General features: G+C 36.9%; 6 protein-coding genes across 7 annotated transcripts; 3 read left to right on the top strand and 3 right to left on the bottom strand.

The window, feature by feature from the left end:
- Positions 1-20,725: 20,725 nt before the first annotated feature.
- On the bottom strand, positions 20,726-68,922 carry LOC140135629 (uncharacterized). Its single transcript, XM_072157199.1, has 3 exons — positions 68,842-68,922; positions 22,586-28,921; positions 20,726-21,454 (listed from the first exon to the last, which is right to left on the bottom strand). Exons 2-3 carry the CDS (start codon positions 28,906-28,908, stop codon positions 21,436-21,438), a joined length of 6,342 nt encoding a protein of 2,113 aa, XP_072013300.1. The 5' UTR covers positions 28,909-28,921; positions 68,842-68,922; the 3' UTR covers positions 20,726-21,435.
- Positions 68,923-69,183: 261 nt separating this feature from the next.
- LOC140135627 (gamma-tubulin complex component 2-like) lies at positions 69,184-128,481 on the top strand. Its single transcript, XM_072157198.1, has 21 exons — positions 69,184-69,264; positions 71,250-71,321; positions 72,210-72,377; positions 74,336-74,498; positions 75,541-75,640; positions 76,736-76,905; positions 77,830-78,057; positions 84,631-84,830; positions 89,379-89,493; positions 90,138-90,312; positions 92,216-92,366; positions 92,800-92,979; positions 95,896-95,969; positions 97,056-97,162; positions 99,114-99,184; positions 100,269-100,443; positions 101,934-102,077; positions 117,197-117,331; positions 119,131-119,294; positions 124,291-124,379; positions 126,172-128,481. Exons 2-21 carry the CDS (start codon positions 71,269-71,271, stop codon positions 126,306-126,308), a joined length of 2,799 nt encoding a protein of 932 aa, XP_072013299.1. The 5' UTR covers positions 69,184-69,264; positions 71,250-71,268; the 3' UTR covers positions 126,309-128,481.
- LOC140136366 (dehydrogenase/reductase SDR family member 1-like) lies at positions 105,645-115,936 on the bottom strand. Its single transcript, XM_072158093.1, has 9 exons — positions 115,927-115,936; positions 115,209-115,346; positions 113,746-113,807; positions 111,818-111,961; positions 111,386-111,471; positions 110,845-110,977; positions 109,865-109,999; positions 109,091-109,163; positions 105,645-106,943 (listed from the first exon to the last, which is right to left on the bottom strand). Exons 1-9 carry the CDS (start codon positions 115,934-115,936, stop codon positions 106,729-106,731), a joined length of 996 nt encoding a protein of 331 aa, XP_072014194.1. The 3' UTR covers positions 105,645-106,728.
- A 2,393-nt stretch (positions 128,482-130,874) lies between the features above and the next one.
- Positions 130,875-149,211, bottom strand: LOC140135626 (valacyclovir hydrolase-like). Its single transcript, XM_072157197.1, has 7 exons — positions 149,035-149,211; positions 139,481-139,590; positions 137,062-137,231; positions 135,898-136,051; positions 134,541-134,796; positions 131,247-132,919; positions 130,875-131,097 (listed from the first exon to the last, which is right to left on the bottom strand). Exons 1-6 carry the CDS (start codon positions 149,115-149,117, stop codon positions 132,808-132,810), a joined length of 885 nt encoding a protein of 294 aa, XP_072013298.1. The 5' UTR covers positions 149,118-149,211; the 3' UTR covers positions 130,875-131,097; positions 131,247-132,807.
- A 915-nt stretch (positions 149,212-150,126) lies between these two features.
- Positions 150,127-182,650, top strand: LOC140172448 (uncharacterized). Its single transcript, XM_072195596.1, has 9 exons — positions 150,127-150,233; positions 153,402-153,545; positions 154,931-155,076; positions 157,323-157,558; positions 165,311-165,432; positions 168,344-168,489; positions 174,715-174,968; positions 180,160-180,172; positions 182,220-182,650. Exons 1-9 carry the CDS (start codon positions 150,153-150,155, stop codon positions 182,455-182,457), a joined length of 1,380 nt encoding a protein of 459 aa, XP_072051697.1. The 5' UTR covers positions 150,127-150,152; the 3' UTR covers positions 182,458-182,650.
- A 25,229-nt stretch (positions 182,651-207,879) lies between these two features.
- Positions 207,880-224,219, top strand: LOC140135625 (cathepsin Z-like). Of its 2 annotated transcripts, none has more exons than XM_072157196.1 (7): positions 207,880-208,094; positions 210,233-210,396; positions 211,857-212,036; positions 212,867-213,017; positions 215,726-215,804; positions 218,357-218,446; positions 219,348-224,219. In XM_072157196.1, the coding sequence occupies exons 1-7, from the start codon at positions 207,970-207,972 to the stop codon at positions 219,459-219,461; spliced, it is 903 nt and encodes a 300-aa protein (XP_072013297.1). In that variant the 5' UTR covers positions 207,880-207,969; the 3' UTR covers positions 219,462-224,219. The 2 variants fall into 2 exon arrangements, with proteins under 2 accessions (XP_072013297.1, XP_072013296.1); XM_072157195.1 differs by lacking the exon at positions 215,726-215,804 and adding an exon at positions 215,605-215,683 and having other exon boundaries at positions 207,882-208,094.
- Positions 224,220-228,717: the final 4,498 nt, after the last annotated feature.

The raw sequence follows: 228,717 nt of genomic DNA, 5'->3' as shown, positions 1-228,717 counted from the left end.
ATTAGCTTGTCATGACTTAATTGGTCTTTTATGGTTTCCCCAAGTTGTTCATGCTCAGAGGCTGTGTCATTTGTAGGGGTATTTTTATCCCCAGGAGAAGGAAGTTTATCTTCTTTCTCATTCAACTTTGACACAAATGTGTCTTCCAAATTGTAGCCTAAGTCATCAATTTGGTTGTCCTCAATTGTTTCTAATGAGGCCTTCTTACTCATTGCCCGTGTCACTGCACATGCAGGAAATATCTCCTTTTCCTCACTATTGTCATCCTGTAAACAGGGCTTATCTGTAACTATTGGGTCAGGAAAAACCTTCCCCCCTGCCAGATCATTTCCTAGCAATATGGACACTCCCTTGACTGGCAATTCATGTCTAACTCCTATGGTTACAGGACCAGAAACCAAGTCAGATGTCAAGTTAATTTGTGGAGAGGTACATTAAGTATTTCCATCCCAATACCCTGGATCAAAGCATTACCAGCTGAACTATCCTCATTAAAGGGCAAAGTTCCTTCCAGAATCATAGACCGTGCACAACATGTGTCTCGCACTATCTTAATGGGCTTTGGACTACCATTATCACCTAGTGATACTACTCCCTCTAACACAAATGGTTCAAATTCTTCACACACCTTGTCTGTTTCACCTCCCTTTGTGGGAATTCTTGTTTTTGATTTGACTGACTTGTTTCTTTGACTCAAGTGACACTGCACATCCTACAGTATTACTAGCAGTTTGCTGCTGTTTTTGTGCATCTTGTTTGGCTTTTAAGCTCCGACACATGGTCACTGTATGTCCTGGTTTCTTACAGAAATTGCAAACTAATTGGGATTTAAATTCAGTCCCACCTGTTGGTCTGGTACCTGAACTCCATGGGGTCCCTCTACCACCAGCACTATGCTGTGAATTAGACCAGGATCTGTGATTAGACTGAGATCTCCTTCTTGTGTACCACCCTGATTTGCTCTAGGTTGGTTATGGCTGAACCTGTTTGAATAACTTCTGTTATGACTACTCGCATTCAATTTGTGAGTTAAGCCATAGTCGTCTGCCATTGTCGCCGCGTCACTTAGCGTCTTAATTTTGCTAGCGCTTTCATCCAAGTGGGTTTTAATGTCAGCGTGGACACATTTTTAAACTCTTCTATAAGAACCAATTGCTTAAGTTGGCCGAAATCATCTTTGACTTCTTTTGAACCAAGCCACCTGTCAAACATGTGTTCTTTTACTCTAGCAAATTCTACATGGGTTTGATCTGCTTGCTTTCTTGAATCTCTGAACTTTTGTCTGTATGCTTCAGGCACCAGTTCATAGGCCTTAAGGACTGCCTGTTTGACTTCTTCATAATTGTTACACTTCTCTATTGGTAGAGCTGAGTAAGTTTCCCTGGCCTTCCCCACAAAACTACTTTGTAACAGTAGGGTCCAATGCTCTGGAGGCCATTTCAAATTTGTAGCTACCTTTTCAAAATGTTGGAAATACTCGTCAACATCTTTTTCTTTGAATTTAGGCACCAGCTTTACATACTTTGTAACATCAAACCCTGACTTTGAGGAGAAACTTGATGAGTATTTGTCACCTAGCTTTGCCAACTTCTCTTGTTCAAACTTGTACTTTTCTTCAATTTCTTTTTGTTTCAAATTTTCTTCCATTTCCAACTTTTGTTTTTCAAGTTCCAATTTTGCTACCTTTTCCTTTTCTTCTGTTTCTAATTTGTGGTGCTCAAGCGCCATCTTTTCTTGGCGTGCTTTTTCTTCCATTTCTAATTTCTTGTTTTCCATGTCTAATCTTTCTTGTTTTTCTTTATTTTGCATATCTAGCTTTTGCATGTCCAACTGCAATTGCGTTTTCATTTTTTCCATTTCCACCTGTACTTCTAGTTCTTTCAACTTTACTGCATCCCCGATTTCAGTTTTGACCTCTTTTCTCTTGTCCAAAACGGATTCCTCAAAATACTCTTCATCAACCAAAACTTCAATCAAGGCATTTTTGATTATTTGTTTTCTGTTGGCTTGCTTTACATCCAATTCATAGTATTTTGCAAATGCTAATAAATCAGGTTTCTTCAACTTATCAAACTTCTCCCAATCTATAGTTTCAAGAAACTCTTCTGCTTTGAACTCTTCCATACTGTACTTTCACTTTCAAGACTCAGTAAATTAATGTTAACTTTTTTTTCAGTGTATTTCCCGGACGAGCCCCCCAATTTTGTTACGAGTCGTACTTGACTCAAGGCCAAAATCACCTTTTACCCGAACTCACACGAATGCACAACACAAATACACTGTTCGTTTAAGCTAACAAAATCTAAGTCTTTAATTGAAAGCAAGTTTCGTTTGGTACAATATAATGACTACAAATGCACATATACATTAATCAAATATAATCACTCTTTATCTATTTTGTACTTAGCCAGCATTCTTCTTCTTGGTGATCATAAAGTTCTTGTAATGTTCTGGACGACTGATGTAATATATCCCTATTCACTTGTCCTGCGACAATCAGCGAAGTCCTTTGTACACTTGCATTGATAACTCCTTGCGTATAAAATCCTTACACGAAAATGGTGTTCTCCAAACACGTTTACAACTCCTTGCGCAATTATCCTATACTAAACTCCTTGCGCCGTCCTCCTATGCTAAACTCCTTGCGCCGTTCTCCTATGCTAAACTCCTTGCGCAGTTCTCCAAATTTAACTCCTTGCGCTGCTTTCTCCAAACTTGGTGCTATTTCCACCTTTCACACAATATCTTCAGGAAGCAGGACTGCGATGCAGTTGTCCCCACTTATTTTGACAGTTGCGTTGAATCAAAATACCAGACTTCAGCAAGTCGACAGAAGAATATATTTCCTTTCTTGGAAGAATAACGTTCTTTGACGTATTATAGATCTTCTCCGACAACACTGGTAAATAGTAGTACTTTGACTACATAAAATATTTCTGGTTTGTAATTTCCTTTCTTTCAAGGAATTGGACTGTAAGCATAGCCCAGATCAACACTATCAATTGTGAATCATTGTTTACATTTTCTTATTATATACCAAGCTTGGGAAAAACCCCATTCTATTCTGGGCCATTTACTGCCTTCACATTATGCTCAATCTGGGGAATTCCAAAGTCTTAATTATAACATTAACCTTTCACATGACATCACTTCCTGAGGGGAAATCCCATTACATCACTTCCTGAGGGAAATCCCATTACATCATTTTCAGGGGTTTCCAAATATTCCAAATTAGATATGATTCAACTTGTTTTGCTCAATTTGAGAGGGAATTCCCAAAATGTCATCACTCATGTAACTTTGTAAACAAAGGTAAATCATCAAATTAAATTACTCGGGGCACATCACACTATATCAGAAGTAGATAGCTAGACCTACTTCATCAATACCCATATCATCAGCAGTAGATAATTACTTCACCAATGCCTATATCAGAAGTAGAGAGCTAAACCTACTTCATCAATACCCATATCATCAGCAGTAGATAGCTACTTCATCAATGCTCATATCAGAAAAAAAATAGTTATACTTCAATACCCATATCATCAGCAGCAGATAGCTAGCTACTTTATCAATGCCAATATCAGAAGTAGATAACTATTTGGAGTGCCACCAATTCCCATATCAATTATATAGATATATACCTAGACCTACCGGTACTTCATCAATGCCCATAACAGAAGTAGATAGCTAGACTATACTTCATCAATGCCCATATCATCAGCAGTAGTTAACTACTTCATCAATGTCTATATCAGAAGTAGATAGCTAGACCTACTTCATCAATGCCCATATCATCAGCAGTAGATAACTACTTCATCAATGTCTATATCAGAAGTAGATAGCTAGACCTACTTCATCAATGCCCATATCATCAGCAGTAGATGACTACTTCATCAATGTCTATATCAGAAGTAGATAGCTAAACCTACTTCATCAATACCCGTATCATCAGCAGTAGATAACTACTTCATCAATGTCTATATCAAAAGTAGATAGCTAGACCTACTTCATCAATACCCATTATCATCAGCAGTAGATAACTACTTCATCAATGCCCATAACAGAAGTAGATAGCTAGACCTACTTCATCACTACCCATATCATCAGCAGTAGATAACTACGTACTTCATCAATGCCCATATCAGAAGTAGATACCTAGACCTACTTCATCAATGCCCATATCAGCAGTACTTCATCAATGTCTATATCAGAAGTAAATAGCTAGACCTACTTCATCAATACCCATATCATCAGCAGTAGATAACTACTTCATCAATGCCCATAACAGAAGTAGATAGCTAGACCTATACTTCATCAATACCCATATCATCAGCAGTAGATAACTACTTCATCAATGTCTATATCAGAAGTAGATAGCTAGACCTACTTCATCAATACCCATATCATCAGCAGTAGATAACTACTTCATCAATGTCTGTATCAGAAGTAGATAGCTAGACCTACTTCATCAATGTCTATATCAGAAGTAGATAGCTAGACCTACTTCATCAATACCCATATCATCAGCAGTAGTTAACTACTTCATCAATGTCTATATCAGAAGTAGATAGCTAGACCTACTTCATCAATACCCATATCATCAGCAGTAGATAACTACTTCATCAATGTCTATATCAGTAGATAGTTAAACCTACTTCATCAATGCCCATATCATCAGCAGTAGATAATTACTTCACCAATGCCTATATCAGAAGTAGATAGCTAGACCTACTTCATCAATACCCATTATCATCAGCAGTAGATAACTACTTCATCAATGCCCATAACAGAAGTAGATAGCTAGTACCTACTTCATCAATACCCATTATCATCAGCAGTAGATAACTACTTCATCAATGTCTATATCAGAAGTAGATAGCTAGACCTACTTCATCAATACCCATATCAGCAGTAGATAACTACTTCATCAATGTCTATATCAGAAGTAGATAGCTAGACCTACTTCATCAATACCCATATCATCAGCAGTAGATAACTACTTCATCAATGTCTATATCAGTAGATAGTTATACCTACTTGATCAATGCCCATATCATCAGCAGTAGATAATTACCTCACCAATGCCTGTATCAGAAGTAGATAGCTAGACCTACTTCATCAATACCCATATCATCAGCAGTAGATAACTACTTCATCAATGTCTATATCAGAAGTAGATAGCTAGACCTACTTCATCAATACCCATATCATCAGCAGTAGATAACTACTTCATCAATGTCTATATCAGTAGATAGTTATACCTACTTCATCAATACCCATATCATCAGCAGTAGATAGCTACTTCATCAATGCTCATATCAGAAAAAAATAGTTATACTTCAATACCCATATCATCAGCAGCAGATAGCTAGCTACTTTATCAATGCCAATATCAGAAGTAGATAACTATTTGGAGTGCCACCAATTCCCATATCAATTATATAGATATATACCTAGACCTACCGGTACTTCATCAATGCCCATAACAGAAGTAGATAGCTAGACTATACTTCATCAATGCCCATATCATCAGCAGTAGATGACTACTTCATCAATGTCTATATCAGAAGTAGATAGCTAAACCTACTTCATCAATACCCGTATCATCAGCAGTAGATAACTACTTCATCAATGTCTATATCAAAAGTAGATAGCTAGACCTACTTCATCAATACCCATATCATCAGCAGTAGATAACTACTTCATCAATGTCTATATCAGAAGTAGATAGCTAGACCTACTTCATCAATACTCATATCATTAGCAGCAGATAGCTACTTCATCAATGTCTATATCAGTAGATAGCTAGACCTACTTCATCAATGCCCATATCAGAAGTAGATAGCTGGACCTACTTCATCAATACCCATATCATCAGCAGTGCAGTAGATAACTACTTCATCAATGCCTATATCATCAGCAGTAGATAACTACTTCATCAATGCCCATATCAGAAGTAGATACCTAGACCTACTTCATCAATGCCCGTATCAGCAGTAGATAACTACTTCATCAATGTCTATATCAGAAGTAGATAGCTGGACCTACTTCATCAATACCCATATCATCAGCAGTAGATAACTACTTCATCAATGCCCATAACAGAAGTAGATAGCTAGACCTACTTCATCAATACCCATATCATCAGCAGTAGATAACTACTTCATCAATGCCCATAACAGAAGTAGATAGCTAGACCTACTTCAGCAATACCCATATCATCAGCAGTAGATAACTACGGTACGTACTTCATCAATGCCCATATCAGAAGTAGATACCTAGACCTACTTCATCAATGCCCATATCAGCAGTACTTCATCAATGTCTATATCAGAAGTAAATAGCTAGACCTACTTCATTAATACCCATATCAGCAGTAGATAACTACTTCATCAATGTCCATAACAGAAGTAGATAGCTAGACCTATACTTCATCAATACCCATATCATCAGCAGTAGATAACTACTTCATCAATGTCTATATCAGAAGTAGATAGCTAAACCTACTTCATCAATACTCATATCATCAGCAGCAGATAGCTACTTCATCAATGTCTATTATCAGTAGATAGTTAGACCTACTTCATCAATGCCCATATCAGAAGTAGATAGCTAGACCTACTTCATCAATACCCATATCATCAGCAGTAGATAACTACTTCATCAATGTCTATATCAGAAGTAGATAGCTAGACCTACTTCATCAATACCCATATCATCAGCAGTAGCTAAACCTACTTCATCAATGTCTATATCAGAAGTAGATAGCTAGACCTACTTCATCAATGCCCATATCAGAAGTAGATAGCTGGACCTACTTCATCAATACCCATATCATCAACAGTGCAGTAGATAACTACTTCATCAATGCCTATATCATCAGCAGTAGAGAACTACTTCATATGATCATCAATGCCCATATCAGAAGTAGATAGCTGGACCTACTTCATCAATGCCCATATCAGCAGTAGATAACTACTTCATCAATGTCTATATCAGAAGTAGATAGCTGGACCTACTTCATCAATACCCATATCATCAGCAGTAGATAACTACTTCATCAATGCCCATAACAGAAGTAGATACCTAGACCTACTTCATCCAATGCCCATATTAGAAGTAGATAGCTAGACCTACTTCATCAATACCCATATCAGCATAACTACTTCATCAATGTCTATATCAGAAGTAGATCAATGCCCATATCAGAAGTGCAGCATATAGCTACTTCGTCAATGATCGTATCAGCAGTAGAATCCCATCATCAATGCCCAAGTACTCCATATTCCAGAAAAATGCAGCACTAATTTTTTGGGATTAAAAATTCCATTATCCTGCTTTGCCTAATGAAACATAGCTGAATCCTAATCCTTTAGTTAGTCCTAACTGGCAATACAAGTCAAATCTTAATATTTGGCCAATTTTTGGAAATAAGGGCCAAATATTTTGGAAAAGACACGTTTCATTCTTAGGGCCTATAACCAATCATTTAATTAAAGTAGGCCTAACACAAAAAAGTGAAAATTGGAGCAAAATTTCGGCATATACCGTACTCAAGAGTTTGAAAAGACCGAAAATGTTTTTGGCTCTTTTTTCGAGAAATTAGTAAAATAATGAACTTTTTCTTTTATCTCCAGTTAGTACTAAATGAAAGATTAGGCTTGAGCTGTTTCATTGGAAATTCATAATTTTTTTAATCCCAAAATAATAATGCTGTATTATTCTGGAATAGGAATAGCTACTTCATCAATGTCCATATCAGTAGCAGACACATGGCTATATAGCTACTTCATCATTACCCTATCAGCAGTAGAGTGCCATCGTCAATGCCCATAATCAGAAGTAGATAGCCCAGGTAGATAGCTACAATGTACTTCATCAATTTACCGATATCAGCAACAGCGCTCCATCGGCTAAATTTGCCGAAGGTCGCAAGGGAACTTGACAATTTTGTCAAATATCTTGTTCGCTTCTTGCTGTCTTATTTTGAGCCCAGAGTTGTTGCTCTCTTTCCCTGGTCGGTGTGAATGTCATGGCAGGGGACATTTTCCCGAATGAATATGGTAGGCTACCCAGTGGTGGCACTAGGAAACAAAATCATGAGGGGCCAAAGTGAATTTCAGGGGCAAAAATCAAATTCTGGTTGCAAAATTGCCTCAAGATGACATTTTTGTAACTTTTTGAGTTTTGGGGCATCAGGGTGCGGGCAAGACCCATTGGAGTGAGTTCCGACTGGGGGGCATCCCCCCAATTGCCCAAAAATTGCTGTTCCTTTGCTGCAACCTTCATATGCATGCGCATATTTCCAAAACGAAGGGGCGGCGGAAGAAGGGGCGGCGGAAGAAGAAGGGGCGGCAAAAAGAATTAGTAAAGAAAAAAGGGCGAAAAAATTTGAAAAAGTATAAAAAATTGTGAAAAAATGGTACTATACATCAAAATGTGTTGCTTTTAGGGCACTGGCACCTATAATCCTTTTTTGCGTAGGCATTTGGATAGTGAATCCAATGGACAGATGCACTACCCCTTGGATTTATGCTACTAGTACCTTCATTATGGCTTCATATTAGGAGCAGCCGGTATTTTGCAAATGCTAAAATTACGCTGGGAGGGGTGACAGGCTAAATTTTGATTGTTAGTACCTACAAATAGCCCAGGGTTATTAAAACCAGGCATTCATCTAATTAGAAAGGTTTGTGAAGTAGATTTCAGTCACCCATTCAGCTAACCCTATTTCAAATCCACACTCCTTCCATAGGGGTTGTATGGATTACAACTGGAATAGTCCAATTTAATGCCGCAATAGAGGGAGCAAAACTGCTGAATTTTAGTCCACCAATGATTGACCCCAGTAAGGGCCCAGGTTACTGCACCGATAATATAAAACAAAACTCAGAACCTTTAGTAAAAATTGTAAAAAGTAGAGGGGGGAACCTAATAGTAAAAACAGTAAACACCTAAAAATATAATTTAGTCCAAAATAACAACTTAAAAAAAAAGTTGCATAACATAAGAACACAAATTAAGGGTTTTTGTGTATCGATTCAGAGTCATGTAGCCGGGCATTACTACGTAGCCTGCGGTAATTGATCCAGGTATTAGAGGAGAGAGAGAGCAATTTCTTATGCCAATGCTTACTTCTATAAAACATAAATTCAAAATTGCATACTAGTACTAGTACTTCATAACACTATTATTTTGCTCAAGTTTTTGTAGGCGAGTGAATGACATCCCGGGATGACATCAAAATGTAAATGCCCTTGTCTCCTGCATCTATGCTGTCTAGTATTGGCACCAGCACTGTGCCAAATGAAATGCAGCAAAAAAGACTGAAACTTTTTCCATTACAGCATGTGTAGAAACATTGGCGTAAGAAATTGCAATCACAATCTTGCCCGATTCATCAGAGGCCTGACATAAACTCCTGTCTCTTTGTGCTGCAGTTTAAATGAAGAAGTAGTTCTGAGTCCAATACACAGTAAAAAGATAGTCCATTTCACTCTGTTGATGTGTTCAGTGTACATGACAGTGTAACATTTTACTTCCAACTGATGTTTCAAATGTGTACTACAAAACTAATCAAACATTATGTTAGTCTAAATTTGTGTTCATCATTACGTGATTGAAAATGAACAAAAATTACAAGGTCAATAAATAATGACTTGTCTATAACTGCATTGTGTACTTTTTTCACTTATTGATAATACGAGGATGCAAAGCTATATGTACATTTTTTACATTGTTTGGAAATACTTATTAATGGTGTGTAAATTAAACAAGAATATTATAGTCACAAATTAGAGTCACGCGGTAGCATGACCAGCAAGTTTTTAAAAAAACGACTGATAAAGAAGAATAAGAAGATGCACCGCGGGACTATATTTACACGAAACAAAACGCTATTGTTCTGTGATATTTTTCGCTGGGTACAAAATATATCTAAAACCATGCTAAATCGTATATACTATCCAAAGTGTAATATTTGAATAACTCATTAATTCAAAAAGTTACACCAATCATACAGTCAATCCGATTGTTTGATAATAAATAAACATTCTTGCTTTATTTCACGCGGTATTTCATAGCCAAAATTAGTGGAAAATCATAGCTAATCATACTGATATCCACAATCTTTCGTCACTGCTACAGCCATACATGGCTGTCACTGTCGCACTACCTTTTGACATTCACTTTCAAATATACCCTAGTATATTCCTGGATACCCTACATACAAATTCTGGATCCCATTCGCCAAAAAATCAAGTTTTTCGCAATTCTTTTATTCTTTCCGGACCACAGCATACATTCATATTAATAAATACTCCACTTTCACACGTCGTTATATCGGGTCGTCCCCGTGGCGAAGCGGTTGAGGTCATGGACTTCTAATCCATTTATGAATTTTTGCTCAAGTTCGAAACTTCCCTCCACTTTTTTTTCTTAATGTTTTATTAACCAATTTATTGTCATAAATCAAGAATAACACCATCTCGAACATCCATTGCTATTATGATATTATTTTTTTTTCCTCAAACAAACATGTTTGATTTTTTATTCTCATTTAGGCCTAGGCCTACTTTCACCATCCAGATGCTTTCACCATGCCTGACTATCACGACATCTTCGTCATTTAAAACACATTTATCATTGGCTCTGTTCACAGTTCAATCTGAAATTATATTTGCAATAAATATTATTAATTGTCACAAATTAAAATCACAAACCGCAAAAGATCGCCAACAACTGCCGCTGAATATTGATATCCAACTAGATTTCACCGCAGGGCTATAAAGAACCACAAACCGCGACATTTGGATATCCAACTAGATAGCCCAGCAGGGCTATAAAGAATCACACACCACGAAATATGGATATCCAACAGGCTTAAACTATAAATTAGCTCCCGATAGAGGGCAGGGCCTGATAAGAGTAATTAAAATCACAAACCGCGAAAGATCGCTGACAACCGCCGCTTAATAGGGATATCCAACTAGATTGCCCCGCAGGGCTACAAAGAACCACAAACCGCGAAATTTGCATATCCAACAAGATTGCCCGCAGGCTTATCGATTATAAAGAACCACAAACCGCGAAATATGGATATCCAACAAATTAAGACCACAAACCGCGAAAGATCGCCAACAACTGCCGTTAAATTTGGATATCCAACTAGATTGCCTCGCAGGGCTATAAAGAACCACAAACCGCGAAATTTGGATATCCAACAAGCTTAAACTATAAATTAACTGAGGATAGAGGGCTTGATAAGGGAAATTAAAATCACAAACCGCGAAAGATCGCCGACAACCTCCGCTTAATAGGGATATCCAACTAGATTGCCCCGCAGGGCTACAAAGAACCCAAAACCGCGAAATATGGATATCCAACAAATTAAGACCACAAACCGCGATAAAATGAAATGAAATGAAATGAAGAGCCACAAACCATGAAATTTGGATATGCAACTAGATTGCCCCACAGGGCTACAAAGAACCACAAACCACGAAATATGGATATCCAACAAGCTTAAACTATAAATTAGCTCCCGATAGAGGGCAGGCTTGATAAGGGAAATTAAAACCACAAACCACGAAAGATCGCAGATAACCGCCGCTTACTAGGCATATCCAACTAGGTTGGCCCGCAGGGCTACAAAGAACCACAAACCACGAAATTTGGATATCCAACTAGATTGCCCACAGGCCTGTAGATTATAAAGAACCACAAACCGCGAAATATGGATATCCAATAAATTAAGACCACAAACCGCGATAAACGAAATGAAACGAAATGAAGAGCCACAAACCGCGAAATTTGTATTTGCAACTAGATTGCCCCACAGGGCTACAAAGAACCACAAACCACGAAATATGGATATCCAACAAGCTTAAACTATAAATTAGCTCCTGATAGAGGGCAGTGCTTGAAAAGGGAAATTAAAACCACAAACCACGAAAGATCGCAGATAACCGCCGCTTAATAGGCATATCCAACTAGGTTGGCCCGCAGAGGGCTACAAAGAACCACAAACCGCTTGAAATTTGGATAGCCAAGTAGATTGCTCGCAGAGGGCTATAAAGAACCACAAACATTCAAACACGATTATCTTGCCCAGTCGGGGCATTTAGACGCTTCCGTAGTATAGGCTTAAATATATCCGCATTTACCAGTTCCAACTTGGAAGTAAATCGGACTTACTCTCCGTATCTCTCTGGCATTGTCAACATTGGGTGTGTGTTGTTCATATTTACATTTTCTGTACATATTTACGTTGCCTTGAATAATTAAAGTATATTAAAATATATATGGATCATTGTACGAAACGTTAAGGGGTGTCGAGCAAGTGTTAGTAATAAACAACTGATGAAGTTTTGTTTAATTATTTATTGTCATAAATCATGAACAGCAACTTCAAACATCTATTTTTCGTTTTATGGAGCACTTTGTAACCTGATGACTTTCAAAGCTTGGAGCTGCTTGGTTACATTCATAAAAGAAAAGAAATCTACCAAAAAAACGTTGACAACGTAAAGAAATCAGCAAGTATAAAAAAACCCACCTCTGCTCACTTTTTGAAACTTGGTCCCATTTTGAATACCAACAGCAAATCAGTGTTTTTATTTTATTTCAACAGAATACAGCGTTTCCAACAAGATTACAAGCCTACTATACTTCTGGAAATGTTTTAAATTTATATAAATATGATGAAGTTTAAATCAATACCTTTTACAAATGGGACCAAGTTTCAAAAAGTGAGCCGAGGTGGGTTTTTTAAACTTGCTGATTTCTTTACGTTGTCAACGTTTTTTGGTAGATAGTACCCTACACCTGTTCTATGAATAGAATTGCTTGCAGAAAGCCAAGTACAATGGTCTTGCTTGTGTAAATTGTTGTATAAACCAAAATATTTGAAGTTTGCTAATACAGTGGATTGAATTGATTATGGTTGGATAAGGATTAGAGCTGGAGGACGATATGTCACATGGATGAAATTGAATTGGACAGAGGGGAAATATGTGACATGATCAAGGGGAATGAGTCACATGTCGACCCTGGACATTTAGAGCTATCAGAAACTGAAAACCCCATGTTGATACAGCTTTTCTTTGCAAAGTTACGTCAATTTATCAATCGCTGAAAACAATATAAAACAAAAAATTTTTAACACTTTCTCTCAAAATCAATATCAGCGACATCCGACTCATTTCCCTTGATCGTGTCACATATGTACAAAATAATGCGCAACTTGGCATTAACCCTAAGCATTTACCACACAACTAAGTGAGTAACTCGTCAATTAAAATGGGCCTTGGATGACCAAAAAAATCCCGTTCTGTTCTATGTTCCTGACAAGACCTCAAACTGTGCCTTTTAAGGGGATTTTTTTAAAGCAGAAGTGGATTGACATTGACCAAAAAAAAGCGAACCGAACGAGTAAAACAAATATTTTTAGATTTGGGCAATTTTTTAGGTTCATTTCCAAAACCAAATAAACAATGCCCCAACTTTCCGACCCTATTTGAAAGTCTTGTCTGCCTGTAGAACAGGATTTTTTATGTCACTATATCACAAGTATCTATAAATACAATGTTTTGTCAAAGGTTTGGTATTAGAACTATGTATATACTTGTCATGAATGAAAAAAAGCAATAAAATAATATTGTTATCAGTCTTTGACCAAACTGACTCAATTTATCTGACTATGAGCCAATTCATGATGAAGAACAATTTCATTGGTAGGGTAGGGTAAGGCGACTGAAGTTCAAAATCAAAAAGAAACTTTGTTATCTTCCCCAACCATTGAGAGTTACGCTGAGAACCTTTTTTTAGGAGTTTCTCGTGAGTTACAGAGGAGATAGAAATTGGGCTAATCCAGTTGAAATCCATAGAAGACACATGGACATGGGCATCAATGCGGGGGATTGGGGGAGGACAGGGTGGGCGTGTCCGCTCCACCTTTTCGCAAAATGACCCAATTTTGTGTTCTTTTCAGCCACTTTTTAACCATTTTGGCCGGTTGTCCCCCCACATTTCAAGCCGGATTGGCGCTAATGTACAGTGAGTGTAAATTTCGAATGGGACTGCCTAAATGGGTGACTCCATTTGAAATTTACACTCCCTGTACAGGATGTTAAGGCCATGTCTTCCCTAGAAGGTGTATACGTTTCAATTAGAATACCCCGATGGAACCAGTAGATGTTGTAAAACTACATTTGCTGAAGTCATTTTCATGGGCCGCTGCGAATGGATCAGTGTTCTCTATGTCCAAGATCTTGATCTGATATTTTCCCGTCATTTGCTGGAAAATCTATTTGTCTCACACGAAAATAAATCAGCTTTGGCAGTTCCTTTGTAATATATCTGCAAGAATGGCGCTTTGAACAGATGATGACTCGGCCATGTAGTCTACTCCAAGTTCAAATGAATTGTTTGTGCTTAGGTTGCTGTGTACATGCATGCTATTTTTATACAATACTTGTGCAAATCAATAAGAAAACTTAAATAGTTTTCTGTCTACCTCCTTGTACTCAAAGTTTATCTGAAGTTTTAAATATATTCTGTAGACCCTACTGATGTCACATATGTCAGAAATAATGTGCAATGAGAAAGTAATTGCCCTATTGAAATATAATTTTCCCCATCAGTGAAGAATGCCATTTTGTCGTAGTTATACTTTTCATCAGAGAATTCAGCTAACATCGATCAGTGGTCACTGCAGTCAGGAACAGCTGGAGGGCATGTAAAAGTTGTGTTTTGCATGCCAATCCTATAGTTGTGAACTTGGAATGCTGGTCTTTTTTTTATTGTTTTGTTCATTGCTGGGAAGAAGCTACTAGAATGTTTTCAAAGGGCAACTAAAGATCAGTTTTTGTTTAAAGGATGGCCCTCCTTTGACAGACAAATGGAAGGCCTACAACATAATACAAAGCAAGATGTTGAATATGTTTAGGTGTATGACAACTAGTTTGACATGATGACTGTTGACAAATTTGAGATTTGTACTTGAATATATAATACCAGTACACAAATTTCTGCTCTCACAATCCCAAGAACAAATAGCATCTACAAAATAATTAGATTTATATTTGTGATGTGATAAAGCAAAATCAGTCGGAGGTCGGATATATTGATTTTCAGATATAGCCAAACAAAAATAATTTCTTTTGTTGCATTAACTTGGATGTTGTTTTGGAAATATTTCAACTGTTCATCTTTGGAACTAAATGTTTAATTTCAATGGGGTTTTCTGTGAAGTGAAGCTTTGCCAATGCTTTATACAATCATGTGAAAACTGAAAATTGAATCTGCCCAACTTCAGACTGAATTTGCTTGATCACACCACATTTGAGAATCGGTAAAATATGATTTTAAGCACCAATTGGGCGTCGCAAGGATTTCTTCTCCTAAATTTGTCACCCAGTTACATCACCGACAGCTACCAAATGCTTTCGTTTTGTGAATTCATCTTAGTTTTAATGTTTGTAAATCGTTAAAGTCCAGCCCTTTCTTTGTTTATTTTGTGGGTATGATAAAATTGTTATTAGGGTCAGTGTAGGGTATGATACAAATTATATCTAGTTTCAGAGTCAGGCTCCACGACTTGATATAATTCGTATAACACCCAACCTCACCTAATAACTAATAATACCATCAGCAGGACCATTCGCAGGATACTTAAAGCCTTAATGTACGATTTCTGTCAAATTTTGATTTTGTTAATATTCTTTATTCAGAATGTTGAAATAATATTAGTAATAACTGACGGGAATGGTTGCTGTCCATTTTAGGTTGAAATAACAAGGAAAAGTGAAAGAAACCCCACCGGTTATTTTGGCCATTTAACATGCAGTTCTATGGGAGGACATATTATCATAATTTTTAAATTATGATAATATGTCGAACTTTGCTTTGTTGACCTACAAAGACAACAAATTTGGCCGATTCCATTTAGGTGCAAGTTGGGACATGTGTAAACATTACAAATGTCTTGAAAAAAATCAGGTTTGAAAAAAATTAACCAATTTCATATTATAAGATCGTACATTATGGCTTTAAGGCAAGGACATGACATACAGAATGGCTGAATACAGAATCTGATAAAGTAGTTGCCACTGGTTTTCCATGGTACGAGAGTACAGGCTGGAAGATTTAGTCATGAATGGCTCAAAATGTCTTTCTTTACTTAGAAAAATAGTTGCTGACGGAGGACGACATCACCATGTATTTAGGTGGTGGATAGCTCCAGATTTGAAGTCTTGATACTTTTCTCTTCTGAATTGTAACGCCTTGTTAATAATCCAATGAGGTCCAACTTCAATCCTTTGAAAGTTCAAGTTCAAGAAAATGTTCTACTTGATATCATGGTGTTATATCATAAGTAAAAAAATGAAAATACAAAAATGTTCCACTTGACAAAATGAATAAATATTTTGGAAAAAAAGTGAAAATAAATAGATTGACAAGATGTGCTATCCCTTGCACCTCTTGCCTCTTTTAAAATAAAGCGTTTAACTTCAACATTTCAAAATATCAATACATCATTCATGTTGATGTTGTAATACCAGTTGTAACATTAACATATATAATGAAATAGCATTCTATGAATGCAGCTTCAAAACTGGGCACAAATTTCCTTTTGGTTAAAACTAGAGTTGCTGAACTTCTCAACTAGAGATAAAATATGACATGACACATTCACAAACCCTCTCATGCACACATTTTAGCACAGCTGACTTCGAAAAAGAGCATTTTGATTTTGAAAATGAAAACACTGCGATATACATGTACCATGAAATCCAAAAGTTTTGGTACGGTACTATAAAACACAACATCTGAGGGGAAAGCAAAACAAATTCTAGAAATACCATTATTCCCAGATCTATACTTCCTGGGTTAGTAGTATTATAATTTAGGATTAGGATACAAGTTTGGATCAGAAAATTGCAGCCCTGTCATGACATATTTCACAAAAAGAGAGGCTCAGTCAAAAGGTAACACAAAATTACAAACTGATAATTCTATCGAAATTGTCATACAAATGACTCTTAATATAGTACATTTCCAAAATTGAGCAATGCTAATTTAAGCAAAAAGAAAAAGAAAAAAAAGAGTGGCAGACACTTTTGCTGCCTTTCTCAACTGATATTCAACAGTTAATAATTTCATGAATGTTAAAACTAATGACAAGCAATGACAGTTTTTTGGTCAGGAAAATAAAATTGAGCAACATATCAAAATTTGCAGGAGTTGTAGTTTGAGAACTTCTTCCTTTATCATGAAAAATGTTTTTAAAAAAATTCACAAACTTAGTATTTTCTTTTCGCAATGGTACAAATAGAAAACATTTGTATGTACAAATAACAATACAGTTATTAATAGGTTATACATTTCCTTTTCAACTTTGACAGTTGGCATACCCATTACATCTGGTTAGGTCAGGTTTTTAGGGTTAGGGTGGAGGCTTAGGTTTAGATGCAAAGGGTATACATGGTAACATTTTTCCAAAAAAGCCTATTAAACAGAAGCCCTGCTTGGCCAGTTCGCCACAGAAGAACTGACAATACACCTGTTACTTTGATGACAGATAGAACAGAATTTACATGGATAAATTTTAACCTTGACTAATTCCCCAAGGAACTTGAACCAAAAGTGGGGCTTTCACTTTAACTTTAAACAACCATGATGGTACAATCTACTTTGAATACTCCTTACACAAACATTAAAATCATATCTCTCATAAAATACACTTGTCAGTGTCTCACTGTTATTACGAATACAAATATTTCCACTAGGGTGAGAATGTATTACTTCACAAACAAATTCATCAAGTTAGGAAGAGGTCACACATTATTTTCTTATAAACATAGGTTAAAAACTGACCAATTAAACATTGATAATACAAATACATTCAAATACTATGTCTTGCCAAACCAAAGATACACATTTTGCGAGAGATTTTGTACACATTTGGGTGTATCCTTCACATATGCCTACTAAGCATCATACAAACATATTGACTTTCTTTATAAAAAATATCTACTTGCACCAAGATTCACATTCTTTCAAAACACAGATGAACGCTACAGCAATTAAAATCCTCAACCCTTTGTGTTGCTCATCCATGGGCAGAAAAATCTTGTATGTGTCTTCGGCCCTTGAACATGTTTAAAACAAAACTGCAAATAGGTTACATAGGTTTCGCTTTAAACATGTTCAGGGGCCAAAGACACATCTTTTACACCTTTAGACTAAAAGCATCAAGTTGGTTACGTTTTACAAGTGGGTGATTTACAATGATTTGTACCAAACTTTGAAGAAAACAAAACTTTAACCAACATTCAAAACATTAGCTACAACAGCTTGTAATAGCTAACTCATATTGTCAATTTTGTGAAACTTTTATATCTGGTTTTGAAGAAAGGTACTTTCATATGACAACTCATGCAAAGAAGAAGTTATATAACTTAAATTTATACATCTTATGCTTTCTATAACTTCAAATTTCTATGGAAAAAAAAAAAAAAAAAAACCTTTTCCACTGAAGGTATCAACAGACATGAAATTGTTGCATTTGATACAAATTATTTTCACATACCCTGTATAATTAGCATACATGTCACTGAAAGCAAAACTTAATGAATAATCGATTCACTGTCATTTATATTTAAAGATTTGAGCCACAGGCATGAAATGGAAATTAACTTGTGTCAAAATCATAATATGTTGCAAGACCAATTTGAGAAGAGAATGGTTGATATGCCCAAGACCGGTACAACATGCCCAAAACCGGTACAACATGTATCATCACAAAAATCATCATGAATTTCACAAACTCTGAGAACAATATTTTGACCTTTCAAACAATTATTCTGAATAATGTATAATAATAAATTTGTGATATTAATGATGTATTGCAACTTTGTTTCTGGTTTAAAACAGAACATTCAACGCTTTGGATCAAAAATATTTTAAGCTTGTAAATTAACTGTGCAAAGCATGAAATACAAATAACACCTGTCAAATCTTTGCCATAGATAGGCTTATTCAAAAAACATTTCTGCATTCTTGAAATGATAAGCATTGGGCTATTCCAGTTAAAATCCCTACATGACATGACCTAAATCTCACAAACAGGGGGTGTAGATTTTAAATGGAATTCCCGTATTCATTCCAATAAGGGCCCATGCCCCAATTAGCGCCCACCCAGGGTATTTTCAATTTGCTAAATGGTACCATTCATGTTGAAGTTACAGATAGATATCGATACAGTGAAATAGCTGCAGGACTACAAGTCCTGCGTAAACTTGCAAAACATTTTCTGCATCAGAAAAGCTATTAGAATGTCTCAGTACTCTTTTATAACATACGTAAATTTGTCTCTAAAAAAAAAAAAAACGAAAAAATTAGGTAAACGAGGTAAAAAATAAGCGCCCACCCAAAATGACTTTGTTAAGCGCCCTGGGCGCTTATTGGAATGAATACGGTACCCATTGAGGTAACTCCATTTGAAATTCACACTACCATGGAAGATTAAAGTCACATCTTCCATTAGGTGTAAGGATTTCAACTGGAATAGCCCACTTGATGCTCCCATGGTTATCAACTTTAAATGTGTAAAACCTCTGATATCAGTTGGACTAATATGTACTTCAGAACATTTTTGTACATTTTGCAGGTGCATAACTTTCCTTAGATACACATGACGGATGTTACACAATTATGTACAAAACTTTGTACTGGTACTGTTTAAACAAAGTAACCAAAGTGCAATGTAAATCTCAGAGTCTGTTACGCTCTAAAAAAATGTATGGTTAGGTACATATTGTGCAAATCAGGCCTCCGAGCTAAAAAACCTCCGCAATGTGTGATGTATTCAAGCAAAATGAGCCAGGTGCTGATTAGTCTTTATAAAAGACACTCTTGATCCAGGATCAGAGCACATCACAAACCTGATGAAATTTTCACCGAACTATTCTCCCCACATCCTGCACACGTTGGTAGTTTATCACTTTCACATGATATGGTCCAAACAAAAAGTTTATGGGTTTTTCACTATTTTGTACGATAGATTGTCGATAAATTTTATTTTAAAAGCTAAATATTAGACAGGTGACTCATTTTGCTTGATTGCATCAGACAGCTTGAAAATTGTTTCAAAGATTCCAACCGATGGCTGACTGGCAGAGAGATGTATGTCCATTACCTGCCGTATATGATGTGCATGGTACACAATGCATGAATTTTTTTTGTACTGTGCACGAGAGAACTAATGCATATGATAGGCTATTACATGTATACAGCAGCTTATGGACATAAGCCTACATCTTTTGAACCACAAGAATTATGACAAAGATTTCCAATCAGTGAATTGGATTACATATCAAGGGTATAAGCCAAACATTTTGACAGATATCAATCAGCCACTTACAGCTCTTCACTTTTGCATCATTAACACGATACATGAATATCAGTCCAAATTGTCAAGATTCATTCCATTCAGATTTGTTTCTGCTGCAGTGTAATTTTGTTTTGCTTAAATTCTGCCTTGGGTACATTTGTGACATGTTAAATAAGAAGGTACCTTGTGCCTGCATGACTATTGTTGAGGTAATGATAACTTTTAACTCGTTTTTGATTTGAAGAAAGCGGTTTCATACTATTTTCCTCACAATTTTAGAAACTTAAGAAAGCGATTTCATACTATTTTCCTTATAATTTTAGCAACTTAAAGTTTCTAAGATTATGAGGAAAATAGTATGAAATCGCTTTCTTCAAATCATCAGAACAGTAACCCAGATTTAAATGGGAGTGGAATTATTAAAGCTTCATCTATTCTTTTCAAAAAAATCTTCAATCATTATCAAAAAAAAAAGATTTACTTCGAAAAAATGAAATTTATCTTTCAAACAAAATAACCCCAAGGTACAAGCATGAGAATGGCTTATTTGAAAACTGCCTGAAAAATCATGTGAATTTGGCCTAAGGCTCAAAACAGGCTGAAAAAAATTAATAAAAATGTGTAAATTTGGACAACAAAATAGCCTGAATTCAGGCAAAAGCCTGAAACTTCTCAAGCCTGAAGGTAACATAATACCAGTATCCATCAACATATCTGCACTATGTCTGCAGAACTAGTTCAGTTTTGCTTAAAATCATCAAAGTAAGTTCAGTATAAAACAGAGTATCAACACATGGTTGATATTTGTTAATTAAAACAATGCATGTTCGTAACAATCACAATTATCTGAGTCAGGACTGTAACATTGTACCACCTAAATCCATTGAGAGATATATTTGCTGCATCTATATCAGAGAGTTTTCACATTGGTCCCGATGGTTTCTTCATAATATGCAGATCACATCTCAGGTAGCCACAGCTGTAAATTCTGTCAGCGCCATCCTTTGTTTCGATGACTTCAACCGCACCATTCTTGATTAGAGTCTGTCCGCACTCCTGTATAAATGACACAAAGAACAATAATAAATCAATGGAGTAATTTCAACCTCACTTTGTGCTCACAATAACAGGTTCACAACAGACAATAATTGGTATTTGTTTGTACTTTGCTTTGCTGGATGCAACGTTCCCGGAACCACCGCTAGGTGGCAGCACACAACGAAAGCTTTGATGGAACACCTGAATTACTTTCATATGGAAAAACCAGGTAATGCTCTGAGATGCCCGAGATATCTATGATGTAGCCACAATTTTGACATTGTAGCGCATGGAATGCCTTAGAATGGTTTCAAAAGTGTTGGAAATGCTGATAAATATACGAAACAGCATAGATCTAGGCCAAAAAAGTGCATTTAATCGACAGATCTAATAGACCTGTGACGTCTGTGTGACGTCACGGGTCTATACATGTACAGGTAGCCGGGTATAGCCCCCTTCATCTGGCCAGACGCCACCAACGGCATCTATCTCTAGTTCGAAAAACTCTGGATTATGGGGAACTCAGGTTTGGTTTGGGTAGGGATGTGTGAACCCATATAATATTCATACCAATTTTTTTTTATACCCTTCTAGTCTATGGGCACATCCCTGTATGGCCATTTGTACCGAGTACACACCCCCTCATTTAATACATTGCATTACTAAAGACAGCTATCAAAACTTTTGACAGCAAATATTTGTATAAAAGCATGGTGTTCTTGATTTCAGGGATGAAAGTCCACTCTTGACAAAAAGCCTGAATAAGTCTGAAAAACAGCATGAAAATGACCAGAATGGCTCTTAAACAGGCTGAAAATAAAAGAAATTGCATAAATTTGGGGAAAAAAGAGCCAAGATTCGGGCAAAAGCCTCAAACCAACATCCCGGCCTTTAATTTGCTGCAGTTTTTAGTTTAATTCTGAAACTTCAAATGGCTTAAAATCGACTATGAAACTAGGGTCAGTCCGAACTACCGTCAGTCCGAACTTTTTAGGGTAAGGGTTAGGTTTAGGGTTAGCGTTAGGGTTAGGACCCCTAACCCTAAAAATTCGGACTAACTGTGGTTCGGACTGTGTTTCAGACAGAAGGGGTGAACTCATGAAACTTGAAAATAATTTGTAGAATGTTGAACCATTATTATATACTTACAAGTAATGACATTTCACAAATCTACTGCTCCCTGTCCGTCCAGTCACTATGGAGTTTGCAACGGCATCAATGGCTTTCTCGGCATCTTGTGGAGTCACAAACGCAGCAATGGCGGCACCAGTAGGCCGTCCCCCAGGTCCATTCTTGAACCTCACCGACTCTGGAATCACATTGAATTTCTGGAACAGTTCAACTACACCGCCGACTGATAGATCAAAAGGTAGGTTGGTCGCTTCTACAATTCTTTTCTGCTCGATCAGAACTGCCAACGGTGGGAGGGGAATCGGGTGACGACCATCAGGACTTTGGGGGGACTCTGGAATCAGTGGTTGTCTTGCAGGAGTTGATTGGTTTCCATTAGGACGTGGTTGTGAAGCTGCAGGTGTGCCAGGCGGAGTTCCCCTTGCACCAGGATCTCCGGAAGGTCCACCCATTCCTTGTCTTTGGGGTCCTGGTCCTTGATGTCCTGGTCCTTCAGGAATAATTTCATTTCCTTGACCCTGAGGTCCTGGTCCAGGAGGTCCTTGTACCCCACTTCTTTCTGGTAGATTAGGAATAGTATGTCCCATTCCAGTGGCTTGAAGCATAGCATATTTCGGTACAAGGCTAATGACGATTTTCCGACCTCTTACCAATCCTTGTCGTCGTTCCCCAGCCTTCACCGCTTCCATCTGGTTGGCCAATGCCATATACGCTTGTCCTGAAGGACTTCCATCTGGATTTAACATGAACACTAAGCCTGGTGGTACTATGTCTAAGTCTCTAAAGAAATGCAGGATTTCATTTTCAGTGGCATGATATGGTAGATTGCGAACATGAACACAAGAGCGGGCATTTACATCATCATTTACTTGAGGACCTGGAGGTTTTCCATTACCAGACACTGGGCTAGGATTTTCTTGTGCTTGTGGCTGTTGCTGCTGCTGTTGTTGCAGTGGTGGTATGTTTGGTAAGGGCAGCAGTCCTTGTTGCTGCTTTGGAGTCTGTTGTAGAGGTGACTGTTGTTGTTGTTTAGGTCCCGTATGTGGTAGCTGCTGGGCTGCAGGTGGTGTTCCCATGAGTGGTTTGGGTTGAGTAGCTGACTTCTGTGTTTGCGTGGCTGGCTTCTGTGTTTGCGTGACTGGCTTCTGTGTCTGCGTGACCGGCTTCTGTGTTTGTGTGGCTGGCTTTTGCTCTTGCTTTGGGGGAACTTGTGTGGTCTTCTTTGCTGAATCTACCACTGGCTTTGTAGCTGTTGCCTTTTGACTTGAGTCATTCTTGGGCTTGGAAACTTCTTTGGTAGGTGCTTTTTGTTGTGGACTATCCTGGGGCTTCTTTGCAGAGGATGGTTTAGATTCTTGCTGTGACTTTTTGTCTTTCAACGAAGCTAATCTTGCAACTCGTTGGATCTCACCCACTTTGGCTTGCATTACATTTGTTGCTATATCATGTACATTTATTCGTTTTCTCCCAATAGAACGTCCGTCTCTGTTTAGCGCCACTCGCATGTCCCTTTGGTTGACTAATCTTGCATACGCATTCCCTTTTCCTTTCCCATCGTCTCCACACTCAATAAAAATACTGTTTGGTACTAATGGCACGCCACGGAAGAAATCTAAAATGTCTTTTTCTTTTACATCTGAAGGTAGCCCTTTCAGCTCCAAACATGTTGTAGAATCTTTCACTGGAGAACGTGAACGAGAACGAGACCTTCTGCCACTGCGCCCAGAATATCCACGACTGCTTCGACCTGGCGATGATCCTCTTGAACGTTGCGGTGAATGCCCTCTAGATCTTGACCTCGGTGAGTGGTTTCTGGAACTTGATTTTGGAGGAGAGCGCCCTCTACGTGATGGTGATTTGCCTCTTGACTTTGGCGATCTACTTCGTCCATGTGGAGATGCTTCATGTGGTCTACTCTCCTGCGCAGGTTGACCAGTAGTTCGCCACTCCTCTTCAGTACTCTGATAGACTACGATGAATCGACGCCCCATGTACTGCCTGGTTTTCTTCAAAGCTTCTGTATAATCTTTCTTCGAACTCAGCTTGATGAAGCCTTCACCATTCAACTGATCCTGGTTATTCTTTCCAAGTTTGATGCCATCTGGCGCAATGTTAACTCCTGCAAAGAACTCCACTATATCTTTTGACGTTACACGGAAATGCAGTCCTGTAACCTTCACATAAGAAGCATCTCCTTTCTCCTTGGTATCAGTTGACAACTTCGGCTTGTCACTTCCAGATGGAGGACCACCTGGCAGTACCTTTGCAGCTGCTGTTGGCAGTACCTGTGCAGCTGCTGTTGGCAATGCACCCTGTGTTCCAGGACCTACAGGAGGTGCTCCACTATGCGCTTCCACTGCTTGAGGTGGTGGGCCCCGTCTATCCATGTCATGTGGGAGTGGGCCTTGTCTGTTAACATCAAATGGTGAGCCTGCATGTGGCACACGTCTATCCTGTATTGGGCCACGCCTGTCCATATCATGTGGAGGTTGGTCACGCCCACCCATATCATGTGGAGGTTGGTCACGTCCACCCATGTCATGTGGAGGTGGTCCACGCCTGTCCATATCATGTGGAGGTGGTCCACGCCTGTCCATATCATGTGGAGGTGGTCCACGCCCACCCATATCATGTGGAGGTGGTCCCCGCCTGTCCTTATCATGTGGAGGTGGCCCACGCCCATCCATAGCAATTGGACGTGGTCCACGGCTGTCCATATCATGTGGAGGAGGTCCGCGCCCATCCATATCATGTGGAGGTGGTCCACGGCTGTCCATATCATGTGGAGATGGGCCAAGCTTGTCTACATTCTGTGGCGAGGGACCACGTCTGTTCATATCATGTGGTGGAGGGCCACGCCTGTCCATATCCATATCAGATGGATGTGGTCCACGCCTATCCATATCATGTGGAGGAGGTCCACGCCTATCCATATCATGTGGAGGTGGTCCACGCCTGTCCATATCTTGTGGTAGGTTACCATGTCTATCCATATCTTGGGGTGGACCCCATCTGTTCCATTCTTCAGGTTGCCCACGTCTATCTCCATTCCGTGGTGGACCCCAACGATCCATCTCAGTTGGTGGGCCACGTCTATCCATATCAGCAGGTGGACCGCGCCTGTCCATGTCAAGTGATGGGCCACTACTGTCCATACCATATTGTGGTCCCATTCTATTCATGTCACTTGGACCACGCCTATCCATATCATAAGATGGGCCACGCCTATCCATATGATCTGTTGGCCCACGCCTATCCATATCACGAGGTGGGCCTTGTCTGTCCATATCACGAGGTTGCCCAAAGCGGTCTTCATACGGTAGACCAGATCTGTCCATACCAAATCTTGGACCTTGGTCAGGTCGTTCCATATCAAAGGGATCTCTTCTATCATGGTTATCTTGTCCAAAATAATTATCTCTGTCCATTGGACCTCCATGTCTTCCCATCGAATCAGATCCAAATCTGTCAAACCGAGATCCTTCCATGCCCCTGTCATGTTCATCCATTCCACCATGCGGCATGTTGGGTGCATTACCTAGAAGAGGAGGTTGCTGTGCGCTGTTGCCATTGGAGTCATCTTGGTCTTCTGTGGGTGGCCATGCCATGCTGATAAAATCATCATCTGGACTGTCTTTCTTGGGGGGATGACCAGGATCAAAACCACCCTGCGGTGCTGCAGGCTCTCCAAACCTACCGCCTTCTGGTGGCATCAGCAATCCACGATTTCTCTGATCGTAGAGTGGACCTGATTCACGTTGATAACCAAAAGATCGATCATCATGAAACCTATTGTCTCTATTATTCCTAAAGTCATCATCTCTTCCACGATCATCTCTGGCACGATATCTATCATCATCATCATATCTTCTATTTGGATCTTCTCTGTCAAAGGGGAATCTATCTGTACCTGACGGCTTATCTCCCAGAAGTCCAGATCTGCCTGATGGCTGACTTCTCTGCCTGTCATAATCACTTGCATCAAGAGGTTTATCTGGTGGAGGTGCTCCAAAGCTAGCTGGTTTGTCCTGAAAGTCTCCATCTGCAGGGAAGTCTTTAGTTGGTTTTATGTCTGGCATATCTAACAATGATTTTGGTCGGTTATGTGCAGGTTCAGCAGGAACGTCAGGGGTACCTAGCAGTGGCTCTCTCCTACTGGGACCAGGAACATCGTGTGGCTGATCGCCCAACAATGATCTGGATCGATTTGCTTCATGAGGTTCTCTATTATCCAATCTATCAAAGGATGGTCTCATGTTGTCACCGGGACCGGGAATATCGTGTGGTTGATCACCCAATAATGATCTGGATTGATTTGCATCACGAGGTCCTCTGTTATCCAGTCTATCAAAGGGTGGTCTCATATTGTCATCACGTCTATCATACGGCCTGTCTCTATCATTTCTTTCAAATGGAGATCCCCTGTGCATATCATATTGACCGCGATCTTGATCTCTATCACCTCTAAACCAGGGTGGCTGTCTGTCATGTGGTCTCTCTCGCTCTGCCTTATATTTGTCTGCTTCTAATGGTTCATTAGGCATTGGTTCCTGATGGAAGGGTTGTCTACCACCAACATCATCTGGTCTTCTGGAGGACTGCTCTGCTCTAGGAACTGAATCCATCTGGTACTGTGCAGCACCTGATCCTGGTATATCAGAAGGTTTGCCTAAATTTGGGTCTGAAGCATCTTTGGGTGGTCCCCACCTGGATCCGCGGCCATTCTGTTTCTGCACATCTGGATCTAAACCTGGAGCTCCAGCTGCTGTTAGTCCTACACTTGGACCTTGTCGGTCTAAATTTTGCTGCCATCCCTGAGAGCCGTCCCTGTTGTAAGGATATGGTTGATCAGGTTGGTCAAAACGTGAAGCTTGCGGTTTGGTACCGGGGTAATTTTCTGGAACTGACATTGGACTATCTAATAGAGGTGCTTTTCTATTGTTTCTGTCCAATGGTGAATCTGGATTGCTTGCCGTATCAGAGGTTGCCTGTTTTACAGCTTCCAGAGCAGGATCCACCACTTGAACACTACTACTATGTGATGATTGTCTAGAGCTTGATCTTTCTCTCCTCGACCTTTCATCATATCCACGATTTTGCTGTCTGTCAACCACATCTCTATCTCTCTCTGGATCTCTCCGATGACCTCTGTCCCTTGAATCATCTCGATCCCTTGAACGATCTCTGTTCTCGTGTTGGTCGTACGGTCTTGATTCTCTGTATCTAAGTGCTGCTTGATCATAGGGATCAACATCCCATCTTGATCCACGTTGTCTATCATGTCTTTCTCCTGGATCACGTTCCATCCGGGATCTATCACCTCTTGGTGGTTCTTCTTGTGGTTCTGCAGATCTTCCAGGAGCTGGCTGACCTCCCAAAGCTTCTCCACCAACTGCATATGGATCTTGCGGTTGACCTGAGCCTGAAGGTTGTTCCCTCCTACTTGAGTGATCTCCACCAGCTGCATATGGATCTCTCGGTTGACCTGAACCTGAAGATCGTTCCATCCTTCCAGAGTGCTCTCCACCAGCTGCATATGGATCTCTTTGTTGACCCGAGCCTGAAGGTTGTTCCATCCTTCCTGGATGTTGTCCACGAGTTGCATATGGATCTCTTTGTTGACCCAAGTCTGAAGGTCGTTCCATCCTTCCTTGCTGTTCTCCACCAGCTGCATATGGATCTCTTGGTTGACCTGAGCCAGACGGCTGCTCCATCCTTCCCGGATACCCTTGGGAAGCTGCTGGAAGGTTGTAATTGGAACCTCCAGCACCAGCTGATGGCTCAGTAGCTTGTCTTGATCCATAAGGTTGAGCACCATAAGGTTGAGCACCATAAGGTTGCTCTCCATACTGCTGGCTTCCCCCACCGTACTGGTAACCTCCGTAACCATAATCTGCCACCATAGGTCTTGAGGCTGGTGCCGACATTGATGGCTGCCGACCAGCGTCATTCGATTCTCTATATCCATATCCAGCTGCTGATGGCTGTTGATCTGGTACTGCAGCAGCTGCTGCTGTAGGTGCAGGTGCTGCTGCTGCTGATGGTGCTGCTGATGGTACAACATCTTTCTGAGCTGCTGCTCGACTTGTTGTAATAACTTCCATCATTTCGTTCTTGCTGCTCAACATCAAGGTCACCTTAGTTCCACACAATGGCTTGTTAGTCATTCCAAATGCCCGACGAGCATCCTCGTCCGTCGAGAATGCAATAAAGACATCTCCCAACTCTCCACCGACGATGTGCACTCCTCCATCGGGTATTGATACACCAACGAAAAACTTTCGGATGTCTGCAGAGCTTGCCGACCACGGCAGGTTTTGCATACGCAGGATGATGCTCATGATGATTCGCTATCTGAAAAAGAACAGAAATGGGATAATGATAAGCATTCCCTTATACTAAAGTATTATGCTGTCATGGCTGGGAAATGAAATAAAGCACTACTATTATACAATTAAATTTGTTGAAACAAAATCATGGATAATTTAAATACACAAGATCAGCCTTGAAACAACTTTGATGATAGTTATTTTTGAGGATTCTGCTGACAAACATAACAAGAAACATTTATTAGTTTTTGCTTCAATTGTGAAGATTGACTCACCGTCACCTGCAGTACCATCAAAAGAGCAGTTCATAGCAGTTATAGCCAGATTGCATGTAGACTCTCACTCACCTTACACTAGTGTAGTGCAGCATGAAGCTTAACCCCAGTCTGAGATTGCCCATAAGGGGGCTATCATTTTCTTCGGAAGTGGGGGTCCCAAATATATGGGGGGTCATACATTTTTGGAAAGAAAAATAGGGGGATCATAACATTTTTGATGACTAAAATGTAGGGAGTCACAAGATGACCACAGATAGTGTGTTTATTTTATTCAAAAAGACTGATTCCAATACAATTTTAGCCTGTTTAGGGGGTAAGGTGTATCGGTAGTGTCAAGGGGGTCATAAAATTTTTGTTGCTGAAATAGGGTGGGTCACAATTTTATTGATGCCAACTTTTTGTAAATTTAAGACCCCCCTCCCCCATTCAGAAGAAAATGATAGCCCCCGAAGGTGTTTTAATTGAAACACTCAACCCACCATTCAGAGACCACATAACCAGGGTCTTATCTAGCCACCTATTTGCCTGTCATTTTGGAGAGGCAGTTTCAACTGGGACAAGCAAGATTAATGCCTTTGATAGATGCTAAATTCTTGCTTGAATAATGCTTGTTTAAGTTATGTGAATTCAAAATAAGATCATGTACTAAATCAAGGCTATAGCAACATCAGCTATTTGAACTGACTGAACCACCAGAATGGGGCAGAGGTCTAGTTTTCAGGGTCAACTTTGGACAGGCAGTTTTGGTGAAAATGATGGGTACTTGTCAAATCCTAGCTAATACCCTGCACATACCTGGTAGCATACATCTTAGGGTACCATATGTTAGACCTACTTAACATTCCTCCCTAATAAGCACCCTGCTGAAATTTCAGGCAACAACTGATCACCATATCATCTTATTTTCATCGCATTGTTCATTGGAATCAATAATTTTCAAGGTTTTTGTGTTCTTATCCAAAGTTCTTGACTGGGCGGTAGGGGGCACCAAATTGACCAATTCAGCGTTGATTCTGCGCCCCCTCCAAGTGATGAATGTCAAAATTTTCATGTGCTCTGCACACATTTCAGCACAAATACTCATTTGAAAGATCGACCCATTATTCATCATTATAACCATAATTACTTAGTGGTATTTGTGCAAATTTTTGTGTGCTCTGCACGCAATTGTTTCAAGAATGGAGGGAGGGGGCACCATTATGTATTCTTGGCCCAAGGCGCTAAAACCCCTAGCTATGCCACTGCCTAAGCGTTAATTAGGGGAATATGGCATCTGTTTTTTAGCTTTAACATTTTGGGCAAAATGGTCTACTTTTGGTGACAGATTCCAACCAAGTTTGTTGTTATTATTTATCATCAAAAAATAAATATCAAAATTAAGCCAAACATGTATGTCTCGGAGCTGCCGTGCAAATTTGTTTTGCGGTGTGCATTTGTCTCAGAGAATTGGCCAGTTGCATCCCCTTTTTTCATTTGTTGGAAGAATTGTGTGATTAACACTTCATATTTGTTAAAAATATGTTATTATGTGTACAAGAATATACTTGTCAAATCCTAGCTAATACCCTGCACATACCTGGTAGCATACATCTTAGGGTACCATATGTTAGACCTACTTAACATTCCTCCCTAATAAGCACCCTGCTGAAATTTCAGGCAACAACTGATCACCATATCATCTTATTTTCATCGCATTGTTCATTGGAATCAATAATTTTCAAGGTTTTGTGTTCTTATCCAAAGTTCTTGACTGGGCGGTAGGGGCACCAAATTGACCAATTCAGCGTTGATTCTGCGCCCCCTCCAAGTGATGAATGTCAAAATTTTCATGTGCTCTGCACACATTTCAGCACAAATACTCATTTGAAAGATCGACCCATTATTCATCATTATAACCATAATTACTTAGTGGTATTTGTGCAAATTTTTGTGTGCTCTGCACGCAATTGTTTCAAGAATGGAGGGAGGGGGCACCATTATGTATTCTTGGCCCAAGGCGCTAAAACCCCTAGCTATGCCACTGCCTAAGCGTTAATTAGGGGAATATGGCATCTGTTTTTTAGCTTTAACATTTTGGGCAAAATGGTCTACTTTTTGGTGACAGATTCCAACCAAGTTTGTTGTTATTATTTATCATCAAAAAATAAATATCAAAATTAAGCCAAACATGTATGTCTCGGAGCTGCCGTGCAAATTTGTTTTGCGGTGTGCATTTGTCTCAGAGAATTGGCCAGTTGCATCCCCTTTTTTCATTTGTTGGAAGAATTGTGTGATTAACACTTCATATTTGTTAAAAAAATGTTATTATGTGTACAAGAATATAACAAGGTTTCAAAGTTTTGAGCATTTCAAGCTAATATTTTGACCGTGTTTGAGTCGGAAAAAAGAAGCGTGCAAAAAGGGGGGCGCATTCCACATTTGACACTATTTTCCGCCTTATCAAACAAAAGTAAAATTCTCGCTATTAATTCACTAATACTAGTAATACTGGAATTGATATGAAATTTCTGTGTTAAGCAGGAAAGCCTTCGAAAAAAATGCTGTTAGGGACCACTCAATCTTTATGCCACAGGGAGTGGCAGTTTTAATGAGGGATTGCAATTTTTTTTTTTTTTTTTGAGGGGGAATTTGAATTTTATTTGAACCATGAGGGATAATGTTAACTTTTATACCATGCACATGCAGTTCTCGAACCACCAGTCTCACCTGCTTTCATGACCACCTGCTTTTGTGACAACTTTTGGTTGAAGTTATGAACCTGCAACAATCTATGATTTGACCCCAAAATGACTGACATTTTGTGTCTCGCTGCGGTGCACCGCGGTGGTCATTTCACTCAATTTCATGAACCTGCAACAACCTATAGCGATTTTACCCTGAATGAACCCAAAATGACCTTGACATTTTTTAAATTTTCGACTGGACCAATTTTGAAATTGAATTTTCGACTGGACCAATTTTGAAATTTGACCTTTAACCTCTAACTTTCACATTAGGGGTCATAAATATTTTAAACATGTTAGTCATAAGGATCACATGTTTTGAATTATAGCTCGATTGGACCAATTATAAAATTTGACCTTTGACCCATAAACTTTTGACCTTTAAGGTCATAAATATTTTGAACATGTTTAGAATGTTGTAAGGATCATTCCTATTGAATTTGAGCTTGATTGCACCAATTTAAAAATTTGACCTTTGACCCATATTGACCCCTAAACTTTGACCATTGGGGTCATGTTTTAAACATGTTTAGAATGTCGTAATGACAATTCCTGTTGAATTTGAGCTTGACTGGACCAACTATAAATTTGACCTTTTGACTCCGAAACTTTGACCTTTGGGGTCATAAATATTTTAACATGTTAAGAATGTTGTAAAGATCATTCCTGTTGAATTTGAGCTTGATTGAACAAATTTAAGAAATTGACCTTTGACCCATATTGACCCCTAAACTTAAACCTTTGAGGTCATGTTTTTAACATGTTTAGAATGTCGTAACGACAATTCCTGTTGAATTTGACCTTGATTGGACCTTCTTCAAAATTTGACCTTTGACCCCTTCATATTGACCTTTGGGGTCGTAAATATTTCTAACATGTTAAAAATGTCGTAAGGGTCATTCCTATTGAATTTGAGCTCGATTGGACCAATTTTCAAATTTGACCTTCGGGGTCATAAAATTTTTTAACATGTTAAGAATGTTGTAAGGATCATTCCTGTTGAATTTGAGCTTGGACTCATTTGAGCTTGGACTAATTTAAGAATTTGACCTTTGACCCATATTGACCCCCTAAACTTTGGCCATTGGGGTCATGTTTTTAACATGTTAAGGGTTCATACCACTAAATCCGCCTGTGAAACGGTTTCCGGTAAAAGTTTATCACGACTATAGTCCCAACTTTGCATAAAGATTGAAGAAAATCGGTAGAATATTAACAATTTTAGTGTTAAAAATCGTGTTTTACTAGATTTTGTGAATGTGATCCCTGCAAATTTGAAAAGAAAATGCAAAAATTTGAGTGATATTTACGATTATGGGCACATGAACACACGAGGTCAAAACGCGGTTAGCAGTCGGATGTAAACACAGGAAAATCTGGCCTTTTTATATAACGCTAATTTTCTCAAAAAGTAGACCTAAAATATTGTGTCATTTTCAGATATGTTATGCAGAATTTTGTTCTGATTAAGATGATATATCAAATATATATTTCAAAGCTAGAGGTAACTCGACTTATGGCCTAAAACGTGACCCCTATTTTGCACGTAAAGTCTATGGAAAGCTACTTTGTGTTATGTACCCTTAAGAATGTTGTAAGGCAATCCCAGTTGAATTTGAGCTTGATTGGACCGGGATTGGACCAACTTTAAAATCTGACCTTTGACCCTAAAACTTTGACCTTTGCGGTCATTAATATTTTCAACATGTTTAGAATGTCGTAAGGATCATTCCTGTTGAATTTGAGCTTGATTGGACCGATGTTAAAATTTGACCTTTGACCCCTCAACTTTGAACTTTGGGTCAGAAATATTTTTAACATGTTAAGCAGACGACGGTGGCAAACATTATTCATGTGGCAACAGCCAATAGCGTAAACAAAACAGACAATATGACGGCAACACTGCCTGGACGTTGGATGCCCCGCGCCGAGGTGCGTTTTTAGCTCTATTGGCCCCGTTACAGAAACAAAATGCACAAAATACATTTCTCAGTGCAATGTAAACATTTTCACATGAAAATAAATATTTTTGGATTCAAAATGAATGTGAAGAAAAAAAAAATTATTATAGCCGGGATTGGGAATCGATCTCGGGACCCTCTGCGTGGGAGTCGAGATCCTTACCGCTAGACCAAGCAATCATTGATACACGATGGGAGAAATTTTTAGTATACATCATTAACATATTGTGCGTTATTCACACAAAACATTCAAGAAACAGTACTTACAAACTGTCGAACCTCAACGGATTTAGACTGATAAAATTGTGCTTTAACATGCATACACTTTTGGAATTATTTGAGACATTTTCGTGTTTATGTGTAAAACCAATGACGACGTCAAAATTCAGTCAATCTTGGCCAGCCCCCCCTGATGTTAAGAATGTTGCAAGGATCATTCCTGTTGAATTTGAGCTCTATTGGACCAATTTTGAAATTTGACCGCTAAACTTTGACTTTTGGGGTCATACATATTTTAAACACGTTTAGGATCATTCATGTTGAATTTGAGCTCGATTGGACCAATTTTGCCACTCTACCCCTACCCAACACTATCACCACACCATACCCCATCCCTAAGTAGCTCACCTAATTACCCCTGCCTACCTCGGCTCAGAACCCACTAATGATGACAATACTACAAATACCTTTCTTTATGATTAAGGGAGAATTACCATATGCCATGAGAGATGTGCACATAAATTATGCAAATTACCAACTTCATAACCATAATTCCATAAAATAATGCAGAAACTGTCAAATTCTCTTATTTCAGCAAAACTTTTTACCAGTCAACCCTTTTTTCAATTTTATACCAAATGACCCCTTTTTTCAAACTTTTTACCAAATACCCCTTTATTTGTAAATAGGCCTCTACATCCCGAGGTCGGTAGGCACATACCCATCACTTCTAACGTTGAGTGCCTCCCACCCAGCAATTACACTACTGGAGCTCATGACCTGAATATATGACGATTATAGTTTTTAAATGAGATCTATAGGACTACTAAACCAGAGTGAAGCCTAAAATTAATACAAATTGTGTGGGCCAATCTCATACCAGCTCTTCAACATGGAAGGGTTAATCAACTTGTTACTACCGAGAATCATGCTTGTTTTGACATCCAAAGGACTACCAATTTGAAAAATTATTTTACTGGGGCCCCTGTTAGATGGGTCTGGATTTTAATTAAAGTGATGGTGTAGCAGGCCCGTGCGCAGGATTTCATTTGGGGGTGCTGATTTTGAAAAAGTGGACTAGGGGGGCAATTTAGTGAAAAGTGGACTTTCTTCCCAAAATTTGCACCTTTTTTGTCCAAAAAGCGTAAAAAACCTGATTTTTTTGCTTGTTACGCTCACAAATTCTGAAATTTTGGGACTTTCTGTATCCTTTTCCAAATTGGGCCCCCCCCCCCATACGGGCCTGTGGTACATGGTGCAGGCATTTCATGTTAAAAATGAATAAACATTATTTAGGATGATTTGAGGGTACCCTAGGCTAAAGAATGAAAATCAAAATGGCCACCAATTCTATGGGTAATACAACGGTAAAAAACATGCTTTGACTTGACTCAAAATCATACCCGGGACCGGGATCATACCAAATTCTTCCTCTGGTCCTAATTGCAAAAATATAGAGTTAATTCATTCACATTCAGGGTTGGCGATTTTTTTTTTTTTTTTTATAAAAATCAAAAAAATCGATTTATTTGATTTAAATCGGATTTTTTTGATTTAAATCGATTTTTTGATTTTTTTTATCCCAAGAACTGCTATACCCCTTGATAAAGTCTAAAGAGACCAGTGGAATGCTATAGACATATGCACAATCCTATCGGGTATTTACAAAAAATCAAAACATGTTTTCAGATGTGAAAATTTCAAAGAAAAATTTGGTAAAATCATGGGAAAAAACCTGTTGAATTCTGCACCTTGAAAATGATTTTTTAGCAATAGATAAAATGACATCATAGGGGTATTTAATTGTATCCAAAAGGTGTAGAAACATTACAAATGAAGTAAAACAGGCAATTCAAGATAGAAATTAACTTAAATTTATCAAAAACGGTAAAAACTGAAAAAGTTGATTTAAATCAGTGATTTAAAAAAAAAATCATTTGATTTAAATCGTGATTTAAATCGATATTTAAATCAATTGATTTAAATCGCGCCAACCCTGTTCACATTTGACCTATAGTTAGGATTTATGGGGTCAAAGGTCAATCTTCACATTGTACAGGGGTCAAAATTTCAAGTTGCTCCCATTTTCATAAAATTTCAATCAAATTGTTCATCTACCTTCAAAGATTAAAAAAAGTATGGTTTGCACTAGCTATGAGTTGGTGTGTTACATAACAAAAGGGTCGAAAGCCCCCATTTTGATCAACGCATTTTAATGGTCATTGACCTTTATCATCTCATCTTGGTAAGTATAGATCACAGTTGTTAGTGCAATCTATACTTTTTCCTAATCTCGGAAGGCAGATGAACAATTTGATGCAAAAATGGTAAAAATCAGAGCAACTTGAAATTTTGACCCCTGTAAAATATGAAGATTGACCTTTGACCTGATAAGGCCTAAACCATAGGTCAAACATGTATGAATTCATGGCATCAGAGAAATAATTTGATGATTTTGAGTGAAATCAAAGCATGTTAAATTTGTTACCATTGTATTACCCATAGGAATGGCAGTCATTTTGGTTTTTTAGGTAGGTTCAAGGCACCAAAATCAGTGGCAGATTTAGGGGGTGCAGCCGGTGCGCGCCCCCTCTATTTTTTTACTAGCAAAGGGCGCCGGCCTAACTTAAAAATACAAAAAATGAAAGAAATTTTAAAAAATGAACAAATTCGGCCATGAACAGCAAACAATGGGCCAAAATCGTTGAGTTTTCGAGGGGGTAACCCCATTAACACAATTTTTTTCGTCGTCGACCAAAAGGCGCCCCCTCTATCAAAAAATCCTGGATCCGCCCCTGAAAATTGTGTGTAATATTTATAAACAACTTTTTTTTTTAAATTCAGCCCCCTCAAATCACCCTAAATAATTTTGTTTATCCACTTTAAACATGGAAATGCTTTTTACATTTTACAAGAGTACATTTTTATATTGCTTTAGGTGGAGGCGCCATCCCCTATGCACTGAACAAGTGCTAATTCAGCCATAGTGTAAATGCCAAGCTGCTACAGTAGAGTGACTGTATATCCATATAGAAAAACACATGAAAAAAAAAAGTTATTTGATGAATTACTGAATTTGAGTGACCTTTGTATTACAGACTCGGGTACAGACTATTATATTCTTTCTGAAACTCTACGCCCAAAGGAATACTTTTGTAAGGTTAAGCCCCCCCAAATCGATCTGAAATATTTTTAAATCCCATAGGAAAATGGCCGAAAAAACGGCTTGTGTCCCCCAATCAGACCCGGCCCCCCCATCATGGTCGGTGCCCCCCCCCCCCCAATATGATGACCCACGCTTCGCCACAGGGTTAAGTGTGAACCTCTGGACTTTTTCACTTGATCTCAAAATACCCAATGCTGACATAGATGGGTCCGGATTTCATTAGAGAGGTGCAGAATTTAGTTTCAGCTTTGGATATTCAATTATTTTCTTTATTTTCCACCCGGCTTACCCGGGTGAAAAATCAATAAAATAATTACATGTCCAAAGCTAACATTAAATACCATGAACTTCAAAGTTATATTTGCTTTTCACAAGGATCAATTAACCAGGGATGAAAACAAGCACTGACATAATTTCCTGAAACTTAAATGTGTATTTCCCTATAATTTGTCCAGGGAAGATCCCCCGGGAAGATCCAAGCAAAATTTCCAGGGAAGATCCAAGCAAAATTTCCTGAAATCAGGAAATTTCCAACATCCCTGATTGAGGAATCGGATAGCAAGTTTTGCATAGTATTTTTGTGGATCTGAGAGCACATTAGACACACCAAATTGCATTCTGAAGATGTGGAATGTCCTTCTGATACATATTATCAAATAATTTTAATTTTTTTAAACAATTTTTAATGGAGTAGTTCGTGATTCTAGCATCCTCTTTTTATGACATTTTTCAGTAGATATCCATGAAAAAGCTTATTCCCAAAATTTCAGTTGATTCCGATTTTTGCGTTTACGAGTTATGCATGATTATGTGTATTACACTGCTCCATAGACAATGTGTTGTAATTTCGTTCTGGTATACCAGAACGAAATTCAAATTTCACGATATCTTTGCTAAACGAATTAATCTGCATGAAATTTTTTGTACATAAACATTCTGTAGCCAGATGTTTCCAGTGATATAAAAATCTGAACTTTTTGGAGAAAAGTGGGGGGATGATGCTGTGGATCACGAAATGCCCTTTAAATTGGCACCGATATACAGGGTGTCCCAGAATGATTTATACCGGGAAAGTTGTATTTTTTTAAGTACATGTATGAAGGGCATTACTATTGGTAGTATTGTTTTAAATTCTAAAATTTACATATATTTAGCTTTCTTAGGAATTTTAGATTTTAGAAATTGAACGTTTGTAATAGAAGTTATAGGATATTGCATAAAAATGGTTTTTTGACAAAACTACCTATTTTGAAAACCTGTAAAATTACTAACCATTCAGCACAAAGTTACATGCATTTGCAAAATGTTATGCAGTATATTTGTTGTGTCCTGTTCTTACTTCTACTAAATAGTTGATATCTATCGATTATTTATGATGTTATGACGCAATCCTTGCATGGAATAAAGGATTTGTTATGCTTGAGTGACCTTAAACTATTCTTTCTTTGGCGGCAGTTTTGAAGACAATTATTGAGGTGTGTGAGTTTTCATCATTTGAAATGCCGGCAGAGATGGATCGTATAGAGAAGGTTCGTCCTTAGTGTCACAGCATGTATTTATGTCCATAGTATATATGGCAAACCCACAGCTACGTAACGGAGAAGATAAAAATTTACTGGGGAGGATCCTTGAGGAAGTTATATCCTCTGTAATAACGACACTTTTGGGTAAAAATTGTGGTAAAAATCACATAAAAAGTATGTTTTTCAACCTAATTATCTGAAGTCATATTGAAATGTTTCACTTCATCTCATATATCAAGAATTATCCAGCGCGCGTTGCAAGCTCAACATCTGTGCCAAATTTGGTGTATTTCATATAAAGAATGTAGGATTCATGCGGCGTATTTTGGGGGCGGCGGCCAAAATGAAGGGGCGGCGGAAGAAGGGGCGGCAAAAACAGGGGCGGCAAAAACTAAGGGGGCGGAAAAAAGAATTAGTAAATAAACTAGAGCGGTTCTCGACTTGCGCGGTTCTCGACGCAAAGCGTCGGCCGCAATGCCTCCACCTTGACGCGTATCATTTTAACTGGTGCAATTTCACTAGGAACTGGCCATCTCTAGATGACAGTGTAGGTTTTTAGAAAAAGTGTAACAAATGAAAGATCCTTGACCCATTTTGTCTCATGCCCATATGACAGTTTTAAGTTATTTGACCTCAGATTACCCCTGGGTGACCCCTGATGACCCCGAAAAGACCGTCCAAAAATTTGACTCTAAATGTTGATTGTACCCACCAAGTTTCATGCCCATATGACAGTTTTAAGTTATTTGACCTCCGATGACCCCTGGGTGACCCCGGATGACCCCCAAAAGACCGTCCAAAAATTTGACTCTAAATGTTGACTGTACCCACCAAGTTTCATGCCCATATGACAGTTTTAAGTTATTTGACCTCAGATGACCCCTGGGTGACCCCGGATGACCCCAAAATGACCCGTCAAAAAATTTGGTTCTAAATGTTTACAGTACCCACCAAGGTTCATGCCCATACTACAGTTTTAAGTTATTTGACCTCAGATGACCCCTGGGTGACCCCGGATGACCCCAAAATGACCCTCAAAAAATTTTGTTCTAAATTTTTACAGTACCCACCAAGTTTCATGCCCATACGACGTTTTTTGCCAATTTGACCTCAGATGACCCCTAGATGACCTTGGGTGACCTTGACCCACTAACCAAACCTACTGGAATTTGAAGACCGCCAATGACCATCCCTCCACCAAATTGCATCACTGTACATCTTATCAGTTCCGAGATATTGCACCCGCAAGCTTTCGGACGGACGGACGGACAGATGGACGGACGGACGGACGGACAACCAGGAAACATAATACCTCCGGTGGAGGCATAAAAAGGGCGGAAAATTTGATAAAGCATAACAAATTTTGAAAAAATGGTACTATACATCAAAATGTGCTGCTTTTAGGGCGCTTGCACCCGAAACCCTGTAATACAAATTTTATGGCAAATGATTAAGAATTGTATATAAAATATTAAACAGTCCTCGGAGTAAACTTATAAATCTAATGATATGTCCTTAAAATGTATGTAGCTGGAAGAAAAAGCCATCCATCATTTAAAAAATTTGACCTTTCATAATGAAGAATGTATTATTTTTCCCAAATGACCCAAATTTTTTAGGTCTTTGGGGAAAAAAAATGTGTATCATCAATACGAAAGGTCAAAATTTTCAAATGATAGATCGCTTTTCCTCCCAGCTACATACACTTTAAGTATATCATTATAGATTTATAAAGTTTACTTCGAGGAAGTTATTTTTAGTACTTCCTATCAGAATAGAGATACATCAAAATTAGGTTTAAAAAAAATCAATTTCATATTATACGATTGTACATTATGACTTTACAACTTCCTTTTTTTCCATCCTGCATTTTTATTGATAATTTCTATATTATCTACTAATTATAAAGCACTATTTTATCATCGAATTATGAAATTTGAATATTTGTATAAAATTCAATTTTATAGAATGTGTACTCTGCGTGTACGCTTATTGTCATCATCAAATTAGCAAGCAATGTGCAAAATGAATAGCCTCTAGATCAGGGATCCGCAAATAGCAGCACGCGCGCCACATGTGGCTGCCGTGGCTTCCCGAGTGGCGCGCAGCGCCGTTTAGATTTAAAAAAAAAATTATTTACAAAAATTATTAAAAAAATTAAACCCTTTTTAAATCAAACTTTGTAGGAATATCTCCAATATTCTATATTTCACCATTAAACAATGCGATTCCCATGTTATCCTTTTAAAGACAGGCTAAAATAGTACAAAATGTTGCACCAAATGGCGTCATTTGCACCTCAAATTTCAAAAAATCAATAGCTTCAGAGGGGGACACCCCCCTCTGACTCCTCCCGCTGACTTCGCAGCCATTGAGTGGCACTTTGCAGATTTCTTTTATTTCATGTGGCGCTTCAACAAATCTATTTGAGGAAGCCCTGGCTGAAATTTGATACACTTTTGATACACCACTTTTGATATGTATGAAAAATGTATGAAATAAAAGGCTTTGAATTGGAACCCTCATTTCATACACTTTTATGTATCAAAACTGTATCAAATTAACATTGCATACACATTTTATACATATCAAAAGTGTATCAAATGCCAAGATAATGTATCAAAAAAGTATCAAATGAAATGTATCCTTTCATTTCATACATATTTGATACATAATTATATCAAAAGTGTATCAAATAAGTAACTGTATCAAATCAGGGTTCCAATTTAAACTGTATCAAATTAGCGTTCAAATTTTTATCCTTTCATTTCATACACATTTCATACATAATTTATATCAAAGCGTGTATCGAATATGTTACTGTATCAAATGAGGGTTCCAATTTAAACTGTATCAAATTAGCATTGAAATTTTTATCCTTTCATTTCATACACATTTCATTCTTAATTTATATCAAAAGTGTATTGAATATGTTACTGTATCAAATCAGGTTCCAATTTAAACTGTATCAAATTAGCGTTCAAATTTTTATCCTTTCATTTCATACACATTTCATACATCATTTATATCAAAAGTGTATCGAATATGTTACTGTATCAAACGAGGGTTCCAATTTAAACTGTATCAAATTAGCATTGAAATTTTTATCCTTTCATTTCATACACATTTCCTACATAATTTATATCAAAAGTGTATTGAATATGTTACTGTATCAAATGAGGGTTCCAATTTAAACTGTATCAAATTTGCGTTCAAATTTGTATCCTTTCATTTCATACACATTTCATACATAATTTATATCAAAAGTGTATCGAATATGTTACTGTATCAAATGAGGGTTCCAATTTAAACTGTATCAAATTTACGTTCAAATTTTTATCCTTTCATTTCATACACATTTCATACATAATTTATATCAAAAGTGTATCGAATATGTTACTGTATCAAATGAGGGTTCCAATTTAAACTGTATCAAATTTGCGTTCAAATTTTTATCCTTTCATTTCATACATATTTCATACATAATTATATCAAAAGTGTATGAAATATGTAACTGTATCAAATCAGCGTTCCAATTTAAACTATCAAATTAACATTCAAATTTTTATCCTTTCATTTCATACACATTTCATACATAATTTATATCAAAAGTGTATCGAATATGTTACTGTATCAAATGAGGGTTCCAATTTAAACTGTATCAAATTTGCGTTCAAATTTTTATCCTTTCATTTCATACACATTTCATACATCATTTATATCAAAAGTGTATCGAATATGTTACTGTATCAAATGAGGGTTCCAATTTAAACTGTATCAAATTTGCGTTCAAATTTTTATCCTTTCATTTCATACACATTTCATACATAATTATATCAAAAGTGTATGAAATATGTAACTGTATCAAATCAGCGTTCCAATTTAAACTGTATCAAATTAGCGTTCAAATTTTATCCTTTCATTTCATACACATTTCATACATAATTATATCAAAAGTGTATGAAATATGTATCTGTATCAAATCAGGGTTCGAATATGTTACTGTATCAAATGAGGGTTCCAATTTAAACTATCAAATTTGCGTTCAAATTTTTATCCTTTCATTTCATACATATTTCATACATAATTATATCAAAAGTGTATGAAATATGTAACTGTATCAAATCAGCGTTCCAATTTAAACTATCAAATTAACATTCAAATTTTTATCCTTTCATTTCATACACATTTCATACATAATTTATATCAAAAGTGTATCGAATATGTTACTGTATCAAATCAGGGTTCCAATTTAAACTGTATCAAATTTATGTTCAAATTTTTATCCTTTCATTTCATACACATTTCATACATCATTTATATCAAAAGTGTATCGAATATGTTACTGTATCAAATGAGGGTTCCAATTTAAACTGTATCAAATTTGCGTTCAAATTTTTATCCTTTCATTTCATACACATTTCATACATAATTTATATCAAAAGTGTATCGAATATGTTACTGTATCAAATGAGGGTTCCAATTTAAACTGTATCAAATTTTGCGTTCAAATTTTTATCCTTTCATTTCATACATATTTCAAACATAATTATATCAAAAGTGTATGAAATATGTAACTGTATCAAATCAGGGTTCCAATTTAAACTGTATCAAATTAGCGTTGAAATTTTTATCCTTTCATTTCATACACATTTCATACATAATTTATATCAAAAGTGTATCGAATATGTTACTGTATCAAATCAGGGTTCCAATTTAAACTGTATCAAATTAGCGTTCAAATTTTTATCCTTTCATTTCATACACATTCATACATAATTTATATCAAAAGTGTATCGAATATGTTACTGTATCAAATGAGGGTTCCAATTTAAACTGTATCAAATTAGCGTTGAAATTTTTATCCTTTCATTTCATACACATTTCATACATAATTATATCAAAAGTGTATGAAATATGTAACTGTATCAAATCAGCGTTCCAATTTAAACTGTATCAAATTAGCGTTCAAATTTTATCCTTTCATTTCATACACATTTCATACATAATTATATCAAAAGTGTATGAAATATGTATCTGTATCAAATCAGGGTTGAATATGTTACTGTATCAAATGAGGGTTCCAATTTAAACTGTATCAAATTTATGTTCAAATTTTTATCCTTTCATTTCATACATATTTCATACATAATTATATCAAAAGTGTATGAAATATGTAACTGTATCAAATCAGCGTTCCAATTTAAACTATCAAATTAACATTCAAATTTGTATCCTTTCATTTCATACACATTTCATACATAATTTATATCAAAAGTGTATCGAATATGTTACTGTATCAAATCAGGGTTCCAATTTAAACTGTATCAAATTTATGTTCAAATTTTTATCCTTTCATTTCATACACATTTCATACATCATTTATATCAAAAGTGTATCGAATATGTTACTGTATCAAATGAGGGTTCCAATTTAAACTGTATCAAATTTGCATTCAAATTTTTATCCTTTCATTTCATACACATTTCATACATAATTTATATCAAAAGTGTATCGAATATGTTACTGTATCAAATGAGGGTTCCAATTTAAACTGTATCAAATTTGCGTTCAAATTTTTATCCTTTCATTTCATACATATTTCATACATAATTATATCAAAAGTGTATGAAATATGTAACTGTATCAAATCAGCGTTCCAATTTAAACTGTATCAAATTAGCGTTCAAATTTTATCCTTTCATTTCCTACACATTTCATACATAATTATATCAAAAGTGTATGAAATATGTAACTGTATCAAATCAGGGTTCCAATTTAAACTGTATCAAATTAGCGTTGAAATTTTTATCCTTTCATTTCATACACATTTCATACATAATTTATATCAAAAGTGTATCGAATATGTTACTGTATCAAATCAGCGTTCCAATTTAAACTGTATCAAATTAGCGTTGAAATTTTGATCCTTTCATTTCATACACATTTCATACATAATTATATCAAAAGTGTATCAAATATGTCACTGTATGAAATCAGCGTGCCAATTTAAACTGTATCAAATTAGCATTGAAATTCTTATCCTTTCATTTTATACACATTTTATACATAATTATATCAAAAGTGTATCAATATGTCACTGTATCAAATCAGCGCCCAATTCTAATGCTGGCCAGCTGGACCGCCCTATTTTGATACATGCCATTTGATACACCTTTGATATAGTTTTTGATACACTTTTGATACAGTTTTTATACACTTTTGAGTTTTTTTGATACACTTTTGATAGTTTTTTGATACACTTTTGATACAGTTTTTTATACACTTTTGATACAGTTTTGATACACTTTTGATACAGTTTTTTATACACTTTTGATACAGTTTTTCAAATTTCAAAATTGGTCCAATCAAGCTCAAATTCAACAAGAATTATCCGTACATGATCTAAACATATTTGCAAACATTAATGACCCCAAAGTGAAGGGGTCAAAGGTCAAATTTTGAAATTAGTCTAATCAAGCTCAAATTCAACACTGCCCTCTACTGCTAATGCTGACCTCTAGCACTTTCCCCATCACGGAGCAGCTCAATGCACTTTCCCTATCAACGCTCAAAATTACAACATAATAGGATAAATGTGTGAGAAAAGAAAAAAAAAAAAGAAGCAAAACCCAACCAAAATGGAACATACATACATCAGAAGGCCTGCTTGGAATGCAGTGCTTGTCACTGAAGTTGTTACCCTCAATAAAGAGACAAAAGGCTACCAATAACATCTACTATACAGGCATGTGCTATATTCATGCTTAATACATATACATTGAGGCCCTATATATAATATATAGTAAGCTTACCTTATCAGAACAAAGTCAGATATTTCCTCTTTAATCACAGTCCCTGATTACAACTACATTGTAACCTAATGTGCAGTCTACAAGCATGTTTGTATCGTCATCATGATAAATAAAACACCATAATTTGCTCTAAAATACAGTACATTTCCAAATGCAAATCCTGGTGTTAACTGCATACATGCCACATGGGCAAATTTGAAAATGATGAGTCATTATCTAGACATGTGATCAGTTATTGATACAGTTTTGATACACTACAAAAGGTCAGTTTATGAAAGCCCAATTTGATACACTTTAGCCACCCAAAATAAACTAAGTCCAATTTAATACGCTTTTGATACACTAAAAAACAGGCAAAGTCCAATTTAATACACTTTTGATACACTGTATGCAGCCAGAATTTGACTAAGTCCAATTTGATACACTTTTGATATACCTCTAGACACCAAAAATGAACTAAGTTCAATTTGATACACTTTACATACACTAAAAAACAGGCAAAGTCCAATTTAATACACTTTTGATACACTGTATGCAGCCAGAATTTGACTAAGTCCAATTTGATACACTTTTGATATACATCTAGCACCAAAAAGTTCACTTTGATACACTTTACATACACTGAAAAACTGCAAAGTTCAATTTGATACACTTTTGATACACCACAAGCATGGCCAAAATTAACTAAGTTCAAATTTGATACACTTTTGATACATTTTGATACAGTTAGGTGGTATTTGATACAGTTTGATACCTTATATTTTCAGTTGATACATTTTCAATACACCTTTGTATATCAAAACTGTATTAAATTGCTGTTTGATACAGTTTTAATACACTTTGATACACTTTTGATACACTTCTTGCTGTATAGAATTTCTGCTAGGGAGCCTACTCTAGATGCAGAGCTTTTGAAGCCATTGTTAGTTTGTAACTCAGTAAATACCATAATTTCCAGTAACTTCCTGATCATACAGAAATTGTAGTTGTCAGCATTTTATCCATATCAGATTCAAGCAGCATTGAAAAGTTCCAGTATTAAGGGATGGGGTATGAGCGTTTGGACAGTATTTATTGTGGGACTTTAGAGCACATCAGACATATCGAATTGTATTCTGAATACGAAGAATGTCCTTCTGATAATACACATTTTATGGCAAATGATTAAAAATTGATATTTAATAGTACTCGAAGTAAACTTTATAAATCTGATGATATGTACTTAAAGTGGTTAGGTACATGTAAGATGAAAAGCTGACGATCAATTGAAAATTTTGACCTTTCGTATTCAAGATATGGATTTTTTTTCCCAAAAACACCCAAAAAAATTAGGTCTTTTGGGGGAAAAATCCATATCTTCAATGTGAAAGGTCAAAATTTTCAACTGATCGTCGGCTTTTCCTCCCAGCTACATACACTTTAACTTAAGAATATATCATTAGATTTATAAAATTTACTTTGAGGACTGTAATATCAAAAATGTGAAAAATATCAAATTTTAATAATTTGTCATACAATTTGTATTATATCATGAATATCAAAAAATGAAAATTATTTGATATCAGAAAGACATTCTTCATATTCAGAATGCAATTCGATATGTCTGATGTGCTCTCATGTCCCACAAAAAATACTGTCGAAACACTCATTTCAGATCCCGTAAGTAGTATCCTCTGAATTTAGCATTCACACATTAAATCAGCCTGCTACGCTAAATGCCTAAGTCATTTTTACATGTTTCTCATTTACAATTTCGATTTTCTGAGTAATAAACCCATAATTCATCAAATTTCAGCCGCATTCTTTATTAACTTGTGGAATACATCAAAGAGATACTCCACAAGTTAATGAAAAATGCTTGACTGGAAATTTGATGGGCTTATTACTCAGAAAATCAAAATTGCAAATGAGAAACATGTAAGAATGACTTCGGCATTTAAAGCGTAGCAGGCTGACGATTTATAACATTTAATACACACATCCTTCAATCTGGCAACTCACACACATGCACAACAACTAGCAACACATAATTGTGAGTTTGTGACACTTTGGAGATCCCATCCCACCAAAACAAAATTAGTTACGTTCTAAGAATAATAATAGAATAATGTGTCTGAGTCAGTCATTCAATCATTTCCCTCCAACCATGCATGGCAAGTCGGCAGCTTCTACAAATCGTTCCCATCACCATGAAATTCTACTGCCAGGTTTGTGATGCCACCTGTTGCCTGATCCAGCACGAATCATTTTAATCATAGTACATGTATTTGTTATGTATAGACCTTTTTCTGATGACGTCACCTAATCGATATTGGGGTCTGAGATGTAAACAAACAACACGTGCGTTTCTCACGTGTCCACGATGTAAAAACACCAAATACTGCGTATTTTCTCCTCTGTTTTGTCATATTTCACCTTAGCTTCCATAAAATAATTGTTTAAACGGGAACTGTATACTAGTTACCTTTGTTCCAGTTTGTTTTTATGCCATAAAATACAAAAGATACGGAAAAACCGCGATGCTATTTAAAATTCAATCTTTGTTTTGTTTCACAATTTTGTTTACTTTTTACACCGTGGCGAACTAAACGCGTACTGCGAGCTGGCAATGCCGCGCAGGACGCCTAGCGTGGCGCACAGCTGATCGCGCGCGCCGGCTCGGTATTTGCGTTTTGGTGTTGATGACTCGAATGCTGGACCCCAATATCGATTGATTGGTGACGTCTGAGAAAAAGGTCTATACAGATTTGATATGTATGCTATTTTCAAAGTCAAACCTTGGTCAAATAAAACCAGGGATATGAAACAATATGAGTTGTCGGATCATGGTCAAACCAATGGATATTTTCCAATCAATAGTTTCTATTTAGAGAATAAATACATGTGTAGCATACATTGTAGACTTTCATTTATGTGTTGATCATGATCACACGGACTGGGTGTTGCTTCTAAAATTACAATTTTGAGATTATATTTTCAATTTATTTTGTTGTCCTGATAAATTTTGAAATTAAGTTGAAAAGAATTTAATTATGAGAATATAATATACATATGTACTTGTATAATACATAATATTGCTTGGTTTTATTCATACAACAGAAAGAATACCTCATGAGGTGAAATTGAATTGTTCCATTGAACTCGGCACTGCCTCATAGAATGGAGCAGTTCATATATTTCACCGCATGAAAATGTTCTCACCATTGTATCCATAAACATTCAATATTATAGAACCTTGATAGGCATTTAATTGTGTACATTTGTGTAGTGTGTATGTGTAACTAGAATAACTGACATGGTTACAATAATTGTAACCATGTCAATTTTTAGTTCAAACATACATTAAATATGCAATAAGATTAACTTTATGAAACACTGCTAGGCCCCCTTTGTCTTCGAAATCAATTAAATTAATTTAAGACTTTAAAACATTTGTAAATTTCAGAAGTACCAGATATGACACCCTTACTAGTGAGAAATACTACATCTTGCAATAAACTTTAGTAAAGAGCAGTACAGTAGAACTTCCAGACTCCAGAAAAATAGAGCATGTTTTTGGATTAAAAAATATCTGTTTTGGCAAAAGGAAACACAAAATCATACTCCTTTAGCTAGTGGGAGAATAAAAGACAAATTTTAATATTTTTGTAATTTGAGGGAAAATGGGTCCAAAACATGCAATTTTGCATATATATTCATATTTTTTCTGGAATCGAGACTAGCTTGACACAATATCAGCATATAAAGTGAGCACATAATATAATTATGATGTAGCTCAATTCACAAATTTCTGACAAGCAATATTTAAAATCATGAAAACTTATCAGATTCCAGGGACAAATACCCATGGTACAAACAGTGAAATCAGGAAAGCGGATCATGAAAACTTGATTCATTTAATGCCAATTAAAAACAGATGCTACCATCCAGAGTTAAGAATACATACATTTAGAAACACATTTGCACAAGAGCGATGTTAAGAAAATACAGCGGAAAGTCATCAACACAAAATCTGATAACGCATAATTGATTAATTCCCGATAGTGATAACATAAAAAGTCCTATAAAGCATAATTTACACAAAATCTGTAAAACAGAAACTTAAATCTGATGCCCTTACAATGTTATGTGTTGGTGTCCCAAGACATGGCATGTGTTGTGGGTGTTTGTGTTGTTTATTGGGTCTATTTTTGCTGGCAAGTCACAAAAGTAAGGCTACACCCAAGGTGGCTAAGGGGACTGACCTAAAAAAATCCTACATGTGCAGAGCGGAGCCAAGAACAGACCATGAAGAACGGAACAACGGGATCTTAAAGAACAGATCAGCAGCTCTGAACAAGGGTCTTAAGAATGGATAATTAATGATGATTAATTTGTAAATTTAAGAAACATCACAAATTATAAGATGATAAAAGTTGAATGAAGGTAAACTGTGTTCATGCCTTTTGAAGTTCCAATATAGTTCCCTCACTATTGAGATTTTATAAGAAAAAATGTACTTTCACTTTCTGAAGATGTATTTTCACTCCGCCGTCTAATATAGCTTCAAGTTACTTTCACTTTACAGTGTGTCAAATGTTAGTTTCATTATTTCACTTCAGTGTGTCAAATGTTAGTCTCATAATTTCATTTTATGAAGTGTGTCAAATGTTAGTTCCATGAGTTAATTTCATTATTTCACTTCATACAGTGTGTCAAATGTTAGTCTCATTATTTTACTTCATGTGTTTGTTTTAGTCACTAACGAAAAGCAACAAGCAATCCTTGTAAACCAGCATTGAAAATACAAGGGCATTCCCTTGTCATATGACATAAAACAAGTTCCAGGTATTGGCAAATAACACTTGTTTTATCAGTATTACGCACATGGCATTGTTAATGTCTGTGTTAAAGTTTTTAAATTTTTTAACATTTAAAAATGTTATTACAAATGTATCATGAAACTTCTGAAGGAAATTGATGAGCAATGTCAGCTCAGCGATGCATGTTTGCTGAGTTCTGAACTCAAATTATAAATTTAAGATGATAGAGAATGGAGTTTGAAGAGAACAGATAGAACAGGAAGAGAGAAAATAAATTAAAGCTGGGTAACCTGATCCCTCCACTTTACCCCATCAAAATGCAGATTTTGGTATCAGGTGAAAGCTCATATTTTTCTCATTAACATGTTGAAATGAGGCGTTCCAAATCGGTATATTTCCGAAGAAATCATCAAAAAACTGTCGAATTACAGTCTGTCCACATACATGTAGAAGTACAAAGTAAGTAAACCTCGGAAACTGGAGGTATGAGAATAATTATTTCAGTGCAATGCTTCTTTGGCACGTCAACTGCTGCGCGATTTGTACTTGCCGAGCACACCACGCTCTTTACGCATTCATGTGTGACACAAAGCATCGACCCCCGATGCCACAGATTTGGTTTGTACCTCTATGTGGACAGACTGTAGTCTCAATTGTGGTATTCCACGTTTGAGACTCATAAGACAGTTTCTTGATGATATCATCGGAGATACACCGAGTTGGAACTTCTAATTTCAATATTACTGAGGAAAATAAGGTCTTTCACTTGAAATCAATATTATTACATGATCATGATGATTATCATCAATAAAAACACTGTAGACTACCAATATCACACTGTGTGAGGAATGAGAAATTTAGGGGTCTTTTGAGCTGACATCAAAATCCAGGGTCTTTCGGAGCTCTATTTTGGTCAAATGTATTATATTTGATGGCCATTTAAAGATTTGCAATTCAAGTTTGTGTTTATACTCATCCACAGGTTTGCTGCTTATTTGTAAGTAATACTGTTCAGGGTCAGAAATTCGCAACCAAAGTGCAAGAATCCTTTTGGATTCTCCCGGTGGAATTTTGCAAGAATCCATGGATTCTCGCCAATTTTGTTGACGAGAATCTTTGCGAGAATGGATTCTTGGATTCTCGCCGAATTTCTGACCCTGCTGTTATGTAGCAGTTAAGCATTTTTTATAATTAATGATATGGTCAATGTTATTGTGTTCAACATTCAACACAAACCTTGAAACCAGAACTGAAGATAAATATATGGGTCCACACAAATCAATTAAATCCTTTCAAAGGATGTAACAAACAATGCATAGTCAGTAGCATAGCCAGTGGGGGCCAGGCGGACCAGCCCCCCCCCCCAATCACAACCGTCAGTACAATCTTAGGCCATTGGTATATGGCCAGGGTACATGGCGGGCCTTAGTGAAAAAAATTGGGGTCAACAATACCTCCCATCACTTGTTAGATTCTTCTGATCGAGGGCACTGGGCAAAAAAAAAATGGAGTCAACAATTCAAAACTTGTGTGTCTGAAACAAATAGTTCTGTCGGTACATTTACAACTTGTCCCCCCCCGTTCTGAAAACCTTGCTACGCCTCTACATACTGTAGATGATTAATTTTGTCAGTGTTTTTGATGTTCATGTGATTGCATGTTGTTCGTATTCTTCACATTCATAGTCTGTGGAACAGTAGATATGTGTTTATAGTTTACACTAATTGTGGAAATAATTATGTAATTATACAAAGCTGAGAGATAACCAATTATTAAAATACAAAATGTTTAAAAAAAAAAAGTATTTTCAACTTTGTCATCTGAAAATCACTACATCAATGTAATGAGCACATGAAAGTTAAGATGCTGTGAAATATACCGTTGTTAATTTTACATGTGTAGGACATAGAAGAATATTAATGGCCAGACATTTTATGCTACTATTAGTATTGATTTCCATGTATTCTGAGAACATGAGAAGGCATGCAGACTTAACAGAAGGGACATTTACATTATGTTGAGAGACTTTTTGAATCAGGAGGATATAAAAAGCAAAGCAAGAATAGAAACGATACATTGATACTCAAGTAACCATAGGCTGACTGGCAAAGGTGGCAAATGCCACATGGGCTGCTCCCCGCAAAGGGCCGGCCTACAGCCACCATGAGCATTGAGCACCCACTAAGGGCCAATCTACGGTCTAGAGTCACCCAAATGCCCCCATCTTATTAGATTTTTGGTATGGGCATGAAAAATTGGGGTCAGGATCAAGAGCCACTTGAGTACAATTCGCCAATGGCCGGTTTGAAAAGTCCCTGATAGTAATCCTGGTACAAAGAGGCTAAGCAAAGTTCTCTGGATTTAGAACAAACGTCTATTCCAATCCAAGTGATGGGTGAATTACTATACATGTAGTCTCCAAATTTGGACCAGGATGACAGGTGACATTACCAGAAAGCCCATGAGTTGAGGCTTTCTGGTTCTCAAATTCGAATTGTATGTTTCTCTATCAGAACTGTCTTGGTTCTATGACTATCATAATTATCTTGCGTCAAATAACAAAGTAATGCAATTCTGAATGACGGCATAAAATATTTTGTGTTTGTTTGCTCCAATCTTTGAACCATTTCCACTTTGTACTTGGCCTATGTACATGTAGTTCTGTCCGGCAAGTCACACACTCCTGTCGATCCATGCGAATTGGACTGCTCACCGGTTGGTCATCTTCAGGAGTTTAATCTTATCTTAGTAAAAACTACCATATAAAAATAATCATAATAAACATGTACTTTTTCAAAAAGAATATTAATCTAAACAATGTAAAATGGTTGCTGACTGTGTTTTTAGCTTATACATGTAGGATGGAACTGAATAGAAATGATATTTTACAAATTTGCTGATGTAGAAAGTGGGTCATAGATTGTAAATCGTTCTTTCCTTCTTTTCGACAGCTAAAAAAACGGTCACCAAACTATTTGAGTAACAGTGGGTAATGGTGAATCCAACGGACGAGGACACAAAACACATCAAGGATCAATAAATGATACAAGAGGATACCTTGAATATAAACAACAGAAAGGAAAACGAGCAAGGTACACCAACTTGATGTGGGGAAACAAGTAAAATACAGACTAGACAATATGCAGGGGGGGCAAAACCAGCAAATGTAGGCATAGGAAGTAAGCAAAGTTCGATAGTTCCAAGGCTCACAAAAGTGCTAAACCTGCAAAAACAACAAGGATCAATGGTAATACAAAACTGCACTAGAACATGTGATGAAAATCACTGTGCATATAAACAACACGCTAAACCAAACATCCAGAGTAGGCACAAAATAAGCAAAGTTCGATGGCCAAAAATTGCCAATTCCAGAGCCCACAAAAGTGTCAGGAAAACAGTACACTGGAAGTGATGAAAATCACTGTGTACAAAGCAGTCAAACACTAAACGGACAAAAAACAACCGACGTTTCGAGCAGTAGGGACAGACAACAAAATATAAAAGCAAACAACAAAAACTACATGCTGTAATTTAAAAACCAATTCAAGTCAAAAACTGAAGGCAAGTTCAAATAGAACTCAGTAGCAAACAAGATAAGCTCAGAGCAAAATAAGCATGTCTTACTTCAATGAAGCACAGTTTACTACCAAGGGGCAAAACCAGCAAATGTAGGCATACATGTAGGGTTTTGCCCCTTGGAACTGGTAATTTTTGGCTATCGAACTTTGCTTACTTCCTATGCCTACATTTGCTGGTTTTGCCCCCCCCCTGCATATTGTCTAGTCTGTATTATGAAACTGTGCTTCATTGAAGTAAGACATGCTTATTTTGCTCTGAGCTTATCTTGTTTGCTACTGAGTTCTATTTGAACTTTCCTTCAGTTTTTGACTTGAATTGGTTTTTAAATTACAGCATGTAGTTTTTGTTTTTTGCTTTTATATTTTGTTGTCTGTCCCTGAAGAAGAGCAGTTTATCTGCTCGAAACGTCGGTTGTTTTTTGTCCGTTTAGTGTTTGACTGCTATGTACACAGTGATTTAAAAACGTCAGTTGTTTTTTGTCCGTTTAGTGTTTGACTGCTATGTACACAGTGATTTTCATCACTTCCAGTGTACTGTTTTCCTGACACTTTTGTGGGCTCTGGAATTGGCAATTTTTGGCCATCGAACTTTGCTTATTTTGTGCCTACTCTGGATGTTTGGTTTAGCGTGTCTGTTTATATGCACAGTGATTTTCATCACATGTTCTAGTGCAGTTTTGTATTACCATTGATCCTTGTTGTTTTTGCAGGTTTAGCACTTTTGTGAGCCTTGGAACTGGTAATTTTTGCTTTCGAACTTTGCTTACTTCCTATGCCTACATTTGCTGGTTTTGCCCCCCCCCCCCTGCATATTGTCTAGTCTGTATTTTACTTGTTTCCCCACATCAAGTTGGTGTACCTTGCTCGTTTTCCTTTTTATTTGAGTAACACCATTGTATACAATGGCGTCGCGGTTTTTCATATCTGAGAAATAATGTTATTTTTAAACATCAGCTGTAAACTAAGACATGAAATGTATTCTGTAGGAAATGCCTGTGTGATTTGCAGGTTTAACAGTTACTGAAAGTTTCAGAGATGAGAGATTGGTCTAGATCAGCAGTTGATAAAATGACCCCAATGCCGATTTAACACAAATCTGTGCGATTTCTGATCTATCGATCTGGATCAGACTCAAACTTCCATCCATTTCATTGCATGTGCAGATTTAGGGGGTGCAGCTGGCCAGTCCCCCCTTTGGCAGATAAAAAAAAAAAAAAAAAAGGGGAGGAGGGAAAGAAAAGAGGAAAAGAAAAGAAAGGGAAAAAAGAAAGAAAGAAAACGGAACGTAAAAAGAAATAAATCTTCCCCTTTGCCTATTGGTCAGAGTTGCCCAAATAAAAGTGAAATAATTGTCACCGGTGACCACATGGCAAAAAAGTCTGCGGTTGCAATGCTGTTTTTACTTGTCATAAATGGAGTGTTTTCATGCATCGCGCAATATTTTACCATAAACATAAAGCCAAAATTTTCGAAATTGGTATCATGATTTCAGTGTAATGGGCAAGACAAAGTAACAAACAAAAAATACCCAAAATAGGTCCGTCTAAAGTGTGTTAAAATGCCCCAAACCCAGGAGCTTCGCCCCTGGACCCCAACAGGGACCCTTAAGCTGGCCCCTGGACCACGTACGCCGTTATGATGCTTCGCTTGCCACGCTCTATTGGGTCACATTTTCAGTAGTGCCCCCCTTTCTTGAAATCCTGGATCCGCTCCTGACCTAATTATGGTAGAATTTCACTAATTCTGTGTACTTATGGGTGTAATTTTGTTCTATTTACCACGAAAATATAATTTTCCACATGTTCCATGGTAGTAGTATTAGTATAGTGGTAAATCCCTCCTTTCAACAGGAGCACCATCGGGAAATTAAACATCATTTTTTTAAAGGTTTTTTTTCACTGAATGCATTTCCAATAAATGCCCTCCTTTTGGAAAAATGCAACGCCCCCAGGGCTTTTATTACAGACCAGGCCTTATATTCATAAGGTTATTAATTATTTTAAACTGTTGTGATTTGGTAGTTCACAGCATCTTATGAATGGTAGCGAGTTTTGGCAAAAACTGCGTTGCTTAATTCATAGCGAGCGTGTAGAAGAATTAAAATATCACAGAGATACTTGTATAAGCTTGTATAGGTGCTGCCGTTCTTGAGTTACGTTGTTAAGAGCGCTGAAACAACAACACTTTTGTAAAACGTACATGAATAACTCATTAACAACAATAAATTAAGCAAGTTTGCAAAGTATACAATTTGTAGAATGAACTTTTGCAAAGCATCATTTTCAATAATATATTGATCTAGATATTGAAAACCGATTTTTAGGTTGCTTCGACCAACAATACCTCATCTACCCTTAAGTATGCCTGGACCAGGAGCTAAACTGAGCTCCTGGACCCAAAGATGGCTCCTGGTCCTATAGTTTGTGTAAAATATTGGACACACCAGGAGCCAAAACTGGGCAACCATGGGGTAAAAAAAGCCTGGGTGCCTGCTTAATATAAGCCTTGTTACAGACAATATGGTAGTATAGTGTGTTAACTAAGATTCTCTTTGAACTAATCAAATCAGATATTTAACAATTGATCATTAATATTAATAATTAATAATAACTGATGGATTATTTTCATTAATGTTATCATTAAAATGTTATCATTCATGTTTTTTATCTTAATTATTATTACTATTATTATTAATATCTTTATTACCATACTTAAGTAGTCATTATCATTATTGCAATCATCACATTATGTTATACATGTGCGAATTACATTCTGAATTTGTAACTTATGATACATACATGTACAGTTATATGTGAAATTTGTAACTTATGATACAGTTATATCCAGCACCTCTTGACCTCCATTATAGGAACCTGATTGGTCACATGATGTGAGTGACAATCAGCTGTCATTACAGTTGACCAGTAGATGCAAAGCTGAACTCATGCAAACTGAAGTGAAAGATGGCGAGGAAGATTTTGACATTGCAGCTTGGTCCTACATGCAGTGGCTGCAGCAGCTGAAAGCAGAGAACCCATTTTTCTATTTATAGCTGGCTGCTCCATTCTCTCCCAAATGGCTAATTCCTTGATGCCCCGCTCAACCAACTTTTCTTCTTTGTCTCAGCTCAAAACCATCTCTGGTCTGAAGATGTTCTTGCTTTCCCCTGGCAAACTGCCAGTCATGTGATCACAGACCAAGCCGATTCCTGATGAAAGCTGGAGGTACTACTAGACACAACTGAAGCACTAAGTTGTAAATTTCATTCCGATCCAAGATGTACAGACTACAGTATGACTAAAATTATGTAAAATTATCAGCTGCACCGCTGAAAGCACATCTAAGAATATTCATGGCAAAATATTAAATATTCTAGCTATGCATAACAGGACAAACAGGTAACTTGTTTAGTCCACCTTGTCCCCCCCCCCCCCCCATTCAGCCCGGTGCCCCCAATCATGGTCGGTGCCATCCCATTTTCCCATGTAAATTTATAACCAACAAGAATTTCACCACTATGTATTCAATCAGATTTGAATACACATTACGACAACTTGCATTTTCAAAGCAGATTTTTAAAACTTAACATTTGTTCAGTGTCAACAAAAAGACCATACTTTAGCTGCAGCTTTGTTTGGTATAGGATATATGTCAAGTTCATGGCTGTATGTGCAATTATTAATATTTACTACAGCGAATGCAGTTTTTTAAAAAGTATCATGACCGCATCTTGCGTCGTAGTACATTAATGTTTTATATTGAACATATGGTGTGACATGTCATGCGCGCAAACAACGTACGAACATGCTGACTGCTGTAATTGGAAATCGCATCAATATGTGCTGGTGTAATTGGTCTCTGGCCATATGTCCATCCTGAGCTACTTCATTCTTTACAGGGATAACTAAATATAAAATTGAATTTTATTTTTAATTCTCAAATAAGAAAAAAGAAAATTATAGTGACCATTATGAATGAAGTTCATGACTTCGTATCGCTTATTTTTTGGGTAAATTGTGAAAAATCTAAACATTTGCCTTGGACCTCAGAATATCCTTCAGGGCATTCCTGGTTCCAAAGCAAAACATTTAGATTTTTCAAAATATCCTCAAAACAACTGAGGCGTAGTCATTAACTTCTGAACAGTGGACCTCTGTATATGATGTGGAAAGGAAACTTGACTAAGCACAACAATTCCCAACTTCTGCGCTGCATGTGTGTATCCTATGCTAACGAACAATATTTACACACATGCAACTACCATATTTGTAAATGTCATGATTAAGTGCATCCCAGAAGTGCATCGTAATTTGTCGTAGGGTTTTTAAAAATGCAAGATGTTACAATTGTATTGTATTTTTCAAAAAACAATTTTATAAAAATTATACAGATGGAACCAAACAATGACTTCTTAGTTGTTTTTCACGTATTGTGAAAAATCTTAACATTTTGCTTGGTCCTTGGCTGCTCCCTCAGTATAATCCTCAATTCCAAATGCAAAATGCTTCAGATTTTTCACAATACCCTTAAAAATATGCAGTCATTCACCAGCATTGTCCGAAATATGCAACAGAAACAGAGTTAAGTATTATTGCTCTCTTTCAAATTGCATAGTGTCAGTGTGGAGTCGGTGATGAGACTCGAAATTGATACTAGCACCTGTGCAAAAATAAAGGTTACTCCAAATTAATTTGGAATGAATCTTTACAGCAGGTGCCATAAATTATGCCTGTTATATGATGTATTAAATTATAGACTGACATCAAGCATCCAAATTGCCATAAAAGCCATGCCATGTAGGGATTGAACCCACTTCATGTAGTCAGCAGCCAGAATCATCTGTAACTCACTCATATCACTTCCCTGCTCATAAAGCAACATTCTAAATAGTGGTAATTTGCAAGTTTAATATCCGGCAAAGCTAACATGACCTCTTCGAGTTTATGTTGATGGTTATCTGGTGAACAACTGAGTCTCAACACAAATTTTCAGTAAGGCTATAATTATTGGATTACTTAGGAGCCCTCAGTCTGGGAATCGATGAAAATGAAGGGTATAGTCAGGGGACATGTGTCATGTCAGCGGTGGGAATCGAGGTCACCCATATAATCCTCTGCACACTGCTTGAGCTGTGTATTGAATACCATGTGTGCTTATTACAAATGTGTTGTGTTGTTGTTGTTTTGTACAAGTGTCTTATGTAAAGAAGAATGTTCCTATTTTTATGAACAAATTTAATTGTGGATTAATCAGAACTGCTTTAAAAATGTACAGGTTTATATGTTTGACTTATAAAGAAGTGGTAACAACAAAGATATCATGATGAATTGATGATGCATGTAACTTTCAATTCAAATATTTGAATGCTTAGCCTAAAATAATTTAACCCTAACAAGGAACATGCTTTTTTGCTATCGGAAGGCAGAGAAGGAACGAAAAAGGAGAGAAGATGAAGAAAGATTTCACTTGGCACCCCCGGGAATTGACCCTGGGACCCCTCAGGTGCCACACACACGATCACCGACCTCATGCCACAAAGGAGTCGCTTGCCCGGCCAGCGACTTGGCGTCCATAAATGACTTGGGGTGATTGCGCTATGGCATCACATGGAATGTATGCATCCGCAATGGTTTTCCTTGTAAGATTTATACGTGTTAGGGTTAATGTACATGTATGATGTATGTAATTGTGTGGGGTACCACATGTAAGTTGGTATTTGAAGAATTCATGGTACCACTTTTTGATGCTGCATGTGTCTATGAATCAGTATTTTTAGTAGGAGTTGCAAATTATGTATTATTGAACATCAAAGCACTTAGAAGTTACATTGTATGTTTAGATGTGATCTACCAAATGTCATTTTACTTTTTTAAGTGAAAATATTATGTGATCATCATGGTGAAACAAATTGATGCTAAAATGTTAGTTCCGTATTATGTTCCTTATGTAAAACAATGTATTTTGCTTTGAAACTATTAAATTGTTATAAATAGCCAAACTGTAGCAAAACATACCTTCCCTTATTGACAGATGAGTGGCCCTGTTTCTCTTGTTAGCATGGGATATGTCCACTTTCACTTGGCACCCATCTTTCAATTTGAGATGGCATATTTTTACCATTATACCATCATTTAAAAAACAAAAAGTAGTTATATTTAATCCATTGTATTAGATTGGATGTTGCCAACCATGAACTAATAAAACTATCACACAAAATATATTGATCGTATTTGCTCCACATGCAAGGCGAAAAACACCTATACAGCCTTTAAATGTACAAAGATGCTGATAACTTTAAATTAAATCTTATAAAGGCTTAAAAAACAGGAATTTGTCTCAAAGCTGAAATTGCAAATTTGTTTTATTAATCTCTTTTTAACAAGTTTTTACTGTAAAATCATGAGATTCTGAGATATATTTTGAAGACAATTTACTTGATTTGATTATAAGTATGAAGCAATTGATATTTGTAAATCATGAACCAAAATTTTATGTTGTATACTTTTGAACACTCGCAAATGACATCTTAATTCAAAATTAAGTTTTTAAAAAATGCATGTTCGCTTTTGAAACTGATAAGTGCTTTCAGATGCAGGGACTGCCTTTTGAGGGAGTGCAATCGTTCTCTACTGCTCTCCCTAAATCTGATATAGGAGAGTGTTTTTTAGCTCTCCTTGCATTCTATTGTAAATGCTCTAAACAGCTTTTCTGGAGCCTTCAAGGAGAGCTATTGCTCTCCTGCAAATCCCAAAAGACAGTCCCTGCATACGAGATTTTTTGTTTAGCCTAAATAATATATGATGTACATGTACATGTAGATCTCCCTGCCAATGCATTATCAACCAGTACAAAGTTGTGCATCCACTGCTGTCATCCGGATTAATGCCGAAGCTGTGACAGTCGTAAGTGAAACACAGAAACAGCACACTATCCCATCAAAGGAAACAGCACACTTTTGCTAATTAGTGTAATTAAAGTCATCAGTGGAAGTCGTTATACATGTATTTCGATACTTGGGCTGTAGTGATGTCACATTGCACGGGCCCTTTGGTCGAGTGATAAGCAATATTGGCAACATGGAAATACTTGTGCAACCATAACCGTTTCAAAATAGCACGCCAAAGTCATGCAGGTAACTCCGAGGTCGTGCATTGAATTGGTTTGAATGAGGAATACTACAGGAACCAGCTCCTTTGATTAGAAGTCACACATGAGTGAAGTGGATAACCTCCATAGGAAAACAAGCATTGCCCACTTGCCTGTATCAATACTTGGGTTGTAGTGACGTCAAGAAATGATCGAAAATGGCTGCCCCTGATTTGTTTTTAATTATTAATTAGTATTTATACCACTATTATTATCATTTTAAATTATAATTAGCCAAGAATATACCTATGTTACTTTTGGCAAAATTGTTTTGATGTTAGAGGAAAAGATGTTGTTTGAGGTGTTTGCCTGATAACAATTTTACATACTTATGATTATGCTATACTGTCAGTTTATTAATTTATTATTATTTAATGCTGTCTTTAGCATAATAAACATGTGTGTGTGTGTGGGGGGGGGGGGTGTATTCGAGACAGCATGTCGTCCTCACATGGCATAAATTTGAATACATACTGTGCACAAGAAGTATCCATACACTGAAAACAAAAGCCTAAATTACAAAATAAAGTAACCAATAGATGGACAATTTTGTTCTTCATATTTTGACACCTCATTGGGTACTATGCAACTTTATTTCCCCACTTACACTAAGTTGACTGAAAAAAGGGAGCATTTCAAAAATGACAGATTTACATAATTTTCTCTTGAAACTCGCTTATTATGAGCATAGTGAGGGAGTATGAGTGTCGATCTGTCACACGGTTATGAGCCTGTTACAAAAGCGTGTGGGAATCACCCTGTTAGAAATAGCTCAATTGTGTCCTCTTTTGAAATGACCTTTTTCCATTCAAGTTGGTTTAACTTGAGGGAATAAAGTCGCATCGTGCCAATTGAGGTGTCAAACTAGGCAGATCAAAATTATCCATCTCTTGATTACTTTAGGTTTAGTGTCCCAGATATTGCTTGTTTTAAGTGTACCGGTATGAATACTTTTTGAGAACATATATCACTGTCCGGCATGCTTTCTAAAGCGTGGGGTTTTTCCGAAAATCGGTAAAAAGGTAGGGCTTAAAATTTGGTGGTAAAAAGGGTGGGTTTCCATTGTTTGTCCGGCACGCTTTCTACAGCGTGGGGGTTTGGAGTGGGGGTTTGGAGTTCTGAAAATTGGTAAAAAGGGTGGTGGTTAGACTTTTTCTGTATAAAGGGTGGGTTTCTGAAGAGCGTGGGAGCAATAGCGTGTGGGTAAAGCTACCAATTGAAAAAAAAATTATAATAAAGTAATTCGATGATCTCTGCAAAAACATTCATTTTATTTGTAAATTTTGAATGAAAATTGCGGAAATTAATTTGCTGATGTTTTCAACTCGTAAACGTCACCCATAGTAGAATCGACGAGCCATGAATTTTATGAATGACCATGATTTAATAGTCGGTCTCTACACACACTGCTGCTTTGGCCCACTCGTTCCACACTAGAAGTGGAGCGAGCAGAACCACAGCGGCTGTGTAGAGACTGATGTATCGTAATCAATTCAGGATGTCAGCCATGTGCATAAGTTCACATGTGTTGTTGTCGTCCGAACAAAACAAAAATGATGATGAAAATGGCTTAGAAAAAAATGACGCACAGTTCGTTCAGGGACCTTTTGGGATGAGTAATTGTTTCAGATGAAGAAGAAAATCATGGGGGTTTGTTAGATGAGGATAGATTCTGCATCAATTCGGACTCTGAAATGGACAATGGCGGGTGCAGATTGACCTTTTCGGTAAATCCCATAACCCATTGCGAGTACACCTGAGAACTCGTCATTTTACGTCACGCCGACTTGCAATGCGCAGTAACGATGTTCGATAAACGAAAGCATCGGCGCAGAGCGGCGTGACACAAAATGACGAGTTCTTAGGTGTACTCGCAAAGGGTTATGGGATTTACCGAAAAGGTCAATTGTGAGAACCCGGAAGTGACTGTAAATGCGGTAGTGACAAAGCTTCCGAATTTGACAACTACAATGTTGAAAGCTTTGGTCACAAAAGGGCGGGGTTCAATTTCTGGTAATAAGGGTGTATGGCTAAAAAGTGGAAAAATAAAAAGGGTGGGGTTTGACCCCCTGACAAACAGTGGTTTCTAAAAAGTGTGGGAGTGATATAAATTGTGTGGGTAAAGCTACCAATTGAAAAATTAATAAATAAAGTAATTTGATGATCGACCATTCCTATTTTCTTCGTAAATTTCGAATGAAAATTTCATAAATTAATTTGCTGATGTTTTCAACTTGTACGACGTCACCCATAGTAGAATCGACGATCAATGAATTTTATGAATGGCCATGATTATTCAGTCTCTACACTGCCGCTTTGGCCAGCTCGAGCTCTACACTAGCGAGCGGAACCACAGTGACTGTTTAGAAACTGGTGATATTACACAAGTAAATGACATTCCTGTTCACATATTGAATGTATCGCAATCAATTCAAGATGTCAGCCCACTGCATAGTTTTCGTAAGATCATGATGATTGCAGTGTTTATGTATTCTGTGCCAATAATGTCACAAATGTTTCAAAATCAAATGAAGAGGGAAAAAAAGAGAAAAAAGAGGTTACTACATGTACAATGTTGTAAGCTTTGGGCACAAAAAGGTGGGGTTCAATTCCTGATAAAAAGGGTTTGAACCCCTGACAAACAGTGGATAATATAATCTAAATATTACTATTTCAAGATTTATTGTGTATTGTTCATGCGATGTGAGTACCAAACTACGGTAATAATATGTTGCAAGATGCCTCGCCCATTTTATCACAATTGTTCACTCAACCATTCACTGCAATGGCAACTGCCATGACACAGTGCACTCTGACATCAAACTGGTGATGGATGTGCAGCGATATCAGCAGTTGCTTGTTGCCAGTGTTGCACGCCAAACAGTGCCCAAACGACTCGCCCATGTGTGTACGTTAGAAAGTCAAATTAATTAATTTCAATCTTTAACCTCGAAAGAAGATTAAAGAATCAATCCCACCTCTACCATGTAGCCAACCCAGTTATCATGAGTTATGGGTTCATTTTTCCCAGATTATCGTAATTATTATTTAATATATTGATCATCTAAGGATGTTAAGTAATGGCCATCGCGCCGTGCAAGTGCTGCGTAGGGGGTTGTCTGAGGGGGGATGTGCCTCTCTCATAATTTGAAGAATTTTGAAAAATTAAGTCCCAATAGAAGGTATTTGGTGCATCATTTTTACATTATTATCAGGAATATATGGGTTCAATGTAGACATCGTCAAAGTTGGAACTAATATATCGATTTATTGGCCATTCAATATCAATATAAATCGCTTAATTGATTTTTCAAACGTCAATGAATAGCTACATGTATGTATTTAATGCCAAAAATATCACTTTTCTTTAACATGCAGTTTTACTCCCAAGCATTTAACATGGCGAAACACTGAAGTTGATATGTCGACAGCTCAGTGCCAGAAGTGGGTAACTGCAATTTAGCTGCCCTGTGAACATTTAGCAATTTACATACAGTATATTGTTCTCATCTTAGTCATCTACACATGGCAGCTATTGCACTTACCCACTTCTGGCACTGAGTAGTTGATGTGTGTACAATTGTACACTCTACCTTGATGAAAAGTTGTAAACAATTTCACTTGGCATTTCCTCAAATTAAAATCTATTATTTTGGGTAAACAGAAAAGAAAATTTGTTGTAGTACTTTTATCCTTATATTGGCTTGGGGAATGATGTGCAATGCATCTGGTCTACCCTCCCTCATCCATAATAACATAGTCGCTGTCGTGCATCCATTGTCTCATATAACATGTGGTGAATCATTATTTTATTTGCCTCGTTGTTTTACGCCAAACACTTCAATTCATATAAAAAATAATATCATAACTTAGTATACCAAATTTTAATCAAATTAAATCCTACATTTTTCAAGGAATTAATTACCTAGGGCTTAAAATCTATCAGTCCCATTGTTGCTATGCGCCTCCGATTGGTTCAAATAGCGATTGTGAGTATCGAGTCGATGCACACGCCCTGAACCGTGTTATATCATGTCATATCACACAAGTAAGAACCAATAAGATTGCAGGAACATTCTCAAGTGTTTAAGAATTTGCAATTGACTTATCATGAGAGGAGGTTGCTACAGTTGATGATGTACATGTAAAGCTTCACCACAAAAGATATGGTGTCATTTGCTTTTTGCTCCATGGTTATCCCCAGTAGGCCTACACATGTATTGCATAAATTGATCATCCTGAAGGGGGATGTCAGATGGATGGACTAGATATTTTTAACCAATGACAAGATCTATCAAGTTAGTCCTACAAAGACAGTCACTGACAAAATAGTTACAGAACAATGAGAACATTCAAAGAAATTTGTGACACTTGGAAGTTGGAAGGAACAGTTCAGACCAATCCAAGATGAATGACAAATTCCTAACGACTCATCAAAACACAAGTTGAGTTGTCTTCGAAGGAGAAGTAAAAAAAAAATCAGAAATTCTTAATGTTTTCTCAAATTGATTTTCATTTTTCAGACATCACTTTTTTTGTAAAAATGTTTCTTTAGTTTAAAATGGAGGTTTTGGACAACTGAACACAGATGTGATGGGTCACAAACTCACAATTGGTGTATAGTTTTAAACTTCAATGTTTGTTGTTCAGCAAATCCCGTTGTGTCTCTCTTTAATTCCTATTCCTTTTGAGGCTACCATTCTGTGTTAAACCAAAGAGGTGAATGTTCTGGGGCTTTCCCAATATAGATACAGGCAAAAATGTTTTAATTATTCCAAGATGTGAATGGTCGAAAAAGATTTTGATGAAACTTTGCATACCGGTACCTATTTTTTTTACAATGTAAACCAATACTAATTAATATCATAAGAAATCACCTAAGGGATGTTAATGAAAACTTGACCTGCGGACTGCGGTTCCATCTGGTTTCTACTGTTAGAAAACAGAAACCGGATGGTCGAGTTTTGATTTCATCCCCAACTATTGTTTTCATTAAAAATTTTCAATAATGTTTTTGTTAAAAATTTTCAAAGTAATTTGAAGCCTGTAACTGTTTGAAACTCTTACAGGTCTTCCAGAAAAATTGTGGCCATTGTGGAAAGCACCCATCATGTACGTAGCGTACACAGCGGAAGATGCAGTCTAGTAGTCTACCATACTCGATTTATGTTAATCCAGTAGCGTGATTGGTTAGTTCTGTAATGGTTGCAGTGCTGCGCTGTGTCATTCTGTGTGTGTACAATGTAAGTGTTCTTGCCTGCGAAGCTGCACACATACACCGAGTGTTCCACGATTGAGACTTGGTAAAGGTACCAAAATTATGTTAAAAATGATGTAAACCTTGATTTGGTTCATTCAATCAATTATTATCAAAGTACTGAAATATAATTTGAATAGCAATCATCTGGCAAAGCAAACAGGGCAGCTATTTGACACTGCACTAACTTACTTCGATGGTTCTTATATGACACAAGAACTAATAAAATTGAACATGTGCAGATTGCAGAAACATTAAAGAGAATACATTACAAAATATTTAATATACCTTCATTTGTCCATCTGTCGTACATGCACTCGGTTGAAGAACACTGACAAACTGAAGTTCGGGTCATGATGGTCAAAGTGAAAAGACTAGAAACTATGTAAACTGGTGTAAAAAAAATGTGAAAATATTTTTAAAGTACCGGTATGTACAATGAAGCCATGTATGATTTTTTTCAAACCAACCTCACTATTATTTAATCAGGATGAAATCAAATTATTCCAAATTGATGTTGTTGTAGTCAAGGTTTTAAGTATTTGAAGGAGGGTAGAGCTTCAATAAATGAGGGAAATTATGGGTAAAAAGCACTTGAGGTTAAAGTAATACAAGTTTTTAAAAACAAGTGAAAATGGAAACGGATATTAATTTAGAAAGTTTTTGTCTTCATAATTTAAGCAGCATAACTTTCAACGCGCCACTTTACAATATGAGCAGAAAGTAGCAAAGAATTTGAGACACAGTTGTATGAGGAAAATTTCAATAAGCTTTTTAAGAAATTCACTACCGGTAATGCAGAATTGCATCACACAAAAAAATATTTTTAGAGTCAAATATACTTGAAAAAATAATGATGCATAAGTAGCGTAAACGTAAATAGAAAGCAAATTTATACTTCTACGCTACTCAAATTTGGTGCACTCAATCACTGAAAATACTGAATCACTGGGTCAACCGCCGTCTTCAGCAGATGTTATTGCTCTGAAAATTTGTTGTTGCTAGTGAAAAGTGATGTTGCCAATCATCTACATGTATACATTGTAGACTGTGATGTGATGTCATCGAAGGTGTCTGAACAACATCACTAGCAACAACAAATCTTCAGAGCAATAACATCTGCTGAAGACGCCGGTTGACCCGGTGAATCAGTATTTTCAGTGATTGAGCGTACAAAATTCGAGTACGGTAGCGTAGAAGTAAAATTTTGCTTTCTATGCTTGAAAATGTATGATAAATGCTAGCATAAATTGCCATATAACAAGAATGAAGCTAAAATGAAGCGAGAATGATGCCTTTCACTCAGTTTCACGTCAAAATTGGTGATAAAACCACAAATTTCTGAACAAAATCAAGCTTGCTTTCACAGAACAAAGTATGTTTAGTACAGTTAAAAACTTATGTAATCTTCAATGCAAAAAGTTTAATTTGATCAATTAAAGTTGTATTGTAAGTTAATTTTGTAGTGTAAGAAATTCTCTGTCGCTCCTTGAGCGCCATTAATTTGGTGGAGATGTGCGCAATATAAAGTACGGTAATAACCATATTTCTAATCACCATTTTTTTAATCCCTACAAAATTCAAGATAATATACTCCAATCCAACAAAACTTACTCCACAGTCCACACACACTTTACTGAATTTCTATCCCATAACTTCGATTTTTCCAAACATTGTCATTGATGACATCATTTCATAATGAGCGGCGCCATTTACGACCTGCCTTATTTGGATACGACCTGCCTCACTTGGCATTATTTATGACAGCATAATATTTATATTCGTGAAATTTTGTACATTGTTATTGCTTTACAATGTCTATTGTGTACTCCCCCGGCCATGGTAAACAAAATGATTTCATGATTTATAAATTACAAGCATCGGATGATCGGACATCAATTCTTACGACAGTGGTGAGTGCAACTGTGCGCGCCATCGGTCAACAAAACATCAGAACTCAGCTGCACTGTCAACATCATCATTAGCCCAGCAGTAGCTGAGAAAATGAACTTAATTGGGATACGTTACCTTGCTTGCGAGCTTGCGCTTGCACTTTTTGCAGAAATAAATCTTCACGGCTTTGTGAAATTAAGTTCTAAAAACTTCAGTCTTCACTTCTCAAGAAATTATTGGAACTTGGAGCAAATAGGACAGTCATGATATTCAAGGTCTTCCAAAGACTGCTAGCTGGATGCAAGTGTAGATTGTGTACCAAATGACTGAGAGTCATGAGCTGCTGTGCTGTGTATGCTGCTGCATTAAATGCTTGTCTGACATGCAGTGTAAGCAAACTGCAACAGCTGCCAGCGTGAACATGGTGAACAAATGCAAATTTTTGAACCCAAATTCACGCATTTCAAATATCAAACCAGAACCAAATTGTCGTTCAGCAAGATCTAGAATATCTTTGCATTCATATTTCTATACTTACGAATACGAATACTTTCATATGAGGGATTTTCACCACTTTTTCTTACCTTCCCTTTCACTTTACTACACAATAAATTTCGGCATGGCTGCGAATAAATTATTCTTTTATGGATTTTCAGCCTCATAACCATGCTCGTTTTCAAGGCTCTAGTCTGTACGTCGTTTATGAACTGCGTCCTGTAACAGGAGGTTATGTGTCCACCATGGTCATAAAATGAATTTCACGTTATAGATGTAATTTGATGGAATATATAAATTATTGTATTATTACAATCAAATTTACAAGCATGCTTTAAAATTATTAATTATAATATTTTCATGTTAAGTAAAAGTTGAAAAATTAGTTAACATAATTATTTAATTTCTAGGATTACGAACGAGGTCGTCTCGACGAAAAAAATATGGCGGACTAAACAAACCGGAGATGCGATTTGCAGGCAAAAAGTTTTTTGTCATTTTCAGTTTGTCAGGTATGTAATCATCAGTGATAGCATGGTAAAAGTAAGATACTCTATATTATTGTTGTTATCTCTAGTTTCCATTAAATCAACCACAGCTAAAACCTGTTGTAACTGTAAGATTATGTCATGACTGAGGTAAGTAAGCTTACTAAAAAAAATTTACATCATGACCAGTGTTCGAATTAAGGAAAAATAAATGGTTGTCCCACGGACAACCAGATTACAATTTCTGGTTGTCCGTCTCAAGTTTTTGGTTGTCTGTAGGCCTACAACGGTGACAAAGGCTACAGATTTATGGTTGTTCGGTGGACAACCGAATCAGTATTCTTGGTTGTCCGGCGACTTTTTTAGTTGTCCCGGGCGAACGGACAACCAAAATTTCGAACGCTGATCATGACATTCATGTTTATATCCGGGGGGGGGGGGTTACGTATCTGTATCTGTCTTGTCATGTACAATCACCATCTCTGGTTGTCGCATACTTTGGGGGGGGGGTCATGTGCAAAGTCGCGGTTAAATATTGAAGTGGGCCTTTGAAGTCAGCGTCTTGATGTTGATGGTTTCTAGATTGGTCTTGAACTTGAAGTTGAAGGTCAAGTGCGTTGCGTAGGTTCTGGTCAAGTTGGTTCCATTCGCGAATAGTCTTTGGATATAGCGAGTGCCTGTAACAGTCTTTATTTGTGGTACTCACATCTAGAATTTCCCTCACATATTTAAAGGCAAACGGGGATGTGCCGCTCTAATGGGTAGCTTTTTTAAACATGGGGTACATTGTATGGTTTTGAGCTGGAAAATCCTTAAACATGCCCCACTATTTTGATCCTGGGCCTGGCGGGATCACGGGACAATGCGGGATGAAAACATGTGAAAGAAAAATAAAAGCTTCGATCTCCAATATTTACGATCTGTCCAGAAATTATGTAACATAAAATGCAATAACATAAATCTTGAAGTGAAGTCGCCGTGGCATTTGTAACATAATTTAAAAATAAAAATAAAATACACACCGCCAGCGTAATTACACAGATTGCGATATTGTCTAGAATCACTGATGAGTTATTGCAGTACTGAATGACGACACGTATGTGAGTTCTAGGGATCGATAAGAAATGCTTCAAGGGTGGTGTGTAGAGATATGCCATCAGTGAAATACGAGGCCGTAGAAGAAAAAAGTGACAAACATTTGCCCTTAAATTATGTTTTATAGTCAAAATACTCCAGTAATTAAATAAATATCATGATATTTGGCCTAAACTTTGAACTCATTTGCAATGAAATGTCATTTTTTATTGAGTAAAGCATGGATTTTCACTGTCATCCATGTGACTTGCAATGCTGTAGAATTCTGCACTTTGCTGAAGTTGTACGGCATTTTATAGAATTCAGCGAACTTTTATGGCATAAAAAGCAACACCTTTATAGTAAGTACACTCGGGAGTTCACTGCGTGGGACTTTCTTAAAGCGAGATAGTTGGTTAATAGCGAGAATCGCGGCGTGAAAGCGACGGTCACGTTTTTTGCCGGGCCTTAACTAACACATAACAATAACAATGATAAGGGCTGTGCAATAATTATGAGCCCCCGGTAAAATGTCCAAACGGCTCACCAAAATCGCTGTTCTCCTGGTATTTTACCAGAGTGAGGGAATGAGTGTCCTCTGCCTCCTTAGCTCAGTTGCTAAACAATGAACATGCCAGCTTTAGGGTGGAGGAAACCATCAGGTTCAATGGCCTGTATGTTCAAAAGATACAGTTGGCTTACTAATAACTGCCCGGAAGGTTTTCTGTCCATTTTAAGCTTAAATAACAAAGTAAATTGAAAGAAACCATACTGCCTATAATTTTTGTCATTTCACATGGAGTTCTATGGCAGACATAAAGTCATAATTTATGACTTGGCATAATGTCAGTGTACTACTGGTACTGTACTTTCTATTCTCTTATAAATTGCTACTTTTCTTTTTCTTTTCCTTTTTTCCCCCCTTGTCTGGATAGATCAGATATCTAGTGCAAAATGAGCGAGTTCCGAATTCACCACCAGGTCAGTGAGCTGATGAATGTCCTAGGGTAAGTATAGCTATTTAATGACAATTGACATAAAATTACTGAACATGTTCAATTGTTCATCAGGACTGTTATGAAACATAAAATCGGAATTTTTCTTACTTCTAGTCCAATAAACAGTACTCACTGTGGACGTTTCGATGTCTACCAGACATCTTTTTCTACACTATTGATGTTGTGACAAACTTCTGTGTACCACTGATGCTGATGGTTGCTTAGCAACGTGGTTGCCAGTTCTCTTTCCAAGAAGATCGTCAAACACGTCAGTCACGTAGTTGCAAGGGATCTTGCAACTACCAACTTATGACAATATGATCTCATGCTCATTTTGTGGAAGGTTACCTTTCCACATTATAAGTTGCAAATTACCTAGTTGATCAATTACTGTTTTTGTAGAAAGATTCAATATAAAAATGTTTTGTAGATTCCCTAGATTTCGAAGTAAGTGTACTGCTAATTGTCTAGCGCATAATATTCTGCACACTGCCCTATGCTCACGTATGTGGGGCTTATCATCCAAATGATTGTTTGTTTGGCTGTCTGGTTCTTTGTTTGGTTGTTTGTTTGGCTGTCTGGTTCTTTGTTTGGCTGTCCGGGCGGAAGCAAATTCATTAATCCACTCTGCAGCTTAAATGCAATAACCGATTAACTTCAAACTTGATGTGCTGTTAAGTTGGCCTGATGTGCTGTTAAGTTTTGAGTCATGTTATTTGTATTATTTTACAAACTTCTGTTATTTATTATTTTATTTACACACCTTTGTGTGGGGGGCACCTTAATTACGAACCGCATAATTCTAGTTGATTCCTGTGACCAAAAATTGAAACCCAGATCTTATTCATTTCACAAAAATGTGAACATAGAATTTTTTGATTCCCTCTGGCTATTTAGAATACAAAGTGGTGAAGGACCTGAAGTATATGCTGACCTGTTGTTGAAGAACAGAACACCGTTTGTCTCTACCCAAGTTTCAGCTCATAGTGCCAAGCGTAAGATCGCTGAGTTTTCTAAGACGCCAAAGGAATTCCTGCAGAAATATGATGAATTGCATACAAAGAAGTAAGTTGCCATCAAATCATAAATGTAATCCTTGTTACATGAGTCATTTGTTGCTAATTGACGCATGAGTCATTTGACACCAAAGGAATTCCTGCAGAAATACGATGAATTGCATACAAAGAAGTAAGTTGCCATCTAATTATAAATGTAATCAGGGTTTTAGCTAGCCAAATTTTAGTGCTAGCTAAAATTAAGAGAAAATTGAATCAGAATGCCAATTATTTAACAGTAATGGCAACAGCTGTTTTGAGGACAATTTGGCATTTTAGTGCTGGTCGGCAAGACCCATAATTCCCTTGAGTGCCGGTCGGTCAGGTCAGGTTACTGCCGACCACCGTGGCTTAGCTACAACCCTGAATGTAATCTAAGCTATATGAGTCATTTGTTGCTAATATTGATTTTGAGATACCAGTAGTTCCGTAATAAACTTTATTTGTATTTTATTGTTTTGAGCAACACTAAAATGACCATGTCTTTAAAACCGTAAAGTCCAATAGACCTTAATAGCTGGGGGGTCTACCTGGTAGAAGGTGTGCTGGGATTTTGGGGTATCTTTTCAGTGATTTTGGTATATCGATAGGTGGGTTTTCATTGGAGAGCAATGTGGCCCAATTGGGTACATTTGGGAAATTTGCAGGCCGCGACAAATTTTATTTTTTAGCTTGCCCGATCGGGCAGGCAATATCCAAAAATTGGTTGCCCGAAATTAACCCATATTCCCGGCAACAATTGTCGACAAAGTCACATACCGTACTCATCATGCAGTGCAGTGCATAGTACCGTAAGTGTGCCGAATTTGGCAGTTTCATTCTTACGGAAATCCAATACTTTTCTCAGTTAAGTTGATAAATAAATGAGTATTCATGAAATGCATAAAAAATGAACATTTCATTCAATTATTTCACTGTTTGTTTCTTACATGTGGAAAATAATGTGTATTTTATGTGAAATTTTGTCAGTAAAGTCACAGCGATTTACGTATTTCGCCAACCACTAGTACATCTCAATCTCAATCATATGCAAATACATGGCCAGCTGACGTCATTGACGTCATGATATTTGCACGATACAGGTTCTATAATTGGCCAAACTTCCAATACGTCACGTAACGGTATGATGTCCATTAGCATATATACATGTATATGTCTGCAAGTCTGGTGTGGGATACGAGTGCCTAGCGAAATTTGAGTTCCATTTCAAGAAGTTTTCTACATTGTTTCGACGTTTTTTACTTCTGTGAACACGCCAAGTTGGACAGAAATACTCCATTTTAAATCATCAAGCTTTAATTGGTTTAAATTTAGACTTGCCCGATCGGGCACAGCTCTTCAGAGTTTTAATTGCCCGACAAAAAATGTGATTGCCCCGGGCTATCGGACAGGCGATTTGTCGCAGCCTGGAAATTTGAGTGCTTTTTGTAACAAATTGGTATACTGATGGTTGCAAAAACAAAGAAAGTTTTTTAAGACCCCCCCCCAGCTTTTCAGCAGCTGATCGGAACTCTTTGGAAATTAGTTCAGAAAGATGTCGCATGCCAAAACACATTCAGCCAATCACTTTCTGGCGATTTGAATGCATATTTGACCATGCAGTGGACACAGCATTCAATACCCTGCATCAATCAAGTACATTGTAATACAAAGTGTTTGTGATTGGTGTGAACAATCATACCAATGCCACCTGTTCGTTTGATCACGCTGCCACGTTCATGGAACACGCTGTCACGTTCATGGAACACGCTGTCACGTTCATGGAACACGCTGTCACGTTCATGGAACACGCTGTCACGTTCATGGAACACGCTGTCACGTTTATGGAACATGCTGTCACAGTCATTGAACATGCTGTCACAGTCATGTAACACGCTGTCACCAGTGTACGATTGGTTGTGATATGTTTGTTTACATGATCACATAATTATGAGCTAACCATACCACTATAACTACTTTTGTTTTCAGTGTCCGTGATCTTGACGTCCTTGTGTATCTGCTCTCCAAGCTATCAGAAGACAAAGATACCGTCAGTACCCTGGAAGAGAATGCTAAGATGCTACAGATGCCTATGGATAAGATCTCTATACCTGCTTCAGGAACCAAGATGACAGAGAAGGAAGTCTCTGATGTGAGTTACAAATGGTTTACTTAACTCCCAATTCCAGAAAAAAGGAATTTGGGGGAGGGATTGAAAAACATTATCCTGTTTTGCCAAATGAAATAAAGCTGAATCCTTATCATTTAGTAAGTACTAACTGGCAATAAAATTACTTCCATTTGATCCTGTATTTCTTATTATATATCAAAAAAGAAAACATGATATATGGCTCCATAAAACCTAAAACAACTCCTGGTTCATGTCAACCAGCCTGAGCCAGGACATTTTCGGGCAGAAAAGTGGCTCCTGACCATAACTATCACCTGTGATTTCAACACCTTAAAATTATCAAACTGTGTCCATTTGGAATTTAACTTCCCTTTGAATGATAAATTAAGTAAGCTTAATTTGATCAGTTTTGATTCTAATTAAGCAAAAATATAAAGTGTGAGCCACTCTTGGTAACAAATAATTGGAGTTTGAATTCCTGTGTGGGAGATTAAAGGCCACTTTTGTTAACCAGGCAAACTTTGACATATGGTTTGGATAGCAATGTACTGAGGGATTGTGTTAACACATCTTCAAGTGTTCTCAACCAACCCAGTCTCATGTGTGTCCTTACATGTGTCCTGAAATAGCATGTTACCCAATAAAGTAGGCTTAAAATATCAAGCCCATGTTTACCTCTTAGCTCTTACCATCATCCTGAAACATGCTCTCAAGTTAACGTGTTTTCCAGATATTTGGAGTGGCCTTTAGGGTCATGTTTCCCATAGGGAGGTGTATAGTTCTATATCAAATGTAATAGCCCAATGGGAGAAACATGCAGGAATGGAAAAAATTGTGATGGGATTGGGAGGGAGTCGAAGCTAAACTGGAGTGAGTGTGGGAGTATTTTCCTGCACTTCTGTAGTCTCAACAAGATTTTATGGCACTGGAACAAACTATTTTGACTTTGTTATCCTTGTAGTTAAGGTCCAGACTTCTGAGTATGACATCAAGTTTGTCCAACCAACAAACATCTGAGGTATCAGCATTAACTGTTTTGTCATTTTTATCTGTTACTTTGTAGTTACGATCAAGACTTCTGAGTATGACATCAAGTGGGTCCAACCAACAAGCATCTGAAGTGTTCAAAAAGATGATGAGAGAAAAACAATCAAAGAAAAATTGTAAGTTGAAATTTTAAATGATACAATAATTATTGATTTGTAAAATACTGAAATATCCCTACACTGTCCATTGGTATTCAGCATATCAAGTAACTACTCAGTTTTATAAGCTGCCATTGTTTGTATTAAAGGCGTTCAATAAAACAAAATTATTCATTTTGTTACGGAATATGTCTTCAAGTGTCACTTTTAATTTGGACAATAGCAAACTTTCTGGCCCGAGATCTCTGTCGCTTTTTGCTCAATTTTCACAAATCAAATAAGGTGTCTTCCGTAACAAAATGTAGATATTTTCTGTTTTTGCTGTTTTATTAAACGACTTAGAACATTGGCGCTTACAATACTGAATAAGTTATCTTCTTTTGTGGTCTCAGCTGTGCGTATCGCGTACACAAGCATAAACACATAGGCGATAAACAATCACGCTGATCAACAGTCTTGACAACAAGACGGTTGAACCATTGGTCATCTGCGCGTAGAAGGGGAGGAGACTTTGCCACTTCTATGCAATCGCCAATCACCAGTGCGTACCACAACCACAGAAGAAATAAAAAATTAACTTTAAATAATATGTGCTAGGGGTAGGTCCAACAAAAAGCATCCCATGTGACTATCCATTGTCAAGAATAGGTAGCACATTACACACCTTATTGGAAACTAGTGTCACCGGGAGTGTCACATCATCAGCCCAAGATGTTGATAGATGTGTCCCATTTCATGCTGGCCTCCATAGCTCTACAGGTGTAAAATTTGTTTTTCAATCCTCTGTATCTTAAATGTTCTTTTCATTGTACCATTTCTGATGGTTAATTGCAGTAGTTGTTTGCTTATTTTGCCCAGAATTCATGGTGTTTTTTTTCTTGGAAAATACTCCTAAACAAGAGGTGTTATTTTAGCTCCAATCATGCAAGTTTAAAAGCAATTTTGCTCATGTTACTGTTGTAAGTTTTCCAGATAATTACACAGTTCTGATTAAATTGCACATAATGACCATGTCAAGATAATGACCATGTCATGATAAAGACCATGTTATTAAATAAACAATTAAAAAGTTAACCAGAACTCGATTTGATTTGTGTTGACACTTATTTTCAGTATCCATGACGTTACCAGAACTAGCATCGTGGGTATATGACAGACCTATGATGACTGCCAATTACAGGCCTACAGCTCCCAGTCCTATATGCCCTGTGATACCTCTAGGGAACATGTCACTAAGCCAACAGGAGTCAAGTATTGTACAAGATCTACTACTGGTTATGACGGTAAGAGACTATGTTGCTTTTGTGGTGAATTTCTTTTTACTGTTGACAATTTGTTCGTACAATAGAATTGCCCATTTCAATCATTTATCATCAAATCTGTGTTGTCATTTACTGGACAAGCGAAACATTACAAATATATTATCACACTTGAGCAAATCATATATAAAATATTGTCAACATGATCATAATTCCAAATTGCTTTTCATGGAATATCCCTTTCCAAACTAACATTCTAAGCAATTTTTCAAATTCAAGATGCTTAATCAACTTGCTATCAACTCAAATACATTTTGACCCTGTGACATTGTAGAGCTTTTTAGAACTTTTATGATTATAAATCTTGTAATTCGTCTTCTTTCTTTTGGTTAATGCTGTAAAAATCGGTATAATTTGGGTTCTCAGCAATTATGCCTTATTACAGCAGTATTAGATAACAGTTCACAGCAATCCAACCAACTTATTATATAGTGAAGAACCAGTCACACCCCCCAATTCTGAATACGCTGGATAGCCAATCATTTTATCTTTTTTTTTTAAATCTTTCGACAGCCATAGTGTTACTGTCTATGATTTATTAACAAATAATACAATACAAAAGATGGCTGATTTTATGACCAATCATTTTATCTTGAATCGGCTGATACTGATTCAGATCTGTACTGTACAAACAATAACCGTGATAACATGTTCCACACTGATTAATTAGAAGGCCCTCCTTAACCACAGCTACATTCCTGACAGTTGTTGCTATTATTATTTCATAATATTTGGCTAAAAATGTCACCAAAATTGTATTATATTGTTTTAAATATCAATTAACTTTACAAGGTATGGAGGACAATTATGCTCTTCCCAAGCCTACCCGCATCAATTCCACAGAACCACTGTTTACCATAGTATTAATTCTATCAATTTACTCCACAGGGTATGGAGGGCAAGTATACTCATCTCAAGCCTACCCGCATCAATTCTACAGAGCCACCATTCACCATAGATCAATCGCTAGACATCTCCTTGCTCAACTTAGTACAGCGTATCTTGCCAGTGTGTGCCAACTTCTCCCAGGTAGTGGGCTTCATTGAGGATAAGTTCTCCTTTGAATATGGCTTGGTTAACCATGCTTTGGCAGGGGCTATGAAGACTCTCATCAAGGTAAGGATAAGTACAGCGTATCTTGCCAGTGTGTGCCAACTTCTCCCAGGTAGTGGGCTTCATTGAGGATAAGTTCTCCTTTGAATATGGCTTGGTTAACCATGCTTTGGCAGGGGCCATGAAGACTCTCATCAAGGTAAGGATCAGTACAGCGTATCTTGATAGTGTGTGCCAACTTCTCCCAGGTGGTGGGCTTCATTGAGGATAAGTTCTCATTTGAATATGGCTTGGTTAACCATGCTTTGGCAGGGGCTATGAAGACTCTCATCAAGGTAAGGATTAGTACAGCATATCTTGATAGTGTGTGCCAACTTCTCTCAGGTGGTGGGCTTCATTGAGGATAAGTTCTCATTTGAATATGGCTTGGTTAACCATGCTTTGGCAGGGGCTATGAAGACTCTCATCAAGGTAAGGATAAGTACAGCGTATCTTGCCAGTGTGTGCCAACTTCTCCCAGGTAGTGGGCTTCATTGAGGATAAGTTCTCATTTGAATATGGCTTGGTTAACCATGCTTTGGCAGGGGCTATGAAGACTCTCATCAAGGTAAGGATAAGTACAGCATATCTTGATAGTGTGTGCCAACTTCTCCCAGGTGGTGGGCTTCATTGAGGATAAGTTCTCATTTGAATATGGCTTGGTTAACCATGCTTTGGCAGGGGCTATGAAGACTCTCATCAAGGTAAGGATAAGTACAGCATATCTTGATAGTGTGTGCCAACTTCTCCCAGGTGGTGGGTTTCATTGAGGATAAGTTCTCATTTGAATATGGCTTGGTTAACCATGCTTTGGCAGGGGCCATGAAGACTCTCATCAAGGTAAGGATAAGTACAGCATATCTTGATAGTGTGTGCCAACTTCTCCCAGGTGGTGGGCTTCATTGAGGATAAGTTCTCATTTGAATATGGCTTGGTTAACCATGCTTTGGCAGGGGCTATGAAGACTCTCATCAAGGTAAGGATAAGCACAGTGTATCTTGCCAGTATGTGCCAACTTCTCTAAAGTGGTGGGCTTCATTGAGGATAAGTTCTCATTTGAATATGGCTTGGTTAACCATGCTTTAGCAGGGGCTATGATTAATGAAGACTCTTATCAAGGTAAGGATTAGTACAGCGTATCTTGCCAGTGTGTGTCAACTTCTCTCAAGTGGTGGGCTTCATTGAGGATAAGTTCTCATTTGAATATGGCTTGGTTAACCATGCTTTGGCAGGGGCTATGAAGACTCTCATCAAGGTAAGGATAAGTACAGCATATCTTGATAGTGTGTGCCAACTTCTCCCAGGTGGTGGGCTTCATTGAGGATAAGTTCTCATTTGAATATGGCTTGGTTAACCATGCTTTGGCAGGGGCTATGAAGACTCTCATCAAGGTAAGGATAAGTACAGTGTATCTTGCCAGTGTGTGCCAACTTCTCCCAGGTGGTGGGTTTCATTGAGGATAAGTTCTCATTTGAATATGGCTTGGTTAACCATGCTTTGGCAGGAACTATGAAGACTCTCATCAAGGTAAGGATAAGTACAGCGTATCTTGATAGTGTGTGCCAACTTCTCCCAGGTGGTGGGCTTCATTGAGGATAAGTTCTCATTTGAATATGGCTTGGTTAACCATGCTTTGGCAGGGGCTATGAAGACTCTCATCAAGGTAAGGATAAGTACAGTGTATCTTGCCAGTGTGTGCCAACTTCTCCCAGGTGGTGGGTTTCATTGAGGATAAGTTCTCATTTGAATATGGCTTGGTTAACCATGCTTTGGCAGGAACTATGAAGACTCTCATCAAGGTAAGGATAAGTACAGCGTATCTTGATAGTGTGTGCCAACTTCTCCCAGGTGGTGGGCTTCATTGAGGATAAGTTCTCATTTGAATATGGCTTGGTTAACCATGCTTTGGCAGGAACTATGAAGACTCTCATCAAGGTAAGGATAAGTACAGCGTATCTTGATAGTGTGTGCCAACTTCTCCCAGGTGGTGGGCTTCATTGAGGATAAGTTCTCATTTGAATATGGCTTGGTTAACCATGCTTTGGCAGGAACTATGAAGACTCTCATCAAGGTAAGGATAAGTACAGCGTATCTTGATAGTGTGTGCCAACTTCTCCCAGGTGGTGGGTTTCATTGAGGATAAGTTCTCCTTTGAATATGGCTTGGTTAACCATGCTTTGGCAGGGGCTATGAAGACTCTCATCAAGGTAAGGATAAGTACAGCGTATCTTGCCAGTGTGTGCCAACTTCTCCCAGGTAGTGGGCTTCATTGAGGATAAGTTCTCCTTTGAATATGGCTTGGTTAACCATGCTTTGGCAGGGGCCATGAAGACTCTCATCAAGGTAAGGATAAGTACAGCATATCTTGATAGTGTGTGCCAACTTCTCCCAGGTGGTGGGCTTCATTGAGGATAAGTTCTCATTTGAATATGGCTTGGTTAACCATGCTTTGGCAGGGGCTATGAAGACTCTCGTCAAGGTAAGGATTAGTACAGCGTATCTTGCCAGTGTGTGCCAACTTCTCCCAGGTAGTGGGCTTCATTGAGGATAAGTTCTCATTTGAATATGGCTTGGTTAACCATGCTTTGGCAGGGGCTATGAAGACTCTCGTCAAGGTAAGGATTAGTACAGCGTATCTTGCCAGTGTGTGCCAACTTCTCTCAAGTGGTGGGCTTCATTGAGGATAAGTTCTCATTTGAATATGGCTTGGTTAACCATGCTTTGGCAGGAACTATGAAGACTCTCATCAAGGTAAGGATAAGTACAGCGTATCTTGATAGTGTGTGCCAACTTCTCCCAGGTGGTGGGTTTCATTGAGGATAAGTTCTCCTTTGAATATGGCTTGGTTAACCATGCTTTGGCAGGGGCTATGAAGACTCTCATCAAGGTAAGGATAAGTACAGCGTATCTTGCCAGTGTGTGCCAACTTCTCCCAGGTAGTGGGCTTCATTGAGGATAAGTTCTCCTTTGAATATGGCTTGGTTAACCATGCTTTGGCAGGGGCCATGAAGACTCTCATCAAGGTAAGGATAAGTACAGCATATCTTGATAGTGTGTGCCAACTTCTCCCAGGTGGTGGGCTTCATTGAGGATAAGTTCTCATTTGAATATGGCTTGGTTAACCATGCTTTGGCAGGGGCTATGAAGACTCTCATCAAGGTAAGGATAAGCACAGTGTATCTTGCCAGTGTGTGCCAACTTCTCCCAGGTGGTGGGCTTCATTGAGGATAAGTTCTCATTTGAATATGGCTTGGTTAACCATGCTTTGGCAGGGGCTAGATTAATGAAGACTCTTATCAAGGTAAGGATTAGTAAGTTCTCATTTGAATAGCGTATCTTGCCAGGGCTATGAAGTGTGTAAGCACAGCATACTTCTCTCTCAAGTGGTGGGCTTCATTGAGGATAAGTTCTCATTTGAATATGGCTTGGTTAACCATGCTTTGGCAGGGGCTATGAAGACTCTCATCAAGGTAAGGATAAGTACAGCATATCTTGATAGTGTGTGCCAACTTCTCGCAGGTGGTGGGCTTCATTGAGGATAAGTTCTCATTTGAATATGGCTTGGTTAACCATGCTTTGGCAGGGGCTATGAAGACTCTCATCAAGGTAAGGATAAGTACAGTGTATCTTGCCAGTGTGTGCCAACTTCTCCCAGGTGGTGGGTTTCATTGAGGATAAGTTCTCATTTGAATATGGCTTGGTTAACCATGCTTTGGCAGGAACTATGAAGACTCTCATCAAGGTAAGGATAAGTACAGCGTATCTTGATAGTGTGTGCCAACTTCTCCCAGGTGGTGGGCTTCATTGAGGATAAGTTCTCATTTGAATATGGCTTGGTTAACCATGCTTTGGCAGGGGCTATGAAGACTCTCATCAAGGTAAGGATAAGTACAGTGTATCTTGCCAGTGTGTGCCAACTTCTCCCAGGTGGTGGGTTTCATTGAGGATAAGTTCTCATTTGAATATGGCTTGGTTAACCATGCTTTGGCAGGAACTATGAAGACTCTCATCAAGGTAAGGATAAGTACAGCGTATCTTGATAGTGTGTGCCAACTTCTCCCAGGTGGTGGGCTTCATTGAGGATAAGTTCTCATTTGAATATGGCTTGGTTAACCATGCTTTGGCAGGAACTATGAAGACTCTCATCAAGGTAAGGATAAGTACAGCGTATCTTGCCAGTGTGTGCCAACTTCTCCCAGGTAGTGGGCTTCATTGAGGATAAGTTCTCCTTTGAATATGGCTTGGTTAACCATGCTTTGGCAGGGGCCATGAAGACTCTCATCAAGGTAAGGATAAGTACAGCATATCTTGATAGTGTGTGCCAACTTCTCCCAGGTGGTGGGCTTCATTGAGGATAAGTTCTCATTTGAATATGGCTTGGTTAACCATGCTTTGGCAGGGGCTATGAAGACTCTCGTCAAGGTAAGGATTAGTACAGCGTATCTTGCCAGTGTGTGCCAACTTCTCCCAGGTAGTGGGCTTCATTGAGGATAAGTTCTCATTTGAATATGGCTTGGTTAACCATGCTTTGGCAGGGGCTATGAAGACTCTCGTCAAGGTAAGGATTAGTACAGCGTATCTTGCCAGTGTGTGCCAACTTCTCTCAAGTGGTGGGCTTCATTGAGGATAAGTTCTCATTTGAATATGGCTTGGTTAACCATGCTTTGGCAGGAACTATGAAGACTCTCATCAAGGTAAGGATAAGTACAGCGTATCTTGATAGTGTGTGCCAACTTCTCCCAGGTGGTGGGTTTCATTGAGGATAAGTTCTCCTTTGAATATGGCTTGGTTAACCATGCTTTGGCAGGGGCTATGAAGACTCTCATCAAGGTAAGGATAAGTACAGCGTATCTTGCCAGTGTGTGCCAACTTCTCCCAGGTAGTGGGCTTCATTGAGGATAAGTTCTCCTTTGAATATGGCTTGGTTAACCATGCTTTGGCAGGGGCCATGAAGACTCTCATCAAGGTAAGGATAAGTACAGCATATCTTGATAGTGTGTGCCAACTTCTCCCAGGTGGTGGGCTTCATTGAGGATAAGTTCTCATTTGAATATGGCTTGGTTAACCATGCTTTGGCAGGGGCTATGAAGACTCTCGTCAAGGTAAGGATTAGTACAGCGTATCTTGCCAGTGTGTGCCAACTTCTCCCAGGTAGTGGGCTTCATTGAGGATAAGTTCTCATTTGAATATGGCTTGGTTAACCATGCTTTGGCAGGGGCTATGAAGACTCTCGTCAAGGTAAGGATTAGTACAGCGTATCTTGCCAGTGTGTGCCAACTTCTCTCAAGTGGTGGACTTCATTGAGGATAAGTTCTCATTTGAATATGGCTTGGTTAACCATGCTTTAGCAGGGGCTATGAAGACTCTCATCAAGGTAAGGATAAGTACAGCATATCTTGCCAGTGTGTGCCAACTTCTCTCAGGTGGTGGGCTTCATTGAGGATAAGTTCTCATTTGAATATGGCTTGGTTAACCATGCTTTGGCAGGGGCTATGAAGACTCTCATCAAGGTAAGGATAAGTACAGCGTATCTTGCCAGTATGTGCCAACTTCTCTAAAGTGGTGGGCTTCATTGAGGATAAGTTCTCATTTGAATATGGCTTGGTTAACCATGCTTTAGCAGGGGCTATGATTAATGAAGACTCTTATCAAGGTAAGGATTAGTACAGCGTATCTTGCCAGTGTGTGTCAACTTCTCTCAAGTGGTGGGCTTCATTGAGGATAAGTTCTCATTTGAATATGGCTTGGTTAACCATGCTTTGGCAGGGGCTATGAAGACTCTCATCAAGGTAAGGATAAGTACAGCATATCTTGATAGTGTGTGCCAACTTCTCCCAGGTGGTGGGCTTCATTGAGGATAAGTTCTCATTTGAATATGGCTTGGTTAACCATGCTTTGGCAGGGGCTATGAAGACTCTCATCAAGGTAAGGATAAGTACAGTGTATCTTGCCAGTGTGTGCCAACTTCTCCCAGGTGGTGGGTTTCATTGAGGATAAGTTCTCATTTGAATATGGCTTGGTTAACCATGCTTTGGCAGGAACTATGAAGACTCTCATCAAGGTAAGGATAAGTACAGCGTATCTTGATAGTGTGTGCCAACTTCTCCCAGGTGGTGGGCTTCATTGAGGATAAGTTCTCATTTGAATATGGCTTGGTTAACCATGCTTTGGCAGGAACTATGAAGACTCTCATCAAGGTAAGGATAAGTACAGCGTATCTTGATAGTGTGTGCCAACTTCTCCCAGGTGGTGGGCTTCATTGAGGATAAGTTCTCATTTGAATATGGCTTGGTTAACCATGCTTTGGCAGGAACTATGAAGACTCTCATCAAGGTAAGGATAAGTACAGCGTATCTTGATAGTGTGTGCCAACTTCTCCCAGGTGGTGGGCTTCATTGAGGATAAGTTCTCATTTGAATATGGCTTGGTTAACCATGCTTTGGCAGGAACTATGAAGACTCTCATCAAGGTAAGGATAAGTACAGCGTATCTTGATAGTGTGTGCCAACTTCTCAGGTGGTAATCAACCAAGGTAGAAATAGCTTATGATTGAATCATTTTGATAAGTAGTATATCTACACTTTTTTCCTTTTTCAGGAATATTCCATTCTGACAGCCCAGTTAGAGCACCAGTTCAAACAAGGACAGCTCCCTTTGCAGAGATTCTGGTTTTATGTTCAGCCCTGTATCCATACAATGGAGATATTAGCATCTATAGCACACTCCATTGACAGGGGTGCATGCAGTGGTGGATCGGTGCTGAGTCTCCTACATGAGAAAACCATCGCAATGATAGGGTAGGTAAAACAGATGATGTGTCAGGAGTGGGAGATATTGGGAGGATTCAGTTCAAGGTGCAATGTGTGTAAATATCACAGGAGACAAGTAGCTTAGAACTGGCACAGTATTTCAGTGGGGGTGGAAACTTGTCACTTTGTTAAAAATGCTTTTTAATTGTTTGCTCTTGATGTTCTCACAGCACATCCGTGTAACAAGCAAAGTATTTGTTGAGCCTGGCACAGTGTCGACGCCCTATCGATAAATATAAATTTAATACTCCGTTGGTGAGCGACAGGCGAGTGGTATTTCACGACGCAAGAAAAGGAGTTCTATCTGATTGGCTAGCAATCGATCGCTTAGGTCGCTCAGTATTCAACTACAAACTCAAAATGGAGCAATGTATTCAATTCGATTGAAATCGATATTCTATTATTGCGTAGATAAAGAGAGTGATAGTGTGTCAATAATGTACATTGTATTGCACCTGGATTTTACATGCATTCCTTTATATAATTATTTTCTCAAAGAGTTGAATATTATCACAATTTTTACAGTGGATTTACATCAAAATTACAGTTAAACATATCCACAGCAAAATACCGGTCCTCACTAATTAGTGAATTTAATTTCCAGTTAGTGTATTTAAAATAAAACCTGTGATTTACCTGACAACAAATAAAATTTTCTTGCAATAGAAATATCATATGGGATACTGATATGGTAGGTCGCAACAGCCACAACGTGGAGCTGCTACGCGTAGCTGACTTTTTGCTCCGTGGAGCAAAATTGACCAATCATGTTATTATTATTATTATTAATCAACACTTATATGGCGCTCTAACAATGAGCACAGCGCCTTACAAAATATACAGGCAAAAATGAAGCAAGAAACAAATACAACCAACATTAATACAAATGTGTTTTTAAGCAAGCGCTTGAAAGCAGGCACAGACACCGCCTCCCTCAACTGGATAGGCAACTCATTCCAGAGCCGTGGAGAGGCAACAGCAAACGAATGATCACCAGCTCTCTTATTTGATCGTGGAACCAAGAGCCTTGTTGTATCTGAAGAGGAGCGGAGTCTGGGCCTATTTTAAATGCGTTACCGTGTCGCTGAGCAAGGTAAGTAGGTCACATAAATATGGTGGAGCGACATTTATCAAACACTTATAGACATACAACAATATTTTAAACTGTATTCTATCCTTCACTTGAAGCCAATGCAATGAGTTCAGGAGATCCGCAGAGCACCTGTCCCGTCCACAAGCAAAAACTAGCCTGGCCGCCTTATTCTGGACACGTTGTAGCCGTTTGAGGTCGGCCTCACGAGCACCAAACAAAAGAGAATTAGCATAGTCTATGCGGGACTCTATGTTAGAGTTTTTCATTACTCGGAGGTAAAACTGACCAATCAAATACGCCTTACTCATTACGTGAAGCGAATTTATTCATTAAGAATTTGCCAGACGAGCTTCATGTAGTTGCAAGATATCCTCGGTCACGAAAGTTATGATTCAAAAAGTAGTTTATGAAAAGTACAAACCGACTTATTATTAAGATGGACATGCACTCATAAGAAACTCATACAGTATTGTACATAACTATATAGCTAGGCAGAGTGGTGGTAAACCATGCACACAATTCTGCGATCTGCAGTGTATCGCCGGGAGCTAATTTGTACAACTTATGGCGGCGTGGCCTGCATGGAATTCGACCTTCAGCAAACCAGTTCGGATTTACTTTATATACTAGTAGTAGGCCATGCATACTGTAGTTACTGTCCGTTTTCCTATACACAATACTCAGTGCGCTCACCATTGACGCGCGTGACCTCTACAAATAGTGTATGTTAGAAGTATAGGCCATTGCCTAGTTGAGCGTCACTGTGTAAAAAATAACCGCCAATATTTAAAGTATTCTCTGAAATTCTAGAAAATATAGTTTTGTAACATGTCCTAAATTTTTAGCTAATTTAGGTGTTTGGAAATATTGGTACTTTTGTGTTTTAGGAAGAATATGTAAACGACAGATAACACCAAAAAATATGAAGAAATTATTTCTAAACCGAGTTTTAACAGTCTGCAAACCATTATGCTTCTCATTTTCAAGAACGCTGGTTAACAATAAGCAGACTATTGTCTCATTTTGTAAACAAAAGCCCACACAGTATTGTTACCTTGCGTACGCTTTATTATCATTCACCCAACTGAATATAATACCAGCTCATTGCTCATTGCACAGGTAAAACAGACACAAGTGCAGTGTGTATTTAACCAGAGAAGATCTGATGTAACATAGTTGAGCTGTTTTCATTGAGTGTTATCTTGGTTTAATAGCTTTTAATGGGGTTTAAGTCCTTCAAAGGTCGTGGTGAATTCTACTGTAGACATGACTGCATCATGATTATTTTAAAGTCAACAACATTCAACAATATGATCACCGTGATAGTATGAAAGTATCAGTACCGTGGGTGTCAGTGATCCTGGCCTGACACAGTAGACAAACAAACAAACAAACACGCCACACACATGACACATGCATGCAAGGTAACATTGACTATACACTAATCAAACAATGGTATTGATCCTGTACAACTGGTCGTGGTTTATTTACATTCGATTCATTTAAAATCCCCATAGTAAACATTAATTTTGGCAAGAGTTTTCTCTCTCTGGAGCGAGGATGTATCCACTGGCTCCAGCGTAATGAAAAGATCTAACATGATTGGTCAATTTAGCTCCGAGCGTTTAAAAAGTAAGCTACGCTGGCAGTAGCAGCTCCACGTTGTGGCGTTACGGCCAGCCATATACTGATCATGCGAAAATCGTAAAAACATAGAATAAAAACAGTGTGGCAGACTCTCAAAATCTCACATTGTATGCTTAGCCTGAGTCGCTCGGCCTATCTCGAACAAAATCACCATGCGTAGCTGTTGAAAAACGTGAGGATTCATCGTACTATCACGGCAATTTTTGACACGAAGATATAGGGACGATGACGGTGTGCCTGGTTTATATAGGGATTCAATCATGTTTCACAGAACTGTTCATCACCGATTGACAATGATGCGTCTGTGCCTTCTGCATGGTTTACTGCGCAAGGACAGCTACATTTTAAAGCTGCCAGAGGGAAGTAACCCATATAGATGTGCCGGATGTGAGTTTTTAATGGTGTAATACAGGCCTCCAGAAAATTTTCTGCTGTCTGGGAACTTGATGACTAGTGCTGGAAATTTTTTGTGAAATAACTGAAATCGGCTGAAAACTGAAAACTGAAATAACTGAAGTCCTAACGGCCGGGGTCGTTGCTCTCTCTTAGATGCTCTCTCCTGTAATCTGAGCCTTAGTTTGGAACAGTTTTCTATAAAAATTTACACCCAACAATAACAAGCTAAAGATCATCTAATTTGCATAATTATTTCATGAGGAATGTCGGTTTAGTCATTGCCACTCAACATTACAAGAATGTCATTGATTTGTCTGTTGAAATCAGCGATAATTTCTGCAGAATAAAACAGCAATATGTAGCCGCTTCCTCCAAAATAATGAATTAAACATGTTAGTGTGTATTCGCACGCAAGTTCCAGGCATGACAAATTTCACATGTAACACATATGCATGCTTCCATTACCTTACCTGGCGTTTACGGTGGCGCAGCGGTGCGGGCTCTACCTCGCAATCGGAGGGTTGCGAGTTCGAGCCCCGGCGATGCCATCGTGTTGTGCACTTGGGCAAGGCACTTTACCTCACTTGCCTCTCTCTACCCAGGGGTGAAATGGGGAGCTGTTAGGGATATTGTCCATTGAGCACCGCCCAAAGGTATGAGCATGCCTTGGGCATTGTATGGCAGCTGACATATTCAAACGACGGCGGAATAAATGTAAAGTGCTTTGAAACATGTAAAAGGCGCTATATAAATGTCAACATTTGTTTATTTTTTTATTTTATTTTATTTGTCATTGTAACAGTGTGGATCATCACCGATTACCAACGATTGGCTCCTGTACAATATTATAGGTCGAGTTGTTGAATCACATTTCATTCACACAACCACCAACTTTGATAATGTACCTGACATCCAATATCTGTCATTATTATGTTTTCAGGGTTATTAAGAGTTAAGAAAACCTAATAATGATAATATTGGATGGCTTATTTCGCATGATACCATAACATATCGGATTCGTCATACAAATATCGAACTCGCCGTTGGCTCGTCCAATATTTTTATGACTCATCCGATATGTTATGGTATCATGCTCAGCCATCCAATATTATATCATACTCCACTCCAACCCGCCTTTCAGTAGCATCAAATGTGTAGATAATTCACACATTGCAGAAAGATTCTCTCAGTCGCGGTTGTTCCATCTATTGCACTTACCCATTTCTCACATCTGTCAAAGAGGACACCCTTGCGAAATCCCGTTTTTTATACAGGGCCTTTTAGTTCTAGTCAATTTTCTCAGCATAGAAAATACCAATTTGAATGAATAAATGAATGAGTAATAAATAAATCAAGCAATAATCTAAAATATCTGCATGTCAATATTGTTTCATTGACAGTGACAATCGAGGTCAGAATCTGTGCTTATACCTAACCCAGTCAGCCTGTGCACCATACTTTGAAATGCTGGAGAAATGGATATACAAAGGAATCATCAGAGATCCATACTGTGAGGTAAGAAGAAATAACTCCATATACAGGCATGAAAATTTTCAGCATTCTTTTTTTGTTATTGTTTTCAGTGTTTTTCAGCTTGTTTTTTAATCAAATTAGCAGAAAATGGTAAAAAAAACATGGTTTTCAGTGTTTTTTCCAAGACCAGTTTTCATGCATGCATATAGGCCAGCATGCTTATATAAGATTATATGCCTGGATTTAGTATTTTGTTTGAACCTGGTTCCGTCAGGACCCATGCATGTCTCCACATGGAGTGACCGTTTAAACAAACAAACAAATGTTTGTGGGCGTGTGTCTGTGTGAACCCAAGCAAAAATGAAAATCATGCAAGTCCTAATATTTTGAAATTCTGGATTTTTTCACAAATTTTCAGTCAAAATCAATCAATTTTGGCCACAAAATGGCTGAATTTAGATATTTTTTTAAAACCTGAAACATAAAATCTGGGTCAGTAGGGCATTATAGGTACTCAACACATATTACTGTCACAACATTTTACAGGCAGAATGCAAAGAAGCACATGTTTTCCCTGGGCATGTAGCAAAATAATCCAGGTATATTATTTTGCCATGAATGACACACAAACATAGAGTTGAAATCTTTTTTAAAGTCTTAAATTTTCCCACATTTGATATCCCTAGTTCATGGTGGAAGAGCATGAGGATTTTCACAAGGAGAAGCTACAGAGGGAGTACAACGATGCATACTGGGAACAGCACTATACCATATGCAGGGATAGAATACCAGTGTTTCTAGAATTAATTGCTGACAAGATTCTGAGGACTGGGAAATATTTGAATGTGGTCAGTCAGTGTGGTAAGTGAAGTTAATATGTCATGGTTATGACACTGTACTTACAGTATGTCCAGCACCTCCTGGGAGATACTGAAGGGATGCTGCAGCCAAACAAAATTGCTTCGCTTGCCCAAGATCGCATTAGTTGGAGAAAACTTGTAGTCGCCTGCTCCGCAGCTGACTGATGATGATGATGGTTATGACATTATGAAAGGTACGCAGGACTATTGTGGTGGATCTCAAAACCAGTGAGGATGTGACCCGATCTGAATGAGAGGTTATTTAACTCAGTTTGCTATCACCAAACCTTTGCACCCAATGACATGTGTCCAAATCAAATTTATTGTCACAGTTTACCCCTATTTGCAAAGACCTTTCGCCCTGCCCGATGTGGTGCAGTTTACGTCATAAAGTGGGGTTCTGATTGGCTGATTGAATCACATCATCAGCACCTCATTGCGTATCAATCTGTGTAGCATCGCTTGACGCAGGTGTGACTTGGTTCTTTTTATGTGTTGGTCGGCCAGTTGAAATACAGCAAAAAATCTTCAAACCAGAAAGTTTGAAAGAGACCCATGTTATTGTGTCACGTCTCCTGAGCATCGCTCATGTGTGCACGAACCAGTCCTAAATTCTGTTTATGCATTTGTATCTGCATTCAGACTGTATAGTTGTGCATATCATGCCATTACCAACTATGGAGTGTGATCAAACTGTGGAGTGTTCAAATGAGTTCAGAGGCAAAAGTCAATAAACATTTTTAGTTAAAGCCAACAACATCTGCCATTTATAATGCTAGCTGTAAATTGACATCCTACTTTAAAAATATGACAAATATTTTTAAAAGATATATGTTAACTTTTATAACATTTATAACATATGAATATCGGATTCTCCCTTAACAGGTAAAATGTGTACTACAGGTGAGATCAAAATGTTATACATATTTGCACGAGTTGATGCAAGTTTTAGATTTTTCTTAAAGAGATGAAAAGGGTAATGGGTTAACTGTTTTTGCTAACTATGCATTATTTGCATTTGATCTGACAAGTACAGGTTTAGATTAGCCTGTGTGTTCTTGTTTACATACATTCAGCTACTTTCTAGCTGATACTTAATTTGCAATGAAGTAGTATTTATAATTAGCATTACTTTTGAGACATTAGAGAGGTGCGCTATGCGCTGAGAATTCTTGCATATTAATGAGAGCCGAAGTGTCTCAAGCATGACGTCTTACTTGTTGCGCCCCACATGGAATTCATGTGAAATAGCCTATTGCTTCCTTTATTCAGGTGCTTGTACTGACAGTGATTTTACTGTTTTGAGTTTCTGCACTGTTCAACTATTTCTTTGTTTTTTCTTCATTATTTCTCATTCTTTAATATGAGCACATATCATGTGGAAGGTTATTTAGGGGTCATTTGAGGTCATTTTACTAGTATGTTCATTCTTCCCAAACTTTGCCTCTTCTGATCTTGTTATTTGATGGGGACACATTTTGCGCACCTAACAATTTACCGATCTGATTGTTACATAGGCTACATTTTATTTAGAAAAGATACAGAGAAGACCATAGCATTCCCCAGTGTCAGTGGGTCTTTAGTCTTGGATAAAAAATTATAATATTGTTTCATTTTCCCCCACAAATTTTAACTAGATGTTTTGAGATTCAAGTTATCTCAATTTTACATTTCTAATCATAATCTTAACCTCAATATCTCTTTTTCTTTGGCATTGTTTTACAACATTATCAAATTATAAGTTAATTTTAATTATTACTTAATTTCTTTTTGATACTTTTGTTTGTTTTGTTTTTGCTTTTTCTTTTTACTGGTAATATATTGTGTATTTGTTTTGTATGTATCAATTAGTAGAAGCTGCTATCATGATGGGTCACAATTCTTATGTTTTATCTTTCTGTCAGGCAAAGACCCAAAGTGTCCCCATGCAGAGGAGATTCTGTACACACTCAAAGAACGTCAACATGTGGACCAGATAGAGAAGGCTTACAGTTATGCCAGCAAGTTACTACTAGATCTTATCATGGAGGATAGAGAACTCATGGCTAGACTTAGGTATGTATTAACCCTATGAGAACTACCTGCCGATTGGCCAAAACGAATATTGTGTCCAATTTTGAACCAATCAAGGAGGGTATTAATCTGCAAGTATGACCATAAGTAGTTTAAAGCCTAGTCATGATTGGTAATCGAAATGAGCATTTCAAGTTATCAACCAATCAGAAATGCTGTTAGATGACCAGTATTGTCCAGGGGGTTAACAGATGCCTGATGGAACCAGGGGACAGGAGATATGAGGCCCCAGATGAATGAGATTATGTCTGTGGAGGTTCAGATTTGTCTGCAGTTGTTTGGATTACTGACAAGCTTGCACATTGTAGTGCTCCACAGTGAGGAGAGATTCCACAGTTACATTTTTACATATATTTGCTATCAAAATAGATATAAAATTTCTGATATGAAGATTTTAAAACTTTTTTTTTTGTAGGTCCATCAAACGTTACTTCCTTTTGGAGCAGGGTGATTTCTTTGTTCATTTAATGGACATCACAGAAGAGGAGATGAAGCAGACTGTTGAAAACATCATCCCATCTAGACTAGAAACACTGCTGGAGCTTGCTTTGAGGACTAGTCAAGCTAACTCAGATCCTTTTAAAGATGACCTCAGGTAATTAGAAACATACCGTCTGGACTAGAAATACTGTTGGAGCTTGTTTTGAGGACTAGCGAAGCTATCTCAGATCTATTCAAAGATGACCTCAATTAATTAGAAACATGCCATCTAGACTAGTAGAAAAACTACTGTAGCTTGCTTTGAGGACTAGTCAAGTTAACTCAGATCAATTCAAAGATGACCTCAGGTAATTAGAAACACACCATCTAGACTAGAAACACTGCTGGAGTTTGCTTTGAGGGCTAGTCAAGCTAACTCAGATCAATTAAAAGATGACCTCAGGTAATTAGAAACATACGATCTAGACTAGAAACACTGCTGGAGCTTGTTTTGAGGACTAGTGAAGCTATCTCAGATCTATTCAAAGATGACCTCAAGTAATTAGAAACATGCCATCTAGACTAGAAACACTACTGTAGCTTGCTTTGAGGACTAGTCAAGCTAACTTAGATCAATTCAAAGATGACCTCAGGTAATTAGAAACATGCCATCTAGACTAGTAGAAACACTACTGTAGCTTGCTTTGAGGACTAGTGAAGCTAATTCAGATCAATTCAAAGATGACCTCAGGTAATTAGAAACATACCATCTAGACTAGAAACACTGCTGTAGCTTGCTTTGAGAACTAGTGAAGCTAATTTAGATCCTTTCAAAGATGACCTCATGTAATTAGAAACATGCCATCTAGACTAGAAACACTGCTGGAGCTTGTTTTGAGGACTAGTGAAGCTATCTCAGATCTATTCAAAGATGACCTCAAGTAATTAGAAACATGCCATCTAGACTAGAAACACTACTGTAGCTTGCTTTGAGGACTAGTCAAGCTAACTTAGATCAATTCAAAGATGACCTCAGGTAATTAGAAACATGCCATCTAGACTAGTAGAAACACTACTGTAGCTTGCTTTGAGGACTAGTGAAGCTAATTCAGATCAATTCAAAGATGACCTCAGGTAATTAGAAACATACCATCTAGACTAGAAATACTGCTGGAGCTTGTTTCGAGGACTAGCGAAGCTATCTCAGATCCTTTCAAAGATGACCTCAAGTAATTAGAAACATGCCATCTAGACTAGTAGAAACACTACTGTAGCTTGCTTTTGAGGACTAGTGAAGCTAATTCAGATCAATTCAAAGATGACCTCAGGTAATTAGAAACATACCATCTAGACTAGAAATACTGCTGGAGCTTGCTTTGAGGACTAGTCAAGCTAACTTAGATCAATTCAAAGATGACCTCAGGTAATTAGAAACATACCATCTAGAAATACTGCTGGAGCTTGTTTTGAGGACTAGTCAAGCTATCTCAGATCTATTCAAAGATGACCTCAAGTAATTAGAAACATGCCATCTAGACTAGAAACACTACTGTAGCTTGCTTTGAGGACTAGTCAAGCTAACTTAGATCAATTCAAAGATGACATTAGGTAATTAGAAACATACCATCTGGACTAGAAATACGGCTGGAGCTTGTTTTGAGGACTAGTGAAGCTAATTTAGATCCTTTCAAAGATGACCTCATGTAATTAGAAACATGCCATCTAGACTAGAAGCACCACTGTAGCTTGCTTTGAGGACTAGTGAAGCTAATTCAGATCAATTCAAAGATGACCTCAGGTAATTAGAAACATACCATCTAGACTATAAATACTGCTGGAGCTTGTTTTGAGGACTAGCGAAGCTATCTCAGATCCTTTCAAAGATGACCTCAGGTAATTAGAAACATATCATCTAGACTAGAAACACTGCTGTAGCTTGTTTTGAGGACTAGTGAAGCTAATTCAGATCTATTCAAAGATGACCTCAATTAATTAGAAACATGCCATCTGGACTAGAAATACGGCTGGAGCTTGTTTTGAGGACTAGTGAAGCTAATTTAGATCCTTTCAAAGATGACCTCATGTAATTAGAAACATGCCATCTAGACTAGAAGCACCACTGTAGCTTGCTTTGAGGACTAGTGAAGCTAATTCAGATCAATTCAAAGATGACCTCAGGTAATTAGAAACATACCATCTAGACTAGAAATACTGTTGGAGCTTGTTTTGAGGACTAGCGAAGCTATCTCAGATCTATTCAAAGATGACCTCAGGTAATTAGAAAGATGCTGTCAAGACTAGAAATACTGATAAAGCTTGCTTTGAGGACTAGTCAAGCAACATTTGGTATAAAAATGGGTATTTTTCAAATTTCTTGGGGGGGAAAATGGCCCAGTTTCATCTAACTGGAACCCAAATTTCAAAAATATTTTGGAAGTTTTGTAAAACCTTTGAAATTGTGCATCACACCTTATTTTTCTCAAGAAATTTGGGTCACAGCAAAGAAGGTTTGGGAAACCCTGACATAGAAGCTAATTAACACAAATGAAAGTGTTTTGGGGGGAAGAATCAAACTCAATTCTCCACTTTACAACAAAATTCTACCTGTGTCTTCTTTGAATTGCTCCAATGTCACCTCAATAATAAAGATGGTAAGAATTTCTGCCTCATAAAGTATTTCCAGGCCCGCGACACTCCGGCACTTGTTGGAAGACATGAAGTACAGCAGACAGTTACATGTACAATGTGATTCTCTCATTTATAATTAGGATTACGTCATTGCCAGAGCTTGTTTATTTGTTCATTAGAATGATTGACAGCGGTGGGCGGACTTATTACTCTTTGTTTTGTGAGCGGTACAAAAATGTGATTCTCCTCATAAATTATAGGTTAAGGTAGGTCAATTCGGACCGTCTCTTTCTCAGACCTCTATGTAGGACTCTACGGTATCTTCTCATTACACGTTCGTAGTAAGACTTGGCCGGCGACGACGCCTGTCTTCAACTGCGGTATAGCATGGTATAGGCAGTTTGCAGAGAGTGTCCTATCTCATTAGTAAAGAATCTCTGGTATTTCTCTATTTTGTTTGCAGGGTGGTTTTATTGTCTTATGATCTCATCACACAGCTGCTTAGAATCCTATCCATTGAATCAAGGAATGAAAAAGGTGAGTACTGAACTTGAATGGCAGCAAGGGGCACCTTTTGTACATATTTTCTTATTTTAGTTCATCCCAAGGATGGAAGTTTTCTGGGTTTTTTACGGATTTCCAAAGATTATTTTCCAGATTTTAAATGAAAACAAATAATTAATGTTAGAGCAAAAAAAATAGGGAGTGCCTACCTTATTCACCGATCCCCCACATTAGCAAAAAAAGTTTGTTCCCAGAGCCAGCGCTGCAAGCATGCCAAAATACCACTTTTGTATGTATATGCTTGCAGATGGGACATTGCTCATTCAAAGCATCACCTCAGATGATATCTGAGTTAGGTAACCTTGATATCACCTGAGGTTATGTATTGGATGAGCCATTCCCCATCTGTATATCTGGTCTGCAGGATTAGGTTAGTGTGCATGATGTGATACTCTTGCCTATGTCACTACCCAACTCAAGGTGAACGAAGTCCACAACACAGTTGCTACAAACTGATTGCATTTAAGATAATCATGTCAATAAAGGAAAAAATTGAGTTGATCTTCAATGTAGCGCCACCTATAATGAGGCGCACGTTTCCATGGAATTAAAAAACAAACAAACAATGCTACTGCGACAATTGCAAAACATGGGGAGGAAATGCCTCGTTCTTGTAATTATTTCATGTAAGCTAATACTGAGCCTAATCCTAACCCTAATTTTAACCAAAAAATTTTTATTGACATAACTCAACCAACCTTGAATATACTGCCGACCCTGAATATTTTTATTTATTTTGTGGGATGAAAGAGAAAAAAAGGTAATTTAAGTTTTATCATGGATAGTGAATGCTCTTTAAAATTGAACAAAGTAATTTGTGACCGTTTTAAGTTAAAAATATAAAGAAAATGTGCATTTAACCATCTCATGATATCCTGCATGTATCAATGTCTTTTAGTATTCAAAACAGTTAAGATTTAGTAGTCTTTTACGCAAAGAAAAATGACTTCCTTCCCAACCTACCTACCCTATTTTTTATGTTACATAAATCAAACAATTTTAAGGCCTAAGTCTATCAGCATGTAGATAACATCACTATGAATTGTCTGTTAATTTCAGCCATATTTGAACAATTGGATCCCACTGAGATCCACCTGTCTACATTGGAATCATTTTCATTTGATTATGTCGTCAGATGGCCAGAATCACTCATTCTCAGCAGGAAGGTAAGTTGTAGTTGGGTATCACTAGGATCCACAACATGCTCATTTATCAGGGTGCAGTTCTTAAACCCCAATACATGTGTACATTCATTGAATGACCTTTGAAAATTTGGGTACAAAAACTCATACTCTTTAACTTGAGGTCAAATTTTGTACTATGATTGTTTTATTGAGACTATGCCATTGGGATGAGGGCATTGTGGTCCACAGTGTATGGTGCAGTGGCAAACCTCTTAACCAAATATTGGGCTATTCCAGTTGAAATCCATATACCCCCTCTGAAATTCATGACCTTAATCTTTTATACAGGGTTGTGAATTTCAAATGGGATTACCTGATGGGTGACTGCACATGAAAACTACACCCCTGTTTGGGAGATTAAGATCATGTCTTACAGGGGGTGTATGGATTTCAACAGCCCATTTTACAGGTTTGCATCTTGAATAATCATACTCCAACAGGGTGCGTTTACCAAGTCATTCAAAGGGAAGACAAGATATAGTTACGCACATTCAAAGCGGGGACTTTTGGCCTAGCAAGGACAAAATCCCAGTCCTCGCTTTGTGAATAGGTGCACTGGATAACAGTCTTTCTGTAGGGGGCATCACTAGGAAATTCATTTGTTCAGATTTATTCAAGATTCTGACATTTTCTTGACTATTTCTTGACATTCCTTAACTATTTCTTTATTTTAAATGTAAAGAAATAGTTAAGAAAAGTTAAGAAATAACCAAAAATATCTGAATCTGAACTAAATCTTAACAAATGATCTTCCTAGTGTATAGGGGGTATGGGCAATTTCCTCTCTTTGTATGTGCTATTCAGAGATGTCCTTGCTGTGAAAAATGTCCTGGTTTTGCATGCTGGAACAGACATACCCAAACACACACCCCTACTCTCTTTGAATGTCCTGCTTTTGAATGCTGGGACAGACATACCCAAACACACACCCCTACTGCTTTTGAATGCTGGGACAGACATACCCAAACACACACCCCTACTCTCTTTGAATGTCCTGCTTTTGAATGCTGGGACAGACATACCCAAACACACACCCCTACTCTCTTTGAATGTCCTGGTTTTGAATGCTGGGACAGACATACCCAAACACACACCCCTACTCTCTTTGAATGTCCTGGTTTTGCATGCTGGGACAGACATACCCAAACACACACCCCTACTCTCTTTGAATGTCCTGGTTTTGCATGCTGGGACAGACATACCCAAACACACACCCCTACTCCCTTTGAATGTCCTGGTTTTGCATGCTGGGACAGACATACCCAAACACACACCCCTACTCTCTTTGCATGTCCTGGTTTTGAATGCTGGGACAGACATACCCAAACACACACCCCTACTCTCTTTGAATGTCCTGGTTTTGAATGCTGGGACAGACATACCCAAACACACACCCCTACTCTCTTTGAATGTCCGCGCACGTAAGGGTGTACATCGGTGTGTATTCCTTGGACTTAAATTTAAAACGGGTGACCCAATTGACAGCCTGACTACCCCCCCCATTTACCCCATCAAAATATAGATTTTGGTATCAGCACAGAGAAGATATCTTACACTGTACTGATTTGCTACCTCAATAAACAATAAACAGAGCACATCTAGATCTGGCAAATTATGTTATTTCATGACTTTTCAATCATTAGCCTGTATATTCTCAACATGATAATTAGTGAAATATGTACAAAAAATGCCATTTTATGAAATCAGGCGATGTATCATGTTGCAAAGGATTCTGGTAAGGGTAAGATACCGTCTTTATTATCGGCATATTTTTGTCACTCACACAAAATTTTAGGCATGAAATATATTTGTTTCGGGGGAATGATCAATAACATGGTACATTCACACCACCGTGTGTGAGATTAGGTCATATCTTACGTAGCGGCTGTGTGGATTTCAACTGGAATATGCCATTTTTTGTATCTATTTACAGGCATTAACCAGATATCAGATGCTGTTTAGACATCTATTCTATTGCAAACATGTGGAGAGAACTATATGCAAGTAGGTGAAAAGCAACAGTATTTGTATGGGTGTGCTTTTGTAAACACCCTAAACCGGGGTCATAAAAAGACACACTGTGATTGTCCACATTGTAAATAGAATGGGTTGTGTCAGGACCTGACTACAGAAATTGGTTATTGAATGAACTTTTCATGTTGTGATTTAATCAAATCAGAACCCACTTCTGTGTTTACGCTGTGTACATACGTGGCATCAAACTGGCAAAAAAGTGCTGAACCTCTCTTGTGTAAGAGATATGTTTATCATTAACCCTAACCCACCAGGGGCTTTTTGGCAATGGGAAGGGAAAGAAGGAAGGAATAAAGAGAGAAAACAAAGAAAGAAGTTGTTTGCTCCGAGTGGGATTCAAACCCGAGACCCCTCGCATGCCAACCACTGGCTCGGCGACACTTTGCCACAGGTTTTGGGCTTCGCTGGCCAGCGAAACCGTGCCTATATATCACTTAGGGCGATTGCGTCATCACACCACGTGGGATGCACGCACAAACAGCGCATATATCAAGTAGTAATTTTGTAGTAGGCCTACTCAGGCGTGTTAGGGCTAAGTTAAGGGTTAGGATTAGGTCAGGATTAAGAGATGTTGATGTGGCAATTAGGGTTGCATAATTTTTTTTAAATTTAGACGAACTGAGAAAAATATTCAACAAAATGGTTGAAAATGCTAAATTTGTTTTAAAAAATGACTAAAAAAAGCTTGATTTTCCAATCGTTTTTGGTGAAGTTGGTCAAAAAAAAAATTTTTTTCTAAATTAAATTTCCTAGATACATATCTAGTTTTTCAAAATTAGTATTAAAAAAGAAATTACTGCCGATTTTATTTGTTGTCCAAAAAAATTTGGATAAAAAAATGAGATTTTTTTTCACTTTTGCCCAAATTTGACATCACAGATTGATTTGTCAAGTGCTTGCCATTGTAAATCAGTATACTTTTATACATTAGCTATAGTTATAAGTCCCTAAAGTTTCCTAATTTCAGGGCTAAGACCAATCTTAAGTTGTTTCTCGAGAGCATAATTGTACTTGTTTATTCAACACAAATCCATAAACATATTTCTTTTAACAGTGTTTGGATATTGAACAAGGCAGCCAAGCAGTACACCTTACACTCTTCCAAGTGGTATGCGGCAGCTTTTGCTTTGAGGCAGCGCATGCTTCATTTAGTGCAGAATTTACAGTACTATATGATGTTTGAAGTAGTGGCACCCAACTGGCAAATTCTTGAAGAGAAGCTGAGATCGGTAAGAAATATATAGCCACTATAGTCTATATATCTACCTCGAATCACCGGCACTAGCTTTGAAGTTCAGCGTGTGCTGTGTTGGCTTAGCGTGGTTTCTTGTGTGTACATTATGCGGCATGTTGATCTTGCGCGTAAAAGTATGTATACACAGTATACAAGTAACGCAGAACACGCTGAACTTCAAAGCTGGTGCCGGTGACTCGAGGTAGATATATAGACTATAGTCCATAACATAATTGCATGGACATGGCATCATTTCTAACTACTGTAAAGGTTAAAGCCATATTATAACATTTGCTGAGGAGAACGCCCTCAATTTTTTTTAATTCTGGTTTTTACACGGTTATAATGTACTTTGGTCAATAAAGATACTCTGCAAAAATCAAGACTTTAGGTGCTGTAGTTTTGTCAAAATCCGAGATTTTGAATAAAACGATGGAACCAGCGTTTTATTATTACAATGGAAATATTAGTCGAACATGTATGCACAGTACGTACACGGCGTGCGGGATACACATACACCCAGAGGATCGTACCATATTACAACCGCGGGAGTAACATGCATGGGCGCTAGTAGTAAATTCCAATTTTCTATGCTTTACCTCACTTGTTCAGCTCAAAATTAAAAGGGGACATATCTGACAGTAAAAGCTAACATTTTTAGAAATTAAATTCTAATCTATTTTTACAGAAATGTTATAATATGGCTTTAATTCAAGGTACACTCTTTTATCATTAATTGATCCTTAAGGTTTTTGTGTGTCCTTATCTGTTGGATTCATTATTAGCTACATTTTTAGCAGGGTCGTAAAGTTCTAACATCGTTGGCCAGGACAACTGACCAGGTGTGTGCAGTAATTGAATACCAGCACTTACTAAAGGTTTATAGGTGACCCCGGAATGACGTCAGAAGCCGTTGACAACAAATCCGATTCAGAAGTCAAATTTGTAGTTTTCTGTGGTTTGTCCCTTTTCAAAATGCTACCATTTCTATAACTTCTCGACATGGGGCCTCCAGCCAACAACAAAAATAAAGACTCTCCTCTACATGTTCATGTGTTCAGCTTCACATAAAATGCAATTTTCGCCAAGCATTTAACCTTTATTTTACCGAAATCGGGCCAGAAATTTCCTCGATTCGAGGTCAAAACAGAATGTAAACAATCTGAGTCAGCTCTGCTACAAGTCTTCAACTAGTCGCTCTGGCTGCCCCACGATCTATTGTGGGTTGAAAAGCGTAAGTGTAGCCACTGTAGCGTCATGTAAAATAAGTACCCGGATGGCCGGGTCACCTTTTATTATCATGGATTATGTCTTGCCATAAAATGCTGAGCTTGTGTAACACTTTGTGAATAAATCCAGATGTGTTGTTACCCAAACTGTCCATTTGCATGATTTGATTATTGTTTTCTTGCTTCCAGGTAACCAAACATAAAGTTCTTGCATTTATTTAAACGTTTGTTTGTTTGGGGTTTTTTTTTGCTGCAGGTTTCCAACATAGATGATGTACTTGATTATCATACAGACTTCTTAGACAAGTGCCTCAAGGATTGTATGTTAACCAACCCAGAACTGCTCAAGATTGTCAGTAAACTCATGCTCATCTGTGTCACCTTTGCTAATTGTATTCAGGTAAGAGTTTGAATCATAACCCCATAGGGGAGGATACTCGCAGCCAAAATGTTTCACCTAGCTCAGCCAAGCTTCACTGCCTTTGGTAACACATGCTAGAGGAGAGTACCCACTTTTTAACAAAGCCCAAACCGATAAAAGCCTGTAGAAAAGTGTCAGGCTTTGCTGAATTTACACACACTGGTCCGATACCACTGTTGACAAAAAATCAATCAAATCTATTTTTTACGACCATGCTTGTATTGACAACCCCTTTACACACCTAATTGACTGCAGACAGGTCATCCTCACTGAAACCACCTCAGTAGAGATATGTTTAATGTCCATGAAATTAACAGTAGGCATTTATGTAGCAGTTCTCAAATTAATGGCTAAACTCTATAACAGCTATAAAAAGAGTGACAGTGACAGCATTGGGCTACCGTAAAAACTCAATAGTTAGCATTATGTGCTTATTGTCGAGCGCTTTTAAAATATGCAAACATGAAGAGCCCCATCCACAAGAGTGTAAAGGGTTTTGAGTAAATCATCGATACACATAGTTACATACGAACAAGTAAACCTGCAAATGTGTGTCAACACCCCATTAGCTCAGTTGGTAAAGTGCCAGACTTCAGTACAATTTCATGTTTTCAAAAGCGCTCGATAGTAAGCACATATGCTAACTATCAAGTTTTTACAGTATTCCAGTGGAAATCCATACACTCCCTATGGAAAACATGACCTTAATCTCCCACACAGAGATTGTGAGTTTCAAGTGGGGTCACCTGAATGGGTGACTCCATTTAAAAACTACACCCGCTGTGTGGGAGATTAGGGCCATGTCTTCCCTATGAGGTGTATGGATTTCAGATGGAGTTAAGGGATGGGGTATGAACGTTTGGACAGTATTTATTGTGGGACATGAAAGCACATCAGACATATCAATTGCATTCTGAATACGAAGAATGTCCTTCTGATATCAAATAATTTTGATTTTTGAAATTCGCAATGTAATACACATTTTATGGCAAATGATTAAAATTGATATTTAACAGTACTCAAAGTAAACTTTATAAATCTGATGATTTATACTTAAAGTGTATGTAGGTGGGATGAAAAGCCGACGATCAATTAAAAAATGTGACCTTTCGTATTGAAGATATGGATTTTTTTCCACAAAACACACAAAAAAAATTAGGTCTTTTTTTTTATAAATACATATATTCAATATAAAAGGTTAAAATTTTTAATTGATCGTCTGCTTTTCCTCCCAGCTACATATACTTTAAGAATATATCATTAGATTTATAAAATTTACATCAAGGACTGTTATATATCAAAAATGTGAAAAATATCAAATTTTAATAATTTGTCATAAAATTTGTATTATATCGTGAATTTCAAAAATGAAAATTATTTGATATCAGAAAGACATTCTTCAGATTTAGAATGCAATTCGATATGTCTATTGTGCTCTCATGTCCCACAAAAAATACTGTCGAAACGCTCATTCAAGATCCCTTAAATGATGTTAAAGGGTGATAATGCATAGAGGATCGTGTATAGGTACATGTAAACTTCACACATCAAGCCCATGCATTAATACATTGGGGTACAGCTCATATATATATATATATATATAGCCCATTTTAACTACCTGCTATAGTTTTAATAACATTTGATTATAAAATGCTGACAAAAGGAACTGTCAAATAATTGAAATTAAATCTGAGCATTGGATGAAAGCTCGTTGTGCCAAATACCATCAGATGTTATATGCAGATGGCTGTATGACATGTTCTGGCTATGTAGAGAATAAAGGTTTTGTTTTAAGCCATTGGAGTGCATCTATCGTCTTATATAACACGGGCAACATTATTATTTTAAGTAAAACAACAAGGCAAAGTCAAGTTGTTTTATGCCAAAAATAATGGTGTTGCCCGTGTTATATGTGACGATATATGCACGACAGCGGCTAAAATCAATACCTTTATTCTCCTTCTTAAACACTTCGATTCAAATAAAAATATCATAAGTATACCAAATTTTAATCAAATTAAATCATACATTTTACATGGAATTACCTAGTGCTTAAAAACGATCAGTCCTGTTGTTGCTTTGCACCTCCGATTAGTTCAAATATTGCATACAAGTATTGCGTCGACACCCATGCACTAAAGTGTGTGATATCATGTCATATCACACAGGTAAGAACCAATAAGGTTGCAGGAACATTCTCAAGTGTTTAAGAATGTGTATTGTCACTTGTATAATTTGTTAACCATGTGCTATATAAAAGATCATTGAGAGAGATTTGGTCATAATTTTATCCCAACTGCATGCGGAACCTTTGCCTTACCAACAACAACCTACATCTAACAAAAACAACAGTCTTAAATTTTGCCAGTGTATTTTATTTTTCTTTCTTAATTTTGTAGTAATACTATTTTCTCTGCATGAAATAAATTGATGTTTAACATTTTTGCTTGAAATACTAACACAGAAATTTCATTCTTGGGATTCATCATTTGTAAGTTAACAAGGAGCTTATATGTGCTATCAATATAAGGAATAATTCCGCTATGCCCTTTGCACCTAAACCAGATGCAATCCCAGCCCAACCCTTAACCCCATGAGAACTACCTGCCTATTGGTCAAAAAGGAGTTTTCATTATCAATTGGACCAATCAGCAACATTGTTAGCATAATTTCGCCACTAAAAAAAAAATGGGGTGAATTATTTGCAAAACTCCATTCTGATTGGTGGTTGAAATGAAGATATCATGTAATTGACCAATCAGAGGCAATGTAAGATCGGCAGGAAGTGCTCAGGGGGTTAACCCTGAAAGCAAAGGTGTAAAGGGTATTGCAGGATCAGTCCTAGTATGACAACGCTCATGAATGTGTGCATTAATATGAAAAGTTGCAGTGACATTTGAAATTCTAATGGTTGTGATGCTTAGTGTGTTTTATGTATGCACTGGAGCACAGCTAGGCAGTTATTTTCAAGCTAAATTAATATTGAGCTATATCCCAAGGCTGAACTAAAATCAGGTATAATTTTGCTCAAATGGTGGACCGATGAACGGGTTTTACTTTTGTGTGCTAGCTTGCGAATAATGGAAAACTTGAACTATGAAGTTAGTCAGTGATATCTGCCTTTGTTGTGTGTTTATTGTCTGCATATATTATATAGGCTATATTTCATACACAACAGCATAAAATTGGTCAAGTTTAGAATATGATAGATTTGCACCAAAACACTCATTAGGCTAAAATGTCTCAAAGCCGCCTGACGTTTGTTTTTTTCAGTGCTTCCATGTCGGCTGACACAGCAAATTCATGTTTTATTTCCCTTTAAGTTTTTTGCCGTAAAATCTTGAAATTCTGAGACATATATTTTGAAGAAAATTTACTTGATTCAATACTCACATTGTTTAGATATTGATATTTGTACTTCAATTGTAAATCTACCACAATTTTATGCTTTATACTTTTGAACACTCGAACATTACATTTTAACTCGAAATTAATTTTTTTTATTTTTTTAAAAAATATAAAATCTTAAAAAAAAAACACATTCCGCATTTGTTTTTGAAACTGCCATGGGCTTTGAGACATATCATTATTTTTTTAGCCTTTTATGAATTCTCACTTTGGTGTGCTGTGGCAAAATCACTTAGACAGTCGACACCAAGCTTTGTTGCAGTATTCGTCAAGTTAGTCAATAATTGAGTTCATAACTGTTTCATGTGATCAACTTGCATGTATGTGAACCAAACTATCGTAAAAACTTGATAGTTAGCATATGTGCTTACTATTAAGTGATTTTTAAAACATGAAATTGTATCAAAGTCTGGTGCTTTACCAACTGAGCTAATAGGATTGAGACACAAATTTGCAAGTATATGTGTATCAATGATTTGCTCAAAACCCTTTACACTTTTGTGGATGGGGCACTTTATGTTTGCATGTTTTAAAAAGCGTTCGATAGTAAGCACATTATGCTAACAATCAAGTTTTTATGGTATTATGAAAAGATTGCTTCAAGATGTTTAGTCACTTCAGCAAGACCAGTAGTAAACTTGTTTGATGAAATCTGAAGAATCGGATATATATGTTCAACATGAGTAACTGTCTGCTGTGTAAAGTTTTATATCAACCATACCAATTTTTAGTTGGTAACAATAATTTCATGGGTGAAACTGACCTCATGATGAGTGTGAAACAAATTCTGTGTCTCATAATATTACCTAACATTTTTTGTGTTCCAGCACTGTAATACTATTGATATTTGTGGTGTCTTCTACACATGCAATTTGTCTCACAACTTCCTGTATGCTTGCTCCAGATTCCAGAAAAATGCTGATTTTTTTTTAAAATGAAACAGCTCAATCCTAATCCTTTAATTTGACCTATCGAAAAAAGTTAAAATTCCATATTCCTTCAGTTGTTCAAGTTGTTTTTATGCTGGAACAATCACCCTTAAGACTTTACAAAACCTTAAGCACCACCTACTCCCAATTCCAGGAAAATATAGCACTATTTTTTTTTAGATTACAAAGAGATTATTCTGTTTTGCTAAATGAAACATAGCTAAAATCGTAATTCTCTAACTTTAGTTTATTCTAAAGTGTATATAATTTCAGTGCAAGGGTCTGGTCGATGGTTAAAAATGATGGAATGAAGCTGCAATCATCCATTTGGGCATCCTGATAAAGGCAGGTGTCATGGCTGCCATCCATGGGTGGTTAGACACAATGAACATTTGTTTCAAGCTAAATATACTGTAATGATAAGTGCCATCAATGTCACAGAAACCAAATTCCTCTGCTACCGAAGATGTGAGCATAAGCTTGCCGGATTTCTGCATAATGTTGGGATCTGAAAATATAAAGAAATTAATTAGTCTTGTGCCCAGATGGAAAAAAAGATACCCTAATTATATACGTGTATAGGCCTATACATGTATGATAAAGGATCATACAGATGAGGGCATTACATTAAGTCTGTCCCGATGCCCCCACCCAATTATTTTCTCCCATCTTTTATACTGTTAGCAGGGTTGTAGCTAGCCCAAGTTGAGTGCCGTGCTAATTTTACTATCCACTTCATGAATTAGAGCGCAGGCTCGGACCATAAACTTTCTAGATTTCAAAATCAACCCATAAATATATCCAATTCTGCAAGCCACAATAGAAATATTGATTATTTCTGCTGGTTGGATATTTCAAAGGGTGAAATCAGAATGGAAATTCTGACAAAACTATAACAAGAAATGTATAGACCTACACAAATTGACATTACAGGAATAAAATACAATGATTGCTAAAAAAATGAAAGTAAAAAAGGTGTATCTCAGAAAAGTGTTGATTTCAACAGGTATCGATGGCCTTCCAGCACAATTATGCATAACAATGGAAGGTGGTCAGTAGCATTCTGATTGTATAGGCAAAATATAGGGTCCACAACTTATAAGTTCCCCCTACATACTTTTTAGAATAAATCGCTAATTACTTGACGAAATGCAAATATGTAAAAAGGTATGGGCAGCCTTATTTGTTTTACACATATGGACCAAATTATAGCGTCACACGTCATTGCGTTCAGTCACAATGGGTCATTATGTAAAAAAAAAAAGACCGTTTTTAACAGTGTTAAAAGTTGCATCTGAGTCCATAGGAGTCAACTCTCGAACAATACAGTAGGCCAGGAATATTCATGTGTTTGTTAAAGAAAAACTCAATCGTTGGTATTCTTCATTTTCAAAAGCAAAGTAGGTGTTTCAATCTTTTCTTTTTTAATGATAAATGGCTGAATTGGGCGGGATACATGTATGTACTGCAGTGAGAAAAGACCATACATCACCAGTTCATCACATGTGAAAATTCACATTTTAATCATGCCACGTTTGCCCGATTTCCTTCGCTTCGAGCAATATGTTTGCTGGATAAAAATGTACCAGTGAAAGAAATTGCTTGTCGGATATGGGAGTTGTGCCTAATGCAATTGAAAATTGAAAACAAAATTTCAGGTGACAGGAGAAGTGAAAACCAACAACAGATCTGGACTTTCGTAAACAGCATGTGCCAACGTTGTAACACACTTGTTAACAGTGTAGGAGGACACATTTCCTACTGAACATCTTAGACGTTAAGTTTTATTTCCATTACAAACTCATGAACAGGCCTGACATAGCTGTATTGTTTGAAACTTGACTCCTATGGACTCAGGTGCAACTTTTAAAACTGCCTCTTTTTTTACATAATGAACCATTCTGACCGAACGCAATCACATGTGACACTACAAATTGGTCCAGAAATTGGTCCAAATAAGGTTACTCATATCTTTTTACAATTTTACATTTTGTTATATAATTTTTGATTTCTTTCAAAAAGCATTAGGGGGAACTTGTGGACCCTATATCTAATTCTCGATCATGAGAGGATGTACCTTCTTCTGCGTCAGCATACTTTTCATGTAATAACCCGATCGTATAAAACCTAAGAGGTTACAACCACCACCCTATCATCAACAAGGGATGTAAGAAAGGTATATAGTGATGGGCAATGCTCAAACGATTGGTTAGGCCGTATTATTCATGTGTGAAAAATGGGCCATAGTTTGCATGTGAACAGTCTGGGGTCACTCAGATACCAAAGTGGTATGCATGCTCGTCACAGCACCTCAAAAATGGCCCCTAAATGGCGTAATCAGTGTGGAAAAATTTCACCCCTTATTGGCGTAAGGCTCTGTAAATCTTACCCCTAAAATATGGCGTAATTCAGCGTAAGAAACTAAAATGGTCCCCTTAATGGCGTAAATTCTGAAACAAACCCACTGAAGTTGAAAAAATATACCCTAAACGTCAAAACTTTACCTGAAAAGCACCCTTTTTCTAAAACGTGAAGACGCGCGCCACAAGGCCAAAAATCAACCCTTTTTCGACGCGTTTTTTGGGGACGAGCATGCGTACCACTTTGGTATGTCAGTGACCCCCTTCGGGTGAACAGTTCAGGAATCAATATTACCTGTTGCTAAGTGTACAATGGCCTTCCCGGCATATTCTGATGTCTCCCCATGCTCATAAAAAGGACGAGTTTCCTGTAAGAAATGTACGTAAAACAAGAGGCTTAAGGGTTAGGATTATTGTTAGTCTCTTAGAGTATAGAACATAGAATTTGAGTTCAGCTCTGTCTGCATCTGCAGATATTATTAGGACCCTCTAGCAAGGTCACAACATCATTTTAATAACAATACGTCATTTGAATAAGAATTGGACACATGCTAATGAGTAATTGTCATATCCTGATTTCTAATATCCTTGCGTTCGTCCTGTAAGCGCTCTGCTACCGCTTCGTGGCGCGAGCTCATAATCGGGACATCGTGATCTGAGGGAACTGAGCCAGTTCTAGGGAAATAGTTCAAATTTGAATTGAACTACATATTTGTGTATATAGACGAATCCAATTTCACGCATTCCTGCTCCTCAATGGCAGCCATTAGCCGCGACGGGTATCCAACTATCCCACCTAAAATGTGGGATGATGCGGCCTTGAAGGTTATTATAAACTGCATTCTATCACCTATGTTACACATAGACAAGAGAATCATGACAGTTTACAATACAAAAGAATCTAACATCGAATTTTAAGCGGGTTTAATCCACCCAATTGGGTACTCACAACACCTGTTTGGTGCATGCGGGTAACCAAATATGGCCGACCAAATCCTGACCATGACTTTGCTCGTTGGATTCGTCTATACATAAAACAAATTGACCACAGGATTATTTGAATACATACCGCTTTCACAAAACCTGTATCTTCTTGCAGCATTTCATTGACAAGCTCAGTCTTGGCAGGACCAGGCCACAGTGAGATGTAGGCAATGTTGTGTTTCTTGAGGTCTATAGCACATTCTACAGCCATCCGGTCACACTGTTGATGGTAAAATGGGTAATCAGTGATATCATGCAATTGACCAATCTCTGAATCAGAGGCAATGTTAGATCAACAGGTAGTGCTCACAGGGTTAAACAATCTTTGTGGGTCACTATTTAGACAAATATGTCAGCCTTTTGTGCAATTCCAGATTGCGCTGTTAAAATGTATTCAACATTTGGTCAAAATTTGAAGTTGCTCAAGTTTTGCCCTCTTCAAGGCAGGGGCAGCTATTTTTCTGTTATAATTTCCAGACATTTTAGGAAAAACTAAATTCATAATGACAATAAGGGTGCACACCAGTAAATAGGCCCCATTGACTTTGTGTACAAACAGGGTCCGGGAAAACATCATTTTCTTGACTCCAGAGCAACTCAGTTCTTCAAAACTTACCCTTTCTGCAAGTTGAAGGTCAGATGAAGATATCCATTGTAGAAATTATATATGGAGTCCAGCCATTTTTTTCCAGAAAAATGCCGACTAGATCACCCTATAGCCCATGCAGCCTACGCCACCATTTAATAGCTTGGTGTTTCTGAAATGTAACACATTTTGAAAGTTTAGCCAAATCGTCATAAAAAGTCGGATCCTGCTCATTTGTCACAGACAATCTATTTCCCGGGCCTAAATGAGGATTAAATATGAATCAGGGCCTAATAGTTGGGTTTTACGCCTTTTCTAATGTATTTAATTTAGTCTTCTTGCACGTTTCCTCGTTTGAAACACTGATTTTTTCCTCCCAGGGTGTAGGAGACTTGTATTTACTGGTGTGCACTCATAATAATATAATAAATAGGCCTACACAACAACCACAATGGTTATTCAGCCATTCCAAAACTTACTCCAGATTTGCCTATACAATAGGGTGGTGAAAGCATGTGAACTAAGCCTCCTGGAGATGACACATTTACGATGAGTCCTTGTTTAGCTGGTACCATAAGGCGAGCTGCATACACGGATGCAAGATAGTGACCCCTATATTAACAAAAGGATGACAGATAGAAAAAAAAATACTCAATTATCTTTAAGTTTTGTAATTCACTCCCACAAATAGCAAAATTATATTAAAACTTTAAAGGGATGTGGTCCAATTTCTTCATGTTCTGTTTTCTTAGTGACACCACTTTCTTAGGCCTACTATTAAATTTACAAATGTTGATTTATGTTGACATAGTGGCCTATGTTATGAGAAGTAAAAACATAATTATAACAATATCAAATTTCCATCCTGTCGCACTATAGTGCTCAACATTGGTACATAAATATGTAGGGACTTTGTGTGCACCAGTCAGGTGCCTTGGCGATGGTGCACCTGTGCAGGCGTCGGCAATAAGAATCTCGTAAATGTATGCTAGCTAATTTACATTAGAATATTCAAATTACCTTAACCCGACTTGGTTGACAGTGTCCCACATTCCTATGTCCTCTTCCCAGAAATTTAAATTGTCTTTCATGCTGTCTGAGAGGGCCTGTAAAGAAAGGTACAAACCAGAGAAGATGACTGGCATTTCCTGTAATGCATTTCTCCCATTTTGATACTTCTAATAATACTAGTCTGTTATCTGGTGCAACTTGGGTTGATAGTGACGAAATGTACCTCAGTGAACAGAGCACATCCAGATCTTGCAAAATGTGTTTATTTCTTGACTATTGACCCATGTTTTACCAGTCTATTCTCAAAAAAAATCCAATTTGGAATGCAGGTTTTTCCCCTGACTGAAACTCAAATTTAAGCCTATATTATTATATTAAGCATGTTATTAGATCAGGAAAGTGCCCTGTTAAGATTTAGTAATAAATGCAACCCATACGTACCCTTACAGCACTGAAGGCATTGTTGACCAGTATGTCGAGGCGGCCATTTTGTTCTTCTTTGACTTTCTCAAAGAGCTGCTTGATTTCTCCATCATTGCCATGGTCACATTGTATTGGGATGCATTTTCCACCACGACCCTTGACCTGTAGATGTGGACCAGGATTGGATTTTATAGAGTCAACAAACATTTGCTGAAATTAACAATTTATAAATTTATACTAAATATTTATTGACCCTAACCCTAGGCCTAAATAAGCCCAAGGGTCTTTTTATCTTTTCAGTTTCCGTAAGTCTTTTGTTCAGATACGAAAACGCAAGGGATTCAGTAAGTTACTGTAATCTGATTTCATTGTTAACTCTGAAGTACCAATCAGCTTATTTCAATAGAGGTGATTGCTTATGTCAATAAAAGCGGGAGAGAAAAAATTATGTTAACACCAGTGTTTTTAATGGCCTAGCGCCCTCTTGGTAAATTGATCTACATTGATTTGACAAAATGCATGCCAATCCGAATGACAAAGTCCACTTTTTTTCTTTAAATACGTTGCAAATAAGCCCTAAAATCACAAAAGGTCCGCTTATGAGCCTGTCGAACCCCAAAGCACTTGTGCATGGCCACAGTGTCGCCCTTCCATCAATGTCTATCTCCCTATTTTGCTTGATCCTGCCCCCCCCCATGATCAGTCTCCCCACTCCCTCCCCAGTCCCTACTCTCTCCTCTCCTCGAGTTCTTCTCTTTCTAGTCTTTCAGTCTCTCCCATTCCTCACTTTCTTCGTCACCCTCCCACTCTCACTTGTTCAGTTTCAAGTATTTCCTCCCTCCCTCCCTCCTCCTCCTCCCTCCCTCCCTCCTCCCTCCCTCCCTCCCTCCCTCCCTCCCTCCCTTCCTTCCTCCTTCCTTCCTTCCTTCCTTCCTTCCTTGCAAAATTTATCAGTATGATCCATGACTGAAAATAAGCTCTGCAAAAATAACATTTAAAATAAACCCGAGCCTTACATATAGACCCAGCCAATTCTCAGATTAGCTTACCATTGGTACGAATGAATAGAATACATTATCTTTGCTCCAGTGCAATTCTTTTGTAGTGCATTTCAATATAAAGCATGATTACCAAATCACCACCTGTACGCGCCTCATTGGGAGATATTTGACTATTTTAGACGCTCGTTTCATAGCCAATATGAAAGACTTTTGCTTATAACTTGGCAATATGGTTAGTATATATTTCAATGCAAGACTATTTTTAGGAGCCACTTACGTCTAGGCGTAAGTGCATATACACCAAACACAAGTCAATTGAAGCCGTACAATTTCCCGTGAATTTAGGACCGTAAAATTTAGACTCTTCTTTTGTCTAGATTAGCACCCAACCGCACATCTCAAGATTTTATGTAAAAAATCAATATAACTTACCAAAACGAAAACTGAAATTCACGAGCTTCAAATTTTCAGTAACTAACTAACAAAAGGCTAGAATAAAAGATTGGTCACACCTGGGAGACTACCACTTCAGAATAACAATGACTTACAAAAACTATTACGGTTACGGAAACAGAAACTGAAAAGATAAAACGACGGTAAGCCTATTTTTAAAGCATCCCACGTGGGGAAAATGGGATGCTTTTTGATATTTTTTTAAAAGTCAATAACAATTTCTTAGTTTGTATGATTCTCCATTTCTGAACTATGCTCAAGCATAAACATACATGTGTGAAAATCCAGTGATTATAAGGGGTGTGTGGGGGTATGCTTGTTTTCACCTACAAATGTGGACCTTTGAAGGTGTAATGCCATACCAGGTCCACGGTTAGTCGAATGACTGTCATGATTTAAAGTCCACATTTGGATTATGATATGTCTGTGTGTGGGTCCACTATTTCACTGTTAACAACCACACTCACAATACAGGTCCACGGTTTTTTTTACCTCTTCACTAGTTTCTTGAAGACTACCACCAACTCCCTCTCCTTTTGGGGTCAATGTCCTACCTAGAAAATAAATAAAAACAAGATTATGTTGAATAGAGGCACAATTTTTCCATTTTTGTTCAAATTCCATCTTGTAAAAACTGCACTTGCTGTTTTCTAATTGAAAACTCAATGTTCAAGCGGCTCTATGTATCTTGTTGTTTATTTTGATAGTTTGGGCTGAATTATACTTTAAACAAATCTAACAGCATGCATGTATTGCCAAAAACTAATTTAATGGTATAAATTTGACTTTTACAAAGTAACAGGGACTATCAGCATTGAATTTTTCACCGAAGATATCAAGGATTAATTTTAACATATTTCCGTGGTCTAGTGGCTTCGAGTTCATTCTTTTCTGTCTGTTGTTTCTGTTAACACCTCTCTGACAACAAGTACCTGAAAAACCCATTGACTATAAAAATAACCGTAATGGCATTTCCAGATGATTTTGAAATAAAAATGATTTAAATTTCTACCTATTTGTCTGAATTGATTTTGTTTGGCCCAAATCTATGGTTATGAATTTTGAAGCTTTTGATGACTGCAAAAAAATGAAATGAAAAGGAGGTCATTCCATATTTTTATTATTGTAACTAAATTTAATAGTCTACCTGTAATGAACTTAATTCTTAGCTATACAGAATGAAAATTTTCATGTTTCTTCTCATGAACCAAGTTCCCATGGAAACCTTTGAATAAAATGTATCCCTGGGATCATCATTCCCTGTCAACAATTGACATATTATTTGTCAATTGACAGTGAAATCCAGATGTTTGTGTGTTCTGAGCCATAGTGTGTTTAATTTTCTTCATTGACAATGAAATAAGGAAAAAGTTCACTCGTATATACGTACAGGGCTCCTTTTACCATGCGCTTTCGCGCTAATAGTAGTTTTCCTTTTAAATATCTCCAAGAGGTTGCCCAAACGTGATCTAAATTAAAGCAAGTAAATCTGTGTTTTTCTATTTTGACCAACTTTGAGAAACTTGCACCAAAAAATGGTTGAAAAATGCTATTATTATGAGTTATTTTAATGTGTGGTTCTTTAAAAAATCTCAGAAACTTGAGGGGGGTATATGAGCTTGCTCAGCCTACGACCCCACTCCGATGCCCAATGCGACAAAAGTAAATACACTGTTTTGCCAACGTGCAGTAACTTTTCCCACCTGAAATATAGCCCCTGAATGGAGCAACTGATTTAAATTAAATTAATAGTGTCCATCCCCCAGCAGTGTGCATCCATATTACTGGTACAGCTTGCTACCAATAGTTTAGCTAACTAGTTAGTGCTTACCAGTTATGTACACAGTAGCCCCAGCTTCCCCAAGCTGCAATACAATACCCTTGCCTATACCACCAGAAGCACCTGTCACTATGCATACTCTCCAATCTCAATGACTAGGCATACTAATGCTTACCAGTTATGTAGACAGTAGCCCCTGCCTCCCCAAGCTGTAATGCAATGCCTTTGCCTATACCACGAGTAGCACCCGTCACTATGCATACTTTTCCTGCTAATGGCCAGACATGGGGAAAATTGTCTTGGTGCAGTGGTTCTTAATTGGTTCCAAATATTAGGGTTGTTGTTTGATGATGAAATTGGGTTTTTTATTCAAGTCTGCCTGTACATATATGTACATGCACTGGGATGCAAATAAAGGATGTGAACTGTTGAACCAAATGCTCAATATACCACTGTCAGTGTCACTCTGTAAAGTTTGGTCCCTCCAATGAAAGGTTGCACACAGAGTAATTCCCAGTAGTGGTATCATGAACTGTTTATGCCGTCTGAGCACATATCATTTTGTGCATGGGTGAAGCACTGCAAGTGAAAGTTGAAGAAAAATCAGTTTTTTCTTTAAAATACAATACAACTTCACATGTATTTCTTTCCCATCTAATCTGAAGTTTTACCCGTGGTGAAATGGTTTAAAATTTATGAGTCCTTGTTCTTGACTGACTTCTTGAAAAATTTGCAATAATTAATAAGGTCTAACCCCAACCGAACCTGTTGTTTTTTGCAATCGGAAGGGAAACAAGAAACAAAAAAATAGAGAAGATGAACAAAAAAAGTCACATGGTATCCCCTAGATTCAAACCGTGGACCTCTCGCATGCCACGCAGAAGATCAAAGACCTGTAGCCATGGGGGTTACGCTGGCCCGGCCAGCAATTCCCTGGGTAAATAGGACTTGGGCTGCGTCATCGCATCATGTGGAATGCATGCAAGCCCAGTGGTTTTAATAGTGAGCTTTAGTGAGACTTGGTTCGGTTAGGGTTAAAGGCTTACTTGTGTGATATTTTTCCAACTTAGTAAACAAGCAATAGTTAGGGGAAAAGAACGATTTTATGTAGGCGGCCTATTCTGTTTGTATGCTGTTTGTGCAATGTCAAGTTATGCTCATAATCTTTAACCATGTTTGATTTTAATGTAAAATGTGAGAGCACTAATTAATTGTTGGTGTTTTAAAAACTTTTTAAAAATTTAGTTGAAACATATTAAGCAAATATTATTTTGTATCAGGGAAAAATTCCCCCGATGATTAGCAATACAAAGAACAGGCTATAGTTCAGTTTTCCTGTATTTAATCAAGTACAAACAAGGTTGACCTTCAAAGTACAAAGAAACTGACCCACTTTAATTCTTTGTTTTTCCTATTTTTTTCCAAGTGGTTTAAGGTGGTATTTGAGGCATTATGAAAGTGCTCTAAGCATGTTTTAAACAGACTAATTGAGTAGAGCAAAACACACTTATCAATCACTATGCCTGTTGTTTGAAGCAAATTGGACATACGGTTTTCAAAATATCAATTTATATTTTCTTTATATCTTATTGTTTTTACCAGTAATCAGTAAAGTATGAGCTAAATTGACTGTAAAAGCTCATAAATATGTCATTTTTGCCAATATTTTGCTAAAAATCCATGTATAAATGTTCAGGGTACTTTTATTGATCATACTTTTGCCTTGAAACTTGGTCAAAGTGTTTCTAATGTGTTCTAATGTATTGTTTAGCAAAGCCACCCTCTAATTTGTATATTTGCATAATTAGCATTTATGCAAATGAGCTCATTAATGCAAATTAGTGGGTGGCTTCACTATATCAAAGGTGGTTTAAGAACCGTCTTGTTCGTTTCTGAAAATTGATTAACTATAGAACTTTTCTTCCCAGTTACATTGAACAGAAAGATTAGGATTTAGCTATGTTTAATCGAGCAAAACAGAGTAATATTTTTAGTTCAGTAAAATTAGTTAATGTATTTTTCTGACATGAAGAACTGCTTCACTATATCCCCTTTCCTCCACATTTTCCCTTCCTAGGTTTGCTGTGACAGGGAATAACCCAAAGATTTCTGAACTAAAAGTTGCTCATTTATTTGACATACATGTATTTGTAACTATTTCAGAGAGTAGCACAGACGATGAATGTTGAAGGTGAGGTGAGCCTCCTTATAGACAGCCCGGCACCCAAAGGAGCAGCAGCTAAAGAAACCCGTGGCCAAGAGAAAGGGCAAACTGACAGAAGAAAAACAGCTACAAAAGTAAGTTGGCATGAACTTGGACTGCCTATTAAACCTTTCTTTTTGATTTGAAATTACTTGGTTCTCTAGGTTGGTAAACATGAGCAGTCGCTGTGATGATGGCACTCCCAAGAGTTCCGCAACCTCAGCTCTGTCAAAAAGGACTTCTCTCGGAAAAGATTAAATCCTACTCGCCTAAAAGCAGTGATTTATATTGTGTTATATACCTCATCTAAAGATTCCCGCCATCTGATTGGTTAAAAGAGCGGGCATAGTTTTGACTAAGTAAATTCCCTGGGCATAGTTCTGCGTGTGCGTTGTTCCCAGCGTAAAATGATATTACGCACGCGTTAATATTTGCGCGCGCTATAATTACGCGGAAATCGCAGATAGTAATCTGTGCCGTTTGCATTGAAACTATTAATTTCTCTTTCCAAAATCGATGCTTTTAACCAAACAGATGACGAGAATCTTTAGATTTGGTATATAAAATAAATATTGACTGCTTTTTATTCTGGGCATGGTTAAAATTATAGCGATGACTATGCGGGGCATAATCATGGTTTTGAGATTACCTTGGGCCTATAATTTAACCATGCCCCTCATAGCAGTCCATATTTGTATACTATATATGTGCAGGCATATACCCACAAGCCTCAGCACACTTTACAGGAAGTTACTGACCACTGTGACCCAAGACTCACCATATAAACCATTTAGCAACAATCAGGGCCTTGCAGCAAAGAAGCGCACAGTCCGGCACACCTTAAACATACCACAATAAACAGTCACAGGCAGGGTCAGCTCCGCGAGTGCTCATACGGGTAACCAAGACAAACTAGCTGTTTGTTCCTTGCCCAGGGGAATTTCAAGTTAGGTCAATTATTCACACAAACAAGCTAGATGCTGAGCAGGGGCTCAACCTCGTATTGTCAAACACCAATGCATCAGAGTCTAAACGTCCATTCATACTGCGCCGCAATTGCTTTGCGTTGCAGATATATCAATTACTTTTTGCTGCAACTCAACGCAACTTGTCACATTTCCAAGTTTAAACGTCCATTCATACTGCGCCGCAATTGCTTTGCGGTGATGTGCGTTGCAGATATATCAATTACTTTTTGCTGCAACTCAACGCAACTTGTCACATTTCCAAGTCTAAACATCCATTCATACTGCGCCGCAAATGCTTTGCGGTGCTGTGTGTTGCAGATATATCAATTACTTTTTGCTGCAACTCAACGCAACTCGTCACATTTCCTAGTTAAAATGCGGTGTAGTATGAACAGACCTTAATGTCTTACAGATTGGGCTAACCAAGAGGATTATTTCTGAAAGTTATGTTTTATGGAGGGGTGGCTCCTTATTTACACCTGTATCTTGAATGGGTTATTTTGGTTGAAATCCATACACCCCTTATGAAAGACATGCCTTAATCTTTCACACAGGGAGTGTGGATCTCAAATGGGGTTACCTGAATGGGTGACTCCATTTGAAATCTACACTCCCTGTGTGTGATTAAAGTTATGAGGAAGCCCTGCCAGAGCAGTTCTTCTGGGGTGAACCAAACCTCTAGGTAGTGAAATGTCTTTGATCATGTTAAGAAAATGTTGCCAAACAAAATGACCCAGGTGTGGTATAAACATATACATTAGCTAAGTCACTGGTCAATTGTCACTGATTAATTTGATAACCAGGCAGCTTTGGTCCGCCCCAGAAGAACTGCTCTGGCGGGGCTTCCTCTTTAAGGTTATGTCTGGCAGAGACACGTTTTATGCACCACATAATTTACTAAGTTACTTGTTTTCTTTTCCTGCCAGGTTGTTTCTGATCATGTAGACCAGATGATAGGCAGCGAGGACTTTGCTGACACTGTTGCTAATTTTGATGCCAATTTTTCCAAGCATATGATAGATTTATTGGACCAATTGAGTCAGTACAGTACATCAGAGATTGAACACACAATGACTAATATCATCCACAGGTAGGCTTAGTCTAGGAGCTAAATCTCATGCGGGCCATAATTAAGGATTGAGTTCAACACCGATGTCTACTAATATTTGTTACCATGAGGTGTTAGGATAGACCCTCTAGATCACTGCTAGTGGGGTAGTGGGCTCAAATTGTAGGGTACATTTTTTGCTAAAGGTCACAAAAGGTCACACATGGGTAAAAAATTGAAAATGTTTTGATCTTGTTGAGAGATATATCAAATTACTCATCTGATGACAAGCATTAAGAAAATGTATAGTTTGTGCTATCCTATTGTTATCTTACAAAAGCCTCATTTTTAGGCAAAATGACATGTTTTTGGTTGTGGTTGCACACCAGTAAATAGCCCCAATTGACTTTGTGTACAAACAGGGTCCGGGAAAACATCATTTTCTTGACTCCAGAGCAACCCAGTTCTTCAAAACTTCCCCTTTCTGCAAGTCGAAGGTCAGATGAAGACATCCATTGCAGAAGTTATATACGGAGTCAAGCATTTTTTCCCAGAAAAATGCTGACTAAATCACCCTATAGCCCATACAGCTTACGCCACCTCACGAATAGCTTGGCGTTTCTGAAATGTAACACATTTTGAAAGTTCAGCCAAATCATAAAAAGTCGGATCCTGCTCATTTTTCACAGACAATCTTCAATCTATTTCCCAGGCCTAAATGAGGATTAAATATGAATCAGGGCCTAATAGTTGGGTTTTAAGCCTTTTCTAATGTATTTAATTAAGTTGTGTTGCACGTTTCCTCGTTTGAAACACTGATTTTTTCCTCCTAGGGTGTAGGAGACTTGTATTTACTGGTGTGCACTCTTGTACGGAGGTCAAGCACCTCAAGGTAACAAATATTGGTAGACTTCGTTGTTGAACTCAACAATTTTTCAAAACTCCTTGCTTCTAAACCAGCTAGGCCATTTTATAAAGCTAATTATAGTGGTACTATTTTAGGGAAAAGATTTTTTTTTTTAATTAGTGATTGCAGCATTTTGTCATTTTGCTTTCTATAATGCTATCCCTATTGATATTTCTATTGATATATGAATAGCATTGTAATGATAGTAATAATTATAGGTTGATAAATGCATTTATCAATGCCTAACATGATCAGATGATCCACTCATGGCAGTCTTTCTATGCCAAATCATGCACTGACTGAGCCAGTTTTGAGAACCTTATCAACTGGCAGAACGTTCCTCGATGTTGCAGTCCATGTTTGGAATGGACTCCCAGACTGTGTAGTTGGAGAGATCACTGATTGTGGAGCTCAGTCCTTCAAGTACTGTGTACATAACATCTTTTGGGATTATAATTTAGCAGAGCGTTCTTATCACTCTCCTAAGCTGCTGTGAACCACTGATTGGCCCATTACTAATATAGTGTCCTGTTGTGTATATATATACTTGACATAGTCATTCCTAATGGGCTATTGTTCACCGTGCATGTTAAAAAAAATTATAATAATTATTATTACTATCATTACATTTCTTTGGGAGTTGAAATTGTACAATGTAATGCTTTTGTTCTGAGATGTTGATGCATCTATTGCACAAGCCTTGCAAGAAAAGGAAGGAACGTGTCAAAAAGCACTGCACATAGTAAGCGGAATGTGTGTGGCTGTGCATTTTACACAATTCATACACTCTTAGATAGAGCGAACCAATCGTTAGAAAAATCCAAACCTTGCATTGATTGTGTATATTGTGCACTCCGTGTATTACGTGCAGTGCTTGCATTCGCGTCGCGTAGGCTATATTCATTTGTGGGCGGGTTGATGCATTTATATTTGGTTCTGCTGTCCAATATTTTAGTGATAATTTTGTGTATGAAATAGGTTAATGAACACATATTACTTGTTGCTCGAGAAATTTCGGGGCTCGTGAATTAGACGCATCAACATCATCGCGTGTGCATTATTTTGTCCAATTTACCTCCCAACAAGTAATACGCGTTCATTAACCTATAATTAATACACTCCTGGCATTTTGGGCGAAAAATGCAAAGCATTTTTCGTCCTTATTGCGATGGGTTTTGGCATACTTATTTCCTCACAGCGTTGCAGAATAAAAATAAAATAATCGTGCTGTCTATGTAATCAGGAAACTACAGAGGCGATAGTGTACATTTAAATTTGTCATTACTACTTCATGTTGATATTCAAACAGTGCTATAAAGTTGACTTACCAAAGCATGTGTTTGTATTAAAAGAAATAATTGTTTTACAACTTGGATGAACTAGAATTACTTTTATGCAAATCCGAAAATTGCAACAGATATTTTTCATTTCTTTAAGATTTAGCGGTATTGCCAGATTATGCGTACAGTTGGGCTACATTAATAGCCTCATTATAGTTTTATTGATACTGGCAAAATACTTGCCTGTATGTGCTTGTTGTTCTGCTATATCGTATAGAATCTGTTAATGATACTATAAGCACACAGTCAATTAATTTATGTCAACATGTCCATTTCAGGAGGCTGTGTTTATATAACTGAATTCATTTATACAAACACAACCTTGACTAAATTAAAGAGAGTACTTAAGGGATCTGGAATGGGCGTTTCGATAGTATTTTTTGTGGGACATGAGAGCACATCAGACATATGGAATTGCATTCCTAATACAAAGAATGTCTTTCTGATATCAAATAATTTTCATTTTTTGAAAATCACGATGTAATACAAATTTTATGACAAATTATTAAAATTTGATATTTTTCATATTTTTGATATATAACAGTCCTCGAAGTAAATTTTATAAATCTAATGACATATTCTTAAAGTGTATGTAGCTGGGAGGAAAAGCATGTCAATTGAAAAATTTTGACCTTTCATATTGAAAATATGGACTTTTTTCCCATAATGACCTAATGTTTTTGTGTTTTGGGAAAAAGATCCATATCTTCAATACGAAAGGTCAACATTTTCAATTGATCGTCGGCTTTTTTTTTTCTCCTACATACACTTTAAGTAAAAATCATCATTTGCGAATTCAAAAAATCAAAATTATTTTATATCAAAAAAATCAAAAGGACATTCTTCGTATTCAGAATGCAATTCAACATGTCTGATGTGCTCTAATGTCCCACAATAAATACTGTCCAAACGTTCATACTCCATCCCTTAAATGGGGAAACTTAGGCAGGCGATAAAGAGAAAATATATTTACTTTAGCACTTATAGATCCTGTCAATTGAGACTTAATGTCTGTTAAGTGAGGGCTGTTATTTGAACAGTTATGGGATTAGTTAATAATATTATTTTGATAGATTTCAGGTGGTGGTCGCAGTGCATTCTCTAAATTCAGTAAGGCAGGCGATAAAGAGAAAATATTTTTACTTTAGCACTTATAGATCCTGTCAATTGAGACTTAATGTCTGTTAAGTGAGGGCTGTTATTTGAACAGTTATGGGATTAGTTAAAAATATTATTTTGATAGATTTCAGGTGGTGGTCGCAGTGCATTCTCTAAATTCAGTAAATTTCCACCGTCAACCGTGTAATTGAATGGGATTTTTTTGAAATTTTAAAACGCTTGAAATATCACAAACAAATAGGCCTATGTTAATAAATAATATAAATACAAGCTAAAACCGTTGGGGTTCGATAATGAACCCCACAAAATTAACCGAGTATATTGGAAAATGCCATACGGCCGGCCGGGCGGTGTCACAAGTTGCCGGCTCTATATCATGCCACTCGCCGCCTGATAGGTTTCTACCTCTTACAAATGTTATTCGGGTCAAATTTATTGTCAGAACACGGAGATAAAATAGCATTGAAATAGAAATAATGTATCAAGGACGTTTATGAACATTAATAAATAGATGTATCAAGCATGTTACGTTTATGAGCATTAAGACATAGATGTAACAAATTGTTATACGTTTATGAACACAATAGATGTATAGAGGATGTTACGCTTATGAACATGATTTTCAACATTGTTAACAATATTGCTACTATTTTTTTGCTAGTATGTCAACAAATATGAAAGTTCTGTAATTTGTTGAAATTCTTCAATACTAAATTATTTTGAATGTCATCAAATTGTAAATCTCGAGTCACATTTTCGATGTATTAACAACTAGCTATGTAGCAAAGACGTTAACTTCATGTACAAAACATTAACGCTCTTATTTTGTAAACATTGTATAGGCCTACCCATAGCTACATTTATCAACAATAAATGTTCTGTAATTGTTCATTATCCTTCATTTCTATTAGACTTTCAGTGTATTAGCAAGTAGATGTATATATATTTGTATAACAGATGTTATTCGTTTGTAAACACTTTATTTCATAAACATAGGATACCCAAAGCTACTTATTATGCTAACAATGAACGTTCATTGACTGTTAGGCTAAGTAAACGTTACAGGATAATATGTATTCAAATTCTGCCTCAAGGTTCCTGCTTAAATTATAGTAATATAGGCCCACCTTTTGCCAGTAAATAGGCTGTCATAAATTATCCAGTGTATTTTTATTATACGTGCCCGGTCTTATCACTTGGTACACAATAGCTCACCAATCTGAAAGCCTGTTTTAATCACAATGGTCAGAATTAAATAGCCAAAATGATTAGACAAATAGGCTACACTGTCCATACACTGAGTACAGTCTCATTGCAAGATCATAGGCTAAGTACCGTAGTCCTTGTCATTTGAGGTACGTAAAAACATACTCATTATGATCGATCACGAATTATAGAAACAGTTCAAACAATAAAATAACTACACCTTTATCTTGACACTTCCTCATTTGTTCGCCCTGTTCCTTTTTAAAGGAATTTTTATTCTAACTTTTGTTCTGATTGGTTCTCGCAATCTAAGAGTGTATGAAAACATAACAATCTATAAAAGAGATAAGAAATTAAACCATCCAAAGAAGGTAAGAAATGTCGTCTGCTGGAAATCAAACTTCATCACAGCAATATAACAGTGCTATCTAATCTAACCCTATATATTATAATGTTGTTTTCTCAGATTGGATTTCAATGGTTATTATACAGAAGGCCTGGAAGAACTAGCCTTGGAGAGGAGCCGAATGGATGCACACACGTCAGATCAGTCAAGTATGTTATAAACCCTGTTACACATTACTACTTGGCCATGATATGGCAAAACAGTGTAACTCAAAATGTTGACTTTTTCAGTTGAAGTCATTTTTGGGCAAATCAGGAGCGTTCATTTAATTTCTGGATGTCTTAACTTACTAAAGTGTACCATGTTAAAGATAGCGTGACGTATTTCGGCTTTATTTTGCAACTTCATACCAATTTATACGCAAAACATTGTATCTTAAGTTGCTTGATGACCATATTTGTTTGGCAAATAAAAGTGGAACAATAATAGGAAAGTTAAGAGATGCATTGCTTTGGCATATTAATTTGCCTTAGGCCACAAAAAAAAAAAGGTTTGTCTCACGAACATTTGCCAAAAAAGCTAAGTGCTATGCTTTTTTTTTTTTTTTTTTTTTTTTTTTGGTTAGAAGCTATGCTAATGCGTTTTTTTTTTAGCCTGAGACAAATGAAAATCACAAGACAGGTATTGGAAAACTACAAGTGGTCTTACAATGAAAGAGAAGCAACAAATTTACAATGTTAATTGCCGGAAAATACGGGTTACAGCTTCGCCCCGACACCAACTCATTTTTAGGGCATTCAGAGTAACCGAATCGGCGCACCGATGCAGTGCCCAATTCCTCAGCACAGTCCCCCTGTTTTAACTATACGAATCATGAACAATCATGTTGAAATAAACGGTAAAATATTCGATACAAAACCGCTACAAAAAATACAACAATCTATGAAAACAACATGGCCGCACTCTATCGCAGAGTTCTCCGTAGGCTAAGTCCTTTTATATTGCATCCACTTTGCTTCGTCGACTTTACGCTCCGTGCCGTTGCAAGGATGGCGTGAAACTAGCGAGACTGAGGCTACGGTGTGGGTTACGGGCTATCTGCAACACTAATGGCATACGCGCTGCCTGACATTTTCGATGGTTTTCTGACATTGGGAATTCATTTTTACTACGTTAGTCGAACTATCGGGAACCGGAAAAATCGGGGGAAAAAAAAAAAAAACCTTTAAAAAGGCGGTCAGCGCGTAGACAAACGCAGCTGTATCGCTTTCACATACTTATCTTGGCGGGTTCGTGAGACAAACCTTTTTTTTTTTTTTTGGCCTTAGATAACATTTTTACATAACTTCATAAAATTGGTTGTATTTTTGGTAAATTTGATTGACTTCACCCACAAAATTAAACAAGAATGAAAATTAAACATACTGTACATGTACATTTCTAAATTCATCACAACTAACATAAAATTTGTTAGGAAAGTCTGAAGCAACCTATATAAATAAATAATATTAATAAATTGTAAGGTTATGACTCACCAACGATTTTTTAGTAACATTGCGACCCATTCACCGGGTCTTTATCAGACTTGACTGATGGTTTGGTCACATGATGGTAATCGGAGAGGAAGTAGTTTCACGGTAGGGGCCCAGGTGTAAGAAACGGAGACTCGCCTTATTGAGTGCTGGCTGCTCGTCTCTTTCTTCTTGAATGGCTTCTTCCACTCCCCTCTCAAACCACCTCCCCTCCTTATCGAAGATTATGATGTTGTCAGATTTGAATCGTTTCCCATTATCACACGCCTGGGACCCCACTGTGAAACTACTTCCTCGCCGATTACCATCACATGACCAAACAATCAGTCAAGTCTCTGCGCAGTCTGATGAAGACCCGGTGAACGGGTCACAATGTTACTAAAAATCATTGGAGAGTCCAGAATTTGATTCATATTATTGTCTATTGATAAATTGTAATACTGAGACATTTTGTTTGTTCATTACACAGGTGTGATGTCATCAACGCTAACCAATGTGTCATCATTACCAACATCCAGTCGGTTAAAACCAGATCAATCTAGTCTGCACCAGTCAAGACCAGATCAAACTAGGCAGCAACCTAAACACCCTGGTAAAGGAGTCTAGCAGTACTTTGCTTTAATAACTGAAATATTTTGTAGCAGAAGCTACATATGAAGTGACTATATTATAACACCAATTGAACATCAACTTTAAGAGCACAGTGGCCTAATGCTGGTTTCATACTTTCCTGCCGCTCTGAAGATGATTTTGCTTCACTACGCAGTCACACCGAAAACGCTGGCGGTGACCCGCGGCAAGCTGATATATCGATCACTCCACTGGAGACACTTCCACGACTTGAGAACAAGTCCTCAAACGCTCCAAATTTGTAGTTACTACAACTGGTTGGAAGCCACATTGTGTGATATATCCTAGTGGAAGTGGAATATATGTAAAGCACTTTGAATTTATTGAAAAGACACTACAAAAATGTTCACATTATTTTTATTTATTTAACAAATTCATCTCAAAAGGCAGTAATGCTATTGATCAAAGACAATTTTCACCACAGCACCATGCTTTTGCAAAACAGCCTAAAACAGGTGCCCGATGCATGCCAAGTTCCTGGGTGATCTTTACGCAGGCTATATCAATTGAGCTCCCAGCTTTTAGATGGTATTAATGAGTAACTGGGGTCTCATCACAAGTGTTCAAAATTTAAGAACTTGTGAAAAAAAAAAGACAAAATAGAATTATGAAATTTGAAATGAAAAATCATCTTCTCCTTTGATGCTCATGATGCAGACTGCAGCCTTCAGCACGTAAATTTCAGAAGGCTATCATAGCATAACAAAAGGGTAGTTCCCAACTTTCCTGATACAAATGTAGATACACAAATCAATGAGAGTGTGAAATTGGTTATTTATACATTAAAGAACTTATTATAAGTTTTTGAGGGACTGTCCCTCATTTGGGGTTTTCAAAGTGAAAAAGAGGACAGTCCTGCTTTCTGAAAATTTCAGTGATAGCAAATTTAAATGTAAGAACAGCAGAAAATGATGCAAATTTCACTTTTGCTATAGCATTCTCTTTAGTCTATTGTGATAAATTTAGACCTGCAAAACCTGCCCTTCATTCTGAAATTATTGCACACCTCAAGTCTTTGAATTTGTCAGTACCTGGTTTGTGTACATGTACAAGGTTTTGGCGTCAATGTCCCTCTTTCTGACTTCGGTAGGTTGGCAGGTCTGCAGGTGTCATGCACAGCACATGGAGCATTCTGGGATGCTGTGAAAATCTTCTTTGGTTAATTTGAGCAACTACGAATAATTATATAATCATTGAATGTCTTCGAGTGTGATACAAGAACATATTACAGGAGATATATCTTCTTTGGCTACTGACCCAAATTGTGGATTCAGAAGTGTACCATTTCTTAGAAAATTCCTGAAATGGGTCCATAAAAGAACAAAATCATCCGAAATATTTTTTGGATTTTTTTAACATTTCCAGATTTTCAGCACAAAAAAAAAAAAAAAATTTCAACGGGGTGAAGGTGAAACCCCTTTAACCCCTGCTATTGTTTCCCGGACGAGCCCCCATGAATGCCGCATGTAACCACTCTATTCTGCAAAACCGAAATGTTTTATGCACACGAAAAGCAGGATTGAAGGTATCTTGTGTTTCATTTGTAAGGCAGTCTTTTAGAATGAAAAAAGACCATTTCATAAAGAGTATATTATATAGAATTTGATTTTCATAATTGTACTAAAAACAAAACTGACAGTATATATAAATTTGTATGATGTAAATATACATGTATATTAGTGGTTCTAAGTTCCGGGCACCCCGTCTGACTTTTTAAAATAAATAAAAAAGTTGTTGACCACATAAAAAAGTTATCAAAGCTATTGGTAGCCTATTATGTATTACATACCTTTACAATGTTACACACCATTGCGTTTGGTCACAATGGCTCATTATGTAAGAAAAGATGTAATTTTGAAAGTTGTACTTTGATCCATTTAACTCGCACAGAGCATGCAGAATATTCACTTTAGATAACATTCTGCATGCTTTATGAGAGTTTAATGTCCCAAGTTTCAACTTTCAAAGCAGCATCCTTTACATGAGCCATTGTGACAGAACGCAACAATGTGACTTTTTTTTAAAATTTCGTCAACAACTTTTCGAAGTCTTAGGGGGGAATTTAGAACTTGTGAACCCTTAGCATATAGAGCCAAAAAAGTAGAATTGCTGAAAGGAAATAAAAAGTTTCTACATTTATCAAAAATGATTTTGATCAAGTTGTACCAATTGATATTCATTACTGTCTTTGGTCTGTATTTTGTTTTCTCTGTTCATCATCAGAGTATGCAAATCCTGGTGCACATCAGTAAAGCCTTGTTATTATCTGGTCAAGGTGATTTTTTTCCACATTAGGCCTGATGTCGACAAATGGAATTTGATAGTTCATTCAAATTTTTTCACATTCATCGCAAAATGAATGAAATCCATCATGATTGAATTGATTGTACGGTCGAGATCACCACCATTCATGCATGCAATCAATACCAGCCCACTTGTTGGGTGATCATTAGCAGTAAAATTAATAACTACTATGCAACCTGAAATTTGTTGGCACTTGTTACCCAATGTGTCCTTTTATGTCAACATTTCCAAATTCATGTTGACATGTCAACAACAGCACTCGGAACAGGGTCTTGGAAGCTATCCATATCAGAACTAAGAGACCCAGACTGAACCGTAGCAAAGAGTTAGACATCGACCCTGTTTGGGACAACCTCCTGACCCCCGGACTAAGGGGGCATCACAGCATCTTATTTGATGTCATCTACATTTTTGATGACTGATAACATGCTGTATCAATAAGATAGGTACTCATTCGGTTTGGATGTTTATTGAAAAGCCTACTTCCACAACACTAGATCCTCTTGAGCTAAATTTACAGTTTATTACCTTTCATAACATTGCTCTACAACTAATGGAATATTCTAGTTGCAATTTGATGTTTTAGTCAATATTCAATAGAAATGCACGAGTATCAATCATGTTGATACAGCCAATACCGTAAAACCCCGTCTACAAGCATATAAAGTGCTTCTGTTGAAAGCTAAATATTGCAAGCGCCATTATGGAGTTTGAGCAAATAAATTACAGATCCAAGCAAATAAAAACAAGTATTATTGTAAGACCAATCTATTGTATTGCTATATATACGCCTGGTTCGTTAAAGTTAAGCTTTCATCAAAAACCCTATATATGCTTGTAGACGAGGTTTTACGGTATGGGTGGAGTAATGTAGACCCGTCAGAAGTTAGGAACAGCAGATTGAATAGCAACCAATGGGCTATTCCACTTGAAATTCATACACCCCTATGGAAAACATGATCTTAATCTCCCATAGGGAGCGTAAATTTTAAATAGAGTTGCCTAAATAGGAGATTAAGGTGATTTGCGCGGAACTTTTTTCCGCACAATTGGCTATTTTTTTCCTATGGGCAGGGATACATGATTTGCATTGAAAATAAGTTCCGTGCAATTAGCTATTTTTTCCACGCAAATCACTTGTCCCTGGTCATGTTCTCTATCAGGGGAGTATGGATTTCAATTGGAATAGCAACCAATTGGACAAGTGCACAGTACAATCAGAGATGCTACTTCTGATTTCAGAAATTCAGATTAAAGACCCATTCAGTTATCCCAGTGCAAGTGTGATTATATATAAATTGCTTAAAAGTGAAGGATAAGTCATTCAAATTGTCATTTGATATTTTTGAAATGACAAATTTGGCAAAAAATGAAGACACCAGCAGTACTGACAAAGTTGTAGCCCCATTGAAATACATGGAGCTAATTTAGATACTGTCAGTATCTAAATTACAGATTCATGTAAAATGTCTTATTTTGTCTTAAATACACAGCTTTCGGCTGAACCACTCGCAGGCTATGTTAGCACATCTATGACAATGACAAAGGTACCAAAATCTGAATTTTGATGATTTTTACAATCGTCTGGATGAGCAAATCACTGAATGGGCCTTGTAAGTCCCAATTTACACGCTTTTATTTGTTTTGTATCATTGGATTCTATTTGGTAATGATATGAAACATCAAAAATGCACACCAATAAAAAGGAAGCTTTGTGTCAATTCATCTGAAATTTATTCCACTTTTTTTTCTCAATTATTCTTCAGCATACAAGAACATTGAACTTACACAATTTTTGTGTAATCATAATCCTATTTACACAATATAAAAATACACCTCATAATACAGTCACTTTATAAATAAAGTACTCATTTTGTTAACAAACTAATGTGGAAAAATGTTCCCACGATCACATTTAGTAATCTGATAATATCAAGGACTCAGTGCAACAAAGCCATATCTCCAAATACAATTGTGCTTATGAATAACACATTACCAAGGGGAGTTAACAGAGATAAAGCTTAGTTGCACTGACATGCGCATATTTCGCGCCCTGGGGTCAAAGTAGGGGGCGGCCAAAACGAAGGGGCAGCGGGAGAAGAAGGGGAGGCAAAAAGAAGGGCGGCGGAAGAAGGGGCGGCAAAAATAATTAGTAAAGAAATAAGGGCGGAAAAATTTGAAAAAGTATAAAAAATGTGAAAAATACATTGCTTTTAGAGGCGCTAGCGCCTAAAATCCTTCTTTCTTTTTTTTTTCTTCTCTTCACTTTTTCAAACCACCGGAAAAAAAATTGGGTCAACCTTTTTGGGCTGTTGAGGACAGGGCGGCAAAATTTTATTTTCTTCAGCCCCCCGGGTAGGAGCGGCCACGGTTCGCCACTGACTGATCCCTCGATATAGGTATTAAAGTTTCTCTTACTGTAATATTACTACAATTATCGAGCTTGTAGCCCATTATTTTGCTTAAACAGTAAGTCCCACTTGGCCAGTTCTCCACAGAAGAACTGACTTACACCTGTTACTTTGATGACAGACAGAACAGAATTTACATGGATAAATTTTAACCTTGACTAATTCCCCAAGGAACTTGAACCAAAAGTGGGGCTTCCACTTTAAAACAACACTCCAATTAAACAAAATTGAAATTATGGACATCTGCCTCATTGATGTCCATTAAAGTCATGTTTATCAAACTTGTTTATTAAAGATTTCACTTAGAATTCATTCATTTTTACTTGATCATTAGCCACAAAAGTCATGCTTTAAAGGGGGACTCCGGCAATCATAACATTATGCCTTATATGTTAGAAAAATAATTATCAAGCACGAAGCACATGCGATATTCAAAATTCCCGCGCCGAAATTGTCTAAGTGCAATGACGTAATGGTTATTTGTATTCAATTGTCGTCAGCCTTCATTGTATTACTGGAACGTCATTGCACTCGTGCCTGGGAATTTTGAATATCGCGTGTTGAGAAACGGATGTTTTTATTCATTTTTATGGTCACTATGAGTTTGTTTTAAATAAAACCACATGATTCGTGCTTGATAATTATTTTTCTAACATATGAGGAATAATGTTGTGATTGCCAGAGACTTCCTTTAATATCAAGCTTGTTTATGAAAGCATTTCATGCAGAATTCATTCATTTTCACATTTTGTTTATACACAATGTGATTTCACTGCTTCAGTCAATTTTTTAAAAGGCACACACGCCCAACTGAAAAGATTTTATGCTACCTTTTCATTGAAAATTGAATACTTTTCTTCAAGGTATAATTTAATGTTCAACTCCAGGAGGGTGTTTGATTTTGGATTGGATATGGATGTGCAGCTGCAATTCTGACAACTAAATTTGATGAAAAACAAACTAAAAAATATACAAATTTTCTGAATTTCTGAGTTTTATTCAAAATTAAGGTGTCTGCTCATATTGTTAAAAAAACATTTATGTACTACTGTAAAAGTAGACATTTTCGCGAGGTTTTTATTTTCGTGAATTTTGTGAGTGGACATAAAATCGCAAAAAAAAAAATTCGCAAAAATAACCTTTCGCATTAGGTTTCTATTGTATCAATATCAAAACCGCAAAATTTAATTCTTGCGCAATTGACAAAATCTTCAAAATCGCGAAAATATTGACTTTTACAGTAAACTATATCCAGAGTTTTGGAGAAAATTGTGAAAAGGCACACCTTTTCTAAACCAATTTTCTGAAATTATTCAACCTGAATCTAAACCCCGAATCTAAACCCAAGAGCCTAAAAATGCTCCCTGAGTTTGCCGCACATCCCTGTGCCCACTTTACCAATTAGACTGAGTCCCTCTCTGGATGTTCAACAATCCTTGCATGGGTCTAATATGTGATGCGATCAAGCAAAATCAGTCGGAACGCAGAAATAATAAATTTTCTTTATAGGATAGTAAAAGGCATTTACAAAGCTGGATTTTGCAGAAAACCCCATTGGAATTGAACAACCAGTTCCAAAGATTATGAATAATTAAAGAGTTTCCAAAACATGAGGAAACAAAAGGAAATATTTCCTTTGTTTGGCTATATCTCAAAATCAATATTTCCGAGTTCCGACTGATTTTGCTTGATCGCATCACATATAACCCTTGGCATGCTGACAAGTCTCTTATGATTCAAAACGTGAGTTGACAAGAAATTTATATTTTGGATTGTGGTTCCTCTTTGAGTAAAAATGTCTCTAGATGTTGGTTGAATTCCTTTGCATATCTCAAGTGAGGGTTATGTTTGGCTCCAGGCATCACCAGCATTCTGTATTAATGGAGAAAGTAAGAAGAACAAAATGATTATTTCATAAAAAATTTTTTTATGACAGTAAATCTTACACAAGTTTGATTTATAAATCTGTATATAATAATAATAATCTTTCTTTATTGAAGGTATTTGAATTACATTTTGGTACAACTAAGTATTTGATGTATGATTCCTGGTAATATGCATATGACTATCATGTACTAATTCAAATTGGGATGATAGATAAGATGGCCCTATGTTTCTCAAACACTTAAAAACTAAAATGAGAAGTTGATTTTGCCATCTATCATTTAGTTTTATCCACTTTAGTGGACTCATCAGTTACTTATTGGTGTTCTAATATCTGCAGATAAAATTGCTCTGGCTAGCTGATTTTGTAACACTTGCAGCCTTGTTTGGGAATTCACTAGAAAAAAAATACTCCATACAGACCTACCATAATCAAATTGAGGCATAACAAGTGCATTTGATAACATAACAATGGTTTGACGAGGCAGGAAGTATTTAACACGCCTAATGACACCAATTTTTTTATAAACATTTTTACATAAATAATCTACATGAATGAGCTCACCAAGAAAGTTTAGAATCAAGTTTTACACCAAGATGTTTAAATTTGTGAATTCGTTCAATTATAAAACTACCCTCATATATAATATATTTTGTCATGAGCATTTTGACATTATATTGAATGCCACCCGTCCACCAATCATTTGCATTTGTAATGCTCAAGCTTAACTCTCTTCACACAGGTGTCAACTGCAGACGACATGTTTCAAAAATTTTTGTTTAAATCCAAAATTTCAGAAATGTACATTTTCATGACCATATTTGGAATCAGCATGAAAAGTGCATTAAAATGAGTACAAACAAGCCTAGTATTGGTTCAGTAGTTCTTAAGATAGCTCTTGATATTTTGAGAAAATATTTCAAAACTTTTTCCGTTGAAGCGCATGGTTAGCACGCAGAGCATTAAAGACACAAATTATTGTTCCATTTCAGGCTCTTGCCAAAAAATACTAAAAGGTATACTATTTGCCCTCCATGAGCAACAAACCAAATGGCAGGTTTACCATTGCATTTCACACAGGAAATGTTGGTCGGGTCTGTACTCTTGGGTATAATCTCTTTCTTTAAATGATGAGTAAACCTGACTTTCTAGCTTACACAATGATTGTCTTTAACATACCACTACGGGAAACATCAAAGAACACCACTAACTGAATATATTTTCATGTCTAGTCGGTGAATGTATACTTACGCTTTATATCTAGTCAGTGAGAGTGTATTACGTAAGTACGATACACGTATATGGCAAGATACGGGTGTAAAGGCGATTCGCATATACCACACTCGAAAAATGCACACTAGAAATAATAAGCGTAACAGTCACCAAATTTTTGTAATTGGCCATGATATAATAATTTTCAGGTAAGTTATCTTTACAAAACATCTCTACATAGACATGAAGTACCTTAATGGTAAAAATTCCAATATCTGTTTCCCTTTGGCCTTTGCAGAATTTGTTTTAGTCCCCATGTATGACAATTCATCAATGGCTAGATATCTTATTTTCACTTCTGACTGTTTTGGGTGCCAATGTTAACCCTATCCTTACCGAGATCCAGCTATTCCTGATTGTAAAAACACCGGATGTTCATGACCCACCATGGGGTCAAGTTCACCATGCAGAATTAATGTTGGACATTTGATTTGACGTAATTCGGCAATGCAAACATCTCCTCGCCTCTCTTCGTTAATCTTTTTGAATCCGTCGACCCAAGCACTCCATGTGTTCTGGAAGTATTCTTTTCCGTATACTTTGATCATTGGAGCTCTCATTCGTTCACTCCAGTTGGATATATCTTTGGTTACTGCACAGAAAAACAGAAGTGGATAGCGAGAACCAATCAGAGCAAACATTAGAAAAATGTCAGGAGTGTATTACTTGTGTGGGCACACACTCCGCTTACTAAATGCTTTCGGACCTATTCATTTTTCTTGCAGGTTGATGCATTTGTATTTGCTCATGTTTTCCAACATTTTTTTATCAAAATAACCAAAATCTCAGGTTTTTTCTCATGTATGAAATACAGTGAAATTTTCAGGCATAAAATGCCCAATATAGCAGTTACAGTTGATGTCGGCATCAAGTCCCTCTATGACCCTTCTTTTGGACCTGACCTGAATGACCCAATGCACCCATTTCTCTAATTAGCATTCTGTAGACTTGAATAACAACATTTCATTGGTTAAAAATCAAAATACCGTCAGAATGTACACCCCCCCCACACACACACACACAGACACCAACAAGGACATTGGCATGCTTGCAGCACTGATGACATACTCGAAGAAGTGAAACAAAGTATTTGGGTAGATACAGGTACCTCATTTTTATGTGTGACCCCCCCCCCCCTTCTTCAGTAGTGTACTTTACAACATGAGGTCAAAGTTTACTGATGAGGTCAGGTTATAAGGCAAAAAAAACAAGTTTGTTTCCAGTAGCGTGCACGCATTTCGTTTTTGACGGCTATTTTGCGCATTATAATTTTTTTTACTGACAAAGGAAAAAACTCAAACAAAATCCCCGGAAAATCACAAAAAAAATAATATAAAACGCTACTAGAGAAAACATTACACAAACGCGTGTAGTGAAAAACTACTGGAGAAAACATCACACATTTTTTTTAATACCTTTTTTAATTTGCAGGTTGAAAGGGGATCATAAAATTATTCTTGAATATGAAGAAATATGATTTTTTTTTTGGGTTTCGAAGAAACCCAATGTAAATTCCCATTCCAATTCGCATTAAAAAAGTTGTTTTGTTCATTTCAAGGCATGGATTTAAAAAAACAAAAATAAATAACTGCATTTTGCATTTGTCATTTTAGATCTGCTACAGGAAACAAACATGTTTTTTTGGCCTAAGCTTGTTTATTTTGGGTTGCTTGTTTTGCATATCTATACTTACATTCATACATTTCAATATCTTTGTCTGTGCAGTAGGCGTTCCCTCCCCACACCGCTAGTTTTTCAACAGCTTCTGATCGTTTTGCAGCAAGTATCATGGCTACATTAGCTCCATCACTCCAACCAAGGGCAGAGTAACGTTTGTGTCCCAGCACCTGACAAAAGTGGGTAAAATAAAGAATTATGTGGTCTAATCAATGTCATAATAAAAGTTGTCCTTAGTACCCAGACAAACAATACATTGCAGTTGCCACTTACAATATTACAAAGAACAGGTAACAATGGGTGACCATTAATATTATATAAAAAAAACACCAAAATTACAACAAAATTTGTTGATTTTACTCCCTCTCTGAAATTCACTTTGCCCCCACAGGCATAAATACACAAGCCTCAGCACACTTTATAGAAATTTGCTGACCACTGTGGCCCAAGACATACCATATAAACTTAGCATCATTCAGGCACACAGCTCTATAAAGGCGCATAACCATATTGGCCTAATTTTTCCACAAAAACAGAGACTACAGGTTTGTACCGTCAAGCACCAGAGTTTCCCACCTTATCAACTGAGCTAACTGGACTGGGTAATGATATGCTATACTACATAATAGGGCTGCAAGCTTTTGGCTTGGCTACATGTCGGGAAAAAGTCAATCCCGACATCCACACGTTGTCGACAAAGACAACAAATCAGATCAACCAAATTGACCAATGATCCCGACTGTCAAAACACTGTAATCGTCACAAAAGTAAAAACAAAGTATGAAAAAACTCCGAAAAAGTAGGGATTAGCCGGATTACCATTGAATACGCGTCAGCGTTATGCTTGCTCATTAACATAAAATGCGCTCTCGAATAAGGGCAGTTTGGAAAAGAAGGTCGGGGAGATGGTGCAGTATTCCAGTTTTGTTCCCTTATTAAACTTTTGCAGCTTAGCCATCGCAATCATTGTATTGATACACATTAAACCTGGCGACACTATGGTTGGGTGGTATCTCTATTAATATATTATCACATATTGTAACAGTCTGCTAAGCCCAGTCTCATCAAGAGTGCTCATCACAGGGATGACCTAAAATAAGTCCCTCTTTTTAACTTTAGGACAGCAAAAACCAGGGACAGGGTTGACCTGTATGACTGTAACCTCCTTGTATTTACTTACATCCATAAGTTTGCCTGCATCATCAGCATCTCTGTAGAAAAAATCAACAGGAAAATCTCTATCAGGAGGCCTGGAGTTGCCGTAACCTCTAGGATCCCAGCAGATGACTGTAAACTTCTCATAATTGAGGCCACCTTCTAACTGAGGTCTAAAATCCGTCGCACAAGAACCTGATATTTAAACAACAAATAATAATTCATAACACCACCAGACCTGCCACCAACAATAATTATCAAGTGAACATGACAAATTAAAAAAATTCAACACCCGTGTATTCATCTTTTAAAATACTTTGGCATTATTAATTAAATGCTATTATGGGCACAATATTTATCTTGTGCTTTATACCCTAATTACATTTGCAGAGTGTACTTCAGAGGCAGTTGGACTTCGGTGCATATTCACTAAATGGCCATTAGGCCTAAAAAATTGTTTGATTGGCGTAACAAGAAAAAAAAAAAAATTAGGGTAGGTCGATTCGGCAATTTTTTTTTATTTTTTTTTATTTTTTACCCACATTTTAAGCTAAAAATCACGAATTTTTCTTCTTTTTTTTTAAATTTTAATCTTTTTTTATCCGACTTCCGACTGATTTTGCTTGATCACATCACATATGTTGACTTCAACATCAATCCTTCCCTGCAACATCATTAAACCTTTTCGGTAAATCCCATAAGCAGGGGTAGCGTTTTAAGGGGTTTTGGGGTCCAGGACTCCTTGATTTTGCAGGTTCCCGTGGTTTGGACCCTTTAATTTTGTACTTCTGTGTAGAATTAGATGCCTGGACCCCTTTATTTGCCAATTTGGACCCCTGGACTCAGCAGGACACCGCTAACCCTGCCCATAAGCCTTTGCTAGTAGACCTGAGATGTCGTCATTTGATGTCATGCAGATGTGCACATCGTTTAGCAAACATCATTTCTGCGCATTTCAAAGCTGCAAAGTACGCAGTAATGATGTGCGCATCGGCGTGATAGCATTTCAGGTCTACTCGCAAAGGCTTATGGGATTTACTGAAAAGGTCAACTGTATTTGGTATTATCTGTTGTTCCTTTTTGCAAGTGTCACAACATTTTGGACCAATATAACGTTACAGGATGTCTCCCGCAATCACAACATTATGCCTTATATGTTAGAAAAATAATGATTAAGCACGAATCACATGGTTTTATTTAAAACAAACTCATATTGACCATAAAAATGAATATAAACAATCGGCTCTCAACACACAATATTCAAAATTCCTGTGCCGAAGTTGTTAAAGTGCAATTTTTTTAAGGCAACAAAAAACCCTGTTTATTCATGGACCTTTCATTTAGTTTCAAGTAGGGTCAGTACGTCAGGCATTTTTTTTGCAAATGTCCCCAAAAGTAAATAGCCTTTAAAATCATCAAAATCTGTAAACAAAATTCCACTTTCTTGTAATTTGGTTCACCTCAAGTTTGGTAGTGATGTCAATGCTTTTTCGCGGTTGCGCTGACTTGCGCCACAAGCGTGGCGACAAGTTGCCCCTGTACGCGTGCATTTACACTCAGCGTGTTTAACTTTACGTGCACGATTCAATACTGCGGCAAGTAAAATACGCACATACGTCACTACCAAACTTGAGGTGAACCAAATTATAGCTTGCAATTATTCAGACAGAATCAATTGATACTTGCCTAAAAAAGGCTAATTTTACCTGCATATTATAGCAACATCAAATTAAAACAAATGCCAAATCTAGGCCATTTGGGCCTTTATGTAAAACAGGGTTTCCCCCCCCCCCTAAGGACCCAAATGTGATGTGATAAAAAGCAAAATCAGTCAGAAGCTGGAAATATTGATTTCCAGATATAGATCGCCAAACAAATGAAAACATTTCTTTTGTTGTCTACTATTTTGTAAACTGTTTCAATTGAAACTAAATGTTCAATATTTCAATGGGGTTTCAGACATCTAACAACATTTCTGATTGGTTGATAACTTGAAATGCTCATTTGAATTGCCAATTATGACTAGGCTTTAAACTATTTATGGTCAAACTTGCATTTGCAGATGATCTTATCATTACATTCTTTGCCTCAACTATTGCAATTTTAACATCGCACGTTATAGTCGTGCGATGCACTCTTTTCATGTGCATTCACCTGTATCTCAACGTCCTTGTGCACAGAAAATAGGGAACGGATTTAGCATAACAAAGGAACAATCTCCGAGATCCAGCGTGAAAGTCACAGAGCGTGAAATTGCTTATCTACATAACAAGGCCTAGCATTTTTTAGAGCCAACGCCCTTAATATCAAGATAGTTGATCACAGGATTGTCATGTTAATACCCCCTTCATTGGTTCAAAATTGGACACAATATTAATTTTGGCCAATCGGCATGTAGTTCTCATAGGGTTAAAGACTTGTTGTTGACACATTGTATAACTTACCAAGAGCACCTGGTAGTAACAGCAAGGTCTGTTTTCCATGCCCAGCCTTCTCATAGTAAATATTGACACCATTCACTTCAACTTTATTCCCAACTACTGATGAAGCTGAACTGTAAGATATTCAATCAGTAAAGATAAAATTGAGTTAGATGATTTAATATGTAAGTTCACTTTCATGTTTTCTTTGTTGGACGCAAATGCAAGTTTAGAGTCCTTGGTACAACATATCTCAACAAACTATGGTACAATTAAATTATAGGGTGCAACTTGCTAGACTTGAGTCCAGTCCTCGTTTACGGAGTTTAGGGTTAGGTTAGGGTTACAAGTTCCGGGTACAAGTTGCAGTAGAATACTAGTTAGAGTACTATGGCATCAGAAACAGCACCCTTGCATGGATAAATAGTTTCCTTTCAAACAGGAAACAAGTTGTCTCAGTTAAGGGGTACTACTGACACCCTCGATAAATTTGTGTCTATTTTTGCATTTTTCTCAAAACTAATAACACACTGGGAACAAAAGTTAAATGTATATCATAGGGCAAGGAATCCAATTACTACACTGGAATTTCAGTGACCCAAGACAAGCGGTTAGTTATTTATGATAAGAAATAACGTGCCGCTAGGATGTACCTCATTTCCTATCATATATACTGAACCGCTTGTCTTGAGTCACTGAAATTTCAGTGTAGTAATTGGATTCCTTGCCCCAATAATATGCATAACTTTTGTTACCAGAGTGTTATTATTTGTTTGAGAAAAATGCAAAAATAGTCACAAATTTACCACAGGGGTGTAGTACCCCCTTAATGGAACTCATTCCAACTGGGTGATGTTACCTCAGGTGTCCCGCAAGGGTCGGTCCTTGCCTTTTTCTATTATACATCAATGATATTAACGAACACATACAGTCAAAAATCAAGCTTTTTGCTGATGACAGCATATTGTATCGAGATAAAGAACTCAGATGACCAAGAAATCCTACAGAAAGATCTTGACTTCCTAGCTGAATAGTCTGGCAAGTGGTTAATGCAATTCAATGTCAAGAAATGTGCAGTGTTAAACATCACACGCAAACAAAATCCTTTTATGCCAATATAATCTTCTCGGGGAAAACTTGAATATAGTCCAACAACATGACTAGTATTTAGGTGTTTATACTATTTTCCATAACCTGAACTGGAATGACCACTGTACCAAAGTCATCAATAAAGCCAGCCGTACATAAGGTCTCCTGCGGAGAACTTTGTCCCCCTGTTCAACAGATGTCAAGAGCCATTGCAGTTTGTAACAGGCTACCACCAGCAGAATATAGAGAATGCGAGACGTCTCACCCCGAAACCTATTCGCCCCAAAAAAGTTCACCCAATACACATTACATACCACAACCAGTTCGCCCCAATACACGTGACATACCAAGACCAGTTCGCCTCAATTGACTCACCGTGTATAACGCTTGCCGTAGCGTGCATAGTACTAGTATAGTGTTAAACATGATGTAAATTACTTATAAATCGCCAGTGTAATAATTTATATAATATATGGCAAAACAAAACATTATATAAAAGAAAATAAAAACAACAAAAAACTCTTACTCTTGCGAGTTTTGTGTATTTTTATTTTACCGACTCAAACTCAGTTAAAATAAGTTTGAGATGTTCAAAACTTTCAAAACTTGCAGTCCTATAAACATATTAAATCAGAGAAGATCTTCTTTGACATAATAAAACTATTAAAAGGACTGAAAAAAATATATTTGGCAATTTTATGTACAACTAGCAAAACAAACGCCAGCAGCAGCTTTGAGATGTTTTGTGGGTTCCGTGCTGTGCACCCGGGCTGTGCACTGACTTTTGCCCGCTTTTTTGCACCGCGTGTAAGCGGCGGATATTTGCTGCCACTTCCGCAAAACGCCGGGTGTGATATGTGTTCAATCCTGGTTCAATCAATGGTACCATGACCAAAGCATAAAAGTGCCAGAACACACCGACGGCGTACCTTGCTTGACAAGTCCCGGGCCCTGCCGCAGTGCTGCCTTACACACTGATGTACGATCGATTGCTTGACAAGTAGGCCTAGTATGCTCTCAATTTGATTAAGACCGGAGGTAGTGCCACAAAGAAGAAAAAATGCAATGATTTTGTTTGCAAAACTGGTTAAAGCCCAGTATTAATACGATTTCTGTCAAATTTTAATTTGGTTATTCTTTGCCAAATATTATTATAGTAACAACTGTCAGGAAAGTTTTCTGGTCATTCTAAACTGTGATGTTCTAAAATAATCAAAGATATAACAATTTTTAAATATTAGTCTCAGATAATTATATATTCATCCTCATATAGCTTGATATGCGTTACAACTCTTTACAATAACTTATTATTATATATATCTTTAATTGAAATGCTATTATTTTAATTATATAATCATAATTTTATAATGTTTCAGATATATTGTACATTGTAATTGACAGTTATCATGATTCATTTTGTTCTTAATTTCTGCAACTTGCCTGTCAATCACAGACTAATTATGATTGATTTAAACACCACGGGACATCTTACATTGTACGATGTGTCCTAATCCTCTCAATATGCCAACAATTTTAACTCGATGATGTTAATACAAATGTCGTTCTTATTTTATTGATTTATATCATACGCTAATACATAAGCTGGCATAATTATTCCCGGAATATCATGATTATATCGTTATGAACACGACAGAGTGCGAATACGCAAAATTGCTGTTCTGAGTAAACGCATACGGCGTTTGAAAATCTTGGTACCATGCTCGACCAATGGGCTCAATCGATCCAATTTTATATCACAATTTTGCCCCCGAGATACCCATGACCGCAAATAATTAATTCCTCTAATTTAATTTTCTAGATTTTCTGAAAGTAAGACGAACTCAGTTTCACCCCATTCAAACTTGCTCAAAATGTTAATCAATGTAATTTGTCAGTCGAGTATACCTGTCTTAATTGTTCATCGAGCGGTTACGGTATTTATTTTATTGAATTCATACTAAAATATGCAACGAAGGTACCATTGCGCCAATTCACCAATTCAAACATCTATTTATTTTTGGTAACAAAGGACCACTTCGTATAACTTCCAAATCTGGGTGCTTGATGTGTGAAAATATTTGATCCAAAACATAATAATGATAAAATTGGATTGCTCTTTGACTGTGTCCAATCAGGGATTTCCCTTTTAACAAAGGAGCACCGGCGCATTGCAGGTCGTCCACCAACCAGATGGAAGGACCAAATTCAGAGGGACTTGGGAATGACCCCACATGAAGCAAAGACGCAAGCAACAGACAGAACTGAATGGAGGAGGCTTACTCGGCAGAGAGCAAAGGAGCTCATAATTATTGCACAGCCCCTAAACACGTTACACAAAATTGTTCCATTAATTGGATTTTTTACCCATGGTAGCTCCAATATCTTAAAAACATAATTAATTTGGCAGAGTTCAATGTAAGCTTTGACATTTTTAAACATTAAATAGGCTATCGCCCTTTTTACATTTTTAAAGTAAAAACAAAATTGAAGAAGAAAAAGTTTGTTCTCAGAGAATAAATAAATTGAATATCTCTTGTGTGAAATATTGTATTAGGCCTATATTATGTTGTAAAAGAATTAAATGGGAAATATTTTCCATTTCAAATTATAGCGGAAAGAAAACACATTCGGATTTATGTGCATAAAAGTAACATTTTCCAATTCGCGCTCAATTCTTTTTTATTCTGTTCAATACTGTTCATGAAGGTGTGCGTTGTGTACAGGCCTCGAAATAAGAAGAAAAATCCAAGGGTTCTCTGGACCCTTGCCTTTGAAATTTCAAGGGTCCTCGCCAATTTTGAAGGGTCCGAACCCGGACCCATCTTTTGAAATTTCAAAAGAAAGAATTAGCTACGGCGATCACGGTATGTAGATTGTAGAAAATTGAAAACCCGGGTTGAAAACTTGATGGGAAACTAAAATGAAAGTGTACTCAGGGAGCTGGACCTATAATGTGAACCAGATTTTCCAGTGGAACATTCAAACTAGCATTTTCTGCTCTTTGCATGGTTTAAATTTTACGGGTCATGCGGACCCTTACCCTAGGAAATGTGCGGGTCCGCGCCTACTTTCACAGGTATTTGACGCAAGGACGCGCCTTATTTCGAGCGCTGGTTGTGTAACTTGGGATGGAGGGGTGTATAAAAATAGTTGTTTTTAAAAGGTTTAGTATGCCTACAACGTCAGAAACCCCATTCTTGCATGAAAAGTAGCCTATACATTACCGGATACATTACCATGCATGAAGATATAATAATGTCTATAATACATGCTGCATGCATGGAAGACACCATTTAATATCATGAGTAGGCCTAATGTTGGAAACTCCAGCTTTTTCCTCTGGTCTTAAATTAAGATAAATATCTTGTTGTTTTCTTTGGTTTTAGATTTCAATAACATTTGTCAAAGTGTCAAAGTGATTTTCCATTTCTGCGCCAAATTTCAAGTTTGAGTATATGTGTGTGTGGGTGGGGGGGGGGTGGGGGTATACCGGTGTGGTTGTATAGAGAATAACTAACCAAGCAAAGAAACAAAATTATTTGGGAAAGAATTTCCATTTTGAATTATTGGAGAAAGAAAACTCAAATTCAGATTTGTGTGCTAAAAGTGACATTTTCCATTTCGCTCAATTCTTCTAGTATGTCAGTGTGTTTATACTGCTGAATGAAGGTGAGCTTCAGTATGTGGGGGTGCGTGTGGGCGGGGCAGGGTGTGGAGGGGTGTTATTGTTAAACGTTATATGCCTAGAGCGTCAAAAATCCCACTCCTGCATTAAAAGTATACAGTACCATGCATGATGATATATAATAATGTATGTACGTTCAAACGCATGCTGCATGCACTGCAAGACACCATTAAATCTTTTGGCTGCCTGCAGATCTGAACATATAGGACTTTTCCCACAAAATGGTCTTGGGAGCAAAAATTTGCCTTTTGCATGAAAAAAAGAAGGACGAGTCTTTGGATGTGGGTAGAGAAGCTCGTTACTAATAATATTTTGCCAAAGGATAACCAAATTAAAATTTGACCGAAATCGTATTAAAGACCCGTTCAGTGATCCCAGCGCAAGTGTAAAAAAATTAAAATTGTTTATAAATTGCTTAAAGGTGAAGGACAAGTCATTCAAATTGTCATTTGGTATTTTTGAAATGACAAATTTAGCAAAAAACAAAGAAAACAGCAGTACTGATGAAGTTGAAGCCCCATTGAAATACATGTAGCTAATTTAGATACTGTCAGTATCTAAATTACAGATTCGTGTAAAATGTCTTATTTTGTCTTAAATACACAGCTTTCGGCGGAACCACTCGCAGACTATGTTAGCACATCCATGACAATGACAAAGGTACCAAAATCTGAATTTTGATGATTTTTACGATCGTCCGGATGAGCAAATCACTGAATGGGCCTTTAATCAGTTTTGCAAACAAAATCCCAATTTTTCTTCTTCGCGTGCCTCCCAATATAGGCCTACGTCACAATTTCAAAACACGGCCCGTAATTCTCGGGATCGTAAAAACATACTCGATAAAATAGATAAGTAACAAAAACCCATATGGATGGAAAAGTACATGATCAAAAATAAAATGTTTTCATAACATAAACATAGTCAGCTCAACTGAATCTCGGGGCTGAATCACATGGGTTTCTAAACAAACTCATAGCATAATTTACACATTGTTACAAATACTCAACATTTATTTTAAAACAGCACTTATACTGTCTACTGAATTTAGTAGATCCATAAAATTAGAGTTCTGGAACAAACCGTTTTTATTTTCTGGGAATTTAATCCACAGATTTATTCACGATATTTCGGCCGTAGGCCTTTATCAAGTGTGAGTTGCGATCCGCGTACCTGAAAACAACCAAAGAAAGTATTGTCTACTGAAAATACAAATTGTATTAGTTACGAACAATGGATTGTAAAAACATGACAAATTCATAAAATACATAAATACATTTTAATGGCATAAAATTCATAGAACACCGTCAAATTTGTTTACAAAGACATAGGCCTACAGTAAATAAACAAATTAAACAACACAATGTAAAGTGATTCAATAATATAATAATAATTAAGATATGATTAATATATACTAGTACTATTAATAATATTAAAATGATAGTTATTTTTATTGTTATCATAAGAAAATAATAATAATACTATAATTTTTACTATAATACCGTATTAATTATTATTATATGAATAGGTCGTATTGATTATTCCATAATACATGAATATAAATGCATTTATATTCATATATTATGGAATAATCAATACGACCTAAGTTGTATTGATTGGCCATATGACCGCATGCACTGCATTCACGGCACTTTACAGTTTACACAGTGAGTCAATTGGGGCGAACTTGTCGTGGTATGTACGTGTATTGGGGCGAACTGGTCGCGGTATGTACGTGTATTGGGGCGAACTGGTAGTGGTATGTACTGGTGTGGGGCGAAACGTCCTGACACCCACCAGCAGCAGTTCTACACATTGCACCATCTGTGCCCGTTTTCAAGAGTGTTGCAGGGTCAGCAATAAGGGAGATGCAGCCTCTTCATGGACTACATATCCTTAAATGAATTCGCACCTTGATAGTGAGTGCACCATTTTGTTTTTCGTTGGATTATTCGGATATGCTTCGCACCCTATGTTATTTTTTGTACGTCCACTGGCTGTCGACGTCTAATGCACATTCATCCTTGACCTAGTAGTAGTATATCTGAGATCAACGCTTAGTCTTATTAAAGGATTACTGAACCAAGAACCATGTTACAAGTTGCAGTAGTACTACTAGTACTGTCACACAGTGTCGACACCCAGTGTTATAAATATAAACTTAATACTCCGTTGATGAGCGACGGGCGATTGGTATTTCACAGGCGATTGGTATTTCACCGAACGCAAGAAAAGGAGGCCTATCTGATTGGATAGAAATCGATCGCTTGATAGACAGTGCACCATTTGAGGTTGGTAATTTGGCATGTTTTTTGGGTTCCACAGGAACGAGGAACAGAATTCAAAATATGAGTCCCAAGAGGAAAGTGTCAGTTTGAAAATGGAAAGCAAAAGATTTACAAAAATGAAATGATCTGTCAAATGGATAAAAAAATTATGCAAATTAAAAGCAAAATTTAAAACACACACCATGCGAGATTCACTAAACCAGCCCTGAAAAACGGAAACAAACTGAGCCAAATGAAAGAAACCAGCATGAAGGACTCGGTTGGCAACATGAGGAACAATGGAACTAAAATAATAAAAATATCAAAGAAATTAAAAGACAACAATCGGAAACAGTGAAATCAAAACAAACAAATAATAAAAAATAATTTACAAAAATCTTCATTGGGCACGGAAACAGGGGAACAAGGTAAATAAAAAGAAATAAAATTAAAATAAAATTAATCTAATTTTTTTTTCATGAGGCATGGGAACAGGCGAACATGGGAACAAGGTAAATAAAAAGAAATATGTGATTCACTAAACCAGCAAGAAGAAATTGGCTGACAACATAAGGAACAAGGGAACTAAACAATAAAAATAAAAGAAATTGAAAGACAACCATTGGAAACAATGGAAAATTACTTACAATAAATTTAAAAAAATCTTCATGAGGCATGGAAACAGGGGAACAAGGGAACAAGGTAAATAAAAAGAAATAAAATTAAAATAAAATTAATTTAAAAATTGTTCATGAGGCATGGAAACAGGGGAACAAGGTAAATAAAAAGAAATATGTGATTCACTAAACCAGCAAGAAGAAATTGGCTGACAACATGAGGAACAAGGGAACAAAACAATAAAAATAAAAGAAATTGAAAGACAACCATCGGAAACAATGGAAAAATACTTAAAATAAATTAAAAAAATTCTTCATGAGGCATGGAAACAGGGGAACAAGGGAACAAGGTAAATAAAAAGATATAAAATAAAATTAATCAAAATTTTTTTTTCATGAGGCATGGGAACAGGGAACACGGAACAAGGTAAATAAAAAGAAATACGTGATTCACTAAACCAGCAAGAAGAAATTGGCTGACAACATAAGGAACAAGGGAACTAAACAATAAAAATACAAGAAATTGAAAGACAACCATCGGAAACAATGGAAAAATACTTAAAATAAATTTAAAAAAATCTTCATGAGGCATGGAAACAGGGGAACAAGGGAACAAGGTAAATAAAAATAAAATAAAATTAATTTAAAAAATCTTCATGAGGCATGGAAACATGGGAACAAGGTAAATAAAAAGAAATAAAATTAAAATAAAATTAATTAAAAAATTTTTCATGAGGCATGGAAACAAGGGAACAGGGAACAAGGTAAATAAAAAGAAATACATGATTCACTAAACCAGCAAGAAGAAATTGGCTGACAACATAAGGAACAAGGGAACTAAACAATAAAAATAAAAGAAATTGAAAGACAACCATCGGAAACAATGGAAAAATACTTAAAATAAATTTAAAAAAATCTTCATGAGGCATGGAAACAGGGGAACAAGGGAACAAGGTAAATAAAAATAAAATAAAATTAATTTAAAAAATCTTCATGAGGCATGGAAACAAGGGAACAAGGGAACAAGGTAAATAAAAAGAAATAAAATAAAAATAAAATTATAAGGTCCCCGCTAATTAGTGTATTTAATTTCCAGTTAGTGTATTAAAAATAAAACCTTGGATTTACCTGACAACAAATCAAATTTTCTTGTAATAGAAATACCATATGGTAGGTATCACAGGGAAACCTCAGTTAACACATTTGTTAGTCAGTCAAAATGGCCTAAACCGGCAATACAAATTTACATTGAAATTAAAAAGAAGCTTTTTAAGAAGGAAACCTTCATAAATATGTTGTCTATATTTCACTTGACCCAAATATATGATTTTTTTTGGTGATGAGAGACTCGCACATGGAATTTCAGAGAGATTTTGATAGCAGTTCCATTAAAAAAAGGTGCTATCGTCATGAGACTAAGATCTAGAAACACCCCGTCCCCCGTAATGCTGTTTTGGGGAATTTTGCTAGCAGAATCTTTTTGATGAAAGTCAATCTTTGACAAGATGTAACTTTGCTACGGAAAGTGCTATGACAAAAAGGTTTTCAGTGTTGGCTTTCTTTACTCAAGGGCTTTAATTTGATATATAAAATGATGCAGTTTGATGGCAAATTTGAATTCACCTGGCATACCTACATATGGGATACTGATCATATACTATATCATACTGAAAACATAGAATATAAACTGTGTGGCAGGCTCTGTGGAATCTCATATCATCTGTAAATTATGCTTAGCCTGAGTCGCTCGGCCTATCTCGAACAAAATCGCCATGCGTATCTGTTGAAAAACGAGAGGATTCTCTGTACTATCACGGCAATTTTTGACACGAAGATATCATATAGGGATGATGACGCTGTGACTGTGTGTCAAGTGTCATGACTGTGTCTGTGATGAGAGTACTTTAGCCATAAGCTTACCTCATTTTCCTGATTGATTTTAATACTGTTGGACGAATGAAGCTTTTCCTCAATACCCAATTTGAAATAGCAATTAAGCTCATTGTGCAGTGATTTGCTTTACAGACAAGATAAACGAAGCTACCTGGCTTTGAACTTTGGCTTTGCAGTTTTCATCACAACATACGGTCTGTGTATAGCCGGTCACCCGCTGTCGGTAATGTATGTGCGCATGCGCATTCAGAAAAAAAAAAAAAAAAAAAAAACAGACAGAAACAAATACAACTGACAGTACTTTTCATTTTGACCGCATTTGTCTTGTCCTGTCTGTGAGTGTTCAGGCATAATTTAATTTTGAATTTTGTCTCCATTATATCTTTTTGATTATACTGTCATACTGAGCTCGAAAATCAACAAGTGGAGCTAGTTAGTCACGTCACCAATTTGGTAAGAATCTGACAAGTGTCAAGGTCATTTATATTTATAACATTTTATAAGCTTAACATGAAGCTGAAATTTACACATTCAAATGTGCTCAAAATTTTATACACTGATGCACCAAATATGATTTCTTTAAGTCTTATTAAGGGGACTCTTATATTTTTGTGAGGAAGGTAGCAATTGTGAGAATTTGGATTTTTTTCATGTGTGCTGTTATACAAGGCTCCCGCTAGCCTTCAAAAACTCTGCGTCCAATCGGACGCACAACTGTAAAACCTGGTCGGGAAATGCGCGTCCCAGGGAATACAATTACAATTTTACAAAGCCCCTCACGCAGTGCGATAATACTCATACATATGAGGTAGGCACTAACAAAGAAGAAGAAGAAGTTTGATGCAAATATTTGACTATTTCCTTTCAGATTCCTGATGATGAGATTTTAAAGATTTATGTAAATATTATTGTCAAAAACAAATTATGTGAATGCAAACTTGCTGGCAATGTATGATAGTTTAGAAAGTTGTATTTTTGCTCTTAGTGTTTAAGCAAAAGCTTATCACGTCTCGCTGCCGTAAGAATTTTAACTGGTTGACCGGTGACCCGGAAGTGTTGCAAAATGGGAGTGGTTAAATGTGAAAGGTCAATAACTTGTGTGCTGATTGGTCCATTGGTCAATAATGCTGCTAAAATATTAATTCATGCACGATGGAGGTTTAGAAATTGTCATGATTTTTATGATGATGAAGTTACGAAATAGGATCATTGCAAACACCAATTTGGTAAGCTTATAATTACTCATTTTTGGGCTGAATCAACTTGCGTCCGACTTGATGCAACAGGTTGATGAAATTTGTTGAACATTGCGTCAAGCAATACAAAAATGCATCTGGACGCAAGAATTCGCGTCCAGCGGGAGCCTTGATAGCTACTGGATGGATCGGACCTTCGACCGTAGCATAGATATCATCCAGTCAGTGGAAGTCTTAAAAAATCTAGCTTTGAATTTGCACAAAGTTATTGATTCGAGGCTAGAGACTCTAGAGTCAGTTGCAGTGTGGGGAAAAGATGGGAAAACAGGGACCGCCTTGCCCGGAAATATTGGCACCTCGCGTGAAATTTGTTGTTGCGATTTTTGGAGCGATTAATTGCTGAATGGGGTGCAACTCTACTAGTCTTATTACAAGACTGCCCTACCTAACCCCTAACCGTAAACAAGGAGCCTGGACTCAAAGTCTAGCAAGTTGCGCCCTATTCAGTATTCGGTAATTGTACCCGATTTTTTTTTAACGGATTTGGAGAGTCCCTGCATTTGCCATGTGCTGAAATCATTTATGGTTCATTTTTAAAAAGTTTGGGAAAAAATCACCAAAAAATTACAAGTTTGTATCTAAAAAGAGCAGATTTGTATTAACTTGTGTTCACTTCATGATAATATATAAAAGATCTAAAAATGCATTGGTTTTGTATACATTTCTATATCTTAAATAGATTCTGAAGTGACCATCATAAGTTTAAATACTTCCCTTGCCGGGAAACTTTCTGTTTTTTCCAGCCCTGGTCAGTCGCAATCCTTTTCAGTAGATCAGCGTTGTTGTTTTTTTGCAATGCCTCATACGCATTTAATATAAATAAATAATAATACAACTCTTCCCAGTGGGCACTGGTTAGGATTTCGACGTTGAATTAACGTTGATACAACATCAAAGTTTCAACCTAACCTGATTTCAACCTAGAGGTTAGTTGAAATCAGGTTGAAATTTCCCTCTTTGATACAACATCAAAGTTTCAACCTAACCTGATTTCAACCTAGAGGTTAGTTGAAATCAGGTTGAAATTTCCCTCTTTGATACAACATCAAAGTTTCAACCTAACCTGATTTCAACCTAGAGGTTAGTTGAAATCAGGTTGAAATTTCCCTCTTTGATACAACATCAAAGTTTCAACCTAACCTGATTTCAACCTAGAGGTTAGTTGAAATCAGGTTGAAATTTCCCTCTTTGATACAACGTTGAAATTTCAACATGATTTCAACTAACCTCTAGGTAGAAATCAGGTTGAACTCCAACAGGTTGAAGTCCATTTGCAAATAAAACGTGATTTCAACCTGATTTCAACGTCAAAATTGATTCGTCGTCAAAATTTCAACGTCAGGTGTGCCCACTGGGTTGTATAGCGCTTTACACCGAAGTCCCTTAGTGCTTAAACATGAAAAACAAATAACAAACAATACCTACACAATACAACCTACATACATTTTGTTATACCGGTAATTATGTTTAAATTTAGATGATAGGGCCACGTGTTTTGAACTCGCCACCCTTAGCGTTACATCACAAATATTATGAATTTTTACACCAATCAAGTTTCAAATTAGAATATCTCCACAACTATCAACCCTAAACTAGCAAAAGTATACATTTTTGGAAAGCTGAAGGCAAAAGCAATTTAAATATACACATTTCAACTCACTGTACAGGGTGACCTTGAAGTTATACAGGGTGGAATAAAAAAATCCAAATAAAAAATGGGTCATTTAATGCATTGCTTATTACTAACTTGCAGTTATAAACTGAAAGTAAACAACATTGATTTGGTTAGAGGTTAGAGGGAGCCTACTGAGTCTGGAAGGACAAAAATCACAGCTGTTTGGTAATCTCGGAATACAGGGTGTCCCAAAATATGTTCAAATTTTTTTTCTTTTCATCATATTTTGAACTGAAACATTTTACCCCTAACCCATACAAAAAAAAGTAAGTCCATATTTAGATTCCTCATCAAATTTCCTCTCAGAAAATGTAAACTTTGACTATGATAGGATAAGTAATTAAAATTTACAGCAACTTTTAGATTTTGAAGACATCCGCATTGCTTACTACAGTGTTTAATATGAAAACGGGTAGTTTTGTACATAAAAGTTTGCATTTTATAGACTAAACCAATCATAAAGAGTTAAAAATGATTAAAAACAATTAGCAGAATTAATAATCTTTCAAAAGAGCTCTTAACCATGTCTGTAGCCCATATGGATGCAAAGATATGATCAGTTGATTCAACGCACACACACAAAATCTTTATTTCCCATAGACTTTGCACATAACGCCACCGCCTCATCCACCACCGCCTCATCCGCCACCGCCTCATCCACCACCTCGGTCATTCTGAACTCAAACAACTCTAACTCCACTATCTTAGCTGATAAACAATTCTCCTTTGGAGGTCTGTTACGGCACTTACATGTATATAGCTACAAAATGACACCAAACACACTTCAATACCTTTTGTTTAAGCAGAGATATAACAATTTGAACGAGGCTCGATTTGGAAAAGCGTAACAACACCACCATTTTTGGGTGGCGAGTTCAAAACGCGTGGCCATAGTTATTTTGAATGTCAGAGTGAACTGTATCTTTTGAGCAAGTGTTGCCTATTTTGAACAGTCTAAAATTGATACTAGATTATACTAGATTTCAATAGCAAAGGGCTCTAGCCTCAAATGTGAAGCTATCAGTAAGCAAATTCAAAGGTAGACTTAGGTAAAACTAGGGGGCAACATGCCCGGTGCCACCCTTAGGGGGCACCAAATTGACCAATTTAGCAACGATTTTGCGCCCCTACAAGCGTTGAAAGTCAAAAATTCAGCACAAAATCAATTGAAAGAATATTTTAAGACAGTATTCAACTTCTATTATCCAAAATTAATTAGTGGTAGGCCTTATTTGTCCAAAATTTTGCGTGCTCCGCGCGCAATTTATCAACGGGCGCTACCAACCCTAGTTACGCTACTGTGTAGAAGAACATGAACGTTAAATTGATGATATATTTTCAAACAACACAACATGCCTATATACGATATATACCAAATTGAGTTCCCTCTGGCCTCCTGAGTACAGCGCTACCTTTTTGATCAACTTTTTATTCCCATTTTCTTTTGTTCTTCATTTTTGAAGGTTTGGCAAGAGGTTTGCAGCCACCAGTATATCAGGATGAGTGACGACACATTTCTGTATTTTGGATATGGTAGTAATCTCTCAGAGGCACGCATTCATATTAATAATCCATCAGCTGAGTTTTGTTGTACAGCCAAATTGGTGGTAAGTAATGTTTGAAATAGCTACATTTGTAGAGTGTGTATGTGTATTTCACTGTGTCAGATTATGTGCTGTGTAGATAAATTACCTTGTGGGGGACTAAAAAGAAGTTTTGATATTGGGGAGAGGGATCACGTGCTGTTTGTCAATCATCTACGTCTAGGCATTTGCATCCAAGAAAACATCAAAAAAGGGCCGGAGAGGTAGGCCTACTTGTCGCGGGACTTGTTGTGATCAACTTCCAATATTGTTTGTTCGTAGCCTTCCATATTTATGGTCAAATCTCTGTTTTCTATGATAAAATAACCTGTAGATTTTTATAATATATGGGATAATATAACTTCAATTTATGAGTTTTATCGTTATACACCATTTAAGCATGCATTAACTGCAGTTTAAGGGGTATGATCTACAGAGCCTTCATGGGGAAACAGAATACTCCATTTAGGATGTTATTTCAACTTCTTTGAGTCTTGAGATGAATACTCCATAAATAAGCTGTCGCTTGTCCTTGGAGGATGTGCTGTGCAGAAGTGCCTCGGGTGCTCAAAAATTACATTGGTGCAAGTAAAAAAAAACATGACAAGCATGGGTTCTTCTTTATGGAAATACCCCCATCCCAACCATGGTTAGAAACCCCATTCTTTTCACATAGCTACTTCATATCACATTCCTGAGTATGACCAGCTATAGTGTGTTCTTATTCTTCTTCCATTTCAGGACTACAGGCTGGTATTTGGGCGTAAGGAGGACTGGATGAGTACAAGATGGAAGGGAGGTGTTGCTAGTATAGAGTAGTGTGTTCTTATTCTTCTTCCATTACAGGACTACAGACTGGTATTTGGGCGTAAGGAGGACTGGATGAGTACAAGATGGAAGGGAGGTGTTGCTAGTATAGAGGAAACTCCAGGAGAAGAGGTGTGGGGTGTTGTATCATCTAGTGTGTTCTTATTCTTCCTCCATTACAGGACTACAGACTGGTATTTGGGCGTAAGGAGCACTGGATGAGTACAAGATGGAAGGGAGGTGTTGCTAGTATAGAGTAGTGTGTTCTTATTCTTCTTCCATTTCAGGACTACAGGCTGGTATTTGGGCGTAAGGAGCACTGGATGAGTACAAGATGGAAGGGAGGTGTTGCTAGTATAGAGTAGTGTGTTCTTATTCTTCTTCCATTACAGGACTACAGACTGGTATTTGGGCGTAAGGAGGACTGGATGAGTACAAGATGGAAGGGAGGTGTTGCTAGTATAGAGTAGTGTGTTCTTATTCTTCTTCCATTACAGGACTACAGACTGGTATTTGGGCGTAAGGAGCACTGGATGAGTACAAGATGGAAGGGAGGTGTTGCTAGTATAGAGTAGTGTGTTCTTATTCTTCTTCCATTTCAGGACTACAGGCTGGTATTTGGGCGTAAGGAGGACTGGATGAGTACAAGATGGAAGGGAGGTGTTGCTAGTATAGAGGAAACTCCAGGAGAAGAGGTGTGGGGTGTTGTATGGAAAATACATAAGGATCATATGCCTAATTTAGATAGGTATGTATTGTAGTGTATGGGGAGGCCAGCTCAACCACCCATGTCAGAAACTCACAATCCCGGTCATAATTGTTCGAACACTTTAACATGGGTACTTCAAATATGCCCCCATTCCCCCGATCAATGTTGGTAGTTGGTTTTTTTGGTCATGCACCCCTAGAAACATCCAACATTGATTGGTGGGGCAGGGTTGTAGTAGTAGGAAGAAAAAAAAAAAAAAAAACGGGCCCAGATTTTCGCGATTTTGACCTGGCCGCGGAGGGCAACACAACATTTTTTTTTTTTTGCCTAATGTAGTGACAACTCTTTAGTCCGAAGGTTCCCTAGTCCGAAGGCTCCTTAGTCCGAAGGTTCGCTAGTCCGAACATGTAATTTACCATTTGCTATTCCGAATTCTGCTAAAGGGTTCGCTAGTCCGAATATCGGGTTCTCTAGTCCGTGGGTTCGCTAGTCCAAATAATAAATAAGGTTCTTTAGTCCGAATATAGAATAAGGCTCGCTAACCCTAACCCAAAATCCTAACACTAACCCTTATTCTATATTTGGCCTAGAGAACCTTTGCATTAGCGAAATTAATTTGGTTTTCAGACTAGCGACCTTTCGGACTAGAGAACCTTCGGATTAGCGACCCTTTGGACTAGAGAGAATACCGTAAAACCTCGTCTACAAGCATATAGAGTCCTTTTGATGAAAGCTAAATTAATCCAGACGCCATCCGTCGACAAAAGTATATTATTATGGAGTTTGAGTAAATTAATTACCGATACAAACATATACAAACAATTACCATTGTAAGACCAATATATTGTATTGGCATATTTACGGCTGTCTCGTTTTAATTTAGCTTTCAACAAAAACACACTATATGCTTGTAAACGAGGTTTTACGGTATGTGATATTACGAGGGACGGTTAATAAGTTCGTAGAACAAGGTACTTGAAAGAGTACTGGCCAAATTCTTGAACATGGTCATTGCATACCTTAATGCACTCGTCACAATTTTTCTTGAAACCTTCTATATCAACAAAATGGATGTCTTCCGAGTGCTCCATGAGCCACTCTTCAGTGAAGGCTCACCAGCATTGATCACCAGCAAACCTGATATTATAAAGGTAGGGCTTAAAATTCTAAAATAGGTTTCACTAACTAGAGGCCATGTCTAGACCACAATATGGTTACTTTAGTTATCTAACCCCTCTGTTCTGAATGGCAGCTTGACAAACTGAAAATAGGGTACAGGACACAATTCAAGAACAGACCCATTCCTAAGACCAACCTTCTTCACTTGATATACATGAATTTCAGAAAACAGCAATGAAGACCTTCTACTATGGTCACCGAGTAATGATCTTCTTAGGGGTGGGAGATCTAGGTGCGTCCACTGAATGGACTCACAATTCCAGTGATTAATGTATATCTTATCACCTTCAACCTTATATAGACAAAACTTGTCTCGGTCCTCATACTAAGTGTATAGAAGGTGTGGACCTGATTATGTCAACTGGCATCGGGGACCCCATCTAGAAGACACCCTGGAATACCCAAATGTTAATGGATTTATGTTGAAAACAATTTCATCAGAGTTGTCATATATTGCGGCTGTCTCATCATTCTTGTTTGGTTCTTTACTTATTATCAATGCCACCGTACCAGAACGTATATCATCACTGGTGATGTCAGTAAGTCTTTTGGACCTTGGATGATCTTCAAGGACGCCCATTCCCTCCTTGAACTTTAAGGACCATTTCGTTGCTGTTGAATATCAAGAACTTCATCACCATTTACAGGAATCATTTGAGTTTTCACCACCGTTGGAAGAAATTTCCACAATGACCCTGTGTTCACTTCTGGAGGTAGGCTTCCTCTTCAGCATGTCCTGCCCATATACAGTCATGCAAAAATTGATTATTTTTGTTAGTAATGTTTTGAAGGAACAAGCTTTGAAATGAGACCAAATTCAATACCGTGCGACAAAGTAGCATACCTTGTTCTACAAACTGTTTGACCGCCCCTCGTATGTACACATGTATAAAAAATTTCTGCAACCTATAATTTTTTTTAGAACCTTTACAAAACTTTTCAACAAAATAAAATTTTGTTTCCTACATACAGACTCTCTTTTTTCAGCATTATTTTTGTTAAACCTGAACTGTTGGTGGAAAACATGCACAAGGTTAAAAACAAGTATAGTATAAACAGAATGGGAGTAATTATTGAATTGAGATTTTTTACTCATTTATTTACAGACAAGAAGGAGGGTACAAAGTCATCTATGTCAATGTAAGAACACCAAAAGGTGAGCTGTTGAACTGTCGGACATACCAAATGGATGGTGTTATAGAAATACCTACATCACCCCAATATCTTGATGTCATTATGACTGGTGCTTCCAGCGTAGGATTGCCGGATGATTACAGAAAATTTCTTAGTGAAGTTAAACACAATGGCTATGATGGGCCTCTACAAGTGATGTCACAACTTGGTGAGAAGTTCAGGAATGAACAGCAACGTACACTATAAAAATTATATAGTACTTACTTTTTACAAAAAAAGCCAAAAAAAAAAAGGTTTGTCTCAAAGCTCACGAGTGGTTTGAAAACAAATGCTAAATGCGATTTTTTTTTTTTTTTTTTTATTTTTTTTTTTTTTTTTTTATTCCCGACTTTTTTTATGGTATTTTGAGAAAAAAAGTCTGATTTTCGCCCAATTTTTCTGGAAAAAACTTCTAAAAAAATTTTTTGAAATAAAAAAAATGTCCGCATTTCTTTTTTGTCAAATCGTGTGATTTGAGACAAACCTTCTTTTTTTTTTTGGCCTTGTGTAATGAATAAAATAACAAGCAGTATTTCTATAGTGTATTTTCATGGCATGGCAAGCGATGACCAATAGAAGTGGACTAATTTGTCTTCAAGGGTTAACTAACCCCTGGACACTATTGGTCATCTAACAGCATTTCTGATTGGTTGATAACTTGAAATGCTCATTTCAATTGCCAATTATGACTAGGCTTTAAACTACTTATGGTCAAACTTGCATTTGCAGATGATCTCATTAATACCCTCCTTGATTGGTTCAAAAAAATATTCAATTTAGAAATGGTTGAACCCAGGACCGCTTATTGTAGTTAGAAATGTTTGCATTGACCGTCTATGGATAAATGGCAGTACTTCATGAAATGAGTTATAATATCTGTACTTTAAGTAGCATTGGGTTCAGGGCCAGATTTACCTTTTGGAGGTCCTGGGCCAGGCCAAAATTTGAGGCCCCAAACTCACCATGAGGAAGGCATCTGTACTTAAGTTGGAAAAAAAAATAATTCCATTATATTTTCGCCCAAAATGAAGGTGAATTTTGCTATATAAAAAAGGCCAGTGCCAATTTTGCAATTTTACACTATTTTGTCCAAAACATGGTGTTTTACTTGCCAAAAAAGAAGATGCACAGAGCAATTTTGGGGCCCCCAAATATTGGGAGGCCCTGGGCCCAGGCCCATCTGGCCCTTTAGTAAATCCGGCCCTGATTGGGTTAGATTTTATACTTCCCTCATTGGTTTTGACAATTTATACTTAATATAATATTTATGAACAGTTTTTATACATGTTGTATATGCATGTTATATATTATGTATATAATAATATTTAATTAACATTTGATGTAGACATATTGCCATGATTTACTAATTAGGGGCTTTGAAATAATTATGTGTACCCTGGGTTGTATTCTTAAAATGGCCTCCCAAAAATTGCTCCCACTTTTTACATGCTTAAAAAATCTTTCTCTCCTCATCATGCCAAATTTAGGGACCCCCTTCACCACCTTAGGATCCATTCAATATTTATGTCAGGGGGAGTGGGAGTTTTAAGGTGGGAATCTAAATTTTTTGGGTGGTCTTGAAGGGGTAATCTGACATTTTTTTCCTTGAAATGAGGGGGAATGTATAGTTTTAAATGGACAAAAAGGGGAAACAAGAAGGTAATCCAATATTTTGAATCAAAGCTCCACTCCCCTGGTGTACATATTGAATGGTCTCTTTAAAAATTATGTTATGATGGGAGCAAGAAATTCTGCACAATTGGATCCTCTTTTTCTTCACATTTTTAGGGTGTAATTCCAAAATGTGCCAAAAAATCTGTACCAAAATTGCATTGCTCACATCTTTTTGACCTGCCAAAAAATGCTTGCCCTTCCCCCTTCTAAGGCTTGCCAATCAAAATCCTCCCCCCACCATAATTCACCCCTAAATACACATAACACATAATTATTGCTTCAGCTCTAATTTGGATTGTTTTATCAATTAAAGCAATATTGTAACATTTTGCTGAGGAGTACACCCTCAATTTTCCAAAATTCTTGGCTATGCCCCTGGACATTACTATCAACTTTGAGGTGAACCAGAGTCTACCACTTGGTTGATTATGAAACCAGGATTGCTGTTGCACTTCATTTTCTTTAACAAGTAGGGGTCAGTACTTCTTAAAAGTTGCTATCCAGTTATAGAACCAGAAAAGTTCTGGTTCACTCATAGGGGCAGGGCAAGGTTTTGAGTGTGCTTTGACTTTTTATTGAATAATAAAAATGTTCAAAAAAAGTACAAAAAGTCAATAAAAAGTAACAGCGGGAGGATTCGTATGTGCATGTTATGTTGGGAATTGAAATATTGAGATTGGACGTATTGCGGAACCAAAGAACATTATTATGTAATGCCAAAGTGTAATATCAAAGTACTCTAAGAATTAACAAATTTTAATCTTTCCCCAGAGCAGCCAGCGCAGCACACATAAACATGGAAAAAATTAGTGCATCTTTTTCAACGTTTATGTGCGCTGGTTGCTCTGGGGAAATATTAAAATTTGTTCATCCTATCAACCCAGAGAACTAAGTATAATAATTTTCCTACTCTAAGAATTGCTATGAAACTGAAATCATTTTTATGTAAGGCCTAAAAAATTGTTTGATTGGCGTAACCCGACTGACCCTAAAAATAGGCCTGACCCTAGACTTTTTTCTTATTTTTTTGCAAAAAAATTGAAAAAATAAATTTTTAAAAAAGAACAAAAAAGTTCCAAGGCCTTTATCATACGTTTAACATCTGAAAATGTGTGTAAAACTTTTTTTAATTGCCGACCGACCTACTCTAATTTTTTTTATGTTGCGCCAATCAAACAATTTTTTTAGGCCTAAAGGTTCTATCAAGGATCCTAGCAAAAGTACTAGAAAAAAAAACGATAGGTCAATAAACTTGTCATTAGGTTGTTTTGTCAAATAAAAAATTTTGGCAAAAAACGAAAGAAAACAGTAGGCCTAGTGTTGAATAATTATGAAGGTATGTGCAAGTGCATGCAATTACACGGAGCTGCAAGTGTGTATAATATTGACCACAAATTGACATTTTTATCTTTATTATACTGTATTCTGTACTATCACTTGTAGAGTGTGATAGTGAACCTATTCTAATGAAAAGTCTGATTTTTTTAATTTTCTTATTTAGCACATTACTAATAGAGCCTTAGGCCATTTTCTGCTTTAAAATATGTGACCCATCACATCGAAACACGGCAGTTGTCGTCAAAAATGAACTTGTTGGTTTCTTTACCAGACTAAAGGACTGCTTTTAAGCTTTAAAATGACACCTCTTTCATTGACGTCGCATGTAGAATGGTGATTTTATGTGACAAATAGAATTCAAATTCCTTATTATTTCCTTTATTTTTCGGGGTACATTTTCTTCATTATCTTTAAATGTGGGTTTCCGACAACTGCCGTGTTTCGATGTGTCACATATAAAGAACCAAAGAATATAATGTATAATAATGCTGTAGATAGTTTCTGTTCAAATTTTCATGATTCATACCAAACTTAACCACAATAGTACATACTATGTTGTTAAGTAAAACTACATACTACATAGTGCTTGAAAGATAAATTAAAATGTGAAACAAAATGTTCTGTTTTAGTGTGTTTTTGTTTATAGTCCCCCACAAGTTTGAGGTGATGGGTCTTTGGGAGCTGATGGTGTACCGGGTAAGGAAGGTCTTTTGGAGCTGTGAACTGTCAAAATCAAGGGACTTTCTTGGTTTCTGGTTAAAAATCGCCTGGAATTTAAAAGACTGGAAATGTGAGGAATTAGTAATTTAGGGGTCTTTCAGAGCTGAAATGATCAAAATCAAGGGTCTTTCAGTGCTCTGTTAGTGTAAAATTTTGGGGACGGCTGCGCTGTCCAAAAAGGGCCTACCCATATGATAATAATTCTGTGTTATTAAAAAAAATATAAGTACCTCACCATCAACCTACCCCCCCCCCCCCCCCACCTCCACTCATACCATTCCTCTAGTGCTTTATTTGTCCCAATATTGAGTCCCGATTTGAGTGCAAACACTGATAGGTCATGCTATATGCTTCGTATTGAAAACATCAAGGGGCTGGTGCAAGATGGCTATATACCGTACTAGCTACTGCATAGTTTTTAATTTGCCAAGAGCTCCCAAGGCCTTAAAGGGGATGTTGGAAGGGGTCATGAATAGGTCTAGCCCCTATGTTGGTGACCAGAGTCAATTTCTTATGACCCCACTCCCAAGCTTAAGTTTTATGACCCCCCCATCACGGGTCAAAAAAAATTATGCCCCCCCCCCCCCTCCTTCCGCCTATACACAGACTCAAGATAAATTGCTGGAACTAAGGCCTAGGCTATAGTGCGATGAAAGTGTGCGCAGCACATTAAATTTTGATCGTAAACATAAAGAACCAGAAAGAAGGCACGCATAGTGCGCAAAAATTTAGCATTTATAATAGCCTATAGGGGCCTAAGCCTATAACTTGGAATATGCTCACATTTTGTTTGTAGGCCTAGAAGAATTTTACCAGCCCTAATTTTATAGGGGGGGGGGGGCAATAGCCACTATCGGAATCATTCTGGGCCACTTTTTCATAAATATGATTTTTTTTAAACGTAGGCCTATTTGACACCTACAAATTAGAATTAGGTGTATTTATGTACAAATACTGTCTTAATCAATTACCAAACTCGTTTAATAACTTCTTTACAAAACGTTCTGATATCCACAGCTATCACACAAGAAACAGCAACAATTATAATCAAACAAGAAATAAAAAGGTTTTTACTGATCAAGCGGTCAGAACCACAGGCCCAATCCTGTGGAACTCCATAAACGAAAATGTCAAAGAATTCTTGGAGCAAAATTTAAGTTTTATGTGTCTTGTGTGATAGTCTTTTCATTTTGCTTTTCATTTTTCCGTCTTATAAAAGGGGGTGATCAATTCTGGCCTTATTGGCCTTTCGATCATTCCCTCCATAATCGTTTCGTTTAATCTTTCTTTGTAATAATGTATCCAATAGGCCCTAAGTATTTGTCTGTTTGTTTGATTATGGAAATGAAGTTGAAGTTGAAAGGCCTAGGCCTACCCCTTATTTTTAGTGCAAAAAAATATGACCCCCTCCCCCAATTTTTAGTCAAAAGATTCAATAACCCCCACAGTATATTCATGACCCCCCCCATTCCGAAGAAAAGTTTTCACTACCTCCCCCCCCAATAAAAAACTTTATTCCCGCGGTTTTAGTTTGTTTGTTTACCAACGGGCTGTCTCTAAATCAATTACGCATGCGCTTTGAATCGACAGACGTCGTCATTTTTTTAGACCTATACAAGCCCTGAATAGTTTGCAGATCGTGTTCCATTACTGTTGAGACTTGGGTAAGTCTATTACTAGAAACCGGTTGGCACTTGTATTTCGTCATCAGGTTAAATATTTGTCAACAGTTCATCTGCTTCATCGGCAGAAACACCACGAAATCGTTCCCGTGAAAAAATCAATTTTAACATTGCAACGTGGCGGAATTGCCAATTTACGTGATTTGACAAACACTGTGGAACACCATATATATGTTTAAACCAACTGATTTTTAATTGCTGAGATTTATATTGAAGAATTTAGAGAAGCAAATTGGTGTTATTTTAACATTGCCAATCATCATCGACAGTGTGTGTGTGTGTGTATGTGGTAAGTGCAACTGTAATTTACCACAGTGTAAAGCCAGTTGTTCATGTGTTATTGACTATACTGAAATGCAGTAAACCTTAGACGAGCGCGTAGTGTAAGGATACATCGCATATTTACTGCGTTGCACGCACTTGTCTCTGATTGGCTGCTGAGGCGATCTGTTGTTGCCAGTGGAAATTTATGAATGAACTGTGCGCCGTACGCGTTGTTAGCGCCGAATTTGCAACATCACGGTAGTCGCGCTCGTAAAAGGTTTGCTGCATTTTAGTATATTGTGTAAATACTTAAGGTACAGGGAAATACAGTAAGAAAATGTCAGATTGTAAATTATGTAAACCTGTAATTTCAGATACCAGTAGCTAGGGAATCATCTTGATAGTTAATCATGTTGTAGAATGGATAAAAATCAAATTCAGAAAAAATACCAACTGTCCGTACAGACTATGAGTATGATGGATCAGTGACTGATTTAGTCACAAATTTAATACACAGAAAATTAATTAAAGCATCAGAATATATTAATAAAGGCCACTTCACGACTTGCGCCTTAGTCACAGGGTTCTACGAAACAATGCGTCATCATCACCATGGTAGTACTATTTCGATTCAGGTTTTTGATTTCAATTTGATTCAAATTCAATTTCACTTGCCACAAAACTTTATTTCAATTCCAATTTGATTTTCCACTTCATAATTATTTGTTTTTGATTCAATTCCAATTGATTCTCTCTCCCTATTTTTTTATTGATTCAATTCAAATTTAATATTTTTTGTTTCGTATCATTTCGATTCAATTCCAATTCAATGCATTAAAATTAAATTTAAATCTATTTTGATTTGAGTCACCCAACATTTCAATTCCAATTCATTGCTTATTTTTGATTGACCATGGCAGTGGAAGCATTAAAATTTAGGGGGCAAACATATTTTGTTATGGTCTTATGGGGACATTTGTGCATGAAGCGTGTGAATAATATTCAATTTCAAATGGTTTTAGCCCAAAATTCAGGCGAAGTTTGCTATTTGGTGGGCCAGTGCACGCAAGGGGGTGCAAAATTGTGCAATTTTACCCTAGTTTGCCCAAACAAAGAAAGGAAGGTGCACAGGGCAATAATTAGTCATTTTTTGTTCGATAGTGTTATTAGGAGGACGATCCTTTCTTGGAAAATTTAGAGGTGTCGTCCCCCCCCCCTCATTCCTCCACTTTTGCTGCCTATTGATGTGAAATTTAATGCAGTGGAGACAATCTTGAGGGTTGCATCTTAAAAGTACCGGTACTACAGATTCCGTCAATAATTAAAATCAACATTTTCAACTTAAAGGTTCTTCATCAGCATGGATGAAAGTTTGTTGTACCGTTATCAATAAAGTTCACTCTAATGTCCAAAAGAAACTTGTTGTATGTTTACAACGACATTCATTAACATTTTAAAGAAAAATTAATGAACAAAATTTTGACACAAGTTCAGGTTAACTTCAATACCTTTTACTCAGCCCATTTCAATAATTAAGAGATGATTATATCAACCATTGTGATGTTGATGAACTTTGTTTTGTTTTTTTGTGATTGAGAAAATCAAATATTGTTTATTTCAATCATGGAGAATTTTAATGAGTGACCTTTTGGAGCTTGGCAGTAACTTGGCAGATAAATTTTAATGATGACTTTTTCAAATCAAGTTTACTTGCAAGTTGCAGCTGTGTAGCCTACTGAATTGAATTGGAATCAAAATGCACTACATGTAATTAGCATTGATGATTGCAATTCAATTCTTTCCCTTGTAGCTTAAATTTTCAATTGATTCGATTCCTAATCGATTCTCTGTTTCTCAAAATCATTTCAATGCAATTCCAATTCAATTTATCAACACTCAAAGATATTTCGATTTAATTCTGAATCGGCTAAAATAATTTCAATTCCGATTCCAATGCATCGAAATAACACGTGGAAGCATTGCATTGTTCTCATCCACTTCTTACAAACTAGGCAATCCTTGGTTTTAAGAGGGTTTTTTTTCATATTTTTAGAGTTAATGTTAGGGTATGATGTTGTTTGTAAGGTTTATATGAGTCTTTTCGAAATAAGTAAAACTTTGCTTTTCTTTCAGAACTGATGAATAGATGTACATGTTGAAGCAATTTAATAACCATGTTCAGTTTGTATTGGTTGTTTTACCCATAGGTATATTGGTGTGACAGAAGATTTGTTTGCAAGGAGAAGCAATGACTACTACTACTAATGAAACCTTTATGTACTTTGCTTACGGTAGCAATCTATCCAAAGCAAGAATCCACATAAATAATCCGTCAGCTGAGTTTTATGCTGTTGCAAAGTTGAAGGTATGTAAATAAACGTTGTCTAATAATAGGGCGGATGAAAACGTCAACATCATCACAAGATTGGTGATCGAAGGCATCTTTTTTTTTTATTTCAACAGTTTACTAACCATACATTTCACTTGTTATTATGTACTTAGGATTATATATCATCATAATCATTGTAGTATCGAGTATCGCTCATCCCTACTGACACTTGGTATCGTGCATCACTTACCACACATGACTACTACAATATGGCCGACACCACAGGGGCAGAAACCTATGTGAATAAATCTAGATATAAATGTTAATCTGTGTGATATCTTTGTCATCCTTGATAACATCATCATAAACGCTTCTCGTCAGCAGTTTGACATATAGCACCAACAATAAAGTTTCTCCAAGTAGGTCTCTCTCTCGAAAGTTCAGTTGCTTTCTTTATGGTTAAGTCTTCTTTGATTTCTTTCAGCTCTTTTTGAATTGCTGATATCCACATAGTTTTTGGTTTCCCTCATGGTCGTTTAACCTGTCATTCATATTCTTGAAGAGCTTGCATTGCTGGGGTATCATCAGGTAGTCTCAGGAGGTGTCCTAACCAAAGGAGCCGCCACTTGTTGATTTTGTTACTCGACTTTGTCTAGGTGTCAGTGTGTACTTTCACTCGCCTTTACACTCGGTCCATAGGTCAAATCATGATGGACAAGTTAAAGTTCAGTAAGGATAGAAGTGGGCAATTCTCCGATGCAAGGTAAAAGGTGAAATAAGCAAACTACGGGCCTTGTTTCAGGGCCATGAGGCAAAAAAAATATATATATTTGCTTGCCCTCAACCGACCGACACTAATTTTGGAAATCAGAAAAAAAGGGTTTTTTCTATAAATTTACTGTACAAAAGAATACCGACCCTATTTTTGGAAATTCCTGAAAAAGTTTTTTTTTTCTTTTCAAATTTTTGCATTCTGAAGATGTAAAAGAAATATATTTTAGAGCTTGTGTTCAACATTTTAGTTGTTTTGTAATGTTAGTTGATTCATGTTAACAACAAAATTGTCTGATTTTTCATATTTTTTCATATATTTTACAGTAGAGTTTGCTAGTAATTTTAAAAAAATAGAAGAAAAAAAAATCCCGACCGACCGACCCAATTGTTAAAATTCATTTGAGGGCAAATTAAGCAAACAATTTTTTTTCATGGCCATGAGTTGCCTACTGTAACATTTCACTTACCGTACTTGTTCATAGCCCATCAACATACAAATTAAGATACTTTAGAAATAGGAAATGGTGAACCAAAATGGGGTTTCTCTGCAATGTGATTTCAGAATTTGGTAAAACTGAATTTTTCATCGCTGGAACTTATCAGAGTCTGAACAAAATACCACCAGTGACACTCAAAGTCGATAATAACATCATTGTTCCTTCTGATACAGTCCGCAATCTTGGAATTGTTTTTGATAAGCATATGTCCATGACTCCACACATCAACAGTTTAATATCTTCACTAAATTTTCATTTGCGTAACGTAGGACGTATCAGTAGATATCTGGACAAAGAAACCAAACATAGTGTAGTTCGAGCTCTGATTCTATCACGGCTAGACTATGGAAATGCCTTGCTCTATGGTGCAAATGCTAGAGATCTTGACCGCTTGCAATCACTTCAGCATAAAGCTGTCAAGCTGATTCACTCAGTTGGTAGATGTGAAAGCCCGTCGCCTCTAATGCATAACCTCCATTGGTTGCCTATCCGTGATAGAATCAAGTTCAAGATTTGCATGTACGTCTATAAATGTTTACAAGGTAATGCCCCCCAATATTTATGTGTTTTACTATCTCATAGAGAAATACCTTCAACTGGTTGTAGGACAAGATCTTCCAAAGACACCACATTACTAAGAGCTCGTGTTGGTAAAAAAATGCATCGGTGACAAATCGTTTTGTGTTGCGGCACCTTCATTGTGGAACAGCCTCCCACGTAACATCAGGGAGGCTTCATCACTTCACTCTTTCAAAAAAATGCTTAAGTGTCATTTGTATCCAGAATGTTGATATTTTTTGTTTTATTTTTGTTTTCTCTTTGTTTGTGTGTGTGCGCTCTGATCGCTCTGTAAGAAGCGCGTTATAAAAATCTTTTGTATGTATGTATGTATGTATGATCTACTATTGTTGAATTGACCTGTGCCATTGGATATTAGACCATTTTGGCTTAAATTCTGGCTGTTACTGAAAAGTGTGTCCTGTTTAGACAAAAGTGAGTCCTGGTCCCTACTAAATTCAGGTGAACCAGGAGTTCAGGACTTACTTTTTCCCCAAACTGAGTCCTGGTAGCTCTTATTTTCACCTCGGCCCCCCAACTCAACACAAAAGTTGACAACCATGAGAGTTACTAAATTGCGCAGAAAAGGGGTTATTTTTTTACCAGTAGCAAGGACCGCGAAATTGGCAAAATAGGGAGTATTTAATTTGCACTGTCCGTGAAATTTGACAGTGAAATCAGCAAAATAAGGGTATTTAATTTGCACTGTCCATGAAATTAGGATAAAAGGGTACTTAAGAAAATCGGAAATTTTATGTCAATATTTAGTGTCATTGATAAGGGGTGTTTGAAATTCTAATCATTGAAAAGGGTTGTTTGAAATTCTGGTCATTAAAAAAACTACAAAATAGGGGTTGTTTTTGGCCAAATTTTGCCCTCGATTTTGCATGAAAAAGGGGGTTAAATTTGATGAAAAATCATTGCAAAGGGGGCCTTTGAAAGATTTGGCAACTCTCATAGTTGTAAACTTTTGTGTTGAGTTGGGGGGCCGGGTTTTCACCCTTGATCAAGCAAGCACTGATGGCATTTCAATCCGTTAAGTTATTTATATTTGATTTGGAAATTGATACACTAATACACTTTTAAAACTAATTAACTGCCCTTGTTATTTATCATAGGATTACAAACTAGTGTTTGGATGTCAGGATAATTGGTCAAGTAACAGATGGCATGGAGGAGTGGCTAGCATAGAAGAGGCACCAGGTCACGATGTATGGGGTGTCATATGGAAAATACATCAACAAGATATGGCCAATTTAGACAAGTAAGCACGTCACTTCTTTTATTTTCACCTTTGAAACCATTTGTACAAATCATCATCCGTTTCACTTAACGATGTGTCATAACATTATTTACCTTGAGACAATAGGATACCTATAATACGATGTTATGTGAAATGATTCAAACAAAATATGCAGTTTTGACTTTGCATGGTTTCAAAATCAGCAAGAGTTATAGGGCCAGTTTCTCGAAGCATGGCTAGGCTTAAGCCCAATTAGTCCTATATATACCAGCACTTATAATTTCATATCATACATCACCTAGAAAGATAAATCAATAAAATGGACCCACATTGGTAGGGCTAGCCTGTTGGCTTATGAAGCCTGACCACTAGCCAAGCTTCGAGAAATCGGACCATAGAGTATTGATTTTCATAATAATTCTTTTGAAATGCCTTTGCAGATTCTCCAAGATTCATATATTTTGCATACAGCAGGTTCAAAAGAATCAGGTGATTCCCTCATGATCAGTGGCAGCACTATGGGGTGACAAGGGGGGAGGGGGCAATTTTTTCTTCCCCTCATTTTGCCCCTTCCTACTTTTAAGTGGGGGGGGGCAGTCTTAAAATCCCAAAATGTCAAGATGTCATAAAATCCCAAAGCTATGAAAATTGCAATTTTTTGCAACAATTTTATGCAAAATATGTTGAGCCCCCACCCCCACCACCCCCTGCAAAATTCCTGGTGCCGCCACTACTCTTGATTCTTGGTAGATGAGTTTGCGAGAATCTACAATGTAAGGAAGATGATTCCATGGAAGTGTAACAAAATTGAACCTTGCTATGAAATAATACCACTACCAAAAAAAGAAAAGGATTCATTAGTTTTCCAAATGAAAGTTAATGAATGACTTTTCATGTTCAACTTAGGGGACAAACCAAAAGTTCAAAGACATCCTATAAAAAATAGTCCTTCCATTAGGGACATCAAAAAGTTTAGTCGGAATAATAGGATGTTATTTTAAAACATTGTTTTGTTCCCTTATGAAGATGAAGTATTCACAAACGAACACAACCAACAGATAAAAGCAGAAGTTGCAAATGTGTCAGGAAAATCTGGCAAGTTTTTTATTGGAATAATTTTACTTGACAAGTAACTGCTAAAGGAAGAACAGCCTCAACAACCATTTTACATACATGATCAGCTCGTATAATTTATACGAGAATTGTTTGGGTTTTTTTTACTGTGCGAGTCAATGAACACCAAACTTATGCACACATAAATTCACAAAAGTGCAAAGCGCAGTTTGCGTAGCTGCTGTGGCAAGTTGTGTTTACGCCATTCTATATCAATCCACGATGTTATGACTCATGAGTCCCGCCTATTACGAGCTGATGATCGGAGTAAATACCGAGTTGAGTGGAGTCACGGTTCCAGGATCTGTGGCAGAGTGCAGTTGATCACACAGATTTAGTTTTTGTCTTCTTCCTGTACAGTACCGGTATATCTATTGGGTGTCTACCTTCCCTTTACCACTTCCTTTTAGTCTGCCGTATTCATTCCAATAAGCGCCCAGGGCACTTAATAAAATCATTTTGGGTGGGCGCTTATTGCTAACTGGGTTTTTTTTCATAAGGGGTGTTTATTAGAGACATTCTAGTAGCTTTTCTAATGAAGAAAATGTATTGCAAGTTTACACAGGACTTGTAGTCCTCCAGCTATTTCAATTTATTGATATCTGTCACTTCAACATTAATGGTACCCTTTAGCAAATTGAAAATACCCTGGGTGGGCGCTTATTGGGGCATGGGCGCTTATTGGAACGAATACGGTATTAGTATTACAATGCCAGGACTCTTTTCTATTTGTCACAGAATTATTTTTAGGACAACCTTTAAAAAATATTCATCAAATATTGTTGTCAAAGATTATGTTGACTCTTTTCTGTACATGCAAATAGTAGGATTGCTCCTCCTTACAAAACCCTAATTGTCGATAGTAACTGTAGGTGCAGTAACAATAGATGCAATAACAACAAGTAGACTAGCAATGACAGGTTGCAGCAGTACGTAGCAATGACAGCAGCATCAACAGCAGTAATAATTTTAATTATATTCACCTGTGAAAGTCCTGGGGGGGTACTCAGTACAAAAAAAAACGCAGTGATTTATACAATGTAGTGCGCTACACACAGGCACAACGCCTAGACGTTGATCCACAAGACTCAGCACACTTTACACAAATAACCATAAGGGGACCTGCCGCAAACATGGGTAGGATTTTCATGAAAATTTGGATATTGAGGGGCCGACTTTAAAATTCTTAGCAGCACACCCCACCCAAACCAAACTTGAGTACCCCGGCTGAAAGTACTTTGACTGCAAATTGCTGCCTACAGACCATAGAATCTACATCCTTACAAATTAATAATATTAAAGGCCCGTTCAGTGATTTGCTCATCCGGACGATCGTAAAATTATCAAAATTCAGATTTTGGTACCTTTGTCATTGTCATAGATGTGCTAACATAGCCTGCTAGTGGTTAAGCTGAAAGCTGTGTATTTAAGACAAAATAAGACATTTTACATGAATCTGTAATTTAGATACTGACAGTATCTAAACTAGCTACATGTATTTGAATGGGGCTTCAACTTCGTCAGTACTGCTGTTTTCTTTGTTTTTTGCCAAAGTTGTCATTTCAAAAAATACCAAACAACTATTTGAATGACTTATCCTTCACTTTTAAGCAATTTATAAACAATTTTAATTTTGTTTACACTTCGCTGGGATCACTGAATGGGTCTTTAAAGCAAAGTATGTATAAAGCAACAGACCTTGACAACTAACAAGCAATTTTACCATTCTATTTATAGACATTAATGCAGAATCATTGTGGCTTTGTATTATTTATTACTGTCATTCAATTGGAATAATCATCATACGTGTACCAGACCCGTTCTCACCATATTCACCAAGAATGAATTACAAATTATAATTTGGCTCATTTAGTGTTTCATTTTGTAATAAAACTATAGTACCGTATATTAAGTTTTTTATAGAGTTTTTTTACTACTATGATTTGGGAAACAAATGTCTAACATGGAACATATTCTTGGCATATAATTTATGTAGTGAACCATACTGTCTCTACTCATGTAGTAACAGGTGTCATGGTTACCATGCTTTCACTGTCTCCACCCATTATTGCTTGCTCTAGCTGGTGTCATGATTATGAATACAATTGAATACCTGAGTGGAAGAAGGGCCCAACTCCAATTTTTTACAAAAATGAGTTTGACCCAGCATTTTATAGCCAGCAGACTGTACAGTTCATCCTTGTGTGTGAAAGATGAGCCAAAATCCACTCTCTAAATAGTCTTCCACGTACACTTAATCATGGTTTTCATGGAAGAAAGGCCCAACTCCATGGAGTTGGGCCCTTCTTTCACAAATATTGGATTAAAGAAGAATTCTTTTCACTACAATAAACTTTCTTGCTAACATATTTACATGCTTCTACTTGTGCAATTAATGGATAATTACCAAATTTCTGTAGCTACATGTATTTATAACACATTTTCTTACGGAACTGGCACTTTCAGTATAAAAGTGGAAGAAGGGCCCAACTCCAGCCCGTATTAAGACCTGTACTGTTGCCATGGAAACATCATATATAATTTTGAATGTATGTAATACTGTATGTTCATGTATTAAAGGCCCCTGAAGATTCTGTCGATAAAACTTCCAAATATTAAGTTTTTTCTTAATATCTCAAAAACAGCTTTGATGGAGTTGGGCCCTTCTTCCACTCAGGTATTCAATTGCATTGTCACCATCAGTCACCACCCTTTGTCATGATCACATAAATCATAATGGTGATCGGAATATTTTCCAAGTTGCCACCTAATTGTGTGAATTCAAAAAGTAAAGAGCAGTGATCTTATATAATTGCACTATAAAATGTGTGAACTACGGTACCGGTTCAGGCACTATTTGCATGCAGGGTCAGCTAGAGTTTGCTTTGGTTTTAGTTGAAATGTTCAGTATGAATAGACACCTAAAACTTCCTTTATGTAAGTATTTTGAAACCTGCAGCCCCATGAATAGGAAAAAAACAGAAAGGACTGGTTAATGATCAAAACAAAGGGTTGTACATGTATGAACGGGATATGCCCAACAATTTACATGTAACATAATATTTGAGGTTAAGTTCCACATAAATGTAATACACTATTCTAGTACCCCCACCCTATCTTGGGGATGTGGAGAAATATATGGGACTTTTAAGTTTTAATTTTCGAACTAATTACATTAAATATATTTCTCATTGAATATATTCCCCAACCCAGTGGCGTAGCCTGGACTTTTTCAGAATGGGGGGGGGGGGGCAAGGTAAATTTCCAAGGGAGCAAACTTTGACAAAATGGGCTAAAAATTACAAAAAAGGCCTCTCACAGGAGGGCAAGAGGGGTGCAAGACTTCTCACAAGGGAAGCCAACCCCTAGGGATCACTGTAGGCATTACATACCCCACTATCCCATTGTTGCTACAATCCAATCCCCAGGTTGCAAGATACAAAATGCTGCATGCTCCCTACCCTGGAGTGCAACAACCCATTTATGCTTTTCCCAGGATAGAGGTGGGAAGTACTTGAATAGTGTACTGCATGTGTAACATATACAGTAAGCCTGCAGATGGATCATTTGTCAAATGTATGCTAGCTGTACAAGTAACAAATACAGTAAGCCAAAAAATTCAGGTACCAGTTGTGTTCACCCCTGTATATCCTAAATAAAGACAAATATGTCAAAATTAAAACAAGCAGCTAATACCTGAACTCTTTAGCTCTGATTCCAGACCTTGTTTGTTGAAATTGGTTGAGAATTAGAAACGGTGATCTAAAGCCTACTGAAGAGACAAAATCAAAAGTTGCACTTTTGTGTTCTAATCAATGAAAGCATGACGCTAGCTTTAACGTGCTAATCAATGGAAGCACAGCGCTAGTTCCCTTATTCACGAACGCTTTGTGTATAAAATCAATAGCCGTTATAGCGCATGCAATAGAGGAAACTGCAGCTTTTAAATTGGCACCTGCCTTGGTGTTTTGGATCGTCGTGTCTTTATTTCTTGAACAATTTCAACCAATGAGGTCTTAAATTCGAGCTAAAAGATGCAGCTATTGGCCACTAGTTCCAACTATGACATATCTGTCTTTGTTTAGGATATACAGGGGGTAAACATAACTGGTACCTTAATTTTTTGGATTACTGTATATGAATTAAAAATTCCTGTATTATTATTATTAAAGCAACATGCAGACATTTTAACAGCTCATTAGGATATTCCAGTTACAAGAATGTCCTATCTGTAATAGCTGCTCTATAGACATTTGACAATTTCTGCATTCTATATTGAACACCTGGCAGCTATTGCAGATGGTTTCTTCTTACACTAACCTAAAGCCTTGATTTTTCCGTGTTACAAAATGGACGATTCCGTGATTTTCCGTTTTACATTATAAAGCACTGAAAAGTGCATACATTCCCATACAAGCATGTTTTTAAAAGTGTAATTTGTCTTATATAATTATATGTACCTTTTTACTGTAGTCTCCCCTCAACATCCCCGAATTCCGTGAATTTTTCCGTTTTCCCATATCACAGAGAAATCATGGCTTTACACTAACCTCAATGTCTGCTTGCTCTGTACAGGAAAGTGAGATCATTTTCTTTGATATACTGTGGTTCACAGTAAGTTCGGTAGTGACGTCTGCTTTTTCGCGATTCCGCCTCAAGCGTGCGGACATACTACCCATATATGCAGGCATGTACACTCTGCATGATTAACTTAACACACGCATTTCGATACTACGCATTGTGAAACACCCACCCACCTGCTTCACAACCGAACTTGAGGCGAACCACATTATAGCCACACAGTAGTACATTGTCAATGTCAAAGGTTTCATAATAATGTATAACTTTGAAGCATTCTTCACTATCACTTTCACTTTCAACTTTCATTTTCTTTCTTTGTAAGGTTTTGATATATTTCAAATGGATAGTTGTATTTGGGATAAAGAAAGAAAATGAAGGATATAAAAAAAAGTTGGAAAAAAAATTGAAAATTAAGGAAGAAAGCTAAAGAAAAAAATTCCAAGTCCAAAACTGAACAAAATATAGCCGGAATTGTTGAGAAATTTGAGTAGACAAATAAAACTGAATTTCAAATTAATAGTTCCATCCTTTTCTTTCTTTGTGACCTCCCAGACAGGAAGGTAAATTGTACAGGGTGATCCATGTCAATGTATCTTTGCCGGACGGTGAGATGATGATTAATTGTCGCACGTACCAGATGAAACATATAGCGTACAGGCAACCATCACCGCAGTATAAAAGTGTGATAGAAGCTGGAGCTACAAAGGCCAGATTACCTGGGGATTACATGAATCTACTACATGGTATCGAAGATAACGGTTACGATGGGCCATCAATACTGGATGATATTGGCCTGGACAATCTATAATACCCATCTGATCATAATTTGAAATATGCATCTAGGGATATTAACAGTACTAAAATAGAAAGCCATGCTTATGATTGATAAAATTACGACAGCAAATTTGGACTTTGAAGTACAACAACAAATTTTGGACTTTCATTGAGTAGTTGACATCAGGCCATTTCAGATGGAGGTGCTGCACCGCTTGAAGGAATCTCCTGATGTTGTGATACATGAATCTATTTCGATTTCTTTTCAAGACCAAGTAACCTCACAATCTTTGTTTGCTAGACGTCTCGGTGGCTTGGCTTTCATGTAAACATCAACAGAAAACTTTTTTAGCTCGTAGGCTGCCTGTCAAGGATCATGGATGTATGGATATAGGTGTTTCAAAATGATTGGTACCCATCAGCTTTGTTGTCTAATGGAATGCCTGCTAACATTAGAGCTGCTTGAAATGATTATTATTGTTTAATGACCATTTTTGACATCAATCTACAAACCAGGTGGCTGTGATGATGCATTTTGATGTGGCAGTCTTGGATACTGATGGGTACTAATCATTTTGATACATCCTGTAGAAGAAACGTTTGAGACTTTCCAAGGGATGGATTTGTGAGTGTATTTTATGTAAAACTGCCTTAATAATGTACTACAGTTCAGTAACTACTTTATTCAAAATTTCCAATTTGCATTATTACTTGTTAATGTACCATATACTTCCTGGAAATGTGTGTTTAAATACATGTAAGCAAGGAATTTTTTATTTTTTAATTAATTTTTTTTTTCCGATCTCAATTTCGCAATTGACGCCTTTGGCTACTTTGGATCTGATCGTATCAATTGCATCAATGCAATCACATCTATAAATAAAGATAACTGTTATACATTGTAGCTGTTATTAACAGCATATGGAAGAACAACCTAAAGTTGCGACTACCCTACTTTTCATCCAACATGGAGAGTTATTTTCGATTGTAAATTCCTTGCTTGGTTGCAAATGTTGTACTATAAATATTTTTTCTTCTATATATTATTATATATTGTGTACATAGTTTGTGTTATACAACGGATCTAATCATTTAATTACATTGATAATTGTAAATAAATTTTACATCGAGACTCTGAGAAAACTAAAAAATTAGTATTATCACCTTTATCACATATATCTTCTATACCATATAATTCTGTCTAAATTATATTATATATATCCTTCTAAACAAGGGTTTTTTATGAAAGAAACAAAAGGCAAATACCCCCCACAAACACATTACAATAGATTGGTCTTACAATAATATGTGTTTGTACAACCCTAACTCAAACTCCAAATATTCCTTTCCTCAAAAAAACCATTGTTTAGAAGTATATATGCTTGTAGACATGGTTTTGCGGTATATTATCATATCCTATGTGTGTGCATCAGTACTGGAGAGCAGGATATTTGTTTAACAGTATTAATTTTCACACTGTATTGTTATTCGTTCTCACAGATGATAACACAATATTAATAATAATTGTCAGGAAGGTTTCCTATCTAATTAATGCCAGAATAATGACTATGGTGATAGGGGAATTATTGTGTTACAATAATAAATACAAACTTGCTGTGTTTTTTCATACAATCACAACAAATATGTAAATATTACAAATATGCTAAAAAACAGTTTGGAAAAAAAAATGAAATTGATATTGTACATTGTGGTTTTAGGTGGGAATTAAAAGGGCATTTCGTGATCCACAGCATCATCCCCACACTTTTCTCCAAAAAAGTTGAGATTTTTATATCACTGGAAATCTCTGGCTACATAATGTTTATGTACAAAATATTTCTTGCAGATTAATTCGTTTAGCAAATATATCGTGAAATTTGAATTTCGTTCTGGTATACCAGAACGAAATTACAACACATTGTCTATGGAGCAGTGCAAATACACATAAAGATGCATAACTCGCAAAATCAGAATCAACTGAAATTTTGGAAATAAGCTTTTTTCGTGGATATCTACTGAAAAATGTCATAAAAAGAGGATGCTAGGATCACGAAATACTCCTTTAAGACACTGCTAGCATGAAGGGCTATGTATTGAAAATAGTACTACTAACATAGAGTGCTATCTACTGCTAGCAAGTGATATCTACTGAAGATAGCAACATCATGTGTTATCTACTGAAGTTAGCACTGCTAACCTCAAATGATATCTACTGAAGATAGCACTGCTAACACCAAGTGCTACCTACTGAAGATAGCACTACTGACATCAAGTGATATCTACTGAAGATAGCACTGTTAACACCAATTGCTATCTACTGAAAACAGCACTGCTAACATCAAGTGCTATCTACTGAAGATAGCACTGCTAACATCAAGTTCTTTCTACTGACGATAGCACTGCTAACATCAAATGATATCTCCTGAAGATAGTACTGCTAACATCAAGTGCTTTCTACTGAAGATACCACTGCTAAAATCAAGTGCTATCTACTGAAGATAACACTGCTAAAATCAAGTGCTATCTACTGAAGATAGCACTGCTAAAATCAAGTGCTATCTCCTGAAGATAGCACTGCTAACATCAAGTGCTATCTACTGAAGATAGCACTGCTAAAATCAAGTGCTATCTACTGAGGATAGCATTGCTAAAATCAAGTGCTATCTACTGAAGATAGCACTGCTAAAATCAAGTGCTATCTACTGAAGATAGCACTGCTAAAATCAAGTGCTATCTACTGAAGGTAGCACTGCTAAAATCAAGTGCTATCTACTGAAGATAGCTCTGCTAACATTATACAAATATTAACTGTCTATGAGTGTGATGCTCGAAATATAATCACGAGGTGAAAGATGAATTGTTCCATTCCACGAGCCGGAACGGTGAGTGGAATGGAACAATACATCTTTCACCGAGTGATTATATTTCGACCATTACACGAATTTAAGACGGTTAATATTTGTTTTATATCACTCATGCAGAAATTCTATTACTAAAATACTATTTAAGGTAGGAAATACATTTTTTCATCAACATAACACCATGTTTTGCCGTGATATACTTCACATTTTGGGGTCCACCCCATAACTAAATCGGCGAGTCCAAGAGTCAGCGCACGGCTTGGCGCAGGCGCAATACGGCAGAGCACTATGATGGTAAAGACTATCACACGGAGAGGATGATGGTAAAAATGATAAATGGTAATCAACCAATGAACTGCCTAGAATTTATGTATGAGTGATATAATAAGTGCTATCTACTGAAGATAGCACTGTCAACATCAAATGATATCCCCTGAAGATAGCACTGCTAAAATCAAGTGCTACATGTATCTACTGAAGATAGCACTGCTAACATTAAGTGACATCTGCAGAAAATTAAATTTTGTACAGCACAGGGGGGATTGCTCAATACTGAAATTATTTCATGTATATGCAGTATCCTGTCAGCATTATGTACCAATGGGCTTGTGTGTTTTCTCATCAGACTTGTCTAGCTTACAAATTTCAAAACCTATACATACAGATTTCAGACCATGTGATCTCTTTTTTCATGGTTGTTTTGTTTGCCTTTTACAACTTTCACTTTGCAGTGCACCAAAGATACTATAACAATAGTGTGTTTTAAAGTTGACCATTGTGCCTTTGCATGACATTTTATAGCAGTTGTAAGTACGCATTAGACGGGTAAATTATGATTGCCCAAGTGTAGCACAAGTTATTGCATTTATTATAAGGCCTAAAAATTATTTGTATTGGCTTTTTTCGACCGATCCTAAAATCTGAAAAATAGGGTCGCTTTTTTTTGTTTATCATTTTTGAATCTTTATATTTGGTATTAAATTAGTACATGTATATGCTTGTAGACAAGGTTTTGCGGTGTATTATCATATCCTATTGTGTGTGCATCAGTACTGGAGAGCAGGATTGTCGGAATTTTGAAGAACCGGATTTATTTTAGTCTTAGACTACAGCTGATTGAAAGCGCCATCCAAGTTGCAACTTATGTATAAATTTGTGTGAATAATAAACATATTGCATGCCTTATACAAAAACATATATTATTAATATTAATAGGCCTTGAAATGTTTATTTTTCTTTATAATATTTATCTCATACATATAAGTTTAATATAATTTCGTACAGTACCAAAAGTAAGTTTACACAGTCACTACAAAAAAAATCCTTTGCGAATCCCAAATTCAATTTCCTTGCATTAATAAAGCGACATTTTTACCTATAATTACTTTCTTAGTTGTAGAAACATGTTTCATACATATGCGTTATCTAACAGCGCATGTGATTCGTCGAGAACCAGGCAAAAACAAATTTAATGCCCAGCTGCTTTAATTTAGAGTGGCAATTTTGAAGTAGAAAAAACAGGAAAATCATATTTCTAAGAATCATATTTTTTGTTATTATTTGATAACATACAATCAATGAATGTTGGGGAATGTATAAAGGAGTCCGCCTCAGGCATAACAATTGATCATGTCCTTAATTCTATTAAAATGAACCCCTTAATCACTAAAAAAAATGAGACACAATGTCAAAGACGGACATAATTCTTCATATTTTATCTATATTTCTTAAAATATGATGGTTCAAGTGTTTCTCACAAGTTATCACACAACCACTGTATAAGCATGTTACAATGTGGCTTTCACATGTGACTGTGAGATCAACTTACATTGGGTACACCATGTATGTATAGTTTAAAAACATATTGCTGTCATCAATACACAACATCAAATCACCAAAGAATTATCCAAAATGGTAGAATAGAAAGGCTTTTTTTTTATAAAAAATTCATTTATGATACCAAATCTAGTTTTACCAAAATAGTTTAAAATATATGATTGTTTGATTTGCTTAGTATTTTGCTTATATGAATATATTGAACATGTACTGTAGCATTGCAGCTGTGTTGAGATTACCATACCAAATGAATTGCTGCATTATTCTATTTTTATATACCAGCTATTATATAGCTAATTACTTGTACATATCAACTCATGTAGCGTAGAATGCCATGCTTCTGTGAGATTTTGGCCCGAAATTATGCTCCAGGAGCATGTTTTGAATGCACAATGCCCCAGGAGCATAATTTCGAGCCAAAATCTCACAGAAGCGAATGCCATTGTATTTACGAAATAAAATAAAACACAGAATATTACTTTGTGAGAATAATCCTGATACTTTGTGTTCAATTTATTCCTGTCAGGTTTTGATGTGAAGTGAGTGTCTTAGCTAGCCACATTTGAGAAAGGCTCTTGACAATTTTGGTTGACCAGATTTGCAAAACAAGGCCATAGCAAAAAACATTTGAACTCTTTGACTCCCCCCCCCCCCCATCTGGGCTGTAGTCTAGTAAATCATAGACAGTAGAATCTCTCCTACTGTCTATGGGTAAATGTTTTAAAAATCAGTCAAATTAGGACAGGCAATTTTATTCAAATGACAGGCAAACCACAATTTATAACTAAGACCCTTTGTGAAGTGGTAAATATTTAGTCGTTTTTTGATACTATGTTGGTTGCACCTAGCGCAAGAAGAGGCAACGTAAGACCCGCATGCTGCATAATGTTTTGCGGCCTGCGAGACCAACTGTAATAATTCTCAATTCTCACCTATAACTGATCACAGCATAGAGGATTATATATCATCCTTGGGTAACAAAGATGTGAACCACAGTACTGGGTACCCCCCTGTTTAACTCTCACAAAATGATCCTATTATTTGGTTTGCTGTCAAACAATTCTAAACAAGTTTGCCAAAAGAATTTAGCGTTTTCAATATTATAGTTTTCAATATTTTTCATTCATATAATTAACTTATTTTTTGACATTTTCCCCAGATATTTTCATATCAAAAATATACCAAAATTTATAGTTCTTTAACCACTCAATTTCTTGGAAATTACATACTTAGTTCTCTGGGTTGATAGGATGAACAAATTTTAATCTTTACCAAAATTTGGGTATAAAGATTAAAATGTGTTCATCACTTTTCTTGTCCATTGGGCCCCAATAACCTTTGATGTCAAATTTTTCACTGAAAGACCTACATGTTGTTGCGGTGCCAGTGATACGTTAATGCCTCATCTTCAGGTTTAAATAAACCCCATTCAGGATACTGGGGCCAGGGTAATCCACTTTTTAGCCTAGCAAAGTTGTCAAAGAGTTGGGCCTATATGGTATTAAGTAGGTTGCTATAAAATACAGGTTCACTGGTTAGAAAGAATGAAATTGGAATTGGCACCAAAACCCCGGGACTAAAACTACAAATAAAACACAAACATCTGAGCTGGGGAAGTTGATCATTATGGATATTTACAACATGTAGAATCCACCCCCTAGGGTATTTATTGGGCAATTCCAGTTGAAATCCATATTCCCCTGGTATGGAAGATGTAACCTTAATCTCCCACACAGGGGGTGTATGTAGATTTCAAAACAGAGTCGCCCCTTCAGGTAACCCCATTTGAAATTCACACTCCTTGTGTGGAAGATTAAGGTCATGTCTTCTTTAAGGGGTGTATGGATTTCAACTGGAATGTCCCATAGTGTCATGTCAACGCACAGTAGACTCCAGCATGGCTGGTCATGCTTGACAGCCGGCTCCAATTGTAAGATTCATGTCTATACTAATTTGTGTAATTTTTTTCAGAAAGTAGGGGATTTTATATTAGGGGGCTATCATTTTCTTCGGTAGGGGGTCGCAAATATGTCCGTGACTGGAGTCCATTTTTATGACCCCCTATCTTGGGTCGAAAATTTGTATGACGCCACACACATAGCGCGCAAAAATTGTGCATTAGATTGTGCACACATTTAAGTTAAAGAATGCGCAAGTCACCAGCTCTTAATAATTCTATAACACCCTTGAAAGTTGTACTCAAGTTGAATGGACTTGAGTACAACTTTCACAACTGCATCTTTTCTTTCATAATGAACCATTGGACCAGGTGTGCAAGATAAAATAGGCTACTAAATAACTTTTTAATTGCAGAAAAAACTTTTCAAATTATTTTGGCTTTGTATAGAATTCTTTTGGTTTAATTGGTGCCAAATGACATGTAATCAGCTTGCTTTGCCATGTGTTTTCATCCCTCCCCCAAACTGACACAGAACCTAATCCATAGGTTTTAGTTTTAGATAATATCCAATCAGCTACATGCTTTGCTATGTGCTTTCATCCCTCCCCATACTGACACAGAACCAAATCCATACGGCTAACATGCAATCGCTTGCTTTGCTATGTGCTTCTTCCCTCCCCATACAGGCAAGAAGTTGGCTACAGACCAATTGAAATTTGTGTGAAAACAGCCGAAGACAAGCCGCATACATGTCGGACCTACGAGCTGATCGGCAAGATTGATCTTCCTCCGTCACCACAATACATGGAGGTAATATCAACGGGAGCTGTGCAAGGTGGACTTCCAATAGATTATGTGGATTTACTAAGTAAGATTGAACACAATGGATATGATGGTCCTATGGATATCATGGCTGATGACTAGTAGTATAGACAGATGATCCACTAAAGCGGCAAAGTCCAGCAGACGATCCACCAAGTGGCAAAGTCCAGCATCATCTCTTAATGAGGACCAATGTTCCATGAAGTGCAAGAGAGGAAAATGTTGTGCCCACTGTGTGTAGGTTAATTATTTAAGTACAGTCTGGACATCTTTCACATACTTAAACATGAATTTGTTAGACACGCAGGCAAACACAGAACATTTTGGACATCATTCGCAAAAGGTCAGAAAAGGTTGCCAGAAAACGTTTTTAAAAAATGTCAGGTTATATAAAGGGTATAAAACATTTTCATAACATTCAAAAACATTTTTTGATACCTTCAAATATTCTAACCTAATGGTTATATCTAAGTGTTGACAAAATGTTTGGCAAAAAAATGTTTGCAAAAAATATTTGACAATAACATTTTTAACACATTTCTAAAAATATTGTTATAGTGTGTTTTCATACAAAACGTTGTCATGACCATTATATAACCAGACAATTAATGTTATTTAAATGTTTTTACCAAAACCAAAACCCAAAAATATAACATGTTTAAAACATTTTTAAAACGTTTTGTGTTTGCTGGGATTGTATACAAAGCACACTCAGAGACTTTGCCTTTCGGTTCGAAATCTGTACCTCTTTAGTCTATGATCATGGCTTAGATGGATGATAATCATTCAAAACATGTGCAATAAAATCTATTGGTGGATATAGGCATGATAGGGAAATATGTATTTGTATAAAATGATTGAGGCCTTTTTAAATTACTGTTGGTATACTAGCTTTCTTACCTAACATGGACCTACTGAATCCAAAAATGGTGGATACCTAGCTTTATTTTAATTTATGACCCTGTATATATTCCAATTTAAATCAGGAGTTAAAAATTAAAGGGCCATCCAATGATTTGCTCATGCGGACGATTGTAAAAATTATCAAAATTCAGATTTTGTTACCTTTGTCATTGTCATAGATGTGCTAACATAGCATGCTAGTGGTTCCGCTGAAAGCTGTGTATTTAAGACAAAATAAGGCATTTGACATGAATCTGTAATTTATACTGACAGTATATAAATATACATGTACATGAGGCTTCAACTTCGCAAATACTGCAGTTTTCTTTGTTTTTTGCCAAATTTTTCATTCCAAAAATATCAAATGACAATTTGAATGACTTAATATCCTTCACTTTTAAGTTTTTTTTGTTGTTTTTTTTACACTTGCACTGGGATCACTGAATGGGTCTTTAAAGTTTTCTTTTTTTCATAGAACTTTTACCAAATGTTTTGTCTTGCTTCAGGCAGGTGACCTTCATTTTTGGATTCATCAGGATACCAACTTTGACTAACAAATGCCTTATGAAGTCTGATTTACTGAGACCTTGTCAGCTGAAGAGAGATTTGTTTAATTAATTCGTCGGCCGTATCACATAGTGACATATTCAATATTTTTGAGAAAATTGGTACATTAGTTTGTTATGTTCTACTCTATACACCAAAAACCATGCCTCAAAGTGGCTTAATTAGTAAGATATTAATTAATTAAGTAGCATTGCAAGACCTTAATTGATGTGTCTGTATCACATAACAACGTATTTGCTGATCACCCGTACTGTCCAAACCCACTATGTCGTATCTGCTATTTGAAGAATTTGCCTTTTCACATAGTGACATATTTGCGCAACTGTTTCACATAGAGACATATTCGTACGACGTACATGTATTTGTCATTTGAATGGTGAAATTGTCATTAGTCCTTTTCACATAGTGATGCAGAATAAGTTATGCCCCCCATAGTGATGAAAAATTGTATATTTGCATTACTTTTAACCAGGTTTAAATGAACAATAATGTTTTAATCAAGATTATGCAGCAAATGAAAATCGCTAAAGTTTCAAATTTGGTTTTGTGTTTTGGAAATATATCAGTATGTGATAAAGTTCATTAATTATGTAGACAAATCCAATTTTCTACTCACGGTTAGACTGAAGAAGTCAACCGACCTGGTTGTCTTGTCTAACCGTGAGTAGAAAATTGGATTTGTCTACATAATTAATGAACTTTATGACTTTATACAATCCTGATGAATCTATTCCAAGATATCAGTATGTGATATGGCTGACAAATTTATGTGTTATTCAGAAGTGAATAATGGAAGAAAAGGGTATTCAATGTGCAAACAAGCTGTATGTGTTGACTGAATGAGATACCAAAGACATTTTATATAAAAAGTGCTAGTACTGCTTAAAATAATTTTAATGAACTCTAACCAAAGAATAAAACAAAAAACTATTTAAATATTGAATTGTTCAACTGCAGCTGTATGTGGTCTTCTGTATAATTTATTATATTAATCTATCAAGTTCAATTTATGATACTTTGAAGAAAACTGAGAAGTGTTTGTTATCAAAACAAAACTATGCTCAGGGGCGTAGCAAGCGGGGACAGAGTGGACGAAGTCCATGGGCCCCGAGTGTTCAGGGGCCCCAAGCAAAAACGAAAATGAAATAAACGCTGATAGAGATGCAAAAGGCAGGGCCACATTTAGACCAAAATTTGGAGGCCCCAAACTCACTATGAGGAAAGCATGACTGTGCTCTCAAGATATAAGATCGACAATGGTGGCATTACAAATTAGAGGGAGACAAGCATATTTTGTTCCGATTTTACTAGGACATTTGCACACGATTTTTTAAAAATACATTTCAGACAATTTTCAGGTGAATTTTGCTATGCAAAGAGCAATTTTGCAATTTTACCATATTTTGGTCCAAAACATGGTGTTTTCGGGTTAAATTAGAACATGCACGGGGCAATTTGGGGCCCCATCTGTCCCAATGGTAATACGGCCCTGCTTAAAAGGGCCCGTACTGTTTCTTGTCCATGGGCCCCCGAGGCTCTTGCTACTCCCCTGACTATGCTTCATTTTTCACAGTCAGCTTCCATTGTCTCAACATTATACTTAGCTAAGTATCATTTACTTGAACCATTCATTGTGCTTACCATGAGATATATATATATATATTTATATTCTAATAAATCTTCAGTATTTTCTCTTATTTGAATTACAATACATTATTGTACAGTGTGACTTATTTTGAAATTGTCTTTATTTAATATAATATCCCAATCAAATATGTTTATCATTTCTATCGTTATCTGAAGGGGGAAAGTATCTGTAGAAAACCCAGTGAATCATTCCATGACATTCCAATAAGGGGCTATGCAATAATTATACCGGGCCTGGACCCGGGTAAAATTTCCAAACTATGCCAAAAATGTGCAAACATTTTTGATCCCAATTTACAAGCCTTAAATGGTCTTTATATATTTTGCATATTTTTAAATATTAAATATTTTTAAATGCTTAAAAGCATTTCCGTACTGTTTTCTTAAGCCTTTTTAGAGCATTTTCTTTAAAAGGCACACCATGAATGTATTCCCCCTTTTAGCCGGCAGAAAAATTCTTACCCCTCCTAATTTTACCCTCCCAGGGCTCATAATTATTTGCACAGCCCCTAATATTAACCAGAAAGATATTCCTGAAGTTGGTTTTCAATCAATGAAAAATAGTGCATTTTAGTAGCAGCATTGTAACACAGGTCAGGTTATACAAATCAAGTATATTTGTGTTCATTTTAAGGTACTTATGCAAGTGTAAGTAATTTATAATCGTAAGTGTAATGGGACAAGTGAACAAAAGATTTGATCACATGTCCATTGATACCTTTGAATCTATTATCAGTGATTACCAAACCAGAATGACCCTAAATGCAAACAAAGCATAACTGAATCCTAAATATCCTTTAGTTTGAACTGACTGGAATTTAATATTCTATAATCAAGCACAAAGGGATCAATTAAATCTTTTATCGAAAAAAAACGACCAAATACCCATAATTTGCATGTTTCTTGAAATAACAAATTGTCTGATCATTGTATGCAAATCATGCTAAATTATCACGCATTAGACCCTAATATGTTTATTTTATTAAAAGGTTGTAAGTGAGAATATGAAACACCTGTGTCAAAACTTGGAATGCATAGACTGAAAATTGATGTTAGTTTGTGCAATTTATAGATGATTGTTCAAGCATACAAAAAATTCTTAAGTTTTGAGCTAAAGGATTAGGATTGAGCTGTGTTTCGTATGGCAATAGAAAAATATTGTTTTAATTCAAAAACTTGAGTTCTGTATATTTCTGGAATAGTCATACCCTTAATCTGAGTGAAAAATGGATATCAGTAATCTGGTCTTAACGTACCACTCTTGACACCCCTGTCATCTTGTGCGCATAAGTTAAGTTACTTTTAAGATACGGAATTGAAACTTGGCAAACAGTTACAAGAAGGATGAATAAATAATATCTGAAAAAATGACATTGTTTTGTTGTACCATCACAAAATGCGGTTCATTTTCTACATCGTCACTGGGCGGGAAAAACCTCATATGTACTTTTTGCCCTTGAACATGGATGAAGCAAACCATTCAATAAAAAGTCTACACCTACAAGGCTTTATCCATTTTCAAGGGCCAAAAGTAAATATGCGATGTTTCCTGCATGTACTTTTGGCCCTTGAACATGGATGAAGCAACCTCTTCAATATAAAGTCTACACCTAAAAAGCTTTATCCATGTTCAAGGGCCAAAAGTACATATACGGTTTTTCCCGCCCAGTGATGACATGTAACCTTTTTTTGACCCAGATGTGCTGTTAACTCAAATGCAAAATGTATTATTTAGTCATCTAATTTCTGTAGCATATAATCTGACCCACTTTTTTTATCACTTAAACATTAAAAATTTGTACATTCTCCAACTTGTGATTTTTATGTATCAATTTTATCATGAGCTCCTTCCCAACGACCTGCTTGATCAAAATTACTTTATTAGGCCTAAAAAAAATGTTTGATTGGTCTAACATTAAAAAAAATAGGGTAGGTAAGTAGGGATTTTTTTTCAGTATATTCAAGGACATTCTTTGTGATAAAAAAGTTACAAAAGTTACCAATGCAACTTTTAAAGCTGTAAATTGCATTTGATAAAAGCCTTGAATCTTTTTTTCTTCTTTTTTTAAATGAATTTTTTTTTTTATTATTTACTTATTTGGTTTTTGGCAAAAAAAAGTCTCGGGTCGGTCCTAATTTTAGGGTAGGCTGGGTTACAAACAATTTTTTTAGGCCTTAGCAATTGTGATGTACATAACTGTAACACTTGTCATGCAGGTGATATCCATATTGATCAAACCAACACTTGCCTTGTGTATAACACCATCAGAATCTTTTGGTTGCTGTTTTTAGCACATGAAAAAACATCTCTTTATTCCAAGTGATTTGTAATTTCCATCATGTTTCATTGCTACCATGAAATGTTCTCTTGTATTTTGCTATCATGTCAGCATTTGTTGTTGTCACCCTCTTTTTGGTACATTATTCAGCATACTATTAGTTATATATTTTCCAATTTTGACCTTTCGTATTGAAGATATGGTTTTTTCCCAAAAAACACCAACAAAATAAGGTCTTTGGGGGGGGAATCCATATCTTCAATGAGGAAGGTCGAAATGTTCAATTGTACATATAGACTTCTCCGTAGTCCACTTGCCATTGTGCATACTCAGAATTACCTTTGCATTTAAAACTCCGATTGTGTGCACAATTGATAGATTTTCCTGATCTATTCAGTCACCGTACGCCCTCTGTTAGCTTGATACCCAAGGATTTTCGTGAGTAACGTGAGCAATTCTCCAAAATAAAACAGACTGCTAGAAAATCACTGGTAGGCATGAAGGAGCCCTCTTTCAAAAAATATTAAAAAACAAAATATTATTGTTTAAAGTAAGGCAGGACACAAATCACTTAGAATGCCTACATCTAGGGCATCTAGATTTGTTTACAGACTATTTTTTACAATATAATATCGAGATTGGCCTATTTCTAATAGATGAGGCGGCAAAGTGCCCCCAGTCAGAACTCTTGCCCCCCTGTTGCCCCCAGTAAAAACCCAAAATTACGATTACAAAATTTCACGTTTTTGCTGTAATTGTGCGCAAAATTTGTTGATTTTGCCCCCTGAAATTCACTTTGCCCCTCAATGCCCCCCCCGGAAAAATTCCTGGTGTCGCCACTGGCCCTCAGGGTTGTCTGCTTATCAAGTTTGGGACCTTAGGCTGCTATACTTATTGAACTGGAGTTGTTCAAGACCAAACATTGAGTGACTGAGTTTGTGAGGTCAATGCAACATATTTCCCAAGTTCTCCTTTGCTTCATTCACATCATCATCATTGTACTACTTCAAATTCCACATGGTCTTTATTATTAAAGATGGCAAGGAGGAAAGCGTGCGGGTATTCCATCCAAGCACCGTGTCCCCCGGATCATCCATTCAGGTACTGCGCACCTTCTCCACGCTACAAGAAGACCATTCTTATTGGAGCCACTGAGCATGGGGTACCGGAAGAATACATTGAAATGCTGAAGTCAGTAGAAGATGATGGGTACCAGGGAACTGATGATCCAGTCGCAAATGTGATCTAAGATTTTTACACTGTAAAAATTTGGTCATAAAACATGTCATATAAATATTTAAAAAAATGTAATCATGTTCTCCTAATGGACACTGCCACTAACTTAGAAAGGCTTCTATGTATATATCCCATTGTATAATTATGTTCTTAAAATATTTAATAGTGTTAATTTAATTAGTATTTTGATGTTGCTAGTAAGTAGTATCTACCAAAAAACGTTGACAACGTAAAGAAATCAGCAAGTTTAAAAAACCCACCTCGGCTCACTTTTTGAAACTTGGTCCCATTTGTAAAAGGTATTAATTTAAACTTCATCATATTTATATAAATTTAAAACATTTCCAGAAGTGTAGTAGGCTTGTAATCTTGTTGGAAACGCTGTATTCTGTTGAAATAAAATAAAAACACTGATTTCCTGTTGGTATTCAAAATGGGACCAAGTTTCAAAAAGTGAGCCGAGGTGGGTTTTTTAAACTTGTTGATTTCTTTACGTTGTCAACGTTTTTTGGTAGATTTCTTTTCTTTTTATGAATGTAACCAAGCAGCTCCAAGCTTGGAAAGTCATCAGGTTACAAAGTGCTCCATAAAACGAAAAATAGATGTTTGAAGTTGCTGTTCATGATTTATGACAATAAATAATTAAACAAAACTTTATCAGTCGTTTATTTTAAAACTTGCTCGTCACGCGTGACTGAGGCGTACACAATGATCAATATATATTTTAATATACTTTAATTATTCAAGGCAACGTAAATATGTACAGAAAATGTAAATATAAACAGCACACACCCAATGTTGACAATGCCAGAGAGATACGGAGAGTAAGTCCGATTTACTTCCAAGTTGGAACTGGTAAATGCGCATATATTTAAGCCTATACTACGGAAGCGTCTAAATGCCCCGACTAGGCAAGATAATCGTGTTTGAATGTTTGTGGTTCTTTATAGCCCTGCGGGCCAACCTGGTTGGATATGCCTATTAAGCGGCGGTTATCTGCGATCTTTCGTGGTTTGTGGTTTTAATTTCCCTTATCAAGCACTGGCCTCTATCGGGAGCTAATTTATAGTTTAAGCTTGTTGGATATCCATATTTCGTGGTTTGTGGTTCTTCGTAGCCCTGTGGGGCAATCTAGTTGCAAATACAAATTTCGCGGTTTGTGGCTCTTCATTTCGTTTCATTTCGTTTATCGCGGTTTGTGGTCTTAATTTATTGGATATCCATATTTCGCGGTTTGTGGTTCTTTATAATCTATAGGCCTGTGGGCAATCTAGTTGGATATCCAAATTTCGCGGTTTGTGGTTCTTTGTAGCCCTGCGGGCCAACCTAGTTGGATATGCCTAGTAAGCGGCGGTTATCTGCGATCTTTCGTGGTTTGTGGTTTTAATTTCCCTTATCAAGCCTGCCCTCAATCGGGAGCTAATTTATAGTTTGAGCTTGTTGGATATCCATATTTCGTGGTTTGTGGTTCTTTGTAGCCCTGTGGGGCAATCTAGTTGCATATCCAAATTTCGCGGTTTGTGGCTCTTCATTTCATTTCATTTCATTTTATCGCGGTTTGTGGTCTTAATTTGTTGGCTATCCACATTTCGCGGTTTTTGGTTCTTTTAGATTTGCGGGCAATCAAGTTGGATATCCCTATTAAGCGGAGGTTGTCGGCGATCTTTCGCGGTTTGTGATTTTAATTTCCCTTATCAAGCCCTCTATCGGCAGTTAATTAGTTTAAGCTTGTTGGATATCCAAATTTCGCGGTTTGTGGTTCTTCATAGCCCTGCGAGGCAATCTAGTTGGCATAGGGCCTGCACTTTGGCTCGACATTTGAAAGGGGCGTGAATTCATTTTTCGATACGCCCCTATTATAATTAGGTAATACTCGACTCACACACATTCCCTATATTAATATGTATATACATGTACCACATATAGTCAATCTGTCTGCTTTATCTGTATTGTGCCCCTTCTTAAGCAAATACGGTAGTTAAACACGATTTCATCAAACATTATAACAATAGCTCTTTTACAGTGTGCAGTCATCCCGGGCAATAATTGGGCAATAATAGAGGATGTGCGTGAAATTATTGATTGGCTCCATACAAAGGAATTGAACCGGTGTCCTTCACCGTAATCATGGCACAATGCAGTGCATTCAATCAAACGTTGTCGTCAACCTATTTGATCGTATTTGTGCATTTGTTATGTGTGTGAGACGAGCTGTCGCGGTAGATTGCAATAGCTTGTAATCATGCTTTTGTTGAATGAATTTGAGTACTCCGCCATATTTACGGTATGATACGTCATAATCTAGGTGATTATTTGCATTGGATATCTTGAATACGCTGGTGAGGTTGTGTAATAATCGGATTATTGCTATAACAGTAGGTGAATACAAGTTTTGAATATATCGCGTTGCAAAGCCCCATTCAGTGATCCCAGCGAAAGTGAAAATAAAATAAAATTGTTACTTTTATAACAAATTTTAATGAAAAAAATTGGCACAAAACCCAAGAAAACGGCAGTATTGACGAAGTTGAAGCCCCATTCAAATACATGTAGCTAATTTATATATACTGTCAGTATATAAATTACAGATTCACGTAAATGCATTATTTTTGTCGTAAATAGGCCTACACGGCTTAGGGCTGAACCACTAGCAGAAGACACCAAGTTGATGTTTTATGACCTTTGACATTCTTTTGTGGCGAGTGACATGGTCAGTTCAATTCACGCCGAGTGTCCTTGACAGGTTTAACTCTGCTTCGGTGGTCATGAAAGAATTCAAACGATAACCTCTGCCCCAACAATCCCAAGCAATTGTCTGAAACTGCTCTTCGGATGATGTATCATAAGAACTCAGTCGTCAAATGATGATAGTCATATTTATGACCAAAAGATTATTACTGACTATATCATTGAAGACTGAGTTCCGCAGTCTTGTACAAAATCTGAATTTTGATGATTTTTACGATCGTCCGGATGAAAGAAAATCACTGAATGGGCCGTTAGTTCCCTCATCTCCTTACACTGGCAATATGGATCAAAGAAAAAAAAAGAAAAAAATAAAGAAAACAAGAAAAAAAAAAAAGACAAAGAAAAGAAACAATAAAAGAAAAACAAATATGAAAAGTTCGAACAATATTTGGTTTATAAAATTAATGTGACCGTGATGAGGCTCGAACTCACCACCTTCCGATTTAAAGTTCGAAGCGCTAGTGTACCAAATTCTGATGCCTTACCAAGTGAGCTGTGCTCCTGAGATACGAAATAAAAATAAAATAATACACCGTATACCTGCTTGTGTCGGTAATTGATTTGCTCAAATTCCATAATGGTACAGTGCAACAGAGCAAAAATGCCCAAAATTTAAAAGCTATTTAATTTATGACCACTATACACTACACATAAAAATACTAATACAAGGGAATTTCAACGTAAGAATCCAAACAATTAAGTACCAACATGCACAGCTTTGTCCTTATATCACATTTGGGTTTTTAACAAAATGTTATCAAACCTCTTCTGTGATTGGCAGCTGCACAAGGCATCTCTTTGATAGCTGATTATGGCCATCCATTCAGCAAGTGGCTACTAACTGACCTTGACAGGCTTGAATGAGCACTGTCATCTGCTACAAAACCATCACACTCTAGGACCTGGAGCACAGTACTTTGATAATGGAGTGAAAGACTATTATTATTGATTAGGCGCGGATTTTAAAAGTACAGCTCCTATGCGTGTATAGCAAAAAATTTGAATAGAATGTTTGGAATCATGTAACTAAAGTACTAAATGCATTCTGCAAAATGCGCTCTGACCAATTTATAAAGCATTTCATTAGCTTTAATTTGGAATTATGGTAAATCATTAAATAAAATATTTATTAATTAATCAATTATGTCAATTAATTAAAAATTTAATGCAAATATGCATATTTTCTCTGACAGAATTGTAGGATTTGACAAGAGCCATCTTTCTTGTAAGTTTGATTCTTATAACATACCGGTATCGAATTGCGTCCCGTTGAGTTGCAGAAAAAAAATACGCGTGCAGGACACACATACGCACACACCCCCACACACACCCCACCCAGAGGATCGTACCGTTTTACAATCTTATAACATTCATTGGCGCTAGTAGTAGTAAATTTCAATTTTCTTTGCTTTACCTCACTTGTTCTGCTCAAAATTAAAAGGGACATATCTAGCTGACAGTAAAAGCTTACATTTTATGGAAATTATGTTTAACTATTTGCTTAAACAGCACAAAACAGATAAAGCAGACAAATTTACTATACATAGGCCTATACATGTATGGTATCATGCCAGGGACTGTTTAAGAATATAACATTAGATTTATGATATTTACTTCGAGGACTGTTATTTATCAAAAATGTGAAAAATATCAAATTTTAATAATTTGTCATAAAATTTGTATTATATCGTGAATTTCAAACAATGAAATTTATTTGATACCAGAAAGACATTCTTCGTATTCAGAATGCAATTCGATATGTCTGATGTGCTCTCATGTCCCACAAAAATACTATCGAAACGCTCAAAACGCTCATTCCAGATCCCTTAATTTGGTTAATTTTCTTTTCTTGTTTTCTTTCTTTATTTTTCTTTGATTTATATTGCCAGGGTAAGGAGAGGGAACTAAAGGCCCATTCAGTGATTTTTTGATTTTTGTTCATCCCGACGATCGTAAAAATCATCAAAATTACTAGACTGCGGAACTCAGTCTTCAATGATAGTCAGTAATTTTTATATTTTGGACATTATTATGACTATCATTTGAGGACTGAGTTCTTATGATCCGAGCAGCAGTTTCAGACAATTGCTTGGGATTATTGGGGCAGAGGTTATCTTTTGAATTCTTTCATGACCACTGAAGCATAGTCAAACCTGTCAAGGACACTCGGCTTGAATTGAAAGACCATGTCACTCGCCACAAAAGAATGTCAAAGGTCATAAAACACCACTTTTGTGTCTTCTGCTATCTAAAGGCCTATGGCTGATTTTGTACCTTTCGTCATTGTCATAGATGTGCTAACATAGCTTGCTAGTGCAGTGGTTCAGCCGAAAACCGTGTGTCTAAGACAAAAATAATGCATTTACGTGAGTCTGTAATTTATATACCGGTACTGACAGTATATAAATTAGCTACATATATTTGAATGGGGCTTCAACTTCGTCAATACTGTCGTTTTCCTGTTTTGTTTTTTTTTCATTTTTTTTTCATTAAAAAAATGTATAAACGTAACAATTTGATTTTTTTTCACTTTCGCTGGGATCAATGAATGGGACTTTATAGCGCGGATTATTCAAAACTTGTTTTTACCTACTGCTATATAGTATTAATCCGATTATTACATAACTTTGCCAGCGTATTCAAGACATAGGTTATGTAGGGATAAACTGTACATGGGTATAGAAGCCCTGCATGCTTTTATCGATTGGCTCCAAACAAAGGATTTGAACCGGTGTCCTTCACCGTAATCACGGCGCAGTAGCCTACAGTCCATTCAATCAAATGTTGTCAGTGTGCGAGACGAACGATGTATAAATCTGGAGGTCACATCATCACTTATCATGCTTATTGTAAAAAGTTTGTCCAATGCATTATACTGTGTGTATTGTTCCCGGGTATTGTCAATACAGTCAAGCAAAAAGGCCGCTATAGTATATTCACAGGGGTGTCTTGAATGGCCAATCATATGGGACATAATCAAATTGCAGTGACTGCTTCCTTTGTTACCACATGTCAGTCATCTTGTGATTATTGGACCATGTAAACCTGCAAAAAACGAGCCAAAGTGCAGGCCCTATGATATCCAAATTTAACGGCAGTTGTTGGCGATCTTTCGCGGTTTGTGGTCTTAATTTGTTGGATATCCATATTTCACGGTTTGTGGTTCTTTATAATCGATAAGCCTGCGGACAATCTTGTTGGATATGCAAATTTCGCGGTTTGTGGTTCTTTGTAGCCCTGCGGGGCAATCTAGTTGGATATCCCTATTAAGCGGCGGTTGTCAGCGATCTTTCGCGGTTTGTGATTTTAATTACCCTTATCAGGCACTGCCCTCTATCGGGAGCTAATTTATAGTTTAAGCCTGTTGGATATCCATATTTCGTGGTGTGTGATTCTTTGTAGCCCTGCTGGGCTATCTAGTTGGATATCCAAATGTCGCGGTTTGTGGTTCTTTATAGCCCTGCGGTGAAATCTAGTTTGATATCAATATTCAGCGGCAGTTGTTGGCGATCTTTCGCGGTTTGTGATTTTAATTTGTGACAATTTATAATATTTATTGCAAATATAATTTCAGATTGAACTGTGAACAGAGCCAATGATAAATGTGTTTTAAATAACGAAGATGTCATGATAGTCAGGCATGGTGAAAGCATCTGGATGGTGAAAGTAGGCCTAGGCCTAGGCCTAGGCCTAAATGAGAATAAAAAATGAGACATGTTTGTTTGATGAAAAAAAAATAATATCATAATAGCAATGGATGTTCGAGATGGTGTTATTCTTGATTTATGACAATACATTGGTTAATAAAACATTAAGAAAAAAAAGTGGTGGGAAGTTTCGAACCTGAGCAAAAATTCATAAGTGGATTAGAAGTCCAGGACCTTAACCGCTTCGCCACGGGGACGACCCGTTATAACGACGTGTGAAAGTGGAGTACGGTATTTATTAATATGAATGTATGCTGTGGTCCGGAAAGAATAAAAGAATTGCGAAAAACTTGATTTTTTGGCGAATGGGATCCAGAATTTGTATGTAGGGTATCCAGGAATATACTAGGGTATATTTGAAAGTGAATCTCAAAAGGTAGTGTGACAGTGACAGCCATGTATGGCTGTAGCAGTGACGAAAGATTGTGGATATCAGTATGATTAGCTATGATTTTCCACTAATTTTGGCTATGAAATACCGCGTGAAATAAAGCAAGAATGTTTATTTATTATCAAACAATCGGATTGACTGTATGATTGGTGTAACTTTTTGAATTAATGAGTTATTAAAATATTACACTTTGGATAGTAAATACGATTTAGCATGGTTTTAGATATATTTTGTACCCAGCGAAAAATATCATAGAACAATAGCGTTTTGTTTCGTGTAAATATAGTCCCGCGGTGCATCTTCTTATTCTTCTTTATCAGTCGTTTTTTTAAAACTTGCTGGTCATGCTACCGCGTGACTCTAATTATGTGGGCAATGACAATTACTGTATTTTACAAAATGCAATTGTACACCCAGTGTTTGAGCTGCTCCGTAGCGAGATCTCACCCATTTCAATTACGGGAAAATTTGGATCAAATGAATTGAGACATGGCAGAACTTAAAGCAATAATGTGTGATTTCCAAAATGAAAAGATTCTTATTTGCTTTCAATGAAATGTTAGTATTCACTATCGCATATGTTTTCATTTAATTTTGAGCTGAACAAATGAGGTAAAACAAAGCAAATCATCCTTTCATTCCAGCACCTATTATTATCGTCAATGCGTGTATTACCTCATCATTATTGAGCTGATATTGGATTTATTTTTTAGATTATTGACCAAATAAGGCCAAAAATAAATTGGTATGACTTTTTGCTATTTTGTGGCTACAATTAAATAGTAATTTTAGTCCAAAATTGGCCTTATCTGGTCAATAATTATAAAAAATAAGGCCAATATCCAAAAGATTAAAAAAGAACTGCTTTTGGGACGGAGTGTATAGTATAGATTACCAAAGACACACAAAGCACAATTTTGGCTTTTACTTTTTCTATATTAGTTTTTTGTAATTTTCTCCCAAATGTGTGATTTTACCCAAAATATGCGTTTATATTTAGATTCCTAAATATCCATTCCAAAAATATATACTTCTATATTATGTGATGTGAATAATGTGATCTGTGAAAACCCTTCACATGGCGCATTATCCTATTTGTTTTAAAAAGATAATAATAGCTCAAATCTATTTAAGGGAGCGATCGTTATTTATGGCAGGGGGGAATGGGTAAATTTAGGGGGAACACGAAATTTTTTTGTGGTCTTGAGGGGGAACCTGAAATTTTAGTTGAACCAGGAGGGGGGATTGTTAAATTTTAAATGGAGAAAATTGGGAAAACAAGGGGGAACGCGAAAATTTTGAGCGGACGCGAGGGGGGAACGCGAAATTTTTTGTCGATATTTTTGCCAAAACACCCATTCCCCCCCCTGCCGTAAATAACGATCGGTCCCTAACTATATATTTCTTTATTTTTTCCAATCCTTCTTTGCTCATAACTTTTTGATGTTGAAGTCACAGGTACAAATTTCCATATTTTTGTCTAAAAATTAAAAATGCCACCATTTGAAGGGCTTTCACAGATCACATCACAATATCTTGCATGAATTATTAAGGGCTGGGGTATGAACATTTGGACAGTATTTATTGTGGGACATTAGAGCACATCAGACATATCAAATTGTATTCTGAATACAAAGAATGTCCTTCTGATATCAAATAATTTTGATTTTTGAAATTCGCAATGTAATACACATTTTATGGCAAATGATTAAAATTGATATTTTTGATATTTAACAGTACTCGAAGTAAACTTTTATAAATCTGATGATTTATACTTAAAGTCTATGTAGGTGGGATGAAATGCCGACGATCAATTGAAAATTTTGACCTTTCGTATTGTAGATATGAATTTTTTTCCCAAAACACCAAAAACAATTAGGTCTTTTTGGGAAAAAATCCATATCTTCAATATGAAAGGTCAAAATTTTCAATTGATCGTCGGCTTTTCCTCCCAACTACATACACTTTAAGAATATATCATTAGATTTGTAAAATTTACTTCGAGGACTGTTATATATCAAAAATGTGAAAAATATCAAATTTTAACTAGAGTCAACAGACGCTGAATACAAGCCGCAATTTGACCCCTATAACTTGACCCCTGGGTTACGGATGGGGTCAACTGCTCTTGCATTGTGCTTAGGATGTCATAAGAAATATTCCTGGTCAATTTCAGCTTAATCGGAACTTATACATGGATTTTGATTTTTTTAAAATATTGATTGACCTTTTGACACCATAATGACCTTTGACCTCAATGAAAAAAAAAACTTTATGTACACAGACAAAATGCATTGTTCCAATTTTATTTAAAAAATTCTAACATGTTCAGTTCTTGAGATACAAATTCTTAAAGTTATTCAGCTAAAAACAGGAAGTGACCCCTTAATGACCTTTGACCCCCAAAATAAAAATACCATGCATACATCAGGAAACACTGATTCATATATGATGGTTATATTATTCTGGTCTGTTTACATTTTGAGATAAAAAAATTTTGAACATTTTTGATAATTTGGTTTTTGACCGGAAGTAACCTCTTAATGACCTTTGACCCCAAAACTGTAGGCATCCTAAAGACCCTGGCTAGTAGCAATGCATGTGTGCTAATGGCGACTCTCTGCTATGTAATTTGTAAAGACAGTGATTTTTGAATATTTTTTAGACTTTGACCGGAAATGACCCCTTAATGACCTTTGACCTCAAATCTGTTTACAAGTTTTGAGCACTGGTTAACGTTGATTCATATGCATGAGTCACATGATCATTGCATGTAATTTGTGGAAGGAGTAGCATTTTTTGTGAAATCAATATTTTTGGCCATAAGGTCAAGGTCAAAGGTCAAAGCCAGGTCAAAGTCAAATGGATGGTTTGGTCTAGCCCAGTGGTCATTTGGGTCAAGTTTGGTTGGAATCTGTCAATCTCTTGCGGAGCTAGATGCAGTTGATTGCGGTTGCCAGAAGAAGAACAAAGAAGAAGAATTGAGAAGAGACAGCACAAGCCGACGTTTGACGTCGGCTTGTAATAATTTGTCATAAAATTTGTATTATATCGTGAATTTCAAAAAATTAAAATTATTTGATATCAGAAAGACATTCTTCGTATTCAGAGTGCAATTCGATATGTCTGATGTGCTCTCATGTCCCACAAAAAATACTTTCGAAACGCACAAAACGCTCATTCCAGATCCCTTAAGAAGTTACAGCACTTTTAATTAATGCATTTCTGAGACTGCACAGTCACATTAAATTATATTTTCAATATGGGAAAAGTTTAAATCGAACAGGGATAAAATCAAAATTCCACCAGCGTTTGACTACCAGTCCGGGCTATCAGTTTCCATTGTTTAGAACAATGGAGACTGAACAGAACCAGATGGAACCGCCGGGCAACCGGCAATCAAGTTTTGATTTCATCCCCAAATCTCTTTGTTTTGGAATAAGTGTGTGATTACTGTATTCATCTATTATGAGCCATATGCCTATTTGAAATAAATATTAGATTTTTAATTAATGAATGTCAAGTATTATTCAGTGTGTTTTGTGTACAGATTGCATTTTGTCAATGAAATCTTTATACAGTGGAGGGAGTGGTGGGGCATACCCCGCCCTTAAAGCCATATTATATAACATTTGTTGATGATGACTCCCTCAATATTTTTCAAAATTCTGTTTTTACATGATTGTAATGTACTTAGTAAATTAACATACCCTGCAAAAATCAAGACATTAGGTGCTGTAGTTTTGTCGAAATTCAAGATTTTGAAACCGTTTGTTTTATTATTATTATGGAAATATTAGTTGAATCCGTACACGATGTGCATAACACAGTACGTATTTTATTTTATTTTTATTTTATTTTATTAGATCTTATTTTGCCTGGGGAACAAACTCAGTGGTCCACACTGATTTCCAGTCTGGCCCAGGGGTCAAACAAAATACATCAAAATACAAATGAAATACATACAAAACATTACATATCATGGATTTAACTAATTAATACATCATATATGAAACACACCAAGGAAGCGCATCTGTGCTGGCCAGCTGCAGTGCGGCAATGTCAGCAGGCTTCTAAGACAGCCTGCAGACAGAGTCCACACCGCAGTCGACCATTATGCAACAACCTGAATAATTAAATATTATTGCACATCGCTTTGAAATGGCCTAGTGTAGGAGGTAGTGGAACTTTAACCTGGGTTGGCAATGAATTAAAAGAGACCACACCTCTGGATGTAAATTTCCGCTTAGCCGACTCGCTCTTACTAGGTGGGATGACCAGATTACCTTGTGACCCTGCTCTAGTCTGATGGTTGTGACTAGAAGCAACTGTGTGGAATATATTGCACAGGGGAGGTGGGAGTAAGTTACAAAGGCTTTTGTACACCATTATATTTAGATGGAAGTTACGGCGGCAATCCAGTTTATCCCATTTCAGGTTGTTGAGAAGTACTTCAGTGGGATATCTGCGTGGGAGCCCCAGTATGATTTTACCAGCTGCATTTTGAAGTTTATCAAGTCTACTGAGGGATGTCTTTGCAGCGTTGCCCACACAGTATCACAATAATCAAGTTGAGGGATGATGAGAGTTTTATACAAAAGAATGAGAGTTTCCTTAGGCAAGATGTTTCTCAGCCTTCTTAGCAAACCATTACGTTTAGAAACAGAGCTTGAAATCTTCTCAATGTGAGAAGACCAAGTGAGGGACGGGTCCAGCCAAACACCTAAGTATTTGAACTTTTCAACATTCTCGATGACAGACTCATTGATGTAAACCTCAAGCTCCATGTCTTTCCGAGCAAGTTTTTGGGCAGTACCTAAAATCATCCCTTTGGTTTTTTTAACATTGAGTGTGAGGAAGTTGTTGTTTAACCACTCAGCAACATGGGTGAGTTCATAGTTTAGAATGTCATTAATGGCCCTGATAGTTTTAGCTCTGACAAAATAGCAGTGACATCAGCATATAAGGCTACCTTGGAGTCAGGATGGGTAATAACACTTGATAAATTATTGATGTACAGGGTAAAGAGGAGAGGCCCCAGTATAGATCCCTGCGGGACTCCAAAGTTTACTGGAGCAGGACTGGAAACCATGTCACCAATTTTAGTGACTTGTTGACGATCTGTAAGGTAGGATCCAAACCAGTCAAGTTCAGTGCCATGCACACCTATGCTATGAAGTTTGTTAATCAGGACGTTGTGGTGCACCGTGTCAAACGCCTTCTTTAGGTCTAAAAAGATAGCACCAGTGAAAAAACCAGAGTTAAAATTGTCAAGAAGGTAGTCGGCGTGCAGGCAGTTGTGACATATCAAAAAAGCCGACACAACTCGTGTTCGAATGAGTGGCTCGCTTTGGAGACATATACGCTGGTATTAAATATTGATTTTCTTTGTATTGCCTCAACTGTTTGGACATATCTGACAGTGAAAACTAGCATTTAGCCTATACCAACAAAAATACAATTCTATTTCATATTGAAATGTTATAATATGGCTTTAAATTGAATATCTCTGTACTTTCTCCCAAAACATGTAATGTACCGCCCCCAAAATTGAGATTTTAAATATGCTCATTCCCACTACCTTAACTTTCAACCCCTTTCAAAATCCTGGATATCGCTTTTTTACACTTCAATAAATTCATTTCTGAAGATAGCATTGGTAGTGGCATCACATGCTGTCTACTGAAGTTAGCTATAGTAATGACATGAGATGCTGTCTACTGAAGATAGTATTGGTAATGGTATCAGATGCTGTCTACTGAAGATAGCAATGGTATCAGATGCTGACTCTACTGAAGATACCATTGGTAATGGTATCAGATTCTGTCTACTGAAGATATCGTTGGTGATATCAGATGCTGTCTACTGAAGATTGCATTGGTAAAGGTATCAGATGCTTTCTACTGAAGATAACATTGGTAATGGTATCGGATTATTATTATTATTAACGAATACTTATATGGCGCTCTACAGAGATCACAGCGCCTTACAATAATATGCTTTCTACTGAAGATAGCATTGGTAATGGTATCAGGTGCTCTCTACTGGAGATAGCATTGGTGGTGGTATCAGATGCTGTCTACTGAAGATAGCATTGGTAATGGTATCAGGTGCTCTCTACTGGAGATAGCATTGGTGGTGGTATCAGATGCTGTCTACTGAAGATAGCATTGGTGGTGGTATCAGATGCTGTCTACTGAAGATATCATTGGTAATGGTATCAGATGCTGTCTACTGAAGATAGCATTGGTGGTGGTATCAGATGCTGTCTACTGAAGATAGCATTGGTAATGGTATCAGGTGCTCTCTACTGGAGATAGCATTGGTGGTGGTATCAGATGCTGTCTACTGAAGATAGCATTGGTGATGGTATCAGATACTGTCTACTGAAGATAGCATTGGTAATGGTATCAGATGCTTTCTACTGAAGATAGCATTGGTAATGGTATCAGATGCTTTCTACTGAAGATATCATTGGTGATGGTATCAGATGCTGTCTACTGAAGATAGCATTGGTAATGGTATCAGATGCTTTCTACTGAAGATAGCATTGGTGATGGTATCAGATGCTCTCTACTGGAGATAGCATTGGTAATGGTATCAGATGCTGTCTACTGAAGATAGCATTGGTAATGGTATCAGATGCTGTCTACTGAAGATAGCAATGGTAATGGTATCAGATGCTGTTTACTGAAGATAGCAATGGTAATGGTATCAGATGCTGTCTACTGAAGATAGCATTGGTAATGGTATCAGATGCTGTCTACTGAAGATATCATTGGTATGGTATCAGATGCTGTCTACTGAAGATAGCATTGGTAATGGTATCAGATGCTGTCTACTGAAGATAACATAGGTAATGGTATCAGATGCTGTCTACTGAAGATAGCAATGGTAATGGTATCAGATGCTGTCTACTGAAGATAGCAATGGTAATGGTATCAGATGCGCTATACTGAAGATGGTAATGGTATCAGATGCTGTCTACTGAAGATAGCATTGGTGATGACATCAAATGCTGTCTACTGAACTATAGCATTGGTAATGGCATGAGATGCTGTCTACTGAAGATATCATTGGTAATGGTATCAGATGCTGTCTAATGAAGAGCATTGGTGATGACATCAGATGCTGCTATAGTACAGTGCACCACAACATAATGTTCAAAAACTGAGAACCAGGGCTGCTGAGAACAACACTTTAAAGTGAGCCCTCTGTTGTTCTGAATGAGTTATTGGAAATCTGTCTTTCAGATTAGTTTAACAATATCTAAATTGGCTGTTTGTGTTGTAAAAAGTGAAATATGTTTTTACTGGCGGGTATACAAAAAGTCAAATAATTAAATTAGCCATAAACAAGCAATGTCATAAGTTTTTCCAAATCCCTCTTCAAAAATGTTGTTTTTAATAATACCAGCCATCCCTGAAAATTTGAAGAAAATCTATAAAGCCGTTATGGAGAAACTTTAAATTTTGTAATTTCGATGACTCTTAATTTATGCTAATTAGTACTAATTAGCGAATTAATTATGCAAGATAATTTGCATAATGAATTTGAAAGCTTATAATATTTCCTAAACACATACTACACTTTTAATTTGATATTATGACAATTTTTTTAATTAAACCCTAAAAATGTCATGATTTTCTTATAATTTTCTTTATTTTTATTACATTTTGGTCCTTGTTTCTGGACTTTGAAGATATCGTTTGTAATGGTCTCAGATGCATGCTGTCTACTGAAGATGGCAATGGTAATGGTATCAGATGCTGTTTACTGAAGATAGCATTGGTAATGGTTTCAGATGCTGTCTACTGAAGATAGCATTGGTAATGGTATCAGATGCTGTCTACTGAAGATAGCAATGGTAATGGTATCAGATGCTGTTTACTGAAGATAGCAATGGTAATGGTATCAGATGCTGTCTACTGAAGATCCTGAATTATTAGGATTATGGAAGGCTAAAGCGATCAGCCTGAAGCTGAAGAAACAACTGGTGAGATCCCTTGTCTGGAGTATAGCCCTGTATGGTGCAGAAAGTTGGACCCTAAAACAAAGCGATATCAAGAAGATAGAGTCGTTTGAGCTGTGGGTATGGTGCAGAATGCTTCAGGTCAGCTAGAAAGATAGGAAAACCAATGCATGGATCCGTCAGAAAGTGGGAATCACAAAAAAACAAGGTCTGCTCAGTCAGCTGAAGAAAAGAAAGACATCCCTGTATGGTCATTGGCAGCGGCGTCCAGATAGCATTGTTCAGATAACGATAGAAGGAGAAGTAGATGGAAAAGGCCAGGCCAGGTCGAAGGAAAACAGGATGGATTGATAACATCAGAATGTAGACTAATGGTGGAATGGCCGTGGCAAGAGAGAAAGCACGCAAGAGAATGCCGACGGTTCTATGAGGACTATGGCAACGCAGCAGCAGCAGCAGCTACTGAAGATAGCAATGGTAATGGTATCAGATGCTGTCTACTGAAGATAGCATTGGTAATGGTATCAGATGCTGTCTACTGAAGATAACATTGGTAATGGTATCAGATGCTGTCTACTGAAGATAGCATTGGTAATGGTATCAGATGCTGTCTACTGAAGATAGCATTGGTAATGGTATCAGATGCTGTCTACTGAAGATATCATTGGTAATGGTATCAGATGCTGTCTACTGAAGATCATAGCATTGGTAATGGTATCAAATGCTGTCTACTGAAGATAGCAATGGTAATGGTATCAGATGCTGTCTACTGAAGATAGCATTGGTAATGGTATCAGATGCTGTCTACTGAAGATAGCATTGGTAATGGTATCAGATGCTGTCTACTGAAGATAGCATTGGTATGGTATCAGATGCTGTCTACTGAAGATAGCATTGGTAATGGTATCAGATGCTGTCTACTGAAGATAGCAATGGTAATGGTATCAGATGCTGTCTACTGAAGATAGCAATGGTAATGGTATCAGATGCGTTCTACTGAAGATGGTAATGGTATCAGATGCTGAAGATAGCAATGGTAATACGGTATCAGATGCGTTCTACTGAAGATGGTAATGGTATCAGATGCTGTCTACTGAAGATACCGGTAGCATTGGTAATGGTATCAGATGCTGTCTACTGAAGATATCATTGGTAATGGTATCAGATGCTGTCTACTGAAGATGGTAATGGTATCAGATGCTGTCTACTGAAGATAGCATTGGTAATGGTATCAGATGCTGTCTGCTGAAGATAACAATTGGTAATGGTTTCAGATGCTGTCTACTGAAGATAGCATTGGTACCGTAATGGTTTCAAATGCTGTCTACTGAAGATAGCATTGGTACCGTAATGGTATCAGATGCTGTCTACTGAAGATAACATTGCTAATGGTAGCAGATGCTGTCTACTGAAGATAGCATTGGTAATGGTATCAGATGCTGTCTGCTGAAGATAACAATTGGTAATGGTTTCAGATGCTGTCTACTGAAGATAGCATTGGTACCGTAATGGTATCAGATGCTGTCTACTGAAGATAGCATTGATATTTGATAATGGTATCAGATGCTGTCTACTGAAGATAGCAATGGTAATGGTATCAGATGCTGTCTACTGAAGATAGCATCGGTGATGACATCAGATGCATAACATTGGTAAATGTATCAGATGTTGTCTACTAAAGATAGTATTGGTAATGGTATCAAATGCTGTTTACTGAAGATAGCATTGGTAATGGTATCAGATGCTGTCTTAAGATACCATTGGTAATGGTATCAGATGCTGTCTACTGAAGATTGGTGATGACATCATTTGCTGTCTAATGAAGATTGCATTGGTAATGGTACCGGTATCAGATGCTGTCTACTGAAGATAGCATTGTTAATTAGATCAGATGATGTCTACTGAAGATACCGGTAGCATTGGTAATGGTATCAGATGCTGTCTACTGAAGATATCATTGGTAATGGTATCAGATGCTGTCTACTGAAGATGGTAATGGTATCAGATGCTGTCTACTGAAGATAGCATTGGTAATGGTATCAGATGCTGTCTGCTGAAGATAACAATTGGTAATGGTTTCAGATGCTGTCTACTGAAGATAGCATTGGTACTGTAATGGTTTCAGATGCTGTCTGCTGAAGATAGCATTGGTACCGTAATGGTATCAGATGCTGTCTACTGAAGATAACATTGCTAATGGTATCAGATGCTGTCTACTGAAGATAGCAATGGTAATGGTATCAGATGCTGTCTACTACTGAAGATAGCATTGTTAATGGTATCAGATGCTGTCTGCTGAAGATAACAATTGGTAATGGTTTCAGATGCTGTCTACTGAAGATAGCATTGGTACCGTAATGGTATCAGATGCTGTCTACTGAAGATAGCATTGATAATGGTATCAGATGCTGTCTACTGAAGATAGCAATGGTAATGGTATCAGATGCTGTCTACTGAAGATAGCATTGGTGATGACATCAGATGCATAACATTGGTAAAGGTATCAGATGTTGTCTACTAAAGATAGTATTGGTAATGGTATCAAATGCTGTTTACTGAAGATAGCATTGGTAATCAGATGCTGTCTTAAGATACCATTGGTAATGGTATCAGATGCTGTCTACTGAAGATTGGTGATGACATCATTTGCTGTCTAATGAAGATTGCATTGGTAATGGTATCGGTATCAGTTGCTGTCTACTGAAGATAGCATTGTTAATTAGATCAGATGCTGTCTACTGAAGATAGCATTGGTAATGACATCATCTCGTTTCCGTTAATTTTGATTTTTTCCGTTTTTCAAAATCAAACACGGAATAGGCCTAAAGCAAAACTCACTGAAAAATAATATTTTCTGAAAAACAAGTGATTTTACACGTAGGCTACCGGTATGCGTTTAAATATGATGTAGGCCTACGAAAAAAAATAATCACGGCCTGCCCACCTCGAAACAAACAACTCAAGTAGGAATTATGCGAAGGTTTAAATGCAATTAAACATTTGTACTTTTCTTTTATCTCATGATCATTTCAAGCGTGACTTTGAAGGCGAAGTGTTCTTTCTTCTTTCAGTTTAGGTTTTGTTGTGGTTGATTGATTTACATATCAATCAATCACATGATTATGATTTATCGTCACGTGCATAAAACTTACATATAGACGAATCCAACGAGCCAAGTCATGGTCAGGATTTGGTCGGCCATCTTTGGTTTCCCGCTAGCACCAACCTGGGGTATTGAGCTCCCGATTGTGCAAATAAAAGCCGCCTAACACCTGGAGAAGATGCAAAGACGAGGAGGGTTAATATAATAATATATACAATTCAGTATCGAAGTTACGTAATATTACTATGTCAACGGGACCACGCGCTAGAGTAATGAACCACGATCGAAATGATCACCACATAAAGTATATGGCACTCGAAGGCATACCAAAGTAGCGTGATCCGGTAACCAAGAGAATTACGTAACCACTTCGATGCTGAATAGAGGTAATCCTGTCGCATCTATTCATACATATAGTCCTTTTGTTCATCCATTTGTACATCTATGAATACATGCGACGGGATTACCTGCGGAATTATCTCTATAGTATTATTCTATTAACCCTCCTCGAGCTTATCTAGGTGTAAGGCGGCTTTTATTTGCACAACTGTTGGAACTGTATTGTGTTGTAAACTTAAATCAATCTTTTGTCTACCTGTGTTTTCGCGGAAGGTGTAAAACGGGTGATGGAATGCAGTTTAAAATTTCCACCAAGGCCGAATCATTTCACATTTTGGATGCATTGTAGCCGGCGGGGACCCAACTAAAGGCTGCTAGTCAGGTGTAGGGATGCGTGTATTTGGATTCCTCTATACGGTGTTTTTGTTTATAATTTTATTTCCTAATTTAAGTCTCGTAAAAAGCAAATATTAACGTATCAATTTGCTGTAAAAATAGATATGTATCTCTTTTGAATCTCACTTAGTAAAAACTGTTTTTATTGCTGTACTTTTGCCATTTGCTGTTTAGCTTTCAAATAGAGGTCATTATTCAATATTCTAGAAACACTGAAATAAACAAAAACAGCTGACACATCCGGCAAGTGGAAGAAGTGATCACATTCAGATCTAAAATCAGTCGCAAATTTTCTTCAGAAACCTGCGGTTTATTCGTTTCTCACAATGTTCGTGCTGAAGAGTATATTATTTTGCTGCATTTTAAGTATCTGTTATGGAGGTTTGCCAAAAACTTACATGAAAAATGCGTGCTACAAGCCTGAATTCGACAAAGGAATAAAAGGAGTCAGGTAAGCTTATAAAGTTATCATTGATCGAGAATTCTTATTCAGTGGGTGCGTCTTGTAAAGAATTCACCTAATTTGATTGGTTTTTTGGTGTATAATATCTCACAATAGTTGATAGTGATATTAGTCAGTGCGTGCGCCGCCACGCAACGGTGGCACACTTGTTGCTCCTCAATGATCGCGCGATAATACGACGCGTAAAAAACGTGCGATAACTAAGAACGCAATTCGGCGGCTTAGATGTTCGTCGTGATGGTTTCGTTCATTTAAAACAACGGGGATGTCCTCACAAAAGTAACTTTCTTTTTTTCTGAAAGAAGGCAGTTTTTCTCTCAAAAATTACATTAAAACTGATTAAGAATGAGAATAAAAGATAGGATTTTGTCTTTTGCCTATCCAATACCGTAAACGTTCGCCTAATGGCGCTATGGACTCCCTTGACATAACTGCAATGTTAGACACAAACTAAAAGTGCCCTCCCATAAAAATCCCACCAGCAAATATGGGCACATACCCTTAATTATTGTTAGGATTGTTAGAGGAGGGAGTTCTTTATTTGTACATGAAATTTATCCCCAAGGCAAAGGAGCCCAGGGCGCCATTAGGCGAACGTTTACGGTATCGTGTCATGATGGATGGGCTGGCCAACTCAAAATATTGGCCAGCCCATCCATTATGACACGATATTGGATATGCAAAAGACAAAATCCTATCTTTTATTCTCTAAGTCTATCCAAGGCTAGTTCAGTTGTAAATTTCGAACGTTTGAGGACTTGTTCTCAAGTTGTAGCAGGTGCCATACGGTAAGAGTGTCTTCAGTGTTAATTGTTCTCATTATAAATGTCTCAAAATATTAATATTGACAATAATTAACAACCTATTTGACCTCTCCAAATATTCATACATTGCTTACCTGTGTTTTCATATTTTTCCTGAGGTGAAAAATGATTTATACAAATTATGTGTAATTTGCGATTATTTTTGGAGCAACAATTTCTTCGTTCCAATATCTATGCCTGTATGTGAATGCACATTAAACACATACACAGCACCTGTTGGAAGTCTACATGGATCAAATCCATGGGTTCCTACGGACAACTTAAGGGCCGATCTGAGGGCTGATGACACACATTAGATGCGTGTATTGGATTCCCGGTCGGAGCCGGCAGTTTCAGTTATTGGAACTGATCCAAGGCTGCCACTGATATTAAACCAGCGATAATTTTGTTAAATTGTGCAATCTTGCCGTAACCATTCGGGTATAAGCCCACCCCCCTAGATGGCAGATTTCACTTCAAAAATGGGGGTGGGCTTATAACCGGGGAGGGGCTAGTACTTGAATTTAGAAATAAGAAAAATCATCCCCATTTGTATATGCCCAATGTACCAGTAATTTCTATCATCTTTGTGTGGAATGTTAATTATCAACTGATATTTTTTTATATTTGTTTTTAAATGTGAGAGAAAAGCATTGATTTGATTTAAGAACTTGGCCAAAATTTAGTACTGGGCTTATAGCCGAGTGCACCCTTGTTCCCAGAATGTTTTGAAAAGTAGGGGGTGGGCTTATATGCGGGTGGTTACGGTATATATACCGGTACTTAATGTAATGTATTTTAATATCTATCGGTTATTTTTTGATGTTTAAGTTTGACCCCTGGGCCAAACTGAAAAACAATGTTTACACTGAGTTTTGTAACCCAGGCAAAAGAAGTTTTAATATAAATAGATATGAGGGTGGAGCTTTCTTTATTCACGTCAGAATCAGTGAAGCAATAGAAATTCAGAAGCTGATCACGATCAATCGGGCATAGCCATAGCATCCGAAAAAGTTGGCTCAGGAGTCAAATGACATGTTGGTGAATTGTTTATAGGGAGTTTTCATACTTTGAATTTTTTTGATCCCCCTTAATTTTTAGGACACAAATTTTTTTGATCGCCCTCTATATGATCCAACGCCACCACCAAAGTATTTATGAACACTCCTTTAGCATGGTTAATCTGAAAATGAGCAAACTTTGCTCTGAAGATACAGGCAATCATCAAAATAGCCAAATAACTCCCCTTGAGCTTGAGAAGACCTGCATTATACATTTAACTTAGCTCTAACAATTGTAATGTTAATGTCTCTTCCTCAACAGAACCTATGCAAGGCCGCATGAATACCTCAAAATCAAGGATCTTCCAGCTAGTTTTGATTGGCGGAATGTAAATGGCACTAATTATGTCAGCACAACTCGTAATCAGCATATACCAACATACTGTGGCAGCTGCTGGGCCATGGGAACAACTAGCTCTTTAGCAGGTAATATCTTCTTAATTTCCTACATGTATATGTGACATGATTAAGGGGAATGAGTCGCATGTCGAGCCTGGTCAAAAATGAGTTTTACATTACGTTTCGAAAGAGGACATGTAGAGCTTTCAGAAACTGAAAACCCCAAGTTGATATGACTTTTCTTTGCGAAGTTACATCACTTTATCAATCGCTGAAAACAATAGAAAAAAAAAGAATTTTAACACTTTCTTTGCTAATATCTCAAAACCAATGTTAGCGACATCCGACTCGTTCCCCTTGATCGTGTCACATATGTGCATACCTCAATATATGAGCATTGTTGCACGGGCTTAACATGCACAGTTTACCTATGCATAATCCTATCAGAACCAGGAATGGTCCCCCTTCTCTTTTGAACAGCTTAATGTGCACAGGGTTTGACTCTCCCTGTACACAGGACCAACAGCTTTACGTGAATTCCGAACCATGGACGTCGCACATACACTACCTATATCTGCACGTGCTAAGCAGTGTATGCATGGGGGTGAAAAAAAATTCTACAATTAAATTCTGTGATGTAACTGAACTTAATTGAAGGATTCCCGACCATATAGGAACTTTTTGGGAGGGAAGGGAATTTTCACCTAAGGCTCAAGGCTCGAACTCTCGTCGATCGTATCTCGCGGCCGGCAGCGCAACACCTTAACCGCTCGGCCATCTCACCCTCTCATTTTCTCAACATGTTCTCATAGAATTATTTTTGCGAGAAGTAAACTTTGGACAAAAAACCATGAAATTGCTATTCACATAGTTCTTTTTGTGCAATTCCAGTTAAAATTGTTGTCTACTCACATTTTAGTGAATTTTCACTACTACATGTACACTAGTGGTTTCTTCAGACTGTCAAGTGGCAACTCATCACATCTGACCTTTGTTTTGCAGATGGCATGAACCGCTGTTGAGGGTGTGATAAGTTGTTGGTCAAAGATATTATTGAGTAAATAGCCATCTCTTCCTTATTCAGAATGTCTTTTCCTTTTGGCATATCCAGATGGCTTCTTTCAGGGGGTCTATTCACTCAATAAGTAGGGCTCAACCGATAATCGTATCGAATATCGTATCGGCCCGATATCGGTATAGGATCGGATATCGGTAAAAAAAATTTCAAATTAACTGTCAATGATCCTAGCACTTCGCCAAAAACTTGCAAATGAATTTTTTTTTAATTTACCAAAAAAAAAATTTTTGTTTACCGATATCGGATCGCATATCAGCCAATATTATAGCATCGATATTGGATCGGTAGACAAATGCCATTTCGGTTGAGCCCTGTCAATAAGCCTCTGTGGAAGGATTTAGCTCAATCTTCCACAGAGGGTGTGTGGATTTCAAATGGAATCATAGACAAGGCTCCCTAATTCCTTTGCAATGATTTGAGTGCATACTGGACTAGAATGTATTTTGTTTTTATTTTTATCAATTCTCAGATCGTATCAACATCAAGCGTAAGGCAGCATGGCCATCAGCATACCTGTCTGTTCAGAATGTAATTGATTGTGGCAATGCAGGAAGTTGTGAAGGTGGAGGACAAATAGGAGTGTTTGCATACGCACACAAGAATGGTATCCCAGATGAGACATGTAATAACTACCAAGCCAAAGATCAAGGTGAGACAGTCAGTGGCGGCACCAGGAATTTTTTTGGGGGGGCATTGGGGGCAAAGTGATTTTTGGGGGGGGGCAAAATCAAAATAAATTTTTCAAAAACACTGCAAAAAGTGAAAATGTTTGTAATTTTGAGTTTTTACTAGGAGGGAAATTGGGGGGCAAGAGTTCTGACTGGGGCATATTCCCCAAGAGCCCCCCTGGCACCACCACTGGACACAGTTGAGGGAACAAATTAGCAGACCCAGATTAATACCAAAGTGCAGAGTGGGCTTGGGCCCATGGCCTAAATCTTTACCAACTCACCCCTCCCCTAAAAAAAACAAGATATGAATACTCTACCCATCTCAACAAGAAACTGGGTTATTTCAACTTGAAATAGCCATTTGGGGGGGGGGTCAAGGTTACCTTTTTGTGGGAAAACCTGAAAAACTTATTCGCTGTCGTAGTGAATATATGTCATACCATATTTTACTGGTTCACGCTTGGTTTGCATACCTGTTAGCAACCCATTGACTTTGTGTTGTGATCATTTTGATTGTGGTTCCGAACATAGATAGCATGAACCAGTTGACCTGGCAATGATCGATTTTGATGACATACTACAGCGGACTATTCTAAAGGTTGTTCGGCTTATTTAAGGTGGAAAAACTAAGACTCATAACACTGTGTATTGATATAGAGTGTGAATTTACGCGAGCGTGTGTTGGGACATTGTTGACACATGCACCAACAAAAACCGAATAATTTCCACCTTATATAACCCGAACAAACTTTAGTGTGCAACACATCTTAAACTGTTCTTGATATCTTCATATTTTGTCACTTGGTAGAATGCAAGGATTTTAACCAGTGTGGTACCTGCACAACATTTGGTCAGTGTCATGTGCTACAGAATTACACTAACTGGAAGGTCGGTGACTATGGCTCTGTATCAGGACGGGAAAAGATGATGGCTGAAATCTACAAAAATGGACCAATAAGGTAGGCAGTCTTTCTGCATATTTAAATTTGTTCCAATTAGCCTTTTCGAGATATGGCGTACACAATAGGAGGGCAGTCTTCAATATGGGTAAAACCCAGCAAATTCAAAAGACTTTACCCATTTCGTGCAGCACCATCCTATTGTGTCCGCCATATCTCGAAAAGGCTAATTCCAATGGTTTAAACTGGAAGAATCTGCACTCCATATAGCTCCATGTGTTGTGCTATGAGAACTCCTATTTGAATTGTCATGTATGGGAGCAAAAACTTATGTACTTATTTTGTGGCAAAGACTAGAACATGAACAGTGATCTTTAATCTAGCATGATAAATGTTAGAAAGGTTTGTGCATATAGCAATGCATAGTTGAAACATCCCCTGCCATAATATGTGTATCATCCCTTCTATGAGCGACAATCACACCTAAAACTTTTCAGCTTTTTGGCAGATTTCAGCTCTTTTTATTGCTCAAATTTATGTTTTTTATTTTATTTTCAGCTCAAATTAAGTCATTTTACCCCAATTTCATGCTGTTTTTCAGCTTTTTTTGAGCATTTTCAGGTTTTACCACTAAAAGTCAGTTTCAGTTCTGAACAATTAAAACCTGAAACCAATTCCATACTTATCAGGTCTGTAATCATGAATTACACAGAAATAAACCACTTTGGGCCTTTAGAATCAAATAAAGAAGTACTAAGAGACTGTTCTCTAACTTCTCTTTAAATGTTTCAAAACATTTTATGCACAAAAATCAATTTTGGATAATACTAGAATGCAAGAGTATATTCCATTATATGTCAAACATTTATTTAACTACAATATATCCACATATATTTTTAATATATATGAAAAATAAAAAAGGATATTTTCATCAATATTGTTAGATTTGTGGAGAAGTATATCTTCAACTATTTGTTTTCAAAAAAACTTTTACAGAATTAATATAATTGCAATATAATGTAATGAACTAAAATAATACCATGCGAAAACAAGGCCTACAAAAGGTACTGTATTTGTGACCACTTCTGAGATTGCTAATAAAAAGCCAGGATCCCCTGATTTAATTCAACCGATCAGATTCACCAGTACACAAATTCATGATCTAAGCACTAGAATGAAGTAGTGATTTGATTTGATTTTGCCTCATTTGTTCAGCTGAAAATTAAAAGGGCATATATCTGTAATATTTTTGAGAAATAAAAATTAATTTAGTCAGAAATTTTACAATATAATATGTCTGATATTCTGATGTGATCTGTTCCAACAATAAGCACATTTTGTGTTATTTTTAGTTGCAAATATGATTACAGAAAAGAAAAAAGAAAAAAACAGCAAACAGAAAAAGGAAGAACAGCAGAAAAAAACCCTTTTTTGATAAGAATGAAACAAGGAAATGTTTTGCAGGAAATGATAAGACTGGTACTTGCTTTGGAAAGGTTATTAACTATAGCTGCTTTGGTTCAGCAAGGAAATTAAAGTCATTGTTAAGCAAAACAGGTACCAGTATCTTACATTGTATAACATTCAGTATGAAGCAATACTACATCAGAATCTTTTCATACTCTGCTAAATAAAAACAAAATAAACCAACAATTTAAAATTATATGAACAAAAATGTGATGCTGAAAATTAATCTTTTATGTTGTTGAAAATAATTGGCAAATTCTTGTCGAAAATTCAATATCCTATATTGACCCACGTAGTCGAATTATCTTCCTCAAGGAACTGTTTGGATTGGTGACACAGAGCCCTATGTCATATATTCTGTTACCCTCACAACCCATTATTGAAAATCACGCAATGTGATTTGTTAATGCGTCATGTAACTTCTATGCAGAGCATTACGCTTACAATTTTATATATATTAAGCTCGTAATATGCACTGTAACTTGCGCTGTGGATATGCATACACGTTTTACCTTGATGCAAATATTTGGGGGAAAAGTGATATTTTCTTTTTAAATCGCACTATTTTAGGGTAAAGTAATGCATGTATAAATAAATGTTGCTGCCTCATCCTTTATACCCAAGTAATGTTTCCTTAGCAGTAAAAATGTTTTAATGATGAGTTTGGCTGCACCTCGCTCTTTGTTTACATTTTTACTGCCTCTGACACATTATTTGTATGTAAAGAAATTAAGAATAGGGCATTATTCTTTGCATGTATTTCTTAAAATTGAGCCAATCAGAGATATGGTCAGTAGTGCAAAAGGAGATTTAGCTTAAAATTGCCACGATATCTAAAAGCCCTATTTTGATTGGTTACTCATCAGGGGGTCTATAAGAAATAAGTTGAAATAACACTCTTAAATGTTGTTTCTTTAGAAGCTGACTGTGAACCACTGATTGGCCCATGTGGTTGTCTTTTATAGTGCCTAATTGCCTATATAAGTTCTTGACCTGTGTCACTCCTCATGGGCTATTGTTCACTCTAGCATTTTATTTTGAAAAAAGAGTCCTTGTGGGTTTAAACAATAAAGGATTCATTTTGTTTAGTCCTCTATGTTACAGGTTTAACCACAGTTTTAATTTACATTTACCACTCAACCTTATAACAAAAGTTTTGGTTTTGTTTCGTCTTTTTTAGCTGTGGAATCATGGCGACTGCTACACTAGAAGCTTTCCAAGGAGGTCAGATTTTCCAAGAGTATCATAGTATGTCAATGGTTAGTAGATCAAAACTTTTTCCTTTGTTTTGTCTTTTTTAGCTGTGGAATCATGGCAACGGATGGACTAGAAACCTTCCAAGGGGGCGAGGTTTTCCAAGAATATCATTTTATTTCCTTTGTAAGTAGATAAACATTAGAAATTGTACGCAAGATTGCCGCCAGGGAGTGTTGCATCTGACGTCATCCTTTAGGCAGTGGCATGGCAGCCGGGATCAACAGTAGACAATTTTGTGTGCACTGCTTGTGCATGGTGAAGAAACAAAGTGCATGTTGCTCAAATACTTACAAATCTTGGATGTAAGCCTTCCCCTTTTACATGTTTAATGTTGCCACATTGAATGATATTGTGCATTGAGAATTATTTCTATCGGCAAAAAATATTTCCATCGGTCCATTTACAAGTTGTACCCCCCCCCCCATCAGTTCTGAAAAGCTGGCTATACCACTGCCTTTAGGGACATGTCAAGTGTTTGGGCTTTTAGGATACTGCACGTATGGTGACCCAGTTCCAATAATGTATTGGGTCAATCAGCAAAACAGTCAATCATGCCACGTTTCTACTTGACGTAATTAAGATGCAACACTCTGGTCCGTATGCACAAAAGAGTTAGACCGGGTCTAAAGTTGTATTGGAACTCTTCCTAAATAAGTTAGGAAGAGTTACTTAGGATGAATCCTAAGTCGAGCTTTATGAAATAGGACCCTGGTCTAAGTGGAATTTTAGTATCATGAGAATGGACATTTTCCTTTACATTTGCTTAAGGGCTGGGGTATGAGCGTTTGGACAGTATTTATTGTGGGACATTAGAGCACATCAGACATGTCAATTGCATTCTGAATACTGAAGAATGTCCTTCTGATATCAAATAATTTTGATTTTTGAAATTAGCAATGTAATACACATTTTATGACAAATTATTAAAATTTGATATTTTTCAAATTTTTGATATATAACAGTCCTCGAAATAAATTTTATAAATCTAATGATATATTCTTAAAGTGTATGTAGCTGGGAGGAAAAGCTGGCGATCAATTGAAAATTTTGACTTTTTTATATTAAAGATATGGATTTTTTCCCCAAAAAGACCTATTTTTTTTTTTGGTGTTTTGGGAAAAAAATCCATATCTTCATCGGTCAAAAAATTTCAATTTTCATCCCACCTACTATACACTTTATATAAATCATCAGATTTATAAAGTTTACTTCAAGTACTGTTAAATATCAAAAATATCAATTTTAATGATTTGCCATAAAATGTGTATTACATTGCTAATTAAAATTGATATTTTTGATATTTAACAGTACTTGAAGTAAACTTTATAAATCTGATGATTTATACTTAAAGTGTATGTAGGTGGGATGAAAAGCCGACGATCAATTGAAATTTTTTTGACCTTTCGTATTGAAGATATGGATTTTTTTTCCCAAAACACCAAAAAAAAATAGGTCTTTTTGGGAAAAAATCCATATCTTTAATATAAAAAGTCAAAATTTTCAATTGATCGTCAGCTTTTCCTCCCAGCTACATACACTTTAAGAATATACATTAGATTTATAAAATTTATTTCGAGGACTGTTATATATCAAAAATTTGAAAAATATCAAATTTTAATAATTTGTCATAAAATTTGTATTATATCGTGAATTTCAAAAATGAAAATTATTTGATATCAGAAAGACATGCTTCAGATTCAGAATGCAATTCGACACGCCTGAGGTGCTCTCATGTCCCACAAAAATACTGTCGAAACGCCATAAACGCTCATTCTAGATCCCTTAAGTTATTTTGTATTATTTTTGAACGTTACATTAAAATCTTTAGAATTTGCTAGTTACTCTAGTAAGGAAATAAGAGTAAAGGACCATTCCTGATGGAACATAATTCCAGTCTAACTCTTTTGTGCATATGGACCGACCTCTGAGTTTATCTCTGCCAGTGACTATAAGAAGTTGCAATGCAAAGTGGATATGTGTAGCATTCCGCTGCTGTAGATTGAGTGGAGTCTGGATTCCACATGCTGGTTACAGCAACCATGTGAACTTTGAACTCACGTGCTGATTACAGCAATCATGCATGACATGCATGTAACATCCACTTAAACCTTCCACCTCACATCTTAGGAAAGGGTTTATGTGTTGGGTATGAACTTGCAATGGATATATGGATGTGTGATGCACTGTAAAAGTTAGTGAATCTACTCCAGATCATTGACAAATTCATCACTGGCCCCAGTGGCGTGCGCAGCACATTGAAAGTGGGGGCCAGGTTGTTCAGTTCCCCCGAATGGAGTCTGATTTAGGTGTGTAAGGTGCGGTTTTAGCGTTTTCCCTGAATTTCCCCCAAATGACCAACAAAAGTAGGGGCCCCCTCCCCCCCTTTGAGCACGCCACTGACTGTCCCATCTGTTAATGAGGGCTAATGATTCTATGAAGTACATCACATTGGATTATCTGTTGCTCAAATGCGAGGCTACAGGCATTTGTTAAACATTTATAATGGAATAAGTCACCCTCGTAAGTATGTATGTGAGAAGCGCAACGAAATGTACATATCCATCTATAGAAACCATGAGGACTTAACCAATTTGAGGTAGATCTGTTCTTAAATTAGTCTATGTCTCATCATTTATTTGTTCCTAATCCATTTCTGTATTACTCTTGGTCTTCAGATAAACCACATCATCTCTGTAACTGGCTGGGGTGTGGATGAGAATGGTGTTGAATACTGGGTGGTGAGAAACTCTTGGGGACAACCCTGGGTAAGTTGATAACCTGATATCTACAAATAGTTTGAAATTCACTCTCCCTGTGTGGAAGATTAAGATAATGTCTTCCACAGGGGATGTATGGATTTCAACTGGTATAGCTCATTGTAAAGAGCTCTCTTTCCCCCACTCAACACCATAGTGGGTAACCATGATTATACTTCAATTTTTCAAATACCCCTTTTGCATGAATTGTAATCTTCGACCATACTTTAATGCACTGGTTACTAACCCTGTATGCTGCCCTCTTTGATTACTTATGCTGTTATCATCTGATCTCTGTTAAAAAATTGTGTACAGCATTTATCCCTTGTTCTCTAATTCAAAATGATGCATTCATAACGTGAATTTTTCAAAAACTGGATCCGGATTCGGCCGTCTGCGGAAATCATGATGATATGATATCAATCATATACCTCTTCAAATGTTCATCTGTTTATTTTTTTATTTATTACACTTTATCACTGGTATATACAATAATTATAATATAACATCAAAATATATTGCACATGAATATTCAAAAGTACATACAAAAAAAAAGGAAAAAAGGAAGTATTGATAAAATTTTGCACCAGTGAAAGGCAAGAACTAACAGGTGCAAAGCACCTCTAGGACAGTCCCACCAAGGATCAAAACAATGAGGACACCCCCCCCTCCCAAAAAATTTGGAAAAAAAAAAACAAAAGAATTTTTGAAAAGAACAAAAAAAAAACCTACACAAGCCTACAACCAGAACACTGGCAACATGTAACCCAAGAGCATGTGATCAAAACTCTCCTCTAGTTTGTTCTTGTACCACTCAGAGAGCTGGCTCTTAAAAGAGGACATGTTGACAGTGGATCTAATGGTTTAACATATAATGACAATATTTGTATCTTTCTCTCTTTTATTACAGGCTGAACAAGGTTGGGTGCGTCTTGTAACCAGTAAATACCTCAATGGTAAAGGTAATGACTACAATCTAGGTATAGAGAAAGAGTGCGCATACGGAGATCCCATTGTGTCATAAAGGGCGCTCATTATTATAGGTATCAGAACTAGGGGATTGCATATCGCTTAGCACGACTTAATAATACCATTCTTCTTCAATGGAATTCACATACCGTAAAAACTTGTTAGTTAGCATATATGTGCTATATTACTATTAAGTGCTTTTAAAAACATGATATTGTACCAAAGTGTGTCACCTTACCAACTGAGCTAATGGGGTTGAGACACATTTGCAGGTTTAGTTGTTCGTATGTAACTATGTGTATTGATGATTTGCTCAAAGCCCTTTACACTTTTGTGGATGGGCTCTTCATGTTTGCATGTTTTAAAAGTGCTTGATAGTAAGCACATATGCTAACCATCAAGTTTTTACGGTAATTCAAGTCAACTCAAATATTTTTTCAGAATTTCTGAGGTTTGTCATACAAATTTGAGACTGGATAAATGGTAGATATGCAGTACGACTATGATAGTCTTGGGATGATATGTTTCAGAATTTCTATGAAAACATAATTGAAGTTGACCAAATTTCATGCACAAACCAATTGTGTAACCTTGCCACTAAAGTTTGTTCGGCTTATATAAGGCAGAAAAAATAAGACTCATAACACTGTGTATTGATATAGAATGGCGTGCACGCTTTTGGAGCACAGTGCGTACGCTTAATGTGTGTTGTGTAATGCGTGACTGGCGAACGCTTATGTGTATTTACACAAGCGTGAGTTGGGACTTTATTGACTCGCACAGTAACAAAAGCCGAATAATTTCCGCCTTATATAAGCCGAACAAACTTTAACATGCTGAATTCCAGTGAAGAAAAATGGGGACAATTCAAACTGATGATGTAACATGCAAACTCCCCCATCAGAACATGCCTTTTATATTGCTATGAAAAATCATAAAAGATTTTGTACACGGATTTGTAAAGATTCTAAAACTTAGGAAACAGAAAAAGTGAATATTCAAGTATAGTATAGAGGCCGTCAGCCTTTCGCCATCTTGTGGGTACAAATGACCTGTGTGTTCATGCGTCGGACACTATGCGCAGGGTGCAGCTTGCCACGCAGCTGTTATCGCGGATCAACGCCGTGATTTTGCTGTTCACACATATCGCGCATGGAGATCGAACGTCCATCACAGCGTGTACCCACAAGATGGCGGCATATGACATCACGCTGACGGCCTCTATTGAAAATGATGCAATTAGGTAGAATAAGTTGGATTTCATGAAAACTTATTCCAAGATTTGGCCAAAAACTATATGTGGCAAATTATGTGCTTGTCAGAAGTGTGGATACACTTGTAGTGTGTGACAAAAATTTAACATTGTATTGCAGGATATTTTAGTGGTGTTAAGTTTTCTTGATCTTAACTATTATGTAATATTTATGCAGACTTTTATGCATTTGTGGTTCTGAAATGATCTGTAGAAATTTAAAACCGCATGAAAATTTCCCGCTATACAGGTAATATGCAGAACAGCAGTTACCGTATTTCCTCAAATAGTCGCCCCTTCAAATAAACACCCCCTCCCACCACCACTTTTTTCAATCAAAATGTTTCAAAAATGCTGATATTTCCATGCTATCTTGCGTAGTAAGCTTACCATGGTGCACACATGGTGTCGGTTGTTGACGAAAATCTTATCCATTTCATGTACATATCCTTAAAACTTTTGAATCCATGCTTTCTTCAAATGTTTTCAGCTTTGACAGCCAGTTGCCATGGCAATTGCCATGAGCATGAAAGTTACTCTTAAAAACACAGTGATCAATCTGTCATCCTAACCAGCTGGACTTCACTTGGGTCACCATACTATATGCCCTCTGGCAATTCCAGCCCTGAAACTCACTCCCCTGCTCAGCTGACCTCCAGAGCACCAGGAATGTGTTGACATGCAAAAGGTCAAACATCAGCAGGTGTCGAGGTATATAAGATCAAATTATGAAATCCAATATCAGAAAATGAAACCAGTGAAACAAAATTAATTACCCTCGCTTTTCTCTAATCGAGGGTAATTTTGCTAAAGTTCTTTAAGGACCCGTCGACGAAATGCCCAAACCCAAAAGTGAACTGGAAGTCATTGTTGCTAAGTTCATAGTTTGTCATTTCAGTGTGAGTTTTAAACTTACCTAATGATTTTAACATGAATTATTGTTCTAAAAATGACCTTTAATGAAAGCCCCCTTTTGGAAAATGCAACGCCTCTGGGGGCCACTATTCGAGGAAATGCAGTATTAATTGTTGTAAGTGCCTTAATTATAAGGTAAATAATGTGGTAGTTTTAGATGCTTTGTTCTGTTGTCATTAGTGTACCGTGTATTTATGTAGTATTCTAGAAGATTTATGAAGTCTGAAAGACTTTATTTCACATTTTATTTATTATAGATCAGTAGATGTTATTTTTTGTGTAAACATTAAGTTATTTAGTAGGTTTCTGGGAGCAGGTAGCACTCAAATTTGCCCATACTTGTGTTTTATGTAGAATATGGTTAGATTAATTGGCAAAATGCTCAGGTTTGGAGAAAATCATAAAAAAAGCATGATTTTGTTTTGGTCATCATAAAAAAACTGAGCATTTTTACATAAATTTAACAGTAATGGGGTGCCAAAGTTTCCATACAGGGTTAAGACCATGTTGTAAATTTGTCTCAGTAACATGTTAATGTCATCAGAATTATTCAGTATTTTACAGTACATAAATGTCTACATTGTAAACAAACTCAATAGGCAACTACAAGTCATTTATATACATTTGGTTTGAAAAGAGTATTTTGTGGCAGGTCTTAAACTTGGCCCCATACCAGTGCAATTTGTACAGCAAAGTGTATTATCTGCAGTGCATCAACATTGTGATAACTTCCAAAAGGCATTGAAACTTTGTATTGCAGTCTAGTGGAGAAGTTTTGCCATTAAGTAATAATGTTGCGTATGTCACTTGTTGCAGTACCAAATCATACGCACTAATCTAATCCTGCAGAGGGTACACACACATACAAGGGCGGTTTGTTGGTATGCATGCATTCCAACGTTTGATTAGACATTTGTGTACATCCATATCAAAATGATGCACTTGTCGGCTGCTACATGTGTCTCATTTCACACAAAAGCTAGGATTCATCATCATGAATACTAGATTCATCTCAAGTGGAGGTCACTTCAAATCATCCCCAAGTCACATGATTTAGGAATATGTTCTCTGTATTCCTAAATCAAGTTACTTCAGTATGATTTGAGGTGACCTCCACTTGAAATGAGTCTGGTATTTATTCCTAGGTATTATGTAAAATAAGACACATGTAGCAGCCGACAAGTGCATCGTTTTGATATGGATGTACACAATTTGATGTTATTGTTTTCAAGTAAAGTTGATCCCTTATGTTTTCATCTTCACAATGTGCAAATGTGAATCTAATCTTTCAGAGTTTTGTTAGTTTCTTTCTCGGACAAGAGAATAATCAAGTGGCTTGTGAAATAGTACTATTTTGATACATCTGTATGAATTGGACTTTGTATTCTGTAAATGTGAACATTTTATTATAAATTTCAAAACTGTAAATTAATAGTTGTATATTTCAAAATATGCTTGTAAGTATGTAACTTGGTGTTTTACCTGTATGTACTCTCAGTGATAATTTGCATATTATACACTGTCCAGCAGTTCAAAGTTCAAATTAACTCGCTTGATATGTGTCATTTCTTATCAGTCACATTAGCATTCAGCTGTGTAAAGAATGAACATATTTCTTAATGAAAAGCACAAAAATTTGCTTGATTACAAAATGTAGATATTGGTCGGTGTAGTGTGTAGGGTTTACTAATTTCATGACAAAATAGATTATGTAACACAACTTGCAGTCACATACAATGTCACATTTAAGACAATTACAGTAAATCATACCTCAAAAAGCAGTTTTAATCAAAGGTGAAATATAAGTTGTTCTTATTCATTCCAAGAGTAAAACATGTGATGTGATCAAGCAAAATCAGTCAGTTTGGAAACACTTCTATTGTTCATATCTTTTGGAACTAAATGTTTGATTTCAATGGGGTTTTCTTCAAAATGTACCTTTGCAAACACTTTATTCAGACTGATTTTGCTTCATCGCATCACATACGAGGTGTATGTTTGGTTAACGGAAGTTGCCAATAACAAACTAACCAATTGTATACTCACAGTGCAATGAACAATTAAATGATCTTGAAAGACTTATATGTTGGGTTTATATGTATGGAGCACTATCTTGCTCATTTAAAGCCAAAGTTAACATTTCCTAAAAATTACAGGGTATAATGAAAGAGCATTTGTGTGATGGGGTATTCCAGTTGAAATCCATACACCCCCTATGAAAGACATGACCTTAATCTTCAACACAAGGTGGGTAGATTACAAATGGAATCACCTATTCAGGTAACCCCATTTGAAATTCACACTCCCTGTATGGGAGATTAAGGTCATGTCTTCCATAGGGGGTGTATGGATTTCAAGTGGAATAGCCCAAATCAGTTCCTTTACAATTGTCTTGAGTAGATCAAATGGTGCCACATGTAAGTAAGGTTAATGTAAGAGCACTCAAAAGCTTGAGTATACCAAATTATAATAGAACAAGTAATAATAAGAACAAGTAAACAAGGTGAATTAACAACAAAAGTCAAGGTCACAATGTCCACCTTGGTTTATTTATCTGTGTATCCTTACATTTGTGTATTTATTATGTTCTTGATACACTGGACAATTTTTCATCCGCTCTAAATAAACTATGGTTTATATTTTCAATATATTTGTTTGATTTGTTTAATTTATATAAAAGGTATTTGGTTTAATTTGCTTTTGCATAAAACTGGTTTTAGTTGGAAAGAAAAAGAGCAATTTACACCAACTTGATGTTGGAAACAAGTAAAATACAGACTAGGCGGCATACAGAGGAACACTAAAAAACAACAAAATAATGTAGACATATAATTAGGTGAAATTTTGTAGCCTCATATTTCTTCACCACAAGGCTCAAGTTAATAAAATCAACCAATTTTACTCCCTTATTTTAATAATTATTAGCTTATTAAGTAGAAGTTACTAATATTGTGTAGACTTCTCCGTAGTCCACCTACCATTGTGCATACACACGTAAAACTCAGATTGTGTGCACAATTGATATATTTTCCTGATCTGTTCAGTCACCGTACGCCCTCTGTTAGATTTTTTTCTCGAGGACACACGGTCACTAAGGTGAGCAATGTCCTAAAATAAACAGACTGGGAAATCACAGGTAGGCATGAAGGGAGCCCTCTTCAAATAGGTAAAAACAATTGAATACCTGGGTGGAAGAAGGGCTCAACTCCATCAAAACTGTTTTTGAGATATTAAGAAAAAACTTCATATTTCGACACGTTTTAGAGACTGAATGTTTTCATCTTCAGGGGACCTTTAATACATGCACATACATCATTAAATACATGTGAAATGACATATGATGTTTCCATGGCAATGGTATAGGTCTTAATACGACCTTTTTTGGCCCTTCTTCCACTAATATATACTGCAAGTGCTAGTCCCGTAAGCAGATGTGTTATAATAGCTACAGAAATTTAGTAATTATTTATTAATTCCACAAGTAGAAGCATGTAATATGTTTGCAAGATAATTCATTGTAGTGAAAAACAGATTTCATGGATAAACAAAACTCCACTTTAACCCAATATTTGTGGAAGAAAGGCCCAACTCTTCCACAAAGAATGTGTTCAACGTGACTTGGAAGACTATTCAGATAGTGGATTTGGGCCCTTTTGTTACACACAAGGAAGAACAGTCTGCTGACAATAAAATGCTGGGTCAAGCTCATTTTCAATTCAGTTTCAGTTTAAAAATTGTTCATAATATTCTCTTTGTCCATCTAAATAACACATTGAGTGATACATACGGCACCAATTTATTGCTTGTAATGTAGGCAGAGCCTCCAGTCAGCTATATAATAGCCAGTCAGCTATATAATAGCAGTCGGGTCCACTGTCCACTGACTGTCGGGTGCGCAGTAGCAAAGTGAAAATGCCTATATTTGTAATGTTTCAGTCCCATCAGGACTGTAGTGTGTTTCCAACAGCACCATTTCATTAGCGATAAGCATTACGCATTGAACCTTGATTTGATAGGCCTAACCACTTGCCATTAGGTAAATCTGTTAATCATCATATCTTCCACTCAACACAGACAACAATTTGTCATATTTTTCTTAGACAAATCTTGAATCATACAATGCAATTAGTAGCGTCCCAGTGAGACATGGGTAACCTGTTCCGCAGATTCGTCAGTTGTTTTACGCTAACTGTGTGGGCTCAACACCTGCTTAGATAGAACTAGCACGGTCGCTGACTACTCGAAAAGAGTTTTATCTAAATGGCATCGCACATATAGGGTGGTCATTTAAAGCTTTGAAATGGGTTTTTTTTTCTCCTTCTTTTCTTTACTTTTGTTTTTATTATTATTGCACTGAACCAAGAAGATAGCACTGAACTGCTATCTTCCGAAGATAACACCAAACTACTATCTTCTGAAGATAGCACAAACGACTATCATCTGAAGAAAGCACCAAACTACTATGTTCTGAAGATACCACAAACGACTATCTTCTGAAGATAGCGCCCCAATACTATCTTCTGAAGATAGCACCAAACTACTGTCTTCTGAAGATCGCACTAAACTATTATCTTCTCAAGATAGCATCAAACTAGTATATATATTCTGAAAATAGCACTACATTACTATCTTCTGAAGATAGCATCAAACTACTATCTTCTGAAGATAGCAGCAAACTACTATCGTCTGAAGATAGCACTAAACTACTATCTTCTCAAGATAGCACTAAACTACTATCTTCTCAAGATAACATCAAACTACTATCTTACTATCTTCTGAAGATAGCACTAAACTACTATCTTCTCAAGATAGCAGCAAACTACTATCTTCTCAAGATAGCACTAAACTACTATCTTCTGAAGATAGCATCAAACTAATGTCTTCTGAAGATAACACCAAACTACTATCTTTTGAAGATAGCACCAAACTACTATATTCTGAAGATAGCACTGAACTACTATCTTCTGAAGATAGCACCAAGCTACTATCTTCTGAAGTTAGCACATACCGTTAACCTTTATCTTCTGAAGATAGCACCACTGAAGATAGCACTACTATCTTCTGAAGATAGCACCAAACTGCTATCTTCTGAAGTTAGCACATACCGGTAACCTTATCTTCTGAAGATAGCACCACTGAAGATAGCACTACTATCTTCTGAAGATGGCACTAAACTACTGTCTTCTGAAGTTAGCACATACCGGTAACCTTTATCTTCTGAAGATAGCACCACTGAAGATAGCACTACTATCACTACTGTGCAGAGAGCCATACCTGTACATGTATCTCGCAGTCAGTTTCGAAAAGAGTAGGGTGTTAACCCCTGACTGTTCCCAACCCGTCCCGGTGTTCAAATGGACCCCAATGGAAATAAGCTTCAATAGAGGCTTTCTTGGGTTATCCAGGGTTGTCACAACCCGAACAAATCAAATCAAAATTCTGAAGATAGCACCAAACTGCTATCTTCTGAAGATAGCATCAAACTACTATCTTCTGAAGATAGCAGCAAACTACTATCTTCTGAAGATAGCACTAAACTACTATCTTCTCAAGATAGCACTAAACTACTATCTTCTCAAGATAGCATCAAACTACTATCTTACTATCTTCTCAAGATAGCACTAAACTACTATCTTCTCAAGATAGCATCAAACTACTATCTTCTCAAGATAGCATCAAACTTCTAGTGAAGATAGCACTAAACTACTATCTTCTGAAGATAGCACTAAACTACTATCTTCTCAAGATAGCACTAAACTACTATCTTCTGAAGATAGCACTAAACTACTATCTTCTGAAGATAGCATCAAACTACTATCTTCTGAAGATAGCACTAAACTACTATCGTCTCAAGATAGCATCAAACTACTATCTTCTGAAGATAGCATCAAACTACTATCTTCTCAAGATAGCATCAAACTACTATCTTCTCAAGATAGCATCAAACTACTATCTTCTCAAGATAGCATCAAACTACTATCTTCTCAAGATAGCATCAAACTACTATCTTCTGAAGATAGCACTAAACTACTATCTTCTGAAGATAGCACTAAGCTACTATCTTCTCAAGATAGCATCAAACTACTATCTTCTCAAGATATGACTAAACTACTATCTTCTGAAGATAGCATCAAACTACTATCTTCTCAAGATAGCATCAAACTGCTATCTACTCAAGATAGCATCAAACTACTATCTTCTCAAGATAGCTTCAAACTGCTATCTTCTCAAGATAGCATCAAACTACTATCTTCTGAAGATAGCACTAAACTACTATGTTCTGAAGATAGCACTAAACTACTATCTTCTCAAGATAGCATCAAACTACTATCTTCTCAAGATAGCATCAAACTACTATCTTCTGAAGATAGCACTAAACTACTATCTTCTGAAGATAGCACTAAACTACTATCTTCTGAAGATAGCATCAAACTACTATCTTCTCAAGATAGCATCAAACTACTATCTTCTCAAGATAGCATCAAACTACTATCTTCTCAAGATAGCATCAAACTACTATCTTCTCAAGATAGCATCAAACTACTATCTTCTCAAGATAGCATCAAACTACTATCTTCTGAAGATAGCACTAAACTACTATCTTCTGAAGATAGCACTAAACTACTATCTTCTCAAGATAGCAATAAACTACTATCTTCTGAAGATAGCACTAAACTACTATCTTCTCAAGATAGCACTAAACTACTATCTTCTGAAGATAGCACTAAACTACTATCTTCTCAAGATAGCATCAAACTACTATCTTCTCAAGATAGCATCAAACTACTATCTTCTGAAGTTAGCACATACCGGTAACCTTTATCTTCTGAAGACAGTACCACTGAAGATAACACTACTATCTTCTGAATATAGCACTAAACTACTATCTTCTGAAGATAGCATCAAACTACTATCTTCTTAAGATAACACCAAACTACTATCTTCTGAAGATAGCATCAAACTACTATCTTCTGAAGACAGCATCAAACTACTATCTTCTGAAGATAGCGCCAAACTATATCTGAAGATAGCAGCAGCAAACTGCTATCTTCTGAAGACAGCATCAAACTACTATCTTCTGAAGATAGCACCAAACTATATATGAAGATAGCACCAAACTACTATCTTCTAAAGATAGCGCCAA

This window comes from Amphiura filiformis, chromosome 16, assembly GCF_039555335.1.
Source record: "Amphiura filiformis chromosome 16, Afil_fr2py, whole genome shotgun sequence".
Lineage (NCBI taxonomy): Eukaryota > Metazoa > Echinodermata > Ophiuroidea > Amphilepidida > Amphiuridae > Amphiura > Amphiura filiformis.
This window is presented reverse-complemented; position numbering and strand designations above follow the sequence as displayed.

Coding starts and splice junctions, on each gene's coding strand:
- LOC140172448 (XM_072195596.1), top strand. CDS start 150,153: ATGCACGATGGAGGTTTAGAAATTGTCATGATTTTTATGATGATGAAG. Junction 150,234..153,401: donor TCATTGCAAACACCAATTTG/GTAAGCTTATAA, acceptor TCATTTTTGAAG/GTTTGGCAAGAGGTTTGCAG. Junction 153,546..154,930: donor GTTGTACAGCCAAATTGGTG/GTAAGTAATGTT, acceptor CTTCCATTTCAG/GACTACAGGCTGGTATTTGG.
- LOC140135629 (XM_072157199.1), bottom strand. CDS start 28,908: ATGAGCATCATCCTGCGTATGCAAAACCTGCCGTGGTCGGCAAGCTCT.
- LOC140136366 (XM_072158093.1), bottom strand. Junction 113,808..115,208: donor GGCTACTGTCTACATAACTG/GTAAGCATTAGT, acceptor TTTATTTTCTAG/GTAGGACATTGACCCCAAAA. Junction 110,000..110,844: donor ATTGTATAGGCAAATCTGGA/GTAAGTTTTGGA, acceptor TACCATCAACAG/TGTGACCGGATGGCTGTAGA.
- LOC140135625 (XM_072157196.1), top strand. CDS start 207,970: ATGTTCGTGCTGAAGAGTATATTATTTTGCTGCATTTTAAGTATCTGT. Junction 212,037..212,866: donor CTACCAAGCCAAAGATCAAG/GTGAGACAGTCA, acceptor GTCACTTGGTAG/AATGCAAGGATTTTAACCAG. Junction 218,447..219,347: donor ACTCTTGGGGACAACCCTGG/GTAAGTTGATAA, acceptor CTTTTATTACAG/GCTGAACAAGGTTGGGTGCG.
- LOC140135626 (XM_072157197.1), bottom strand. CDS start 149,117: ATGAGCTTAATTGCTATTTCAAATTGGGTATTGAGGAAAAGCTTCATT. Junction 137,232..139,480: donor GTTACTACCAGGTGCTCTTG/GTAAGTTATACA, acceptor TTTAAATATCAG/GTTCTTGTGCGACGGATTTT. Junction 132,920..134,540: donor TCAGGAATAGCTGGATCTCG/GTAAGGATAGGG, acceptor CCATTAATACAG/AATGCTGGTGATGCCTGGAG.
- LOC140135627 (XM_072157198.1), top strand. CDS start 71,269: ATGAGCGAGTTCCGAATTCACCACCAGGTCAGTGAGCTGATGAATGTC. Junction 71,322..72,209: donor GAGCTGATGAATGTCCTAGG/GTAAGTATAGCT, acceptor CTGGCTATTTAG/AATACAAAGTGGTGAAGGAC. Junction 92,367..92,799: donor GAACTCATGGCTAGACTTAG/GTATGTATTAAC, acceptor TTTTTTTTGTAG/GTCCATCAAACGTTACTTCC.